General features: G+C 39.4%; 2 protein-coding genes across 2 annotated transcripts; one reads left to right on the forward strand and one right to left on the reverse strand.

Moving 5' to 3' along the window:
* Positions 1-54726: 54726 nt before the first annotated feature.
* Positions 54727-55263, reverse strand: LOC127137720 (uncharacterized). The gene has a single exon (XM_051064151.1). It carries the CDS (start codon positions 55261-55263, stop codon positions 54727-54729), a length of 537 nt encoding a protein of 178 aa, XP_050920108.1.
* Positions 55264-104408: 49145 nt separating this feature from the next.
* Positions 104409-105936, forward strand: LOC127075665 (protein ENHANCED PSEUDOMONAS SUSCEPTIBILITY 1). The gene has a single exon (XM_051017114.1). It carries the CDS (start codon positions 104459-104461, stop codon positions 105782-105784), a length of 1326 nt encoding a protein of 441 aa, XP_050873071.1. The 5' UTR covers positions 104409-104458; the 3' UTR covers positions 105785-105936.
* The last annotated feature ends 182422 nt before the right edge of the window (positions 105937-288358 follow it).

Below are 288358 nucleotides of genomic sequence, written 5' to 3' on the forward strand. Positions count from 1 at the left end.
AAGATTTTGTGGGAGAACGGTGTGGAGGTTTATGATGGATATAGGAAAGAAAGTTTCAATTTGAGGGCGATGTTGTTTGGCACAATTAATGATTTTCCAGCATACGGGAATCTACCTGGGTATAGCATTAAAGGTCAACGTGCGTGTCCTGTTTGTGAAGACGGAACCGATACGATTCGATTGGAACTTTGCCAGAAGAATGTGTTTCTCGGTCATCGTAGATTCTTACATTCTAAACATCACTACCGTGGGTGGAGAAAAGCATTCAATGGAGACACCGAACATCGTAGAGCTCCATCCGCATTGTCAGGTGAACAAGTTTTTGAAAAGGTGAAAGATGTGCGTACTGAGTTTGGCAAGCCTTTTGCACATAAGATTGTGAAAGGTGGGTGGAAGAAAAGGTCGATATTTTTTGAATTGCCATATTGGAAGTCTTTGTACGTGAGACATTTTCTCGATGTTATGCATATTGAAAAAAACGTATTTGAAAGTGTTATCGGTACATTACTCAATATAAAAGGCAAGTCTAAGGATGGCCTTAAAGCAAGGGAGGACATGTTAAAAATGGGAATGAGAACTGAATTAGCACCCGTGAAGAAAGGAAGACGAACATATCTACCACCTGCTGCTTTTACTTTATCTAGAAAGGAGAAAAAAAAATTGTGTAAGTCTCTGAGTGAAGTTAAGGTTCCAGAAGGATACTCATCTGATATCAGAAGACTTGTTTCTATGAAAGACCTTAAGTTGAAGAATTTGAAGACACATGATTGCCATGTTATAATGGAACATTTTCTACCGATAGGTATACGTTCTATTTTGCCAGAAAAAGTAAGAAGTGCCATAACTAAATTGTGTTTTTTCTTTAGGTCAATTTGTAGTAAGGTGATCGATCCCGAGATCTTACCAACACTACAAAAAGAGATTGTAATTACCTTGTGTGAGCTTGAAATGTATTTTCCTCCGTCTTTTTTTGACATAATGGTTCATTTAGTTGTTCATCTTGTGAAAGAGACACAGTTGTGTGGACCAGCTTATATGAGATGGATGTACCCTGCTGAACGGTATATGAAAATATTAAAAGGGTACGTGAAATCCCGAAGTCGACTAGAGGGTTGTATTGTTGAACGATACATTGTTGAAGAAGCTGTTGAGTTTTGTACTGAATATTTGTCTAACGTTCAATCGATTGGACTCCCCAGAGCTCAGATTTTCGACAAAATGGAAGGTAAAAAATTAATTGGGAATAAAATTGTGACAATATCAAGGGATGAACGGGATCAAGTTCATTTGTATGTTCTGCACAATAATAATGAGGTTGAGCCATATGTTGAAATGCACAAGGATGTACTCCGAAGGTTAAATCTGAACAGAAATGAAAATTGGATAGTTATAGAGCACAATCAAAGTTTCATACAATGGTTGAAGGATCATATTTATTTGAAGCGCTCTTTAGATCCTTCTTCGGTAACAGAAATGTTGAGATGTTTGGCATATGGTTCAAGTTTGCATGTGTTTTCTCATAGCGCATATTCAATTAATGGATACACATTTTATACCAAAGAACAAGATGATAAGAGTACTATGCAAAATAGTGGTGTCACCGTGCTAGCTGAAGCAATGCATATATCAAGTATGAAGGACTTAAACCCCAAATATGCAAATTTGTCATATTTTGGAGTTATTGAGCACATTTGGGTGTTTGATTACGAGAAGTTTCAGATTCCCATCTTTGGTTGCAAGTGGGTGAATAGTAGTGGCATACGAATGGATAAGTCTGGATTTTTGCAAGTTGATCTTACTAGGGTGGGGTACAAAGATGAACCTTTTATTCTAGCATCTCAAGCTAAACAAGTGTTCTATGTGAATGACCCGAAGAGTACAAAATGGTCTATAGTGCTTTTCTCTAACAAAGTGACTGATGATAGCGGTGTCGATCAATGTGATATTGATGTTGAGAATGAGTCATGCATTAGACGGAATGAGTTGAATAGAAATGATGAAGTTGAGGATCTTATACCGGATGAGTCATATATAAGAAACGATCATAATGAGGGAATTTGGATCAATTCATCCGTACGCATTGCTAAGAAACAAGTGATTAATATTCCAACAAAGAAAAGAAAGAGATGTTAGTGACTTAGGTAAATTATCCATGGTTTCTTTATTTTATTTTTTTCAATTGTTTTGATTATAAGTTATATGTGATAATGCATGATTTCATTATATTTTTGTTTTCAATTGCTTTGATTATAAGTTATATCTGATAATGCATGATTTCTTTATTTTTTTGTTTTCAATTGCTTTGATTATAAGTTATATTTGATATTTGATGGTTTCCTTGGTTTATTACAGGTTAGACATGGCTGATGACCAACATGAGGAAGTTAGTAAAAAATTATCCGCGGAAGAAGAAATTCGAAGAGGCATCACAGTAATGAGAAGGGTGGTCCAAGGAAGATCTCGAGGCATCATACTAGATGTCTATTGGAACAACCAGGGACAACTTATAGAACCTAATGGGCATACCTTGACTAGTTTTATCGGTGCACTAGTAAGGAATGAAATTCCCATTACACGTGATGATTGGAGAAACAAAGAGCTGAATGAGTCCAAAGAAAAAATTTGGAGTGAGATAAAGGTACAATCATTTGGCCCTTAATTATACGGTATCAATTATGTTTTTTCAATTACCGATACTAACTATCAATCTGTATGTTTTTCTTAGCGATGTTTTAACATCGAAGAAGAAAGAAGAGGTTTTTGTATGAAATTGGCCGGAAAGCTTCTAAGAGGGTTTCGGACATTTTTATCATCCAAGTTCCTTAAGGATGCGGATGGTAATTTTGTGGATGCGGAGCTTCCTAAAAAATATGAAAGTTTGATATCGGCTGAAGAATGGGAAGCTTTCAAATCCAAAAGACAAGACCCGGTTTTTCAAAGAATAAGTGCTACAAATCGGGAAAGAGCATCAAGTCCCGCATATCCGTACCGAAAAGGACGTGTCGGATATGGACGCTTAGAACAATCCATGGTAAGTATTTATAAATTGCGATAACAAATTTGTTCATCATATATTAGTTTTATCTGATCAAATTGTATGACTTAATGTGTAGCTGCAAAAGCGTTGTCTAAGGGGGGGATTAGAAAGCGCTTTAGGCAAAAGCGTTGTCTAAGAGGGGGGGGGGGGGGGGGGGGGGGGGGGCTTAGACAGCGCTTTTTGAAAAGCGCTGTCTAAGGTATGCCTAAAAAAATTAAAATAGGAGGGTCTTAGAAAGCGCTTTTGGCCAAAGCGCTGTCTAAGGGGGTGGGGCTTAGAAGCGCTGTCTAAGGGGGTGGGGCTTAGAAGCGCTGTCTAAGGTATACCTAAAAAATTTAAAATCAGAGGGTCTTATAAAGCGCTTTTGGCCAAAGCGCTGTCTAAGGGGGGGGGGGGCTTAGACAGCGCTTTTAAGATTTAAAAAAGCGCTGTCTAAACCTTTAGCAGCGGAGGTTTAGACAGCGCTTTAAAGCGCTGTCTAAGGCTAAAAAAAGCGCTGTCTAAGGTCTTGTTTGTTGTAGTGGACCTCTTTAGGAAAATATCCGGTGTAGAAACCAACAACTAGGATGTGCTCCTTGCTTCCCATATACATAACCGAACCATCCGGTACTTTATCCGCATCCTGCAAAACACAGTTTTTGGAAGACCGAACAACAACAAAGTCAACGCCAAGGAATTATTCTTCCTCCAATGCGTCTTTGAAAGCGATACTCAGGTAAACGCTGCCTCCTTCCTATTTCATCACATCAGCACCCTATGTGCTAGAGGCCGTCAACCTTTTGTAATAGGCGGATTAATAACCACAATAGCACTTGGCTTAAACCTAGGGGACCGACTCCAAAATTTAGAATCTTTACCTCCCCTATCTATGGATATAAGTTACTGTCGGTCCAGCCGTCTAATCAAAAACAGAGTAGGCGGAGGGTATTACCTTATGGTGAACAACCAGGAAGTCCCAAGCGTTGTTCTACCCAACATTGCCCTAACAGATGTCACCAATCCCAACCGCCACATCTATGATCTGAATGCTCCCGAAGCCATCGAGCCTACACAAGCAAACCCGCCTTCAGACGAGTTCGCCGAAATGGAGCAGGGTGATCAAGTTCCTGCACAACAATCAGTCCCGCTCAACCCTTCCGATAATGCAGCTGGTCCATCCTCACGACGTCGTCGACGAAGAAGGCCAGCAACCAACGACGACACCATGGATGTTATCGATGGTATGCAAGCGCAGAATCTCGAAGTGATGCAGATGATGCGCCAGATGCAACAACAACAGGAAGCGAGGAATGCAATAACCGATCAGCGGTTCGCTTAGTTGCTCAGCAGGTTTGATGATTTGGAAGTACGTCAAAGATCACCAGGTCCAAGAACACGCGGCGGAAGGCAACATTGACTCTAGTTTCTTTTTTTTTTCTTTTTTGTATTTCTTTTGTTTTCTCTGAAACATTGGGGACAATGTTTCATTTAAGTGTGGGGGGGAAAACCTTGTTCTTTAAACTTTCCCTTTTCAAGTACGTTATCTTTCCTTTCAATGTTATTTCCCTTTCTATAAAAAAAAATACTTATTATAATATATATTTATTCTAAATTAAATCCCTAGTGTGAGAAAATTTCTATTATCTATTCGCTCAAATTTTCATGAGCCATAACAAAAATTCAACACACTCAGTAAGTATAAAGGTTGCCTATTTCATCAAACTTGAGAAAAATTAAGACAAAAAAATTATTACCGCCCCAACACTCTAAACAAACCTCAACATGTTAGATCAGAAAGGTACCTGTTATACAAGTCCCTGGACTTTTAACTTTATAGTAACCCCGAGTAGTTTATACAAGAAGTCAGCACCATCTTAATAGCAAACTACGTGGAGGGCCGATGAATATAAGTGAATGATTCCCAAAATAAAAAAAAATATATCAGGAAATGCACTAACTAAGTTAGGTGATCCTTACCAGATCATTTAATCTAAAGGCTACATATCATATGAAAGCATAATACGAAATATCCATTATGAGTTGGTTCAGCAGGTATCTGGTGCTGAACTTGGTAGGGCGGACTACGGTCCGATCCCCCGCAATTTGCAATGGACCAAATAACGAAGTTATCCGACTAATGTACCAGAGCTTCAAGCTAAAAAGTAGATCAGAATCACTAATCGGTCACTCCACTATGTACGCGAAACGATAAAGGGCTTAATGTGATTTCACTAGAATGAAAACGGGTGAAATAAGAGTGAAAGAACTAGGCTAGCTATAATGGCATGACTAGAACTGGTTTGCATAAGGTGAGGTTACCTGAGGTTGTAACGGTAGTTGTTGATGTCAAGATTAAACTCAAGTTACTCCTAAACAAAATCTACTTGCAACCTAGTACGAATTGATGTGTGTTTTGAAATTTCATCTGGCTAAATTTTTAAACGATTTCTATATTGTATTTTGCTTGAGGACAAACAAAGGTCTAAGTATGGGGGAGTTTGATAACATGAAATAATATCACATTTTAGGACTCGATTTAATTAAATTATATTATTATTCACTTCAATTTATTTCATTTTATTCGATACTACTTGGTATTTTGCTTTCTATTTATCTCAGGTAGTTTACTTGAAGCACAAGTGAAAAAGGAAGAAAAGGAGGTGCAAAAAGAAATGAAAAGAAGCAAATTCCACCAAGCCAAGGCCCAGCCCAAAAGCACAGGCGTTGCGCCTGTGACGAGCGCCACACAAGGTGTGACGAGCGTCACGCCCTGCCTACTTGTGTTACGAGCGTAACACATGGTGTGACGGACGTCACACCATTCTCCTATATTTTTGGCTTCAGAAGCGCAACAGAGGCACGTTGAAGCCTATTGTTACGCTTGACTAGTGGAACGTGAGGATTTTTACACGGAAAGCCTTTGGAAACCGTTACAAAAAGTGAGCAATATAAATAGTGGCTTTTGGCAAACCCTGCAGCTCTCTCCGCCGTCTCTCTACTTCATTTAATTTTTCTCTTCCAGCCGTGCAAGCATACCATTACCTTTTTACAGTTTTTGCTTTATTTGCAATTTTTTTATTTTCTTTTCCAGCAATTCCTTTAAGCACTTAATTAATTTTTCACACAATAGTTTCTACACCGGAAACTATTGTGTATCTTTTACCGGATCTAACCTTACGTTAGACCCTAGGGTTTTTTATTCCTTCACTTTTTATTTTCCTGTCCGATTGAAGAATTCAAGAACAAATCCAACCGGTCTGTGGTGGAGTGTTCAAGACTGCTATTAATTACTCAGGTTCTTTAATTATTGTTAGAATTTATATATGCCCTGCTTTATTGTTTAATTATATTATTTGCCTGAGATGGAATTATTTAAGCATTGTTTAGGACTGTTTAACATGTCCGGCTAATTTATTTAGGTATCGGTATGTAAAGTAAGCGGAATGAAGGAATCAAAACTAAGTTGGTTAAATTACGTTTAAAAAAATAAAGTCACTCTTTTTATGGTCTCAATTTACAGGTTTAATAACAAATTTTTTGTACGAGAGTAAAAGACATAAAGAAGTTAAATTCAATAGAACGAGAGTTGAGATTTTAACTGGACATAGTAAATTGAGCATTAATTCTAGATCAGGGCGAAAGCAATTTTTAGAGTTAATTAAATTCTGATCTTTTTCAAAAAGTATTTTTAAAAGTTAAATGTGAGGACGAGAATTAAGCATTTGAATTTAATTATATAATCTAAGTCAACAGAGCGAGAGTTTGAGACGAGGGTGTTTAAACGATTAGTGTTTTCTTAAAAAGAGTTTCTATAGATTCTGTTGTTTTCAAAAAGTGATTTTGGACTTAACCAATAAGTGACAGCTGCGTTAATATAAAGTCATAGTCTATTCAACAGAGCGAGAGTTTGAGAAAAGACTTTTAATCAATAGTATTTACTGAAAAGATTTATTTTAAAAAACCAAGAAACCAACGAAGATTTGATTCCCTAATTACGACGAACTACATACCGATATCCGCTTTATTGATATTTAATCTAGATCCCATTTTAGTTTTAACTTTTCCCCCAAACAACCAAAGTATCATCCGCCTTAGCTTTACGAAGTAACCTTAGATAACGGTATATCGATTCATAAGTCCCTGTGGGATCGATATCTTTTAAAACTACGCGATAGAACTGTGCACTTGCAGTTTGTACCCCAAATTCGACTCATAAAGTCGCGATCAACGGGGAGCATGGCCTCCCTGCCATATACAAGGGAGAAAGGGGTTTCCCCGGTTGTAGTGCGGACAGATGTACGATAACCATGTAAATCAAATGGCAGCATCTCATGCATTTCTTTGTATGTAACAACTGTTGGTGTAAGCCCTGGAGGCCAATACTTTTGGTACTTGTATCGAATTATTTATTAATAATAAAAGGCTTTTTCTTTATTATGTTTGTTTAATAAAGTCCCTAGAATAGTTAGTCTGTTTAATGTATCAAGTATGACTTAATCATGAGATCACATTAAACATAAGGATACTATTCTTAAAGTATCCGTAGTCAAGCTTTATTGTGAAGTGGGATAACATTAAAGCATGAAGACTATTATGTTTATAGACTGATGATCACATCTCATGGATCATGGAGAAAGAGTTATCAAGTCTTAAACATAGGTATGAATATTAAGAGTAATATTTATACTGGATTGACCCACTATGAGAATACTATATAGAATGTTATGCAAAGTGTCATAAGTTATTCTCATGGTTATAATGGTGTATACCACCCTTCGACCTGAAACCACTATGGACCCTAGATGTAGAGTCGAGTTCCTTATTGCTGATCAAACATTGTCCATAATTGGATGACCATAAAGACAGTTGATGGGTACTCCATGAAGCATGCTAACGGACATGAGTGACCTAGATGGAATTTGCCCATCCTGCGTAACAGGATACATGTCTATGGGCCCAATATTGAACTAGACAAGGATGACACGGTCTATGCCTTGTGCTCAATATAGACATAAGGGCAAAAGGATAATTATACACATAATTATTATCACATAAGGATTTGTCAGATCACATGACATTTTCGTGTCTTGGGTAGTAGTGATGTGTTGCTAGATACCGCTCACTGTTTATTATGTTAAATACGTGATTTAATATAATTGCCAATGCTGCGAAAACCTATAGGGTCACACACAAATGACAGATTAATGAGAGATAGAGTAATTAAGGAATACCGTAATGTACGGTGCCCTTAAGTGAATTATAGAACATCGTAAGGTACGATGTACTTAAGTAAAATACGAAATATGGTAAGGTACCACGCGCTTAAGTGATTTTGGCATATTATAAGATATGGGCCATATACACTTCAGTGGGCTTTTTAGCTTGCAGCCCACACAAGTGGTTCTATAAATAGAACCCTTGTGTAGAAGCATTGTCACACTTGCAATTTCGTTTCTCTCTCTCTCTCTCACTCAAAGCCTTCATTTGTAGCAGCTAGCACTGAGATTGAATGAATCCGTTCGTGTGGACTAAGTAGAGGCGTTGTCATCGTTCAACGTTCGTGATCGCCATAAGAGCTAACGATTCTATCACTGATCATTCCCATTATAAGGATCATTAAAGGAGAAATTTTAAATTCCGCTGCGTTTTGGATCGCCATTATCCTTCAGTGGTATCAGAGCCACTTACGAAACCATGCATCTGATAGCTGTTTATTTATTGTATTTTCTGTATTAATACGATTAAAAGACATAATGAATCAAAGAATAAACGAGTAATTAACTTGATATCGATCAAGTTATATATGTGATATAAGTAATCCTGATGCAAAATACGGTATATATGATATACTGTTTCTGTTTCGTTCATTCAAACACTTAATGGTTGTTTTCCTTTGAGCGATCAATGGTCGTTTGCTTCTTGATCCGACAATGGTATGGTGAAGCAATGACGTATTGATCAATTATACTGAATCAACAATCGAGAAGTGTTAGACGGTCTGAAATTGATGCATTAGGGTTAATGACGGCACAAGGGTTGTGTTGTGAAAGAGTTATGCATTAGGGTTAATGACGGCACAAGGGTTGTGTTGTCAAAGACTTATGCGATTAGGGTTATGACTGCGCAAGAGTTGTGCTTTAAAGTATCAAGTGTTTATGCGAAAAACGACGTCGATTTTAAATGAATTGTTCATTAAAATTTTCGGCCAGGGGCGCTGCCCCTTCAACCATGCAGGGGGCGCTGCCCCCTTGACCCCCGTCCGCTGACCGGACAGCAGAACACATGTTCCCGCTGACCAGGCAGTGGACCCCCCGCTAACTCTGCGTAGTGTGATCGGTCGCCGAAATTTAATTTGGTTTTAATAAATTAAAATAATTAATATTAATAATAATAATAATAATGTGTTTATTATTATTGTCTTGTGGTGATCGATTATGCCCTTAGTTTTCCTTTATTTTGTTTTGGGTTTTAAAATACTACCTGCGTGTCGTGCCTCTCTTTTAATATCTTAATGTAACTTCTTTTCTCATCTCACTCCCTCGTATGTAAAATGAGTTTCTTCTATGTAATGTAATGTTATGAAGAAAGAGAAGAATTCAATATCAAAGGAGGACAACCTTGAAGATCTTGCTTGGAGAAGCTTAGATCGTTATTAGGTTAACTTAGGTTCTTTCATTGGCTTAAGAGAACAATTGCGCTAGGGGCCATAACTGTTTCATTATGTATGTATGTTGATGTATGTTGATGCATGTGAGAGACGATTTATATGATAAATAAGCCGGTGAGATCAGAATAATTGCAAATTCCCTCAAATTAAATATTAAGTTTATGCTTTCCAAGTTTTAGCACTCATCAAGACTAGTATCGAATAATGTAGGTTCCGCCTACGCGAGGTGCATGTTCTATATTAGTAAGGTGCGATGGGATAATTGTAATATCCAATTGTTAAAATAATGGGTTAATCTTAACTAAACAAATTATAATAAAATTATATATGTTTAGAAGCAAGAGTTGGAATTGATCCATGTGATGGATTGGAATAAGGAGTTATTCACCCAACTAAAATATTCGAGAGTTGTATTAGATACAGTTGGAAGGAGTTCCTACCTAAATAACCTAGTTTTGTGTAATCCGCCTACGCGGACTTAAAACAAAGTGAAATATGGATCTCGACCCACTAGAAAATCTTCCAACGGGATTTTCCGAATCAAATGGTGAGGGTCATTTGTTTTGAGTAAAATAGTGGGAGCATATTTAATTAAAGGCCAAATAAATATGTTATTGATACTTATATTTTCATTATTTTCATGTAGATTACCATGACAACAAACACCTCTAACAACATTTTGCGATCAATCCTTGACAAGGAAAAATTTTCTGGGACAAATTTTCTTGATTGGCACCGAAATCTGAGGATTGTCCTCAAACATGATAAAAAGCTGTATGTCTTGGAGAAACCTGTTCCTGAAGAGGAACCTCCTAGTTCTGCACCTAAGGCAGAAAGAGATGCTTATAAGAAGCATGTCGATGATGCCAATGAAACGGTTTGTCTCATGCTAGCTACCATGAACTCAGAGTTGCAAAAGCAACATGAGAACATGGCAGCGTTCGATATAATCGAACACCTGAAGATGCTCTATCAAGAGCAAGAAAGGCATGAAAGGTTTGAAGTTTCAAAAGCCCTTTTTCAAGGCAACTTAGCTGAGGGAGCCCTTGTAGGTCCCCATGTGCTCAAGATGATTGGGTATGTGGAAAACCTTAAGAGGTTGGGTTTTCACCTCGGAAAGGAACTTGCGACTGATTTGATCTTGCAATCGTTGCCAGATAGATTCAGTTAATTTGTCCTAAATTGCAGTATGAATGATATGGATAAATCTCTTCTTGAACTGCTAGCCATGTTAAGAACTGCTGAGCAGAATCTGAAGTCAAAAGGGAAGTCCATTCTGATGATCGGAAATGGAAAGAGACAGAACAAGAGGCCCACCAAGCAGGGTGATAAAGGGAAAGGCAAGGAAGTTGCCAAACCCAAACCCATTGTTGCTGCTTTGAAGCCTAGTGGAGGCATAGCAAAAGAAGGCACCTGCTTCCATTGCGGTAAGACCGGACACTGGAAGAGAAACTGCCCAAAGTACCTGGAAGATAAGAAGAATGGAGTAGAGACTTCAACTTCAAGTATTTTTGATATTGAAATTAATTTATCTACTTTTGCATCATGGGTATTAGATACTGGATGCGGTTCTCACATTTGTACCAATGTGCAGGGACTAAAAAGTAGTAGAGATTTGGAAAAAGGTGAAGTCGACCTACGAGTTGGCAATGGAGCAAAGGTTGCTGCTTTAGCCGTAGGAACATATATATTGACTTTACCTAGTGGTTTAATAATTTAGTTAGAGAACTGTTATTATGTACCTGCAATTAGAAGGAATATTATTTTCGTTTCTTGTTTGGACAAGTTTGGTTTTTCATTTATAATAAAGAACAATTGTTGCTCAATTTATTTGAATGATATATTCTATGCTACTGCACAAATGAACAATGGACTATACCTCCTTGATCTTGAATGCCTATTTATAACATTAATACTAAAAGGATGAAACCTAATGAGTTAAATCCAACTTACCTTTGGCATTGTCGATTAGGCCACATAAATGAGAAACGCATTTCCAAACTCCATAAAGATGGACTCTTGGACTCTTTTGATTCTGAATCATATGAGACATGCAGATCTTGTTTAATTGGAAAGATGACAAAGTCTCCATTCACAAGAAAAGGTGAAAGAGCTAATGATCTTTTGGCCCTCATACATACTGATGTATGTGGACCACTGAACATACCAGCCAGAGGAGGTTTTCAGTACTTCATCACATTTACTGATGATTTCAGTAGATATGGTTATTTGTATTTAGTGAAACACAAATCAGAGTCCTTTGAAAAGTTCAAGGAATTCAAGAATGAAGTACAAAACCAACTAGGTAAGAATATTAAAACTCTTCGATCAGATCGAGGTGGTGAGTATTTAAGCCTAGAGTTTGATGACCATCTGAAAGAGTGTGGGATCCTATCCCAACTTACTCCTCCTGGAACACCCCAATGGAATGGTGTATCTGAGAGAAGAAATCGAACCTTGTTAGACATGGTCCGATCCATGATGAGTCACGCCGATCTTCCAAACTCCTTTTGGGGACATGCACTATTGACAGCAGCTTACACACTTAACCGTGTTCCATCCAAAAAGGTTGAGAAGACACCATATGAGATATGGAATGGTAAGAAACCACATATGTCTTACATGAAGATTTGGGGTTGCGAAGTTTATGTGAAACGACAAATTTCAACTAAGCTTGAGCCCAAATTTGACAAATGCTTATTTGTGGGGTATTCTAAAGAAACAAGAGGGTATTACTTCTACAATCCTTCTGAGGGCAAAGTGTTTGTCGCTCAAACTGGAGTTTTCCTAGAAAAGGATTTTATTTCCAAAGGAATCAGTGGGAGGAAAGTAGAGCTTGAAGAAATTCAAGAATCACAAAGCATCGATACACGTATGGAGGAATTAGAGCAGGAAATACAAGTAGTTGTGGAAGAGCAACCTGCTCAAGTAGAACAAGACCAGCGTAGGTCAAGCAGGGTACGTCACATACCTGAGAGATATGGATATCTCATAACTGATCAAGGTGATGTATTACTCATGGATCAAGATGAGCCTGTGACCTACCAATAGGCCATAACTGGTCCCGAGTCTGAGAAGTGGCTAGAAGCCATGAAATCTGAAATGGATTCCATGTACACAAACCACGTTTGGACCTTGGTAGAGCCTCCTGTAGAAGTTAACCCTATAGGATGCAAGTGGGTCTTCAAAAAGAAGACTCACATGGATGGTAAGGTACATACCTATAAGGCAAGACTGGTTGCAAAAGGATATAAACAAATTCATGGGGTTGACTATGCTGAAACCTTTTCACCAGTTGCAATGCTTAAATCTGTTCGGATTTTACTTGCTATCGCTGCATATCATGATTATGAAATATGGCAGATGGATGTTAAAACTGCTTTCCTTAATGGAAATCTTCTTGAGGATGTGTACATGACACAACCTGAAGGATTTGACATACCAGAAGAAGCCCAAAAGATATGTAAGTTACAAAGATCAATCTATGGATTGAAGCAAGCTTCCAGAAGCTGGAATCTTCGTTTTGATGAAACAGTAAAAAAATATGGATTCATCAAGAACGAAGATGAGCCTTGTGTCTACAAGAAGGTTAGTGGGAGCATGATCGTTTTCCTAGTATTATATGTAGATGACATATTACTCATTGGAAACGATGTCCCTACCCTGCAACAAGTAAATTCTTGGTTGGGGAAATGCTTTTCTATGAAGGACCTAGGTGAAGCAGCCTATATATTAGGAATTAGAATCTATAGAGATAGATCACAAAAACTGCTTGGCCTAAGTCAGAGTACATACATAGACAAAGTGCTGAGACGCTTTAATATGCATGATTCCAAGAAAGGATTCATACCTATGCAACATGGTCTGTGTCTATCAAAAACACAATCCCCTTCAACTAAGGAAGAAAGGGATCACATGAATAAGATTCCATATGCATCTGCAATAGGATCTATCATGTATGCCATGTTACGTACTCGACTAGATGTCTCGTATGCTTTAAGTGCAACGAGTAGGTACCAATCTGATCCTGGTGATGCTCACTGGGTAGCTGTCAAGAATATCCTTAAGTATTTAAGAAGGACTAAGGACTCATTCTTGATATATGGAGGTCAGGAAGAACTAGTTGTAATTGGATACACCGATGCTAGCTTCCAGACAGATAAGGATGACTTTAGATCGCAATCTGGTTATGTGTTTTGCTTAAACGGTGGCGCTGTGAGCTGGAAAAGTTCAAAGCAAGATATAGTTGTTGATTCTACAACCGAGGCCGAGTATATTGTTGCCTCAAGTGTAGCGAAGGAAGCTATTTGGATCAAAATGTTCATTAGTGAACTTGGCATAGTTCCTAGCATTGTGGATCCCATTGGTCTCTATCATGATAACAATGGTGTTATCGCACAAGCTAAGGAGCCTAGATCTCACCAACGATCCAAACACATACTTAGGCGCTATCACCTCATTCGAGAGATAATAGATAAAGGAGATGTGAAAATATGCAGAGTACCTACACTTGACAATATTGCTGACCCACTGACAAAGCCTCCTGCGTAGCAGAAGCATGATGCCCATACTAGATCTATGGGCATTAGGGGAATGCCTAGAGGCCAATACTTTTGGTACTTGTATCGAATTATTTATTAATAATAAAAGGCTTTTTCTTTATTATGTTTGTTTAATAAAGTCCCTAGAATAGTTAGTCCGTTTAATGTATCAAATATGACTTAATCATGAGATCACATTAAACATAGGGATACTATTCTTAGAGCATCCGTAGTCCAGCTTTATTGTGAAGTGGGATAACATTAAAGCATGAAGACTATTATGTTTATAGGCTGATGATCACATCTCATGGATCATGGATAAAGAGTTATCAAGTCTTAAACATAGGATTGAATATTAAGAGTAATATTTATACTGGATTGACCCGCTATGAGAATACTATATAGAATGTTATGCAAAGTGGCATAAGTTATTCTCATGGTGATAATGGTGTATACCACCCTTCGACTTGAAACCACTATGGACCCTAAATGTAGAGTCGAGTGCCTTATTGCTGATCAAACGCTGTCCGTAATTGGATGACCATAAAGACAGTTGATGGGTACTCCACGAAGCATGCTAATGGACATGAGTGACCTAGATGGAATTTTCGCATCCTGCGTAACAGGATAAATGTCTATGGGCCCAATATTGAACTAGACAAGGATGACACGGTCTAGGCCTTGTGTTCAATATAGACATAAGGGCAAAAGGGTAATTATACACATAATTATTATCACAGAAGGATTTGTCAGATCACATGACATTTTCGTGTCTTAGGTAGCAATGATGTGTTGCTAGATACCGCTCACTGTTTATTATGTTAAATACGTGATTTAATATAATTGCCAATTCCGTGAAAACCTATAGGGTCACACACAAAGGACAAATTGATGAGAGATAGAGTAATTAAGGAATACCATAATGTACGGTACCCTTAAGTGAATTATAGAACATCGTAAAGTACGATGTACTTAAGTAGAATACGAAATATGGTAAGTTACCACGGGCTTAAGTGATTTTGGCATATTATAAGATATGGGTCATATACACTTGAGTGGGCTTTTTAGCTTGCAGCCCACACAAGTGGTTCTATAAATAGAACCCTTGTGTAGAAGCATTGTCACACTTGCATTTTCGTTTCTCTCTCTCTCTCTCTCTCTCTCTCTCTCTCTCTCTCACTCAAAGCCTTCATTCGTAGCATCTAGCACTGAGATTGAAGGAATTCGTTCGTGTGGACTGAGTAGAGGCGTTGTCGTCGTCCAATGTTCGTGATCGCCACAAGAGGTAAGGATTCTATCACTGATCATGCCCATTCGTAAGGATCATTAAAGGAGAAATTTTAAATTCCGCTGCGTTTTGGATCGCCATTCTCCTTCAACAACCATCTTCTGGATAATCTTCTTAATGTTCTTATTAGCAGCTTTAACAGCCCCGTTCATCTTGGGTCTATAAGGAGAAGAATGATGATGCGCAATCTTGAAGTCGCTACATAGCTCTTTCATCATCTTGTTGTTCAAGTTAGATCCATTATCAGTAATGATCTTATCTGGCACACCATAACAGCGTATGAGTTGATTCTTGATGAACTTCACAACCACCTGCCTGGTCACGTTTGCATATGACGCCGCTTCAACCCATTTGGTGAAGTAATCAATTGCTACGAGAATAAATCTGTGATCGTTGGACGCTTTTGGCTCTATCATGCCAATCATGTCAATTCCCCACATAGAGAAGGGCCATGGTGATGAAAACACATTTAGAAGTGTTGGGGGAATATGAATCTTATCCGCATAAATTTGACACTTGTGGCATTTCTTCACATATTTGCAGCACTCAGACTCCATTGTCAGCCAATAGTAGCCTGCTCTCAACATCTTCTTTGCCATGGCATGTCCATTGGAATGAGTACCAAACGAACCCTCATGGACTTCAGTCATCAACATGTCTGCTTCGTGTCTATCTACGCATCTGAGCAGAACCATGTCAAAATTCCTCTTATAAAGCACATCACCATTGAGGTAGAAACTGCCAGATAATCTCCTCAAAGTCTTCTTATCTTTAACAGATGCCCCAGGCGGGTAAACTTGACTTTGAAGAAAAAAATTGATATCATAATACCATGGCTTATCATCTTTCACTTCTTCTACTGCAAATACAAAAGCTGGTCTATCCAAGCGCATCATTGTGATATTGGGAACTTCATTCCAGAATTTCACCACAATCATCGAAGCAAGTGTAGCAAGCGCATCTTCCATCCGATTCTCATCTCGAGGAATATGATGGAAATCAACCTCGGTAAAGAACGTTGAAATCCTCCTCGCAGAATCTCTATATGGGATGAGACCATGCTGATTCGTCTCCCATTCACCCTAAATCTGACTAACAACAAGGGCCGAATCACCATAAACATTAAGATGTTTGATTCTAAGATCAATACATTCTTCCAAACCCATAATACAGGCCTCATACTCCGCCATATTATTCGTGCATTTGAAAGTTAGCCTTGCTATAAAAGGAAAATGTGTGCCCTGAGGAGTAATAATCACTGCCCCAATACCATTTCCATATTGATTTACAACGCCATCAAACACCATGCTCCATCTAGAACCAGACTCTGGCCCTTCATCGAGCGTAGGCTCATCGCAATCTTTCATTTTCAAATACAGAATCTCCTCATCTGAGAAGTCGTACTGAACAGACTGATAATCCTCAATAGGTTGATGTGCCAAGTGGTCAGCCAAGATACTACCTTTAATAGCTTTCTGAGCTCGACACTCAATATCATACTTAGACAACAACATCTGCCAACGGGAAATCCTCCCAGTTAAAGCAGGCTTCTCAAAGATATACTTGATTGGATCCATTTTGGATATCAACCAAGTCCTATGATTCAACCTATATTGGCGTAAGCGCTTAGCAACCCAAGCCAAAGCACAGCATGTCTTCTCAAGCATTGAGTATCGATACTTACAATCAGTGAACTTCTTACTCAAGTAGTATATGGCATATTCTTTCTTCCCTGATTCATCTTGCTGACCCAATACACAACCCATAGAGTCTTCAAGAACAGTCAAATACATAATCAAGGGTCTCCCTTCCACAGGCGGAGACAGAATCAGCAGCTTGTACAGATACTCTTTAATACTGTCAAAGGCCTTCTGGAAATCCTCAGTCCAATCACGACGCTAATCTTTCCAGAGGAGATTGAATATCGGCGCACATGTGGCAATCATGTGGATATAAATCTGGAATATAATTCAAGCGGCCAAGAAAACCTCGGACTTGCTTCTCAGTTTAGGGCGCAAGCATCTCTTGTATTGCTTTGACCTTGGCAGGATCAACCTCAATACCTCTTTCACTGACAATAAAGCCCAATAACTTGCCGGAAGGGACTCCAAATGTACACTTGTTCGGATTCAGACGAAGCTTATACTTCCTCAAACACTGAAAAAGCTTCAACAAGTGCTTTACATGTTCAACTTCCATTCTCGACTTCGCAATCATATCATTGACATACACCTCGATCTCTTTGTGCATCATATCATGAAACAAGGTAGTCATAGCACGTTGATACGTGGCTCCTACGTTCTTCAAACCGAAGGGCATCACTCGATAACAGAATGTTCCCCAAGGTGTGATGAACGTTGTCTTCTCCATATCCTCGGGTACCATTTTAATCTGATTATAACCGGAAAATCCGTCCATAAACGAGAAGACATTGAATTTAGTTGTATTATCTTCCAACATATCAATGTGTGGTAGTGGAAAATCATCTTGCAGACTAGCTTTATTCAAGTCTCTATAGTCTACACACATTCGGACTTTTCCATCTTTCTTAGGCACGGGCACAATATTGGCCATCCATTGAGGATATGTAGAAGACACCAGAAACCCCGCATTAATTTGCTTCTGAACTTCTTCTTTAATCTTCACTGCCATATCAGGATGAGTTCTTCTGAGCTTCTGCTTCACAGGAACACACTCAAGCTTCAAAGGCAGGAAATGTTGCACGATATCAGTATCCAAACCAGACATGTTTTCATATGACCAGGCAAAGACGTCGACATATTCTCGCAGCAACTCAATCAACCCCTTCTTAACATACTCTTCCAAGAGTGCCCCAATCTTCATTTCATGAACACAATCTTCAGACCCCAAGTTGGCTGTTTCCAGATTTTCAAGATATGGCTGAATGATCTTCTCTTCGTCCTCGAGTAGACGGGTAATCTCGTTCGGGATCTCTTCAACATCATCTTCCTTGGCCTCAAATACAGGGAACTCAAAGTTGGTAGATGGTGTTGGATCATTATGTTCAATGGGTTTGATCGACCTGCATAATGATTTTAGATATAAATAGATTTTAGAATTCAAACAAGGCAAATCATTATGCAGATGAAAAGATTGATTCTATTTTTAGGGTTTTTTGTGATCACCAATTTCATGCAAAAAGTAAAAAGTGAAAATAATTTGGAAAAACAAACATTTAACGTGAATTTAATGAATGAATATCATTGTATTTATGGGCCAACAATGTCATCACTTCTCCTTTTGGCACGGGAGAAGGGTTTTTAAACAAAAAATGAACATTACGTGGACTTATGGACAACTGTTGAAACATCAACAACGACCTAATTATTGCAGACTCCTCTAGGGATGACAAAGTTGTCAGAATCTTCCTCTGCATCCTCTTCCACAATAGCAGCAGCTTCCTGGTCTTCGACCGTGTGGATGAATCCACCACCCTGAAACAGCCCATGCTTGTTGAAAGTGCCTGAAGAGTACCCTATGCCAACCCGGGGTTTATTGCCTTCCAGCTTGATCATTTGTCCTAAACCAGTAGTCGCGCCATGCTCAATGGCCAACTTCGCATCATTGTCGGACGCAAATGAAGAAGTTCCTTTCTTAGAAGGCTCAGCAATAGACAAGGCTTGGAACGATGTCCTAACCTCATCTGCAACATTAATATAAGAAAAGGAAGACAAATGGCTAACCAAGAGAGCCTTATCTCCCCCTACCACCACCAACTTTTTGTTCTTCACTAACTTCAACTTTTGGTGTAGGGTGGATGTCACGGCGCCTGCCTCGTGAATCCATGGTCTGCCCAACAAACAGCTATATGATGGATGGATATCCATGACTTGAAAAGTGATCTGGAATTCACTAGGTCCTATCTTGATTCGGAGCTCAACCTTGCCAATCACAGTCTTGCGCGATCCATCAAAAGCTTTCACGACCACTCCACTCTGCCTCATAGGAGGCCCTTGATATGACAGTTTCACCAGAGTGGATTTTGGCAACACATTCAGCGATGATCTTGTGTCTACCAGCATATTAGACAAGGCATCATCTTTGCAATTCATAGAGATGTGAAGTTCCAAATTGTGGTCCTTTCCCTCCTCGGGAAGATCAGCATCACAAAAGCTCAGGTTGTTACAAGCAGTAATGTTTGCAACAATGCTATCAAATTGTTCTATGGTGAAGTCATGATCTACATACACCACGTCCAACACCTTCTGCAAAGCCTCACGGTGTGGCTCAGAGTTCATTAACAAAGATATCACATATATCTTTGAAGGCATTTGTAGCAGCTGATCTACAACATTGTACTCACTCCTCTTGATGAGCCTCAACATCTCATCACAATCCTCTCTCATCATGCCATTCTGGCCAGTAGGGACAGGAGTTCTAACAGCATCGGCAGGTCTATTAATAACAAGTTCCGGATTCGGAGAAGGAGAAGAATTCCCCAAAGGACGAACGTCACTATCAACAACATTAGCTCTTCTGGTGTCAGCCTGGGGTTTAGGCGGCACCGAAAAAAATGACCACTACGGGTCAAACCACTGACATCAGCAATATTAACAACAGAAGTGGAGGGTAGAGGCACCTCCTTCCCATCTTTTAATGCAACCGCATTATAACGATAGGGAACAGCCTTGTCGGAAGAGTATGGCATAGGGCCATCTGGCTTAATTATGAGAGTATGAGAGGCCTTCTGCTTGCTCCCATCATATCGGACGACAACAGGCTCAGGTATCCTAAAGACATGGGATATCACATTAACTTCATCATCCTCATCATGATTCTGAAGTATCTCTATTACACCCTTATCCAACATTTCTTGGATGTCTTTTCTGACTTAACGACATCCTCTCTCATTGACAGTCCAAACACGACAACTGTCATGGTCATGCTCATAGTGATTGTATCCACATAACAATCTATGCATCTCGACCAGAGATTGTCGGATATGGCTGACATATCGGACCTTGTACTTGCCAGGGTAACCCTGAACCATATTAATAGTAGATTTCCCATGCTCGGGCTATGGGTTCTTCTTGACGTTAGGACCTACGTCCTCGAAAAATAGGATACCACTTCTAACAAGGTCTTGCACCTTGGTCTTGAGAGGGTAACAATTCTCCACATCATGTTCGGGAGCACCGGAATGATAAACATAATGAAGCTCGGGCTTATACCACCACTGAGGGTTGGTAGGTATAGTAGGTGGGTCACGTGGAGTGATCAACTTACTTTCAATTAATGAAGGATATAAATGTGCATGGGTCATTGGAATAGGATCAAAACTGACCCTTTTCCTATCATAACTCGTGCTGGTTTAATTGTTCTTTTGAGGCTGGTAGGCCTGCTGTTGAGGACGGTGTTGTTGTTGCTGATACTGTTGATGTTGTTATTGCTGGTTCTGATGCTGATAATGTTGGTTTTCTCTGAAAGAAGGTGCTATATGAGCCACCTGGTGCTGGTTACTGGCGGGACGCACAGTCTTCCTCTTCACAGAGGGTCTTCTGGATTTGACATGGGAGGTCACAACATGTGCCTCACCATATTTCTTCTTTGCAAACGCCCCATAACGTTTTTGCAGAAGAGCCTTCTTCTCTAGTCAGGCGCCCTTCCCTAACTCCCTCTTCTAAACGCATCCCCATGTTCACCATCTCGGTGAAATTAAAAGGAGAACTAGCAATCATCCGCTCATAGTAAAATGAGCTCAAGGTCTTCAGAAAGATCTTGGTCATCTCCTTCTCTTCTAGCAGAGGCACAATCTGTGCATCCAATTCTCGCCACCTCTGGGCGTACTCCTTAAACGTTTCTTTATCCTTCTAGGACATGGCCTTCAGTTGGTCCCTATCGGGAGCCATATCAACTTTGTATTTGTATTGCTTGACGAAGGCTTCACCAAGGTCGTTGAAGGAGCGGATGTTCGCGCTGTCCAATTCCATGTACCATCTCAATGCGGCACCGGTCAGGCTATCCCGGAAGTAGTGGATCAGGAGTTAATCGTTGTCAGTTTGAGTCGACATCTTGTGTGCGTACATCACAAGATGGCTGAGTGGACAAGTGTTTCCTTTGTACTTTTCAAAGTCAGGCACTTTGAATTTGACAAGAATCTTGACATTAGGTACAAGGCAAAGCTCAGCAGTAGATTTTCCAAAGAGGTCCTCCCCTCTGAGAGTTTTAAGTTCCTTGCACAGCTCAAGGAATTGATCATTCATAGCATCCATTTTCTCGTAGACATCTGGGCCCTCAGATGGCTCAGAGTGATAAATGGTGTCATCTACTCTCGGCAAAGTATGCACGACTGGAGGTGGCACAGCAACGGCCGGGCTAGATGTCGGCAAAGAAGCAAAAGTAGGGGCAAGACCCTCTGGAACAAAGTTGTCGGGCATCCACCAGGGAAACCCGGCTGGCATAGCAGTAGGCGCGAAGTGGGCACTGGAAACAGGCACGGTTGAGGAAGCAATCTCAGAAATGACCGTCCTCTAGGGAGGAGTTTAAGGCGTTGGAGAAGACTGGCTTTGGGCGGCCAAGAATGACTCCATCAGGGCAGTCAATCTTGCCACTTCCTCCTTCAATTCTCTATTCTCTTGCTCTAGGTGATCCATTAGCTTTGATGAGTTAGGTCTGGTGTAGTACAGGTGCGTCATCTTGTCTTCAAAATAAATGAAGAACACAGAGTTAGACCACTCAACAAGAAGCCCAGGAACAAAACCTACTTATGCACATGATGCATGCAATGCTTGGGCATATGATTTATTTTTTTAGTCAGAGGAACTTTTAGAGCTTTATTTGCAAATATTTGAAAATATTAATCATTTAGACATATATGGAGTAATCATATCAATAATATCTGGAGAAACGTTTTACACCAAAGAAGTCCAATCTTGGTAACCAAATACAATACAAGAGAGAAGGAAAATGAACATCCTATGGAACCCTAGAAACAATCGTCCAAAGCTCTCGAGACTGGAAGATAAGCTGCACGAAGCCTCTTCACCTCTCTCTCATAGGCTGCCTCCATATCCGCCTTCTCCTTGGCGAGTCGATGGTACTTCCTCTTCCAAAACCTAGAAGACTGAGGAAGAAGAGAAGTCACCACATCATTAGGCTCGTCGATAACCTGATGCTTAAGAAACTCTATCAATGCATCCTTATCTCTGAGCTGCTGAAGTAGCTCCTCTCGCTCACGGACCCAAGCACGCGAACGATCTTCATCTCTCAACTCCTATACTCCTTGGTTAGGGAGGGTTGAAGGCCAGACCATAACCATAGGTGAAGGTCTCAGATAGTCATAGGGCATGTGGTACTCAGAAGCTCTCCTCCTAACCCACGAGGTGTAGGGTTCCAAAGCAATACAATTCTTCGGACCAAGCTCTTTCCTTCCCTTCTTATGAATCTTTCGCCAAGCGCGGACCATCCTGCCCTTCAACTTTTGGGGATCTTTACCCTCTAGAAAGAACACAGCTTCTAACAGAATGTTATTAGGTTTATCCTTTAAGGGGAACCCAAGCTGACGACGTGCCAAAATAGGGTTGTAGTTAATCCCACCACATGTACCAAGAAGAGGCACATTGGAGAATTCACCACAAGAGTCAATAATCTGGACACCATCATATACACGGTTATACCAAAAGATATCATCATTAGTGAGAGACATAAGCCTCGTGGACCACCGTAGACATCCTTTGTTCTCCTTGAAGGCGAGCGTCTGTGGCAAGTGAAAAATAAACCACTCGTACAGCAGAGGCAAACAGCATACAATGGTACCACCGCCCTTTGCATTCCTCATATGAAAAGAAAAGTTAGTGTCACCCAACAGAGTCGGAACGAAATTAAGAGTAGAGAAAATCCTAATCGCGTTCACATCCACAAAATTGTCGATGTTGGGGAATAGCACTATCCCATAGATGAGAAGTACAAATATGGCCTCAAAGGCATCCTCACTCATGGCCTTCCCATACAAAGTAGCTTGAGCAATGAGGAAATCAGATGGGAGACCTTGAATTCCACCTTTGGTAGTCATATGAGTATCAACAATAAATTCATTTATATGCAACAGATCAGCAATCTCTTGAGAAGAAGGAACTCTCTCCAAGCCACTGAACGGCAACTGATCTAGAATAGGTATACCCACAAGATAGGCATACTCCTCAAGTGTAGGCAAAAGCTGGAAATCCGGAAATGTGAAGCAACGGTACAAGGGATCATAGAACTGCACCAACACACTCATCAGACCTTCATCCACCTGACTAGAAAGAATAGACAGAAGCTCCCCATGACGAGCCTTCAACTCCAAGGGATCTAATACATAGGATGTCAAACTCCTTAACTCTTTCAAGTCGGGTTGTCTGAAACTATACTTCTTCGTATTTCTTCTTTGCTTATCCATATCTGAAAATTTGCAAATAGACCTCTTAAGTTCCTTGAAATTTTTTGTCATTGTTGATGATATGGATGTACATGAATGCATGAATGCATGGATGAAACAATCACACTCAAGGATCAAGCAAATCACACCATACAAAGGTCACAGGATGGATCAAGTCATCCTTAATATCAATTATCCATTTTAGTGGATTATGGTTTACACCTTATCAACACCCAAGTTCCATTGATATTAAGGATATACATGAACGGATCAACCATGAATCAAGGGTTTGTTTCAAGTCACGAGCATGGAGGCTCAGTTAAGAACCACCCAAAGGGAGTGTACTATGGTTAAACCTGACAATCATGTTCTACAAGAGGCTCCCATATTCATCATCCCATCTTTCTGATATTATCGGATAAACGACTACTCGTATTCCAAAAACATTCTCAAGAGAGACTCTTATGAGTGTAGTATCGCATAACAATCGTATCAAATCTTACACTTGAACGACCTTCGCACTACGTCCTAAAATAGGCCAAGATGGGCTAGGTAATCTAAGGTCCTTGGCTTCTAAGGCATATATTGGAAAGAGTAATGCCTAACCACAACTACTTGTGTGACATTATTGATCCCAACAAAACCTCCACCAAGTGAATGGGCTTGCAAGTCAACTTGCTAAGGAATAACTCCACACAAGTCAACAAGACTACGCCATTCTCCTATTATAAGTGCACTCGAGTTCAGGTATAGAAGTCATCTCACAAGAGACCACCAAGCACACAAGCAATTAATATATCAAGCAATTTATACATTACAATCAATACAGTCATCCCAAATTTGCACAAAAATATGTCACAAATAATTATAAACATATAATACAACAAAGGTAAAAAGAAGGCTAAACCAACTAGGAAGTGATCAATTCCCCAGCAGAGTCGCCACTTTTCTGTAGTGGGGTATTCGTTACATTTAGATTAATTTACTAAATCAAAAGTAAATCATACAATTTGAGTCACCACCGCACTTCTATTTATCCAAAGGAAAGGTTAGAAAGCGAACAAAAACCGAGAGTTTTATCAAATCAAAAACTAATAAAAATGTCAGAGATCTGGGTAAGGGGGTTGGTTATGCAATGGGAAGGTTTTAAGCACCCAAAATATCCTTAATACGATAAGGGAGCCCTTTTCACCAATGTTGTAAGGTTGGTTGGTATTTGTGAAAATATTTGTGCAAACATGATTGGGGAGATGAGAAAAGAATATACAATTTATTTACAATTTTGTGTTTGAATGGATAAACCCATTACCTACGTACCATCTTAAAAAATATTAGGATCAAAACCTCGTAGTTCGGGGTAAAAATCTCAAAAAATAAGTTGGTGAATTGATTGGTCCAAAAACCTTAAGGTCTTTTGTTATCAAAGGGAGAAAACTCAACCTAAAACCACAAATCCACCATGTGAGGAGAGCTTCAACATGCTAGTGAGGGGTTAACCCTATAATAAGCATGGAAGTCTTATAGTCCATCGCTAAGGATGTAGGTGAGTATTATATCAACCGCTAGGATAACTCAAACCTAATAGCTAATGTTTATGAAAATTTTTGGCAAAAAGTGGCCATTGAAACCATAAAACAATTTAGTGAGTTGTATTTACAAATGAAAAGTATTCGCAAAGTAAGGTCAAAGTTGACTTAAGGATTCAATTCAAAATAAGTGTTATGAAAAGAGTTTGGAAAATCAAAAGCATAGTGATTAGGTTTCTAACTTTGAAAGCAAGGTTAATGTTTGCACAAAAGTTTGGCTTGGGTTAAAGTGGAGGGAAGAAGAAGAATGGCTAGGTCCTAAACATGCAAAGATGAAGGAAGAGAAATAAAACCACATTGGAGTTCCCTTCTTGAGATCTTATAGATGATCCAAGTTGCTCCCATCCTTTGGAATTAGCAAGCAATAAGCAAATAACTCAAGAAATCAAGCAAACAATCAAGCTCCTAGGAATCTTCCAATGGCTTTGGTATCTCTCACTTTGGATACTCATGACAATGGTTCTTCTACTTGGTTCATGTTTGGGATCCCTAGCACACAAGAACACACAAATCAAAAAAATTCCACAATGCAAATAAAAGAATGGACAAGAGTGAGTTTAAAAGTAGGATCCTTTCAAGTCATCTTCAAGATTAAGCATTCTAAAGGCATGAGGCCTAGTTTCCCTTTGATAATTTTAGCACTCTAAAGGCATGAGGCCTAGTTGCTCTTCAAACTTCATTAGCATAGGTAAGGTCCTAAAATCTAAGTCCTTTCTCCATTTGCATTGGGTTCACACAAACAAAACAAAACAAGCACAATAGTATATACACAATAATGTCCTCAGGTGAGCAAAAGGCAAATTGCATTAACATAAACATGAGCTCAAGTGAGCAAAGGGCAAAAGCAAATGGATTAACGTGCAAGAAATTAAATTGCATTAAAGTAAATTGCAAAAATTAAAGACTTGAAGTAAAAGTTAGTGTTAGTAGTTAATGTTAGTGTGCCATAAGGCAATTTAGCGCTATGTTAAGCAGTCGTAAGTGGACTAATGTAGTAGTCACACCTATCTGAGGCCGGTCAATAAAACTATAGGCAATAAACACAAGTTAGAGACCATGACTAGTAAGCCAAGCTCCTACAAATTGCCATGCCAAAAGAAGAGAAGAATGATCTTGTATTGATTTAGGTTTTTTGCTTGACCAAGAAGCAACCTATCCTTAATGTAAATCAATTCACTTGATCTTTGATCAAGATGAATTTGATTTGAATCAAGGAAGTTTAAGCCTCTCATATGTCAGGGCTAACTGTAGCGGGGTATTCGTTACATTTAGAGATATTGACTAAATCCAAGGTAAATCATACAAGTCGAGTCGCCACCGCACTTCTATTTATCCATAGGAATGGTTAGAAAGCGAATAAAAACCTAAAAGTTTTATCGAATCAAAAACTAGTAAAACTGTCAGAGATCTGGGTAAGGGGGTTGGTTATGCAATGGGAAGGTATTAGGCACCCAAAGCATCCTAGGTACTCCTAGGGAGCCCTTTTCACATTTGTTGCAAAGGTTGTTGTTTTTTTTTTTTGAAAATTTGTTTGTGCAAACATGATTGAAGGGATGAGAAAAGTGTGTATGTTTATCTAATGTACTACTTACTAAAAGAAGGGTCAAAAGAAAATGACTCGCACGGACGTCGCATCCACTGCATACGTATCTCATCTAAATCTGAGAATCAGAGTCTTCGTAGCTCGGCTACCTATGGGTTAAAGAGGGGTGTGCTCGCTAAGACATCGTGTCTTATGCCTACGTATCTCATCTGGGATGAAAATCAGAGCAAAATGTAGTTCGACCACCTATGGGGTAAGGGTTGTGTTTTGGGGTGAACGACCTTACTACGGAATCTACCAGATGCTCGACCTTTGGAGACTTACTCGCCTATAGTAGAAGGAGATAATGTGTTCTTAGGAGAAGAAAAATCAATGAGTTTGGGGTGTTTAGGAATGCTCATGCAAAAAGGCAGTCCTAGATGAAGGAATCGCGCTACCTTAAATGACATGCCACGAGAGGCTATACGAAACCTAAGAAATCGGTAACATGCGGGAAAAGTAAAGGGATCGAGAGATCTACCGTACGGATAAAGATCCGAAGTAACAACAATTAGATAAATAAGAAACCCAAAGACTCTTCCAAGCTAAACACCATCAAAGAAAGCGAGTCAGTACAGGTAATCGGAATAGACCTCCAGGTGGTACCCCACAAATAAAGTGGAACACCAAGCAAGCTATCCCTGCAAGAGTATGTGAGCCCTCACAAAACAAAACTCAACAAACAGGTTAGAGAAACAAGATAGGGTAATCAAGAGTTGCCCCCATATCAAAATGTAACCACATGAATCATGCCATTAAAATTCACAAAAAGCTCACAAAAAGCAACCAAGGGTAAGAGGCCTAAACCTCTTGTCAAACACATGCATCAAAAGGGTATCAAATTCACCCATAATACCTCATACATTCAGAGTATTCAAATTAAAAGCATAAAGTAATGGGAATAAGGCAAACCTGACTGGAGAGATTGAATGAAATTGAATTTCCCGGTTGGGTTTGCAAAGCAATCTGAGGGTTTATATGAGGGGGAATTGGTTCTTTGCCGATGAGTTCCCTTCAGTCTCTAGAGGTTGCTCTGAACTCTGTTAGCTCTTCTCTCACTATCTTTTTCCTGCCAGGGTAATAGGAATAGAATTCTTTTGTTTCACTGAAACTCTGAATTTATAACCTGATTTTTGTGGACCTGTGGGCTCAAATGAGAGAGGCCAAAGTCCAAAAATTTTCTGTTATATTTTATTTATTTATTTATTTATTTAGTTATTTATTTATTTATTCATTTCTTTTTCGTTTTTCGTTTTTTTTTAAACACGTGGGCTTCGCCTAGCGAGCATGACAGTTCAAGAAATTCCTCTGAGCGTAGGTGATTCTTGTGGCTTTTCTTGGGACTCGCTAAGCGACCCATTTTGCTCGCCTAGCGAGCATGACAACTCATGAATAAACTTTTGCTCCTTCAAGATTAACGTTTTGACTGACGAATAGACCCCATTTGAACCTGTTGGAAGTATCTCAAGCCATTCCCTTGTGTTGACTGATCATCTAAATAGAACCCACAAAGTGTCTTGGATGATACTCAAGCTTCAAACAAAAGATGTTAGTGACACATTTTTGTGCTTTTGGTTAGTAAACAAAAGTAAGAGAAACAATGATGTATAATTCAAGCATGCTTGGTGATCTCAAACCAATCACAAGGAGTCCCACCCAAAGGCAAACGGAACAAAGATGCTAAAGATCCTTGAGGCAATGCAAATGCAATGTTATGATGCCATGAGGGATCTTAGGGTCAAAATTGGGGTCTTACACTAACCACTAATCTTTAACTCATTGATCAAAAAGAAAAAGATGAAGAAGAAGAAGAAGAAGAAGAAGAATGTATATAAATGGAATTCAAATAAAATAACCAACACACATTGATTAAACATGAAATGAATCAACATCAATCAATGGTAAATAGAAGTGAGATGAAGCGTAGAGGTCAAGAAACAATAAAAGTATTTTTGGTATTTTTGAATATTAAAATAATACTTGAATTAAAATAAATAAATAAAGGTCAAACTTCAAATCCATTTCAAATCAACTTGGAAAAGTCCAAATGGATCATCTTAAGTTCAACGTGGTCAAACAAGGTTTGACAAAAAATTTCATCATTTTTAGAAACCAGAAACTAATTTTAAACAATTAAAAATGAATAAAAAATAATATAATTGAACTAAAATCTCAAATAAATCTTAAATTAATTAAGAAGTTGATGAGAATATTTTTCATGGATTCATCATCATTCAAAGATGTTAAGAAAATATTTTTGCATTTTTTGAATATTGGAAACTATTTTAAATGAATTAAAAATAACCAGAAAAGAGAAAATTCACAAAAAATATTAAATGAAATCATAAAAAATATTAAAAATCATTTTCAGAAACTATAATTAAAAGGAGAAATAATGCAATTCTTCCCATATTTTTTGGATTTAAAAAGAAAGAGTTAGGAATTTTTGAAATAAATTGAAATAAAGAAAATAAAATGAAATAAATCAGAAATTGCAAAAATCCTGGCGCGTTGGATCTGATTCATTAAATGAGGTGGATAATCAGATGGTGGAGAGATGCGCGCGCACCAAAGGCCTTGGTCAAATGAGAAACATAAAGGATTTAAAAAAGTCATAACATTGAATGGCATAGATTAGACCGGAGCAACAAGATCCAAAGGCTGAAACTCATCCACGTGGGGAGGGTGGTGGAAACCACCGTCTTCTCCTCTGAACATCACAGTTTCTGGTGGAATTTGCAGGTTTTGAAAAGATAACCAAAATGCACGATCCTCATATCATTGGAAAGCTGGGGTGATGTACATCACCCCTGTGCCATTGGTTTCTACTCTAGAGTCTCATAGAAGGAGAAATCTGAGCTAGAAATTCATGGTGTTCAAACTGAACTTGATGAATTTATGAAATTAAATGCACAAATCAATTGTCTCTTATGAGAGGACTTCAGAGGAACCAACAAACACAAGAAATGAGCAAGATCCAGGGAGATTCGAATGGAAAAAGTTTGAATAACAACCTTTGAAGTGTAGCTCTACAAGGCACGATCTCTTCCAATTCTTTGTTGCAATGTGATCTTGAGATGGCAAAGTGGCTAGGCTTAGGAATTGAAGCTCAATAATCAACCAAGGAAGTTGAAAATTGAATTGAAAAATTGAAGAAGAAAACTCAAAATTCCTTTAGGTGAAGGGTGGGATTTCAATTTTGCAGAGTGTTAGGCATCTTAAGGTTGGAATTCAATGAAGCCAAGCATTTGTATTTATAGTGAAAGCTGATGCAAGCAAGGCAAAATTCATGTGTGCATGAGTTTGGATCCTCCATCCATGGGCCTGTACAAGCGCTTGTGAGGCCCTAACTCAATTGCAAATGCAAGCTGAAGTGTAATTGGAGTGTTTTGAACGTGCAAATGTGATTGAAGTGGCTTGTGCATTAAGTTTCAACATGTTATGCATAAATGAATATAAATCTTCATCTCTTCGAAAATGCACTTTGCTAAATTGAAACATGGTCATGTGGGTAATGGTTGGAAATTTCGTGACATGAGGAACAATTGTTATGTTGAACAAAAATCCATTTGGTGTTGGGAAATTAATGAAAACTGATCATAAAGTGCAAGGTGCAAAACATGTGCATGGAAATTTTGCCAAAAAGGACCAACTTCAAGCCCTTATGTTTCAATGATGCAAGCCTCAAATGACAAAACCTTCAACATAAATGTTGTATATAGTTTCAAGGAAATCAATTTGGACTTAAATTTTTCATCATTTGGATTTTTGATGAGAAAGTTATGGGCACTTGAAGTTGGACTTTTTCACATTTCAATGACTTTGGTCCAAAGTGACCTATAATGATTTGTATTATCACATGTGTTTCGTTTACGATCATGAAATTTTGTCCAACATAAAAAATGAACTAGACATCTTAAGCTTTCCAATTCATTTGATCCCACCTCAATCATGAAAAATGAGTGAGTTAGGTCCTTGGGAAGTTTACCCAAAATTAGGGTTTCAGTCAAAATGACCTATAATGTTTTGAAATGGATGATGATGTTCCAAGCTTCAAATAAATTTTTGATGATAATGAAAGTTGTTCATATGGTTCTTAAGAACATTTTTTATCTTGGGGTCATCCTCATTTGACAAACACATTAAACGTTAGGTCTTAGTGGATTTCAAAATAGTTAGATGAATTGATTGATCAACTTCTCAAGTCCAAACTTCAAATCTTAATGAATTGAATGATTGAGGACACTTACATGGACTCATATATGCATGAAATGATGAATGAAAGAACTTACCTTGATTGTATTTGATCATGGGTTGAGGTTGCTTCATGAGCAAGGCACATTTGATGCACAGTTGAATTAGGGTTTCCTTGGGAGACAATCCTCAAGCCCTATGGTTTATCTTGATCAAATTGAAAAATTGAGATACTTGGGAGGCATATATGATGATTGAGAGCTTTGGGAACCATTGTCGTGCTTGTTTTTAACTTCATCTGGCCACATCAATGAGTATAGGGGCCTCCTAGGAGCCTTGGATCTTATGATTACTCAAGCTACAAAAAAAAGATGTTAGTGACATATTTTTGTGCTTTTGGTTAGTAAACAAAACAATAATATACAATTCAAGCATGCTTGGTGGTCTCAGACCAACTCACACAAGTCCTAACCCTAGGGTAAGGGGCCAAGATATTATGATTCTTGAGGAAAATGCAAAAATGCAATGATATGATGCCATGAGGGATCTTAGGGTCAAAATTAGGGTCTTACAATACCTTGTTGAATCGGTGTCTCGTTTAGTGCAGTAGGGTCATAACCGAAATGGTGGGCAATCTGCGTGATTATGCCCCCGATAGGAATGCTCCCTTTAGTCGCTCTGCCCACTCTACCGAGGTAGTCCGCTGCAAATGCTGCAACGCTCATAGCAACTCGGTTTGCCATGGAAAACAGAAAGAAAAGCTCCCTCTGGGTAGCCACACCTGTACTATCACCCCTACCAAAAAGCGTGAAAGCCAATACCTTATGAGCATACCTGAAATAGTGGTTCTGAATGCCAGATGCTTTCGTCCCTTTAGTAACATAATCTGATCGTCCCATGATGGCCAACCAGAAAGTATTAACATCAAATTTATCTTGTACTGCTCCGGGGCCATACAGGGGTAAGCGGTGAATCTCACCCAGCTGCTTAATTGTCAACTCATGGTGAACATTATATCACCTGAAATTCATCGTCCCTCCACAGTACATCGTTGTACCTGTCCATCCTTTCTTCAACTTGAACTCAATGGTGCTCAAAAATTCTAAAGTGATGCACTCATATGTAGGTGTTTCACAATGCATAAATTCAAGCATGCCTAGGACATAAAACATCCTACCTAATTCCTCCGACATACCCAATTGAGCTATAGTGTCAGAGCATAAATACCTCGTCAGTGTTATCTTATGCTTAACATGAGATGAGTAACGTCTTTCCTACTCCGGGTTATCAAAAATTATGTCGTGCGAATTCGGATGATGGATGGTCCATTTCCGAGGCCTTGATGGTTCAACCTCTATTTGCTTCCCCTTAGAAATTCGCTTAGGCGGCATGATTGGTTCCTGCAAAAAAAAATTATGAATAAATATAAAGTATGGAATAAAGAAAAAATATTACCGTGGACTTGTAGCGGACGGAGAGTGGAGCAACTTTCGTGAAGGGGGTCGGTGATTTGGACGAAGTAATCCGGTAAAAGAGTAGGCTTTTGTTTTTGAGGTTATGGAGAAAAATGGAAAGAGAATGGAGGAAGAAGAAAGGTTTGGTGAAAATGGAAGAATGAATAGGTAAAAATCAAATTAAAGGGATTAAAAATTGTTTTAATTGGTCAAAAATCTGGCTGGGAGCCACAAAATCCAAATTTTTGAAATTCAAAATTTCCAGTCGTGCTGTCTGACACGGGTCGTGTCCCGTGACACGGGCGACCGTGTCAGAATTTTGGATAAGCCCACCACTTATAGTAGAGCTGACACGGGCGGTCTTGCCAGCCTACTGGAAAACCATAGCTCCCTTGGTGCCTTGCCTGACACGGGTCGTGTCAGGTGACACGAGCACCCGTGTCAAGGCCTTTTTTTCTTCCAAAAATTTGATTTTTTCTCTGTTCTTCCTTGCACTTTTAGCAAAATGTACTATAAGTTTGGCTCAAACGTTTCCTTTTATCCTTTGTGATTTACTTTGCGAACCTACAAACAAAAATTTGAAATACACCAAACAATTGAAATTATTAGAATTAAACTGTGTGGGTTGCCTCCCACCAAGCTCTACGTTTAACGTCGCATGGCTCGAAGGTCGTCTCTCTTATCCTCTCAGACGAACATTTTCAATCAAACCACTTTCCTGCCCTTTGTAGTAATGTTTCAACCTTTTTCCGTCCACCTTAAATGTATCCCCATTATTAGGATTTTTAAGTTCTACTACTCCCTGGGGAAACACTTTGTGAACCAAAAATGGGCCCGACCACCTAGATTTTAACTTTCTCGGAAAGAGTTTTAGCCTGGAATTGAAAAAGAGCACCAGTTGTCGCTTGACAAACTCCTTTCTCTGTAGCTTCTGATTGTGCCATTTTTTGTCTTCTCTTTATAGAGTTTGGCATTCTCATAGGCTTGATTTCTAACTCTTCTGACTCGTGGAGCTAAAGAATTTAGGATGCACCAGCTTTGGCAATATCATAATTTATGAATTCAGATGCCCAAAACGCTTTGTGCTCCAATTCTAGTGGCAAGTGACAAGCTTTACCGTAAACCAACTGATAGGGAGACATAGCTATGGGCATTTTGAATGTCGTTTTGTATGCCCATAATGCATCTTCTAACTTCACTGCCCAATCTTTTTGAGATGCGCATACAGTATTTTCCAGTATTTGCTTTATCTTCCTGTTGGACATTTCGACCTGGCCACTCGTTTACGGGTGATACGAAGTGGAGATCTTGTGTTTAACATTATATTTCTTCAGCAGATTCTCCATCAGTTTGTTTAAAAAATGAGTACATTCATCACTGATAAGTGCTCTCGGTACTCCAAATCTCAAAAAATTATTATTCTTCAAAAAGGTCACAACCACTTTAGAATCATTGATAGGCAATGCCATCGCTTCCACCCACTTTGATATGTAGTCCACTGCTACCAAGATGTAAGTCTTTCCAATAAGGGTGGGAACGACCCCATGAAGTCTATTCCCCATACATCAAACAATTCAACTTCCAGCATAGCGTTTTGCGGCACTTGATTTCTCTTAGAAATATTCCCCGTTCTTTGACATCTGTCGCACTCCTTGGCTATGTCTTGGGCATTTTGAACAATGTGGGCCAAAATAGAACTAACTGAAGGAGTTTAGTCGTTGTTGTGTCACAACTGAAGTGTCCTCTGTTAGTACCTTAAGATTGGCATTAATTTTGTAAAACAAATAATGTAATCACCTCTGTTGTTTTAATATGTTGGGTTGAAGAAGTTCAACATCTGGACCAACATGTCATGTAAGATGTCACGACATCAGGACTGTGACATCTCACATGTGTATAAAACTGAATCAGTTAATTCTGGTTTGGTCTGTGATCAATTAGGAGATCTGGTGAATATCCTAACTCCTATGTGAAGATCTTGAAGATTAAATCAGAAGATTTGGTGAATATATTTGGTGAATATACAGTTCCCAAATATGGAGATCTTTTAGGAAATAAAAGATTGAAAACCTTGATTGTAGCAGAAGGATTCTGCCAGCTCTGTAACAACAAAGGAAAGATTTGTTGCGATTTCTGAAGGCCCAAATCCAGTTGGGTGGTTAGGTTATAAATAGCAGATTGTAACCTAGGTTTTGTAAGCCTCAAACAATGTAAAAATTAGGGGTGTGTGTGAGGTAAACCTCCCAACCTGTGGGAAGGTTACCAGGTGTTTCTCAGTTCTTGAAAGCATGAGATTATTTGTAACTCAAAGCCTGTAGGCAAGAGTTGTTATGTTCTTGAACGAAGCTGTGAAGCATGTTCAAGTTGTCTAAGCATTACATGGTAATTGTAGTGATAGGAATGGAAACTGGAGGTTTCTATCTAGGAGTGCCTAGGTATAGATTGCATTGGGTAGGGATTAAGTGAGGAGTTGTAAACGGGGGAGTTTAACTCTGAATTAATACTACTAATAGTGGATCTTCTTCCTGGCTTGGTATGCCCCCAGAGTAGGTAATGTTGTACCGAACTGGGTTAACAATTACTGGTGTTTTTACTTTCTTCACACTATATTTTGTCTGTTATAACTCAATCTGTTTCTAATCTGTTTATGAAAAGAATAACAGACTTGACACATAGCCTGCAGTCTGATTGCAACACAGAATGTTATGACATTCATAATTGACTGCTAATACTGATGTATAGACTGATTGGTCTGTTACAGTTCAACCTTTTGTAATGTTGGAACAGGTGATGTTCAAATCAATGTTGAGACATCATGCTGATAACTGGGCTGGATCAATAAACATAAGTGTTATGTTTGATCTCTACTGTGTCTTTGCACTAGATGGATAAAACTGGATGTTCTTCTTTCCATGATGGTATATTAGCAGATGTCTTGACATCTGTGACAGAGTGCATATGAGTACTGGGTTTTAATTGTTATAACTGTCTTGCTGTATTAGTAACAATGTTGGATCAGATGTCATGACTTCGTGTAGAACATCTGAACTCTGACTATACCAGAATTTCAATTGGTATCAAAGCAGGCATCCTGTTTTGTTTCTGGATGAGATCCATGGGTGATACCTTCTGGTATCTTGCAAGGAGTTATGTCAGTACTGATGTTGGAACCTGTGGAAGGTTTTGTGATTTCCCTGAATGGTCCCTTGAAGTAGGTGGATGGACTATTCATGATAGAAATTGTGTGCGCCTGTCTCTGGAGGTTGGCAATTGGCCTTTGTGTGGAACAGTTGTGCTAGTATTGCAACATATTCAAACTTGGTATGTTCTTGGAGGCTGATCTGGTGAAGTGTATGGTCATAGGTTGAGTTGTATTATGATTTCCGCTGCATAATACCTGGCTAAACTCAAACTCTGATGAAGGCTCCCCTCATATGGATGAAAGGCTGCTGTAGTCAAGATTTCATCATTAACTACTGAAGATGTCAAAGATACTTGAGTCTCCTCAAGTCCACTCATCATGACATTCTCACTTCAGGATTGTAAGAATCACCTGATCACTGATTCTTTTACTCTCTTGGGTAGTGTATATGGAAACCTTGAAGACTTTCAAGGAGGGTTTGTTCCAAGGAGGTGGAAATAATGTTCTATGCGATGTTAGAACATGTTATTCAACAAGTATGCAGCTACTGGTTGAAGAGAAGATGGTTTTAGGTGTCAAACAAAGGGATATGTGTGTTTGGAACCTACTCCTGACCTGGAAGAGGAGACATCTGTGGGTGCTAAGTTGACAAGGGTAGGGCCAACTATTTGTGTGCTCAAGAAGGTCACTTTTAGACGTCTGATCTCTAGAAGTGGAGCTGGTTGAGATGTGACACGGTGCAATTTCCTGCTGTCTCTCTTATTCCTATAGATTGATCAGGATTGGATAGTTGTTCCCTGAAGTACTGTGTTGTGTTGGAAGACAAGTTCCCTGGATGTTAGAAGTCAATAATGGGGTAACCTGATTGCTATTTCATTTAAGAGGATTGGGACCATGAATCTTGTCATTCAAACACCACACTCAGAAGTGGCAGTTCTTTCAAGGAGTGAGAATCTGAAGATTCAGAGGTTGGTTGAGGTAGTATGCTCTGGGAATGCATATCTACTATTGACTGGTGTTGTTTTCTTTCACTAGTACTGATGGTCAGCTGGAGTCTGATTGGTGTGATTGGAGTATGTATAGGTATAACTCATAGAGTTAATTGCCACCGATAGGGGTGATGTATGTCATGTTGAGACATTTGTGTACAATGCATGGATATTGGTGTGAAGTTTCCATGATTGTTAACTTAAGGGGGAGTTTTGGTTAACCTCCTCACGTTTGGTCAGCCTAGGGTCTGGTTGGCTGTTGACCTGTGTCACATGGGTTCTGGTTGTTGTGTGACACATTTGCAAGAAAGGATTCATCTCTCTCATTCCTAAGTGTGAATCTAATCTGGAAAGATTCTCAAAACTGTTGAGGTGCTTGCAAGTAGAAGATGTGGACACAAGAAGAGTATTTTCAAAATATTCTTATGGTGGAAGTATCTGAAAGGAAAATTGGGAAAGGCTTTAAGATCAATGTCTACTTGTGCCAAGTACAAGTATTTAATTGATTATCCTTGGAACTCAAGATAACTGATGTTTTTTTAAAAGATGTTGGAACATCTTGTCTTCAAGACCCTGTGCAGAATCACAGGAAGGATAGTACATTGTGTAAGACCCCAAATTTGACCCTAAGATCCCTCATGGCATCATAACATTGCATTTGCATAGCCTCAAGGATCATGAGCATCTTGGTTCCCTTTGCCTTTGGGTGGGACTCCTTGTGATTGGTTTGAGATCACCAAGCATGCTTGAATTATACATCATTGTTTCTCTTAATTTTGTTTACTAAAAAAAAAAAAAATAAATAAATAAATAAAAACGAAAAAATAAATAAATAAAAAATATTTTGGACTTGGGCCTTTCTCATTTTAGCCCACAGGTCCACAAAAACCAGGTTATAAATTCAGAGTTTCAGTGAAACAAAAGGAGATGTCATTCCTATTACCCTGGCAGGAAAAAGAAAGTGAGAGAAGAGCTAACAGAGTTCAGAGCAACCTCCAGAGGCAAACCCTCAGATTGCTCTGCAAACCTCACGGGTGCAACTCAATTTCAATCGATCCTCCCCAATCAGGTATGCCCTATTTCCACTACTTTATACTTTCAACCTGAAATTTTTTGATACCCTTTGAATGTATGTGTTTGACAAGAGGTTTAAGCCTCCTGCCCTTGGTTGCTTTTTGTGAGCTTTTTTGTGAATTTTAATGGCATGATTCATGTGGTTACATTTTGATTTGGGGGCAACTCTTGATTACCCTATCTTGTTTCTCTAACCTGTTTGTTGAGTTTTTTTTTGTGAGGGCTCACATGACTCTTGCAGAGATGGCCTGGTGTTCCACTTTATTTGTGGGATACCACCTGGAGGTTTATTCCGATTACCTGTGCTAAATGGCTTGAGATATTTGTTTGTGACTGCTTATTCCAAAGGATGGGAGCTACTTGGATCATCAATATGATCTCAAGAGGGGAACTCCTAATGTGGTTTTATTTTCTTTTCCCTTATCTCTTGTATGTTTAGGAATTTAACCCTTCTTTTTTTTCCCCATTCTAACCCAAGCCAAAACTTTTTGTGCAAACAATAACTTTTGTTTTCAACATTAGAAACCTAAGCCTTATGCTTTTGATTTTCAAACTTATTTTTCATAACACTTATTTTGAGTTGAACCTTTTAATCCACTTTAACCCTATTTTTGTAAATACTTTTAATTGGTAAATATAACCCATTCAAATACTTTTTGTGGTTTCAATGGCCACTTTCTTAATCAAACCTTTTTTTATAACCATTAGCTATTAGGTTTGAGTTATCCTTGAGGTAGATATAATACTCACCTTTATCCTTAGTAATGGACAATGAGTCTTCCATGCTTATTATAGGGTTAACCCCTCACTAGCATGTTGAAGCTATCCTCACATGGTGGATTTGTGGTTTTAGGTTGAGTTTTCTCCCTTTGATAACAAAAGACCTTAAGGTTTTTGGACCAATCAATTCACCAACTTTTTTTTGAATTTTTTTACCCCGAACTACGAGGTTTTGATCCTAATCTTTTTTTAAGATGGTACTTAGGCAATGGGTTCATCCATTCAAACACAAAATGTAAATATATTTGTATATTCTTTTCTCATCCCTTCAATCATGTTTGCACAAATAAATTGTCACAAAAAAAATAACAACCTTACAACAAATGTGAAAAGGGCTCCCTAGGAGTACCTAGGATGCTTTGGGTGCCTAACACCTTCCCATTGCATAACCAACCCCCTTACCCAAATCTCTGACATTTTTACTAGTTTTTGATTCGATAAAACTTTTAGGTTTTTGTTCGCTTTCTAACCATTCCTTTGGATAAATAGAAGTGCGGTGGCGACTCGACTTGTATGATTTACCTTGGAGTTAGTCAATATCTCCAATGGTAACGAATACCCCGCTACAGAAAAATGGCGACTCTGCTGGGGAGAAATAATTTGCCTAGTGGGTTTTGCCTACTTGTCATATTTGTTGTATTGTATTGTATATTTTTGTGTGACATATTTTTGTGCAATTGGGGATTACTGTATTGTGTGTAATGATTGAATTGCTTGATATTAATTCCTTGTATGCTTGGTGATCTTTGTGAGATGAGTTCTATACCCGGACTCGAGTGCATTTAGGATAGGAGAATGGCATAGTCTTGTCGACTTATGTGGAGTTATTCCTTAGCAAGTTGACTTGCAAGTCCATTCACTTGGTGGAGGTCATGTTGGGATCAATAATGTCACACAAGTAAGTTGTGGTTAGACATTACTTTTTTCAATATAGACCTTAGAAGCCAAGGACCTTAGTTTACCAAACCATCTTGGCCTATTCGTAGGATGTAGTGCAAAAGTCGTTCAAGTGTAAGATTTGATACGATTGTTACGCGATACTACACTCATAAGAGTCTCTCTTGAGAATATTTTTGGAATACGAGTAGTCGTTTCTCCAATAATATCCAAAAGATGGGATGATGACTATGGGACCCTTTTGTAGAACATGTTTGGCAGGTTTAAACCCTAGTACACTCCCTTTTGGGTGGTTCTTAACCTAACTCCATGCTCGTGACTTACAACAAACCCTTGATTCATGGTTGATCCGTTCAGGTATCCTTAATATCAATGGAACTTGGGTGTTGATAAGGTCTAAACCATAATCCACCAAAATGGATGATTGATATTAAGGATAACATGATCCATCCGATGACCTTTGTTTGGTGTGTTTTGCTTGATCCTTGAGTGTGATTGTTGCATTCATGCATTCATGCACCCATTTGCATTCATATGATCAAAATAATAAGAAAATTTTCAAGGAACTTAAGAGGTCTATTTGCAAAATTTTCAAACATGGAAAGACAAAGAAGGAATACAAAGAAGTACAGTTTCAGACAACCAGACTTGAAAGAGTTAAGGAATTTGACATCTTATGTATTAGATCCCTTGGGTTTCAAGGCTCGTTTCGGGAAGCTTCTTCCTCTTCTGTCTACTCAGGTGGATGAAGGATTGGTGAATGTATTGGTGCAGTTTTACGATCCTTTGTACCATTGCTTCACGTTTCCGGATTTCCAGCTTTTGCCTACCCTTGAGGAGTATGCTTATCTTGTGGGTATACCTATTCTAGATCAGTTGTCGTTCAGTGGCTTGGAGAGTATTCCTACTTCTCAAGAGATAGCTGACATGTTGCACATAGATGAATCTCTGGTTGGTGCTCATATGACTACCAAAGGTGGAATTAAAGGTCTCCCTTCCGAGTTTCTCATTGCTCAAGCTACTATGTATGGGAAGGCCATGAGTGAGGACGCCTTTGAAGCCATATTTGTACTTCTCATCTATGGGCTTGTATTATTCCCCAACATCGACAAGTTTGTGGATGTGAACGCTATTAGGATCTTCTCTACCCTTAATCTCGTTCCGACTCTGTTGGGTGATACCTACTTCTCTTTGCATATGAGGAATGAAAAGGGTGGTGGCGCCATTGTGTGTTGTTTTCCTCTGTTGTATAAGTAGTTTATTTCTCACTTACCGCATACGGTCGCCTTCAAGGAGAACAAGGAATGTCTACGGTGGTCCACGAGACTTATGTCTCTCACTAATGATGATATCTCTTGGTATAACCATGTGTATGATGGTGTGTAGATTATTGACTCTTGTGGCGAATTCTCCAATGTACCTCTTCTTGGTACATGTGGTGGGATTAACTACAATCCTGTTTTGGCACGTCGGCAGCTTGGGTTCCCCCTAAAGGATAAACCCAATAACATTCTGTTAGAGGGTGTATTCTTTCAGGATGGTAAAGATCCCCATGGCTTGAAAGCTAGGATGGTCCGCGCTTGGCGCAAGATTCATAGGAAAGGAAGGAAAGAATTGTGTTGCTATGGAACCTTACACTGTTTGGGTTAGGAAGAGGGCGTCTGAGTATCTCACGCCTTACGAGTATCCGAGACCTACACCTATGATTATGGCTGGGCCTTCAACCCTCCCTAATCAAGGAGTAGAGGAGTTGAGAGACGAAGACCGTTCACGTGCTTGGATCTGTGAACGTGAAGAGTTGCTTCAGCAGATTAAGGAGAAGGATGCGTTGATTGAGTTTCTTGAGCATCAGGTTATTGATGACCCTGAGGATGTATGGACTTCTCTACTTCCTCAGTCTTCTAAGTTCTGGAAGAGGAAGTATGATCGAATCGCCAAAGAGAAGGCCGATATGGAGGCAGCCTACGAGAGGGAGGTGAAGAGGCTTCGCGCATCTTATCTTCCTATGTCCCGAGCTTTAGATGATTGTTTCTAGGGATCCATAGGATGATTATTTTCCTTTTCTCTTGTATATGATTGACGATGTTGCACTTCTTTTCCCTGATATTATTTGATGAGATATTTCCATATGTGATAAAATGCTTAATATTTCTAGAATTTGCAAATAAAACTCTAAAGTTCCTTTGAAATAAAAAACAAATCATATGCACAAGCATTGCATGCATCATATGCATAAACAGGTTTTGTTTCCGGTCCCTTGCCCTGTGGTCTAACTCTGTGTCCTTCATTTATTTTGAAGACAAGTTGACTCACCGGTACTACACTAGAGCCAATATTTCAAGACCATGGATTCACGAAGCAGGCGCTGTGACATCCACCCTACACCAGAAATTGAAATTCGTGAAGAACAAGAAGCTGGTGGTGGTAGGGGGAGAAAGGGATTTCCTGGTTAGCCATTTGTCTTCCTTCTCTTATATAGATGTTGAGGTTGAAATTGGAACTCCTTTCCAAGCTTTATCTATAGCTGAGCCTATTGAGAAGAGAACTCCTTCATTTGCTTCCTACAAAGATTCAAAGTTGGCCATTGAGCATGGTGCAACCACTGGTTTAGGAAAAATGATTGAGTTAGAAGATAACGAATCCCGGGATGGCATAGGTTTTTCTTCTGGTACTTTCAACAAGCAAGGTTTATTCAAGAGTGGAGGTTTCATATACACTGGTCTAGATGAGGAGGCTGCTGCCGTCTTAGAAGAAGATACAAAGGATTTTGGCAATTTCATCATCCCTGGAGGGGTCTGCAACAATTGGGTCGCTGTGGATATTCCAACAGTTGTCCATAAGTCAACGTAATGATCACTTTGTTTAAAAACCCTTCTCCCATGCCAAAAGGAGGAGTGATGACATTGTTGGCGCATAAATACAATGATATTTTCATTCAATAAATTCATGTTAAATGTTTGTTTTTCCATTTATTTTCCCTTTTTGCTTTTGCATGAAATTGGTGATCACATAAAACCCTAAAAAACAGAATAAAATCAATCTTTTCATCTGCATAATGATTTGCCTTGTTTGAATTATAAATCTTTTCATATCCAAAAATCATTAAGCAGGTTATTTTCTAAACCCATTGAACATAATGATCCAACACCATCTCCCATTTTTGAATTCCCTGTATTTGAGGCAGAGGAAGATGATGTTGAAGAGATTCCTGATGAGATTACCCGTCTACTTGAGCTTGAAGAGAAGATCATTCAGCCGCATCTTGAGAATCTGGAAACAGTCAACTTGGGGTCTGAAGATTGTGTGCGAGAGGTAAAGATTGGGGCACTTTTGGAAGAATCTATTAAGAAGGGGTTGATTAAGTTGCTACGAGAATATGTTGACATGCCTGGTCTAGATACTGATATTGTGCAACATTTCCAACCTCTAAAGCCTGAGTGCATGCCTGTAAAGCAAAAGCTCAGAAGAACTCATCCTGATATGGCAGTGAAGATCAAAGAAGAAGTTCAGAAGCAAATTGATGCGGGGTTTCTGGTGACTTCTATATATCCTCAATGGGTGGCCAATATTGTGCCCGTGCCTAAGAAAAATGGAAAAGTCTGAATGTGTGTGGACTATAGAGACTTGAATAAAGCTAGTCCGAAAGATGATTTCCCTCTACCACATATTGATATGTTGGTAGATAATACAGCTAAATTCAAAGTCTTCTCATTGATGGACGGATTTTCCGGATATAATCAGATTAAAATGGCACCCGAGGATATGGAGAAGACAACATTCATCGCACTTTGGGGAACATTTTGTTATCGAGTGATGCCCTTCGGTTTGAAGAACGCCGGAGCCACGTATCAACAAGTTATGACTACCGTGTTCCAGGACATGATGCATAAGGAGATTGAGGTGTATGTCGACGATATGATCGCTAAGTCAAGATCGAAGGTTGTACTCCCTGTAGAGGTGGAGATCCCTTCGATGAGAGTCTTGATGGAGGCCAAGTTGACTGATGCTGAATGGGTTCAGAGTCGTTATGACCAGCTGAACTTGATAGAAGAAAAGAGATTGACTGCCATGTGCCATGGTCAGTTATATCAGCAGAGGATGAAGAAAGCTTTTGATAAGAAGGTCAAGCCTCGTGTGTTCCGAGAAGGTGACCTTGTGCTCAAGAAAGTTTTGTCTTTCGCGCCCGATTTCAGGGGCAAGTGGACTCCAAACTATGAAGGTCCATATGTTGTTAAGAGAGCCTTTTTAGGCGGTGCTTTGATACTTACAACTATGGATGGGGAGGATTTCACTCGTCCTGTGAATTCAGATGCAGTCAAGAAATACTTCGCCTAAAAAAATAAAAAAACTGAATAGCTCGCTAAGTTGAAAACCCGAAAGGGCGGCTTAGGCAAAAATGAGCGTCTCGGTGGATTGAAAACCCGAAAGGGCGGTCCAGGCAAAAGTTAGAGACATAAAAAATATATAATAATGATATATGTATCCCGCTAGATTGAGTACCTCATCCTGGGGAAATCTAGGCAAAAATTAGGGATTTGGCAAGTAACTGCATCCTGACAAGACTTTGTTCTACAACTGTCGTCCGTCAGAGATCCTTGCTCATTATCAGCCAAAGCTTCAAATACATCGGATTCAGAATTGGTGGAGAAATGGTCATTATGTTCAATATAGCCCTTTTCCAATATATATCACCAATTTCAAATTTGTAAAGATCTATGGAGTCTTGCCATTCGCAGACTACCATTCTATCAAATAAATTTGAGCCTTTTATCCAATTATTGGCACTCTTATCTATTTTTATTCAACAAATGTTTTGCATGTTTTGATTAAGAAAATATCATTGTTTTAAACGATCAATTTTTTTTATAATTTGTTTTTAAACAAAGTGAACATTCACAATGAGAAAAGGATACTTAGGAGATCCTCAGTGCTCTCCCAAGGGTGGTACGATCCCCAACAGGGTAAGATTTTTGTCCATATTCCTGGCATGACTGTATCTCCTCCCTCTGGAACCCCTTGTGGTTTATCCAACCAAGTGGATTGCTTGTTGAGAGTCACCTCTCTTCCCTTCAGCAGAGTAGCAATCTTTCTTCCTCAGCAGCCTGGATCTCTTTGGGCAAGAGCGGTATTTCGTGGTTGATCCCGATAAATCCTTTATCTCCTCGGATAGATTCCCCTCCAGAGTTGTTAGTGTGGTGGACCTTGTCTGTGATAACTCTCGTCCCCAGCTGGAATGGTTGATGATTCATCCCTTGCAGAGTTCTTTGCTTCTTGGTATCTCTGATCCCCAGCAGATTGGATACTCTCCGGTGAACTTGGCTTTCTCTCTTGAGATGTAGTACCGGGTGGTTAATTTATGGACCTGGTTGTGTTAGATATGTCTGTCTGTCAGCATACATCATACATAAACCACGCATATTCATGCATAATTATAACATTCAGGTATTCATGTTGCATTCTTTGCCATATATCGTTGTTTGTTGTCTCCTGCTATTTGGTGATATACTTCCCCAAGCAGACGTGTGTGTCTGATCTCTCCATATAGAGTCAGCTCTATAAGCAGAAAGCGTCTATCCTTTCTTCCATATTCCCCACGGGTTATATCCTCGTGGTTGTTGATTGTTTTTGTTCCTTCCCAACACATATACTGGGATGGTTTTCCCCATTAAGTTATATCCTCACCGGGACAAGTCTTGATTTGGTGTGCCTATCTAGTTTGATCCTAGATCGGTCTCTTGAGACTCTTTTCCTGTTTCCCCGTGGTAAATGAATAATCGCTCAATAATTAGTAATTATTATCCCGACGGAGTCTGTGGTTCTCTACCCTCATACCGGTAGTTGTAAGTCATATTTATGTGGTCTACTACCCAGTAACCGGTAGTTGTAAACCCCATTTTGTCCCCGTGCAGAGTTAAACCTTGATTGTTGTTCATCCTAACCGATGACGGGTACTCTCTTTTGTGGTTCTCTACCCTCATACCGGTAGATGTAATTCCCTCCTTGTTAGTTATCTTTATACAAAATTCGATATTGACATTCCTTAATATACCACCCAGTAACCGGTGATATATCTCCTTGATAATTGCTCTAATTACGCAATTTATCCCCAGCGGGTCATCTCTCGTCTATCTTGTTGTTGTTGGTAACGATTGTTCCTCCCCTGAATTGGTCATCATTATATACCTAGTTTCGGTATCCCGGTGCCTTTTCTTTTCGGTCGATTTATCCTTTATTAACCCAGTAACCGGTTGTGGATAATCGTCCATGCGAGTATATTATCTATGTTTTGGCGGTAATAGATAGTATATCTTATGCACTCTTTGGTCGAAGCCTTTTGTTCTTCCCCAGTTGAGTAAGATTCGTACCCCCTTTTCGGAGTCGAATGTCCATCCCATAATCGAGTTTGCTTTTTGCCCTCTTTTTGGATGATGAGTGTTTTGGGAATACTCCCCAATTCACGCCTTGATTGGTCATCATTATATGCCCAGTAACCGGTATCCCTGGTGTTCCCTCCTTTCTGCACCCTATTATGACTTTTTGTCCTCTATGGAGTCAGATTTTCCTGAGTTGAGATATACCTTTTTAGGTCTTCCTCAGATGATTTGGTAGATTGATATCTCTCACCCTTATACCGGTCTTAGATATTCATTCTTCTCGAGCATGTTGTATCTCACCCTCATACCGGCGATCAGATTACATGTCTCCTTGAGCTTATTACCCAGTAACCGGTAATACCTCGTCCCGCTGCTTCCCCAGGAGTGTCCTTTTAGGCATCCCCAGCGAAGTCCCTTAGTGGATTGTTTTCATCCGAATTTTTATCCGAAGTATCCGTTGTGGATTGTTTTTGCTGTATTGGCATATTCCCCAATGCATGCACCTTTGAGTCAGCTCGGGTCTTTCCATTGGATATTTTCCCTTTAGAATTTTGTTCCCCAAGCGTTGAGTCGTGCCTGCTCACGCATTTTATTCCCTCTCCTATCCCCATAAGAGTCCCAGACTCTCTGTCCCATTGAGTGTATTTCTCATATGGATTGTCATTTTCTCCGGATGTCTTTTCTTCTTTGTGGACACATATCCCCACAGAGTTCGTACTATTTGCATACATACATCTGCATCATGAGGTCTCTTAGGGACAAAAATTTGTCTCTTTGTTATTATTTAAGCCCATTCTACCTCGTCGAGACGAAGATTTTAACCTTCACTTCTCCGGCTAGAGTGACCTTAAATAGGGGCATCTGTAAGACCCCAATTTTGACCTTAAGATCCCTCATGGCATCATAACATTGCATTTGCATAGCCTCAAGGATCATGAGCATCTTGGTTCCCTTTGTCTTTGGGTGGGACTGCTTGTGATTGGTTTGAGATCACCAAGCATGCTTGAATTATACATCATTGTTTCTCTTACTTTTGTTTACTAAAAAAAAAAAAAAAAAAAAAAAAAAAAAAATAAATAAATAAATAAATAAATAATAAATAAATAAATAAATAAAATATAACAAAAAAAAATATTTTGGACTTGGGCCTTTCTCATTTGAGCCCACAGGTCCACAAAAACCAGGTTATAAATTCAGAGTTTCAGTAAAACAAAAGGAGATGACATTCCTATTACCCTGGCAGGAAAAAGAAAGTGAGAGAAGAGCTAACAGAGTTCAGAGCAACCTCCAGAGGCAAACCCTCAGATTGCTCTGCAAACCTCACGGGTGCAACTCAATTTCAATCGATCCTCCCCAATCAGGTATGCCCTATTTCCACTACTTTATACTTTCAACCTGAAATTTTTTGATACCCTTTGAATGTATGTGTTTGACAAGAGGTTTAGGCCTCCTGCCCTTCGTTGCTTTTTGTGAGCTTTTTTGTGAATTTTAATGGCATGATTCATGTGGTTAAATTTTGATTTGGGGGCAACTCTTGATTACCCTATCTTGTTACTCTAACCTGTTTGTTGAGTTTTTTTTTTGTGAGGGCTCACATGACTCTTGCAGAGATGGCCTGGTGTTCCACTTTATTTGTGGGATACCACCTGGAGGTTTATTCCGATTACCTGTGCTAAATGGCTTGAGATATTTGTTTCTGTCTGCTTATTCCAAAGGATGGGAGCTACTTGGATCATCAATATGATCTCAAGAGGGGAACTCCTAATGTGGTTTTATTTTCTTTTCCCTTATCTCTTGTATGTTTAGGAATTTAACCCTTCTTTTTTTTTTCCCCATTCTAACCCAAGTCAAAACTTTTTGTGCAAACAATAACTTTTGTTTTCAACATTAGAAACCTAAGCCTTATGCTTTTGATTTTCAAACTTATTTTTCATAACACTTATTTTGAATTGAACCTTTTAATCCACTTTAACCCTATTTTTGTAAATACTTTTAATTGGTAAATATAACCCATTCAAATACTTTTTGTGGTTTCAATGGCCACTTTCTTAATCAAACCTTTTTTTATAACCATTAGCTATTAGGTTTGAGTTATCCTTGAGGTAGATATAATACTCACCTTTATCCTTAGTGATGGACAATGAGTCTTCCGTGCTTATTATAGGGTTAACCCCTCACTAGCATGTTGGAGCTATCCTCACATGGTGGATTTGTGGTTTTAGGTTGAGTTTTCTCCCTTTGATAACAAAAGACCTTAAGGTTTTTGGACCAATCAATTCACCAACTTTTTTTTGAAATTTTTTACCCCGAACTACGAGGTTTTGATCCTAATCTTTTTTTAAGATGGTACGTAGGCAATGGGTTCATCCATTCAAACACAAAATGTAAATAAATTTATATATTCTTTTCTCATCCCTTCAATCATGTTTGCACAAATAAATTGTCACAAAATAAAAATAACAACCTTACAACAAATGTTAAAAGGGCTCCCTAGGAGTACCTAGGATGCTTTGGGTGCCTAACACCTTCCCATTGCATAACCAACCCCCTTACCCAGATCTCTGACATTTTTACTAGTTTTTGATTCGATAAAACTTTTAGGTTTTTGTTCGCTTTCTAACCATTCCTTTGGATAAATAGAAGTGCGGTGGCGACTCGACTTGTATGATTTACCTTGGATTTAGTCAATATCTCCAATGGTAACGAATACCCCGCTACACATTGGTTTATGATCTATCACTTTGGTGGCAGCAAAAGCATATGATCTCTGAAAAGGTTTCCTGGCAAGAAACATGTTCAGCCTTGGTGTGTACAAGAAGAAGAAAACATCATAGTCCTGATGGTGGTTACTTGGATCAGTTCACTTCTGATCTAGGTAAGGAAGTGCATTAGCTAATGCACACTATGGAGTCAAGAACAAGTGGCAGCAGTCTTGACATCATGGAAACAACTTTGCTTTAGGAAGTGGAACCCTTGGTATAGCTGAAGGGATAGTTTCTAACTGGTCCTTCTGATGACTCATGCATCAGAGTGTCTGATGTCTTTAGAGAAGAAGCAAGGATTCATCAAGGTGTGAGCTTGGATGATTTAACTGCAAACCTGCAGGATGGAGGATGTTTACTCAAACTTGGTTCCACAATCAAGTCTATGAGAACATTGAACTCTTGTTCTGTGAAGGGAGGAGGTTCTTTCAAGTGGCAGAAGAAGGAGCTGAATTCAACAGCCATATGTTAAAACACAATGTTGTGACATTTGGTTCAACATCAGAATCTTAGTTGGTGAAGTGGCACATCAACTTGAGATAGAAGGGTCTATAGGGTTATAGATTGGATACTTCAAAAAGATCATTCTCGTTGCAGTTCTTTGGAGTTGCTGGATGGAGAGGATGTTACATGATCATGTCTTGGAAAATCTAAGTTTTGTTCAACATGTAGCTTGAAGTTCAAGTCTCACTTGGAAGGTCAGAATATCTTTGGGAGAAGTCTGATAAACGTGGAGAGGTCAAAGAATGGCATTTGACTTTTTCATATGAGGATTCATGACGGAGGTAATCAACCAGTGGCATTTGGTCTATCTCAGAAGTGAGTTCGAAGAATCAAGACAATCAACTTATGGCAGCTGATTATTCTTGAGGAAGGTCTGAGACAAATTACCTTGAGCAGAAAAGGAGTAAGTTGAAGACAAAAGGAGGTGTTTTCTATTCATCTCTTGGAGCTTGTGGAAGGAGTTTGAGCTATCTATGGAAGACTATCTCTTGTAATGGGATGAGAATGTATATGTCCCAATTTGTGTCTGGTTTCTTGTGGATCAAGCTAATGACTCAATGATATCTGAAGATTATCAGATGGTGTTATGTTGTGAAGGATGTCCTAACTCATGTTAGAACATTTTATGAAGTGGTTTTCTGTTCTGGTTAGATGAGAGATTGACACAGAGTATGGATGTGTTCAGCCAATAGGGGTGAACAGAGGGTGTGCTCTTGAAGACATGAAGATGCGTCTTATGTTTTCCATTCATCAAGTGGTTTGGGTTCTCGTTGAATCAGGAAGTTTGTGAAGGTCCAACCTGGGGGTGTTGGATATGTTCATGTGTGATCTCCATGTTTCAAGAGGAGAGTTGGTTGTTCATGACAGGGGGAGTTCTGTCTTTGCACTGCAAGTAATCAACAAGCTTGTGGTCTATGTGTTCTCAGTTAACAAGGTATGAAACCTTGTTAGTTAGTGGGATGTTATGGTGTGTGTCAAGGCTGAGTGAGCAGAAGAATGTCTGACCGGATGTCATGACATTGCCTTGGACAATATTATTATTTCCTTCTGAAACTTACAGTCATAAGGAAATATGGATGGGGTGTGTCTCATTATGTTATGAGCCTGTGTATTACAGTTGTGTGGAACAGGTGCTGGAGTTGCTGTTATGTTTGTTGTATGCACAGTTTTAGGGGGAGAAGAAGTACCCTGGTGCATTATGCATTTGTGTGTCTTACTAGTTGCATCCATAACTAGTAATTCTGTTGATTGTTGCACAGATTGAGGGGGAGGAGAAGTACCCTCGTGCATGTGTGGATTACTAGTAGCCATAGCTAGTAATTGTTTTGCTTCTGCTGCTGATTAGACTACTGTTATGTGGTTTAAACTGCTGATAGTTTGCCTTGTGAACAAAAAGGACAGAGTGTTCACAAGATGTCATATGTGATGTCTTAACATAAGATATCCTATGTACCTGCTGGAATTTATATAAGGAAATATGGATGTGTGGTGCCAGATGTCAAGCTACCATTGGAGGTGAGAAAGTGGCTTTAGAAAATGGTGATGGGGAGGATATATGAAGAACACAGACAAAAGCAGTATCAAATGTTAAGACATAGCTTGTAACGTGTCTGATAGCATTTATGGAATAGTCTTGGAACTGCTGTTTCTGGAAACAGTCAAGAGCTGTAAAAGGTATTCAAAGATTGTCTGGGATATTGGTGGTGATTCTCTGACTGATTCTCAACAAATATTTACGGATCTTGACCAAGCATTTACTCCTACCGTTAATTGCTAAGCATGGTCTGGCCTATTTAAAGGATGAATCAGCACTCCTTTTCTTACAAGAGCGACATTTCATTCTCTCTAAACCATGGGGTTTGTTAAGATCTGGGCATTCTGCTCCTGGATCTGGTTTTGTGAAGGTGTCACTTGTAAATGTTTAGCTAAAAAGGGGGAGAGAAACTTTGTCCTGAGGATGCACCAGAAGCAAGCAATATCTGGTGGCAAGGAGAAGACGGATTCAGACACAAAAGTCACTAACTGGGTATATCAGTTTATATCAGTTGTGTCTTGTGATCTGAGTTAAGAAGACAGTTGTGTCTTGTGATCTGAGTTACATTATCTATGTACTCAGCATTACATATTCTTCAGGAAGCCCTACTGTTGAGGGGAAGGACTGTGATGGAGTTGAGCCTTATACATCTTCTTCCTCATGTACACCAACAGTGGTGGTGGTAATGGGGTTGTCTTTGACAAAGAGGAAGTACAGACCCATATTGGGTTATTTGTTTTAGCTAAAATTTGCCAAAGGGGGAGATTGTTAGTACCTTAAGATTGGCATTAATTTTGTAAAACAAATAATGTAATCACCTCTGTTGTTTTAATATGTTGGGTTGAAGAAGTTCAACATCTGGACCAACATGTCATGTAAGATGTCACGACATCGGGACTGTGACATCTCACATGTGTATAAAACTGAATCAGTTAATTCTGGTTTGGTCTGTGATCAATTAGGAGATCTGGTGAATATCCTAACTCCTATGTGAAGATCTTGAAGATTCAATCAGAAGATTTGGTGAATATATTTGGTGAATATACAGTTCCCAAATATGGAGATCTTTTAGGAAATAAAAGATTGAAGACCTTGATTGTAGCAGAAGGATTCTGCCAGCTCTGTAACAGCAAAGGAAAGATTTGCTGCGATTTCTGAAGGCCCGAATCCAGTTGGGTGGTTAGGTTATAAATAGCAGATTGTAACCTAGGTTTTGTAAGCCTCAAACAATGTAAAAATTAGGGGTGTGTGTGAGGTAAACTTCCCAACCTGTGGGAAGGTTACCAGGTGTTTCTCAGTGCTTGAAAGCATGAGATTATTTGTAACTCAAAGCCTATAGGCAAGAGTTGTTATGTTCTTGAACGAAGCTGTGAAGCATGTTCAAGTTGTCTAAGCATTACATGGTAATTGTCGTGATAGGAATGGAAACTGGAGGTTTCTATCTAGGAGTGCCTAGGTATAGATTGCATTGGGTAGGGATTAAGTGAGGAGTTGTAAACGGGGGAGTTTAACTCTGAATTAATACTACTAATAGTGGATCTTCTTCCTGGCTTGGTATGCCCCCAGAGTAGGTAATGTTGTACCGAACTTGGTTAACAATTACTGGTGTTTTTACTTTCTGCACACTATATTTTGTCTGTTATAACTCAGTTTGTTTCTAATCTATTTATGAAAAGAATAACAGACTTGACACATAGCCTGCAGTCTGATTGCAACACAGAATGTTATGACATTCATAATTGACTGCTAATACTGATGTATAGATTGATTGGTCTGTTACAGTTCAACCTTCTGTAATGTTGGAACAGGTGATGTTCAAATCAATGTTGAGACATCATGCTAATAACTGGGCTGGATCAATAAACATAAGTGTTATGTTTGATCTCTACTGTGTCTTTGCACTAGATGGACAAAACTGGATGTTCTTCTCTCCATGATGGTATATTAGCAGATGTCTTGACATCTGTGACAGAGTGCATATGAGTATTGGGTTTTAATTGTTATAATTGTCTTGCTGTATTAGTAACAATGTTGGATCAGATGTCATGACTTCGTGTAGAACATCTGAACTCTGACTATACCAGAATTTCATCCTCCATAATCCGAGTCATGACAAGCTCTGAGTACATCCCTTTGTTCCTCTTCCGAGACGTATCTTCTGACCATTCCATATACTCCTCTCTTGTATAAGAATGGGTCATCCCATAAGTAGAACCTTCAATCATGAACAAACTTTTTCTTCTTGTTAGAATCAAAATCGTTAGGGATTACACCCCCACCAAATAATTCGCATAGTCTATGAACCACAGGATACCAATGACAACGAGGATGTGTTCATTAGCAAACTCATCCTTTATCAGTCTCTTCTCTTCCGTTTCTTCAATTGGTGACATTCTGGATAAATGATTCGCTACTGTGTTTTCATATCCCTTTTTGTCCCTAATCTCTACATCAAATTCTTGGAGGAGTAAGATCCACCTAAAAAGCCTCGGCTTAGGATCCTGTTTAGTAAACAAATATTTCAAAGTTGCATGGTCAGTATAAACGACAACCTTCAATCCTAACAAGTATTGCCTGAATTTGTCAAATGCATAAACCACAACCAATAACTCTTTCTTCGTAGTTGCATAGTTCATCTGTGCAGGGTTAGCACATGACTAGCATAGTAAATGACATGTAGCAACTTCTCTCTTTGTTGTCCTAGAACTGCCCCTACAGCAATATCACTAGCATCACACATGATCTCAAACGGAAGAGACATATCTAGGGCAATAACAATCAATGATGAAATCAATTTTTTCTTCTATATCTCAAAAGCTATGGTGCATTCTTTGTCGAACATAAAAGCCATATCCTTAACCAGTAGAGTGGTCATCAGTTTTGTGATTTTTTAGAAAGGATAGTTAAACAGTTATTAAATGAGGATCCAAAGACCGAAAAGTCATCCATGAACACTTCCATATTCTTTTCAAGCATGTCGACAAAGATGGAAGTCGTGCAGCGTTGAAAGGTGGATGGAGCATTACACAACCCGAATGGCATTCTTAGGTATGCAAACACGCCATACGGGCATGTGAACATTGTCTTCCCTTGGTCTTCCGGAGCAACTGCAATCTGATTATACCCAAAGTATCCATCTAGAAAATAATAATAATCATGTCAAACTAACCTTTCCAACATTTGGTCAATGAATGGAAACGAGAAGTTGTCCTTCCTAGTCGCTATGTTTAACCTTATATAGTCAATACACATGTGCCAACCGGTAATTGTCCTTGTAGGGATTAACTCATTCTTTTCATTTCTTATTACGATGGTCCCCCCTTTTTTGGGACCACATGCACCAGACTCACCCAAGGGCTGTCAGAAATAAGATATATAAGACTTGCGCTCTAACAATTTCACCACCTTTTTCTAAACTACTTGTTTCATTGATGGGTTGAGTCTTCTCTATGGTTGGACCACCGGTTTGCGGTCTTCTTCCATGAAAATTTTATGCTTGCACACAGTAGGGCTAATACCTTTCAAATCCTCAATTGTACATCCAATAGCATTTTTGTATTTTTTTAGGACTTGGATGAGCTTCTCTTGTTTGATATTCTTAAGGCTCGAATTATGATCGATGGGCATATACCTTCAGAATCGAGAAAGACATATTTGATATTCTCAGGAAGTTGTTTCAACTTCGTTCCTTTCTTGGACATTTTATCCTCCTCACTAGTTTGAGGTAGTTGTAAATCTTCCCACCGATGTGGTCGAGATCCTTTCCACAGAGGTTGTGCGTCCATCAAGGCCAACACTTTGGATTCCCGGTTGTCCACATCTTTATCACTGTCGAAAATGGACAAACTCAACACTCTTTATAAAGGTAACTGTGGTGCATTCAAAGGACTATCATACGTAATCACTTTATACAGAACCTCTATAGTAGGACTGGTACAAATATCATCCTTGTACTTCATGGTGTTTCAAACAACAATCTTTAATTCCTCATCATAAACCTTCAACGTCATAGTCCCTTCTTCTATGTTGATCAAGCATCTTCGCGTCTCTAAAAAGGGTCTCCCAAGAATGAGAGAGATGTCTTCATCTTCAGGCATTTCTAGAATCACGAAATCCACCGGGAATACAAACTTGTCAATTTTCACCAAAACATCTTCAACAATACCATAGGGTTTCTTGACCAAATGATCGGTGAATTGGAGTGTCATCATGGTATCTTGCACAACCCCTATACCAAGCTTCTTGTAAATGGATAACGGCATGAGACTCACACTTTCTCCTAGGTCAATAAGAGCCTTTTTGAATGACCGCTCTCCAATGGTACAAGGAATAGTGACCGCTCCTTGATCTTTCTTCTTCATTGGGATCTTCATACCCTTCAAAATAGCACTACCAGTTTCGGCTAGAATAATCAGGTTAGTGTCGATGTCACGCCTCTTAGAAATGATGTCCTTCATGAACTTGGCATAATTAGGCATTCGTCCAGGTGCTTCCAAAAGCATAATGTTAGTTTATAGCTTCTTGAACAACTCTAGGAACTTCTCAAAGTTTTTCTCATGTTGCCCCTTTTTCTTATTTCTGGTGGGGAAAGGAAGCTTAATGACTGACTTAGGCTTAGTGACTGTTTCTTTCACTACTGGTTTTGGTGCCACCAATTCCTCCCTTGCAGCTTCATTTTCTTTGATCTCAAGATCCACTTCGATCAATTGATCTTCCTCTTCAGCCATCTCCTCAACTACTTCATCAGATTTACCACTTCTTGTTGTCACAACACTCACATTATTATGCTCTCTAGGATTTGTCACAATTGCACTAGGTAGAGCACCTTGTGCTTGAGAACTCGAGGCTAATTGTTGTGCTATTTGACCCATTTGGACTTCAAGAGTTTTTATGGATGCGGTGGTGTTTTTTTATGGTTTCGGGTTTCTTCTTGGAATTGAACATTACGAGTTTCCATTCTTTCAATGGCAATCTCCCAATCAGTTTCCTTAGGGGCTTGTTGTTGATGTTGTTGTTGATATTAAGTTTGGTATCGATCGTGTTGAGGAGCGTTCCCTTTATGGTCCTTCCACGAGAAGTTGGGATTGTAGCGGGGTATTCGTTACCATTAGACATATTGACTAAATCCAAGGTAAAGCATACAAGTCGAGTCGCCACCGCACTTCTATTTATCCAAAGGAATGGTTAGAAAGCGAAAAAAACCTAATAGCTTTATCGAATCAAAAACTAGTAAAAATGTCATAGATCGGGGTAAGGGGTTGGTTATGCAATGGGATGGTTTTAAGCACCCAAAACAACCTAGGTACTCCTAGGGAGCCCTTTTCACACTTGTTGTAATGTTGGTATTTTGTGAAAATTTGTTTGTGCAAACATGATTGAAGAGATGAGAGAAGAATATATAAGTTATTTACAATTTGTGTTTGAATGGATAAACCCATTGCCTACGTACCATCTTAAAAAAGATTAGGATCAAAATCTCGTAGTTCGGGGTAAAAATCTCAAAACAAGTTGGTAAATTGATTTGGTCCAAAAGCCTTAAGGTCTTTTGTTATCCAAGGGAGAAAACTCAACCTAACCATAAATCCACCATGTGAGGATAACTTCAACATGGTAGTGAGGGGTTAACCCTATAATAAGCATGGAAGACTCATTGTCCATCACTAAGGATATAGGTGAGTATTACATCTACCTCAAGGATAACTCAAACCTAATAACTATTGGTTATGAAAAGTTTTTTATAAGAAAGTGGCCATTGAAACCACAAAAGTATTTGAATGGGTTATATTTACCAATGAAAAGTATTTACAAAATATGCTCAAAGTTGACTTAAAGATTCAATTCAAAATAAGTGTTATGAAAAGAAAGTTGGAAAATCAAAAGCATAATGCTTAGGTTTCTAATGTTTGAAAACAAATGTTAAATGTTTGCACAAAAATTTTGGCTTGGGTTAGAGCTGAGGGAAGAAGAAGAATGGCTAAGGTCCTAATCATACAAGAGATGAAGGATAAGAAACAAGACCACAAATGGATTTCCTCTCTTGAGATCATATTGATGATCCAAGTAGCTCCCATCCTTTGGAATATGCAAGCAAAATAAATAAAAGCTCAAGCAATCAAATCAATCAAGCAAGCTCTTAGAAGATCCCAAATGGCTCTTGTATCTTTCTCTTTTGAAGCACATGACAATGGTTCTTCAATTTTGGCTCAAGTAGGATTTCCCTAGCACAAAAGCACACACATCAAAAAGTTTCATGAAGTAAATCAAGAATGGACAAGAGTGAGTTTAGAGACTTGGTCCTTCTAATCCATCTTCAACATTAAGGCCTTTTTACTCCATTTTTGCAAGGGAATGTCCTAGAATCTAAGTTCATTTGTCCATTCTTTGCATTTGGTCCACAACAATCAAAACAAAAGCACAAGCACAATAATATATACACAATTATGTGCTCAAGTGAGCAAAAGGCAAATTGCATTAACATAAACATGTGCTCAAATGAGCAAAGGAAAAAAGAAAATGAATAATATGTACAAGAATAGTAAATTGCATAAATGTAAAGAGTAAGGATTAAATGTTAATGGTTAATAGTTAGGGTTAGAGTTAGTGTGCCATAAGGCAATTTAGCGCTATGTTAAGCAGTCGTAATTGGACTTATGTAGAAGTCACAACTATCTGAGGCCGGACAATAATAATGTAGGCAATAACACAAGTTAGAGATTTTGATTAGTGAATCAAACTCCTACAACTTGCCATGCCAAAAAGAAGATGAGAAATGATCTTGTATTGATTTAGGTTTTTTGCTTGATTAGGAAGCAACTTATCCTTAATGCAAAGCCATTCACACTATCCATGATCAAGATGAATTAGATTTGAATCAAGGAAGGCTAAACCTCCCATATATCAAGGCTAACCACCAATCTTTAACTCATTGATCAAAATAAGAAAAGAAGAAGAAGAAGAAGAAGATGAATATTAAAGTATAATGGAAATGGAAAGAAATAATCAACAAGCATTTATCAAAGATAGAGAAGATCAAGGCCAAACAATAGTAAACAGAAGCAAATTGAAGATTAGAAGTCAAGAAACAAATAAAATATTTTTGGTATTTTTCAATATTAAAATAAAACTTGAATTAAAATAATAAAGAAAGGTCAAACTTCAAACTCACTTCAAATCAACTTTGAAAAGTCCAAGTGAATTATCCTAAGTTCATCAAGGTCAAACAAAGTTTGACAAAAAATTTCAGCATTTTTAGAAGTCAGAAACTATTTTTAATCAATTAAAAATGCATAAAAATAACCTAATTGAATTAAAATTTCAAATAAATCTCAAACCAACTAATAAATTGATGAGATAATTTTTCATAGATCTATCATCATTCAAAGAGGTTGGAAAAATATTTTTGTACTTTTTGAATATCAAAAACTATTTAAAATGAATAAAAAATAAGCAGAAAAGAGAAAATTCTTAAAAAATATCAAATGATAAAATAAAAAATATAAAAATCATTTTTAGAAACTAGAAATTAAAAGAAGAAAAATGCAATTGGTCTCATATTTTTTGGACCAATAATGAAGGAGATATGAAATTTTAAAATGAAATGGAATTAAAAGAAATAAAAGAAAATAAAATCAGAATTTAAAAAGTGTGAAAAAGTGTGGACCGTATGATGCACTTTCATTAATTGATGTGGATCATCACGTGGGCAGGACGCGCACGCTCACCATACACCCTAGTCAACTGAATCACATAATGCCTAAAATAAGTCATAACGTTGAACAACCTGGATTGAATCTGGAAACGCAAATGGATGGCTCAGATTCAATCTGGAGACCAGACAGTGACCAGCGCCACCGTCTTCTCCGGCCAGCTCCGGCGAGGCTCAAAATTTGCAGAGAAAAAAATGTTAACCAAATGCCACAATCTTGGTACCAATCGAAAGCTGGGGTGATGTGCATCACCCCTTTACCAACCAAATCGACTCTAGGTTTCTACATTGAGAGAAATCAGAGATGGAATTTCCATGGTGTTCAACTGAACTTGCTAGATTTTGAAAATTCGAAGCTCAAAACAATTGCCTCTATGCAGAGGACTTCAGATCACACAACAACAACAACAAGAAATAACCAGTATATGAGCATATTCGAAGAAATTAAAATGTGAAGTAAACCTCTGATTTGCAGAGTTTGAGAGCATAGTTTCTTGCTATGGATGCTTGCAGTTTGTTCTTTAGATCAAATGGAAGAATGCTAAGGAACTTTAGATCCAGAAAACAACCAATGAAATTGAATTCTAGATCTGAAAAATTGAGAGAAAATTGGTGAGTTCCTTTGGTAGTGAGGGTGAGGATTCAATTGTGCAGCATTTGGGGCGCCTTTAGGTTCCTGAAAAATGTATTTATAGCCAAAGCAAGTTGATATGCATGAACAACTCATTGCATGAATGGAAAGGGCCTCCATGCATGGGCATGTACAGGCGCATGGATGGCCCAATTCCACTTGGATTTGGTAGCTAAGCATCAGCATATGCAAATTGGACGTGCAGATTATGTAGTAATGGCTCATGCAATGCAAATTAATTGATTTTCCAAAATTGCACCAATGTGTTCAAGTCTTCGAAAATACCATGTCCAAACTTGAAACACCACCTCATGAGTAATGGTTGGAAAGCTTTTTGCATGAGGATCAATTGTTATGTTGATCAAAACTCCATTTGAAACTTGGAAATTGATGAAAAGTGGTCATGAAGTGTAGGGTGCAAAACATGTACATGTGAGAATTTCAAAAATGGCTATAGTTCAAGCCCTTCTGTTTCAATGATGCAAGCTCCAAATGACAAAATCTTCAACATCAAATTCGTAGGTATTCTCAATAAAATCAATTTGGACTTACATTTTGCATCATTTAATTTTTGATGAAGAAGTTATGGGCACTTGAAGTTGGACTTTTTCACATTTCAATGCCTTTGGTCCAAAGTGACCTATAATGTTTTGCATTATAACATGTATTTCGTTTGTGATTTTGAAATTTTTCTAAACATAACATTTGAAGTATACATCTTAAGCTTTCGAATGCATTTGATCCCACCTCAAAATCATTAAAAATGAATGAGTTATGTCCTTGGGAAATTGACCTAAAATTAGGGTTTCAGTCAAAATGACCTATAATGTTTTGAAATGGATGATGACCTTCCAAGCTTCAAATAAATTTTTGATGAACATGAAAGTTGTTCATATGGTTCGTAAGAACATTTTTAATATTGGTGTCATCTCCATTTGACAAACACATCAAAAGTCAGGTCTCAATGTATTTCAAAATAGTCAGATGAATTGACTGATCAACTTCTCAAGTCCATGCCTCATATCTTGATGAATTGATGATTGAGGACACTCAAATAAGTTCAAATATGCATGATATGATGAATTAAAGGACTTCCCTTGATTGTATTTGATCATGGGTTGAGGTTGCTTCTTGAGCAAGGCAAGTTGACTCAAAGATGAATTAGGGTTTCCTTGGGAACCAAGCCTCAAACCCTTGACTTGCTTTGATCAAAATGATGAATTGATATACTTGGGAGGCATATTTGATGTATGAGAGCTTTGGAAACCATTTACATGCTTGCTTTCATCTTCAATTGGCCCTATCAATTCATATAGGATCTCCTATAAGCTTTGGACCTTGTGACTGCTCAAGCTACAAACAAGAGATGTTAGTGACATATTTTTGTGTTTTCGGTTAGTGAATAAAAATGAGAAAAGCAATAATATACAATTCAAGCATGCTTGGTGATCTCCAACTAACTCTCAAGAGATCCCACCCAAAGGAAAGAAACCAAGATGATATGATCCTTGAGGCAAGATGCAAATGCAATGTTATGATGCCATGAGGGATCTTAGGGTCAAAATTAGGGTCTTACAGATGCCCCTATTTAAGGTCATTCTAGCCGGAGAAGTGAAGGTTAAAATCTTCGTCTCGACGAGGTATAATGGGCTTAAATAATAACAAAGAGATGAATTTTGGTACCTAAGAGACCTCATGATGCAAATGTATGTATGCAAAAGGTAATACTCCATGGAGATATGTGTCCACAAAGAGAAAAGAAATCAGGAGAAACTGACAATCCATATGAGTAGTATACTCAATGGGACAAAGACTCTGGGGACTCTTATGGGGATAAGAAAGGGAATAAAATGCATGAGCAGGTCACAACTTAGCACTTGCTGAGAGACACGAGGGGAATTCCATGAAAATAAATTAATGGATAGACTCGAGCTGACTCAAAGATGCATGTATTGGGGAATATGCCAATACAGCAAAAACTATCCACAAAGGATACTTCAGATAAAAATCTGGACTCGGGTGGGGAAAATCCGCTAAGGGACTTCCCTGGGGAAATGTCCAAACAGGACTCCTCTGAGAAAACAACAAAATGAGGTATTACCGGTTATTGGGTAATAAGCTCAAGGAGACATGTGATCGAAACACCGGTATAAGGGTGAAAGAACAACACGCTCGGGAAGAATGAATATCTAAGACCGGTATGAGGGTGAGAGATATCATACATCCAAAAACATCTGAGGAAGACCTAAAAAGGTATATTTCAACTCAGGAAATCTGACTCCACAGGGGACAAAAAGTCATAATAGAGAGCAGAAAGGGAAGGAACACCAGGGATACCGGTTACTGGGAATATAATAGGTGACCAACCAAGGCATGAATTGGGGAATATTTCCAAAACACTCATCATCCAAAAGGAGGGCTAAAAAGAAAACTCGATTACAGGATGGACATTCGACTCCGCAAAAGGGGATACGAATCTTACTCGACTGGGGAAGAACAAAAGACTTCAACTGAAGAGCGCATGAGATATATTATCTATTACTATCAGAACATAGATAATATACTTGCATGGAAGATTATCCACAACCGGTTACTGGGTTAATAAAGGATAGATCGACCGAAAGGAAAGGACATCAGGATACCGAATACTAGGTATAAAAATGATGACCAGTCAAAGGGAGAAACGATCATTCCCAACCAAGGGTAAATGAAAGATGACTCGCTGGGGATACATTGACAAAGGCAATGATCCGGGAGATATATCGCCGGTTACTGGGAGATATACTCGAAAGGGAGGAATATCAATACCGAATATTGGATAAAGATAACCAACAAAAAGGGGATTACATCTACCAAATACTAGGTAGAAAACCACAGAAGAGAGTAACCGTCAACGGTTAGGATGTACAAAAGAAGGTTAACTCTGCAAGGGGATAAGATGGGGTTTCCAACTACCGGTATGAGGGTAGAAAACCGTGAATATAGGACTTACAACTACCGGTTACTGGGTAGAAGGCCTCAGAATCCGTCGGGGAATAGATGGACAATTACTGGTTACTGAGCAATCATTCATCTAAAATGCGGGGAAGTGCATGGGAAATGACAAGAGGAGTCAATCTAGGAACAAACTAGAGAGACACAATGAAACAAAACTCAACCCAATGAGGATATAACTCAGGGGAGTAATTCCATCCCATCACAAATTTTGGGAGGAAACTAAAATAACAATCATCCACGAGGACATAACTCAGTGGGGAATTTGGAAGAAAGGGTAGACACTTTCTGGCTATGGGGATGACTCTATCTGGAGAGATCGGACACAAACATCTGCTCGGGGAAATATATCACAAACTAGCAGGAGACAACAATCAAAAGACATATGGCAAAGAATACAACATGAATATCTGAATGTTAATAATATGCATGTATATGCGTAGTTTATGTATGATGAATGCTGACAAACAGACATATCTAACACAAAGAGGTCCAAGAATCAATGGACAAACATTCGGTACTACATCTCAAGAGAGAAAGCCAGGCCCACTGGAGAACATCCAAACTGATGGCGGCAACAAATACCAAGAAGCAAAGATCTCTGTAGGGCAAGGAGAACCAGTCACTCCCGCTGGGGAAAGGATCAACACACGGATAAAATCCGCCGTAGAATCAACTCTACTGGGGAAATTATCAAAGAGGGAAATGAAACTTTGTGGGGAACAACCACCAATCAGAAGGTTCCAAAGCCAACACCTTTCTTGCACTGCTGAAGAAATCATATCTACCGAGGAGAAGGAAACACTACTCCGCTGGGGAAGGAAAGATAAACATCTGCATCAACCACTTTGCTCGGGAGGAAACCACAAACGGGCTCTAATCAGACAATTCCACCAGGGAAATACTGGTGACGATCGAACCAGGGATTACCTATAGGCAAACTACTAGGGATACCCTGCTGGTGTCCATTCTGGGGAGTAAAAGTGAAATCAACCCTAGCGAGGATGGTCGAGGAGCAAATCTGCTGGAGATCAAAGGTAGCCAAGTCCACAAAGGGGAAAAGCTACAAATCAAACTTGATGATGATTCCACTTATGTTGGGGATTTCTGGCTCATTCTGGTGGAGAAATTCCTAAATCGAAGTGAGGGAAAACCAACTTCTTCAAAAAGATTAGCATATTCAATTTATCAATCTATAAGAGATTTTAGGTCAATCCACACAAGGGATGACAACCATATAATGTATAACACAAATGCTAAATTCCAGGCTCACTGGGGGCTAAAAGATTGAGATCTCACCCAAAACTCCAAGATATTTGGGGATTTGGTGGGTACAACTTACTTCTGCGCTCGCAGAGGAGACAACCTGAAAGATAATGAAGAGGATACAAGTATGTTGGGAATATGAACAAATTTCTTACCCTTTTGGGAATCATACCATCCTTGGGAAAGCACTGAAGACGTCCCAAGTATCCTTTTGTCATTGTGAATGTTCACTTTGATTAAAAACAATTTATAAAAATTTTATTTATTTAAAACAATGTTATTTTTCAATTAAAAATGCAAAATATTTGTTGAATAGAAACAAATAAGAGTGCAAAGAATTAGATAAAGGCTCAAATTTATTTGATGGAATGGTAGTCTGCAAATGGCAAGACTCCATGGATCTTTACAAATTTGAAATTGGTGATATATATTGGAAAAGGGATACATTGAACATAATGACCATTTCTCCATCAACTCTGAATCCGATGTATTTGAAGCTTCAATTGACGAATGACTGAGCGAGAATCTCTGATAGATGACAGTTGTAGAACAAAGTCTTGTCAGGATGCAGTTACTTGCCAAATCCCTAATTTTTGCCTAGATTGCCCCAGGGTGATGTACTCAATCTAGCGGGATACATATATATTTTTTATGTCTCTAACTTTTGCCTGGATCACCCTTTCGGGTTTTCAATCCACCGAGGCGCTCATTTTTGCCTAAGCCGCCCTTTCGGGTTTTCAACTTAGCGAGTTATTCTGTTTTTATTTTAGGCGAAGTATTTCTTGACTGCATCTGAATTCATAGGACGAGTGAAATCCTTCCCATCCGTAGTTGTAAGTATCAAAGCACCGCCGGAAAAGGCTCTCTTAACAACATATGGACCTTCATAGTTTGGAGTCCACTTGCCCATGGAATCGGGCGCGAAAGACAAAACTTTCTTGAGCACGAGGTCACCTTCTCGGAACACAGGAGGCTTGACCTTCTTATCAAAGGCTTTCTTCATCCTTTGCTGATATAACTGACCGTGGCACATGGCAGTCAATCTCTTCTCTTCTATCAAATTTAGTTGGTCATAACGACTCTGAACCCATTCAGCATCAGTTAACTTGGCTTCCATCAAGACTCTCATTGATGGGATTTCCACCTCTACTGGGAGCACAACCTCCATGCCGTAAACAAGAGAGAAAGGGGTTGCCCCAGTTGAAGTGCGGACAGATGTATGATATCCATGCAAAGAAAATTGTAGCATCTCATGCCAATCTTTGTATGTAACAACCATCTTCTGGACAATCTTCTTGATATTCTTATTAGCAGCTTCAACGGCCCCATTCATCTTGGGTCTGTAAGGGGAAGAATTATGATGTGCAATCTTGAACTCACTACACAACTCTTTCATCATCTTATTGTTCAAGTTAGATCCATTATCAGCAATGATCTTGTCTGGCACACCATAACGGCATATGAGTTGATGCTTGATAAACTTCACAACCACCTGCCTGGTCACATTTACATATGACGCCGCTTCAACCCACTTGGTGAAGTAATCAATTTCTACAAGAATTAACCTGTGACCGTTGGACGCTTTCGGCTCTATCATGCCAATCATGTCAATTCCCCACATAGAGAAAGGCCATGGTGATGAAATCACATTCAAAAGTGTCGGGGGAATATGAATCTTATCCGCATAAATCTGACACTTGTGGCATTTCTTCACATATTTGCAGCAGTCAGACTCCATTGTCAGCCCATAGTAGCTTGCTCTCAATATCTTTCTAGCCATGGTATGTCCATTGGAATGAGTACCAAATGAACCCTCATGGACCTCAGTCATTAACAGGTCTGCTTCGTGTCTATCCACGCATCTGAGCAGAACCATGTCAAAATTTCTCTTATAAAGCACATCGCCATTGAGGTAGAAACTGCCTGATAATCTCCTCAAAGTCTTTCTATCTTTCACAGATGACCCAGGTGGGTAAATCTGACTCTGAAGAAAGCACTTGATATCATAATACCATGGCTTGTCATCCTTCATTTCTTCCATTGCGAAGACATGAGCTGGTCTATCCAAGCGCATCAGAGTGATATTGGGGACTTCATTCCAGCGCCTCACTACGATCATCGAAGCAAGTGTAGCAAGTGCATCTGCCATCCGATTCTTATCTCGAGGAATATGATGGAAGTCAACCTCGATAAAGAATGTTGAGATCCTCCTCGCATAATCCCTATATGGGATGAGGCCAGGCTGATTCGTCTCCCATTCACCCTTAATCTGATTAACAATAAGGGTCGAATCACCATAAACATCAAGATGTTTGATCCTAAGATCAATACACTCTTCCAATCCCATGATACAGGCCTCATACTCAGCCACATTATTCGTGCATTTGAAAGTTAGCCTTGTTGTAAAAGGAAAATGTGTGCCCTGAGGAGTAATAATCACTGCCCCAATACCATTTCCATACTGATTTACAGCGCCATCAAACACCATGCTCCATTGGGAACCAGGCTCTGGTCCTTCGTCAAGCGTAGGCTCATCACAATCTTTCATTTTCAAATACAGAATCTCCTCATCTGGGAAGTCATATCGAACTAACTGATAATCCTCAATTGGTTGATGTGCCAAGTGGTCAACCAAGATACTACCTTTAATAGCCTTCTGAGATCGATACTCAATGTCATACTCAGACAACAGCATTTGCCAACAAGAAATCCTCCCAGTTAAAGCAGGCTTCTCAAAGATATACTTGATCGGATCCATTTTGGATATCAACCAAGTTGTATGATGCAACATATATTGGCGTAAGCGCTTAGCAGCCCAAGCCAGAGCACATCATGTTTTCTCAAGCATCGAGTATTGAGACTCACATTCAGTGAACTTCTTACTCAGATAGTGTATAGCATACTCTTTCTTCCCTGTCTCGTCTTGCTAACCAAGGACACAACCCATTGAGTCTTCAAGAACAGTTAGATACATAATCAACGACCTCCCTTCCACATGTGGAGACAAAGTCGGCGGCTCAGACAGATACTCTTTAATACTGTCAAAGGCTTTTTTGTAATCCTCGGTCCAATCATGAGACTGATCTTTCTGGAGGAGCTTGAATATCGGCACACATGTGGCAGTCATGTGGGATATAAATCTGGAAATATAATTCAAGCGGCCAAGAAAACCTCGGACTTGCTTCTCAGTTTTGGGTGCATGCATCTCTTGTATTGCTTTGACCTTGGCAGGATCAACCTCAATACCTCTCTCGCTGACAATAAAGCCCAATAACTTGCCGGAACGGACTCCAAAAGTACACTTGTTAGGATTCAGACGAAGCTTATACTTCTTGAAACATTGAAATAACTTCAACAAGTGCTCTACATGTTCAACTTCCGTTCTTGACTTCGCAATCATATCATCAACATACATCTCGATCTCCTTGTGCATCATATCGTGAAACAAGGTAGTCATAGCTCGTTGATACGTGGCTCCGGCGTTCTTTAAACCGAAGGGCATCACTCGATAATAAAATGTTCCCCAAGGTGTGATGAATGTTGTCTTCTCCATATCCTCGAGTGCCATCTTAATCTGATTATATCCGGAAAATCCGTCCATAAATGAGAAGATAATGAATTTAGCCGTATTATCTACCAACATATCAATATGTGGTAAAGGGAAATCATCTTTCAGGCTAGCTTTATTCAAGTCTCTATAGTCCACACACATTCGAACTTTTCCATCTTTCTTAGGCACTGGCACAATATTAGCCACCCATTAAGGATATGTAGAAGTCACCAGAAACCCCTCATTAATTTGCTTCTGAACTGCTTCTTTAATCTTCATTGCCATATCAGGATGAGTTCTTCTGAGCTTTTGCTTCACGGGCACACACTCAGGCTTCAAAGGCAGAAAATGTTGCACAATATCAGTATCTAGTCCAGGCATGTCTTCATATGAGTAGGCAAAGATGTCGACGTATTCTCGTAGCAACTCAATCAACCCCTTCTTAACAGATTCTTCCAAAAGTGCCCTAATCTTCACTTCTCGCACACAATCTTCAGACCCCAAGTTGACTGTTTCTAGATTTTCAAGATGCGGCTGAATGATCTTCTCTTCGTGCTCAAGTAGATGGGTAATCTCGTCAGGAATCTCTTCAACATCATCTTCTTCGACTTTAAATACAGGGAATTCAAAGTTGGGAGATAGTGTTGGATCATTATGTTCAATGGGTTTGATCAACCTGCATAATGATTTTGGATATAAAAGGATTTTAAAATTCAAACAAGGCAAATCATTATATAGATGAAAAGATTGATGTTATTCTATTTTTAAGGTTTTATGTGATCACCAATTTCATGCAAAAAGCAAAAAGTGAAAATAATTGGAAAAACAAACATTTAACATGAATTTATTGAATGAAATATCATTGTATTTATGGGCAACAATGTCATCACTCCTCCTTTTGGCGGGGAAGAAGGGTTTTTTTGAACAAAATGAGCATTACTTTGACTTATGGACGACTGTTGGAACATCAACAGCAACCCAGTTATTGCAGACCCCTCCAGGGATGACAAAGTTGTCAGAATCCTCCTCTGCATCCTCTTCCACAATAGCAGCAGCTTCCTCATCATGAACAGTGTGGATGAATCCACCACTCTGAAACAGCCCATGCTTGTTGAAAATGCCAGAAGAATACCCTATGCCAGCCCGGGATTTGTTGTCTTCCAGCTTGAACATTTGTCCTAAATCGGTAGTTATACCATGCTCAATGGCCAACTTAGCATCATTGTAGGACGCAAATGAAGAAGTTCCTTTCTTAGTAGGCTCAGCAATAGATAAAGCTTGGAACGGTGTTCCAACTTCATCCTCAGCATCTATGTAAAAAAAGAAAGATAAATGGATAACCAGGAGAGCCTTCTCTCCCCCTACCACCACCAGCTTCTTGTTCTTGACAAATTTCAGTTTCTGGTGTAGGATGGATGTCACGGCGCCTGCCTCGTGATCCATGGTCAGCCTAACAGACAGCTATATGATGGGCGGATATCCATGACCTAAAAAGTGATCTGGTAATCACTCGGTCCGATCTTGACTGGGAGTTCAACCTCTCCAATCACAGTTTTGCGGGACCCATCAAAAGCTTTAACCACTACTCCACTCTGCCTCATGGGAGGCCCCTGGTATGACAATCTAGCAAGAGTGGATTTTGGCAACACATTCAGTGATGATCCAGTGTCTACCAGCACATTAGACATCGCATCATCCTTGCAGCTCATGGATATGTTTAGTGCCAAATTGTGGTCTCTTCGCTCCTCGGGGAGATCAACATCACAAAAACTCAAATTGTTACAAGCGGTAATGTTTGCATCAATATTGTCAAATTGTTCTATTGTGACGTCATGGTCTACACACGCCAGGATGCACGGTCTTCCTCCTTACTGAGGGCTTCTTGGTTTAACATAGGGGGTCACAGCTGAAGGAGAATTGCGGTCCAAAACGCAGCGGAAATAAAAAATTTCTCCTTTAGAGATCCTTACGAATGGTCATGATCAGTGATAGAATATTTACCTCTTGTGACGACTGAAACCTTTGGTGCAGATCTCTTGTGACAATCAAAACCTTTGATGCAGATCCACGGAGCGATCATGAACGTTGAACGATGACAACGTCTCTACTCAGTCCACACGAACGGGTTCCTTCAATCTCAGTGCTAGCTGGTACGAATGAAGGCTTTGAGTGAGAGAGAGAGAGAGTGAAAACGAAAAGAATGCAACCGCAATTTTTGCTTCTGCACAAGGGTTCTATTTATAGAACCACTTGTGTGGGCTTCAAGCTAAAAAGCCCACTTAAGTGTATTTTGGCCCATATCTTATAATATGCCCAAAATCACTTAAGCCCATGGTACCTTACCATATTTCGTATTCTACTCAAGTACACCGTACCTTACGATGTTCTATAATTCACTTAAGAGTATCGTACCTTACGATATTCCTTAGTTACTCTATCTCTCATCAATCCGTCCTTTGTGTGTGACCCTGTAGGTTTTCGTGACGTTGGCAATTATATTAAATCACGCATTTAACATAATAAACAGTGAGCGGTATCTAGCAACACATCACTGCTACCCAAGACACGAAAATGTCAAGTGATCTGACAATTCCTTCTGTGATAATAATTATGTGTATAATTACCCTTTTGCCCTTATGTCTATATTGAACACAAGGCATAGACCGTGTCATCCTTGTCCAGTTCAATATTGGGCCCATAGACATTTATCCTGTTATGCAGGATGGGCAAATTCCATCTAGGTCACTCATGTCCCTCAACATGCTTTGTGGAGTACCCATCAACTGTCTTTATGGTTATCCAGTTACGGACAACGTTGGATCAGCAATAAAGCACTCGACTCTACATCTAGGGTCCATAGTGGTTTCAGGTCGAAGAGTGGAATACACTATTATCACCATGAGAATAACTTATGACACCTTGCATAACTTTCTATATAGTATTCTCATAGCGGGTCAATCCGGTATAAATATTACTCCTAATATTCATACCTATGTTTAAGACTTGATAACTCTTTATCCATGATCCATGAGATGTGATCATCAATCTACAAACATAATAGTCTTAATGCTTTAATGTTATCCCACTTCACACTAAAGCTCGACTACGGATACTTTAGGAATAGTGTCCTTATGTTTAATGTGTTCTCATGATTAAGTCACACTTAATATATTAAACGGACTATCTATTCCAGGGACTTTATTAATCAACCATAATAAAGAGAATGCCTTTTATTATTCGATACAAGTACCAAAATGTATTGGCCTCTAGGGCTTACACCAACAACAGCATGTGCCTCACCATCTTTCTTCTTTCCAAACTCCCCATATCGTTTGGTAGAAGAGCCTTCTTCTCTGGTCAGGCGCCCTTCCCTGACTCCCTCCTCCAGACGCATCCCCATGTTCACCATCTCAGTGAAATCAGAAGGCGCGCTGGCAATCATCCGCTCATAGTAAAATGAGCTGAAGGTCTTCAGGAAGATCTTGGTCATTTCTTTCTCCTCCAGCTAAGGCACAATCTGTGCTGCTAACTCTCGCCACCTCTGGGCATACTCTTTGAAAGTTTCCTTGTCCTTCTAGGACATGGCTCTCAATTGATCCCTATCGGGAGCCATATCTACATTATACTTGTATTGCTTGACGAAGGCCTCGCCAAGATCGTTGAAGGATCGGATGTTCGCATTGTCCAAGCCCATATACCATCTAAGGGCAGCACCGGACAAACTGTCCTAGAAGTAGTGAATAAGAAGCTGATCGTTGTCAGTCTGAGTCGACATTTTCCTGACATACATTACTAGGTGGCTGAGAGGGAAAGTATTTCCCTTGTATCTTCCAAAGTCAGGTACTTTGAACTTTTTAGGGATTTTGACATTTGGAACTAAGCAGAGTTCAACAGCAGACTTGCCGAAGAGATCCTTTCCTCTGAGAGTTTTGAGTTCCTTGCGGAGCTCAAGAAACTGATCATTCATAGCATCCATCTTTTCATAGACATCAGGGCCCTCACACGGCTCAGAGTGGTAGATGGTGTCGTCTACTCTGGGCATAGTATGCACGACAGGAGGTGGAACGGCAAGGACCGGGCTAGATGCCGGCAGAGAAGCAAATATGGGCGCAAGACCCTCAGGAACAAAGTTGTGAGGCATCCCCCAAGGAAACCCGGCTGGCATAGCTGTTACTGCAAAGTGGGCGCTGGTCGCAGGCACGGTTGAAGAGGCAATCTCGGAGATGACTATCCTCTGGGGAGGAGTTGAAGGTGTTGGAGACGACTGGCTCTGGGCGGTAAAGAAAGACTCCATCAAGGCAGACAATCTGGCCACTTCCTCCTTGAGTTCACGGTTCTCTTGCTTCAAATGATCCATTAGTCTTGCAGAGTTGGCTCGGGTGTAGTACCGGTGAGTCAGCTTGTCTTCAAAATAAACGAAGAACATAGAGTTAGACCATAGAACAAGAAGCCTGGAGCAAAACCTGCTTATGCACATGATGCATGCAATGCTTGTGCATATGATTTGTTTTTTTATCAGAGGAACTTTAGAGTCCTATTTGCAAATATTTGAAAATATTAATTATTTAGACATATATGGAAATATCATATCAATAATATCTGGAAAATATTTTTACACCAAAGAAGTACAGTCTTGGTAACCAAATACAATACAAGAGACAAGGAAAAATGGACATCCTATGGAACCCTAGAAGCAATCATCTAAAGCTCTGGAGACTGGAAGATAAGTTGCACGAAGCCTCTTCACCTCCCTCTCATAGGCTGCCTCCATATTCGCCTTCTCTTTGGAGAGACGATCATACTTCCTCTTCCAAAACTTGGAAGACTGAGGAATAAGAGAAGTCAACGCATCGGCAGGCTCATCAATAACCTGGTGCTAAAGGAACTCTATCAAAGCATTCTTCTCTCTAATCTGCTGAAGTAACTCCTCTCGTTCACGGATCAAGGCACGTGAACGGTCTTCGTCTCTAAACTCCTCTACTCCTTGGTCGTGGAGGGTTGAAGACCCAGCCACAACCAAAGGTGTAGGTCTTGGATATTCATAAGGCATGAGATACTCGGAAGCTCTCCTCCTAACCCACGAGGTATAGGGTTCCAAAGCAGTATAGTTGTTCGGACCCAACTCCTTCCTTCCCTTCCTATGGATCTTGTGCCAAGAGTGAACCATCCTGCCTTTCAAGCCTTGGGGATCTTTACCCTCCTAGAAGAACACACCTTCTAACAGAATTTTATTAGGTTAATCCTTTAGGGGAAACCCAAGCTGACGACGTGCCAAAATAGGATTGTAGTTAATCCCACCACAGGTACCAAGAAGAGGCACATTGGAGAATTCACCACAAGAGTCGATAATCTGCACGCCATCATATACACGGTAGTACCAAAAGATATCATCATTAGTGAGAGACATAAGTCTCGTGGACCACCGTAGACATCCTTTGTTCTCCTTGAAGGCGACCGTCTGTGGCAAGTGAGAAATAAACCACTTGTACAACAGAGGCAAACAGCACACAATGGTACCACCACCCTTTCCATTCCTCATATGCAAAGAAAAGTAAGTGTCACCCAATAGAGTCAGAACGGGATTAAGAGTAGAGAAAATCCTAATGGCGTTCACATCCACAAACTTGTTGATGTTGGGGAATAACACTAGCCAACACTACATAGTAGCTTGAGCGATGAGGAACTCAGAAGGAAGACCTTGAATTCCACCTTTGGTAGTCTAAGCCACTGAACAGCAACTGGTCTAGGATAGGTATGCCCACAAGATAGGCATACTCCTCAAGCGCGGACAGAAGCTTAAAATCCGGAAATGTGAAGCAACGGTACAAGGGATCATAGAACAGCACCAACACACTCATCAAACCTTCGTCCACTTGAGTTGCCAAAATAGATAGAAGCTTCCCATAACGAGCCTTGAAACCCAAGGGATCTAGTACATAGGATGTCAAATTCCTTAGCTCTTTCAAGTCGGGTTGTCTGAAACTGTACTTCTTTGTATACCTTCTTTGTCTTTCCATGTCTGAAAATTTGCAAATAGACCTCTTAAGTTCCTTTGAAAATTTTCTCATTGTTGATGATATGAATGCAAATGGGTGCATGAATGCATGGATGCAACAATCACACTCAAGGATCAAGCAAAGCACACCACACAAAGGTCATGGGATGGATCAAGTCATCCTTAATATCAATCATCCATTTTGGTGGATTATGGTTTACACCTTATCAACACCCACGTTCCATTGATATTAAGGCTACACAAGAATGGATCAACCATGAATCAAGGGTTTGTTGCAAGTCACGAGCATGGAGTCTCGGTTAAGAACCACCCAAAGGGAGTGTACTAGGGTTTAAACCTGCCAAACATGTTCTACAAGAGGTTCCCATAGTCATCATCCCATCTTTTGGATATTATCGGATAAACGACTACTCGTATTCCAAAAATATTCTCAAGAGAGACTCTTATGAGTGTAGTATCGCATAACAATCGTATCAAATCTTACACTTGAACGACCTTCGCACTACATCCTAAAAATAGGCCAAGATGGGCTTGGTAAACTAAGGTCCTTGGCTTCTAAGATCGATATTGGAAAGAGTAATGCCTAACCACGACTACTGGTGTGTCATTATTGATCCCAACATGACCTCCACCAAGTGAATGGGCTTGCAAGTCAACTTGCTAAGGAATAACTCCACACAAGTCAACAAGACTATGCCATTCTCCTATCCTAAGTGCACTCGAGTTCGGGTATAGAACTCATCTCACAAAGATCACCAAGCATACAACGAATTAATATTCAAGCAATTCAATCATTACATACAATACAGTAATCCCAAATTGCAAAAAAAAATGTCACAAAACAATATATAATACAATACAACACAAAGTGTGAAAAGTAGGCAAAACCCACTAGGCAAATGTCCCCAACAGAGTCCCCACTTTTCTGTAGTGGGGTATTCGTTACCATTAGAAATATTGACTAAATCCAAGGTAAACCATACAAGTCGAGCCGCCACCGCACTTCTATTTATCCAAAGGAATGGTTAGAAAACGAACAAAAACCTAATAGTTTTATCGAATCAAAAACTAGTAAAAATGTCATAGATCGGGGTAAGGGGTTGGTTATGCAATGGGAAGGTTTTAAGCACCCAAAACATCCTAGGTACTCCTAGGGAGCCCTTTTCACACTTGTTGTAATGTTGGTATTTTGTGAAAAAAAATTTGTGCAAACATGATTGAAGAGATAACTCAAACCTAATAACTATAGGTGAGTATTACATTTACCTCAAGGATAACTCAAACCTAATAACTATTGGTTATGAAAAGTTTTTGATAAGAAAGTGGCCATTGAAACCACAAAAGTATTTGAATGGGTTATATTTACCAATCAAAAGTATTTACAAAATATGGTCAAAGTTGACTTAAAGATTCAATTCAAAATAAGTGTTATGAAAAGAAAGTTTGAAAATCAAAAGCATAATGCTTAGGTTTCTAATGTTTGAAAAAAAATGTTAAATGTTTGCACAAAAGTTTTGGCTTGGGTTAGAGTGGAGGGAAGAAGAAGAATGGCTAAGGTCCTAATCATACAAGAGATGAAGGATAAGAAACAAGACCACAAATGGAGTTCCTCTCTTGAGATCATATTGATGACCCAAGTATCTCCCATCCTTTGGAATATGCAATCAAAATAAGTAAAAGCTCAAGCAATCAAGCAAGCTCTTAGAAGCTCCCCAATGGCTCTTGTATCTTTCTCTTTTGAAGCACATGACAATGGTTCTTCAATTTTGGCTCAAGTAGGATTTCCCTAGCACAAAAGCACACACATCAAAACGTTCCATGAAGTAAATCAAGAATGGACAAGAGTGAGTTTAGAGACTTGGTCCTTCTAATCCATCTTCAACATTAAGGCCTTTTTACTCCATTTTTGCATAGGGAATATCCTAGAATCTAAGTCCATTTGTCCATTTTTTGCATTTGGTACACAACAATCAAAACAAAAGCACAAGCACAATAATATATACACAATTATGTGCTGAAGTGAGCAAAAGGCAAATTGCATTAACATAAACATGTGCTCAAATAAGCAAAGGAAAAAAGCAAATGAATAATATGTACAAGAATAGTAAATTGCATAAATGTAAAGAGCAAAAATTAAATGTTAATGGTTAATAGTTAGTGTTAGAGTTAGTGTGCCATAAGAAAATTTAGCGTTATGTTAAGCAATCGTAGTTGGACTTATGTAGAAGTCACAACTATCTGAGGTCGGTCAATAATAATGTAGGCAACAACATAAGTTAGAGATTTTGATTAGTGAATCAAACTCCTACAACTTGCCATGCCAAAAAGAAGATGAGAAATGATCTTGTATTGATTTAGGTTTTTTGCTTGATTAGGAAGCAACTTATCCTTAATGCAAAGCCATTCACTTGATCCATGATCAAGATGAATTAGATTTGAATCAAGGAAGGTTAAACCTCCCATGTATCAAGGCTAACCACCAATCTTTAACTCATTGATCAAAATAAGAAAAGAAGAAGAAGAAGATGATGAATATTAAACTACATTAATGGAAATGGAAAGAAATAATCAACAAGCATTGACCAAAGATAGAGAAGATCAAGGTCAAACAATAGTAAGCAAAAGCAAATTGAAGATTAGAAGTCAAGAAACAAATAAAATATTTTTGGTATTTTTCAATATTAATATAAAACTTGAATTAAAATAATAAAGAAAGGTCAAACTTCAAACTCACTTCAAATCAACTTTGAAAAGTCCAAGTGAATTATCCTAAGTTCAACAAGGTCAAACAAAATTTGACAAAAAAATTCAGCATTTTTAGAAGTCAGAAACTATTTTTAATGAATTAAAAATGCATAAAAGTAACCTAATTGAATTAAAATCTCAAATAAATCTCAAATCAATTGATAAATTGATGAGAATATTTTTCATAGATCTATCATCATTCAAAGAGGTTGGAAAAATATTTTTGTATTTTTTGAATATCAAAAACTATTTAAAATGAATTAAAAATAAGCAGAAAAGAGAAAATTCTTAAAAAATATCAAATGATAAAATAAAAAATATTAAAAATCACTTTTATAAACTAGGAATTAAAAGAAGAAAAATGCAATTGGTCTCATATTTTTTGGACCAATAATGAAGGAGATATGAATTTTTAAAATGAAATGGAATTAAAAGAAATAAAAGAAAATAAAATCAGAATTTAAAAAGTGTGAAAAAGCGTGGACCGTATGATGCACTTTCATTAATTGACGTGGATCACCACGTGGCCATGAAGCGCACGCTCACCATACACCCTAGTCAACTGAATCACATAGTGCCTTAAAACAAGTCATAACGTTGAAGAACCTGGATTGAATCTGGAAATGCAAATGGATGTCTCATATTCAATCTGGAGACCAGACGGTGACCAGCGCCACCGTCTTCTCCGGCCAGCTCCGGCGAGGCTCAAAATTTGCAGAGAAAAAAATGTTAACCAAATGCCACGATCTTGGTGCCAATCGAAAGCTGGGGTGATGTACATCACCTCTGTACCAACCAAATCCACTATATGTTTCTACATTGAGAGAAATCAGAGATGGAAATTCCATGGTGTTCAACTGAACTTGCTAGATTTTGAAAATTCGAAGCTCAAAACAATTGCCTCTATGCAAAGGACTTCAGGTCACACAACAACAACAAGAAACAACCAGTATATGAGCAGATTCGAAGAAATTAAAATGTGAAGTAAACCTCTGATTTTCAGAGTTTGAGAGCACAGTTTCTTGCTATGGATGCTTGCAGTTTGTTCTTTAGATCAAAGGGAAGAAGGCTAAGGAACTTTAGATCCAGAAAACAACCAATGAAATTGAATTCTAGATCTGAAAAATTGAGAGAAAATTGGTGAGTTCCTTTGGTAGTGAGAGTGAGGATTCAATTGTGCAACATTTGGGATGCCTTTAGGTTCTTGAAATGAGAGGCATGAGCAATGTATTTATAGCCAAAGCAAGCTGATATGCATGAACAACTCATTGCATGAATGGAAAGGGCCTCCATGCATGGGCCTGTACAGGCGCATGGAGGGCCCAATTCAACTTGGATTTGGTAGCTAAGCATCAGCATATGCAAACTGGACGTGCAGATTATGTAGTAATGGCTCATGCAATGCAAATTAATTGATTTTCCAAAATTGCACCAATGTGTTCAAGTCTTCGAAAATACCATGTCCAAACTTGAAACACCACCTCATGAGTAATGGTTGGAAAGATTTTTGCATGAGGATCAATTGTTATGTTGATCAAAACTCCATTTGAAATTTGGAAATTGATGAAAAGTGGTCATGAAGTGTAGGGTGCAAAACATGTACATGTGAGAATTTCAAAAATGGCTATAGTTCAAGCCCTTTTGTTTCAATGATGCAAGCTCCAAATGACAAAATCGTCAACATCAAAGTTGTAGATATCCTCAAGAAAATAAATATGGACTTAAATTTTGCATCATTTGGATTTCTGATGAAGACCTTATGGGCACTTGAAGTTGGACATTTTCACATTTTAATGCCTTTGGTCCAAAGTGACCTATAATGTTTTGCATTATCACATGTATTTATTTTGATATTTTGACATTTTTCTCAACATAACATTTGAAGTAGACATCTTAATATTTCCAATACATTTTATCCCACCTAAATATCATTAAAAATGAATGAGTTATGTCCTTGGGAAGTTGACCCAAAACTAGGGTTTCAGTCAAAATGACCTATAATGTTTTGAAATGGATGATGACCTTACAAGCTTCAAATAAATTTTTGATGAACATGAAATTTGTTCATATGGTTCTTAAGAACATTATTTCTCTTGGGGTCATCTCCATTTGACAAACACATCAAAAGTTAGGTCTCAGTGTATTTCAAAATAGTCAGATGAATTGACTGATTAACTTCTCAAGTCCATGCCTCATATCTTGATGAATTAATGATTGAGGACACTTGAATAAGTTCAAATATGAATTAAGTGATTAATTAAAGGACTTCCATTGATTGTATTTGATCATGGGTTGAGGTTGCTTCTTGAGCAAGGCACAGTTGACTCATAGATGAATTAGGGTTTCCTTGGGAACCAAGCCTCAAACCCTTGACTTGCTTTGATCAAAATGACTAATTGAGATACTTGGGAGGCATGTTTTAGGGATGAGAGCTTTGGGAACCATTTCCATGCTTGCTTTCATCTTCAATTGGCCCTATCAATGCACATAAGATCTCCTAGAAGCTTTGGATCTTGTGACTGCTCAAGTTACAAACAAGAGATGTTAGTGACATATTTTGGTGTTTTTGGTTAGTGAATAAAAATGAGAAAAGCAATAATATACAATTCAAGCATGCTTGGTGATCTCCAACTAACTCTCAAGAGATCCCACCCAAAGGTAAAGAACCAAGATGCTATGATCCTTGAGGCAAGATGCAAATGCAATGTTATGATGCCATGAGGGATCTTAGGGTCAAAATTAGGGTCTAACAGGGATGATCCTTCCAACTCAGATTGTACGTGTTGGAATAGGGATTATTCTGCTTAAAAAATTTGATTTCCTCCACTTGTTGAGGAGTTACAAAACAATACACCGTTTGGTGTGGACCATTACAAATCTCACAACACACAGTAGGAGCCCGTTGGATCGGTGCCACTTGTTGGGTACCTATATTCATCGCCTTCAGCTTCTTCTCAACTTTAGCAGCTATAGTATCTTTGATACGGATTTTATTGGTTTCTAGCTTTAAATCCATAGCCCCTTCTGGTTTACTTTGACATCTATCGTACAACTCCAAGTGCTCATTAGCGGCAATAGCTTCAATGATCTTCTTGATACTGGTGGCTGTTGAGAAATTAGTAGAGCCACCTGTTGCGGTATCAATCAACTGTTTGGTATTTATTTTCAGACCATTCACAAACATCTACATCTGTTCGGTTGGATCCATATTATGAGTTGGGCAGGCGACCAGGACTCTCTTGAATCTCTTGTATGTGTCTCCCAAAGTTTCCCCGTCCTTCTGCTTAAAATTCAGAATTTCATACCTCTTCCGCAGAAAAACCGACGCTAGAAAATACTCATTTAGGAAGGCTTTTTCCATCTCTTCCCAAGATGTGATGCCACCGGCAGGTAGATAATAGAACCATGATTCGGCTTCTTCCGCTAAGGTGAATTGGAACATTCTCAACTTCTTAGCTTCTTCGGTGTGACCATCAATTTTTAGAGTGTTGCTCATGGTCAGAAACCTCTGCAAATGCTTGTTTGCATCTTCATTTCACTTTCCAGTGAAATTCTTCCTTTCAAGTTGATTAATAGTAATAGGATGTAACTGGAAATTAGCCATGTTCACTGGTTGGTTGACAATTGTTAATCTGTCGGTTGGTGCATTTGCACCTCCGTAGTCACCCAACAGTCTTTCTGATGGCGGTGGATTCTCCCCCATTATTTTGATCTCTCCCTCTGAACCTGAAGCTGAACCTGAATGAATGAAAGGTTGTTCTTCGATTGATTCCAGTCTTGACAATCGAACTTGTCTGAGTCTTACCCGCAAAGTTCTTTCAATTTCTGCGTCAAAAAGAAAATCAGCCGAGGCCTTACCTCGCATACAAATATCAGACACAAATTAGTAGATATTAATCGAAATAAATCATTAAAATAACATAAAATAATTTTTAGTTGCAGAGCAACAAAATTTCAATTGAAATAATTTAAACTTTATATTTACCAATCTTCAACAATGGGGCCAAAAACATGATTGGGAAAATAGCAAGTGTACTATTTTTCCAATGTAGTAATAATAGGTATGTTTCCCCAAAGATCGACCCCGAGGACTGCGCAGCAATACAAGTTTAAATTGTGACTCAATTGAACAACACAAGTAATTTGGATTTTGTAAAAAGTCACTGTATAAGGGAATGAGAAAAGTAAGCAGAATAAATCTTTTTTCACGGTTTATAATAATATGCCAAGGATGGTGTATGAATATCTCCTGTAATGACCTTGAATGTATATCTCCTTAAACAGTTCAAAATATGCAATTACCGGATCTTAAAATTGTTTCCTCCTAAGACCTCAGAAGGAAACCTTTGATCATCCATTCTAATCTCTAAGTCCTTAGGCAATTATAATGAAACCAAGTCGTACAAATTAACAAGATATAACCGGTAACCATAGGGTATCCCTAGCCCTAGGTGATATCTACTATAGTTTCACTGTACAAAAACCTTAACAATTGCAATCCCACAAATTGTTAACCACATAACAATCCTTATTTTTCTGATAAGGAAAGCATTGCAAACATTGTACAGTGTAATGGACAAACAAACATCATATATTAAGGAAATTATCAATTCAGAGTCATTACACGATCAATTCAGGGACACCCCCTAGCATTGGGAGGTTTAGCCACTCATATTATTCAAATAAGATACAATATAAAATTTAGACATTACAAGAATAAAGGAATCTTGTTGATCTTCAATCGCATCCGCTCTTGAAGGACCTCCGTTCTTCAAAGCTCTTGATCGCTTCAATCTTAATGGTACCAAATTTTTCTTCGTGTAAAAAGTCTCGTTCTCCATTTTCAAAAATCCCCTAAATAGTTCCTTATCAAATATTTGATGTAGGAAATGTCCAAAATACCCTCCGAGATCAGTCGTGCCAAAATACAACAAAAATTAAAAAATGAGGTGTCCAAGCCAACACTGGCCGTGTCAGGCAACACGACCGAACGTGTTGGCTTGGCTGGTTCTGCTCCAACACACCCCCTTCTAGGGTGGTTGACATGGGTCTTGTCAACTGACACGGGCACCCGTTTCAGCTCCCTGTTTTTGCCCATGGCTCCTCTTCTCCTGACATGGGCCGTGTTGGGTAACACATGTGGCCGTGTTAGGGCTACTGTACTGTCAAATTTCTTCTTCCGACGAGCCAGGAACGTCTGATTCGCTTGGAGAGTCCTTCGGTATTCTACTTAAACCTGAAACCAGTAAAACTACCAGAAAGAGACATAAAATGGAGTATAATGATGCAAACCAAAGATGATCATAAAAACTAAAATAGAAATGCAAACATCTAATTTACTAAACAAAATAACATAATAGGTAAAATAATGTGTTACCGACTTTGTAAACTTGTCTCGAATGAGTGTCAGAAAACAAGTAGAATTGGAGCCCGATCAGCGGTCCAGGAAAAAATTAGAGACATAAACAGAAGATAATCATCCTGGTGGATAGAACACCCGAAATGGCAATCTAGGAAAAAGTTAGGGATTATGGAAAGTAACTGCATCAGGCCAAACTTTATCATTTAAAGCAACGATGCCTATCAAAGATTCTTATTCAATCATCCTCGACCGGAGATTTGAGCATAACGAAATTCAGAGTTGTTAGGGAGAATAGTGATCATTGTATTTCAATGTAGCCTTTTCCATGTACTTACCATTTTTTTCTACTTTGTAATGATTCGTGGAGTCACGCCATTTGCGGGCTACCATTCTATTAATAAAAATTGAGCCTTTTGCCCATTTGTTTGATGTTCTTATCTTGTTTTAGTTTACGAAATTTCATTTATTTTTTATAATAATTTTTGAAATAAAAGATATATAAACAACCAAGTTTTTGAAATTTATAAAATATTTTCCTCGATTTATGAATATAAAAAGTGGAATGTCAACCGTGATTGTTAAGGATGGTAAGATCTTAGAGATCGGAGCTCGATGTTCTCCCAAGACAGAGTTTTCCTTATGGATGTATCCTGGATCATTAGTTTCCCCATCATGCTATATACGGGAATGGTAGAATCTCTAGTGAAGTCTCCAACAGGTATTCATAGCAGAGTTTGTTTGGATGCTTCTTATCCCCGACAAACCTTTCCTCAGAATGGAGTACATGCTTTTAGAAGACTAAGTTCTGGGTATCCAAGCAGTTTTTTTTATTTCTCACTCTAGATGGATTTAAGACTTGTATCCATATTTAGCTCTTGATGGCTTATGATCCTTCCTTGCAGAGTTTTTCTTCAGTTAAATCCCTAGCAAGATCTCTAGTAGCATTTCCATTTTGTTGAGATTAGTCGAGTATCCTGTTATATTGTGTTATCTATCTAACCCTTTGTGCTTGTTTTGTCAACATACTCACGCACATATTATACACATATTCATAGCATCATGATCTTTATTTATGCATCTTGCATTTTTGGGTGCATTCCCCGCTCTCTAGTGGTTTTCCTCCCCACTGAGTGTGTGAGTCATCTCTCCATTAGAGTGTTGGCATTAGGAAGAAATATCTTATCCTTTATAATTACCCATGGAGTTTGATCATCGTTGAAGATTTTGTTTTAGTCTTCCTTTCCAATTCATTATCTGAATGGAATAAATCCCCAGTTAAGCTTATTTCCTCAGCGAGTTGAGTCTTCTTTGACTGTTTCTCTCCAGTTCATTTATGGGCTGAACTATCAATCCTATGAGCTTATTATCTTTCTTAAGTTATCACTCGGCTGATAGTAGATAATAATTTCTCTTACCTTTGGTTGGTTACCTTTGTTAAGCTATCACCTGTCTGGTAGTTGGTAATCATTCCTTTTGAACTTACTATCTTTGTTAAGCTATCACTCGGTTGATAATAGGTAATTATTTCTCTTACCTTTGGTTAGTTACCTTTGTTAAGCTATCACCCGGCTGGTAGTTGGTAATCATTCCTTTTGAACTTATTATCTTTGTTAACCTGCCACTCAACTGATAGTAGGTAATAATTTCTCTTACCTTTGTTAAGATATCACTTGGTTGGTAGTTAGTAATCGTTCCTTTTAGCTTATTACCTTTTTTAAGCTATCACTCGGCTGATAGTAGATAATAATTTCTCTTGCCTTGGGTTGGTTACCTTTGTTAAGCTATCACCTGGCTGGTAGTTGGTAATCATTCCTTTTGAACTTATTATCTTTGTTAAGCTATCACTCAGCTGATGCTAGGTAATAATTTCTATTACCTTTGGTTGGTTAGCTTTGTTAAGATATCACTTGTATGATAGCTGGTAATCATTCCTTTTGAACTTATTATCTTTGTTAAGCTATCACTCGATTGATAGTAGGTAATAATTTCTCTTGTCTTTGGTTGGTTACCTTTGTTAAGCTATCACTTGGGTGGTAATTGGTAATCATTCCTTTTAGCTTATTACGTTTCTTAAGCTATCACTTGGATGATAATTAGGTAATATTTATTTCCCTCATGGGAGTCTTGCTTTGATAAGTCTTCCCCCGTTGGACCTATGGTTCATTTGTTTTCTAACTATGCATTGGTTTCTTTCCAATACAATAGTTACTCCTGAGTCAAGTCCTTCCTCTGTGGAATTTTGGTTTTCCTCCAGTTGGGTTTCCCCCTTCGGAAACTTTTATTTCCCCCGTGGAATTTATGTCCCTTATTTTCTCCAACAGTTCTTTGTCTCGTGGCGCTATATTCTGCCACAGAGATCCTCGTCTGTATTCATATCTATCATATCATAAGAATTTTTTCAATATCCTAGGGCCAAAAATTGGGTTCTCTGTATTTAAGTCTCCTCGGTCCCGTCGAGACGAAGATCTCAATCTTCATATATCCAAATCAAAGAAACTTAAATAGGGGCATCTGTCATACCCTAATTTTTAATCCTAAGATCCCACATACCATTCACATCCTTACATACAAACAAGATCACGTATTAGTCCTCTCCCTCTCATCTTTGGGGTTTGCCTTTTGCATGGATCATCAAGCACCGCTTGGTTGATATTTTTACCTTTGTGCTTTTATGTTCATTTCTTATCTAATCATTAATCAAAATATCAAAAATATGTTTTGTTTTCCTTAAATTTTAGTATGCAAGGTATGGCTTTTTCGTCAAGAGCATCAAGCATGGTTCCACAGTTATGGTTTTGTGGATTCCCTAATTCAAGGTATGGTCAACCATTACTCTCAAGCGAATAATTTATCAAAGCATGATCGCCAAAGTCCTCAAGAAACTTTCAATTTAATTTGGATAAAGATCATCTCAAAGTCTTGTGGCTTACTTCTCAAGAAAAATTAAAGGTTCATGTGTTTATTTCCATGCCTTCCTCAACAAGCTACCTCAAACTTTGAGAAATATAATCAAGATACATTCAAGTATATCTTGTTTTGAGTTCATATGATCATCCATGTGCTTTGAAATACGTGAAAAGTCGAAGTGCACAAGTTTATTCCAAGTGGTTTGACCAAAAAGTCAACATTTGAAGTCAAAGTTCCAAGGATCACAACTACTTCAAATCTCAACATTTTTAGTGCTTCTTTTTTCATATGACTCTCCTCATTATCCTCTACAACCTTACTTTGTATGACAAGAGCCAATTATGCTTGGAAGGCCATCGAAGGTTTGGAGCCATTATAGATCATTTGTGGACTTAGTGAAATTTGACTTATTTTCAAGACACCTTTTCTTAACTTTCAAGGTTTATAACTTCTTAAATTCTTAACATTTGAGGCTGATTCTTTTTGTAAAATAGAACTTGTAGGTGTTTAACTGGCTGCATTATATGGTAAAACACTAGCTGGATTCTAATGTCTTGACTGATGTCATGACATGGTGTGTATGTGTGACTGCATTGTAGGTTAGAATATCTAACTGTACTCTGACGTCTTGACTGATGTCATGACACACTTGAGTAGTTACTGCAGGATTAGCTAATACAGGATTTATTGAATGTCAAACTAGAGACTGTGACATTCATCCCTGTCGGCAGCTACTGAGGAATAGAACAGTTGGTGTTCTGTTAGAGCTCAGTATTCATTTGTAGTCTGGTTATCAAGGAAGAACCAGACCTGGCATAAGGCCTACTGTATGAATGTCAAACTGGATGTTATGACATTCATCATGGACAGTATATACTGAATAATAGACAGAGTGGTGTTCTGCTACACTTCAGTATGTTTCTTAGTTTGTTCTTCAAGAGGATAACAGAACTAACTTAAGGCCAAATGTGTAAATGTCAAATTGGATACTTTGACATTTATTAATATAAGCTGTTACTGTAGTATGGTCCTTTTGGTCATGTACAGGTCAGCAAAATTGTACAGTCTGTTTTCTGGAAAAGCAGACTCAGCATATGATCCTTGATGTCAAGCTGAATGTCGTGACATTCATTCCTGACAGCATATGCTATATTGTAGGTTGTTCAGTTTTCTGTTTCAGCTTTTTCTCAGGCTATTCTTCAGGGATTCAACAGCTTAGAGAAAAACCAGGAAATCAACAACCAAGTTACATTTAATGAACCTAACAAATAGCCTATTTGTTAGTAACCTAGATATTGAATTTATGGGAACTCGCGTGACCTTAAATTCAGGAGAATACAAGTGCAAAAGCCCAGGTACTGCAATATAAAAGGAAGGCGTTCCTTCATTCAGTTTTGGGGATTTTGAGGCGTGAAGATTAAGTGTGTCCATCATACTTCACTGTTGTATTTTTGTGAGTCTTGTATTAGACATATCTTGTAAGCCAAGCCATTATCACGTTGATGATTGTTTTGGTATAGGGTGTTCATTGAGTTGTAAGTGTTGTGTCGCTCAAAGCTTTTAAGCGTGAGTGCTATGTATCTTGATTAAAGCTGTTAAGCACAATCAAGAGTTGTTTGAAGTGTGACTTCAACGTTGTCTTTAATATTGATTAAAGATAGTAATCACTGAGGTGATTGAGGGGGAGTGAGTAGGAACTCTGATCTTAGAGTAAGATTGAAATTGCATTGGGTAGGGATTAAGTGACAAGTTGTTAACGGGTGAGTTTAGCTTTGAATTAATACTACTGATAGTGGATTTCCTCCCTGGCTTGGTAGCCCCCAGATGTAGGTCATGTTGGACTGAACTGGGTAAACAATTACTTGTGTTATTTACTGCACTTACTGTTAAGTTCTGCATAATTCTTGTCTGTACAGAATTGGATGTCATAACAACCCGTGTGACATCTAAAGTCTGATAACTAGAATTTCAATTGGCATCAGAGCAGGCACCCTGCCTGTGAATTTCTGGGTGAGATCTAGGGAAGTTACTTTCTAGTACCATGGACAAGGATATAGGACACTCAAATAGACCACCCATGTTGGATGGCTCTAATTATGATGACTGGAAGCCTCGTACGATAGCCTTCTTAAGGTCTCTGGATAGCAAAGTCTGGAGAGTTGTCAACAAAGGATGGGAACATCCAACGAAGACAGGTGAAGATGGAGTCAGTGTGCAGATTCCTGAAGAAGAGTGGGACAAGGAGCAAGAGACATTAGCTCTAGGAAATTCCAAGGCCTTGAATGCTTTGTTCAATGGAATCAGTAAGAACATCTTCAGGCTGGTGCACCACTGTGAACTAGCTAAGGAAGTTTGGGATACCCTCAAGGTAACTCATGAAGGTACTTCCAAGGTGAAGATCTCCAAACTTCAGATGCTGACCACCAAGTTTGAAAATCTGAGGATGAAAGAAGATGAGACTATTCATGACTTTCACATGAATATTCTTGAAATTGCAAACACCTCTGGTGGACTAGGTGAGAAAATGGCTGAAGAGAAACTTGTAAGAAAGATTCTCAGGTCCTTGCCTAAGAGATTTGCTTTGAAGGTCACAGCCATAGAGGAGGCGCAGGACATCTGCAATATGAAGGTGGATGAGCTCATTGGCTCTCTCCAAACCTTTGAAATGGGCTCGTGTGAGAATGCTGAAAAGAAGAACAAAAGCATAGCTTTTGTATCCAATGCTGAAGAGGAGTCAGAAGCAGGATATACTGAAGGTGATGAAAGTATATCAGAAGCTTTAGCCATGCTTGAGAGACAGTTCAACAAGTTCGTGAAGAAGATTGATCAAAGAGGGAGACCTAATGTCAAGAACATCTCGTCTGACATCAGGAAAAGATCAACTTCTGAAGAGAAGTTCAACCAAGGCAAGGGAATCCAGTGTCATGGTTGTGAAGGGTATGGACACGTCAGAGCTGAATGTCCTACTTATCTCAAGATGCAAAAGAAGGGGCTAACTATCACATGGTCTGAAGGAGATTCTGAAAGTGAATCTGAAGGAGAATCTGCCAAGCATGTCACTGTACTAACCAGTGTTTGTGCCTCTGATGATGACTCAAGTGCAGATGAACTGACCTTTGATGAACTTGCTGCAGCCTATAAGAAGCTGTGTACCACCAGTGCAGAAGTCCGTGCACAAGGAGAAAAGCAGAAGAAACTCATCAAGGAACTGGAAGATGAGAGACAGAAGCATCTGACAGCCATAGAGGGTCTAAATGGTAAGATAGCCTTGCTGACCTCCAAGCTGAATCAGATGACTAAATCCATCAGAATGATGAACAAGGGAACTGACACCTTGGAAGAAATTTTAAAGGTGGGACAGAAGTCTGGAACCAAATCTGGCCTAGGATTTGGGAAAAGATCCTCAGCTGAACACAAATGCCCAAAGGCTAAAGTTCAGAAGTTCAAGCGGAAGTCAAAGCCAATGTCTCAACATCGGGGAACTAGGATGAATAATCATCAGAAGAGGAAATACCAGGAGTGGAGGTGTCACCACTGTGGTAGGCTTGGACATATCAAAGCCTTCTGCTACTGGATTCATGGTTTTCCTAACCAAGCCTCGCATGTCAGGCCTAAGCATAAGACATACAAGCGCTATGTCCCCAACCAGAGGCAACAATGGTATGCTAGGTTAGCACACACAGCTCTAAGGGCTTCTACCAGAGAAGACTGGTACTTTGACAGTGGATGCTCAAGACATATGACTGGTATGGAAAATCTACTGGTGGATATTCAACCTCACACTACCAGCTATGTGACCTTTGGTGATGGTGCCAAAGGAAAAATAAAAGGTCTGGGCAAGCTGGACTGCTCTGGAGTTCCAAAACTGAATAATGTACTGTTAGTAAGAGGACTAACTGCAAATCTCATCAGCATAAGCCAGCTGTGTGATCAAGGATTCTATGTTCAGTTTACTAAGGAGCTGTGCATTGTGACAAATGGTGACAATCAGGAAGTTATGAGAGGAACCAGGTCCAAAGATAACTGTTATCTGTGGGAACCTAAAGTCTCTAACTTTTCCACAATATGCTCCTCAGCCAAGGAAGAACAGGAGGTGAAGCTGTGGCATAGACGACTTGGACATCTCCACTTACGGGGAATGAAGAAGATTATATCCAAGGAAGCAGTCAGAGGAATCCCAAAGCTGCTCATTGATGAAGGAAGAGTCTGTGGAGAATGCCAGGTGGGAAAGCAAACCAAGATGTCACATCCAGAGCTGGGACATCCTACAACTTCCAGAGTTCTGGAACTGTTGCATATGGACTTAATGGGACCTATGCAGGTTGAAAGTCTTGGTGGGAAGAGATATGCCTACGTGGTGGTTGATGACCATTCCAGATACACGTGGATACGCTTCATCAGAGAGAAGTCAGATACCTTTGATGTCTTCAAAGACCTGTGCATCAGACTTCAAAGGGAAAAGGACAGTTGTGTGGTCCGGATTAGGAGTGATCATGGTACGGAATTCAAGAATTCCAAGTTTGATGAGTTTTGCTCGTCTGAAGGAATAAGTCATGAGTTCTCCTCCCCTATAACTCCCCAGCAGAATGGGATAGTTGAAAGAAAAAATAGAACTATTCAAGAATCTGCCAGAGCAATGATTCACGCAAAGAAGCTCCCCATGCACTTTTGGGCTGAAGCAATGAATACCGCGTGCTATGTCCACAACAGAGTCACCTTGAGAAAAGGAACCTCCTCCACTCTATATGAAATATGGAAAGGCAGAAAACCCACAGTGAAGTACTTTCATATCTTTGGAAGTAAATGCTACATTCTCACAGATCGTGAACAGAGAAGGAAGCTGGATCCCAAAAGTGATGAGGGTATATTTCGAGGATACTCTACTAACAGCAGAGCCTACAGAGTGTTCAACTATAGGACCAATGTCCTGATGGAATCCATAAATGTTATTGTGGATGATAAAGAGGAAGGGATCGATGTCATAGAGGATGTTGAAACATTCCTTGACAGTTCAACTGACATTCCAGTCAAGTCTGAAGAAGTACAGGAACCTCCTCCTGAATGTGAAGTAGATGCAACCACCAAAATGCCATCTATCAGAATTCAGAAAGACCACCCTAAGGATCTTATCATAGGGGATCCTAATAGTGGTGTGACTACCAGGTCACGGGGAATAAGCTCAAATTCCTGCTTTGTATCCAAGGTTGAACCAAAGAATGTGAAAGAAGCCCTGACTGACGAGTACTGGATCAATGCCATGCAAGAGGAACTTGAGCAGTTCAAAAGGAATGAAGTATGGGAGCTAGTTCCAAGACCTGAAGGGACCAACATCATTGGTACCAAGTGGATCTACAAAAACAAATCTGATGAGAAAGGAGTAATTACTAGGAATAAAGCAAGACTAGTAGCTCAAGGATACACTCAAGTTGAAGGGGTTAATTTTGATGAGACATTTGCTCCTGTGGCTAGGCTTGAGTCCATCAGATTGTGGTTAGGGGTAGCATGCATTCTGAAGTTTAAACTATTCCAAATGGATGTGAAGAGTGCATTCCTAAATGGCTACTTGAATGAAGAAGTCTATGTGGAACAACCTAAAGGGTTCTGTGATCCTAACCTACCTAAGCATGTATACAAGTTGAGGAAAGCGTTGTATGGGTTGAAACAAGCACCTAGATCATGGTATGAAAGGTTAACCGAATTTCTGACCTCAAATGGATACAGAAAAGGTGGAATAGATAAAACCTTGTTTGTGAAGGATGAAGACGGCAAAATCATGATTGCTCAAATCTATGTGGATGATATAGTCTTTGGTGGCATGTTAGAACAAATGGTATCACATTTTGTTCAACAGATGCAATCTGAGTTTGAAATGAGTCTGGTTAGGGAACTAACCTACTTTCTTGGAATGCAAGTCAACCAAATGGAGGACTCTATGTTCCTCTCCCAAAGCAAGTATGCCAAAAACATCGTTAAGAAGTTTGGTATGGATAATGCTAGGCACAAAAGGACTCATGCTCCTACTCATCTGAAGTTAACCAAAGATGATGGAGGGCCTAGTGTTGATCAATGCTTGTATAGAAGCATGATAGGCAGTCTACTATATCTAACTGCAAGTAGACCTGACATCTCTTATGCAGTTGGAGTGTGTGCGAGATACCAAGCAGAGCCTAAGATGAGCCACTTGAACCAAGTCAAAAGGATTCTCAAGTACATCAACGGGACTTGTGACTATGGAATGCTGTACTCACATGGGTCTGAGCCTGTCCTATCTGGGTACTGTGATGCTGACTGGGCTGGGAGTGCTGATGACAGAAAAAGCACATCAGGAGGATGTTTCTTCTTGGGAGACAATCTCATATCTTGGTTCAGCAAGAAGCAAAATTGTGTATCTCTGTCCACTGCAGAGGCTGAATACATAGATGCTGGAAGCAGCTGTTCCCAACTGGTTTGGATGAAACAGATGCTCACTGAGTATAATGTCACTCAAAATGTCATGACATTGTTCTGTGATAATCTCAGTGCCATCAATATCTCCAAGAATCCCATCCAACACAGCAGGACCAAACATATTGACATTAGACACCAGTTCATCAGAGATCTGGTGGAAGACAAGGTGATTACTTTGGAACATGTAGCCACTGAACTTCAACTGGCTGACATATTTACAAAGGCTCTGGATGCTACTCAGTTTGAAAACTTAAGGGGCAAACTGGGAATATGTCTCTCTGAGACCTTATAGCAATCACTGATGTTTGGAATGTATTTATTGGAACTATGTTCTGATTGGTCAACATATCATAGCTTTACCACTTGCAACAAGTGTGGCAACAAGAGGGTAAGGAGACACCCTAACGTGAGAAGGCCTATGCACCTGCAGGAATTCAAGGACGCGGTTCATGCAGGAGTGGTTCTGGATGTCAGAAACAAAGTCATGGCATCTGATATGGTTGTACCTACAGTAAAGCAAAAGTGGGTGATTACTTGATCAAAGTTGTGAAGCAAGATCAAGTGGGTACTAACTTGGTTGAAACTATGAAGTAAAACCAAGTCTGTAAGTCTGTCATTTTTTCTGGTTATGTTGGTTGCTTTGGCAACATTTGTGACAAAAAGGGGGAGTAACAGGTGATGATACCCCAGACAACAGATTGGGTCTGTGAAAACAGACATTCATGACAGAGTCAAAGATTCCTCTCCCCTGCAGCTGATGTGTGGTGAAGTTCTTATTTAACTTCCATGTATGTGAGTGTGCTGCCACTCTGAGTGTATTAGCTAGGTTTATTTCCTGCTAGATGTGTGATTCCGCTGCTATGAACTCTGTTATGGGGATCAAAGTATTTTAGCCAAAAATTTGCCAAAGGGGGAGTTTGTAGGTGTTTAATTGGCTGCATTATATGGTAAAACACTAGCTGGATTCTAATGTCTTGACTGATGTCATGACATGGTGTGTATGTGTGACTGCATTGTAGGTTAGAATATCTAACTGTACTCTGATGTCTTGACTGATGTCATGACACACTTGAGTAGTTACTGCAGGATTAGCTAATACAGGATTTATTGAATGTCAAACTGGAGACTGTGACATTCATCCCTGTCAGCAGCTACTGAGGAATAGAACAGATGGTGTTCTGTTAGAGCTCAGTATTCATTTGCAGTCTGTTTATCAAGGAAGAACCAGACCTGGCATAAGGCCTACTGTATGAATGTCAAACTGGATGTTATGTCATTCATCATGGACAGTATATACTGAAAAATAGACAGAGTGGTGTTCTGCTACACTTCAGTATGTTTCTTAGTTTGTTCTTCAAGAGGATAACAGAACTAACTTAAGGTCAAATGTGTAAATGTCAAATTCGATACTTTGACATTTATTAATATAAGTTGTTACTGTAGTATGGTCCTTTTGGTCATGTACAGGTCAGCAAAATTGTACAGTCTGTTTTCTGGAAAAGCAGACTCAGCATATGATCCTTGATGTCAAGCTGAATGTCGTGACATTCATTCCTGACAGCATATGCTATATTGTAGGTTGTTCAGTTTTCTGTTTCAGCTTTTTCTCAGGCTATTCTTCAGGGATTCAACAGCTTAGAGAAAACCAGGAAATCAACAACCAAGTTACATTTAATGAACCTAACAAATAGCCTATTTGTTAGTAACCTAGATATTGAATTTATGGGAACTCGCGTGACCTTAAGTTCAGGAGAATACAAGTGCAAAAGCCCAGGTACTGCAATATAAAAGGAAGGCGTTCCTTCATTCAGTTTTGGGGATTTTGAGGCGTGAAGATTAAGTGTGTCCATCATACTTCACTGCTGTATTTTTGTGAGTCTTGTATTAGACATATCTTGTAAGCCAAGCCATTATCACGTTGATGATTGTTTTGGTATAGGGTGTTCATTGAGTTGTAAGTGTTGTGTCGCTCAAAGCTTTTAAGCGTGAGTGTTGTGTATCTTGATTAAAGTTGTTAAGCACAATCAAGAGTTGTTTGAAGTGTGACTTCAACATTGTCTTTAATATTGATTAAAGATAGTAATCACTGAGGTGATTGAGGGGGAGTGAGTAGGAACTCTGATCTTAGAGTAAGATTGAAATTGCATTGGGTAGGGATTAAGTGACAAGTTGTAAACGGGTGAGTTTAGCTTTGAATTAATACTACTGATAGTGGATTTCCTCCCTGGCTTGGTAGCCCCCAGATGTAGGTCATGTTGGACAGAACTGGGTAAACAATTACTTGTGTTATTTACTGCACTTACTGTTAAGTTCTACATAATTCTTGTCTGTGCAGAATTGGATGTCATAACAACCCGTGTGACATCTAAAGTCTGATAACTAGAATTTCAGAACTTATGATGCACTCTACAAGCCTTCTTCAAGGATAAAAGTCAAAATATGCTTGCAAGGCAATGGAATTCATTGAGACATTACATGCCATTTTCAACCATTTGATACTTAGAATTTTCTAAGTTACATGACCAATTTTTCGTGCCAACTTCAACTTGCCATAAATTTGCGCTCAAGCATCCAAATTCAACCTTTCTTGGAACATTGTAATCTTTGTTATGATTTCAACACATTACAAAAATAATGGAATCAAAAAGCCTCAGGAATAAGATGCCCCATTGAGTCGAACATGGTGACTTGAAACTGGGGAAATCACCATGTTCCGAATTTAAACTTCACTAATTCTCAATTCTAAAAGAAATTAACACGTTTTTTGGACCGAAACATATTTAACCAAGTCTCCAGAAGTTAATTGACCTTTGAAATGCATGATTTGACTGAGTTTTGATGGATTGCAAGTCACATTTTCCACACACTCTAATCAAATTCGTTTTGCACGAATTAAGCTTGACTCCACGTGTATTTGGATCCAAATACATTTCCTATAAATAGAGGAATCTACTTCATTCATTTCCAAGCTTTTGAGAGCCAAAGAATCCTTGCTTCACTCTAAATTGTTTTTAGAAAATTCAACTATCGTGTTTTGAATTCCAACTTGTTTCAATCCAATTTCTTGATTCCATTAGCATCTTCGATCTTCTCTAAAGCTTTTGTAATGATTCCCAAGCTGTAAGACCTCCTTAATCACTCTAGCCAGATCGAACTTCATCAACTTCTGATCATCATTTGGACAAGGTAGTTTCAAGCATCATTTGAACCCAAACAAGTTACCACAATATACTCATCCATCCTCGGATCTTTTCCCCTAACTTATCTAGTGTTAATTGATCATGTTCTTCATTTAATTTTATTTTTCGTGGCTTGCTTGCTTCTGAAACTTCTCTGAAGTTTCCCATGCTCAGTTTAGATAACTGAATTTGGATCATGAGGTTGAATTCATGATGAGGAGGCGATCACATTGGTAATGGTCTGGTGTTCCGAATTTACCAAAAGATGAAACTCCGGTGAGAAACCATCAGGGAAGATGATCGGTGTTTATCTCAGGTCAGCTGAGTTTGGAGACACATTGGACATTTGAAATTTTATGATTGGTCCAATTTGAACTAGATCCTGTGTTTTATTTTGGCTAATTTCCACCGTGTGTCCAATTTGAAATTTTATGATTGTTGGATCTGCCACGTCAATTAATGAAGTCAGATCCAACGCTCCGTGTTTTTCTGATTTTATTTCTTTTCCATTTTTAATTGCTTTTTCTTTTAAAATTCATAGAAAAATTATTTTGCATCCAAAAAATACCAAAATAATTTCTAAAATTCTCTTTTATTTTTCTTCATCTAATTTTTATTTTTCAACATTTTATTTTCTTGATTTTCTTTTTTTCTTGAAATTTATTTTTGCCCCTTTTTTTTAATTAGTTTTAAAAAAAATTATGCATTTTAAAATTCTGAAAATTTTAATATATGCTTCTTACTTTATTTCCAACCTTCCAAATTTGTCTTGGCCATTTATTTGGTGTTTTGAAGGAATTTATGTATTTTCTCTTTATTTCCCTTTTAAAACTCATTTTAATGATGTTTTTGATGCATTTTATTTTATTTTATGACACTTTATATTTATTTAACCTTTGTTGACTTTTGGTGGCCTTGGATCATGGTTGTTTTGATCATAGGTCTCATTAAACTCAACGGACCTTAGGTATTGATGGGGTGAAAACCCTAATCCACCAAAATGGATGATTGATTTTGATGATGACTTGACTAAATCTTTGATCCAATTTGGGTGTGACCTCTCTTGTCCCCTTCTTCTTCATCTCTTCATTTTCTTCTTGATCAATTGGATGGTTTATGTCCATCTTGTTCATGATGTGTGGATTGGTGCTTGATGAACTTTCATCATTTCAAATCTACCTCTTAATTGGTCATGGATCATTTAGGGTAGTTTGGATTGATGCATAAGTTTGTCCTAAGTACTATGAAGTATGGATTAATGTAAAGGATAATTCTCTTAGCCTTTGTGCTTGATTAATCCTCTTTTATTTTTTGTATGGCATATCTTTAGGAGAATAATTTATATATCATTTCTCTCACATGTATTAACACAAACATTATTTTTGACCAGCCTCAGATAATTGTGACTTCTACATAAGTCTAATTACGATTGCTTAACATAGTGCTAAATTTATCATGAAAGTAGGTCATTTTCATAAGTGAGGTTATAAGTCTCATACTCCTAAGAGTATTGTGTGAAAATGTTGCTTCCTTTTTATTTGTGAGAGATAATGGCATACTTGTTTAATCTATCCAATTTGGAGCCCTTCTCATAGATGATGTAAATATCCATATTTTCATGCTTGTGGGTGAATAGTTGAGTGTTCTCCAAAAAATAAAAAAATTGACTTTCCCTTTTTAATTACTAACATCATTTATTAATATTATTTTGTATCAACTCTTATTTTAAATGTTATTTATCATATGCCCTTTATTCTATTATCATATACTTTGTGCTTTTTTATTTTAGCACCCAAAATCATATTTGTTTATGTTTATATTATTTTTTCTTTTTCTATTTGGATTTCTATTTCTTTTAAAGACATTAATAAATGAAAAAACCCTAAAGATTTTGGTTCCCTAGATTCATGGACTTGTGGTTACTATCCTCAGCATTTGTTGTGGAGTTATGGACTTAGAATTAGGACCTTGACCTTTGCATGGTTACTTTGGTTTCATCTGATAGATGGATTATTCTTTGCTTATTTGGCTTGCTTGAGACTTAATCCAAAGGAGGGAATTCTTATTTGAGTTGTGTCGTTAAGCTTTCTATCTCTTGATTAGATCTTTCCTCCGTAGTTTTTACTTTATGCATTAGGATAATCTTTTCTTCTACTCTCCCTTTTTAATTTTCAAAATCCCCTCTCTCTTTTCAAAACCTTTTTTCAAACTTGAACTACTTTCTTAATAAACCTTGACTTGTGTCAAGTAATTTTCAAAATATTTTCTAAAAATAAATGCTAACATATCTTAAGCATATTCAGACTAATTTCAAAAAAACTAAAAAAATGCATAACTCATTAATCATTTTTGTGCCCCTTTTTTGCATTTTTCTCTTTTTAAAACTTTTCTCTAAGTTTAGGCATGAGTCATTTCCTTAGTTGAGATGTAATTCTCCTACCCCAGAAGGTATAGAATGCAGAATGTGACTCATCCATGTGCTTCAAGAATTTACCCATATCCATCGACTATAGTCATCAACTATGACCAATCCATACTTCTTACCACTGATAGAGGCAGTTTACACTGGCCCAAACAAATTAATGTGTAGAATCTCTAATGGCCTTGAGGTAGAAACAACAACTTTTTGTTTGAAATAACTTTTAGAAAACTTGCCTTTTTGACATGCTTCACAAAGAGCATCTGAAGTAAACTTCAGGTTGGGTAAGTCTCTAACTAATCCAAGCTTATTTAGCTGAGAAATCCTTCTCGTGCTAACATGGCCCAAATGTCTATGCCCTACCCATTTCTCCTCATTAACCGACATTAAGCATTTTACATTTTAATCGTTAAGATAAGAAAGTTTGATTTTATAAATGTTGTTCTTCCTCTTTCTGTTAAAAAGAATTGTGGTATCTTTCTGACTGACAACCTTATTGGACTTTTATTTAAAAATGATATCATAATCATTGTCACTAAGATGGCTGATAGACAATCAGTTATGCATCAAACCATCGAATAAAAGGATGTTAGTAATAGAAGGGAGATTACCATTCCCAATAGTTCATGAGCCAATGATCTTCCCCCGAAACCAACGAAGCCTTCTAGCTTAAGTTCCAAATCTTGGAACATATTCCTTCTGTCATCATATATCATGAGCATCCACTATCCAGATACCATGACTGAGTGTCTTAACTGAGCTACTAAGGATGTCTACAACATAAATGATCTTATCCTTCGGTGCCCACTTTTTGGATACTTTTTTGTTAGTTCTCCCAGAGTTTTTTACAACCTTGGGTTTTTGTGTAGCAGGATAATCAATGGGAATATGTTCATAGTACTTGGGTTTCAAAGTTGAGTTCTTCTTTTAGGTATGTGTTGGCTTCTATGTCTGTACAGAACAGTCAAGCTCAGTGCCATTAGGCACAAAATACTCATAGAGAGGTTTTAGTTTTACCTTCTGAATTTTGTCAGGTTTTCTAGTTTATGTCCAACCTAGACATTTCTTACCATTTCTTCTAACTCCATAGAGCATGGAAGCCATTTTGCTTCCATATATGCTTTTAGCCATAAAGTACTTGAATGATCTTTCATATTTGATGATGCAATCACCGCAAGAAGCTTCTGAGACAATTTCGTCCTCTAATTTTGAAATTTTAATTTTCAAAGTAGAGTTGTTACTTTTTAAAGAGAATATTTTTTCGTTTAGGGAAGAAATATCTTTCTCAAGCTCACTACGAGTTTTGGAAGCAACTACTTAGACTTGTTTAAGGTCTTTGTACCTAATCTAAATACTTTGGTATTTTTCGAGTATTTTAGAGAGACGTGACTCTAAATTAGAACGACATAGTTGAGAAAATAAATCTTTAGAATCGGAGTCTGATTCTAATTTTGACAACATCTTGTCTTCTAATTCTTCAAAACTTTCAGGATCAACTGTAGTTTCCATTAATGCAACATTGGCTTGTTCCTCATCAAAATCTTCTTCTTTTGATTCTTCCTCAGCTTGATAAGCCCTTGTCTTCTCAAGCTTGGACTTTAAGGAAACAGATTTTCATCGCTTCTGAGGTTCATCTTCCTTGAGTTCTATCTCATGGCATCTCAAAGAACTAACAAGTTCTTCAAGACTAATATTGTTTAAGTTCTTTGCCAACATCAAGGCAGTTACCATAGGTCTCCATTTTTGGGGGGATACTTCTAATGATTTTATTGACATGGACATCCGTAGAATACCCTTTGTCCGGAACCTTGAGTCTTGCGACAAGCATGTGAAATATTGAGAACATAGTCTCAATGGTTTCATCGTCTTCCATTCTGAATGCCTCATATTTCTGTATTAAGGCCAAAGCCTATATATCCTTAACTTGAGCATTACCTTCATGAGTCATTCTCAAATAATAAAAGATACACTTAGTAGAATCTTTGTTTGTTATCTTCTTATACTCATTATAAGAGATAGCATTAAGCAATATCGTTTTAGCCTTATGATGATTCTTGTAATCTTTCTTTTGTTGATCTGTCATAACACTTCTTTCTACTTTGTTTCCTTCAACATTTAATGGGTGAATGTAGCCATCGACTACAAGATCCCAAAGATCAACATCATATCCCATAAAGAAACTTATGATTCTATCTTTCCAACAATCAAACTTTTCCCCATCGAAGACTAGTGATTTAGTGTTGTAGTGATCTTTCTCTTTGTTGTTAACATCAGCCATTGATTCATACAATAACTAGATCGGTACTAAATACAGTGAAGTGTTGATAAAACTTTATCACAATCAGAACCAGCGCTCTTATGCCAATTGAAGGTGTGAAAAACACAATAAATGGAGGTTTGAATTGGGTTTTAAAAACCAAAGCTTTTTACCAACTCAAAAATTCCAAACAATCAAAAGAACAAAGAGAGAAAGACATAAGGATTTTTATCCTGGTTATCTTGAAATCAAAGTTACTCCAATCCATCCGCCAAGGTGATTTCGCCTTATACACAAGGACTTTATCCACTATAATCCAACAGATTACAGAAATCACAAAGAACAACTTTCTTTGTCTTCTCAAGCATCCGACTATAACTTAGTCTCCTTAAGGAAATCAAAAAGAACAACTTTATTTGTCTTCTCAAGGATCCGACTATAACTTAGTCTCCCTAAGGAAATCACAAAGAACAACTTTCTTTGTCTTATAGAGGATCCGACGATAACGTAGTCTCCTTAAGGAAATACAAACAAACAAGTTTGAATACAGCATTTTATGTTACAAGTTGCTTCTACATAAGTAGATTTTACACAAATGAAATACAATCACTTAAATAAAATTATGCACAAATTTAAGAGCATTTCACGTAGAAACGGTCTTGTAAAATGTAGTAGCAGCATTATCATTTTCTTCAAGTATCCAAGTCCTACTTATATAGTATAGGAAAGATACCGTTGGCAAGAAAATCAAGATATCAAAAGAGCAGCTCTCCATTAACGGATTAATGAGAGGTGTATGAATTGTATTATCCTTCGCCCACGTTCTCAGGAGTGGAAGGAATATTTCTAATTTGTAATATGTATTATTTGATCATGTATCCACTTTGATCTTACCTTCAAATTCATTGCCTTATCATGAAAATTTGATGAAGCATGAAGAGAAGAAACACAAATCTGAAATCAGAATCTTTAGAATCTTTAGTTAGAACCTTGACCATGTCAGCGTCTGGCTTGAGATCTTCAGAGTCTTCAGCTAAGTAATAAAAATTCATAATATTCAATCAGAACCTTGACAGCATCGGAGTTTGGCTTGAGATCTTCAGAGTCTTCAGCTAAGTAACAAAACTTCAGAAGCTTTCCATTCTTCAGAAGCTTGATAATCAGATTCACATCCAGAAGCAAAAGCGGAGATGTCACTGCAGTAATAACATATCATCTTTCCAGATTTTTTCAGGAGTGAATCAACGCAAAAGCATAAAGAATATTCCAGCTGCAACATAGAGTCTTTCAGAACTTCTTAAGAGTGAATTAACACAAAAGGAGAAAGAACATTGCAGTAGCAATATAGTGTCTTTCATAACTTCTCAAGAGTGATTAAACGTAGAAGTAGAAATAACATTGCATCAATAACATGGCATCTTTCAAAACTTCTCATGAGTGAATTAGCGAAATCTGAAACAAATGTTCAGAAATTGATGACCTAGCACCTCATAAACTTAGAATCAGAAATGATTGTTAAAGCTACACAATAACAAACCATTAGAGTACCAAAATTGTTCTTACATAAATACTTCATTGTTATCATCAAAACTCAAAGGTATAGATGCATAATCAAATCTTGTTCTAACAGTCTCGTGTTTCCATGAGAGGATTACTTAATTTACTTCTACAGTTGTCCTTCTAGAAACTTCCTTTCTTTGGTTTATCATTCTGAAGATCAGGGTGGTCAGCTTTGAAATGACCAGGCTTCATGCAATTGAAGCATTTTTTTCTAATCATCTACTTTGTCTTTGGAACTAGATCCTCGAAAGCCACTACTTATACCAGAGAATCTCTTGTTCCCTTGTGTAAATAATTAAAACCTCATGATGATAAAGGCCATCTCCTCATTATCAGAGTCACTATCAGAAGCCTCTTATTCATAACCTTCTTCTGATTTCTAGACTTTTAAGGGTCTGACAACTTTACCACTTGATTGTTTAGCAACTGACTTCAACGCCAGTGTTTTAGATTTCATTACAGGATCATCACCATTGAGTTCCATGTCATGGATCCGAAGGTTGCTAATCAGGCTTTCAAGGCTCTGCGTACTCATGTATTTAACCTCCTGAGTATATGTAATCTTGGGTTTGTATCTAGCAGGAAGACTTCTCAAAATCTTCTTTACATGGTCAGATGTAGCGTAACGTTTTCTCAGAACCTGAAGGCCTGAAACAAGAACTTGAAACCTATAAAATATGATTTCAATATCTTCATCATCCTTCATTATGAATAACTCATAATGTTGTACAAGAAGGTTGGCCTTAGCTTCTTTGACTTTCTGGTTCCTTTCATAAGTGGAACACAACGACTCAAAGATAGTCTTAGAAATTTACTTATCAATGATCTTGATATATTTATAATGAGGTAAAGATTCTATCAGAATGCCTTTAACTCTATGATGTTTTCTCTAAATTTTCTTTTGACCAGGTTTGAGAGTTTTACTATCTTTTACCATTCGAACACCATTAATATCAATGTTAATGCCTTCCTCAAGGATATCCCACAAATCATCATCAAGACCAATGATATAAGTATACATTTTACTTCTCCACCATTCAAGTTGAGTGAAGTCACCACTGAATGAAGGTGGTCTAGCCGAGTAATGTCTTTTCTCAATAGTATTATCAGCATAGGGTATACCATTACCAGTCATAATACTAACAGGAGAGCCAGACATCTTTAATATATTTTTCTCTTCAGGAGAGTCAGAATATTGTAAGGTGTTTAGCACATATGGTGCTCTAATTCTAACTAAATATGAGAAAAAAACACAAGAAAAGGGTTTAAATTACGTATATTAATTCATTTTCGTTTCTGATGAACAACTTCAGAATGTGAACAAGTTCATAGTGTAATATCCGAAAGTTTATAATAGCAAAGTAAATAGAGTTCAGAAACAAGTAATGAATCAACCCACAGATTTATCATGGTCCCTTTCCTAATTTGAGAGTAATCTAGCCCCCTTGTCCAACAAGAGGTTTTTTCACTATAATCAATTTGATAACAATTTTGCTCGATCAAACTAGAAAGAGACTTCAACTTCTTAATCAAACAAGAAAGAGACTTCCGATCAAGAAATTCTACAAGAGACTTTTTCTCAAGCACACAGGCAACATGCTTCACTACTCAAGCACACAGACAAAAGACTTCACTGCTCAAGTAGACAAGCAAGATACTTTAGAGGTTGAAACACCACTATCAGAGTCATTCGATTATGATCCATCAGAACTAAGACTATAAGCTTGTCAACAAATGCTTTTAGCAGGGTTAATTATGAGTTGACTTTTAAGCTTATGATCCTTCACACTTGAAAATATGTTAGTATACCCAATTGTTCTTTAAGTACTTTATTATTATCAAAACCCAAGGGATGTGAACAATTTTGTTCCAACACCTATCACCAATACAAATCATGTGAATAACATACACTCACCTATCTCCAGCAGTCCTCTTTATAGTACTTCCTATGAACCCGTATCTTTACCCATTGGACATTCAACTTACTTCACTCATATAGCCACTAGTCACAATGCCCCCTCAGTTGAAAATGAAACTTCTGACCCATATTTAAGACATTTTACTCGAGCATATCACTCACCTAGTTACTTAGCAGATTATAAATGCCATAACACTACCAATATTCTCTCTCCATCTAAGTCTCATTCTCAATATGTTGTTTATCCTCTATCTTCTGTCATTACATATGATCATTGTTCTCCAGCTTATAAGTATGTATGTTTTTCCATTTCCTCTACTTCTGAACCAAAGAATTTCAACCAAGCCATTAAACATGACTGTTGGAAACATGCTATGGATGTTAAGTTAAATGTTATTGCAGAAAACCATACTTATACTGTTGTTGATCTACCATTTGATAAATCCCCTATTAGATTTAAATGGGTATACCAAGTTGAATACAAGGAATATGGATTCATTGAAAGGCACAAAGCTAAGTTGGTGGAAAAGGGATATACCTAGATGAAAGGCATTGATTAATTTGATACTTTTTATATTGTACCCAAGCTCACTACAATTAGAGTTTTATTATCTCTTGCAGCTATTAAGGGATGACATTTGGGACAGTTGGATGTTAACAATGCATTCCTTCATGGTGACTTACATGAAGAGGTATACATGACCATCCCCCCGGTTTATCTGGATTTGATGCTTCCAAAGTTTGCAAATTACAGAAGTCCGACTATCGCTTAAAACAAGCTAGTAGTAAATGGTACTCAAAGCTATCTTTCTTCCTGGTTTCTCTTGGTTATCATCATTCACCGGCTGATCATTCCTTAAATGTTAAAATTGACAAGTATGGTTTCACTGCCCTCTTAGTGTATGTAGATGACATTGTCTTGGCAGGAAACTCCTCTCAAGATATTTTGAATGTCAAACACCTTTTGGATCAATAGTTTACAATAAAAGACTATGGTAAGTTAAGTTTCTTTTTAGGCTTTGAGATTTCCAGGTCTACAACATGCATTTTCCTCAATCAAAGAAAGTACACTCTTGATCCATTAGACGATGCTAGTTTTCTTGTTGTTAAACCTTCTTCAATTCCTTTTGACCCTACTACCAAGCTCTCCATTCATGATGGCCAACCATTGGAAGATCCACCTTCATATAAAAGGTTAATTGACCGTTTGATTTACTTGACCAATTCCATGTCAGACATTTCCTTTGTAGTACAACACCTGAGTCCATTTGTGTCTCAACCTCGTATACCTCATTAACAGGCTGCCACACGCGTCCTCAGGTATTTGAAATTTGTCCCTACTAAAGGCATATTATTCTCTGCATCTATTGCATTAAAATTGTTTTGCTTTGATTATTCGGATTGAGCCTGATGTCCTGATACAAGAAAATATGTCATCGATATTGTGTAATGTTAGGCTCTTCTCTCTTGCGTTGGAAATCTAAAAAGCAAAACACTCTTTCCAGGTCCTCGACTGAGGTTGAATATTGAGCATTGGCTTTCATCACATGTGAGCCTCAATGGTTACAATATATATTTCGTGACCTTATTGAAATCTCGCATCCTACCTTTATATTTTATGATAGCAAATCAACTTACTATTTGGGACATTGCCCTACGTTTCATGAACGCATCAAACATATTGAACTGGATTGTCATGTTGTGCGTGAAAAGCTTCATTCTAAGCTCATTCACTTGCTACCTGTCTCTACTCATGCACAATTAGCTGATATGTTTACAAAGCTTTTGCATTCTCCTGCTTTGAATTCTACTTTGGTCAAATTGGGTCTCTGTAGCATACACAATAGAGTGACATATGTGCATCTGTATTAACCACTAATAAAGTGACACTTGTATAGTTTGTTATGTATTCTAGTCCACAAATTTATATCTTATATATTATATATATAGCTCATGTATAGTACTGTAAAAGCTGAGATGGAAATTATAGTTATTTTCATAAGAGAATTGCAACTAATTATGCATTGAGTTGATTCATTCTGCTTCATGTGCAATCTTGTTAAATATTCCATCATTAATAAAGTCTCACATTGTTTAGCAAAGTGGAGGTTAAAAAATTTATAAGTAAAATGACCTATATTCTATCATTTAAAATTTTAGATAAATATATGATGTCTTTTTCACTTATTTGAATAAATCTTTGATTTTTAAATAAGTGTTTAACCTAATATATATGTTTTCTTTTCTCGTAGGAACCCATCGCCTTATAGATATAAGGTGCATATTTAATAAAACAAAAAGTAAATACACAGGTTACACTCCAAGACTTAAAGTCGCTAGCTATGTCCCTATTTTGACCGTTGTTTAATAAATCAAAAACATATTAAAGGTATATTCCAAGTAAAATTAATATATTAACCTCCTTGGTTAGCTTTTTGCCGTGCATTATTGTGTAGGGATAAAATTGCATGCCGTGCATTATTGTGTATTCCACAGAAAACATATATCATTCATTGAAACTCTTGCCGACAGTGCTTTACTATTATTATTATCATTGTACAACCGAACATTATTTTAACCCACGTGATGCTTATCTTGTCGCATGGGGAAATTGGCCCACTAAAACGTGGCGATTATATGCGGTTCTATAATTATTTATAAATAGACTGAAGTGAGTCCACTACTACACACCCTCCCAAGAACAACAACATCATAGTTATATCTAATTCTTCACCTTAGATATGAGTTCAGTCCAAGTTCTTTCCACCACAATAATTCGTTCACAAAATCACAATCTCAATGGCTCAAATGATAGTATGATCTATCTATCCCCATGGGATCTACAATTCCTCCCATTTGAATATAATCAAATAAGTTTTGTTTATCGTCAATCAATCAAATCAGATATATTAAACCAAATCCAACACCTTAAACAATCCTTTTCCTCTGCCATTGATTTTTTCCACATCTTCGCGGGTCGTCTCAAAATGACACAACACGGAGATAACACTATCTCTTGTTCTATCAAGTGCAATAACAAAGGTGCACTCTTTGTTCATGCTGCAGCAAAATATATTACTGTGGATGATATTCTTAAACCCACTCATCTTCCTTATGTTCATCACTCACTTTTTTTAATGAACGGAGTCAAAAACTACCAAGGAACATCACACCCATTACTTGCAGTTCAAGTAACAGAGTTAGATGATGGAATATTTATTGGCATTACATCAAGTCATGTGGTTGGTGATGCTAATTTGTTTTCCAATTTTAACAATTTGTGGGCAAAAATCTCAAGGGGGTCTCTTGAAGTGTCCAAAACTCCAATATTTGAACGTTGGTTTCCTAAACATATTGAATGTCCCATTCGATTTCCTCTCACAATAGAGGTGCAAAATAATCTTAAAGAAAAAAAAAAAAATTCACCGGAGAGAATATTTCATTTCACAAAAGAGAATATTGCAAAACTAAAATTCAAAGCCAACTTAGAGGTTGGTAAAAAAAATATATCTTTGCAAGCAGTTTTAACTCACATTTGGCGTTCTTTTACACGTTCTAAGAAACTTGACTACCAAACAGATGTGAGTTTTTCGATTGATATATGTGTTAGACAAAGATTGAATCCTCTTTTGCAAGAGAATTATTTTGGTAATGCTGTAATAGAATGTTTGGTTACAATGAAAGCTGGTGAATTGTTGGATAATGGTGGACTTGGTAAAGGCGCACTGAAGATGAATAAGATGATTGCTTTGCACACTAATGAGAAGATAAGAAGTCACTATGAAAAGTGGTTAATAAAACCGAGTTTTTATGTTACACCTAAAGATGTGTCCCATAATAATGGTTTGGTAATTGCTTATTCACCTAAATTTGATGTATACGGTAATGATTTTGGTTGGGGGAAACCTGTGGCAGTTCGAACGGGTGGTGCAGATAAACGAGAAGGAAAAGTTAATGTGTTTGCAGGCGTAGAAAAAGGTAGTATGGAACTTGAAGTGTGTCTTTCTTATGAAATTTTAGAAGCAATGGGGAATGATCCAGAGTTTATGGATGTTGTGTCCACCTAATGTGGATTTTTAGTTCTAATAATGATTTAAAGTCAATTTGACCTAAATTCATTAATCTTGAGCATTTCATTTAAATAAGTGATTTTCACATTTTCTTAAATGTTTTATTTGTGAGTTTTTCCTGATATTGTCGCTTTATTTTTGTAGCTTTATATGGAGTTGTCTTTTTTCATTTCTCCATAATGTTAATTTAATTCAGACTAATAAATCGTACTTGATTTAAATTAATTGTAACTTAATAATGGACTTTGGCATCTACAACATTTTTATTATTGAAAAGTAAATAAAACTATATATGTATAAAAAATGAGGCACTGGAAGACCTAGGGTACAAATATAAGAAATTGAGAAACAACACAAGAAGTATAGAAACACATAGCATTAAGGAAAAATAAAAACAACAATCAACCTGATACAACACCCATTCTAAGCCAACCATAGAAAACGACAACCAAAATCTAAACAAAGACAAAATCTGAAGAAAGGAATAAAACCATGAATATCAAAAAAGATCACTGACTAGATCTCTCCATCCAAAGACCTTAAAAATGGAACCAATCTCCACTTGACGACAAGAACAATCTAAGAGGAGACGGAAGACACCCAATCTATTATTGCCTCAGATACCAGAGTGGGTTCGAGTCAGGTCGATAAAACACATGAGTTTCCGACGGACCTACTAGAATACATTTTCCATGCCAAAAGATTGCACATGTCTTTCACATCCTTCATTGTCACCAATTTACCAGAAAACATTATATCATTATGAGATTTCTAAATCATTCAGACGACAACATCCCAAATTATCTACCACACCCCTAAGCCTAGACGTATTACCAATATTATAAAACATCTGAAAAAGCGTCAAAGAATCCTTGGGTATGACTATAGACCAACCTAACCATATAAAAATCCTATACCATCCAAGAATCATTACCTCACAAGTGATAAAAAAAATGAGAGGGAAAATCTAGAAACCTCGAACAGAAAGGGCAAGAGACACCCATAAGATCGATGTTAATCTCCCTCTTAAGTGAATTCGCTCTGGTAGTGTCGCAGTGAAGAATCGGAGACCAAGCTATTGATTAAACTTGACTCATGAATCAAAATATCACCACCGAACTTTAATTTATCCAGGGAAGGGGAAAAGTTTAAAAAATAACCCAATATGTATATGCAAAGCTAGAAGATTAAACTTAAATTAAGCAAAAGGGGGGATATTCTAAGGTACGGGGATGTGTTATAAAAAGGGAAGGTATTAGCACCCTAATCATCCATAGTATTCTACAGGAACCTTTTAAATATGTGTTTGGTTTAAAATTGTTTGCTATTTGATTCAGGAGATGAGAAAAAGAACATCTTTTTATTGTTTGATGATTTGGAAAGACATTGAGTCTTATGCCTATGTACCCGTGAAGGATCAAAACCTCGTAGTTCGGGTTCAAAAGTAAGAAGGGATATGTTAGGGTTGATTTTATGGGAAAGAGACAAATTGTCATCTTAAGGAGAAAAATCACTTTTAAACCACCACAAACATGTGGAAGATAGATCTTTGCATCAAATTGAAAGAAGGGCTCTCACGTGGATATAGAATAAACAAGTATGCCACATACCTCTTCCAAATGGAAAAGAATCAATATCAATCTCAACAATATTATGGGGTAGAAGATTTAAATCTCAACTAGGGATGACTCATGTCTAAATCTATTATGAAAAGGTTTTAAACATCGAAAAGCCAAAGTGGCAAAAGGGTTTGAATTAAGTGTGTTTTCTGGGTCTTTTGAAAAGATCTTTGAATATGCTTAAGTGTTTTGAAGCATTTGATTAATAAATAAAAGGGAAAACAATTACCTAAGTCAAAGTTTATTATGAAAGTGGTTATAAGAAGTATAGATAGATAGATAGATAGATAGAGAGAGAGAGAGAGAGATAGAATCCTAAGGTTTACATTGAGGGGAACCTACGATTGTATCTAGAAGTTTTGGATTAAGGGGAATCAAAGTTGTATAGGATGCAGATGAACACACACATGCAAAATGACAAGAATGTGATGATACCTTTCCCTTGGATATAAACAGTGACAAGGTTGAACATGCATTAACATTATAGCATAAAATATGGCCAAATACAATGGAAATCACAAGGTGAGTGAGGTATGGATGACAATATTGATCATGGTTTGTAGGCATTGAGATAAACATAAATAAGACATGACGAAGTTTCACATAACATCACAAGACACAACACATTGATGGTGAGTACAAAATCATATTTGACATGGTAAAGGCATTCATTGGTACATGGTAAACACATCATGAATCAATTTAGGCCATGCAAGCATCACATTATAAGTCTTCACAAAATAAACATTAAATTTGAATCAAAGTTCATGATAAGACCAAGCTTAAGTAGAAACCATAATCATGCATCAAGATGCTTCAAAAGATTCATCTAAACAAAACCCTAAGCTTCATCTAAATAATCAATCACTAATATTTTAAAACAAGGCCATTTAATCATGGTATAATGCCCAAAATGTGATCATGTTTAAGCAAACAAAATTCTACCAACATCAAACAAGACCTAAACAAATATACATTGGTCACACAAACATCTATGATCACTTAGAACCCGAAAAATAAAATAAAATCCATTAAAAGGTCTAAAAACAACATAAAATGCACTAGTTTTCTACCTAATAAAAATGGTCAAAATAAATATTATTTTTTGGAATTTTTTGGTGTCATCATAAAATAGACATTCTCATGAACACATGGCAATACATCTGTTCATTATAACATAAGGAATTGTATATATTATAAAAATGCGTTTAGTTTGACTTTTCCATGCCAGGTCATCATCTTCTTCAACCTCTAGATTCTCTCTCTTATTTACTTTTTTTTTCTTTCATCATTTTTTCAGATTTTCTAACAAACATATCTCTCTCATTTTTCAAACATTTTTCATGAAATAAAGATCAAAATTTCTTAGAAAAATGTATGGAACATAATGGTACGATAGGTTTTAGCTAATACTCAAAGATGAAGATGCACGAAGGCCAAAACCAGAACTGAAACTTTAGGTTTCATACAACTTAAATTCACACAAATAGCAAGTTAAATGGCATGTGAGTTAATGATCAACCTTAACACAATAAATGTTGCATGTTTACTTCAGAAATTACATGGAAATAATGTATGTATATTGAGTTTCGAAATGCAAGAATATACCTATTAAAGTAAGGTCCAATACATCTTGAACTCTACTTTCAGCTGTTGTTTGATGTCCCTCACAATGTCTATGAGTTCCCAGGAGATGGTTGGACTCTTTAGTTTGCAGAATGCTTGAGCCAAATGGGAGAAATGGAGGTTAAGGTCAAAAGCTTACAAATATGAAGTTTTACTTGGTAAGATTGGTGTATGGATAGATGAGGCTTTGTGTAGCGGGGTATTCGTTACCATTAGAGATATTGACTAAATCCAAGGTAAATCATACAAGTCGAGTCGCCACCTCACTTCTATTTATCCAAGGGAATGGTTAGAAAGCGAACAAAAACCTAAAAGTTTTAACAAAAACTAGTAAAAGAGAAACAGAGATCTGGGTAAGGGGGTTGGTTATGTAATGGGAAGGTGTTAGGCACCCAAAACATCCTAGGTACTCCTAGGGAGCCCTTTTCACATTTGTTGTAAAGGTTGTTGTTTTTGTGAAAAATTTGTTTGTGCAAACATGATTGAAGAGATGAGAAAAGAATATACAAGTTTATTTACATTTTGTGTTTGGATGGATAAACCCATTTCCTATGTACCATCTTAAAAAAGGATTAGGATCAAAACCTCGTAGTTCGGGGTAAAAATCTAAAAATGAGTTGGTGAATTGATTGATCCAAAAGCCTTAAGGTCTTTTGTTATCAAAGGGAGAAAACTCAACCTAAAACCACAAATCCACCATGTGAGGATAGCTTCAACATGCTAGTGAGGGGTTAACCCTATAATAAGCATGGAAGAGTCATTGTCCATCACTAAGGATATAGGTGAGTATTACATCTACCACAAAGATAACTCGAACCTAATAGCTAAAGGTTATGAAAAAGTTTTGATTAGAAAGTGGCCATTGAAACCACAAAAATACATTTGAATGGGTTATATTTACCAATTAGAAGTATATACAAATGGTCAAAGTTGACTTAAAGATTCAATTCAAAATAAGTATTATGAAAAACAAGTTTGAAAGTCAAAAGCATAAGGCTTAGGTTTCTAATGTTTGAAAACAAGTGTTAAGTGTTTGCACAAAAGTTTTGGCTTGTATTAGAGTGGAGAGAAGAAGAAGAAGGGCTAAAGTCCTAAGCATGCAAGAGGTGAGGGATAAAGAAACAAAACCACAATGGAGTTCCTCTCTTGAGATCATATTGATGATCCAAGTAGCTCCCATCCTTTGGAATAAGCAATCACACAAAGCATAAATTCAAGCAATCATCAACCAAAGTGGATTCTTGGAAGGACTCCTCAATGCATCTTGGATCTCTCTCTCTTATAAGCTCATGGTAATGGTTCCCCAAATAAGTTCAAGTTAGAACTCCTAGCACATGAAAACACACATCAAAAGGTTCTATAATACAATCAAAGAATGGACAAGAGTGAGTTTAGAATATGGTCATTTCAATGTTCATCTTCAAGCTTAAGCATTCTAAAGGCTCAACGCCTAGTTGCTCTTTGACTCCAAGTTTGCATAGGGAAAGTCCTAAAGTCTAAGTCCATTTTGTCCATTTTTGCATTTGGTCCATAACAATCAAAACAAAACACAAGCACAATAGTATATACACAATTATGTGCTCAAGTGAGCAAAAGGCAAACGGCATTAACATAAACATGTGCTCAAGTGAGCAAAGGAAAAAGTAAATGGATAATATGTGCAAGAATAGTAAATTGCATAAAAGTAAAGAGCAAAAAGTAAATGTTAATTGTTAATGGTTAGTGTTAGTAGTTAGTGTGCCATAAGGCAAATTTAGCGCTATGTTAAGCAATCGTAATTGGACTTATGTAGAAGTCACAACTATCTGAGGCCGGTCAATAATAATGTAGGCAACAACACAAGTTAGAAGTCTTGATTAGTGAATCAAGTTCCAACAACTTGCCATGCCAAAAAGGAAAAGAGAATTGATCTTGTATTGGTTTAAGTCTTTTGCATGATTTAGAAAACAACATATCCTTAATGCAAAGCCATTCACTTGATCAATTGATCAAGATGAATTAGATTTGAATCAAGGAAGATTAAGTCTCCCTAATCAATGCTAACTTATCAACCTTCAACTCATTGATCAAAGAGAAAGAAGAAGAAGAAGAAGAAGAAGAAGAAGAAGAAGGAGATGAAGAATGGATAAGGAAAATGGAAAGATAAAAAATGCATAAGATGAAATAAGATGTACCAATCCATATGTATTGACCCAATGACATTGAAAGTCAAAGTCAAACAATAGAAAATCAGAAATGAGATGAAGATTGGAGATCAAACAATAAGAAAATATTTTTAGCATTTTTTAATATTAAAATAAACTTGAATTAAAAATAAAAGAAAGGTCAAACTTCAAAATCACTTCAAATCAACCTTGAGAGGTCCAAGTGATTTATCCCAAGTTCAACAAGGTCAAACTAAGTTTGACAAAAAATTTCAGCATTTTTAAAAGTCAGAAACTATTTTTAATCAATTAAAAATGAATAAAAATAACCTAATTGAACTAAAATCTCAAATAAATCTCAAATCAATTATAAAATTGATGAGAATATTTTTCATAGATCCATCATTATTCAAATAGGTTAGGAAAATAGTTTTGTATTTTTTGAATATCAAAAACTATTTAAAATGAATTAAAAACAACCAGAAAAGAGAAAATTCACAAAAAATATCAAATGATGAAATAAAAAAAATTAAAAATCAGAATTAGAAACTAGAAATTATTTGGAGAAGAATGCAATTGGTCCCATATTTTTTGGATTTAAAATGAAGAAGATATGAATTTTTGAAAATAATGGAAATAAAAGAAATAAAAATCAGAAAATAGAAAATAAGAAAAAACAAGGAGCGTTGGATTGGATCTCATTAATTGACGTGGCCAATCCTGAGGTTCAGAAGCGCGCGCTCATGGTAAGTCCAAGTCAATGAGAAACATCCAACATTAAAATAAGTCATAACAATGGAAGGCCACGATTAGATCTGGAAAATGAATCCAACGATCCAGATTCAAACTGGCAATGGGACGGCCACCAGAGCCACCTTCTTCTCCGGTGAGCTTGTGTTTTCCGGCCAAAATTGCAGGCAACCAAAACTTAACCAAAATACACGATCTATACACCGTTAGAAAGCTGGGATGATGTACATCATCCCTGTATCACTCAATTCCACTCTAGATCTCTATATTGAGAGAAATCAGAGATGGAAATTCTGTGATGTTCATGAGAACTTGATGGATTTTAAAAATTAAATGCACAGTAATGATGCCTCCATTGAGAGGACTTCAACCAACACAAAATCCAAGCAAATAGGTCAATAGATGATGAGTTTTGAAGAAAAAAACCAGTCGAAGAACAACCTTGGATTCTGGAGATTTGAGCTTGATTCCTTGCTTCCTTTATCAAAACAGACGATCAATGAGCTGAAGGATGAAGGTTTAGAAGCTTTAGATCCAAAGATTCAACCAGATGTAGTTGAATTTTAGATCTGAAAAATTTGAAGAAAAGTGAAATAGCTTCTTTGGTGAGAGGTTGGGTTTTGATTTCTGCAGCAATTCAGGTTGATTCCAGGATGGATTTTGAATGGAATAGAGCTTCTGTTTATAGAGGGAATGGCAAGGAGAGGGTGATTCAATCCGTGTGCATGAAGTTGGACATTCCTTGTATGGGCTTGCACGATCATGCACAAGGCCCAAAACCAAAGCCAAATGCAATTTGAAATCATACCGAAGTGAAATGGACGTGTAATCTGAATGGTAATTGCTTGTGCATGGAATTTTGAGGTGTTATGCATAATTGAACCAAAAGCTTCTCCTCTTCGAAAATACCATTTGCCAAATCCAAACATGATCATGTGAGTAATGGCTGGAAAGGTTTTGATGTAAGGAACAATTGTTATGTTGGGCAAAAATCCATTTGAAGTGTGGAAATTGGTGAAATTTGAGTTTAAAGTGTAAGGTGCAAAACATGTAAAGGCAAAGTTTCTAAATTTGGCCAATGTTCAAGCCCTTCTGCTTTGCTGATGCAAGCCTCAAATGAAAAAACCTCCAACATCAAAGTTGTAGATATTTTCAATACAATCAAAATGGACTTAAAGTTTGCATCATTTGGATTTTTTGTGAAAGATATATGGGCACTTGAAGTTGGACTTTTTTGCCTTTCAATGTATTTGGCCCAAAATGACCTATAATGTCTTGCATTATCACATGTATTTCCTTTGAGATTTTGAAATTTTGTTCAACATAACATTTGAGGTAGACATCTTAAGATTTCCAATGAATTTGATCCCATCTCAAAATCATAAAAAAAATGAATGAGTTATGTCCTTGGGAAGTTGACCCAAAATTAGGGTTTCAGTCAAAATGACCTATAATGTATTGGAATGGGAGATGACCTTCCAAGCTTCAAATCAATTTTTTATGAAAATTAAAGTTGTTCATATTGTCCTTAAGAACATTTTTTCTTTTGGAATAATCTCCATTTGACCAACACATAACAAGTTAGGTTTCAGTGCATTTCAAAATAGTCAGATGAATTGACTGATCAACTTTTCAAATCCACAACTCATATCTTGATGAATTGATGATTGAGGACACTCAAATAAGTTCAAATATGCATGAAATGATGAATTAAATAACTTCCCTTGATTGCATTTGACCATGGGCTGAGGTTGCTTCATGTGCAAGGCATTGTGGTGCACAGATGAATTAGGGTTCCTTTGGGGAAAACCTCAAACCCTTTGACTTGCTTCGATCAAAATGATGAATTGAGATACTAGAGAGGCATATTTGATGGAGGAGAGCTTTGGGAACCATTACCATGCTTGCTTTCATCTCCTCTTGACCTTATCATTGCACAAAAGATCTCCTGGATGCTTTGGACCTTGTGATTGCTCAAGCTACAAACAAAAGATGTTAGTGACATATTTTTGTGCTTTTGGTTAATAAACAAAATGAGAAAAGCAATAATATATAATTCAAGCATGCTTGGTGATCTCAAACCATTCAAAAGGGATCCCACCCAAAGGCAAAGGGAACCAAGAGGCTTATGATCCTTGAGGCAATGCAAATGCAATGTTATGATGCCATGAGGGATCTTAGGGACAAAATTGGGGTCTTACACTTTATCCTCTATTTATAGTGATCCTTGAGGATTTAAGAAGCTTCATATATCACAAAATAATCGTGGCTTGTACTGGTTTGCCTTGTTGGTTGGTTCTTGCACAAATCACCAAGTGGGAAGCATGGCAAAATCATGGAGTACATGGAGTGTTTTGTTAAGTTTTTTCTGGAGCATAGGAGTTGACTTGAGGTTTAGAGTTGGTATGCATCAAAACAAAATTCATTTGGGAGCTCAATGGTACTTCTTGTTGGATTAAAGCTACTTTACATGAATGAAAGTGTGATCTTTATGCAAAAATGAAATAATTCATTGTGTAATGGTTTAGATTATTGGATAATGGCTCAAAGCTTGGGAGATCTTATGATTAGAGTGATATTTATAAGCAAGATAGCCTGCAAAGTAAGTTAATGTAACTTTGGCTCAATGTTGCATGATGAACTTGCCATGAAAATGACCCAAAATTCAGATTTGGAGAGCCAACTTCATCTCTTCAAAACTCCTAGATCAAATATGATAAGTTCATGCTCCTGGACTTTTTGGAAAGCTAAGACCATCCTATATAACTTTCATGTTAGGGGTTTTCCTTGAACCAATGTGGATCCTGAAAAAAAATGATGATCAAGTAAGTCACTTTTTGAAGGAAAATTTGGTTGAAATTTTTTCTAAGTGTTTCAACTTTAATGGTACCAACTTCATGGCTTTATAACTTGAAATCCTTGCATTTTTTGGGAATAAATCATAACGGACAAACTTATAGTATGGAAATAGAGCTTCCATTTGAGATTTGGAGAAAAGAAAATGGTGGCTTGGATTGGAAGTTATGAATTTGGAAAGTTGACTCCTTAAACATGTATTTTTTTCATAACTTAGAAAAATTTACAAAACCAAATCTTGCCCTTTTTTCAAGTAACCTCCAATTTACTATTTTCTCTTGATAAAATGCATCCATCAACCATATTCTCGTGATCCTTGAGTTGAGAAGTCGATGGTTGACCATAAATGTCAAAAGTCAAACTTTAAGTTTGCCTTAGTTTACTTTGTATCATATCAATCCAATTCTTACAATCTTTAATGAATGGGATTTCTTGGGCACATTAGATAATATTGTAGCACCTCAAATTTGCACCTATCATTGTACATACATTCTCATATTAGGTCATAGCATATCATGGTCCACTGCATAGCATTGCATTGTTCCATTTGCCTCAAGTGCAAGCCAATCAAGAAATTAGGTCAAACTGGTCAGGAGATCAGTCAGTCAAGCAAGCAAGCACAATTCTCAAGGAGCCAAGGCCCTAGGGTTGGTCCAACATGTTCACATGACTTGGGGATCCATTTGAAGTGTTTAGGTCGAAGATTGGATGTTCAGAAGTCATCAGTCAATGCACAGTTTGCCAGAAACCCTAAAAAGTCAAACTTGGTCAACTGTGTCTGATTTTATGGTTTTGATGGTTGGATTTGGTTTGAGAGAGTTTATTCATGTCCAAATAGGCCTCATATATCATGTCAAACACCATCATGGAAGAATTTGAAGCCAGATCAGAAATTTCCAAAAGTAGAAACTTGACCTGTAACTGAAATTTACCAAAAATGGAAAGTCTTGATCCTCAAACTTACATCATGATACAAGCTTCAAATTAATTTTTGCCCAACATGAAAGTTGAAGATCTTGTTCTCCCATTTCCAAAAAGTCCAAGAACACTCAATTCCCATGTATGGTTGGCAAGTTATGATCAAATCATTTTCAGAAATTCTTGAACTTCAAAAGGCCATATCTCTCAAACCATTTGGCCAAATTTGGTGGGGTTTTTTCCAACAAGTCACATTTGACCTCATCTTTCCAAATATGTCATCCTCATGCACCAAAACATCACCATGCAAAATGGCCTTTTTGAACTTGCCTTAATTAATTTCAAGTGAGTTGAATTTTGACTTTTCAAAATAATCTTTTTTAAACCATTTGGCCAATTGAAATAGTTCAGAAATGTGGTTTGTGTCATGTTTGAAAGCCCATTTTTGTGCAGTACATATAGCCATCACCTACTTGCTTGAAAATTGGAGAAAAGTACACTTTTTTACCAACTCTATCCCACATTTTCATGGACCTTGATTCAGTACCACAAAACAGCAGATATATATCATTTTTTCTGCCAATTGAAAACCCTAGCAGCTGCCTCCAAACTCAGAAACTTCACTCATTCTCTCAAACTTCATTTTTTGCATTTTTCAAAATCTGCCAAAATTCTCAAAAGTACTGAGCCTTGCCTTGCTCGATTCACCATCCAAGCATCATCGTGGACACATTTCAACTGCCATTTCACAACTGGAAGGAGTTTTACTCGACTGTTATTCCAACAAATCATCCATGGCAGAACTCGATTCAAGCATCTCCAAGGGTTGCTGAGCCAAGATTCTTCCTCCATCCACCTTGTATAAGCATAAAGAGCAACTGTTTCAAGCATTAAGGACCAAACAACCACAATCCAGTTCAGTTCTTCAAATTTGGTAGGTATCTCGAATCCTTTATTTCACCAAACTTTGCCATGCTTAGTGTAGGTCTTAGTATGCTGATTGTTATGAGCTTTGCATCATGTAAAATGGTTAAGTATTTAGCAAGAAATCTGGAAATGAAAGTTGATGTTCATATGAAGTTTTGTTCGATTCTCTCTCAATAGCTTGTTTCCATGAAAATGAGGTGTGGATTTGTCATGTATGAGGTTTGATGGTTCTATTGATATGCTCTTTGCTCATTTCTGGGAGTTTTTATTCTTGAAGCAAGTTGGATGTTGTTTTTGATTTCTGCTCGATTCATGATATATGTGATGTTTTGATGAAAATTGATGTTGGATTTGTGCTTGCCATGCCTTGATGAACATTTGTGTGTATTCAATTTGAAATTCTGGAAAATTTTTCTGAAATTCGATTTGGAGGTGATGAAGATGCATTACTGTTCTTGAAACCCTAATTTCCATGAATGCCATGCCCAGAAAATTGCATTATTCACGTGCTGCATGCTCCTGTAGAGTCATGCACCAATCAGATCATTTCCCTGGCTGGCCCAAAACGCAGCCGTTTGAGTTAGTGAGCCACAAAATTACATCCGTGCCACTCTCCTTTAATTAATCCAATTTATTTCATTTTTTATTTCAATAATTATCTCACTTTGTTCATCAATCTTTGAAAAATCATATTTCACTCATTTCAAATCCAAATTTCATGGGATTTTTTGCATCATGTTCATCACAATCTCTAGTTTTTTATCATGATTTTTCCAGATTTTTTTGATGAGTGGATTTTAATTGGTATTAGGGTTTGTGACATGTGCTCATATTTTGTACACTTTGCCAAAACATTTGTGAAATGGTGATACTTTATCCAATAGCTCCCAAATTGTTTGTGCTTAAACTAGACACACTCATGGTGATTTTGGTGTAGAGTTTGTGAATTTATCATTGCTGGTTTGTGAGATATGATTTTTTGAATTGGGGAGTGACAATTTGTGTCACACCATTGATGTCCAACTTCATGATTTTCATTACCATGCTTCTTGAACTCAAATTGGTTTGAACTTTTGCATGAATGTACTCTTGGATGTCTAGTTTACATGTGAATTTTCTTGGAATTATTTGTGGCATTTCCTAAATTGTTTGAGATTTTCTCCCCTGTTTAGTCATATGTTGACTTTTTGTGACACATGTTCCCATTTCATTTGTGAAATTCTCATACTTTATTGGATGAACATGAAATTTGACATGTAATTAGTAAACATCTTAAGGTTCATCATGGTTTTAGTCCCATTTATTTCTCATTTGCCATCACTGATTTATGATTTATTCAAGTTGATGCATGTTTGGTTGACTTCTTTGAGCATGTTTAAACTTGCCTTGACTTTCTGATTTTCATTGACTGCCTTCCACTTGTCCAAATGGGATGAAATTTGACATGCTTACCTTGCTATGGGTTGTGATTGATCATGATTTGTTTGATGATTTTTGGAAATGTTTGAGTTGACTTTTGATGCAAGTCTTTCTGTTGACTTCTATGAGCTCTCACTTGCCATGCTTTGACTTCTTTTGCTTATGAAATGATGATGATGCATGATATAAACATGAAACCAATTGGGTTTGTTTCTTAAATGTTTGAATTTGATTTTGATCGGACATTGCTTGCTGTTTTGGCTTTCTCATTCATTTTTGACCCTAGGCTTGTCCTAGTGGTCCTGTGGCTTATGTTTGAGTTCATGTTTTCAGGTTAAGCTACAAATGCTTCAAAGAGATCACTACAATTTGATTGAGTTCATTTGATTATCATGAGCTAACCTCTTTGTTTTGTAGGTGGCTTGGCTCACATACCTTAAGCCTTATGCCTTGCACATCCATTTGCTTCTGATTAACTGTTGATGTCTGTTTCTTTTTGCTTTGTTTTGAAGTTGCATACTAACATCTGCTTGACCATTTCAGGTGCTTTTAGTTGTTCAGTTCCTTGTGAACTTTTGCTTTGCTTTGCTTGTATAAGCAATTTGCATTGAGGTATATTTCTAATCTTCATGTAGTCTGGAAGACCTGGCCTGTTACTTGGCCAGGCAACTGTCTGAAGTCCTCCTTAAGAGGCAATGTTTGTGGATGTTTAATTTTGTCCTTGCATAGAGTCAAAGACCTCCTAAGTGAAGAGGCAATTGGCAGAACCCAAGGGATATGCAATCTATCCCCTGCTATTCTGTGTGTCATCTGCTCTGCTCACACCACTGTGTTGATGCATTGCAGATACAAACCCAAGATCTTGTGCAATTGTACAGTTGAGTCAGTATCAAATGTGTAGAAGGGTTCCCACTTTCTGAACCCACACATTCTTGTCTTAAGCTCTCCCAGGCCAGGGATAAGAGCTGTGAAGTCTTATCTTCACTCACCTTTCATCTGCTTCACCTTAGCCCCTCAATGGCAAGGTCAAGAGCACATTCACCCAGTTCCAGAGGTTTGTTTGTTGAGGTTGATATGACCCCTCGACTAAAACCTAGCCTTGTTTGAGCCCTTTGCTTGTGTATAGTGTGTGCTACCTGTGCTTGTATGCTTGTTTGACTTGCTTCTTGTGCAAGTTAGGTTTAGTTTAGACTTGCTTCCTGTGCAAGTTAGGTTTTGCTTGGCTTGCTCCCTGTGCGAGTTAAATGTGTGTGTGGCTTGCTTCCTGTGCAAGTCATGATTAGGATAGGCTGGCTCCCTGTGCCAGTTAGCTAGAAACCTTAACTTAGGGATGATTTTGCATGATAACATCTAGGCTCGAGTCGTAGTCTCCCTAGTTGTGTCTCCCTCTATTATCTGGTTAGGCTAGTCCTTTATCCCTCTGTAGGGGAACTACGTCGCCCTGATCCTCATACCAGATGAGGTACGTAGGCAGGAGATGAGCTGATCTCTCCGGGCGCCTGTGTCTTTGTTTTGTCTTGTTGTGTGCTTGGAAGCTGATGTAAGTCCATCGAGTGGCAGTTAGGTTCCAGTGTGCGTGTGTTTGGTTCGGATGCTGATGTAAGTCCAGTGATTGGCATTTGGGCTCTACGTTTGCCTTCTTGAGTGCGTTTTGGTTCGGATGCTGATGTAAGTCCAGTGATTGGCATTCAGGCTCCACGTTTGCCTTTGCCTGTGTTTGTTTGTGTGCGTGTCAGCCGAGCTACGAATGCTCTGATTCTTCTTCGTCCAAGAAGATACGTATGCATAGGATGCGATATCCTAGCGAGCATGTGTCGTTTCCCCAGTCCGAACTACTTCGACTCTGATGTCTATGCCTGATAGACTAAGTATGCCCATGATACGATATCCTGCCGAGTCAGTTTCAGTCAGTTTCTTTTGTCTCTTTTCAGCCAGTGTGTGTGAGTTTGAGCAGTGTTTAGCAACCAATTTTCCTTCCTTTTGTGCGTGGATCCCGTAGAGTACTACAGATGCGTAGGGGTGCTAATACCTTCCCTTCGCATAACCGACTCCCGAACCCATCCTCTTTGGTCGCGAGACCATGTTCTTTCCAGGTTTACTCTGAGTGTTTCCTTTCCCTCTTTTGGGATAAATAACGCACGGTGGCGGCTCTGTTGTTTCTTCTTTTCCCGCCGGTTTTTCGCGTAATGCGACAAATATGAATGGATCACTTATGATGTATTTGATGTATTTGAACCATACTTCAAGCTTTGGGATCATGCCTTGGCTAAAAAGTCAACCAATTGACTTTGGGTTAAAACTCTAGTTGAGGGTATCAGATGAACTTTGGCCTTGATGAGTTTGAGATGTAATGATCTTGAAATTGATTATTGTTAACGGATGTCACTTGATTGTAGCACCTCAAATTTGCACCTCCAATTTTGTACATTCATTTTCAATTTAGGTCATTAATATTAGCATTGTCCACTGCATAGCATTGCATTGTCCATTGCCTAGTGCAAGTCATCAGTCAAGACTGGTCAGGAGATCTAGTTGTGCAAGCAAGCAAGTTCATTTCCTATTGAAGCAAAGCCCTAGGGTTGGTTCATTGAGTTCACATGACCTAGGGATCATTTTGAAGTGGTTTGGCCAAAGGTTGGATGTTCAAAGATCATCAGTCAAGATGCAATTCATCTGAAACCCTAGAAAGTCAACCAAAGTCAACTGTGCATGAAATCAAGGATTTAAAGGTGGGAGATGGTTAGAAAGGCCTCATTCATGTCCATACAAGTCTCATTTGACATTTCAAACATCAACATTGAAGGATTTGAGGCCAGATGAAAAGTTTCCAAAAATAGTAAGTGACCTGTAATTTCAAACTGCAAAAAATGGAAAGGTCTTCTCCTCAAGTTTACATGTCCAAGGAAGCTTCAAATGAAATTTTGTCCAACATGAAAGTTGAAGATCTTGCTCTCACCTTTCCAAAAAGTTCAAGAACATGAATTTCCCATGTGTGGTTGAGAAATTATCGATCAATCATTGTCAAGATAATTTGAAGTTCAAAAGGGGATAACTTTCACACCACAAGGCCAAATGAGATGGTTCTTTTTGTAACATTCTTGTTTTAACATGAGCTATCCAATTCATGCATCATGAACCATGCATCTCCATTACAAAATTTTGGCATTTTCATTTGAATTCCATTTGAATTTTGGAGGGAAAAGTCTAATTTGAAAAATAAGCATTGTCCATGCATTCCAACATTGGCATTTGGCTCCAAATTGATTTTTGAGGTGAATTAAGCACTGTAGAATTGGTTATCACACATTAAGGTGCATTTGCAAATTAGCCATTACACCTTCATTTCATTAATCTCTTTGGCATGGCTTAATCTTGATTAGCAAACATGATTAACAGACCATATATATTGCAAATCATAACAGAAAATTGGATTAACTTGGCATAATTTCCAGATCTGAACTTTTTCTTCATTGTGCTCTCAAACTCTTTCTTGAAGATTCATCAAAATTCTTCACAAACCTTGCTATTTCCACGATTGAATCATCATCTACAACCATAACTGAGTTGGATTGAAGCAAGATTGCAAGGATTTTGAGCTGATTCTTGAACTGTTGAAGCTAGCATCATCAATGGCAATTGTAGATTTGAGCAAGATCAAGCAAGACTGAGCATCCAACATTCATCCAAATCATCATACTAGCATTGAAAATCATCTGTTTTTGCTTCTCAAGGCTTGAAAGTCACGAATTCAGTTCTGCAATCTCTTGAAGGTAAGATTTCGAATCTCACAATTCATGCAATTAGGATATGCATGTTGTAGATCTTGAATCCATGAGTATTCTGAGCTTTGTGGCATTAATTTTCATCAAGATTTGAGTGAGATATGTTGAATATAAGATTGATGTGTGAATTTTCTTTTACTCGATCCAGACATGATAGTGAGAATTAGGATAAATTGAGTTGAGATTGTTGATGTACATGCAAAGACGAGTGCAATGATGTATCGTTTGTGAATTTCTATGAACAATTGTTCTTGAGTGTATGAATGATGAAGCACACGTATGAACCCTAGGTTTTCTTTCCCAGAATGCATGTTTGATCCTTATTCGCGCGCTGTGCATGTGGATTGGTGTTTTTAGCCATGCATTGGTCGTTTGGAATCCAGCGTGGCTGATTCATTGGTTGAGAACGATTGCCTGTGCCATGTGGATTAAGTGAAACGACGCGTTTCACTTATAAACGTGCTCGTTTGAATGTTAGCTCGGTTCGAGCCCTGGCTGAAACATTTTCACATTAGCCTTATGCATTTATTTCATCCATGTTCATGCTAGTTCTTCACATGTTTTTTTTATTTTTCCAATCACTTCAAAAATTCATATCTCCATGATTATTAATCCAATTGAGCTGGGATTTTTTGCATGATGATCCACATGATGTCTATTATTTTATGGTGATTTTTCCAGAAATTGTGCACGCATGGATTTTAAGTTTGCTTAGGGAATGTGTATACGTGTATTTTCTGGACATACTTTGCCATTTTGTTTGTGAAATGATGGATTTTAATCCAATGACTTTGAAATTTTGTGTGTTTAAACTAGACACATTCATGGACATTTTGGTATAGAGTTTGTATTTTTAGCATGTCTAGATGTTGAGATATGATGTGATTAATGGAGGTGTGACAATGTGTGTCACACCATTGCTTGCTTAACTTGTGGATTTTCATTACCATGCCAAATGAATGCCAAATGATGTGAATTTTTGCATGATTCTACTTCTGGATGTTAGGATTGCTTGTGAAGTTTTATGGAATTTTTGAATGCATTTGTGATTTGTTTGATATTTTCTTTGCTGATTGGTCATGTTTGGACTTTTTGATAGTCATAAACTTAGATGATTTGTGAAATTCTTGATGTTTATCCTATGAGCTTGAAATTTTGCACATTGATTCTAGACTCTTTGAAGTTTATTGTGGCTTTGGTTTGATACAATTATCATGAGTGGATTCTGTATTATGCTTGTGTGAAGTTGATGTATGAAATTGTGCTTCCTTTGAGCTTGTTTTGCCTTGCCTTGCCTTAGGGAATTTATTTGACATGCTTCCACTTATCCAAATGACTTGATTTCTGGTATGATGACCATGTGATGATTGCTGTTTAGCCATGATTTTTCTTGAGATTTATTGAATCATTTTTGAGTTGATATGAATTGGTTCATTCTGTTTGCTTCTATGAGCTTTGAATTTGCATGCCTTGCCATGATTGCTTTGTGAAATGATTTTGGTGAATCTTATGGATATGAGACCACTTGGATGATGTTCTTAATTGATTGAAATTGATTCTTGCCAATTTTCATGTTCTTTTTTGAATTATTTCTCCCTCTTTGACCCTAGGCCTTGTCCTAGTGGTTAGTGCTTATGTTTGAGTTGTGTTTTCAGGACAAGAAGCATATGGCCTTGAGGAGTGTGATTCATTTGCTCATTTGGATTGATATTTGATTGATGTTGATTAACATTAAGTTGTTTTGTAGGTGGATTAGCTCCTTTGAGTTGAGCTTGTGCTTTCCTTGATGCATTGCTTGTTGTCTGTTTGTACAGTTAACTGTTGACTTTTAGTCTGTCTGTTTGACTTTTTGAGTTGTATACTGATTGTGTTGGATTGTTTTCAGGTACCTTAGTTGCTATAGTTCATTGTGAATTTGCTTTTGCTTTTCTTGATAGCTTGAGCATGGAGGTATAATGTCTCTAACTCCATGTAGTCTGGAAGACCTGGCCTGTTTTGTGGTCAGGCACCTGTCTGAAGTCCTCCTTAAGAGGCAATGCTTGTGATTGTTTATTTTTGTCCCCAAGCAGGGAAAGACCTTTGATAAGGCAATTGGCAGATACAAGAGATGTGCAATCCATCTCCTGCTATTCAGTTGAGTCATCCCTTTGCTCACACAACTGGTGTTGATGCATTGCGGATATTAACCCAAGATCTATGTTGAGTCAGTCATAAGTGTAGAAGGGTTCCAACTTTCTGAACCCACACTTTCATCTGTCTAAAGCTCTCCTAGGCCAGGGATAAGAGCTGTGAAGTCTTATCTTCACTTCCTATTTCATCTGCTTCACCCTAACTCTCAATGTTAGGGTTAAGAGCTAACATCACCCGATTCCAGTTGGCTTGTGTTTCACAGCCTAACCCTTGTGTGAGCCCACTTTGTGTGTATATAGTGTGTGCTATTTGTGATTGTTTGCTTTGTCTGTGCTGTTTAGGATAGCTTGCTCCCTGTGCAAGTTAGATAGCAACCTTAACTTAGGGATGATATGCATGATAACATCTAGGCTCGAGTCGTAGTCTCCCTAGTTGTGTCTCCCTTTGTATCTGGTTAGGCTAGTCCTTTGTCCCTGCGTAGGGGAACTACGTCGCCCTGATCCTCATACCAGATGAGGTACGTAGGCAGGAGATGAGCTGATCTCTCCGGGCGCCCTCTTGTTTTGTTTGTGTGAGTTGTTTCTTCTTTTCTGGTTGGAGTCCGATGTAAGTCCAGCGATTGGCATTCGGTTTCCATGTTTGCCTGTTTTTGTGTGGAGTTGACGTAAGTCCAGCGATTGGCGGTCGATTTCCTGTGTGGTTTTGTTTGGCGTGCGTTAGCCGAGCTACGAGTGCTCTGATTCTTCTTTAGTCCGAGAAGATACGTATGCATAGGATGCGGCATCCTAGCGAGCACGTTTCCCCTGTCCCGAACTACGTCGACTCTGATGTCTGTTCCTGACAGACTATGTAGGCCCAGGATGCGATATCCTGCCGAGTTAGTTTCTTTTGTTTTCCTGTGTCTCTTTTCAGCCAGTGTTTGTGTTTGTGAGCAGTTTTTAGCAACCTTTATCCTTCCTTTTGGGCGTGGATCCCGTCGAGTACGACAGATGCGTAGGGGTGCTAATACCTTCCCTTCGCATAACCGACTCCCGATCCCATCTCTCTGGTCGCGAGACCATGTCTTTTCCAGGTTTACTTCAAGCGTTTCCTTTCCCTCTTTTGGGATAAATAACGCACGGTGGCGGCTCTGTTGTTTTCGTTTCCCGCCGGTTTTTCGCGTAATGCGACAGCTGGCGACTCTGCTGGGGAAAAGAGAAGTTGACCTCTTGCTAGTCCATCTTCCCTAAGCGAGTCTCTCCTAGCGCTCTCTAGGTTAGGGCTTTGGTTGCTGTTTGCTGTTTTATTTATTGCATTCATTTATTCATTGTTTGCATTTATGTGTGCATTAATGTTTGCATTCATTCATATTCATCTGTGCTGGCTGTGCTGTGTTCTCTCTGTTGGGGTGGGAGTTACTCGAGGTAAAAGGCCCAATACCCAGGCTATGAGTGAAATCTAGGAAACCTAGGATTAGAGTGATTCATGGGAAGCGGGTGGTATGCGCCACTTAGCGGAACATTGATATCACGAGCAGTTCAGACCCTGGTGGGATATTATCGTTACATACTTCGGGTGTGTATATGATGATATTCTGCGAAAGGTTATTTATGTTGCGTTTCTTTCGACCTTACCCTGGCCTAGATGACACCCGTGAGTGGGGAGGGAATGATTATTATTACAGGTACAGTTGGTGACTTGTTGGTGACTTGTGGTCCTGTTGGTGACTTGGTTCCTCAGATTGGGTTCAGATGACAAGTTATCAGATGACTTTGGGTTTCAGATGAATTGTGGTCCCGAGTTCGAGCCGAAGCTTCGATCCTGTGTTACGAGATGCACAGCCTGCCAGTCTTGTCTGCACCATTTGCATCATAGCATGGTTAATTTCAAAAGAAACGCAAAAAAAAAAAAAATTGAAAAAAAAAAGAAAAAAAGAAAAAACTAATATCTGCATGCATATCATTTCTCAGGTACATTCCAGAGTCTGTTCACTGATAGAGATGGCAACAGTCCCAGAGCCGAAGCGGAAGACTTGTTCCTATAGCTTTCACCGTGAACCTTTGACGTCTCTGATAGAGTTGAGTAACCTCGTGACCAGTGGTAATCAGAAGGGTTTTGTTGATCAGTATGGGGATATTCTGACACTGTTGAAGATGGTAGTTGATCCAGTGCCGTTGCAGACTCTTCTTCAGTTTTACGACCCAGAGCTTCGTTGCTTCACCTTTCAGGATTATCAGTTGGCGCCTACTCTCGAGGAGTACTCCATTCTGTTGAGTGTTCCGATCCAACATCAGATGCCTTTCTTGGATGTGCCTAAGGTGGTTGATTTCAGAGTTGTTGCTAGAGCTCTTCAGTTGGGTATCAAGGAAGTCAGTGATAGTTGGAAGTCCAGTGGGGATGTTGTAGGGTTGCCTTTGAAGTTTCTGCTGAGGGTTGCCAGAGAAGAAGCAGAGAAGGGGAATTGGGAAGTTTTTCATGCCCAGCTAGCCATCATGATCTATGGGATTGTTTTGTTCCCGAGTATGCCCAACTTTGTGGATTATGCTGCAGTCATTATCTTCATTGGAGGAAATCCAGTTCCTACTCTGTTAGCTGACACTTATTATGCTATTCACAGTAGGCATGGTAAGGGTGGAGCTATCAGATGTTGCCTGCCACTATTTCTCAGATGGTTCTTGTCTCTCCTGCCAGTTAGTGGACCTTTTGTGGATGCTCAGAGCACTCATAGGTGGACTCTGAGGGTTATGTCTCTTACTTCATATGATATCAGATGGCAGTCATATCGGATGGATGTGCGTGATGTTATTATGAGTTGTGGAGAATTCCGGAATGTGCCACTTGTAGGGACTAAGGGTTGCATCAATTACAACCCGGTTCTTTCTCTTCGCCAGTTGGGGTTCGTGATGAATGGAAGACCACTTGAAGCTGAGATAGTTGAGAGTGTGTACTTTGAGAAGCGGAGTGACCCTGCTAGATTGGAGCAGATTGGAAGAGCTTGGAAGTCTATTGGTGTCCAGGATGGAGCTGTCTTAGGGAAGAAGTTTGCCATTGCTATGCCTGATTACACTGATTGGGTCAAGAAGAGAGTGGAAACTTTGCTGCTGCCCTATGATAGGATGATCCTTGCTGAGAGTGTACCTGCTGAGCAGTACAAGCAAGCCCTGATGGAGAATCGCAGGTTGAAGGAGAAAGAGCAAGACGCCCAGATGGAGTTGTATCAAGCCAAAGCTGATAGGTTGAATCTGACTCATCAACTCAGAGACATCCAGAGTGTAGATGTTGGTAGAGTAAGAAGCAAGAAGAGATCTTATGAAGAGATGGAGAACTTGCTGAATGCAGAGCACCGAGAGTGTTTGAGATTGCAGAGAGCGGAAGCCAGTTATCTGAAGAAGATCAGAGACTTGGAGAAGCAACTCAGAGACAAAGATGTCCAATTGAAGAAGGAAGTCGACCAGAGACTTGCATCAGAGAACCAACTTGGAGGAGAAGTTATAGAGCTTAGAAGACAGTTGAAGGAGAAGATTACTCCCTTACCAGAATGTTCAGAGTGTGACCTGTTGATAGACCAGTGTCACTACTTGAAGACGCTCATTCCTGGAAGTCATTTGTCTTAGCTTGTATTCCTGATGTGTGTGTTGAGAATCACCCCCAGGCTTGTTGGGTGGGATTCATTGTTGTACTTTGATTCTCTGGATCTTTGAATCATTGTTGTATGATCTTGTTGCTCGTTTATAGATGAGGTTGTTGGTTTCACTTTGTGCTCATCACTCTTGTGTATGATATGCTGTGCTTCCTGTGTTGTTCTTGCTGCAGGTTGCCATCTTTCGAAGATGAATCAGGCTCTTTGAATGCCTGAGAAATGAACATATCATGTGCATCATATGCATTAGCATCATACTCATATCATATTGCATAACAGGTGTTCTTTCTCGCGACTTCTCACTCTGATTCCTGTGTCAGGCAGGATAGCTGATAAGAGACTGCACCGGTATTCAACCAGACTCAATCAACAAAGAAGTATGGATCAAGTTCAGACGGAGTTGGCTGAGATGAGGGCAAACATGGCCCAGTTTATGACAATGATGCAAGGGGTTGCGCAAGGTCAGGAAGAGCTTCGAGCCCTGGTTCAGAGACAAGAGACCGGTATTCCGCAGTCCAACCGCGCGTCGCCGGTGGGTGTGCCCGTTCATGAGAACGTTAATGTTGCTGCTCCCGCCGATGATTATGTTGTGGGGGATGAGTTAAGGGGTATAAGGATCAATGGACAGCCTCTTGCTGCAGAGACTGTCAATGCCAGAGCTACCCGGGCTCCGGTTCGTCATCCAGCTCCTATTGTTGATAGACAAGAGGACATGTTCACGCTGCTGAGTGAAGATGATGAAGTGGCTGGAAGGGTTGAGGATAGAGATCGGAAGGTTGACGCCCTTGCTGAGAAGATAAGAGCCATGGAATGTCAGAATTCCCTAGGTTTTGACGTTACAAATATGGGTCTAGTGGAAGGGTTGAGGATCCCATACAAATTCAAGGCACCCTCTTTCGACAAGTATAATGGTACTTCCTGTCCTCGCACCCATGTGCAGGCTTATTATCGGAAAATCTTTGCTTACACCGATGATGAAAAGATGTGGATGTATTTTTTCCAAGATAGCTTATCTGGAGCTTCCTTGGATTGGTACATGGAGCTTAAGAGAGATTCTATCCGCTGTTGGAGGGATCTGGGTGAGGCCTTCTTGAGGCAATATAAACACAACATGGACATGGCGCCTAGCCGGACTCAGTTGCAGAGTCTTTGTCAAAAATCCGGAGAAAGCTTCAAGGAGTACGCCCAGAGGTGGCGAGAACTGGTTGCAAGAGTACAACCCCCTATGCTGGAGAGGGAATTGACTGACATGTTCATTGGCACGCTTCAAGGTGTTTTCATGGACCGGATGGGAAGCTGCCCATTCGGTAGTTTTTCGGATGTGGTTATCTGTGGAGAGAGGACAGAGAGCTTGATTAAAGCCGGTAAGATTCAAGATGTTGGGTCCTCGTCGTCCAAGAAACCTTTTGCTGGGGCACCTCGTCGGAGAGAGGGTGAAGCAAGTGTTGTGCAACATGGTCGGAGGAGTGTGAACAGAAATCAATATCGTCAGGTTGCTGCAGTAACGATTCCTGCACCTCAACGGCGTCAACAACCGCAACAACAAAGAGTTCAACAACAGATACCACAACAACAACAACAATGTCCATATCAGCCAAGGCAGAGGATGCCTGATCGGCGTTTTGACCCATTACCAATGACCTATGCTGAGTTACTGCCTGAGTTGCTCAGATTAGGGTTCGTTGAGTTGAGAACTATGGCGCCGTTGACAAAAATACCACCTGGGTATGATGCCAACGTGCGTTGTGACTTTCACTCCGGTGCTCCGGGGCACCACATTGAGAACTCCAGGGCTTTTCATCATAAAGTCCAGGACCTGATTGATGCCAAAACTATCAATTTTGCTCCTGTGCCGAATGTTGTTAACAACCCTATGCCGCCGCATGGTGCTCACCGAGTGAACAACATTGAAGGGGAAGAAGCTGAGGATCTGGTTGTTAGTGTTGATGATGTTCAGACTTCTCTGTTTGTGGTCAAAGGCCGTTTGCTGAATGAGGGTGTCTACCCGGGTTGTGATGAGGGTTGTATGGGTTATGCAGAATCTGAGAATGGCTGTGAACGGTTAAGGGTCGGTATCCAGGGTTTGATGGATGAAGGTTGTCTGCAATTCAGTAGGGCTGTCAGAGATCGTGGTTCAGTGTCAACAGTCACTATCTTTTTCAAACCGTCTGAAGGACGTGGTCAGAGGGTTAGTGCGCCTGCAACAAGTGGTACTCCTGTTACCATTTCTGCACCAGTAAATGCCAGTAATCCAACTACCATCGTTGCGCCAGTCAGAAGGGCTATTGACAGTCAGGCTGTTCCGTGGAGATATGACAACGCCTACCGCAATAACAGAAGGGCTGAGAATCAGACAAGACCAGTTAGTCAAGTGCCTGTGACTATCAGTGTGCCTAGCAAAACTCCTGTGGTTGTGAGTCCCGTTGTGGACAATGTCGGTGGACCAGGAGGCTTTACTCGAAGTGGACGTTTTTTTCCTCCTCAACCGTTGAGGGATGCCAATGCTGAGGCTTCTGCTAAGTCGAAGGGCAAACAGGCTGTGGTTGACGAAGAACCTGCTCAGAAGGAGGTGCCTGAAGGTTCATTCGAAAAGGATGTGGAGGAGTTCATGAAGATTATTAAGAAAAGTGACTACAAGATTGTAGATCAGCTTAACCAGACTCCGTCCAAGATTTCCATTCTCTCTTTGCTGCTGTGCTCTGAGGCACATCGTAACGCCCTGCCGAAGATGCTGAATATGGCATATGTACCTCAAGAGATTTCTGTCAACCAACTGGAAGGTGTGATTGCCAACGTGAGCACCAGGCATGGTTTAGGGTTCACTGACCTAGACTTGACGCCTGAGGGACGTAATCATAATAAGGCCTTGCATATCACCATGGAGTGCAAGGGGGCTGTATTGTCTCACGTGTTGGTAGACACCGGCTCGTCGCTGAATGTGCTGCCCAAGCAGATTTTGAAGAAGATATCTGTTGAAGGGGTTGTGCTTACTCCGAGTGACCTGATAGTTCGTGCATTCGACGGATCCAAACGTTCTGTTTTTGGTGAAGTCACCTTGCCTGTGAAGATAGGTCCGGAGGTGTTTGATATCATCTTCTATGTTATGGACATCCAGCCCGCCTACAGTTGTTTGTTGGGGCGTTCGTGGATTCATGCAGCAGGGGCAGTTTCGTCAACTCTCCACCAGAAGCTCAAGTATGTCTGGAACGGTCAGATTGTGACCGTGTGTGGTGAAGAAGATATTCTGGTAAGTCACCTGTCCTCGTTCAAATATGTAGAGGTGGATGGCGAGATCCACGAAACCTTATGCCAGGCGTTTGAGACTGTTGCTCTCGAGAGGGTGGCGTTTGCTGATCAGAGAAAGCCGGGTGCGTCGATTGCTTCGTACAAGCAGGCCAAGGAGGTTGTTGACTCTGGCAAAGCTGAAGGCTGGGGTAAGATGGTGGATTTTCCTGTCAAAGAGGATAAATTTGGTATTGGCTATCAACCTTTGCAAGCGGAGCAGGGTGTACAAGCAGGTCCGAGTACCTTTACCAGCGCTGGGCTGATGAATCACGGTGACGTCTTTGCGGTCGGTAGCGAAGATGGTGACAGTGATTGTGATCTCGACAACTGGGTTCGCCCTCGTGCACCAGGGGAAGTGATCAGCAACTGGACGACAGAAGATGTGGTCCAAGTTACTCTTCAAATAGAGTAATTTTCTTTTGTTTTTTCATTCTGCACAAAACCCTACGTTCTGCCCAAGGCGTAGTGGTTCATTGTAGGGCCTCATCATATGTTTTTCAATGATTATCATTAATAAAGGACGTTTTGCAAACAATTTTTGTGATCCTTGTCTTTCTATTTTTGTTTTCATTTTTCAAAAATAAAAATGGCAATGTTTTTGTTTTTGTGACTTTATTGAACTCTTTTTCTAAAACAAAGCATTAAACATGCAGAAGTGATCCCACGACATCCACTATGAACAGTTCTGTTATGGCTCAGTATGATTTCAATAATCCCATCTACCAAGTTGAAGAGGAGAGTGAGGAAGACTGTGAACTCCCGAAAGAATTGGTCCGGTTGTTGAAGCAAGAGGAAAGGGTCATCCAACCTCATCAGGAGGAGTTGGAGATTGTTAATCTTGGTACTGAGGATGCCAGAAAAGATATTAAGATCGGGGCTGCTTTGAAGACAGAGGTCAAGAGCAGGTTGATAGAGATGCTGAGAGAGTATGTTGAGATATTCGCCTGGTCTTATCAAGATATGCCTGGGCTGGATACTGATATTGTGGTGCATAGACTACCTCTCAGAGAAGATTTTCCTTCGGTCAAGTAGAAGCTTCGTAGAACGAGTCCTGATATGGCTGTGAAGATCAAGGAAGAAGTTCAGAAGCAGTTCGATGCGGGTTTCTTGTCAGTAACCACTTATCCCCCGTGGGTGGCCAACATCGTTCCCGTGCCGAAGAAGGATGGCAAAGTCAGAATGTGTGTCGATTACCGGGATCTGAATAGAGCGAGTCCGAAAGATGATTTCCCATTACCTCACATTGATGTATTGGTGGATAATACGGCTCAATCCTCGGTATTCTCTATCATGGATGGTTTCTCAGGCTATAATCAGATTAAGATGGCACCAGAAGACATGGAAAAGACGACATTCATTACACCTTGGGGCACGTTCTGCTATAAGGTGATGCCATTTGGGCTGAAGAATGCCGGTGCTACCTATCAACGGGCTATGACGACTCTCTTTCATGACATGATGCACAAAGAGATTGAAGTGTACGTGGATGATATGATTGCGAAGTCGCAGACAGAAGAGGAGCACCTGGTTAATTTGCTGAAGTTGTTCGACCGGTTGAGAAAGTTGAAACTGAGGCTGAATCCAAACAAGTGTACGTTTGGTGTGAGATCTGGGAAGCTGTTAGGCTTCATTGTCAGTGAGAAAGGGATTGAGGTTGATCCAGCAAAAGTCAAAGCTATTCAAGAAATGCCTGAACCGAAAACAGAAAAGCAGGTTCGTGGGTTTTTAGGGAGATTGAACTACATTGCACGGTTTGTATCTCACCTCACTGCCACGTGTGAACCGATTTTCAAATTGCTAAGAAAGAATCAAGCAATCAGGTGGAATGATGACTGTCAGAAAGCTTTTGACAAGATAAAAGAGTATTTACAGAAACCTCCAATCCTGATCCCTCCAGTTCCAGGGAGACCATTGATAATGTACCTGTCAGTGACTGAGAACTCGATGGGGTGTGTATTGGGACAGCATGACGAGTCTGGTCGAAAAGAGCATGCCATATACTACCTTAGCAAAAATTTTACCGACTGTGAAATCAAATATTCACAGCTTGAGAAAACTTGCTGTGCTTTGGCCTGGGCTGCTCGCCGACTGAGGCAGTATATGTTGAACCATACTACCTTGTTGATTTCTAAGATGGATCCAATAAAGTACATCTTTCAGAAGCCGGCTCTCACTGGACGTGTTTCCCGTTGGCAGATGATCTTAACAGAGTATGATATCCAGTACACGTCGCAGAAGGCCATCAAAGGTAGTGTTTTGTCAGACTATCTCGCCGAGCAACCGATTGATGATTATCAGCCTATGATGTTTGAATTCCCTGATGAAGACATCATGTATCTTAAGATGAAAGATTGCGAAGAGCCTCTTGTTGAGGAAGGACCGGATCCTGATGACAAGTGGACATTGATGTTTGATGGGGCTGTGAATGTGAATGGTAACAGTGTTGGTGCAGTGCTGATCAATCCAAAAGGGGCTCATATACCTTTTTCTGCCAGATTGACTTTTGATGTCACCAACAATGAAGCTGAGTATAAGGCTTGTATCATGGGGATAGAAGAAGCCATTGATTTGAGGATCAAAACGCTTGACATATATGGAGATTCAGCTCTAGTGATCAATCAGGTCAACGGAGATTGGAATACTAACCAGCCGCATTTGATTCCATATAGAGATTACACCAGAAGAATACTGACGTTCTTCAAGAAGGTGAAGTTGTATCATGCCCCCCGGGATGAGAATCAGATGGCTGATGCCTTGGCTACTTTGTCTTCCATGATCAAAGTTCATTGGAGGAATCATGTGCCACATGTTGCGGTGAATCGACTCGAGAGGCCTGCGTATGTGTTTGCAGCCGAGTCTGTTGTGCTTGATAAGAAGCCGTGGTACTATGACATCAAGAACTTCCTCAAGAGTCAAGAGTATCCTGAAGGTGCGTCGAAGAATGACAAGAAAACCCTGAGAAGGCTAGCTGGAAGCTTTTACTTGAATCAGGATGATGTTCTGTATAAGAGAAACTTTGACATGGTTCTGCTCAGATGCGTGGATAGACACGAAGCAGATATGTTGATGCAGGAAGTGCATGAGGGTTCGTTTGGTACCCATGCTGGTGGTCATGCAATGTCCAAGAAATTGTTGAGACCGGTTATTACTGGATGACTATGGAATCCGATTGTTTCAAGTACGCTCGGAAGTGCCATAAATGTCAAATCTATTCTGATAAGGTGCATGTACCACCAAGCCCTCTGAATGTCATGAATTCGCCTTGGCCGTTCGCCATGTGGGGCATTGATATAATCGGGAAGATCGAGCCTACTGCTTCTAATGGACATCGCTTCATCCTGGTCGCGATTGATTACTTCACCAAGTGGGTGGAAGTAGCTTCCTACGCTAACGTTACCAAACAAGTGGTTGCCCGGTTCATTAAGAAAGAAATCATCTGTTGTTATGGGGTTCCTGAGAGAATCATCACTGATAATGGTTCGAATCTCAATAACAAGATGATGAAAGAACTTTGCAAAGATTTCAAGATTGAACATCACAATTCTTCTCCTTACAGACCAAAGATGAATGGAGCTGTAGAGGCGGCAAATAAGAATATCAAGAAGATTGTGAAGAAGATGGTCGTGACGTACAAGGATTGGCATGAGATGCTGCCTTTCGCTTTGCATGGGTACCGTACCTCAGTACGTACGTCGACCGGGGCAACCCCGTACTCCCTTGTGTATGGTATGGAAGCAGTCCTACCAGGTTAAGTGGAGATCCCTTCTCTGAGGGTTTTGTTGGATGTCAAGCTGGATGAAGCCGAGTGGATTTGAACAAGGTTTAATGAGTTGAGCCTTATTGAAGAGAGACGGCTAGCAGCTGTGTGCCATGGGCAGTTGTATCAGAGAAGGATGAAGAGAGCCTTTGATCAGAAAGTGCGTCCTCGGAGCTATCAGATTGGTGATCTAGTTCTGAAGAGGATCCTTCCTCCCGGTACAGATAACAGGGGCAAGTGGACTCCTAATTATGAAGGTCCATATGTTGTGAAGAAGGTTTTCTCCGGTGGAGCCTTGATGCTTACAACTATGGATGGTGAAGATTTCCCGTCCCCTGTTAACTCAGATGTAGTCAAAAAATACTTCGCGTAAATTGACCCGCTGGACAAAAAGAATAAAAGAGTCCAGGCAAAAAAGGGCATCCCGGCGAACCAAAAAACAGAAAGAAAAGGTTCGGGCAAAAATTAGGGATAAAATGAAAAGAATTTGTACACCCGGTAAGTCGAAAACCTGCAAGGGCGGCTTAGGCAAAAATGGGTATCCCGGTGGATTGAAAACCCGAAAGGGCGATCCAGGCAAAAGAGGGATTAAAGCGAAGACTACAGTCTGAGTTATCTGTACTTCATCACGCTTCGTCGTCTGCCATCTCGAAAGATGCGATCGGTCCAGTCATTCTTCTCAGAAAGCAAGGGAGTTGGGAGGAAAAATGATGATCTGTGAGTTATAACAGAATTGGGAAATAGTGGATGCCGTGTTCACATTGCCATTAGGATAGTTTTCCTTTTGTGCGCAATTACCTCTTTCTAGGAATTGCTTCCCGATGTATTCGCCTTTTCAGGCACATTTTCAATCAATAAAAGTCGTTATTCAGATAAATAGCTCTTTTGTTTTTATTTTTACTGTTTTGTTTGCAAAAACATCCGAATTTTTGATAAACATTGCATATAAAAGCATGAAGGCTAAACAATAACGTGCTGAAAGATAAAACATTTGAAAATCATTTTGAATGTTGAGGACACTTGAGCGTATCTTATCCATGTATCCCCTGGGGGCATGTTGTTGTGCTGTTTTGCAGGTTGTCATCTGTGAGGACGATTCCCCAGCATTTATTTCCCAAGCGAGTACGAGAGCTTCCAGAGCTATTCTCCCATACAGAGACGCCTTTGGATAGTGCCTTCTATACCCAGCAGGCCTATGTTTGCCTACTCCCCCAGCTGAGTCCCCACTGAGTGGGAAGGAGGATGTTGTGTCCCCCAGCGGAGGTATCAGTGGAGTGTTATTCCCCCAGCAGTCGGGTTTGAAGAGTTGCTATCCCCAGCATGGTCGTGAGCGCTTATCCCCAGCAGGGTGGTGGATGCCTTTCTCCAGCGAGGTCTGGTATATTACTTTCCCCACCAGAGTTATGCTTTTCCTCAGCAGAGTGGTGTGTTATCCCCATAGAGTTGTTTTCCCTAGCAGATCTCCCAATTAGAGGGTGGTGTTGATGTTTTCCTCAGCGGGTCCCCGAGTGGATCATGTCCGGTGAAGGTTATCTCCAGCAGTTTATCCTACCTGTGGATTGGTTGGGTCGTCCCCGGCGGAGTAGCATTTGTTTCCCAAAGCAGAGTTTATCCTACCTATGGATTGACGGCTCTCCCCAGTGAAGTCGCCTGGTTTATTCCCCAGCGGAGTTGTATTGATTGGATCCCCAAGCGGAGTCCCCGAGTGGATTGGGTCCTATGAAGGATGTCCCCAGCGGAGTCTATCCTTTCCCCAGCAACAGTGCTATTTCTCCAGGTGCTCTCCCCGCAGAGTATTCCTCAAGCAGAGTCTCCCTACAGAGTTGGAGTATCTGATCTTTTGGCTCCCCAACCAGTTTTCGTCATTTTGCATCTTGCATGTAGAAATCATTGCATCCTCAAATCGCGTAGCATTTCCATTCATAATGGAGCATTACGCCATAGAAAAATTCAAACATATGCATTCATGTGTTGGAAACCAATTAGACCATATCCCCGACAGAGGCGGTTCATTGTTCAACATCTGTACAGCATGTTTGCTACAGTTGCTCCTGACAGCATTCAGGATTGATACCCCCGGTTTATTTCCTCACCCGTGTGGGAAGGAGAGCCTGATTCTCCCCAGTGAGATCCCCTGCAAGTGTTTAGCCTTGCCTCGACATGTGTAGATGTCATCTTGTGATACTGGTCAGTGTCACGTCAGCACCCGCGTGTGTTATTTCTTTGGTGTCGGTAAACACCATCTTTCGGTGTCGGTAAACATCGAGTCCTACCCCCAGTCATTCGTTAATGTCTGGTCTTCTTTTGATGTCGGTAAACATCATCTTTCGATGTTCGTAATACCCTCCCCAGGAGTCACCTCTCCGTTGGTCTCGATAAACGTTGAGTTTTTCCTATGCGTCCGTTGACATATAGTTGCTTGTTCCCCACAGATCATTTGGTAATGCCTGATGACTCCCCACAGGTTCACCTCCCCGTTGGTCTTGATAAACGATGAGTTTTTCCCAATCGTCCGTTGATGATTGGTTGTGTTCACTTTTCCCCAAAGAGTCACCTCTCCGTTGGTTTCGATAAACGTTGGGTTTTCCCAATCGTCCGTTGGCGTTTAGTTGAGTTATATTTCCTCTCCCCAGAAGAGTCACCTCTCCGTTGGTTTCGATAAACGTTGAGTTTTGTCTAGTCGTCCGCGAACGTCTAGTTGAATTATCCCTAATAAGAGTCACCTCTCCGTTGGTGTCGATAAATGTTGAGTTTTTCCTATTCGTCCGTTGACGTATGGTTGTACCTTTCCCCTCAGAGTTACCTCTCCGTTGGTTTTGATAAACGTCGAGTTTTTCTCATTCGTCCGTTGACGTTTGATTGTATATCCTATTTCCCAGTCATTCATTAATGTCTGGTCGATCCCCAGTCAGAGTTCCCCAGAAGAGTCGTCGGTAAACGTCCTGTCTGGTCACCTTTCTCCGTTGGTGTCGATAAACGTCGAGCTTCTCCTTCTCCGTTGGTGTCGATAAACGTCGAGCTTCTCCTTCACCGTTGGTGTCGATAAACGTCGAGCTTCTCCCGTTCGTCTGTTGACGTCTGGTTGAGTCTTCCCATTCATCCGTTGATGTCTGGTCACCTCTCCGTTGGTTTTGGTAAACGTCGAGTTTTTCCTGGTCGTCCCCAGTAGAGTTACCTCTCCGTTGGTTTTGGTAAACATCGAGTTTTTCCTAGTTGTCCGTTGACATCTAGATGTATTTTTCCCCAGTCATCCGTTGATGTCTGTTACCTCTCTGTTGGTTTCGATAAACGCTGAGTTTTTCCTAGTTGTCCGTTGGCATCTAGATGTATCTTCCGCAGTCATCCGTTGATGTCTGGTTACCTCTCCGTTGGTTTCGGTAAACGTCGAGTTTTTCCTGGTCGTCCGTTGGCGTCTAGTTGTGATTTCTGCTCCCATTCATCGTCTTTCGATGTCTGTATGTGACTGTACCTTTGAGGAAAGAAAAACAAAAAAAATCTCCAGTAATAAATATCAGACCCCAGTAGACGTTTCCGTTGGTGGATCCCCGCATTGTGCAAATTTCTACGGTTCTTGGTATTCAATCCCTGTTTACCCTGACAGTCTGACAGTCGTTGCTCTCATCCGTTCGGGTTCCCAGTTGATTGAATAGGGGCAGCTGTAGCACCTCAAATTTGCACCTCCCATTTTGTACATTCATTTTCATTTTAGGTCATTAATATTAGCATTGTCCACTGCATAGCATTGCATTGTCCATTGCCTAGTGCAAGTCATCAGTCAAGATTGGTCAAGAGATCTAGTTGTGCAAGCAAGCAAGTGCATTTCCTATTGAAGCAAAGCCCTAGGGTTGGTTCATTGAGTTCACATGACCTAGGGATCATTTTGAAGTGGTTTGGCCAAAGGTTGGATGTTCAAAGATCATCAGTCAAGATGCAATTCATCTGAAACCCTAGAAAGTCAACCAAAGTCAACTGTGCATGAAATCATGGATTTGAAGGTGGGAGATGGTTAGAAAGGCCTCATTCATGTCCATACAAGTCTCATTTGACATTTCAAACATCAACATTGAAGGATTTGAGGCCAGATGAAAAGTTTCCAAAAATAGTAAGTGACCTGTAATTTCAAACTGCAAAAAATGGAAAGGTCTTCTCCTCAAGTTTACATGTCCAAGGAAGCTTCAAATGAAATTTTGTCCAACATAAAAGTTGAAGATCTTGCTCTCACCTTTCCAAAAAGTCCAAGAACATGAATTTCCCATGTGTGGTTGAGAAATTATGGATCAATCATTGTCAAGATAATTTGAAGTTCAAAAGGGGATAACTTTCACACCACAAGGCCAAATGAGATGGTTCTTTTTGTAACATTCTTGTTTTAACATGATCTAACCAATTCATGCATCATGAACCATGTATCTCCATTACAAAATTTTGGCATTTTCATTTGAATTCCATTTGAATTTTGGAGGGAAAAGTCTAATTTGAAAAAGAAGCATTGTCCATGCATTCCAACATTGGCATTTGGCTCCAAATTGATTTTTGAAGTGAATTAAGCACAGAATCGTGCACTGTAGCATTGGTTATCACACATTAAGGTGCATTTGCAAATTAGCCATTACACCTTCATTTCATTAATCTTTTTGGCATGGCTTAATCTTGATTAGCAAACATGATTAACAGACCATATATATTGCAAATCATAACAGAAAATTGGATTAACTTGGCATAATTTCCAGATCTGAACTTTTTCTTCATTGTGCTCTCAAACTCTTTCTTGAAGATTCATCAAAATTCTTCACAAACCTTGCTATTTCCACGATTGAATCATCATCTACAACCATAACTGAGTTGGATTGAAGCAAGATTGCAAGGATTTTGAGCTGATTCTTGAACTGTTGTAGCTAGCATCATCAATGGCAACTGTAGATTTGAGCAAGATCAAGCAAGACTGAGCATCCAACATTCATCCAAATCATCATACTAGCATTGAAGATCATCTGTTTTTGCTTCTCATGGCTTGAAAGTCACGAATTCAGTTCTGCAATCTCTTGAAGGTAAGATTTCGAATCTCACAATTCATGCAATTAGGATATGCATGTTGTAGATCTTGAATCCATGAGTATTCTGAGCTTTGTGGCATTAATTTTCATCAAGATTTGAGTGAGATATGTTGAATATAAGATTGATGTGTGAATTTTCTTTTACTCGATCCAGACATGATAGTGAGAATTAGGATAAATTGAGTTGAGATTGTTGATGTACATGCAAAGACGAGTGCAATGATGTATCGTTTGTGAATTTCTGTGAACAATTGTTCTTGAGTGTATGAATGATGAAGAACACGTATGAACCCTAGGTTTTCTTTCCCGTAATGCATGTTTGATCCTTATTCGCGCGCTGTGCATGTGGATTGGTGTTTTTAGCCATGCATTGGTCGTTTGGAATCCAGCGTGGCTGATTCATTGGTTGAGAACGATTGCCTGTGCCATGTGGATTAAGTGAAACGGCGCGTTTCACTTATAAACGCGCTCGTTTGAATGTTAGCTCGGTTCGAGCCCTGGCTGAAACATTTTCACATCAGCCTTATGCATTTATTTCATCCATGTTCATGCTAGTTCTTCACATGTTTTTTTTTATTTTTCCAATCACTTCAAAAATTCATTTCTCCATGATTATTAATCCAATTGAGCTGGGATTTTTTGCATGATGATCCTCATGATGTCTATTATTTTATGGTGATATTTCCAGAAATTGTGCACGCATGGATTTTAATTTTGCTTAGGGAATGTGTATACGTGTATTTTCTTGACATACTTTGCCATTTTGTTTGTGAAATGATGGATTTTAATCCAATGACTTTGACATTTTGTGTGTTTAAACTAGACACATTCATGGAAATTTTGGTATAGAGTTTGTATTTTTAGCATGTCTAGATGTTGAGATATGATGTGATTAATGGAGGTGTGACAATGTGTGTCACACCATTGCTTGCTTAACTTGTGGATTTTCATTACCATGCCAAATGAATGCCAAATGATGTGAATTTTTGTATGATTCTACTTCTGGATGTTAGGATTACTTTTGAATTTTTATGGAATTTTTGAATGGATTTGTGATTTGTTTGAGATTTTCTTTGCTGATTGGTCATGTTTGGACTTTTTGATAGTCCTAAACTTAGATGATTTGTGAAATTCTTGATGTTTATCCTATGAGCTTGAAATTTTGCACATTGATTCTAGACTCTTTGAAGTTTATTTTGGCTTTGGTTTGATACATTTATCATGAGTGGATTCTGTTTTATGCTTGTGTGAAGTTGATGTATGAAATTGTGCTTCCTTTGAGCTTGTTTTGCCTTGCCTTGCCTTAGGGAATTTATTTGACATGCTTCCACTTATCCAAATGACTTGATTTTTGGTATGATGACCATGTGATGAATGCTGTTTAGCCATGATATTTCTTGAGATTTATTGAATCATTTTTGAGTTGATATGAATTGGTTCATTCTGTTTGCTTCTATGAGCTTTGAATTTGCATGCCTTGCCATGATTCCTTTGTGAAATGATTTTGGTGATTGTTATGGATATGAGACCACTTGGATGATGTTCTTATTTGATTGAACTTGATTCTTGCCAATTTTCATGTACTGTTTTGAATTATTTCTCCCTCTTTGACCCTAGGCCTTGTCCTAGTGGTTAGTGCTTATGTTTGAGTTGTGTTTTCAGGACAAGAAGCATATGGCCTTGAGGAGTGTGATTCATTTGCTCATTTGGATTGATATTTGATTGATGTTGATTAACATTAAGTTGTTTTGTAGGTGGATTAGCTCCTTTGAGTTGAGCTTGTGCTTTGCTTGATGCATTGCTTGTTGTCTGTTTGTACAGTTAACTGTTGACTTTTAGTCTGTCTGTTTGACTTTTTGAGTTGTATACTGATTGTGTTGGATTGTTTTCAGGTACCTTAGTTGCTATAGTTCATTGTGAATTTGCTTTTGCTTTGCTTGATAGCTTGAGCATTGAGGTATAATGTCTCTAACTCCATGTAGTTTGGAAGACCTGGCCTGTTATGTGGTCAGGCACCTGTCTGAAGTCCTCCTTAAGAGGCAATGCTTGTGATTGTTTATTTTTGTCCCCAAGCAGGGAAAGACCTTTGATAAGGCAATTGGCAGATACAAGAGATGTGCAATCCATCTCCTGCTATTCAGTTGAGTCATCCCTTTGCTCACACAACTGGTGTTGATGCATTGCGGATATTAACCCAAGATCTATGTTGAGTCAGTCATAAGTGTAGAAGGGTTCCAACTTTCTGAACCCACACTTTCATCTGTCTAAAGCTCTCCCAGGCCAGGGATAAGAGCTGTGAAGTCTTATCTTCACTTCCTATTTCATCTGCTTCACCCTAACTCTCAATGTTAGGGTTAAGAGCTAACATCACCCGATTCCAGTTGGCTTGTGTTTCATAGCCTAACCCTTGTGTGAGCCCACTTTGTGTGTATATAGTGTGTGCTATTTGTGATTGTTTGCTTTGTCTGTGCTGTTTAGGATAGCTTGCTCCCTGTGCAAGTTAGATAGCAACCTTAACTTAGGGATGATATGCATGATAACATCTAGGCTCGAGTCGTAGTCTCCCTAGTTGTGTCTCCCTTTGTATCTGGTTAGGCTAGTCCTTTGTCCCTGCGTAGGGGAACTACGTCGCCCTGATCCTCATACCAGATGAGGTACGTAGGCAGGAGATGAGCTGATCTCTCCGGGCGCCCTCTTGTTTTGTTTGTGTGAGTTGTTTCTTCTTTTCTGGTTGGAGTCCGATGTAAGTCCAGCGATTGGCATTCGGTTTCCATGTTTGCCTGTTTTTGTGTGGAGTTGACGTAAGTCCAGCGATTGGCGGTCGATTTCCTGTGTGGTTTTGTTTGGCGTGCGTTAGCCGAGCTACGAGTGCTATGATTCTTCTTTATTCCGAGAAGATACGTATGCATAGGATGTGGCATCCTAGCGAGCACGTTTCCCCTGTCCCGAACTACGTCGACTCTGATGGCTGTGTCTGACAGACTACGTAGGCCCAGGATGCGATATCCTGCCGAGTTAGTTTCTTTTGTTTTCCTGTGTCTCTTTTCAGCCAGTGTTTGTGTTTGTGAGCAGTTTTTAGCAACCTTTATCTTTCCTTTTGTGCGTGGATCCCGTCGAGTACGACGGATGCGTAGGGGTGCTAATACCTTCCCTTCGCATAACTGACTCCCGATCCCATCTCTCTGGTCGCGAGACCATGTCTTTTCCAGGTTTACTTCGAGCGTTTCCTTTCCCTCTTTTGGGATAAATAACACACGGTGGCGGCTCTGTTGTTTTCGTTTCCCGCCGGTTTTTCGCGTAATGCGACATTGATCACTTGGGAAGGGTGAGAATTTTAAATGTTGAAACTCATGCCAAGTCTTGATTGATCAATATTTGGCCCTAAGAGGCCACCAAATGCTTATGATATGATATGCATGTAGGACTCGGGAATTCTGTGAGGAAAAATGTCATAGGGGAGTAATATAAGTTGAGAAAACACATAAGGATGAAGGAACACCACTGTGGGGGACAGACAAAGGAAATTACACTGAGGAAAAAAATTATAACTTCAGTTGAGGAAGAAGATTTTCAAATTCCAATGGATCAAGGCTTCATGGGGAATAAATCATTCCAAAGGATTGTGACTTCAACTGAGGAAATGGTGATGGCTCCAAGAGGATGAGATTATTAATCCTACCGGGGAATGAGACTACCGACTACCAATCATGGGGCAGCTTAAATAATAGAGTAGCTTAAGGAGGAAGGTATATTACCTACTCCAAACATATGGTAGCCAATATATTGTTAGAAATATATTGGATCGCAATAGGTTTTTCAAAGGTAGAGATGACCGCCTATTCAAATGACGAATCCATAATAAACTTCAATGGGGAAATGGTTCTGGAACAGGGGTCTCAAAGGTAGAGATGAATGTCTGTTCAAATAACGAGTTCTGCCTTTCGCAACAGGTTTCTCAAAGGTAGAGATGACCACCTGTTCAAATAACGAGTTTTGGATTTCGCAATAGGTTTCTCAAAGGTAGAGATGACCACCTGTTCAAATAACAAGTCCAAATAAGCTTACATGATCAAAACATGATTCAACTTTTTCTTTACTTAAGTATTCCACTTAGAAAAGGCAAAATAAACATATCCACGATTCGGGTCATAAGCCAACGAATAAGCCTTGGTTTCTTCTTTATCTAAGTCTTTCTCTCGGAAAGGATCAACGAACAAGTTCCTAAAAAGGTGACCACTTATTGGGGAAAGAGAAGTAACTTCACCAGGGATCTCCGAAGGATGCGGGTTAGTTAATCTTATAAGAAACTGGAATTCTCAAATAAATAGAAAATCACAATAAGGATCCTCAATAGACTTCCACTGTGATTTACTGAAAAAGGTACCATTGGTTGTGATTAACACCTCACTGGTGATATAAGTTCTTGTAACGGAACACCTCACCGGGGATATAAAGTCATGTGATAAAAGAAAGGTGCTTGTTGTAGTCTTCAACAAACTTCTCTGACAACATTTTCTTGGGTGATGGCCATTTGTTGGAAATAACGTTTGATATGTTAATAACTTCATTGGGAATAAACAAACTTCTCAAAAAGAGACTTCCATCTTGTAGTGGTAAATTCATGACCATCAAGCTATGGATAAAGTTAACGTCAGTAAAACCAGAGTCGCCAGCACGCTTTTATTGTTTCCTAGGGAAAAGGGAAAAGTACGAACAAAATCCAAAAGATAAGAAGTTTTCAAATCAAAACTAATAAAATGCCAGAGATTACAGGTAAGGGGGTTGGTTACACAGAAGGAAGGTGTTAGCACCCAAAGTGTCCTAGGTACTCCTAGGGAGCCCTTTTTTGTGTGTACATGTGTTTTGGTATAAAAGATGTTTTAAATGAATAGAGTGTGGGGATGATAAAAGAATTAATTAATTATATTTTTGTGTTTAACAAGACCTTCGGACTTGTGCCTACGTACCAACATAAAAGGAGGGATCAAAACCTCGTAGTTCGTGGTAACAATTTCAAAGTGAGTGCATTGTTTTTAAGAAAATTTTAAGTTTAACATAGGCACAAAAGGCCTAAAAGAGTTTTAATGAGTGTTAGTTCTTTTTGTATTTTGAAAATTTTAAGTCAAGTATAGTTAAGTTTATTTACAAATTTGGTTAAGAAAAAGAATTTGAAAATGTAATGGCATAAGGCCAAAGTTTCTAATTTGCAACAAGGTCTATGTTTAAAAGAACACAAGCAAAGTATATTTTAAAAGGAGGGAGAGATTTGAAATTAAAGAAGTGGGAGGAGATGAAGATACTAATCCTAAGCAAAAAATTAAAATTTGAGAGTTGAAAAGATCTGACGAATAGGATGCAATCCAATGGACAAGAATGTCATATAGAAACCAAAATTTCCCTTGGACTTTAGAACCAAGCAATATCAATACACAAATAGCAAGATGAAGAGCAAGGAATCAAATAAAGATAGACACATCCAAGCTTAGCAACTTCGTGATCTTCTTCATAATCTCCCATGTACCAGATAACGTACTCCTTGAATGGCTCAAAGATAGGCACTAGACACAAGTTCAAAGTAACAACTTCAATAAGACCATGTAGCAGATGAACTCAAATGGGATCTCAAAACTTACATCAGATGAAAGTTCACTTCACAAGCACTTGGTTTCTGAAAAGTTGGCATTGGCCAAGTCCTTTTGCATAGGGAATGTTGCCTAATTCTAAGTCCAATGTCTCATATCAAATCCAAGAGTCCACACTAATCGTTTTTAGAGTTTCTGTTGTTATTATGTGCACTAAGGTCAAAAGACCACAAAACCAAACAAGATACACAAACAAGTATATACAATCACAATATAACCACAAAATAAAGCTCAAGTGAGCAAAGTGAAAATGACATTAAAGTAAACAAGTTAAATGGTATAAATAATGGCAAATGAATAAAGACTTGAATTTAAAGTGAATAAAAGTAAAGAATTTGAAATTAAATGTTAGTTGAATGTTAGTTGATTAGAAGTTAGTATTGCTTTTGCTTTTGTTGTTTAAGTCATTCTTTGGAGAACACTCAACCTACTATTCACAAGCATGGATCCTTGACCCAAGACATCTTCCAAAGGAAGGAAAAAAGACCAAGTTTCCACATAATACCATGAAAGGGAGGAGACTTTCAATCTCACTTACTAGAATGCTATGCTTTTGGGTCAAACTTTAGTGTTGTGTTAAGCAATCGTAATTGGACTTATGTAGAAATCATAACTATTTGAGGCCGAGCAATAGAAATTTTAGTGTTAATGCATGTTAGAGATATGGTATTATGAACCATACTCCTAAAACATACCACACTCAAAAGAAAATGTCAAAAGGGGTGGACCTAATCTCATCCATACTTATGTTGATTTTGTAATCAACTAGCCTTAGGATATTGAGATATCATAGGTCAATGAAATGAATGGGAGTAGAATAGGATTGAGATGAAGAGGGAGGGGAAATGAAATCAACACAAATTGGTCAAAGGAGGACTTTTATCAAATTAAAATCATTCATTCATTTTGGGAGATAAAATATACATTTCATCAATCCCCTAAATCCAATTATTTTAACTCAACAAAGTCAAATCAACCTTGACCAAGGCCCAACAACAATAGTCAAACTCAACAAGTCAACACAAATAGCTCAACATAATTTATTTGCAATTAAACAATTAAAATATACATTAAATTAAATTATGGTTGGTCAAAGTCCTAAAACCTCATCAAAACACTAAATAAATGGCCATGAGATTTATTATAGGTCAAACATGGTCAAAGGATCTTGGAGAGAAAATTTCATCATTTTTGGAAACTTAAAAGTATTTTTAAACAATTAAAAATATGCACAAAAATAATTAAATAATGAAAAATACTAATATTGATCCAAAAAATAATTAAATAATGAAAAATACTAATATTGATCCAAAAAATAATTTTAATTCATAAAATGAAATAGGAATTTATTTGAAATTTTTTGGTGACAGTCCCATATTTTCTGGATCAATATTAAAATTAATATGAATTAATGAAAATAAAGCAATTAAACTAAAAATCAGAAAATGTAAAAATACGTGGACCACTTGATCTCCCTCATTAATTGAGGTGGCAGATCAAGTGGCTCCCATCGCGCGTTCCATGGTGGACTAGAGTCAATGCGGTGCACAAGTGGTAATTGAAACCAACGCTCAGGATTAGAACAAAATAGATGGATCCTATGGTTTGAGACATGTCAACACACCACCGGAGCTAGAGCTCCGATGGACCTCACCCGACTGGTACACCCTCAACCATCACCAAAATGAAAAAGGAGGGCATGACTTTAAATTAAAAATGCTCAGGAGCTCGAATTTGGCCTCGATTTTACCTAACTCCAAGTATATTAAAAGATACAGGGAGTTGAATTTGGAGGATCATGATCTGAGTAGCTTCAATTTGACCTCTAAGCAACTCAATCTTGTTGCCTACATTGGTAGGCCTTCAGACAACCAAAAATCAACAAGAATTATGGATAATTGAGTGAGAATCGAAGAGATGAAAAATTCAAAAATTCACCCTTATTGCAGGTTCAGATGGACACGATCTTGCTTTGTATTGTGTCTGGCCTTGCTCTGGATGCTTGATTGAATGGAAATGGATCAAGAAAGAAGCAGGACTCTTGGAGACCTGAATCTCAAAACAGTGGAGATTCAAACTCGATTTTCAATGAAAGTCCTCAAGGTTATCGTTTGAATGAGAGGGTTTAGGGATGGTGATTCAAAGCTAGCACGCAAGGGTCCCCAATTAAGTGTGAAAGAGCTTATATTTATAGCCAAGACATTGTTATTTAAACACTTGTTTCAAACTTTCAAAGATAGAAAAATGGCTTTGCATGGATGCATTGGCGTGTGATAGGCCCATGTAATTATGCATTCAGGTCCAAAATCATGTGCAAGCAATGCTGAAGTCATGTTAACAAGCCATGCATTTGTGTGTGGAAAGTGGAAGTTCAAATATGCCAAATGGTCATCCAACTTTAAGCCATGCGAAAGTCACTCATACTTTGTTCAAATGGGATGAACTTGGACTTTTTGGAAAGGTTAGTGATCAGTCTCTAATTCTACTTGTTTCCTGACACTCATTCGACACCTTTGTACGAAGTCAGTAACACATTATCCACTTATATTATTGTTTTGTTTAGTAATTTCGATGTTTTGCATTGTTGTTTCCAGTTGCTGATTACATGTTATATGCATCATTGTACTCCATTTTATGTCCTTTTGTGGTAGTTCTATTGGTTTCAGGTGTAAGCAAGAGTACCGGAGGGATAGACAAGCAAATCGGATGTTTCGGGTCTGTCGGAAGAAGAAATTTGACAGTACAGTAGCCCTGACACGGCCACCCGTGGCTTGGACAAGACGAGCTATCGTGTTTCCTGAGACGGCCAATGTTGGCTTGGACACTTGATTTTCCAGTTTTTTGTTGTTTTTGGCACGGCTTATCCCAGAGGGCATTCTGAACTTTTGCTAGATGAAATTGTCATCAGGAACTATTTAGGGGAGATTTGAATATGGAGAAAGGTACTTTTCACGATAAAAAATTAGAGACGATAAAGCAACGAAGAACGAAGATCTTTCAATAGCGGACGCGATTGAAGATCAACGGAATTCCGAACTTTTTGTAATGTCTCAATTTTATCTTTTATTTTATTTGAATAATATGAGAGGTTAAACCCCCCAATTCCAGGGGGTGTCCCTAAATTGATCATGTAATGACTCTGATGTTATAATTTCCTTAATATATGTATTTGTTTTCAATTTCACCGTGTAATGTGTGAACGCCTTCTTTATCAGAAAAATCAAGATTGATGTATGGTTAATGATTAGCAGGATTGCAATTGTTAAGGTTTTTATACAGTGAAACCATAGCAGAGATCATCTAGGACTAGGGATACCCTATGGTTACCGGATTATTCTTGTTAAAGTAAAATGACTTGGTTTCATCATAATCACCTTAGGACTTAGAGGTTAGATTGAATACCAAAGGTGTTCCTCCGAGGTCTTAGGGGGAAACAATCTTAAGATCCGGTAATTGAAACAATTCTCACTATTAAGGAGATATACACCCAAGGGTCATTACAAGAGATTTTCACACACCATCCTTGGCATATTACTATAATCTATAAACATATTTATTTTGTTTTATCTTCCCTTGCAGTGAATTTTACAAAACCCAAACTATTCCTTTTGTTCAATTGAGTGACCGTTTACACTTATATTGCTGCACAATCCTCGAGATCGATCTTTGGGAAACATCCCTCTTATTACTACATCGGCAAAATAGTACACTTGCTATTTTCTCGATCAAGTTTTTGGCGCCGTTGTCAGGGATTGCCAAATATAAGTTTAAAATTATCTCAATTGAATTTTTTTTGCTCCGCAACTAAAATTTATTTTCTGTTATTTTGAATATTTTATTTCAATTATATCAACTGATCTGTGTCTGATATTTGTATGCGAGGCAAGGCCTCAACTGATTTTCCTTTTGATGCAGAAATCGAGAGATCCTTGCGGGCAAGACTCAGACAAGCTCGATTATCCAGATTGGAATTAGACAAAGAACAACTTTCCATCCATTCAGGTTCTGATAGAGAGATCAAAACTATGGTTGATGTTCCACCGCCACTGGAAAGACTGCTAGGAGACTACGGAGGTGCAAATGCACAAATCGGCAGATTAACTATTGTCAACCAACCTATGAATGTGGCTAATTTCCTACTGCACCCAAGTACCATTAATCAACTTGAAAGGAAGCATTTTACTGGAAAAGCGAATGAAGATGCAAACAAGCATTTACAGAGGTTTCTGACCATGAGCAACACTCTAAAAATAGATGTTCACACTGAAGAAGCCAAGAACTTGAGAATATTCCCGTTTACCTTAGCGGAAGAAGCTGAAGAATGGTTTTATTCCCTACCTGCATCACATCATGGGAAAAAATGGAAAAAGCCTTCCTGAATGAGTATTTTCCAGCATCGGTATTTCTGCGGAAGCGGTATGAAATTCTGAATTTTAAGCAGAAGGACGGGGAAACTTTGGAAGAGCTTACAAGAGATTCAAGAGAGTCCTAGTAGCCTGCCCAACTCATAATATGGATGCTACTGAACAGATGCAGATGTTTGTGAATGGTCTCAAAATAAAGACCAAATAGCTGATTGATACTGCACCTAGTGGTTCCACAAATTTTTCAACAGCCACCGGTATCGAGAAGATCATTGAAGCAATTTCTGCTAATGAACACATGGATTTGTACGATAGTTGTCAAAGCAAACCAAAAGGGGTTATAGATTTAAAGATGGGAACTAATAAAATTTGTATTGAAGATACTATAGCTTCCGAAGTTGATAAGAAGCTAAAGGCGATGAATATAGGTACCCAACAGGTGGCGCAGGTCCAACCGGTTCCTACTGTCTACTGTGAAATTCGTAGTGGTCCGCACCAAACTGTTTATTGTTTTGCAACTCCTTAACAAGTGGAGGAAATCAAATTTTTGAAGCAGAATAATCCTTATTCCAACAAGTACAATCCAGGTTGGAAGAGTCATCCCAACTTCTCATGGAAAGACCAAAGAGGAACTGCTCCTTAACATGGTCAGTATGAAACTCAATATCAACAACAATAGCAGCAACAGAGAAACCCGGAACAATCAGAGAAACACCACAACATCCATAAAGAATCTTGAAGTCCAAATGGGTCAAATTGCTCAGCAACTAGCTTCGAGTTCTCAAGCACAAGGTGCTCTACCTAGTGCAACTGCGACAAATCCTAGAAAGCATAATAATGTGGACGCGGTGACAACAAGAAGTGGTAAATCGGATGAAGTTGTCGAGGAAGTGGATGAAGAGGAAGACCAATTGATCAAAGTGGACATTGAGATCAAAGAAAACGAAGTTGTTAGGGAAGAAGTGGTAGCACCGAAATTCTCGTGGAAGACGACCACAAACCGGTAGTCCAACCGTAAAGAAGACTCATTCCTACAATGAAGTAAGTAATTTGGAAAGAGGTGGTGAAATTGTTAGACGCAGGTCTTATATATCCTATTTCTGGCAACCCGTGGGTGAGCCCAGTTCATGTTGTCCCTAAGAAAGGGGGGACCACCGTAATAAAGAATAAAAAAATGAGTTAATTCCTACTCAGACAATAACCAAATGGCGAGTTTACATTGACTATAGAAGGTTGAACACAACAACTAGGTTGAACACAACTGGAGAGGTTAGCCAGGCATGATTACTCCTGTTTTCTAGATGGGTACTCTGGTACAACCACCTTCCAACGATGCATGACTTCCATTTTCGCCGGCATGCTGTCGCATCCGCGAAAAACAACCGGCGGGCTAAAACAAAACAAACAGAGCCGCCACCGTGCGTTATTTATCCCAAAGAGGGAAAGGAAACGCTCGAAGTAAACCTGGAAAAGACATGGTATCGCAACCAAAGAGAGATGGGATCAGGAGTCGGTTATGCGAAGGGAAGGTATTAGCACCCCTACGCATCCGTCGTACTCGACGGGATCCACGCTCAGAAAGATAGAAGAAAGGTTGCTCAAACAAAAGTTGCTCACAAACATCACACACACACTGAAACAACACAGGTGGGAAAAGGGGAAAGGGCTCGCTAGGATATCGCATCCTATGCCTACGTATCTCATCCGGAATGAGAATCAGAGCTACCGTAGTTCGGCTAACACACGCCGAAACAAAACACACGCACAGACGCTGAGACGTCAAGACAAACACACAAACAGGCAAACATGGAAACCGAATGCCAATCGTTGGACTTACATCAGACTCCGAACCAAACACCAATAGGATACGGAATGCCAATCGCTGGTCTTACATCCATATCCTAACACACAAGAAGGTTAACAAGTTACTAAGGAGTCTGGCACTCGAGCCTAGCAACTGTCAAGCAAACACACACAAAAAAGAAAAAGGGGTGCCCGGAGAGATCTCGTACGACCTCCTGCCTACGTACCTCATCTGGTATGAGGATCAGGGCAACGTAGTTCCCCTGAATAGGGGAGAAACTTTCTCCTAACCAGAGACTGGGAAATGACTAACTAGAAGGGAGACTGACTCGAGCCTAATAGTTATCATGTATTCCACAATGGTCCTAGGTTGAGTCTTCTATCTACTTGCACAGGCAGCAAGCTATCCTAAACAGGCAAAGCAAGGCATGCAAGCATAATCAAAACAAAGCAAACATACACAATTTGCACACACTATATACAGACAAAGTGGGCTCACACAAGGGTTAGGCTGCAAAAGCAAGCCAACTGTATCAGGTGATGTTAGCTCTTAACCCTAACATTGAGAGTTAGGGTGAAGCAGATGAAATAGGAAGTGAGGGGTGTGCCTCACAACTCTTATCCCTGGCCTGGGAGAGCTTTAGACAAAGGAAGTGTGGGTTCAGAAAGTGGGAACCCTTCTACACTTATGACTGACTCAACAAGGATCTTGGGTTAATATCCACAATGCATCAACACCAGTTGTGTGAGCAAAGGGATGACTCGACTGAATAGCAGGAGATGGATTGCACATCTCTTGTATCTGCCAATTGCCTTATCAAAGGACTTTTCCTGCTTGGCACAAAGATAAACATACACAAGCATTGCCTCTTAAGGAGGACTTCAGACAGGTGCCTGACCAAGTAACAGGCCAGGTCTTCCAGACTACATGAAGTCAAAGAATTCTACCTCAATTGGTTAAGCAACCAAGCAACAGCAAAAGCAAGTTCACAATGAACTATAGCAACTAATGTACCTGAAAACAATCTAACTCAGTCAGTACACAGCTCAAACAATCAAACAGACAGTTACAAGTCAACAGTTAACTGTACACAAGCAATGCATCAAGCAATGCACAAGCTCAACTCAAATTACTTAGAAGCCACCTACAAAACAAACTCAAAATTAGTTCAACATTGACCAATTAGTCAACTCAAGAAATGTGAATCAATTCCTCAATGCCATATGCTTCTTAACCTGCAAACCAAGCTCAAACATGAGAAGCAAACCCCTAGGACAAGGCCTAGGGTCAAAGAGGGAAAAATAATTTAAAACAGAACATGAAAATTGGCACAAATCAAGTTCAATCAAATTAGAACAATGTCCAAGTGGTCTCACATTCATATCACACACCAATTTCATTTCACAAAGCATCTAAGGCAAAACATGCAATTTGAAAGCTCATTGGACCAAACAGAATGAATCAATCCAAACTAATTCAAAAATGATTCAATAAATCCCAAGAAAACTCATGGCTAAACAGCATTCATCACATGATCATCACACCAAAATTCAAGTCCATTGGGCAAGTGGAAGCATGTCAATTAAATTCATCAAGTCAAGGCATGGCAAAACAAGCTCAATTAGGGCACAAAATCATGCATCAACTTCACATAAGCCTAAAACAGAATCTACACATGATAAATGACTCAAACCAAAGCCAAGATAAACTTCAAGGTGTCTAGAATCACTCCACAAAATTTCAAGTTAATGTGATACATATCAAGAATTTCACAAATCATCTAAATTCATGACTATCAAAAAGTCCTCAAATGACCAATCAGAGTAGAAAATCTCAAACAAATTGGAAATGCATTCAAAAATTTTACAAAAATTCATGAGTGATCCTAACATCCAGAAGTAGCATGATGAAAAAATTCAAATCAATTGAAGTTCATATGGCATGGTAAATAAAATCAGTAATTTGTACAAGAAATGGTGTGACACACATTGTCACACCTATATTGATCAGATCATATCTCACAAACCAAAAATGCAAAAATTGCAAACTCAATGCCAAAATGTCAATTAGGACCTCTAGTTTACACATGCAAAGTTTCAGCTTCATTGGATTAAGCATCATCATTTCACAACCAAAATAGCAAGCAAGGTACAAGCAAACACATGTGTAAATATTCCCTAAGCCAAAACAAATTCCACACGTGCACAAATCCTGGAAAAATATCCATAAACTAGAGGACATCATGATGATCATGGCACAAAAAATCTCATGTGAATTGGACAATTATTTTTAGAGTTATGATTTTTTAATGTGGATAAAAAAATAAAAATGATGAATGAAGTGGACATGAACATGTAAAGCATAATTGAAAAAATGCAAAAGGCAATATGAACAATTAACCGAGCCAAGGATCGAACAGGTGAGCATTTTGAATTGTCCATGGCGCGCTACCAAACGCGGTCATTTAGACCGAGCCCTAGGCGCATGCATGCATGCTGGACCACGTGATTCCGCAGGTAATGCATATGAATCCGCCGGAAAAGCCACAACAACAGCGATGAAGGTCATGTATAAATCCGCAGGTAATTTCCAGCGGTCAAGAACACATGAAGATCTTCATGATCTTCATCAATGATTTTCCAGAATTTTTTGAAAGTTTCCAGAAACACGAATTACGCATTGCATTTCATAGATCTAACATCCAGCATGAATAATCAACAACTAACACATCCAAAAACATCATATTATGCAAGAATCGAATGGATCAAGAATCATCATGAAATATTCAAATCAACGAATCTCACTCATTATAGCATGGAATCAAGTGATTTTTGGCTCAGTGTTCTCACAGAAGAAAGCTCTACACGAATCACATAACTAAATCAAGGAAGGAGAGGATCGATTTTCATACCTCTTGAAGAACAGTTTGCAATTCCACGTGTTCCTGGCCTTGTAGTGATCCAATCTTCTTTCAGCAAGCTTATGTAGTGTATTTGAGGAGTTCTTGATGCTTAATTGGTCACGAATCAACAATTTGAAAATTTCACCATGGATGAACTCTTGCTTGGAACAGCTTGAAATGGCACGAATTCAAGTAGATCTTGCTCAGATGTTGCTCAGTGATGATGTTAGATGAAGAATCAAGTAATGAAAATGCAAATGGCTTCAAGAATTGAGAGAAAAAAAATGAGAGAAAAGTGAGAGCAAAAATTCTAGATCTGAATTTGTGAAGTGTTGTTAGGGTTTTTCTGTTATGATTAGGGTTATATACCCTCTGTTAATCATGTTCACTAATCACCATTAAGCAATGCCCTTGGATTAAGTGAGATTAAGGTGTTATGACCAAATTGCAATCCACCCTCATGTGCATGAAAACCAATGTAACAGTACCATTTTCTGTCTTGGATCACTTGGAAATGATGTTTAGAGCCAAATTCATGTGATTGGAAGTGAATACCATGCTTAATTTTCAAATTGTCTTTTCCCTCCAATTTTCAAATGAAATTCAATTGGAAGTGCCAAATTTTTTTTGAGCAAAATGCATGAATTATGATGTGTATTTTGGATAGTACATGACAAGAGAAGAATTTTGCAAAAAATCCCACTTCATTTGGCCATTTGGTTCAAAAGTTATGCACTTTTGAAATTCAAATTTTCTTGACCAAGATTGATCCATAACTTGCCAACCACACATGAGAAATTCATGTTCTTGGACTTTTTGGAACGGTGAGAGCAAGATCTACAACTTTCATGTTGGACAAAATTTCATTTGAAGCATTTTTGGACATGTAATTTTAAGGAGAAAACCTTTCCATTTTTGGCAATTTTGAATTACAAGTCACTTTCTATTTTTGGAAAGTTTTCATCTGACTTTATTTTCTTCATTGTTGATGTTTGAAATGTCAAATGAAACTTGCTTGGACATGAATGAAGTGTCTCTAACCCTCTCCCACCTCCAAATCCATCAGTTGACTTCTGGTTGACTTTTGTTGACTGATAGATGAATTGGCTATGCACAGATGAATTTGAGCCTCAATCTCCTGATGAAATGGCTCAAACATGAAACCATAGCTTCCATAAGCTCATTAAAATCATATAATGATCCCCCATCTTAATGAAAGACCTCATCTCCCCGACAAGCCCTGATTGGCACAATACAGATGATTAGGGTTGACCAGAGGTCAAAACCCTAATCCCAAGGAATATGATCAAGCATAATGAATCTCTTGGTGATGATAAGATCATGATGATGATGATGTACCATTGCAACCAAGATGATGATCCACCTCCTTGAGGAACCAAGAAACCCTAATTTGAAGCACAAACCCTCAGATGGTTAGTGATCCATTCAATGAGACCCTCAGCTTGAATCTTTTAACCTCTTTATCTTCTGATCAAGACTCAGGAGGATAACTTGCTTATGTTGCCACATGATATGAAAATATGCAATGACTAATGACCTAAAAATGATATGCAATACGTTAAGCTAGTCCCAAGAGAGGAGGGCAAATTTTGAGGTGTTACACATGCTCGAAAAGCATATGGAAGTCTTCACGGATGACTTCTCTGTCTTTGGATCGTCATTTGATAATGTTTAACTAATATCTCTCTTGTTTTAGACAGGTGCTAGAAAATGAATTTAATTCTGAACTGGGAGAAATGTCAGTTCATGGTGCGTGAGGGGATAGTGTTAGGTCACAAAATTTCCAACAAGGGTATTGAAGTTGGCCAAGAAATAGTGGAAGTGATATCTAAACTCCCACCCCTGTTAATGAGAAGGGTATCAAGAGTTTCTTAGGACACGCCGGCTTTTAACGCAGGTTCATAAGAGATTTTTCAAAAATTGAAAATCGTTGACCATTCTATTGGTTAAAGATAAGGCGTTTCTGTTCAACAAAGAAAGCACCATGGGGTTTGAGACATTGAAGAGAAAACTGATTTCAACCCATTATTATTACCCCTGATTGGTCTCTTCCGTTTGAGATCATGTGTGATACTAGTGATATTGCTGTAGGGGCAGTCTTAGGACAGCGAAGAGAGAATTTATTACATGTCATTTATTATGCTAGTCATGTGTTGAACCCGACACAGATGAACTACGCAACCACTGAAAAAGAGTTGTTGGTTGTGGTTTACGCTTTTGATAAGTTCAGGCAATATTCATTAGTGTAAGACCCTAATTTTGACCCTAAGATCCCTCATGGCATCATATCATTGCTCAGTGCATTGCCTCAAGGATCCTAGCATGTTTGGCTCTTTAACCCTAGGGTTGGGACTTGTGTGGTTGGTTTGAGATCACCAAGCATGCTTGTATTATATATTATTGCTTCTCTTATTTGATTATTAACCAAAAGCACAAAAATATGTCACTAACTCTTTTTGTTTTGAAGCTCAAGTGATCATGTGTTCCAATGCTCCTAGAAGGCTCCTAAGCTCAAAGAAGTGGCTAGATGAAGATGAGAACAAGCATGGAAATGGTCCACAAAGATCTTAATCATCATATATGTCTCCCAAGTATCTCAATTTTCCAATTTGATCAAGATAACCCAAAGGGTTTGAAGATTGTTTCCCAAGGAAACCCTAATTCAACTATGCTTCAACTGTGCCTTGCTCATGAAGCAACCTCAACCTATGATCAAATTTAATCAAGGGAAGTTATTTAATTCATCACTTTATGAATATATGAGCCTATTTGATGGCCCTAAATCATTTATTCATCAAGATTGGAAGTTTGGGCCTTGAAAAGTTGACTAGTCAAGTCATCTGACTAAACTGAGGTCCACCGAGATACAACTTGTCATGTGTTTTTCAAATGAATATGACCCTGAGAGAAACAATGTTCTTAAGAACCATATGAGCAACTTTAATGTTCATCAAAAATCTATTTGAAACTTGGAAGGTCATCATTCATTTCAAAACATTATAGGGCATTTTGACTGAAACCCTGATTTTGAGTCAACTTCCCAACGACCTAACTTCCTTATTTTTTATGATTTTGAGGTGATACCAAATGCATTGGAAATCTTAAGATGTCTAATTCAAATGTTATGTCGGACAAAATTTCATAATCCTAAAATAAATACATGTGATAATACAAAACATTATAGGTCACCTTGGACCTAAGTCATTGAATTTGAAAAAGTGCCCAACTTCAAATGCCCATAACGTTTTCATGCAAAATCCAAATGATGCAAAATTTGAGTCTAAATTGATCATCTTGAAAAATTTATACAAGTTTTATGTTGGAGGTTGTTTCATTTGAAGCTTGCATCATTGAAACAAAAGGGCTTGAAGAGGCTTACTTTTGGTGAAAATTTTCAAAGGGTGACTTAGACATGTTTTGTGCCCAAACTTTCACAACCAGTTTTCACTAATTTCCAAATGCCAAATGAATTTTTTCCCAGCATGACTTTTTTTCCTTATTTCAAGGGCTTTCCAACCATTACTCACATTACTATTTTGGACTTTCCATGTGTGAGTTTTGAAGAGTTCATTCTTTATGTCCATTTTGGCATTTCATGTTATAACTTGACGTGCAAGCTTGTGTAATTCATTGTGCATGTCCAAATCCATTCTATTAGGTATCACCAAGGAGTTTCACTCATTTTTAGGCTTGTTACACGCTTGCACAGGCCCATGCAAGCAAGATTCAATTCCCATGCACACGAGGGAACCATGCTCTATAACCCTCTTCAACTATAAATAGAGAACCAATCTCATTCATTTCTCAACCAAGTGGAGACCTGAAGTGCTGCAGAATTGAAATCCTAACCATTACCAAAGGAATTTTCAGATTTCTCTCTCTTTTTCAAGCTTGAAATTCAACATCATTAGTTCATTTTTAAAGCTCAATTCCTTAACCTATCATCTCCATCACACTTCCAGAGCAAAAGCAGATCAAGATCTTGAAGAATTCGTGACCTTAGAAGCTCCATTTCAGAGGTAGCGTCTCAAACTTTTTGGATCTAGATCTTGCAATTCAATGTGATTTTCTTTGGTTTATGTGGTTTTCTGAAGTCCTCACACTTGAGGCAGGCCAGTGGTGGTCTCAATTATTCATTTCGTGCATTTCCAATTGACATACCATGATCTTCCATCTCACATTTCTCTCTAAATAGGAAGAGTGAGGATGATACATGGATACAGTGGTGATGTACATCACCTGAGCTTCATTTTGATGTCCTTACTTTTTATTTTAATTACATATTTTTCCTCTGCGCGTGGTGGCCGGAATCTGGTATCTCACCGGAGAAGATGGTGGTTTCCACCACCACCCCCACGTGTTTGCTTCCCAACCCTTGGATCGTGTCTCAATGTTATAATCCTGACCATCCAATGTGATTACCTGATTTAATGCATTATGTTGCGTGCTTGACTTAAGTCTACCATGCATCCGCGCCCCTGAGCCTTTGATCCATGCCACGTCAATTAATGAATGTGATCTGGTGGCTGCGCTTTTTTCTATTATTCCTATTTTCTTTTAATTTCAATTAATTCCATTTATTTTAAAAAGTTCATAAAATTTATATTTGAAGTCACAAAAATATGAGACCAATGCCAAAAACTTTCTTGAAAAATCTAGTTTCATATTTTGATTTTAAATTATTTTTGTGACTTCATTTAATATTTTTTGTGAATTATTTGATTTTTAATAGTTTTAATTCATTTTTAATTACTTTCTGATATTTGAAAAATCCAAAAATATTTTCATAACACCTATGGATCATGATAAGTCAATGAAAAATAGTCTCATCAATTTCTTATTTGATTTGAGATTTATTTGAGATTTTAATTCATATTGTGTTATTTTTCATTGTTTTTAATTGTTTTTAAATAGTTTATGATTTCTAAAATTGTTGAGAAAATTTGTCAAAGTTTATTTGACCATGTTAGACCTATGAGAATTTAATTGGACTTGTTGAAGTTGATTTGAATTAAATTTGAGGTTTGACCATATTTTGTTTATTTTATTTTGCATTTATTTTTAATTAAAAAAATATCAAAAAATTATGATTGACTTGTTGACTTGTAATCTCCATTTCTTTTCTGTTTAGCATTGATTGACGATGATTTGGTTCACATTTGACCAATTGAGTTTGAAATTTGAATTCTCTTTCCCTCCCTTTCATCTTCATCCCATTCTCTTCATCATTTGGCCAATGAGTTAATGTCTTATGGTTGGTGTAAGACCCCAATTTTGTCCCTAAGATCCCTCATGACATCATAACATTGCATTTGCAAAGCCTCAAGGATCATAAGCATCTTGGTTCCCTTTCCCTTTGGGTGAGATCTCTTGTGAGTGGTTTGAGATCACCAAGCATGCTTGAATTGTATATTATTGCTTTTGTCATCTTTATTCACTAACCAGAAGCACAAAAATATGTCACTAACATCTTTTGTTTGTAGCTTGAGCAATCACAAGGTCAAGAGCTTCAAGGAGGTCCTTTGTGCAAAGATATGGCCAAGAGAAGATGAAAGCAAGCATGGTAATGGTTCCCAAAGCTCTCATCCATCAAATATTCCTCCCAAGTATCTCAATTCATCATTTTGATCAAAGCAAGTCAAAGGGTTTGAGGTTTGTCTCCCAAGGAAACCCTAATTCATCTGTATATCAAGTATGCCTTGCTAATGAAGCAACCTCAGCCCATGATCAAATACAATCAAGGGAAGTTCTTTAATTCATCATTTCATGCATATTTGAACTTATTTTAGTGTCCTCAATCATCAATTCGTCAAGGTGTGAGTTATGGACTTGGAAAGTTGATCAGTCAATTCATCTGACTATTTTGAAGTGCACTGAGACATGACTTTTTATGGGTTGGTCAAATGGAGATGATCCCAAAATAAACAATGTTCTTAAGGAAAATATGAACAACTTTCATGTTCATCAAAAATTGATTTGAAGCTCGGAAGGTCATCTCCCATTCCAAGACATTATAGGTCATTTTGACTGAAACCCTAATTTTGGGTCAAATCCCCAAGAACATAACTCATTCATTTTTTATGCTTTTGAGGTGGGATAAAATGAATTTGAAAGCTTAAGATGTCTACTTAAAATGTTATGTTGAACAAAATTTCAAAATCTCAAAATAAATACATTTGATAATGCAAAACATTATAGGTCATTTTGGACCAAATGCATTGAAAGGCAAAAAAGTCCAACTTCAAGTGCCCATAACGCCTTCATCAAAAATCCAAATGATGCAAAATTGAAGTCCATTTTGATTGTCTTGAAAATACCTACAACGTTTATGTTGGAATTTTTTCCATTTAAGGCTGGCATCATCAAAACAGAAGGGCTTGAAGTTGGACAAATTTAGCAAAGTTCTCACAGGCATGTTTTACACTATGAACTTAATGGCCTGTTTTCATAAATTTCCACACTTCAAATGAGTTTTTTCTCAACATAACATTTGTTCCTTATGTCAAGACCTTTCTAACCATTACCCACATACTTATGTTTGGATTTTCTAATTGGCATTTTCGAAGAGATGAAGTTTTAGGCACAATTATGGAATTCATGATGGAACTTCATACACAAGCAAAATCAAAGCAAATCACACGTCGATTTCATTCCAGACTGAGCTCAGCTTGCATTTTCACTTGATCTTGGGCCTCACATGCGCCTGTACAGGCCCATGCATGGAGGACCCAACTTCATGCACACGAGTTTGATCATCCTTGCCTTGCCTTTCCAGCTATAAATACATGCCATGCTTCATTCATTTATCATCCATGAATCAATCTGAAATGCTGCAGAAATCATTCCAAACCATACTCTAAAGGAATTTTGCTTTTTCACTTGAAATTTTCAGATCCAATTCTCAACTTCCTTGGTTGATTATTGGACTCTAATTCCTTAGCCTTGCATCATTTCCATCTCCAGAACAAACTGCAAGAAAGTGTGTTGAAGGATCGTGCTCCACAGGTTTGTATTTAGAAGGTTGATGTTCAAACTTATTTGCTTCGAAACTCCTCATTTATAGCTTGTTTCTTGTGTCATTTTGCCTGGCTGAAGTCCTCTCAATGGAGGCAACTTGTTGATGCTTTTAATTTTGCAAATCCATGAAGTTTTAGTTGAACACCACATTTTTCAACTTCTGATTTATCTTACCATGGAGATCTAGAATGAAAATGGATGGTACAGGGGTGATGTACATCACCCTAGCTTTCCAGTGATATGAGGATCGCTCGTTTTCATCAAGTTTTTAGAAACTGCAACTTTGGCCGGAATCCCTGGACTCGCCGGAGAAGACGGTGGTGTACACCACCGTCCGTTTGCCAGGTTAAATATGTTGGTGTAAGCCCTAGAGGCCAATACTTTTGGTACTTGTATCGAATTATTTATTAATAATAAAAGGCTTTTTCTTTATTACGTTTGTTTAGTAAAGTCCCTGGAATAGATAGTCCGTTTAATGTATTAAGTGTGACTTAATCATGAGAACACATTAAACATAAGGAAACTATTCTTAAAGTATCCGTAGTCGAGCTTTAGTGTGAAGTGGGATAACATTAAAGCATTAAGACTATTATGTTTGTAGACTGATGATCACATCTCATGGATCATGGATAAAGAGTTATCAAGTCTTAAACATAGGTATGAATATTAGGAGTAATATTTATACCGGATTGACCCGCTATGAGAATACTATATAGAAAGTTATGAAAAGTGTCATAAGTTATTCTCATGGTGATAATGGTGTATACCACTCTTCGACCTGAAACCACTATGGACCCTAGATGTAGAGTCGAGTGCTTTATTGCTGATCCAACATTGTCCGTAACTGGATAACCATAAAGACTGTTGATGGGTACTCCACGAAGCATGCTGAGGGACATGAGTGACCTATATGGAATTTGCCCATCCTGCATAAAAGGATAAATGTCTATGGGCCCAATATTGAACTGGACAAGGATGACACGGTCTATGCCTTGTGTTCAATATAGACATAAGGGCAAAAGGGTAATTATACACATAAGTATTATCACAGAAGGAATTGTCAGATCACTTGACATTTTCGTGTCTTGGGTAGCAGTGATGTGTTGCTAGATACCGCTCACTGTTTATTATGTTAAATACATGATTTAATATAATTGCCAACGCCGCGAAAACCTACAGGGTCACACACAAAGGACGGATTGATGAGAGATAGAGTAGCTAAGGAATACCGTAAGGTACGGTGCCCTTAAGTGAATTATAGAAGATCGTAAGGTACGGTGTACTTGAGTAGAATACGAAATATGGTAAGGTACCATGGGCTTAAGTGATTTTGGGCATATTATAAGATATGGGCCAAAATACACTTAAGTGGGCTTTTAGCTTGAAGCCCACACAAATGGTTCTATAAATAGAACCCTTGTGCAGAAGCATTCATAGCGGTTGCATTATTTTCGTTTTCTCACTCTCTCTCTCTCTCTCACTCAAAGCCTTCATTCGTACCAACTAGCACTGAGACTGAAGGAATCCGTTCGTGTGGACTGAGTAGAGACGTTGTCATCGTTCAACGTTCGTGATCGCTCTGCGGATCTGCATCAAAGGTTTTGATCGTCACAAGAGATTTGCACCAAAGGTTTCAATCGTCACAAGAGGTAAATATTCTATCACTGATCATGACCATTCGTAAGGATCTCTAAAGGAGAAAATTTTAATTTCCGCTGCGTTTTGGACCGCAATTCTCCTTCAAAATATGGGCCCTTGGATCTGATTTCCAGATCTAATCTGAAATTCTAGTGTAGTCAGAGTTCAGATGTTCTACTCCAAGTCATGACATCTGATCCAACATTGTTACTAATACAGCAAGACAGTTATACAAATTAAAACCCAGTACTAATATGCACACATTCATAGATGTCACGACATCTGCTACTATATCACCATAGAATGGAAGAACACCCAGTTATGTCCATCTGGTACAAAGACACAGCAAAGATTAAACATAGCACTTACTTCTGTTGAGCCTGCACAATTATCAGCATGATGTCTCAATATTGATTTGAACCTCACCTGTTACAGTATTACAGTTTGCTGGCCTTGTACTTGTATTTAAGGTTAAACAGGCTAACCTAATTTCCACATATTAGGGTGCTAACAAATAGGCTATTTGTTAGGTTCATTAATTGTAGCTCAGTAGTTAGTTTCCTGGATTTTAGCTCAGCTGTTGGATTCCTGAAGAATAGCCTGAGAAAATTGCTGAAACAGAAAAACTAACCATCCTACAATTTTGCATATGCTGTCTGGAATGAATTTCACAACATTCAGTTTGACATCCAAATCATAGACCATATGCTAGGTCTGTTATTCTCCTGAAAACAGACGGTACTGAATGTTTTACTATAAAAGTCCAACCAGTCTATTATTCAGTATATGCTGTCAATGTTAAATGTCAAAACATTCTATTTGACATTCAGACAGTAGGCTATGTACCAGGTCTGTTATTCTCTTGATAAACAGACTGAAATACATACTGAGTTATAACAGACAGGATTATAACGTGCAGAAGGTAAAAACATAAGTAAGTGTTAACCCAGTTCGGTACAACATCACCTACTCTGGGGGCATACCAAGCCAGGAAGAAGATCCACTATCAGCAGTATTAATTCAGAGTTAAACTCCCCCGTTTACAACTCTTCACTTAATCCCTACCCAATGCAATCTATCACTACAATTCCAATGTAATGCTAAACAACTTGAACTTGCTTCACAGCTTCGTTCAAGACCTTAACAACTCTTACCTACAGGATTTTAGTTAAAAATAATCTCATGCTTTGAGCACTGAGAAACACATGGTAACCTTCCCACAGGTTGGGAGGTATACCTCACACACACCCCTAATTTTTACATTGTTTGAGGCTATTAAAACCTAGGTTACAATATGCTATTTATAACCTAAACACCCAACTGGATTTGGGCCTTCAGAAATGGCAGCAAACTTCTCCTTTGTTGTTACAAAGCCAGCAGAAAACTTCTGCTACAATCAAGGTCTTCAATCTTTTAGTTCCTAAAATATCTCCATATTTAGAAACTGTATATTCACCAAATTTTCTGATTGAGTCTTCAAGACCTGCACAAATAACGCCACATAGGATTCTAACTAGTCCCAGAATATTGAATCAGTTAACACATAACAGAATTAACTAATTCAGTTTTATACACAGGCGCGATGTCACAGACACGATGTTATGGCATCCTACATGACATGTTGGTCCAATTGTTGAACTTTTTCAACCCAACATATTAAAACAACAGAGGTGATTACATTATTTGTTTTACAAAATTAATGCCAATCCTAAGGTACTAACAATCTCCCCCTTTGGCAAATTTTAGCTAAAATAAATAAACATTACACTAGACACCACATCCCAATGTGGGTCTGCACTTCCTCCTTGTCATTGTCAGCACTATCACGAACACCAACTTTGGTGTACATGAAGAAGAAGCTGTACAAGAATCAGCTGCATCACAACCCTTCCCCTCAACCCTAGAGCTTCCTGATGAATATGTAATGCTGAGTACATAGATAATGTAACTCAGATCACAAGACACAACTGTCCTCTTAACTCAGATCACAAGACACAAGTGATATACCCAGTTAGTGACTTTTGTGCCTAAAGCCAACATCTGCTCGCTACCACATTTTGCTTGCTTCTGGTACATTCTCAGGACAATGTTTCTCTCCCCCTTTTTAGCTAAACATTTATAAATGAACCCTTCACAAAACCAGATCCAGACGCAGTATGCCCAAATCTTAACAAACCCCATGGTTTAGAGGGAATGGAATGTCGCTCTTGTGAGAAGAGGAGTGCTGATACATCCTTTAAATAGGCCAGACCGTGCTTAGGAATTAACGGTAGGAGTAAATGCATGGTCAAGATCCATAAATATTTGCTGGGAATCAGTCAGAGAATCACCAACAATATCTCAGACTATCTTTGAATACCTATTATAGCTCTTGACTGTTTCTTTTCAGAAACAACAGTCCCAATGCATGTAGACTATTCCATATATGATGTCAGACACGTTGCAAGTGATGTCTTAACATTCAACGCGACTTTTGCCTGCATTCTTCATGTATTCTCCCTATCATCATTTCCTAAAACCACTTTCGTACCTCCAGTGGTAGCCTGACATCTGGCACCACTACAGCCAAAATCACAAACACTAGTAGATGGTTACTCCCCCTGTATCACACAACTGTAACACTCAGGCTTATTCTAATATATCATAATGAGACACACCACATCCATATTTCCTCATGACTGTAAGATTCAGAAGGAAATAATAGTATTGTCCAAGGCAATGTCATGACATCCGGTCAGACATTCTTCTGCTCACTCAGCCTTGACACACACCACATCATCCCAATAACTAACAAGGTGCCATACCTTGTTATCTAAGAACACATAGACCACAAGCTCGATGATTACTTGCAGCGCAAAGACAGAACTCCCCCTGTCATGAACAACCAACTCTCCTCTTGAAACTTGGAGATCACACATGAACATATCCAACACCCCAAAGTTGGAACTTCACATACTTCCTGATTCAAAGAGAACCCAGACCACTTGATGAATAGAAAACATAAGACGCATCTTCATGTCTTCAAGAGCACTCCCTCTGTTCAACCTTCTTGGCTGAACACATTCACACTCTGTGTCAATCTCTCTTCTAACCATAATAGAAAGCCACTTCACAAAATGTTCTAACATAAGTTAGGACATCCTTCACAACATAACAAAGAACCCCATCTGATAATCTTCAGATATCACTGAGTCACCAGCTTGATCCAAAAGAACCCAGACACAAATTGGGCCAAATACATTCTCATCTCATTACAAGAGATAATCTTCCATAGATAGCTCAGAACTCCTACCACAAGCTCCAAGAGATGAATAGAAAACACCTCCTTTTGTCTTCAACTTACTACTTTTCTGCTTAAAAGTAATTTGTCTTAGACTTTCCTCAAGAATAATCAGCTGCCATAAGTTGATCATCTTGATTCTTTGAACTCACTTCTGAGATAGACCAAATGCCACTGGTTGATTACCTCCTTCATGAATCCTCATATGAAAAGGTCAAATGCCACTTTTTGACCTCTCCACGTTCATCAGACTTCTCCAATGATATTCTGACGTACCAAGTGAGACTTGAACTTCAAGTTACATGTTAAACAAAACTTAGAGTCTCTAAGACATGAACATGTAACATCCTCTCCATCCAGCAACTCCAAAGACTGCAATGAGAACGATCTTTTTGAAGTACCCAATCTACAACTCTGTAGACCCTTCTATCTTAAGTTGATGTGCCACTTTACCAACTAAGATTCTGATGTTGAACCAAATGTCACAACATTGTGTTTTAACATCTAGCTGTTGAATTCATCTCCTTCTTCTGCCACTTGAAAGAACTTCCTTCCTACACAGAACAAGAGTTCAGCGCTCTCATAGACTTGATTGTGGAACCAAGTTTGAGTAAACAACCTCCATCCTGCAGGTTTGCAGTTAAGTCATCCAAGCTCACACCTTGATGAATCCCTGCTTCTTCTCCAAAGACATCAGACACTCTGATGCATGAGTCTTCAGAAGGACCAATTAGAGACTAACCCTTCAGCTATACCAAGGATTCCACTTCCTAAAGCAAGGATGTTTCCATGATGTCAAGAATGCTGCCACTTGTTCTTAACACCACAGTGTGCATTAGCCAATGCACTTCCTTACTTAGATCAGAAATAAACTGATCCAAGTAACCACCATCAAGACTATGATGTCTTCTTCTTCTTGTACACACCAAGGCTGAACATGTTTCTTGCCAGGAAACCTTTTAAGAGATCATATGCTTTTGCTGCCACCAAAGATATAGATCATAAACCAATGTACTATCCTTCCTGTGATTCTGCACAGGGTCTTGAAGAAGAGATGTTCCGACATCTTTAAGAACATCAATTATCTTGAGCTCCAAGGATAGTCAATTAAATACTTGTACTTGGAACAAATAGACATTGATTTTAAATCCTTTCCCAATTATCCTTTCAGATACTTCCACCATAAGAATACTTTGAAAATACTCTTCTTGTGTCAACATCTTCTGCTTGCAAGCACCTCAACCGTTTTGAGAATCTTTCCAGATTAGATTCACCCTTAGGAATGAGAGAGATGAATCCTTCCGTGCAAATGTGTCACACAACAGCCAGAACCCATGTGTCACAGGTCAACACCTAACCAGAACCTAGGCTGACCAAACGTGAGGAGGTTAACCAACACTCCCCCTCAAATTAACACTCATGGAAACTCCACACCAATATCCAGGCATTGTACACAGATGTCTCAACATGACATACACCATCCCTACTAGTGGCAACTAACTCTATGAGTTATACCTATACATACTCCAATCACACCAATCAGACTCTAGCTGACCATAAGTACTAGAAAAGAAACAACACCAGTCAATAGTAGATATGCATTGCCAGAGCATACTACCTCAACCAACCTCTGAATCTTCATATTCTCACTCCTTGAATGAACTGTGGTGTTTGAATAACAAGATTCATGGTCCCAATCCTCTTAAATGAAATAGCAATCAGGTTACCCCATTATTAACTTCTAACATCCAGGAGACTTGTCTTCCAACACAACATAGTACTTCAGGGAACAATTATCCAACCCTGATCAATCTACAGAAATAAGACAAACAGCAGGAAATTGCACACTGTCACATCTCAACCAGCTCCACTTCTAGTGATCAGATGTCTAAAAGTGACCTTCTTGAGCACACACACAGTTGACCCTACCCTTGTCAACTTAGCACACACAGATGTCTCCTCTTCTAGGTCAGGAGTAGGTTCCAAACACAAGTATCCCTTTGTTTGACACCTAAAAACATCTGCTCTTTAACCAGTAGTTGCATACTTGTTGAACAACATGTTCTAACATCACATAGAACATTAGTTCCACCTCCTTGGAACAAACCCTCCTTGAAAGTCTTCAAGGTCTTCATATACACTACCCAAGAGAGTAAAAGAATCAGTGATCAGGTGATTCTTACCATGATGAGTGGACTTGAGGAGACTCAAGCATCTTTGACCTCTTCAGTAGATTATGATGAAATCTTGAATACAACAGCCTTTCATCGACATGAGGGGAAACTACATCAGAGTTTGAGTTTTGCCAGGTATTATGCAGCGGAAATAATAATACAACTCAACCTATGAACACACACTTCACCAGATCAGCCTCCAAGAACATACCAAGTTTGAATATGATTCAATACTAGCATAGCTGTCCCACACAAAGGCCAATTTCCAACCTCCAGAGACAGGTACACACAGTTCCTGTCATGAATAGTCCATCCACCTACTTCACGGGACCATTCAGGGAAATCACAGAACCTTCCACAGGTTCCAACATCAGTACTAACATAACTCCTTGCAAGATACCGGAAAGTATCACCCATGGATCTCATCCAGAAACAGAACAGGATGCCTGCTCTGATACCAATTGAAATTCTGGTGTAGTCAGAGTTCAGATGTTCTACTCCAAGTCATGACATCTGATCCAACATTGTTACTAATACATCAAGACAATTATACAAATTAAAACCCAGTACTAATATGCACACATTCATAGATGTCACGACATCTGCTACTATATCACCATAGAATGGAAGAACCCCCAGTTTTGTCCATCTGGTACAAAGACACAACAGAGATTAAACATAACACTTACTTCTGTTAAGCCTGCACAGTTATCAGCATGATGTCTCAATATTGATTTGAACCTCACCTGTTACAGTATTACAGTTTGCTGGCCTTGTACTTGTATTTAAGGTTAAACAGGCTAACCTAATTTCCACATATTAGGGTGCTAACAAATAGGCTATTTGTTAGGTTCATTAATTGTAGCTCAGTAGTTAGTTTCCTGGATTTTAGCTCAGCTGTTGGATTCCTGAAGAATAGCCTGAGAAAATTGCTGAAACAGAAAAACTAACCATCCTACAATTATGCATATGCTGTCTGGAATGAATGTTACAAGATTCAGTTTGACGTCCAGATCATAGACCATATGCTAGGTCTGTTATTCTCCTGAAAACAGACTGTACTGAATACTGTACTGTAAAAGTCCAACCAGTCTATTATTCAGTATATGCTGTCAATGTTGAATGTCAAAACATTCTGTTTGACATTCAGACAGTTGGCTATGTACCAGGTCTGTTATTCTCTTAATAAACAGACTGAAATACATACTGAGTTATAACAGACAGGATTATAACGTGCAGAAGGTAAAAACACTTGTAATTGTTAACCCAATTCGGTACAACATCACCTACTCTGGGGGCATACCAAGCCAGGAAGAAGATCCACTATCAGCAGTATTAATTCAGAGTTAAACTCCCCCGTTTATAACTCTTCACTTAATCCCTACCCAATGCAATCTATACCTAGGAACTCCTAGATAGAAACCACCAGTTTCCATTTCTATCACTACAATTTCAATGTAATGCTAAACAACTTGAACTTGCTTCACAGCTTCGTTCAAGACCATAACAACTCTTACCTACAGGCTTTGAGTTACAAATAATCTCATGCTTTGAGCACTGAGAAACACATGGTAACCTTCCCACAGGTTGCACACACCCCTAATTTTTACATTGTTTGAGGCTATTAAAACCTAGGTTACAATATGTTATTTATAACCTAAACACCCAACTGGATTTGGGCCTTCAGAAATCGCAACAAACTTCTCCTTTGCTGTTACAAAGCCAGCAGAAAACTTCTGCTACAATCAAGGTCTTCAATCTTTTAGTTCCTAAAATATCTCCATACTTAGAAACTGTATATTCACCAAATATTCTGATTGAGTCTTCAAGACCTCCACAAATAACGCCACATTGGATTCTAACTAATCCCAGAATATTGAATCAGTTAACACATAACAGAATTAACTAATTCAGTTTTATACACAGGCGCGATGTCACAGACACGATGTTATGACATCCGACATGACATGTTGGTCCAGTTGTTGAACTTTTTCAACCCAACATATTAAAACAACAAAGGTGATTACATTATTTGTTTTACAAAATTAATGCCAATCCTAAGGTACTAACATAATCTCCACCTTCCATCTTTATGACTTATTTTAATTCAGTGTGTGGTTGCATTGACTTGGACTCATGGTGAGCGCGTGCCTCTGGACCATTAGATGTGCTAGGTCAATTAATGAAATCCCATCCAACGCCTCTCCTTTTTTCTGATTTTCTTAATTTCCATTTTATTTTCTTTAATTCCATTTTATTTCAAAAATTCATAACTCTCTCATTTTTTATCCAAAAAATATGGGACCAATTGCATTATTTCTCTTTTTAATTCTAGCTTCTAAAAATGATTTTTAATATTTTTTATATCATAATTTGATATTTTTTGTGAATTTTCTCTTTTCTGGTTATTTTTAATTCATTTTAAATAGTTTTGATATTCAAAAAATACAAAAATATTTTCTCAACCTATTTGAATGATGATGGATCTATGAAAAATATTCAAATCAATTTATTAACTGATTTGAGATTTATTTGAGATTTTAGTTCAATTAGGTTGTTTTTATTCATTTTTAATTGATTAAAAATAGTTTCTGACCTTTAAAAATGCTGAATTTTTTTGTCAAACTTTGTTTGACCTTATTGAACTTGGGATAAATCACTTGGACCTTTCAAGGTTGATTTGAAGTGATTTTGAAGTTTGACCTTTCTTTAATATTTTAATTCAAGTTTATTTTAAATATTAAAAATGCCAAATATATTTTGTTCATTTCTTGACCTCCAATCTTCATCTCACTTCTGTTTTTGAGTGTTTGACCATGATCCTCAATGTCATTGGTTAACACTTGTTGATTGGTACATGCTATTTCATTTAATGCACTTATTTCTTTTCATTATCCATCTTATTCATCTCCGTCTTCTTCTTCTTTCTTCTTTTTGATCAATGAATTGAAGGTTGATAAGTTAGCATTGATTAGGGAGACTTAATCTTCCTTGATTCAAACCTAATTCATCTTGATCAATTGATCAAGTGAATGGCTTTGCATTAAGGATAGGTTGTTTCCTAAACCATGCAAAGGACTTAAACCAATACAAGATCAATTCTCTTTTTTTTCTTTTGGCATGGCCAGTTGTTGGAGCTTGGTTCACTAATCAAGACTTCTAACTTGTGTTGTTGCCTACATTATTATTGACCGGCCTCAGATAGTTGTGACTTCTACATAAGTCCAATTACGATTGCTTAACATAGCGCTAAATTTGCCTTATGGCACACTAACTACTAACACTAACCATTAACATTTACTTTTTGCACTTTACATTTATGCAATTTACTATTCTTGTACATATTATTCATTTGCTTTTTCCTTTGCTCATTTGAGCACATGTTTATGTTAATGCAATTTGCCTTTTGCTCACTTGAGCACATAATTGTGTATATATTATTGTGCTTGTGCTTTTGTTTTGTTTGTTGTGGACCAAAATGCAAAGAAATGGACAAATGGACTTAGTTTCTAGGACTTTCCCTATGCAAATTGGAGTAAAAGGATCTTAATGTGAAGATGGATTGAAAGGACCAACTTCTAAACTCACTCTTGTCCATTCTTGATTTGTTTCATAAAACTTTTTGATGTGTGTGCTCTTGTGCTAGGGAATCCTATGAGAGCTCAAATTGAAGAACCATTGCCATGTTCATCCAAAGTGAAAGATACAAGATGCATTGAGGATCTCTTAAGAGACTTGTTTGATTGTTGCTTGAGCTTACTATTATTTTGCTTGCATATTCCAAAGGATGGGAGCTACATGGATCATCAATATGATCTCAAGAGAGGAACTCCATTTGTGGTTTTGTTCTCTTATTCCTTACCCCTTGTATGTTTAGGACTTTAGCCATTCTTCTTCTTCTCTCCACTCTAACCCAAGCCATAACTTTTGTGCAAACATTAACACTTCTTTTCAAACATTAGAAACCTAAGCCTTATGCTTTTGATTTTCAAACTTTCTTTTAATAATACTTATTTTGAATTAAACTCCTAAGTCAACTTTGACCATTTTGTACATACTTTTCATTGGTAAATAAAACCCATTCAAATTTCTTTTTGTGGTTTCAATGGCCACCTTCTTAATCAAATTTTTTATAACCTTTAGTTATTAGGTTTGAGCTATCCTTGAGGTAGATGTAATGCTCACCTATATCCTTAGTGATGGGCAATAAGTCTTCCATGCTTATTATAGGGTTAACCCCCCCACTATCATGTTGAAGCTATCCTCACATGGTGGATTTGTGGTTTTAGGTTAAGTTTTCTCCCTTGGATAACAGAAGACCTTAAGGCTTTTGGATCGATCAATCCACTAACCCATTTTGAGATTTTTACCCCGAACTACGAGGTTTTGATCCTAATCTTTTTTAAGATGGTACGTAGGCAATGGGTTTATCCATCCAAACACAAAAATGTAAATAAAATTGTATATTCTTTTCTCATCTCATCAATCATGTTTGCACAAACAAATTTTCACAAAATACCAACCTTACAACCAATGTGAAAAGGGCTCCCTAGGAGTACCTAGGATGTTTTGGGTGCCTAACACCTTCCCATTGCATAACCAACCCCCTTACCCAAATCACTGACATTTTTACTAGTTTTTGATTCGATAAAACTTTTAGGTTTTTATTCACTTTCTAACCATTCCTTTGGATAAATAGAAGTGCGGTGGCGACTCGACTTGTATGATTTACCTTGGATTTAGTCAATATCTCTAATGGTAACGAATACCCCGCTACAGAAAAGTGGCGACTCTGCTGGGGACGATTTTGCCTAGTGGGTTTTGTCTACTTTCCATATTTGTTGTATTGTGTTGTATATTGTTTTGTGACATATTTTTGTGCAATTTGGGATTACTGTATTGCATGTAATGATTGAATTGCTTGAATATTAATTCCTTGTGTGCTTGGTGTTCTTTGTGAGATGAGTTCTATACCCAAACTTGAGTGCACTAAGGATAGGAGAATGGCATAGTCTTGTTGACTTGTGTGGAGTTATTCCTTAACAAGTTGACTTGCAAGTCCATTCACTTGGTGGAGGTCATGTTGGGATCAATAATGTCACACAAGTAGTTGTGGTTAGACATTACTCTTTCCAATATGAACCTTAGAAGTCAAGGACCTTAGTTTACCAAGCCCATCTTGGCCTATTCTTAGGATGTAGTGCGAAAGTCGTTCAAGTGTAAAATTTGATACGATTGTTACGCGTTACTACACTCATAAGAGTCTCTCTTGAGAATATTTTTGGAATACGAGTAGTCGTTTCTCTGATAATATCCGAAAGATGGGATTGTGACTATGGGAACCTCTTATAGAACATGTTTGGCAGGTTAAACCCTAGTACACTCCCTTTGGGTGGTTCTTAACCAAGACTCCATGCTCGTGACTTGCAACAAACCCTTGATTCGTGGTTGATCCGTTCATGTATCCTTAATATCAATGGAACTTGGGTGTTGATAAGGTGTAGACCATAATCCACCAAAATGGATGATTGATATTAAGGATGCCATGATCCATCCCATGACCTTTGTTTGGTGTGCTTTGTTTGATCCTTGAGTGTGGTTGTTGCATTCATGCATTCATGCACCCATTTGCATCCATATCATCAATAATGAAGAAAATTTTCAAGGAACTTAAGAGGTCTATTTGCAAATTTTCAGACATGGAAAGACAAAGAAGGAATACAAAGAAGTACAGTTTCAGACAACCAGACTTGAAAGAGCTAAGGAATTTGACATCCTATGTATTAGATCCCTTGGGTTTCAAGGCTCGTTTTGGGAAGCTTCTTCCTCTCCTGACTACTCAGGTGGATGAAGGGTTGATGAGTGTATTGGTGCACTTTTATGATCCTTTGTACTGTTGCTTCACTTTTCCGGATTTCCAGCATTTGCCTACGCTTGAGGAGTATGCCTATCTTGTGGGTATACCTATTCTAGACCAGTTGCCGTTCAGTGGCTTAGAGAGTATTCCTACTTCTCGAGAGATAGCTGACATGTTGCATATAGATGAATATATGGTTGGTGCTCATATGACTACCAAAGGTGGAATTCAAGGTCTTCCTTCTGAGTTCCTCATTGCTCAAGCTACTACGTATGGGAAAGCCATGAGTGAGGATGCCTTTGAGGCCATATTTGTACTTCTCATCTATGGGTTAGTGTTGTTCCCTAACATCGACAAGTTTGTGGATGTGAATGCTATTAGGATTTTCTCGGCTCTTAATCCCGTTCCAACTCTGTTGGGTGATACTTAATTTTCTTTGCATATGAGGAATGCAAAGGGTGGTGGTGCCATTGTGTGCTGTTTGCCTCTGTTGTATAAGTGGTTTATTTCTCACTTACCACAGACGGCCGCCTTCAAGGAGAACAAGGGATGTCTACGGTGGTCCATAAGACTTATGTCTCTCACTAATGATGATATCTCTTGGTACAACCGTGTGTATGATGGTGTGTAGATTATCGACTCTTGTGGTGAATTCTCCAATGTACCTCTTCTTGGTACATGTGGTGGGATTAACTACAACCCTATTTTGGCACGTCGTCAGCTTGGGTTCCCCCTAAAGGATAAACCCAATAAAATTCTGTTAGAAGGTGTGTTCTTTCAGGAGGGTAAAGATCCCCAAGGCTTGAAGGGCAGGATGGTCCGCGCTTGGCGCAAGATTCATAGGAAAGGAAGGAATGAGTTAGGTCCTAAGAACTGTATCTCTTTGGAGCCTTACACTGCTTGGGTTAGGAAGAGAGCTTCTGAGTACCTCATGCCATATGAGTATCCAAGTCCTACGCCTTTGGTTGTGGCTGGGCCTTCAACCCTCCCTGACCAAAGAGTAGAGGAGTTGAGAGACGAAGACCGTTCACGTGCCTGGATCCGCGAACGAGAAGAGTTGCTTTAGCAGATTAAGGAGAAGGATGCTTTGATTGAGTTCCTCGAGCATCAGGTTATTGATGATCCTAATGATGCATGGACTTCTCTACTTCCTCAGTCTTCCAAGTTTTGGAAGAGGAAGTACGATCGACTTGCCAAGGAGAAGACAGATATGGAGGCAGCCTATGAGGAGGAGGTGAAGAGGCTTCGTGCATCTTATCTTCCTGTGTCCATAGCTTTAGATGATTGTTTCTAAGGATCCATAGGATGATTATTTTCCTTTTCTCTTATATTTGGTTACCAATGCTGTACTTCTTTGGTGTAAAAAAGGATACTTTCCAGATATTATTGATGAGTTGTTTCCATATGTGATAAGAGTGTAATATTTCCCAAAATTTGCAAATAGAACTCTGAAGTTCCTCTGAAAAACAAAAACGAATCATATGCACAAACATTGCATGCATCATATGCATAAGCAGGTTTTGCTCCAGGCTTCTTGTCCTATGGTCTAACTCTGTGTTCTTCATTTATTACAAAGATAAGATGACTCACCTGTGCTACACCAGAGCCAATTCTTCGAGACTGATGGATCATTTGGAACAAGAGAACCGCGAGCTGAAAGAGGAAGTAGCCAGACTGATTGCCCTGATGGAGTCATTCTTGGCTGCCCAGAGCCAGTCTTCTCGAACACCCTCAACTCCTCCCCAGAGGACGGTCATTTCTGAGATCGTAACTTCTACTGTGCCTGCTGCAACAACCCACTTTGCGCCATCTATGCCAGCCGGGTTCCCTTGGGGAATGCCCGCCAACTTCATGCCAGAGGGTTTTGCTCCAACTCTTGCTTCTTTGCCGGCATCTAGCCCGGTCATGTCCGTGCCACCTCCTGTTGTGCACACTTTACCAAGGGTTGAAGATACCATCTATCATTCTGAGCCATCTGAGGGCCCAGATGTTTATGAGAAGATGGACGACATGAAAGACCAATTCCTTGAGCTTCGCAAGGAACTGAAGACTTTGAGGGGGAAAGATCTCTTTGGTAAGAGTGCTGCTGAGTTGTGCCTTGTGCCCAACGTGAAGATCCCTATTAAATTCAAAGTGCCTGACTTTGAGAAGTATAAGGGAAACACATGCCCTCTCAGTCATCTTGTGATGTATGCTCGCAAGATGTCGACGCAAACTGATAATGATCAACTGCTCATCCACTATTTCCTGGACAGTCTGTCCGGTGTCGCTCTCCGGTGGTACATGGGTTTGGAGAGTTCGAACATCCGCTCTTTCAATGATCTTGGCGAGGCCTTCGTCAAGCAATATAAATATAATATGGATATGGCTCCGGATAGAGACCAGTTGAGAGCGATGTCCCAGAAAGAGAAAGAGACCTTCAAAGAATACGCCCAGAGGTGGCGCGAATTGGCAGCTCAAATAGTGCCACCCCTTGAGGAGAAAGAGATGACTAAGATCTTCTTGAAGACCTTGAGCTCGTTCTACTATGAGAAGATGATAGCTAGTGCTCCCTCAGACTTCACCGAGATGGTGAATATGGGGATGAGATTGGAAGAAGGGGTTCGTGAAGGACGCTTAACTCGAGATGAAGGCTCTTCAGCAAAGAGATATGGAATCTTTACAAAGAAGAAAGAGGGAGAGGCACATGCTGTTGTAGCACCTCAAATTTGCACCTATCATTATACATACCATCTCATATTAGGTCATAGCATATCATGATACATTGCATAGCATTTGCATTGTCCCCAGTTGCCTCAAGAGCAAGCAAGCAAGAAATTAGGTCAAACTGATCAGGAGATCAGTCAACCAATCAAGCAAGGGTGTTTCTCAAGGAGCAAAAGCCCTAGGGTTTGTCCAACAAGTTCACATGACTTGGAGATCCATTTGAAGTGTTCAAGTCAAGGGTTGAGGGCTCAAAGGTCATCAGTTCATGCATAGCCAGGCAAAAAAACCTAGACAGTCAACAGTCAGTCAAAGCAGTGGATGGTGGCCATTCTTGTGGAATTTGGGCACCATGGTTAATAATCAAGAGTCCATACAACTTGGGACATCATTTGAAGTCAAGGTCTCAAGGAATTAGGGTTTGGAATTCATTAGAAGTGCTTCAGTCATCCAAAACCCTAAATAAGTCAAAGTTGGTCAACTGTGGTTGATTCTTTGGTTTTGATGGATGGAAATGGTTTGAGGGAGCTTATTCATGTCCTAATAGGCCTCATGTGTCATGGCAATCAACATCATTGAAGAATTTGAAGCCAATCAGAAAATTTCCCAAAATAGAAAGTGGACCTGTAATTTCAACTGCCAAAAATAGAAACTTCTTGATCCTCAACTTGCATCATGATACAAGCTTCAAATGAATTTTTGCCCAACATGAAAGTTGAAGATCTTGTTCTCCCATTTTCAAAAAGTCCAAGAACTCTCAAATCCCATGTGTGGTTGTCAAGATATGATCAATTCATTTTCATCAATTTGTGAACTTCAAAGAGGCATATCTCTCAAACCATAAGGCCAAAATTGGTGGGGTTTTTTCCTACAAACCACATTTTTCATCCTCTTTCCAAAAATATAAATTTCACCCTCCAAAACCTTACCATTCAAAATGGCATTTTTGGACCTATTTCATTAAAAAACCAAGTTTGACCAAACTTTGACTTTTTGATTCTTTGACTTTTTCTTAATTTGGCCAATTGGGAAATGTTTTAAATCATATTTGAAACTTGCTCCAAGCCCTAAATCATGTTCATACCACCATTTTACTACCATTTTGACATAAGATACAAACTTGGCATTTTTTGCAAATTGGAATCAAAAGAGTAAAACAAGTACAGCATTCAAAGGCAGACCACAAACAGCAAACATGTAAGTCCTTCTGCAGCCTTTCCAAGCCCAATTCGACCCAAGGCTTTGCACCCCCATGTTCACTTTTTCAAACTTAGCAAAAATGCAAGTGATGTCATTAAACATAATCCAGCTTAGCATTCCTTAAACCAGAACTAAACAGACAATATAAGGTTGTTTTTCTGCCATTTGCCAACCCTAGTAGCAGCTGCAACACACAGAAATTCCTGACTTCATTCCTTCTTGCATATTTGCATTTTCGAAATTTCTGCACAAACCATTCAAAGACCACAAGGAGCTTTTGTTTCCTTCATCACTTAGACCATCTTGTGAAGCTTTTTGAACCATCATTTCTCAACTGGAACGCCTCTTTTAGCACTGCATCTCCAAGCTATCAACAATGGTGAATTCGAGATTGGGAAGTTCCAAGCAAGTTTGAGCTAAAGATCTTCAAGAGCCTTTCATTTCAGACCAAGAACTTCATCTGTATCAAGCTGAATCCATCAAAACATCACTGCATTTCACATTTCTTCAAAACCAAGTAAAGATTCAAATCTCTTCTTTCTCCAAATTATGCTATGCCTCTTATAGTCCTTTGCATGCTGAACACATTGCAATTTGAATCGTGCTAAATGGTGAACTATGTTGTGATAAATCTCGACTTTCATTTTTGTGTACAAATGCATTTTCCCTCGATTTGGTTTGGCCATGATGAATTGGAGAAAATGGATGTTATATTATGTTTGTATTTGTGTTGCTGAAGCTTTTGGTATGATTATTATCGTTTTCTGGAGAAATTGTTCATGGTCGATTTTGATGAAGGTAGTGACACCCTGTTTGTTCATGGCTATAAATCTGCCCAGAATTCCCATGTTTATGTGTGTTTTGCTGTTGATTAATGTTGCTTAATGATGATGTTTCATGGCCACGATTATTGGTTGATGCTGTTGTTCATGTGTTGATGATTTAAATGATGAACATGGATGATGAATATGAAGATGCTGCTAAAACCCTGCTGCTGGTTCTAAAACCTTAAGCTGCCCAGAAAATTTCTCATTTTGTTTGTTTTGGTTTGTTGTTTGTGGTTACATGAACCATTTCCCACTGCCATGCTATTTGGATGTCGCATGTTGATGATGAATTATGAAGTTGAACATTGCCCTGCTGTTTTGCTATCTTAAGCTGTCCAGAAAATTCACATGCTTGGTGTTTGTTGTGTTTGGTCGTGGATGCTTGATTATTACATGATTGTTATGTTGCATGCTGTTGTTTATTTGATGATGTTTTGATCGATTGCTTGAAGATGAATGCTGAACTTGGCTGCTAAAACCCTAGGGTTTCTAAAACCAGAACATTTGAAGTTCATTGGCCAGCTTCACTGTTCCATTGGCTAGTAGCCAATAAGAACATTTCCCCTGCGCGCTCAAAACGCAGTGTTTTGAGTAAGTGAGCGCAATATTACAAATATGCCACTGTGTTGACCAATGTTTGACTATTTGCCATGTTAGTTGTTCATGTTCATCCCAATTATTCATCCAACTTCCACAATTAATTTCCCTCTCAATTTTCATCCAAAAATCATGCAATTTTTTCCATAAGGTTCTTGAATGTGTCTAGTATTTGATTTTGATTTTTAATTAATTTTTCATTGGCTGGATTTTAAATGATAATTGTTTTCCCAACATGTATGCCAAATTGATACATTGTGCCATTCCTTTTGTGAAATGCTCATGTTGTATCCAATGCCTTTGAAATTTTTTGTGGTAAAACTAGACACATTGACCTTTATTTCCATATAGGGTTTATGCATTTCCCATTTGTGGTTTGTGAGTTACAAATTTTTGAAGTAAGGTGTTGCATTTGGTGCTACATGAATGATATGCATTTTCCCAATTTTTGTTCACATGCTTCCTTACATCCAAATGACCCCAAATTTTGCATGAATCATCTATCACATGTCTAGTTTGTGTATGAATTTTCTGGGATTTAAAGATGCTGTTTTCCATTTGATTGTGAATTTTCTTCCCTGCCTAGTCAAATGTTGACTTTTTGTGCTACACATTGCCATTTCATTTGGGAAATTCTCATACCATATTGTATGATCATGAAATTTCATATGTGATAACTAGACATCTCGAGCTTTGCATTGGTGTTAATTTCATTCATTTCTCATCTGTTTTCAAATTGATATGATTTTTTGAAGTTGACCCATGTTTGTTGACTTTCATTGTGCTTACTTGAAATTATGTTGACTTCTTGATTTTAATTGACTGCCTTCCTCTCATCCAAATGCCATGAAATTTTACATGTCTACCATGTTAGATGTTAGGATTGAGTGTGATTTATTTGATGATTTTTGAGATTGTTTGAGTTGACTTTTGAATGAGGTCTTGCTGTTGACCTTTTGTATGCTTCCTTTGCCATGCTTTGCTTTCTTTTGTGTATGAAATGACAATGATGCATGATATGAGTTGGAATCCAATTGTGCTTGCTTCCCAAATGATTGATTTTGATTTTGATTGGATGTGGGTTGCTGTTTTGGATTTCTTATTTGTTTTTGACCCTAGGCTTGCCCTAGTGGTCTTTTGGACTTATGTTGAGTTCATCTGTTTCAGGTTAAGCATCAGTGCTTCAAAGAAACCATACAAATTTGGTTTGAGCTTGATTATATAATGTGCTAACCTTTGTTTTGTAGGTGACTCATGTAACTTGAGTCTGGTGCTTTGCGCATTGGCCCCTCTGTGGTTGACTGTTGTTTATCCATTTGCCTTTGCTTTTAACTGTTGAATTGCATACTGATTGTTTTGACTTTTTCAGGTGCTTTAGTTGCTTTTTGCCTGCTTTGCTATTTAGCAATTGCTTTTGAGGTATAATTACTCTCTCTTCATATAGTCTGGAGACCCGGCCTGTTATTTGGCCGGGCAAACTGTCTGAAGTCCTCCTTAAGAGGCAATGTTTGTGTATGTTTAAATCTTGTCCTTGTACAGAGTCAAAGACCTCCTAAGTGAAGAGGCAATTGGCAGAACCAAGGGATATGCAATCTATCCCCTGCTATTCAGTGTGTCTTCTGTCTTGCTCACACCATTGTGTTGATGCATTGCAGATAAAAACCCAAGATCTTGTACAATTGTACAGTTGAGTCAGTATCAAATGTGTAGAAGGGTTCCCACTTTCTGAACCCACACATTCTTGTCAAATGCTCTCCCAGGCCAGGGATAGAAGCAATGAGGCACACCCCTCATCTCCTTTCATCTGCTTCACCTTAGCCTCTCAATGGCAAGGTTAAGAGCAACACTCACCCCACTCCAGAGGTTTGTTTGTTGAGGTTGATATGACCCCTCGACTAAAACCTAACCCTTGTGTGAGCCCCTTGTGTGCATATAGTGTGTGCTACCTGTGCTTTTGTTTGTTTATCTTTGTTTGCTTTCGCCCTCGTTGCGATCCTTTCTCTCGCCCTCGTTGCGATCGAGACTTTTCCTTTCTCTCGCCCTCGTTGCGATCGAGACTTTTCCTTTCTCTCGCCCTCGTTGCGATCGAGATCCTTTGTCCCTGCTGGCCGAACTACGGCAACTCTGATTCTCATGTTCAGATGAGATACGTAGGCACGAGATACGATGTCTTGTCGAGTTTGACTAACAACTAACACTAACTCTTTTCTCTCACCCCTGTGTGACTGAGATCTCTCCTTTCTCTCGCCCTCGTTGCGATCGAGACCTCCCCTTTCTCTTGCCCTAGTTGCAATCGAGACCCTTGCTTCCTGTGCAAGCCGTGTCTAGGATAGGTTGGCCCTCGTGCCATTTAGCTAGAAACCTTAACTTAGGGTTGACTTTTGCATGACAACATCTAGGCTCGAGTCGTAGTCTCCCTAGTGTTGTGTCTCCCTCTGTTATCTGGTTAGGCTAGATCCTTGTCCCTGCGTAGGGGAACTACATCGCCCTGATCTTCATACCAGATGAAGTATGTAGGCAGGAGATTGAGCTGATCTCTCCGGGCGCCCTTTTTCTTTTTTCACCCTTTGTGTCTTAACCACCCTTGTGTGTGTTCTGGTTGGAGTCCGACATAAGTCCAGCGATTGGCAGTTGGTTTCCTGTGTGTGTTTAGGTTCGGATGCTGATGTAAGTCCAATGATTGGCATTCAGGCTCCACGTTTGCCTGTGTTTGTTTGTTTGTGTGCGTGTCAGCCGAGCTACGAATGCTCTGATTCTTCTCTCGTCCGAGAAGATACGTATGCATAGGATGCGATATCCTAGCAAGCATGTGTCGTTTCCCCAGTCCGAACTACTTCGACTCTGATGTCTATGCCTGATAGACTAAGTAGGCCCAGGATGCGACATCCTGCCGAGTCAGTTTCAGTCAGTTTTCTTTTGTCTCTTTTCAGCCAGTGTGTGTAAGTTTGAGCAGTGTTTTAGCAACCATTTCTCTTCCTTTTGTGCGTGGATCCCGTAGAGTACTACGGATGCGTAGGGGGCCTAATACCTTCCCTTCGCATAACCGACTCCCGAACCCATCCTCTTTGGTCGCGAGACCATGTTCTTTCCTAGGTTTACTTCGAGCGTTTCCTTTCCCTCTTTTGGGATAAATAACGCACGGTGGCGGCTCTGTTGTTTCTTTCTTTTCCCGCCGGTTTTTCGCGTGATGCGACAGCTGGCGACTCTGCTGGGGAAATAGAGAAGTTGACCTATGCTGGTCCATCTTCCCTGAGCGAGTCTCTCCTAGCGCTCTCTAGGATTAGGGTTTTGGTTGCTTTGTGCTGTTATTTATTGCATTCATTGTATATATGTGCATTTATTGTTTGCATTTTTTGTTTGCATTAATGTTTGCATTTATTCATTATTCATTCTGCCTGGCTGGTTGTCTGTTTTTCTTGGTGGGGTGGGAGTCAGTTGAGATGAGTTCTATACCCGAACTCGAGTGCTCTCTAGGATAGGAGGATGGCATAGTCTTGTTGACTGGTGTGGAGTATTCCTTAGCCAGTTGACTTGCGAGACCATTCACTTGGTGGAGGTCATGTTGAACTAATAATGTCACACAAGTTATTTGTGGTTAGGCATTATTCTTTCAATCATGTGCCGCAGAAGCCAAGGACCTTAGTTTACCAAACCCATCTTGGCCTATTTTTTAGGACCGTAGTGCGGAGGTCGTTCAGATGTCAGTTCTGATACGATTGTTACGCGATACTACACTCATAAGAGTTTCTCTTGAGAATCTTCTTGGAATACGAGTATTCGTTCCTCCGATAATATTCGAGAGATGGAACGATGATTTTGGGAACCTCTGATAGAACATGTCTGGCAGGTCTAAACCCTAGTACACTCCCTTTGGGTGGTTCTTAACCGGGACTCCATGCTCGTGACTCTCAACAAACCCATTGTTTCGTGGTTGAGTCGTTCAAAAATTGTTAATATCAATGGATCCCGGATCAGGTGTAAAACCTAAATCCACCAAAGCGGCTGGTTGATATTAAGAATGTTAGAGCAGGTTCATGTACCGTTAATATCAATGGAACTTGGGTGTCGATAAGGTGAAAACCTAAATCCACCAAAATGGATGATTGATATTAGGGATACAATGAGCTTTCCCACGACCTTTGTTTGGCGTGCTTTGCTTGATCCTTGAGTGTGTTTGTTGCATTCATGCATTCATGCATTCATCTGCATCCATATCATCAGAAAAAAAGAAAATTTTCAAGGAACTCAAAGGAGTTTATCTGCAAAAAAAATTTCAAAACATGAAAAAACCGGGAAAATTTTTTCACCTGATATATCTGATGAGATATTCTCATATATGATTCAAAATGCTAAATATTTCAAAGTTTGCAAATAAAACCCTCGAGTTCCTTTGAAATAAAAACAAGCATATGCATAAACACTTCATGCATCATTTGCATCAGCAGGTGTTCTGTTCCGGTCTCCCGTCCTGTGGTCTGACCCTGCGATCTTCATTTATTTTGAAGACGCACTTTGCCGGTATTATACCAGAGCCATCTCTGCCAGATTGATGGATCATCCTGAGCAAGAGAATTGTGAATTCAGAGAGATTTTTGCCAGACAAAGTACTGTTGATGGATTCATTCCTGGTTAACCAATCCCGGGCTGGCATTGGCTCCTGTTCTGGGGCATGCAAGGAGCAAGGTTTGTTTGCAAGTGGAGGATTCATCCATCATGATCAGCCTAAAGAAGAAGAGGATGCTGCTATCTTGGAAGAGGACGCAGAGGACTTGAACAATTTCATCATTCCTGGTGGTGTCTGCCACAATTGGGTCACTGTGGGCTTTCCTACAGTTGTTCATAAGTCAGAGTAACAATCACTTTGTTTAAAAACCCTTCTCCCATGCCAAAAGGAGAAGTGATGACATTGTTGGCAACATTTTGTGCAATGATATTTTCCTTCAAATAATTCATGTTAAAACATTTGTTTTTCCAATTGTTTTCCCTTTTCACTTTTGCATGAAATTGGTGATCACAAAAAACCTTAAAAAACAAGAATAAAAGCAATCTTTTCATCTGCATAACGATTGTCTTGTTTGTTTTTCAAAAAGCTTTTCATCTCTAAATCATTATGCAGGTTATTTCTCAAACCCATTGAACATAATGATCGGACGTCATCTCCCAATTTTGAATTCCCTGTATTCGAAGCGGACGAAGATGATGTTGAAGGGATTCCTGACGAGATTTCCCGACTTCTTGAGCAAGAAAAGAGGATCACACTCAGCTGCATCTCGAGAATCAGCAGAACAGCCAACTGGGGCATTTATCAAAAAAAAAAAGAAGAGAGAAAAAGAAAAAAAGGAAAGAGGAGGGTGCAAAATCAAAAAAAAAAAAAAAAAAAAAAAAAGAAATCAAAAAAGCAAAATCAAAAGAAAAAAAAAAAAAAAAACAAAAGAAAGATAGCACCCTCAAAGTCCCAAGTTGGCTGATGCTGAATTCGATCGAAAAGAAAAGATCAACTGCCATGTGTCATGGTCAAGTTATATCAGCAGAGAGTGAAGAAAGCACGCGATAAGAAGGTCAAGCCTCATGTGTTCCGAGGGACCTTGTGCTCAAGAAAGTTTTGTCTTTCGTGCCCGATTCCAGGGGCAAGTGAACTCCAAGCTATGAAAGTCCATGTGTTGACAAGAGAGCCTTTTCAGGCAGTGCCTTGACACTTACATCAATGGATGAAGAAGTTCACTCGTCCTGTGAATTCCCGATGCAGTCAAGAAATACTTCGCCTAAAACAAAAAAAAAAAAAAAAAAAAAAAAAAAAAAAAAGAAGCAAAAGCTCGATAAGTCGAGCACCCCAAAGGGCGACTTAGGCAAAAAGGAGCGTCTCGGTGGATTGAAAACCCGAAAGGGCGATCCAGGCAAAAGTTAGAGACATTGAAAAAAAAGAATTTGCATCCCGCTAGATTGAACACCTCACACTGGGGCAATCTAGGCAAAAATTAGGGATTTGGCAAGTAACTGCATCTTGACAAGACTGTGCTGTACATCTGTCATCCGTCAGGAATTCTCGATTCGTCGTCGACTGAAGCTTTGAATACATCGAAAATTCGGAATGGTAGAGGAAAGGTCATTATGTTCAATGTAGCCCTCTCCAATATACATCACCGATTTCAAACTTGTACAGATCTATGGAGTCTCGCCCTTTGCAGACTACCATTCCATCACATCAATTTGAGCTTTTATCCAATTATTTGCACTCTTATTTGTTTCAACTTAACAAACGTTTTGCATGCTTTAATTGATAAAGTATCATTGTTTTCAAAATAAACAAATTTTTCAAAAAATAATTGTTCTTAAACAAAGTGAACGTTCACAATGATGGAAGGATACTTAGGAGACCCACAGTGCTCTCCCGGGGGTGGTATGATTACCAACAGGTAAGACAATTGTTCGTATCTCGAGCATGACTGTATCTTTGTCCTGCAGAACCTCGTATGGTCTCTCCTCAGTGAAGTTGCCCGATGCAGTGTCGTTTGAAGTTATTCATCTTCACGTTCCCGGCAGTACAGATTCTTCCTCCAAATCCCTGTTAGCTCTATGGTGGGGCATCCCCAGTAGAGTGCTGTTTGAGCCCTACCGTGGGGCATTCCCAGCAAGTTTGCTGTTGCGGACATTATTGTGGGGCAGCTCCCCTAGCAGAGTGTTTACTGAAGACTTCAACTTTCGCCTCTCCAGCAGAGCAGTCTTCATCTCCCCCCAACGTGGGTGTTTTTCTTTGAAGATTCAGTATTTGGTAGATCAACATCCCAGTACTGTGTCATGCCCTCAGATGGATCCCTCAGTGGAGTTGTTTGCATAAGGAGCTTTATCAATGCCTATCTACTCTCATCAGAGATCTGGTCGCTTCTTGGTATCTCTGATTTTTTCAGCATAAGTTTTGTGGCATTCGCCTGTATGTTGAACTCTTCTCTCCGGTGGCGACTGACGATCCCTCCGGAAGCCTCTTGTGGCTCTTCCTCCCCTGCAGGATGAGGACTCTGGTTTTCCCTCCGGACGATTGATTCCTGGATCTGCGTGTTGAACATGTCTGTTTGTCAGCATTCATCATACGTTCATCATGCATAATACATACATGCATAATCATAACATTCAGGTACTCATGTTGCAGCTGTTGCCGGGTGTCTGTTGATTGTTACCTCCTGCTATTTGTTGATACAAATCTCTCCAGTAGATTTTCCCCTAGCAGATATGGGTGTGTCCGATCTCTCCATGTAGAGTCTACCCCTTAAGCAGAAAGTGTCTACCATTTCCTTCTGCACTCCCCACTGAGATACATCCTCGTGGATGACGGTTGCTTCCGTTCCCTCCCTACACGGGATGGGTTTTTCCCTATTGAGTTCTTTCCTCATTAGGATGAGTCTTGTTTCAGTCTGCCTTTTTGGATCAATCCTGAATTGGCTTCCTATTGGCTGTCTCTTGTGCTTCCCTGGGGCATAAATGAATAGTCGCTCACTAACCGGCACTCATTCATCTTATCCTCAGCGGAATTTGTTGGCTTCTACCTACGAACCGGTAGCTGTAAGTCCTTTCTTTACGGTCTTCTACCCACTAGCTGGTAGTTGTAAATCCTTTTTTCTCACTCTGTCTCTCAGCAGATCATTTGGCCTCTACCTACAAACCGGTAGTTGTAAGTCCTATCTTTGTGGTTTTCTACCCACAAGCTGGTAGTTGTAAAATCCCACTTTCATCCCTCAGCGGAATTTGTTGGCCTCTACCTACAAACCGGTAGTTGTAAGTCCTATCTTTGTGGTTTTCTACCCACAAGCTGGTAGTTGTAAAATCCCACTTTCATCCCTCAGCGGAATTTGTTGGCCTCTACCTACAAACTGGTAGCTGTAAGTCCTATTTTTGTGGTTTTCTACCCACTAGCTGGTAGTTGTAAAATCCCACTTTCATCCCCTTGTTGGAATTAACCCTTTGTGCTCATCCCGATGATGACTGGGTACTTTTCCGTGGTTTTCTGCCTACAAACCGGTAGATGTAATCCCCTCTTTGTGGTATTAATGGTCTTGTCCCCTTTGGATACTTGCCTTGATCAAGCAGTATTGTCCCCACTGGGCCTTCCCCTTCCGTTGGATACTTGCTCCGAGTAAGCAACTTTATCCTCTCTTGATTGGCCATCTTTTGCATACCTAGTCTGGTACCCGGATGCCTTTCTTTTCGGTCGTTTATCCATCTAACAACCTACAAACCGGTTATGGATAATCTTCCATGCGAGGTTATTATCTACGTTCTGACGGCTATAGATAATATATCTCATGCGCTCTTTGGTCAATCCTTCGATTGTTATCACCAGCAGAGTAAGATTCGTATTCCTTGTGGAAGCGAATGTTCATCCTTTAACAAGTTTGCCTTTGCTCTCTTCAGGATGTTTTCGGTTGCTTATCCATCTAACAACCTACAACCCGGTTATGGATAAACTTCCATGCGAGGTTATTATCTACGTTCTGACAGCTATAGATAATATGTCTCATGCGCTCTTGGGTCGAAGTCGTCCTCCCCAGCCGAGTAAGATTCGTATTTCTGGTGAAATCGAATGTCCATCCTTTAACAAGACTGCTTTTCTAGCCCTCTTCAGGATGTTGAGTGTTTTGGAACACAAACCAATTCACGCTTTGGTCGGTCACCCGTTTCATACCTACAACCCGGTATCCATGGTGTTCCTTCCTGTTTGCTCGCTGTCGTGACCTTGATCCCCGAGTGGAGCGGGTTTCATGAAATATTTCTCCAGCAGAGTTCATCCCACCAGTGGATTGGACAGGTTTCAGTAGCAGGTCGATACCTGCATCCCCAGCTGAGTTGATTCTACTCGTGAACTGTGTGGGTCGTCCCCGGCGGAGTAGCGGTTATTCCCCAAAGCATAGCCTATTCTATCTGAGGTTTGTATGAGCCTTATCCCTAGAGAATTGCCTGTTTTAGCTTCCCCAGCGGAGTTTTTTATTTCCCCAAGCGGAATTTGTGTGGATTGATTGGGCTATCCCCAGCAGTTTACCTTTGTTTTCCCCTAACAGAGTTGCTTTGTTACTCCCCAGCGAGTTGCCTTGTCTTCCCCTAGCGGATTCGTATTGTTGGTTCCCCAGCAGCGGTTGTATTGTTCCCCCAGCGGATTTGTATTGAAGATTCCTCAGCACAGTCGTCCTGTGTATCTTCCCCGCAGAGTTCTCATCATACTGCATTGCATATAGTAATCATTGCATCCTCAAAACTGCGTAGCATTTCCATCCCATATGGAGCATTACGCCATAGAAAATTCAAACATATGCATTCATGTGTTCGAAACCCCCATCAGGCAGTATCCCCGGCAGAGGCGGATCATCTTTATTCAACATCAGCCCAGCAAGCCTGCTACAGTTGCTTCGACAGCATTCAGAATTGATTATCCCCACAGAGGTTTATTTCCTCACCCGATGGTGACAGAAAGCTTGTTTCTCCCCAGTGAGACCCCCAGCAAGTGTTCAGCCTTGCCTCGACATATCAGATACTATCCTTGTGATACCAGTAAGCGTCATGTCAACACCCGCGTGTGTCTTCTTTGTTTTGGTGTCGGTAAACGCCATTGCTTCGGTGTCGGTAAACATCGAGTCTCACCCAGTCATCGGTAAATGTCTGGTCATTTTTTTGGTGTCGGTAAACGCCATTGTTTCGGTGTCGGTAAACATCGAGTCTCACCCAGTCATCGGTAAATGTCTGGTCATTTTTTGGTGTCGGTAAACGCCATTGTTTCGGTGTCGGTAAACATCGAGTCTCACCCAGTCATCGGTAAATGTCTGGTCATTGTTTGGTGTCGGTAAACGCCATTGCTTCGGTGTCGGTAAACATCGAGTTCCACCCAGTCATCGGTAAATGTCTGGTCATTTCTTTTGATGTCGGTAAACATCATCTTGCGATGTCGGTAAACATCGTGTCTCACCCCAGTCATCGGTAAATGTCTGATAAATCCCCAGCTAGAAATCCCCAGTAGAGTCATCGGTAAATGTCCTACCCGGTTTTCAGTTGCAAATATTTGTTTGTCTCTCACCAATAAAATTCTCATCCCAGTCATCGGTAAATGTCTGGTCATTTCTTTTGATGTCGGTAAACATCATCTTTCGATGTCGGTAAACATCGTGTCTCACCCCAGTCATCGGTAAATGTCTGGTCATTTCTTTTGATGTCGGTAAACATCATCTTGCGATGTCGGTAAACATCGTGTCTCATCCCAGTCATCGGTAAATGTCTGGTCATTCTTTTTGATGTCGGTAAACATCATCTTTCGATGTCGGTAAACATCGTGTCTCACCCCAGTCATCGGTAAATGTCTGGTCATTCTTTTTGATGTCGGTAAACATCATCTTTCGATGTCGGTAAACATCGAGTCCCATCCCAGTCATCGGTAAATGTCTGGTCATTTCTTTGTTCTCTTGTTAATAAAATCAGAAATCCCCAGAAGTCGTCGGTAAACGTCTTGTCTGGTATCACCACAAAGATTTTGTTCCTCCCCAAGCGGAGACGCCATCGGTAAATGGCCCAGTTTTCTTCGATATCGGTAAATATCGAATTCCCAGTTGCAGCAGCCATCGGTAAATGGCCTTGTTAAAGTCTGACATCGGTAAATGTCAAGTTTCTTTGAAGCCACCATCGGTAAATGGTTTTGCTTCCTTTTCAACATCAAATTGTTTTCCCAGCAGCCATCGGTAAATGGTCTGGCTGAAGTTGATATCGGTAAATATCAAGTTTTTAACCATCGGTAAATGGTTCTGTTTTTCTCAAGATGTTTTCCCAGCAGCCATCGGTAAATGGTCTGGCTGAAGTTGATATTGGTAAATATCAAGTTTTAACCATCGGTAAATGGTTCTGTTTTTCTCAATTTGTTTTCCCAGCAGCCATCGGTAAATGGTCTGACTGAAGTTGATATCGGTAAATATCAAGTTTTAACCATCGGTAAATGGTTCTGTTTTTCTCAAGTTGTTTTCCCAGCCGCCATCGGTAAATGGTCTGGCTGAAGTTGATATCGGTAAATATCAAGGTCCCAATTTTAACCATCGGTAAATGGTTCTGTTTTTCAGAAGTTTGTTTTCCCCAGCCGCCATCGGTAAATGGTCGTGCTGAAGTTGATATCGGTAAATATCAAGGTTCCAGTTCTCCAACCATCGGTAAATGGTGTTGCTTTTCTGAAGTTGTCTTGCAATTGTCATCGGTAAATGACGTGGTTCTCTTTGTATTATATCTAGTCGGTGCAAATTTCTGCGGTTCTTTGGTATTCAATCCCTGTTTACCCTGAAAGTCTGACAGCCGTTGCTATCATCCGTTCGGGTTCCCAGCTGATTGAATAGGGGCAGCTGTAGCACCTCAAATTTGCACCTATCATTATACATACCATCTCATATTAGGTCATAGCATATCATGATACATTGCATAGCATTTGCATTGTCCCCAGTTGCCTCAAGAGCAAGCAAGCAAGAAATTAGGTCAAACTGATCAGGAGATCAGTCAACCAATCAAGCAAGGGTGTTTCTCAAGGAGCAAAAGCCCTAGGGTTTGTCCAACAAGTTCACATGACTTGGAGATCCATTTGAAGTGTTCAAGTCAAGGGTTGAGGGCTCAAAGGTCATCAGTTCATGCATAGCCAGGCAAAAAAACCTAGACAGTCAACAGTCAGTCAAAGCAGTGGATGGTGGCCATTCTTGTGGAATTTGGGCACCATGGTTAATAATCAAGAGTCCATACAACTTGGGACATCATTTGAAGTCAAGGTCTCAAGGAATTAGGGTTTGGAATTCATTAGAAGTGCTTCAGTCATCCAAAACCCTAGATAAGTCAAAGTTGGTCAACTGTGGTTGATTCTTTGGTTTTGATGGATGGAAATGGTTTGAGGGAGCTTATTCATGTCCTAATAGGCCTCATGTGTCATGGCAATCAACATCATTGAAGAATTTGAAGCCAATCAGAAAATTTCCCAAAATAGAAAGTGGACCTGTAATTTCAACTGCCAAAAATAGAAACTTCTTGATCCTCAACTTGCATCATGATACAAGCTTCAAATGAATTTTTGCCCAACATGAAAGTTGAAGATCTTGTTCTCCCATTTTCAAAAAGTCCAAGAACTCTCAAATCCCATGTGTGGTTGTCAAGATATGATCAATTCATTTTCATCAATTTGTGAACTTCAAAGAGGCATATCTCTCAAACCATAAGGCCAAAATTGGTGGGGTTTTTTCCTACAAACCACATTTTTCATCCTCTTTCCAAAAATATAAATTTCACCCTCCAAAACCTTACCATTCAAAATGGAATTTTTGGACCTATTTCATTAAAAAACCAAGTTTGACCAAACTTTGACTTTTTGATTCTTTGACTTTTTCTTAATTTGGCCAATTGGGAAATGTTTTAAATCATATTTGAAACTTGCTCCAAGCCCTAAATCATGTTCATACCACCATTTTACTACCATTTTGACATAAGATACAAACTTGGCATTTTTTGCAAATTGGAATCAAAAGAGTAAAACAAGTACAGCATTCAAAGGCAGACCACAAACAGCAAACATGTAAGTCCTTCTGCAGCCTTTCCAAGCCCAATTCGACCCAAGGCTTTGCACCCCCATGTTCACTTTTTCAAACTTAGCAAAAATGCAAGTGATGTCATTAAACATAATCCAGCTTAGCATTCCTTAAACCAGAACTAAACAGACAATATAAGGTTGTTTTTCTGCCATTTGCCAACCCTAGTAGCAGCTGCAACACACAGAAATTCCTGACTTCATTCCTTCTTGCATATTTGCATTTTCGAAATTTCTGCACAAACCATTCAAAGACCACAAGGAGCTTTTGTTTCCTTCATCACTTAGACCATCTTGTGAAGCTTTTTGAACCATCATTTCTCAACTGGAACGCCTCTTTTAGCACTGCATCTCCAAGCTATCAACAATGGTGAATTCGAGATTGGGAAGTTCCAAGCAAGTTTGAGCTAAAGATCTTCAAGAGCCTTTCATTTCAGACCAAGAACTTCATCTGTATCAAGCTGAATCCATCAAAACATCACTGCATTTCACATTTCTTCAAAACCAAGTAAAGATTCAAATCTCTTCTTTCTCCAAATTATGCTATGCCTCTTATAGTCCTTTGCATGCTGAACACATTGCAATTTGAATCGTGCTAAATGGTGAACTATGTTGTGATAAATCTCGACTTTCATTTTTGTGTACAAATGCATTTTCCCTCGATTTGGTTTGGCCATGATGAATTGGAGAAAATGGATGTTATATTATGTTTGTATTTGTGTTGCTGAAGCTTTTGGTATGATTATTATCGTTTTCTGGAGAAATTGTTCATGGTCGATTTTGATGAAGGTAGTGACACCCTGTTTGTTCATGGCTATAAATCTGCCCAGAATTCCCATGTTTATGTGTGTTTTGCTGTTGATTAATGTTGCTTAATGATGATGTTTCATGGCCACGATTATTGGTTGATGCTGTTGTTCATGTGTTGATGATTTAAATGATGAACATGGATGATGAATATGAAGATGCTGCTAAAACCCTGCTGCTGGTTCTAAAACCTTAAGCTGCCCAGAAAATTTCTCATTTTGTTTGTTTTGGTTTGTTGTTTGTGGTTACATGAACCATTTCCCACTGCCATGCTATTTGGATGTCGCATGTTGATGATGAATTATGAAGTTGAACATTGCCCTGCTGTTTTGCTATCTTAAGCTGTCCAGAAAATTCACATGCTTGGTGTTTGTTGTGTTTGGTCGTGGATGCTTGATTATTACATGATTGTTATGTTGCATGCTGTTGTTTATTTGATGATGTTTTGATCGATTGCTTGAAGATGAATGCTGAACTTGGCTGCTAAAACCCTAGGGTTTCTAAAACCAGAACATTTGAAGTTCATTGGCCAGCTTCACTGTTCCATTGGCTAGTAGCCAATAAGAACATTTCCCCTGCGCGCTCAAAACGCAGTGTTTTGAGTAAGTGAGCGCAATATTACAAATATGCCACTGTGTTGACCAATGTTTGACTATTTGCCATGTTAGTTGTTCATGTTCATCCCAATTATTCATCCAACTTCCACAATTAATTTCCCTCTCAATTTTCATCCAAAAATCATGCAATTTTTTCCATAAGGTTCTTGAATGTGTCTAGTATTTGATTTTGATTTTTAATTAATTTTTCATTGGCTGGATTTTAAATGATAATTGTTTTCCCAACATGTATGCCAAATTGATACATTGTGCCATTCCTTTTGTGAAATTCTCATGTTGTATCCAATGCCTTTGAAATTTTTTGTGGTAAAACTAGACACATTGACCTTTGTTTCCATATAGGGTTTATGCATTTCCCATTTGTGGTTTGTGAGTTACAAATTTTTGAAGTAAGGTGTTGCATTTGGTGCTACATGAATGATATGCATTTTCCCAATTTTTGTTCACATGCTTCCTTACATCCAAATGACCCCAAATTTTGCATGAATCATCTATCACATGTCTAGTTTGTGTATGAATTTTCTGGGATTTAAAGATGCTGTTTTCCATTTGATTGTGAATTTTCTTCCCTGCCTAGTCAAATGTTGACTTTTTGTGCTACACATTGCCATTTCATTTGGGAAATTCTCATACCATATTGTATGATCATGAAATTTCATATGTGATAACTAGACATCTCGAGCTTTGCATTGGTGTTAATTTCATTCATTTCTCATCTGTTTTCAAATTGATATGATTTTTTGAAGTTGACCCATGTTTGTTGACTTTCATTGTGCTTACTTGAAATTATGTTGACTTCTTGATTTTAATTGACTGCCTTCCTCTCATCCAAATGCCATGAAATTTTACATGTCTACCATGTTAGATGTTAGGATTGAGTGTGATTTATTTGATGATTTTTGAGATTGTTTGAGTTGACTTTTGAATGAGGTCTTGCTGTTGACCTTTTGTATGCTTCCTTTGCCATGCTTTGCTTTCTTTTGTGTATGAAATGACAATGATGCATGATATGAGTTGGAATCCAATTGTGCTTGCTTCCCAAATGATTGATTTTGATTTTGATTGGATGTGGGTTGCTGTTTTGGATTTCTTATTTGTTTTTGACCCTAGGCTTGCCCTAGTGGTCTTTTGGACTTATGTTGAGTTCATCTGTTTCAGGTTAAGCATTAGTGCTTCAAAGAAACCATACAAATTTGGTTTGAGCTTGATTATATAATGTGCTAACCTTTGTTTTGTAGGTGACTCATGTAACTTGAGTCTGGTGCTTTGCGCATTGGCCCCTCTGTGGTTGACTGTTGTTTATCCATTTGCCTTTGCTTTTAACTGTTGAATTGCATACTGATTGTTTTGACTTTTTCAGGTGCTTTAGTTGCTTTTTGCCTGCTTTGCTATTTAGCAATTGCTTTTGAGGTATAATTACTCTCTCTTCATGTAGTCTGGAGACCCGGCCTGTTATTTGGCCGGGCAAACTGTCTGAAGTCCTCCTTAAGAGGCAATGTTTGTGTATGTTTAAATCTTGTCCTTGTACAGAGTCAAAGACCTCCTAAGTGAAGAGGCAATTGGCAGAACCAAGGGATATGCAATCTATCCCCTGCTATTCAGTGTGTCTTCTGTCTTGCTCACACCATTGTGTTGATGCATTGCAGATAAAAACCCAAGATCTTGTACAATTGTACAGTTGAGTCAGTATCAAATGTGTAGAAGGGTTCCCACTTTCTGAACCCACACATTCTTGTCAAATGCTCTCCCAGGCCAGGGATAGAAGCAATGAGGCACACCCCTCATCTCCTTTCATCTGCTTCACCTTAGCCTCTCAATGGCAAGGTTAAGAGCAACACTCACCCCACTCCAGAGGTTTGTTTGTTGAGGTTGATATGACCCCTCGACTAAAACCTAACCCTTGTGTGAGCCCCTTGTGTGCATATAGTGTGTGCTACCTGTGCTTTTGTTTGTTTATCTTTGTTTGCTTTCGCCCTCGTTGCGATCCTTTCTCTCGCCCTCGTTGCGATCGAGACTTTTCCTTTCTCTCGCCCTCGTTGCGATCGAGACTTTTCCTTTCTCTCGCCCTCGTTGCGATCGAGATCCTTTGTCCCTGCTGGCCGAACTACGGCAACTCTGATTCTCATGTTCAGATGAGATACGTAGGCACGAGATGCGATGTCTTGTCGAGTTTGACTAACAACTAACACTAACTCTTTTCTCTCACCCCTGTGTGACTGAGATCTCTCCTTTCTCTCGCCCTCGTTGCGATCGAGACCTCCCCTTTCTCTTGCCCTAGTTGCAATCGAGACCCTTGCTTCCTGTGCAAGCCGTGTCTAGGATAGGTTGGCCCTCGTGCCATTTAGCTAGAAACCTTAACTTAGGGTTGACTTTTGCATGACAACATCTAGGCTCGAGTCGTAGTCTCCCTAGTGTTGTGTCTCCCTCTGTTATCTAGTTAGGCTAGATCCTTGTCCCTGCGTAGGGGAACTACATCGCCCTGATCTTCATACCAGATGAAGTATGTAGGCAGGAGATTGAGCTGATCTCTCCGGGCGCCCTTTTTCTTTTTTCACCCTTTGTGTCTTAACCACCCTTGTGTGTGTTCTGGTTGGAGTCCGACATAAGTCCAGCGATTGGCAGTTGGTTTCCTGTGTGTGTTTAGGTTCGGATGCTGATGTAAGTCCAATGATTGGCATTCAGGCTCCACGTTTGCCTGTGTTTGTTTGTTTGTGTGCGTGTCAGCCGAGCTACGAATGCTCTGATTCTTCTCTCGTCCGAGAAGATACGTATGCATAGGATGCGATATCCTAGCAAGCATGTGTCGTTTCCCCAGTCCGAACTACTTCGACTCTGATGTCTATGCCTGATAGACTAAGTAGGCCCAGGATGCGACATCCTGCCGAGTCAGTTTCAGTCAGTTTTCTTTTGTCTCTTTTCAGCCAGTGTGTGTAAGTTTGAGCAGTGTTTTAGCAACCATTTCTCTTCCTTTTGTGCGTGGATCCCGTAGAGTACTACGGATGCGTAGGGGGCCTAATACCTTCCCTTCGCATAACCGACTCCCGAACCCATCCTCTTTGGTCGCGAGACCATGTTCTTTCCTAGGTTTACTTCGAGCGTTTCCTTTCCCTCTTTTGGGATAAATAACGCACGGTGGCGGCTCTGTTGTTTCTTTCTTTTCCCGCCGGTTTTTTCGCGTGATGCGACAGCTGTGTCTTCCCATGTCAAGAGAAGACCCTCTATGAAGAGGAAGATTGCTCGCCCAGTCAATAATCAACATCAGGTGGCTCATATAGCACCTGCTTTCAGGGAAGCTCAACATTATCAACAACCGCAAACTCAGCAATATCAGCAACAACAACAGCGTCCACAACAGCAGGCCTACCAGCCTCGAAATAACAACAACAATGCCAGCACCAGCTATGAGAGGAAGAAGGGCACCTTTGATCCAATTCCGATGACTTATGCTGAACTCTGTCCATCTCTGATTGATAGAAAGTTCATCACTCCGCGAGACCCTCTCGCTGTTCCTGCTAACCCCCAGTGGTGGTACAAGCCTGAGCTTCATTGTGTGTATCATTCCGGTGCTCCCGGACACGATGTGGAGAATTGTTATCCCTAGAAGACCAAGGTGCAAGACCTTGTGAGAAGCGGGATTTTGTTTTTCGAGGACGTAGGTACGAATGTAAAGAAGAACTCATTGCCCGAGCATTGGAAGTCCGTTAATATGGTCCAGGGCTGTCCTGGGAAGTACAGAGTTAAATATGTCAGCCATATCCGAAAATCGCTGGTTGAGTTGCATCGATTGCTGTGTGACTATAGTCATTATGAGCATGACCATGATAGATGCAGAGTTTGTTCTGTCAATCAAAGAGGATGTCGCTAGGTGCGCAGAGATGTTCAAGAGATGTTGGTCGAAGGAGTCATCGAGATCCTTCAGAATAGAAATGTTAACGAAGATGAGCTCGAAGTCAACGTAATTTCTCCGGTATTCCGGATACCTGAGCCTGTTATCATCAAGTATGATGGTAGCAAGCAGAAGGTTTCTCCAGCTCTGACTATCAAGCCAGCCGGACCTGTACCGTACTCCTCCGAGAAGGCGGTTCCTTATCGCTACAATGCTGTAGCAATGGAAAGTGGGAAAGAGGTGCCCTTGCCCTCTTCGTCTGTTGTAAACATTGCTGACGTCAGTTGTTTGACCCGCAGCGGTCGTGTGTTTTCAGCTCTGGTGGAACCTCAAGGGGATGCTCGGGGAAGTGTTGACGCTGATTTTGTTGAACGCCCGATTGGGAATGCTGTGAGCACTCTGAATCCGGCACTTATTGCTATGCCCGCCTCCATGTTGAAAACTCCTGCTTCTGTTGGCCCGAGTGGCAATACGAAAGAATATTGTGATGAGATGTTGAGGCTCATCAAAAGGAGCGAGTACAATGTTGTAGACCAGCTTCTACAAACGCCATCCAAAATATTTGTGTTATCACTACTTTTGAATTCAGAACCACACCGAGAAGCTCGGCAAAAGGTGTTAGATGTGGCGTACGTAGATCACGATGTCACGCTAGAACAGTTTGATAGCATTGTTGCAAATATCACTGCTTGTAACAATTTTTGAGTTTTTGTGACTCTGATCTCCCCGAGGAGGGAAGAGACCACAACTTGGCATTACATATATCTATGAGTTGCAAAGATGACGCCATGTCCAAAGTGTTGGTGGATACTGGGTCATCGTTGAATGTATTGCCGAAGACCACTCTCGCAAAGTTGTCATATCAAGGGCCTCCCATGAGGCATAGTGGGGTAGTTGTGAAGGCTTTCGATGGGTCTCGCAAAATTGTGATTGGTGAGGTTGATCTCCCAGTCAAAATCGGACCAAGTGATTTCCAGATTACCTTCCAGGTTATGGACATTCACCCATCGTATAGATGTCTCCTAGGCAAACCATGGATTCACGAGGCAGGTTCCGTGACATCCACCCTACACCAGAAACTGAAGTTTATGAAGAACAAGAAGCTGGTAGTGGTAGGGGGAGAAAAGGCTCTCCTGGTTAGCCATTTATTTTCCTTCTCATACATAGATGCTGAGGATGAAGTTGGAACTCCGTTCCAAGCTTTATCTATTGCTGAGCCTGTTGAGAAGAAAACTCCTTCATTTGCTTCCTACGAAGATGCAAAGTTGGCCATTGAGCATGGCGCAACTGCTGGATTGGGGCAAATGATTGAGTTAGAAGACAACAAGTCCCGGGCTGGCATAGGCTATTCTTCTGAGGTCTTCAACAAGAAAGGTTTGTTCAAGAGTGGAGGTTTCATCCACACTGGTCAGGATGAAGAGGCTGATGCCATTTTGGAAGAGGACGAAGAGGACTCTGGCAACTTCATCATCCCTGGAGGGATCTGCAATAATTGGGTCGCTGTGGATATTCCTACAGTTATCCATAAGTCAAAGTAATGTTCATTATGTTTGAAAACCTTTCTCCCATGCCAAAGGGAGAAGTGATGACATTGTTGGCGCATAAATGCAATGATACTTTCATTCAATAAATTCATGTTAAATGTTTGTTTTTCCAATTATTTTCCCTTTTCGCTTTTTGCATGAAATTGGTGATCACATAAAACCCTAAAAAGATAAAATAAAATCAATCTTTTCATCTGCATAATGATTTGCCTTGCTTGAATTCTAAAAGCTTTTTATATCCAAAATCATTATGCAGGTTGATCAAACCCATTGAACATAATGATCCAACACCATCTCCCAATTTTGAATTCCATGTATTCGAGGCGGAAGAAGATGATGTTGAAGAGATTCTTGATGAGATTACCCGTCTACTTGAGCATGAAGAGAAGATCATTCCGCCGCATCTTGAGAATCTGGAAACAGTCAATTTAGGGTCTGAAGATCGTGTGCGAGAAGTGAAGATTGGGGCACTCCTGGAAGAGTCCGTTAAGAAGGGGTTGATTGAGTTGCTACGAGAATATGTTGACATCTTTTCCTGGTCATATGAAGGCATGCCTGGTCTAGATACTGATGTCGTGCAACATTTCCTACCTTTGAAGCCTGAGTGCGTGCCTGTGAAGCAGAAGCTTAGAAGAACTCATCCCGATATGGCAGTAAAAATCAAGGAGGAAGTTCAGAAGCAAATTGACACGGGGTTTCTGGTGACTTCTACATATCCTCAATGGATGGCCAATATTGTGCCCGTGCCTAAGAAAGATGGAAAAGTCTGAATGTGTGTGGACTATAGAGACTTGAATAAAGCTAATCCGAAAGATGATTTTCCACTACCACATATTGATATGTTGGTAGATAATACAGCTAAATTCAAAGTCTTCTCGTTAATGGGTGGTTTTTCCGGATATAATCATATTAAAATGGCACCCGAGGATATGGAGAAGACAATATTCATCACACTTTGGGGAACATTCTGTTATCGAGGGATGCCCTTCGGTTTGAAGAACGCCGGAGCCACGTATCAACGAGCTATGACTACCTTGTTTCATGATATGATGCATAAGGAGATCGAGGTATATGTTGATGATATGATTGCTAAGTCAAGAACGGAAGTTGAACATGTAGAACAACACCTGTTGAAACTTTTTCAGCGTTTGAGGAAGTACAAACTTCGTCTGAATCCCAACAAGTGTACATTTGGAGTCCGTTCCGGCAAGTTATTGGGCTTTATTGTTAGTGAAAGAGGTATTGAGGTTGATCCTGTAAAGGTCAAAGCAATACAAGAGATGCCTGCGCCCAAAACTGAGAAGCAAGTCCAAGGTTTTCTTGGCCGCTTGAATTACATTTCCAGATTCATATCACACATAACTGCCATATGTGCACCGATATTCAAGCTCCTCCGGAAAGATCAGTCCCATGATTGGACCGAGGATTTCCAGAAAGCTTTTGACAGTATTAAAGAGTATTTATCTGAACCTCTGATTCTGTCCCCGCCTGTGGAAGAAAGACTGTTGATTATGTATCTGATAGTCCTTGAAGACTCAATGGGTTGTGTCCTTGGTCAGCAGGACGAATCAGGAAAGAAAGAGTATGCCATCTATTACTTGAGGAAGAAGTTTACTGATTGTGAGTCCCGATACTCAATGCTTGAGAAAACATGTTGTGTTTTGGCTTGGGCTGCTAAGAGCTTACGTCAGTATATGTTAAATCATACGACTTGGTTGATATCCAGAATGGATCCAATCAAGTATATCTTCGAGAAGCCTGCTTTAACTAGGAGGATTGCCCGTTGGCAGATGTTGTTATCTGAGTATTGTCGCAACCCGAAAAAAATACGGAGGTGCGAAAAAAACAACCGGCGAAGAAGAAATGACAGAAGAGTCGCCACCGTGCGTTATTTATCCCGAAGGAGGGAAAGGAAACGCTCGAAGTAAACCTGGAGAAAGGAAAGGAAAAGACAAGGTCTCGCAACCAAATCTTGGGTTCGGGAGTCGATTATGCGAAGGGAAGGTATTAGCACCCCTACGCATCCGTAGTACTCTACGGGATCCACTCTTGTTGTCTCTTGTCTAAAGGGTGTATGTTTATCTAATGTACTATTTACTAAAAGGGTCAAGAAAATGATGACTCGCACGGATATCGCATCCACTGCATACGTATCTCATCTGAATATGAGAATCAGAGTCTTCGTAGCTCGGCTACCTATGGGTTAAGGATAAGTGTGCTCGCTAAGACATCGCGTCTTATGCCTACGTATCTCATCAGGAATGAGAATCAGAGCAAAACGTAGTTCAACTAACTACGGGAACAAAGGGTCTCGATTGCAACTAGGGCAAGAGAAAAGGAAAGTCTCGATCGCAACGAGGGCGAGAGAAAGGATCGCAACAAGGGCGAAAGAAAACAAGGATTAGTTGTTAGTTGTTAGTCAAACTCGGCAAGACATCGCGTCTTGTGCCTACGTATCTCATCTGAACATGAGAATCAGAGTTGCCGTAGTTCGGCTACACGCACACAAACAAACACAGGCAAAGGCAAACGTGGAGCCTGACTGCCAATCACTGGACTTACATCAGCATCCGAACCAAACACACACAAAAGGGCAAACGTGGAGCCCGACTGCCAATCACTGGACTTACATCAGCATCCGAACCCAACAAACACAAAGGGGGCAAACGTGGAGCCCGACTGCCAATCACTGGACTTACATCAGCATCCGAACCCAACAAAACCACACTGGAACCCGAATGCCACTTGATGGACTTACATCAGCTTCCAAGCACACAACAACCAAACAAGTTAATAGGGAGTCGGGAACTCGAGCCTATAACTGTCAAGCACACACAAAAAGAAAAAAGAAAGGTGCCCGGAGTGGTCTCACACGACCACCTGCCTACATACCTCGTCTGGAACAAGGATCAGGGCGATGTAGTTCCCCTACATAGGGGTTGCCATCTGAACATGGATTTACAAAGGAGGACACCAGTTGTGTTAAAGGAGAGTGGGCGATGTGTTCACGTCCTAGCAGTAGGTGTCGCAGCTCGCTGAATCGAGTCTTAGGCAGTTACCTCTTTGCAATAGAACGGACTACATGCCACAAGATCGGAGACGCTCGGAAAGGTCTAAAAGTGGGGAAGCTCTGCCCTAAAGTTGTCATGCAATATGTACTTAAGTGTTAGGATTTACAAATGGGAATATCTACCTAATGTTAGCATGCAAAGGAATATGGGAATCCTACCTATGTTATCATACAAAAGGATATGGGAATCCTACCTATGTTATCATACAAAGGGTTCTATCTAATGGGTGCTACCTAATCGGAACAAGAATCGACGAGTGGAGCAAGGAGAGGTGTTGGGGATATAGGGTAGATGGCGATGCATGAAGCAATCGACTTACAAGGTTGATGGCGATGCATAAAGCAATCGACTTACAAGGTTGATGGCGATGCATAAAGCAATCGACTTACAAAAGGGTGGATGAATACGTGCTGGTTCTGTTAGGTTTTGAAAAATGATTACTCGACGTTGGATCGAGGTTTTGGTCTTGTTTTGAAATGATGATCGGGTGTTCATTTTATTTCTTGTATTAGCAGATGAATAAAGAATGAAAGAATAAATATTATACATTTCATGGGAGAGGGATACATTTGTTATGAATGGGGGTTGTCATGGTAATCAAACAATATAAATATATGCCTCATACACCATACAAGTAGGCCACAGTTAATCAAACAAGTAAGATATAAACAAGTATATAATCGAATCAAATAATCAAAGAATGAAATAATAAAGCATTAAACAATGTATGAGTGTAAGTGCAAAGGAACCGGCTCATTGTAAGAAAGCCCAAGAGTAAGCTATGTGAGGTCGATGGCGATGCTTAAAAAGCAATCGACTTACAAGGGTGTAAAAAATGGGCTCGATATTAAATCGAGAAAGTATGATTTTTATAGTTTTAAAAAATGGTTTTGAATTAAATACAACAACTTTACATCATTAACAAAATGAAACATATGGGTGTAATAAAGGCATAAACATGAAAAGAAATGAAAATGCTAAAAGAAAAATAATATAGCTAAAAGAAATAAAATACCAAAAATAGCCACACATGAGTATTGAACCCTCCCCACCTAATATTATGCAACTACCATCTCTCCACTAGGACACTCAACACTATCTGCTATTGATGTACTACCATAAATATATGAACTGGACTAACAAATTTATAACAAAATAAAAAAACAAAATAAACATTTTTATGGTTTTTTATTATCTCTGTTAAAAAACAAATTAAGCTAAATAAAAAAAAAGTAAATAATAATAATAAAAGAAAATAAAAGCATATACATTTTCTGATTTTTTTATTAAAAAGAACAAAATAAATTAAATAGTAAAAAAGAAATAATTAAAAATCAAGAAAAACAAAAAAGAAAAAGAAATGGAAACAGCAGAAGCATCGTCTTCCTCACTCCCTCTCACCTTGCGAACTCAACCTTAGCTAGCAATGACGAACTCGCACTTCTCGTCCCTCTTATGACATCAACCGAAACCCTCTCACGCTCTCCAACTCAGTGAATCGAACTTTCTCAACTCTCACAAGTATTTCAGACAATAAGCATATGAGAAAGATAGGGAGAAAGAAAGAAAAGTCCTTACAAAATGTCGCAGTGGTGGCGGTGAAGAACGTACAGATGCTGGCCTCCAGGTAATCAATCTTGGGATTTTTAGGGTCTCTTCTCAGATTTCGCCTCCCAGTTCTTTGTTGTTCTCTAGGGTTTTCTTTGGTCTCTTTTCTGCCTCTAGGTTTTCTTACTGATTTGCCTCTCCTCTTTATATTCTGTGAATTAGGGTTACAAATGGGGTCCTTGCTATTCAAAAGGAGTGTTTCTGCAAAGCATTTTGGATGCTCAAAAATTGAATTGCCCTATCCATGTTAGATTCAAGAAAAGGTATTCTTCACAAACTTTCCTCTCTGCTTTGACCTCATACCAATTTGGGATGTTTTTGGACTTTGCCCTCTGACTGTTGGTTAATGATTTTGCACTTTGGATTTGCAAATTGACTGATTAATGTGTCCCTTTTTACCGCAGTGAAAAAATGGTGAGCTTGGTTTGACTTGGGATAATGGATATTTTGAAGAGTGATTGTTAACGGTTTTAATGCATAGACTGGCTGAAAATTGATTGTGTTGGCCATGCTGTTATTCATCTTGCAGGTTTGATGGCTGCATCTGAGAGATCATTTGATTTTCATGAGACTGTACTGAAGTAACTTGAGATTGTGACTGTTGCAGGGATAAGTGGAACAAATCCTCTTAACTCAAGGTCCTCCCACAAAGCCAGACGGTTATCTGTTTCCCCTTCTTCATACCTACATAGGCCCAACTGAAAGAAACTTGTTCAAGAAGGAAATACAATGATTCCAAAATTTTGATCTAACAGTTGATTGATTCTCATCCACATCATTGCCTGCAGCAAGATCGGGATAACATGCCAACCACTCAACAAAAACCAAAGTGCCTGGTAGAAAAAAACTACAAGAAGGATCCTGCAGCTGCACGCATCTGTCTATAATAATACTCATCAGTTCGAAAGCTGCAGTGAATGCATTTTGAAGTAGAACAGCCCGCTGTACAATTTCTGCATAAGTTTGACCTTCAAATTCCTTCTTCGCATTATGAACTGTAAAGAAGATAATGGAAATAATTCTGACAATGGCAAGACCATTCTCAAGAGCATCCTGGCCAAAATTAAGTTCTTCATCTTGACCTGAAGACAGAAGCTCGCGCAGGCCATTGCTAATAAGAGAGAGAACTTCAGCGAAGGTCTCAAGAATTGTACGAGTGAACAGGATTCCAATTAGACGTACAAAGCGAGTACAGAACGATTTGTAAGTCTCCTGTAAGTTGGATGCTCCTTCCTTTCCAGGATATGCTTCCACACCATTACCCCTAGTCACAAGTTTTGCTTCTATCTTCCTTCTTCCTTTGCCATCTAACTGTCCAGAAGATTCCTTGACTGCAACAGCTTTAGCATCACCAGAAAGCTGAGAGTAACTTGGTCGATTCTTCTCAAATGCAACTATTAAATTTTCTCTAGCAGTTGTAAATGGACTATCCACAGCCAGACTCCGAAAATAACGATAAATGAAGCCAACAAAACAAGCTGATGGTGGGGATTTCCACTTGAAGGCCAGATAGATGCAGCCAGTTGCTTCTGAAAGGAATGTCTTCAACTGCTGTGGTTAAAGCCGGATCAAATGCCTTGAGAAATACTATTGGAGACAAGAACTTCCCTAAAGAAGTGATTTACCACACAATCAAACAAACGAAGCCTTTGACAGTCCCTGCCAGCTTTCTTTGATCTGTACCGAAATCAGTTTCAAAAAGCAATGAAGATCCCTAAATAGTACTATTGAGGAATCACAAAAAAAACAGTGGGATTTGAGATCTAGATGCAGTGGTTGAAATTGTCATGGTTAATATTGTTCCTGCTGCTAACTTTGTTGAAGCTGCCACTCCTAAAAGCCTTGGTAGCATGAGGGAGCAATTCGGGGTCAACAGAAGTGAGGCCTTTGATTTTCGAAATCATAAATTCAGTATAATCCTCACCGAGCTGCATAAGTGATAGAATCTCTTCCAAGTACAACTCAACCTCTCTTGGATCAGGTCCCTCGGAAACTCCTCAATAGTGTTGTGTTACACTGTCCAAGACCTCCCACATCAGGAAACATGGTCTTAGTTATAGTTTCAAAGAATCCTTCAGACCTGGCCTCCTCAGATAGTTTATCTTCACATAGATTAGGATCATCAAGGAACTTATCAATTGGATTTCTTGTCAAAAGGTCCTCTGGTGGCTGCACATGGTGACTGGAAAATATTTCAGAATTAGGAATACTAATCAAGGAGCTTTCAGGAGGAATTCTCACATGTGAACCACTCCATGGAAGGGTTGGCACATCTGCTGCTTGAGCAATCAACGATGAACCAATTTTATCACCCAAAGCCGTCATAGATACTGCAGGAGGTCGAAGAAATATAATTCCTTTTGCTTTTAATGCATCTGGTAGCTCGGGATTCTCTGATGCATGACCCCAACCAGGCCATACTGCGTCAACATGAGTTATCTCAGCAATCTCTAGAATAAGCTGCACATTGGCGTAGTTATTGCTATTAGTCCCACCAGGTACTTCCACAAACTGATCAGCTATTCTGATATGCTCTGCATTGATTCCCTGAGGTCTCTAAGCACCATGGTCGGTTCAGAAATTAAACCGACATTGACGTGAGATTGCGTAATTGTTTATCGTTGATCAACATTCCATTTAACTTATCAATTTGTATTCTGCAGGTTCAGCATTCTCAAGTTGGGCCAAGCTAAAACCTTTAAACTGGCCAGAACCAAAGGTAGCCATTTTGCAAAACAGGATGTGTCCAACAGTAGAAAAAGTGTCATGCAAAGCCCTGGAATCAAATGTCTTGTCCAAATTCTTCATAAAAATACTTGCGTTTCTTAGCTTGTGGTAGGATATCAAAAATGTCATTATCCGTCGACAAACTGCTAGCAACATTTACATCCTTTACATGAAAAGGCTTTCCACCAGTGCTACCAGGAACGTTGGGAGTGTTGGCATTTGTAGATCTGTCATAAAACACGGGGTGGAGCTGAAAGAAAGCGATGAATGTCGTTGAACTTGACACGACCCTCAGCCTCTCAAATGTATGGACTCAAAGACCACAATGGAAGCAGTTCACCCGTTCTGAAACGTTCATTCCAAAATGTGAATGTGTTATACAATTATCAGCTGCACAATCCCAAGACCCTGTGTAATTGCTTTCTGCTGATTCTGCATGAAGTTCTGCAGTCATAATGTACTCATTTACTGCGAGCCACGTTTGACGTATGTAGTGAGTACTAACAAAGCTTTCCCTTATGACGGTTATCTGGTGACCAAAGTGGGTTCCAAGTCTTTGGTAAATACAAATAAAGCACTTGCATGAAACTATCGAAAATAGCAATTTGCGGCTCGCGTCATAGCAGTGGATGCTCCTGGCAGGGAATTTTGGTTAAGTGTACATCTCATGGTTCGGGATGTACCTTTGCGGATCTCCTGTTGTTTTGCAGCAGGTGTGGGATAGTATCAGATGCAACAGAGCTGGAAGCATTGGTTTGATGGCTCATAAATTGGTGTTGACTTGTGGTGAATGGTTTTGGAACTGAACCACCTTTGTTCTGTCTGAAATCATTTTCAACAAAGCTGAAAGCTTGTAGTAAGATCCTTCAGATTTGAAAACCTTAACATCAATACTTTCAATGTGTTTGTTGATTTTGCAGGCTGCTGATGCTTGGCGGCAGGACCATGGCTTTGTAGGAATTTGTTGACAAGATATTGTAGCAGCAGTCAAGAATTCATTCGGATATGCTTGGTTTTGATGTGCAGTCACCAGTTCAGCAAGGTAAAGATTGGTCTCTCACATAGCTAGTTGTTGATTGGCTGCATCAGCTCCCACAATACGAACTTGTGTATGGTTCAGCATAGCACTCGCTGCAATTCATCAGCTAGCTTTGAAACCAGAGGAAAACACTTGTATGAAATTCTTGGCGGAAGAGACAGAACATCTAGATGTCCTGACCGAAATGCTGGTGATGGTGCAGGAACATGTGCATGAATACACTTGCTCTTTGGTGAAGAGAAAGGAGGCTGTGGTTTGAGAAATGAAGGGCCTTGATTGCTGTAAGTAGGCGCTTGGATTGTGGAGGTCGGTCCTAGAGTTGGATTGCGGTTTTTTTCTTTTCAGAATAGTGATGCTTATGATGTGATATTGGAGAATCCAAAGAACCATGTTTCTGTTTCTTTGTAGGAGATCTGGAAGTGCAATACTTGAATGACCACTGAATCTGAAATGTGGTAGATTGGTGTCTGAATATTCATGAACCTGTCGAATACTTCCATCATTGAACTTATCATTGAACTTCACTGTCATTTGCATATTGGAATGTTGGATACAACAGTAAAAAGCCTCACACAAAGAGTATAGAGAATGTGAAAAAAACTCATGACATGTTACTTGTTTTTTTTATTGTTTTGTTTTTTTTTTCTTATATGTCCGTGGAGCATCATAACTTCATTGCCATCACCATGATTTCCACATCCAAATTCCTAAAAGGAGCAACGCAAAACACCCTCCTAGCATTTTCAACAAAAACACATTTCGCATATAAATCAACAAGAGCATAGCCAACAAAACAATCCAAATCAAATCCATCTTTCACAGTAAAATAGTGCAACTGAATTCCCATCTCAGCATCATAAAACCGAGCACAAGAACAAATCAAACCATTTAGAGTTATATAATCAGGAACCACCATCTCCAACAGCATCCTTCTAAAATAAGAAAAACACAGCTGCTTACGATCCAATTTATTTTCATTATATCATAATATTCCATGACACAACATTTCTCACAGGCAATCCATCAAACAGCTTCTCTGCATCTTCAAAATATGATTTTGCAAGGAAAGAACATGACAAAATCCAAACTTATTAAATGGGCATGTAATTGTTTTCCTTCAGGAAGAAAAACCCCTTTTTTGGCTGAGATTTTGAGGGCGTTGGAACAAAACAAACGAACAGCGTCATGGTCTTCGAAATGAGTTTGATCAGGAATTGACATAGAAGCTCTGAGTCTGCTTGCGGAGCTACATGGATGATGAGGTTGGTAGGAAGAGAAAGAGAAGCATTGTGTGAAGAATGAGATAGGGAATGAAGGGAAATGTAAATGACCGATTGATGGGAAAAGATTCAGGGCCAAAATCGGGGTATGACAGTTGCCCCTATTTAAGCGTCTTCAACTAGAGAATATGAAGCAGGACGTTCTTCATATGATCGTAGTGGGAGATGGTTAAATACTAAGAAGACCCGGATTTTGATCATGAATCCCTATGAAACAATGCCTGTCAGCATCGTCAAAGAAGCAATCTCAAAAGAAGAATCCATCTGGTACGGTGAAAATCGGTCTGAGTACCGAAACAGGAAGTTGACCTGAGCACCAAAATAAATGGTAACACAGGAATACCCATGGCCTGAACGCCGCACTAAGCATTGGAATATGAGAGTATCAATGTTGGTCTGATCACCGGAAATCTGGTCTGAACACCACTTTGATCTGAATATCGAAAAAACTGGCCTGAATGCCACTTCGGTCTGGATACCGAGAACTGGTTTGAACACCACAAGTTCTTCGTCCTGACTGTTGGGAACTTCTTCGGTCTGGATACCGGGAACTGGCCTGAATGCCACTTCGGTCTGGATACCGGGAACTGGTCTGAACACCACAAGTTCTTCGTCCTGATTGTTGAGAACTTCTTCGATCTGGAAATCGGAAACTGGCCTGAATGCCACTTCGGTCTGGATACCGGGAACTGGCCTGAATGCCACAAGTTCTTCGTCCTGATTATTGAGAACTTCTTCGATCTGGAAATCGGAAACTGGCCTGAATGCCACTTCGGTCTGGATACCGGGAACTGGCCTGAATGCCACAAGTTCTTCGTCCTGATTGCTGAGAACTTCTTCGATCTGGAAATCGGAAACTGGCCTGAATGCCACTTCGGTCTGGATACCGGGAACTGGCCTGAATGCCACAAGTTCTTCGTCCTGATTGCTAAGAACTTCTTCGATCTAGAAATCGGAAACTGGCCTGAATGCCACTTCGGTCTGGATACCGGGAACTGGCCTGAATGCCACAAGTTCTTCGTCCTGATTGTTGAGAACTTCTTCGATCTGGAAATCGGAAACTGGCCTAAATGCCACTTCGGTCTGGATACCGGGAAAACTTCATGTCTATCAGCATCGGCGAAGATAACAAAACAGTGAGCCGACACGCATGCCAAAGATGCAAGTTGGGGATAACAATCGAAAGATTGACCAAAGAGTGCATGAGATATATTATCTATAGCCGTCAAAACGTAGATAATACACTCGCATGGAAGATTATCCATAACCGGGTTGCAGGTTGTTAAATGGATAAACGACCGAAAAGAAAGGCAACGGGGTACCAGACTAGGTATGCAAAAGATGACCAATCAAAAGAGGATAAAGTTGCTAACTCGGAGCAAATACCCAAAAGAAAGGGGAAGACCCACTGGGGATAATACTGCTTGATCAAGGCAAGTATCCAGAGGGGAAAAGAGTATCAATACCGCAAGCTGGATACTGATAACTGCAAAGAGGGGATTACATCTACCGGTTTGTAGGCAGGAAACCACGGAAAAGTAATCAGTCATTGATAGGATGAGCACAAAGGGTTAACTCTGCCAAGGGGATGAAAGTGGGATTTTACAACTACCAGCTTGTAGATAGAAAACCACGACGATAGGACTTACAACTACCGGTTTGTAGGTAGAAGCCACCAATTCTGCTGAGGATAAGATGAATGAGTGCCGGTTAGTGAGCGACTATTCATTTATGCCCCAGGGAAGCACAAGAGACAGCGAACAAGAAGCCAATTTAGGATCGATCCAAGAAGGCAAACTGACTCAAGACTCATCCTAATGAGGAAAGAACTCAATAGGGGAAACCCATCCCACTATGGAGGGAACGGAAGCAACCGTCATCCACGAGGATGTATCTCGGTGGGGAGCGCAGAAGGAATGGTGGACATTTTCTGCCTAAGGGGTCGACTCTATATGGAGAGATCAGACACGCCCACATATTCTAGGGGAATCGAACCAAGCTTGCAAAATGATGCCAACTTCGGGGAGTAACACTGCTGGGGATACCCACTTAACTAAGGAGTCACTTGTTGGGAAAACACCAACTTCTCAACCATGCTGATGAACCCAATTCTGAAGCCGATCCAATGGCGCGATGCTAAACTCTCTCCAACAACCCAATCTCGGCTGGTCACCACGGTCTAGGGCTAATGGACATGTTTGCAATGTTGATGCATGAGTTTTTTTTTGTTTTACACAATGCCCCATGATCATGGAAATGCTATGCACTAATGATGCAATATGCTATGCTTATCTAAATGATGAATGCATAAACAAACGTCTCCTCTAGAGACAACACCGGGGAACTCCAGGAACTGTGATGAGGATCTTATAATCACGTCAACTTCCACCCTGCTGGGGAAAGACAAACCTTACTGAGGATGCATTCCATCGAACCTGAACTGCTTGGAGATTGCCCTGCTAGGGGAGGCAACCCATTCTTATCTCTACTGGGGATGATATTCTCCGAACCCGATCTGCTTGGGGATCTCACTGAGGGAAAACCATCAACACAAATCCTACTGGGAAGGTAGTAACCTTCAGGCTCGCTGAGGAGACACTGATCTCAAATCTGTTAGGGAGGTAACCCTCTCACACCCACTGGGGAAATACAGCTCATTGGACACGGAACACCTGTCGAGTCGCCGAACAGCGGCATCCATCGTCCACCCACAGTGTCGGCTTTCCTCTTTTGAGAACATCCAGACCCGCCTAGACTCTTCTGATTCATCCCACGAAGATCGAATTCCTGGGATTCATACAAACTTTCCGGTCCTTAGACTTTGAAGAGTCTTCTTGATTAACTTTCCAGGACTGTCGTCGTAATCTTTCACTGTCTTTTCACCGTTCAACTATCTCTTGCCCCTGATCAGGCTCTGCAGCAGAGATCGTTAGATAAAAGCGTGCCCCAGGTATGCCCTAGGTGTTCCGATATTTCAACGCCTAAGTCACTCAAACTTCCGAATAAGATTTCCAGATTTCAACCTCATAAGCATGCATCGGAAGGGACCTCTATGTTTCAAAATGCAAATATTCTTATCAAAATAAACGGATGTTTTCGTAATCAAAACGGTAATGAAAACAAAAACAAAATTATTTGACTGAACACGCACTTTATTGATTGGAATAAAAGATGGCTCACAACCGAGCAACACACAGGAAGCAAACCCTGGAAAGAGGTGATTGCACATAAAAGGAAAAAAATCTATCCTAATGGCAATGTGAAACCATGATCTTATCGGGTTCCAACTCAGTTACACCTCATATGTCCTCAAGACTTTCCGCACTTTCTGTCTTCTGAACAAGATGTTTCCGATCGGTCTCTGTCGGAGATTATCCAAGTCATCATGAGCACAAACGATCATGCTAGACGCAGTTTCATTCCCTCTTTTGCCTGGACCGCCCTTTCGGGTTTCAGTCCACCGGGATACCCTTTTTTGCCCAAGTCGCCCTTGTGGGGTTTTCGACTTGCCGGGTGTACAGTTCTTTTCTTTTATTATCCCTAACTTTTGCCCGAACCTTTTCTCTCTTTTTTGGTTCGCCGGGATGCCCTTTTTTGCCTGGACTCTTTTATTCTTTTTGTCCAGCGGGTCTCTTTTTCACGAAGTATCTTTTAACTGCGTCCGCATTCACAGGGGATGGAAAATCCTCATCATCCGTGGTCGTCAGCAACAAGGCTCTGTCAGAGAAAACCCTTCTTGACCACGAACGGACATTCATAATTGTTTATCCATTTGCCCCACGATCGTCTTGAGGAGGAAGGATCCTTTTCAACCCCACATCTCTTCCATGCTACCCACGAGGTCGCACTTCTCGGTCAACAACACGCTTCATTTACTGGGTACAACTGCCCCATGACAAGTAACTGTCAGCCTCTTTTCTCAACCAGGCTCAATGTGTTATACCGAGTCCTCATCCACTCGCCCTTTTCTAACTTCTCATCCATCCGGACTCTTCACAATGAAATCTAGCCTCCAGCAGGCAATATCACTTCCATCCCATACCGCATGAGGAAGGTGTTGCCCCAGTAGATGCACGTACCAAAGCACGACACTCAGGATACCAACTTCGTACTCAGCCACTATCATTGGTGCGTTCACATGTTATCGGGGAAGCACTAACTCACTCTCTTTAAACTCTCCCCATCAGACATCAAAACCCGTTCGGATTCGGGGTCAGGCCCCTCCTCCGGGATCGGTCACTCTCAATCTTTCGATTCGAGTACCTCGAGATGTCCTCATCAGGGACTTCAGACTTCCTTGGTTGACAATCATCAGTGGGCAGTTGGGCGAGATAACCATACAATACCCTCCTCTTGGTTGCTTTCTGGGAGGTATACTGGATATCGTATTCAGTCGACATCACTTGCCCTCTCACAACCCGTCCGTTCGATGCTAGCTCCTCAAGCACATACTTGATCAGATCCATCTTGGACATCCACAAAGTGTTATGAACCAGCATACACTGTCTCAATCGGCGAGTAGCCTATGCCAAAGTACATCAAGTTTTCTCGAGCAGTGAGTGTATTGTTTCACAGTCGATAAACTTTTTGCTTAGGTAAATTGCGTGCTCTTTTCGACAAGACTAGTCATACTGACTCAATACGCACCTCATAGACCCCTTAAGGGCTGTCAAGTACCAGATTAGCAGTCGTTTCTTCCCCGGAAGGTATCAGAATCAGAGGTTCCTACTACTTTTTTTTTTTTTTTTTTTTTTTTTTTTTTTTTTCAGGATCAACCTTGATTCCTCTTTCGTTCGCAACATGCCTCGGCAGCTTGCTGGACAGCACTCCATAAGTGTGCTAATTCGAACTCAACAGTATGAGTTATCTCTACCTGTCAAACAACTTGATCCACCGGATGCCCCTCTTCTGCTTGGGACTTTGCCATCATGTCATCAACATGGCATTTGCTTTCATGATGAATCATATCATGAAACAAAGTCACCCTAGACTTCTGATACTTGGCACCGTCCTTCTCGATACTGAACGACATCACCTTATAACCAGAAGGTGCCCCTTGTGCGATGGGCATGGTTTACGTCATATCATCTGGCAACAGTTCAATCTGGTCTTGGCCAAGAAGCCATCCATGAAGATAAACTGAGCATTATAATCAATCCAATACCTCGTTGTGACGTACCGGGAATTCATCTTTCAGATTAGCTCAGCTCACGTCTCGACAGTCCACACACATTCTCATCTTTCAGCACCAGTTTCCGCTTCCCTGGAGGACAGTCTTCTCCATGGTAACTCGTGCCTCCACAACATTGGTATCTTACCTTGGTGTATCTAGATACAACCAGGCACACATATACCATCCTGTTCTTGACTTGCCTCCGAAGCGGCCTCAATATTCGCTTTCTGACCTCGGCGGTACTTGGGATGACAATCTCGACTCGCTCCTCGTGTGGTTGAATCACCTTCTCCGGGCTAATTCCAGCAGATCACAATCTTCTTCGCCTTCTCCTTCGGCATGATAGATCGAATTGTCGAAGTCATACAAAGGTGTAACCAAATTGTTATCGATGAGATCAGGAGGGTAATCACTTTTGAGGTTGGAACGAGACAAGTTCGAAAGAAAAACGAAAAACATTGCCATTTTTATTTTTATTTTAAAACTGTAAAAAATGAAAAACAGGGAACACCGCTTTTAATCACAGAAACATCCATTTATTACTGATGCAAAATGTTGCAAAATGAAACACATGAGATGGCCCTTACAATGGACCAGTACGTTTCGGGCAAAACGTATGGCTTTCATGCAAACAAAATGAAAACAGAAATACTACACTTCCGGATGAGCGACAGTAATGCTTTTGGAGGCCTTCCAGTTGCCTGGTACGCACGACTTTATCCATAGCTCGAGCTCGCGGTCGCGGTCGATCTCTTCACTCACTGAACAAGCATGATCAGAATCCAGCATTCCTGCACTGACAAAGATGTACGGTGGACGACGTCCTCCGTTTGGTCTAGACGACTCTTGATCTGGATAACCAATCCCGAACATGTCTGCCTTTACCACTATGTCGATGATCCTGCCCCAACCTCGGGCCTCTTGGTTCTTCACCACCTCTAGAGCTTGTTTATAAGAAGAAATGGACAGCTTCTTCTCTTTCTCGACAACAAGAGCGCTCTCCACCTGGACGGTTTCGATTGCTTGACTGGGTATTTCAAGTTTTCCAATGTCCATTTCTACTTCTTTCATCTTCTGGGTCGTGTCTCCCATCAATACACACCCCTCTGTGGCAACGGCCGCACAACAATTATCAACCACAGGGAAGACTCCATCCTGCACCAGAGGTTCTGGGACCACAGACATGGGAACCTTTAACTGATCTTCCTCAGTAATCTCCATTCCTTTCTTGACCTTTTTCACCATCTTCATCTTTACAGGACCCTGCTTGGGTACAGGGTTGACATCCCCCTCCATGATCTGTGCCAAACTGATGATCTTGGAGTCCACCAAGTCTTGGACAACATGCTTGAAAGCCCTACAACCCTCAACATTGTGCCCGGGTGCCTCAGAATGGAACTCGCACCTGGCATTCTCATCATAGTTTGGAAGCCTCTGCTGCTGTTCTACAGGAATCAAAATCCTCGGCCGAACTTATCCCAGATCTCTCAATCTTCTGAACAAAAGGGTATAAGTCACAGGTGGTTCCTCAAACTGACGATCCTCCTTCTTCTTCCTCACCTGGCTCTTAGCTCTCGGTGCCTTCTGTTGAAGTGGTGGTTGTTGCGGGGGTACAGGTGAGTTACCGACAAGAGTGGTTACAGCAACAGCATAAGGATGATAACGATCCTTACTGCGTTCTTTCTTTGCTGGCACACCACTTGACTCAACCTCCTTTTTGAGCGGACCACTGTCAGAGAGTTTCTTTGCTACCGAGCCAGAGGGATTTGTCACATCGGATGATGGAGCCTTTCCCTGAACTTTCTCCTTGATCATCCAGCTCTCAATCCTTTCCAATCTCTCAGACATGGCTTTCTGCCCCAAGGCAAGCCCTTGCACAATACTGAACAATCCCCTCATCATCTCTTTCAGTTCAAGGATGTCGGCGTTGGGAAGATCCATCAGCTTGGATTTGTTGAGTCTGACTGTATGTCTGAATGGAAGAGCTATGCGCACCGGTTGACACCTACAAAACAGCAAATGGGTTAGTATGACTCACGCATGCAATGTCTATCCGTACCAGGAATATTCCTTTGATTTTGGTTTCACAGAGACAGATAATTTTTCATCAATAACATTCTGACATCTGGATATCTCTCAACCAGAATCTTAATCAAAAAGTGGACCCTGAGTACGGATAGACACGAGTTAAATGCAGATGAATGCGATGCAAATGCATGAATGCAAGTCACTGCGCCACCAAGCCATCTGAAGACCCATTCTCTGAACTAGTCACAGTCATCGGGACTAAGTCACCATAAATCCGACTTGGGGAGTTCCGAAATAAACAGAACTGGAGATTACATCACTATCATCACAGGAACATCCACTGAACGGATGACAGTCAGATCCTCTGAACAGGTACTTTCAAATTCAACCCGGGGATCCGAAATAAACGGAACCCATTGATAAACCACGGACAGAACTCCGGCGTCCCAGAAATAAATGTCCATAAATTTGGCTGAACCAAAGTCACCATCACAGCACCACTGGCAGAAACCGTGTCTGTAGAGATCAAACCCTCCCCTCACTGGTAGGTTCTAAGAACAGAAGTTTGTCAGCTTCAGCCCTTCAGTCGAGAATAATACGTTTACCACTGAAGGTTTGGCATTATTACGGGATAAAAGACCTCTGCTGACTCCCCTCAACAGGATATCCTAAAGCAAGTTCCCAGTCTCGGGGTCCTCGGATTGAGCAGCGAGAATGCGCCCACCAGAGCTAACATAAACGCGTCTCGGAGGAGAGGCCTCGACTGAGTTCTCGGGAAATGGTCACCAGAGTCGACGATTTCTAAAGGAATATCTGTCGTTATGGAACACCCATAGGACAAAATATATCCAACAGAAACCTCGTCTGGGTGTGGTTCTTCACGAACGACTTAACGTAGCAACATGCCACGCAAGCCTCATGAACATCCACTCTAAAATCTGTGTGTACACTCAAGCCTGGGTAATGGGCTTACCTCTCATAGAACACCCCACCCCAATAAACAGATAAACGGCAGCAGATACAGCAAACATATGTACATGAATGCAATAAGGTAAAACAGGTAAATGCTGAAAATAAATAACTGTACAAAAGAATAAACACCCAACAAACAAGAACCCTACAAAAGCTAGGAGGGACTCGCTTAGAGACTGTACGTCCCCAGCAGAGTCGCCAGCTGTCGCAACCCGAAAAAAATACGGAGGTGCGAAAAAAACAACCGGCGAAGAAGAAATGACAGAAGAGTCGCCACCGTGCGTTATTTATCCCAAAGGAGGGAAAGGAAACGCTCGAAGTAAACCTGGAGAAAGGAAAGGAAAAGACAAGGTCTCGCAACCAAATCTTGGGTTCGGGAGTCGATTATGCGAAGGGAAGGTATTAGCACCCCTACGCATCCGTAGTACTCTACGGGATCCACTCTTGTTGTTTCTTGTCTAAAGGGTGTATGTTTATCTAATGTACTATTTACTAAAAGGGTCAAGAAAATGATGACTCGCACGGATATCGCATCCACTGCATACGTATCTCATCTGAATATGAGAATCAGAGTCTTCGTAGCTCGGCTACCTATGGGTTAAGGATAAGTGTGCTCGCTAAGACATCGCGTCTTATGCCTACGTATCTCATCAGGAATGAGAATCAGAGCAAAACGTAGTTCAACTAACTACGGGAACAAAGGGTCTCGATTGCAACTAGGGCAAGAGAAAAGGAAAGTCTCGATCGCAACGAGGGCGAGAGAAAGGATCGCAACAAGGGCGAAAGAAAACAAGGATTAGTTGTTAGTTGTTAGTCAAACTCGGCAAGACATCGCGTCTTGTGCCTACGTATCTCATCTGAACATGAGAATCAGAGTTGCCGTAGTTCGGCTAAACGCACACAAACAAACACAGGCAAAGGCAAACGTGGAGCTTGACTGCCAATCACTGGACTTACATCAGCATCCGAACCAAACAACAAAAGGGCAAACGTGGAGCCCGACTGCCAATCACTGGACTTACATCAGCATCCGAACCCAACAAACACAAAGGGGGCAAACGTGGAGCCCGACTGTCAATCACTGGACTTACATCAGCATCCGAACCCAACAAAACCACACTGGAACCCGAATGCCACTTGATGGACTTACATCAGCTTCCAAGCACACAACAACCAAACAAGTTAATAGGGAGTCGGGAACTCGAGCCTATAACTGTCAAGCACACACAAAAAGAAAAAAGAAAGGTGCCCGGAGTGGTCTCGCACGACCACCTGCCTACATACCTCGTCTGGAACAAGGATCAGGGCGATGTAGTTCCCCTACATAGGGGTTGCCATCTGAACATGGATTTACAAAGGAGGACACCAGTTGTGTCAAAGGAGAGTGGGCGATGTGTTCACGTCCTAGCAGTAGGTGTCGCAGCTCGCTGAATCGAGTCTTAGGCAGTTACCTCTTTGCAATAGAACGGACTACATGCCACAAGATCGGAGACGCTCGGAAAGGTCTAAAAGTGGGGAAGCTCTGCCCTAAAGTTGTCATGCAATATGTACTTAAGTGTTAGGATTTACAAATGGGAATATCTACCTAATGTTAGCATGCAAAGGAATATGGGAATCCTACCTATGTTATCATACAAAAGGATATGGGAATCCTACCTATGTTATCATACAAAGGGTTCTATCTAATGGGTGCTACCTAATCGGAACAAGAATCGACGAGTGGAGCAAGGAGAGGTGTTGGGGATATAGGGTAGATGGCGATGCATGAAGCAATCGACTTACAAGGTTGATGGCGATGCATAAAGCAATCGACTTACAAGGTTGATGGCGATGCATAAAGCAATCGACTTACAAAAGGGTGGATGAATACGTGCTGGTTCTGTTAGGTTTTGAAAAATGATTACTCGACGTTGGATCGAGGTTTTGGTCTTGTTTTGAAATGATGATCGGGTGTTCATTTTATTTCTTGTATTAGCAGATGAATAAAGAATGAAAGAATAAATATTATACATTTCATGGGAGAGGGATACATTTGTTATGAATGGGGGTTGTCATGGTAATCAAACAATATAAATATATGCCTCATACACCATACAAGTAGGCCACAGTTAATCAAACAAGTAAGATATAAACAAGTATATAATCGAATCAAATAATCAAAGAATGAAATAATAAAGCATTAAACAATGTATGAGTGTAAGTGCAAAGGAACCGGCTCATTGTAAGAAAGCCCAAGAGTAAGCTATGTGAGGTCGATGGCGATGCTTAAAAAGCAATCGACTTACAAGGGTGTAAAAAATGGGCTCGATATTAAATCGAGAAAGTATGATTTTTATAGTTTTAAAAAATGGTTTTGAATTAAATACAACAACTTTACATCATTAACAAAATGAAACATATGGGTGTAATAAAGGCATAAACATGAAAAGAAATGAAAATGCTAAAAGAAAAATAATATAGCTAAAAGAAATAAAATACCAAAAATAGCCACACATGAGTATTGAACCCTCCCCACCTAATATTATGCAACTACCATCTCTCCACTAGGACACTCAACACTATCTGCTATTGATGTACTACCATAAATATATGAACTGGACTAACAAATTTATAACAAAATAAAAAAACAAAATAAACATTTTTATGGTTTTTTATTATCTCTGTTAAAAAACAAATTAAGCTAAATAAAAAAAAAGTAAATAATAATAATAAAAGAAAATAAAAGCATATACATTTTCTGATTTTTTTATTAAAAAGAACAAAATAAATTAAATAGTAAAAAAGAAATAATTAAAAATCAAGAAAAACAAAAAAAGAAAAAGAAATGGAAACAGCAGAAGCATCGTCTTCCTCACTCCCTCTCACCTTGCGAACTCAACCTTAGCTAGCAATGGCGAACTCGCACTTCTCGTCCCTCTTATGACATCAACCGAAACCCTCTCACGCTCTCCAACTCAGTGAATCGAACTTTCTCAACTCTCACAAGTATTTCAGACAATAAGCATATGAGAAAGATAGGGAGAAAGAAAGAAAAGTCCTTACAAAATGTCGCAGTGGTGGCGGTGAAGAACGTACAGATGCTGGCCTCCAGGTAATCAATCTTGGGATTTTTAGGGTCTCTTCTCAGATTTCGCCTCCCAGTTCTTTGTTGTTCTCTAGGGTTTTCTTTGGTCTCTTTTCTGCCTCTAGGTTTTCTTACTGATTTGCCTCTCCTCTTTATATTCTGTGAATTAGGGTTACAAATGGGGTCCTTGCTATTCAAAAGGAGTGTTTCTGCAAAGCATTTTGGATGCTCAAAAATTGAATTGCCCTATCCATGTTAGATTCAAGAAAAGGTATTCTTCACAAACTTTCCTCTCTGCTTTGACCTCATACCAATTTGGGATGTTTTTGGACTTTGCCCTCTGACTGTTGGTTAATGATTTTGCACTTTGGATTTGCAAATTGACTGATTAATGTGTCCCTTTTTACCGCAGTGAAAAAATGGTGAGCTTGGTTTGACTTGGGATAATGGATATTTTGAAGAGTGGTTGTTAACGGTTTTAATGCATAGACTGGCTGAAAATTGATTGTGTTGGCCATGCTGTTATTCATCTTGCAGGTTTGATGGCTGCATCTGAGAGATCATTTGATTTTCATGAGACTGTACTGAAGTAACTTGAGATTGTGACTGTTGCAGGGATAAGTGGAACAAATCCTCTTAACTCAAGGTCCTCCCACAAAGCCAGACGGTTATCTGTTTCCCCTTCTTCATACCTACATAGGCCCAACTGAAAGAAACTTGTTCAAGAAGGAAATACAATGATTCCAAAATTTTGATCTAACAGTTGATTGATTCTCATCCACATCATTGCCTGCAGCAAGATCGGGATAACATGCCAACCACTCAACAAAAACCAAAATGCCTGGTAGAAGAAAACTACAAGAAGGATCCTGCAGCTGCACGCATCTGTCTATAATAATACTCATCAGTTCGAAAGCTGCAGTGAATGCATTTTGAAGTAGAACAGCCCGCTGTACAATTTCTGCATAAGTTTGACCTTCAAATTCCTTCTTCGCATTATGAACTGTAAAGACGATAATGGAAATAATTCTGACAATGGCAAGACCATTCTCAAGAGCATCCTGGCCAAATGTAAGTTCTTCATCTTGACCTGAAGACAGAAGCTCGCGCAGGCCATTGCTAATAAGAGAGAGAACTTCAACGAAGGTCTCAAGAATTGTACGAGTGAACAGGATTCCAATTAGACGTACAAAGCGAGTACAGAACGATTTGTAAGTCTCCTGTAAGTTGGATGCTCCTTCCTTTCCAAGATATGCTTCCACACCATTACCCCTAGTCACAAGTTTTGCTTCTATCTTCCCTCTTCCTTTGCCATCTAACTGTCCAGAAGATTCCTTGACTGCAACAGCTTTAGCATCACCAGAAAGCTGAGAGTAACTTGGTCGATTCTTCTCAAATGCAACTATTAAATTTTCTCTAGCAGTTGTAAATGGACTATCCATAGCCAGACTCCGAAAATAACGATAAATGAAGCCAACAAAACAAGCTGATGGTGGGGATTTCCACTTGAAGGCCAGATAGATGCAGCCAGTTGCTTCTGAAAGGAATGTCTTCAACTGCTGTGGTTAAAGCCGGATCAAATGCCTTGAGAAATACTATTGGAGAGAAGAACTTCCCTAAAGAAGTGATTTACCACACAATCAAACAAACGAAGCCTTTGACAGTCCCTGCCAGCTTTCTTTGATCTGTACCGAAATCAGTTTCAAAAAGCAATGAAGATCCCTAAATAGTACTATTGAGGAATCACAAAAAAAACAGTGGGATTTGAGATCTAGATGCAGTGGTTGAAATTGTCATGGTTAATATTGTTCCTGCTGCTAACTTTGTTGAAGCTGCCACTCCTAAAAGCCTTGGTAGCATGAGGGAGCAATTCGGGGTCAACAGAAGTGAGGCCTTTGATTTTCGAAATCATAAATTCAGTATAATCCTCACCGAGCTGCATAAGTGATAGAATCTCTTCCAAGTACAACTCAACCTCTCTTGGATCAGGTCCCTCGGAAACTCCTCAATAGTGTTGTGTTACACTGTCCAAGACCTCCCACATCAGGAAACATGGTCTTAGTTATAGTTTCAAAGAATCCTTCAGACCTGGCCTCCTCAGATAGTTTATCTTCACATAGATTAGGATCATCAAGGAACTTATCAATTGGATTTCCTGTCAAAAGGTCCTCTGGTGGCTGCACATGGTGACTGGAAAATATTTCAGAATTAGGAATACTAATCAAGGAGCTTTCAGGAGGAATTCTCACATGTGAACCACTCCATGGAAGGGTTGGCACATCTGCTGCTTGAGCAATCAACGATGAACCAATTTTATCACCCAAAGCCGCCATAGATACTGCAGGAGGTCCAAGAAATATAATTCCTTTTGCTTTTAATGCATCTGGTAGCTCGGGATTCTCTGATGCATGACCCCAACCAGGCCATACTACGTCAACATGAGTTATCTCAGCAATCTCTAGAATAAGCTGCACATTGGCGTAGTTATTGCTATTAGTCCCACCAGGTACTTCCACAAACTGATAAGCTATTCTGATATGCTCTGCATTGATTCCCTGAGGTCTCTAAGCACCATGGTCGGTTCAGAAATTAAACCGGCATTGACGTGAGATTGCGTAATTGTTTATCGTTGATCAACATTCCATTTAACTTATCAATTTGTATTCTGCAGGTTCAGCATTCTCAAGTTGGGCCAAGCTAAAACCTTTAAACTGGCCAGAACCAACGGTAGCCATTTTGCAAAACAGGATGTGTCCAACAGTAGAAAAAGTGTCATGCAAAGCCCTGGAATCAAATGTCTTGTCCAAATTCTTCATAAAAATACTTGCGTTTCTTAGCTTGTGGTAGGATATCAAAAATGTCATTATCCGTCGACAAACTGCTAGCAACATTTACATCCTTTACATGAAAAGGCTTTCCACCAGTGCTACCAGGAACGTTGGGAGTGTTGGCATTTGTAGATCTGTCATAAAACACGGGGTGGAGCTGAAAGAAAGCGATGGATGTCGTTGAACTTGACACGACCCTCAGCCTCTCAAATGTATGGACTCAAAGACCACAATGGAAGCAGTTCACCCGTTCTGAAACGTTCATTCCAAAATGTGAATGTGTTATACAATTATCAGCTGCACAATCCCAAGACCCTGTGTAATTGCTTTCTGCTGATTCTGCATGAAGTTCTGCAGTCATAATGTACTCATTTACTGCGAGCCACGTTTGACGTATGTAGTGAGTACTAACAAAGCTTTCCCTTATGACGGTTATCTGGTGACCAAAGTGGGTTCCAAGTCTTTGGTAAATACAAATAAAGCACTTGCATGAAACTATCGAAAATAGCAATTTGCGGCTCGCGTCATAGCAGTGGATGCTCCTGGCAGGGAATTTTGGTTAAGTGTACATCTCATGGTTCGGGATGTACCTTTGCGGATCTCCTGTTGTTTTGCAGCAGGTGTGGGATAGTATCAGATGCAACAGAGCTGGAAGCATTGGTTTGATGGCTCATAAATTGGTGTTGACTTGTGGTGAATGGTTTTGGAACTGAACCACCTTTGTTCTGTCTGAAATCATTTTCAACAAAGCTGAAAGCTTGTAGTAAGATCCTTCAGATTTGAAAACCTTAACATCAATACTTTCAATGTGTTTGTTGATTTTGCAGGCTGCTGATGCTTGGCGGCAGGACCATGGCTTTGTAGGAATTTGTTGACAAGATATTGTAGCAGCAGTCAAGAATTCATTCGGATATGCTTGGTTTTGATGTGCAGTCACCAGTTCAGCAAGGTAAAGATTGGTCTCTCACATAGCTAGTTGTTGATTGGCTGCATCAGCTCCCACAATACGAACTTGTGTATGGTTCAGCATAGCACTCGCTGCAATTCATCAGCTAGCTTTGAAACCAGAGGAAAACACTTGTATGAAATTCTTGGCGGAAGAGACAGAACATATAGATGTCCTGACCGAAATGCTGGTGATGGTGCAGGAACATGTGCATGAATACACTTGCTCTTTGGTGAAGAGAAAGGAGGCTGTGGTTTGAGAAATGAAGGGCCTTGATTGCTGTAAGTAGGCGCTTGGATTGTGGAGGTCGGTCCTAGAGTTGGATTGCGGTTTTTTTCTTTTCAGAATAGTGATGCTTATGATGTGATATTGGAGAATCCAAAGAACCATGTTTCTGTTTCTTTGTAGGAGATCTGGAAGTGCAATACTTGAATGACCACTGAATCTGAAATGTGGTAGATTGGTGTCTGAATATTCATGAACCTGTCGAATACTTCCATCATTGAACTTATCATTGAACTTCACTGTCATTTGCATATTGGAATGTTGGATACAACAGTAAAAAGCCTCACACAAAGAGTATAGAGAATGTGAAAAAAACTCATGACATGTTACTTGTTTTTTTTTATTGTTTTGTTTTTTTTTCTTATATGTCCGTGGAGCATCATAACTTCATTGCCATCACCATGATTTCCACATCCAAATTCCTAAAAGGAGCAACGCAAAACACCCTCCTAGCATTTTCAACAAAAACACATTTCGCATATAAATCAACAAGAGCATAGCCAACAAAACAATCCAAATCAAATCCAACTTTCACTGTAAAATAGTGCAACTGAATTCCCATCTCAGCATCATAAAACCGAGCACAAGAACAAATCAAACCATTTAGAGTTATATAATCAGGAACCACCATCTCCAACAGCATCCTTCTAAAATAAGAAAAACACAGCTGCTTACGATCCAATTTATTTTCATTATATCATAATATTCCATGACACAACATTTCTCACAGGCAATCCATCAAACAGCTTCTCTGCATCTTCAAAATCTGATTTTGCAAGGAAAGAACATGACAAAATCCAAACTTATTAAATGGGCATGTAATTGTTTTCCTTCAGGAAGAAAAACCCCTTTTTTGGCTGAGATTTTGAGGGCGTTGGAACAAAACAAACGAACAGCGTCATGGTCTTCGAAATGAGTTTGATCAGGAATTGACATAGAAGCTCTGAGTCTGCTTGCGGAGCTACATGGATGATGAGGTTGGTAGGAAGAGAAAGAGAAGCATTGTGTGAAGAATGAGATAGGGAATGAAGGGAAATGTAAATGACCGATTGATGGGAAAAGATTCAGGGCCAAAATCGGGGTATGACAAGTATGATATTGAGTATCGAGCTCAGAAGGCTATTAAAGTTAGTATCTTGGCTGACCACTTGGCTCATCAGCCAATTGAGGATTATCAGTCAGTTCAGTATGACTTCCCAGATGAGGAGATTCTGTATTTGAAAATGAAAGATTGTGATGAGCCTACGCTCGATGAAGGGCTAAAGCCTGGTTCCAGATGGAGTATGGTATTTGATGGCGCTGCAAATCAATATGGAAATGGTATTGGGGTAGTGTAACACCTCAAAATTTGCTCTCCTCTTCTTGAGACTAGCTTGGGGCATTGCATTTCATGTTTTAGGGCATTAGGTATTGCATTTTTGCATCCCATCTGAAAATAAGAAGGTCATCCTCCAAAGTCTTTTCAAAAGATGGGGAAGTTAGGTGATTCAAGCCTGAGGGTCTCTATGACTTGATCATCAACCATCTGAGGGTATGGGTTCCAATTAAGGTTTCTTGATTCTTCAAAGGTCTTGAGCATCATCTTATCTGCAAGGACATATCACCATCATCATGGTTCTATCATCATCAAGGGTTTCAGAGTTCATCCTCAAGTTCCTTTGGATTAGGGTTGTGACCTCTAGTTAACCCTAATCAATGCAGTTCTTCCAACTAGGGTTTCTCAAAGAGATGAGGTATTTTCTTGGGATTAGGATCTCATGATTGTTATAAGGAGCTTACATGAGCTAGGGTTTCATTTTGAAGCAATTTCACCAAGTGGTAGAGGCTCAAATTGATCAAGACATTTCAAGGTCATCTGGGACCCAAAAGTCAACTGTGCAGTCAACTGAGGGCTATGAGGTGGGGAAATGAGTTGAGACACCTCCATCATGTTCAAATGGGGTGTATTCATCAATCTAAGCATCCATCTTGAAGATTCAAAGGTCATGGCAAAAGTTACTAAAAATGGAAAATGACCTATAATTCAAAGTTTCCAAATTTGGCAAGTTTATGGTCCACTTTCAACTTGACTTTTCAATATCAAAGAAGTTTAAAATGGATTTGGGGTGAACATGAAAGTTGTCGATCTTTGTCTCCCCTTTCTAAAAAGTCCTAATTCATGTCCATGTGATAGATGGTTGAGGAGTTATGGCCATCCATACTCTTCTCCAGTTTTATGATCCGGGTTTGAGATGTTTTGTCTTCCCAGACTATTTGTTGGTTCCTTTGATGGAGGATTATGCCGGTATTATGGGCATTCGGGTCAGAAACCGGATTCCTTTCTATGTTACTAAGGAAGAACCTGATATTGTTGAGATTTCTCGTGCTCTTTATTTGAACCCGGAAGTGACTAAGAAAGGTTTGAAGGAGAAAGGGAAGTTGCCCGATTTTCATCTGAGTTTCTTGGAAGCCAAAGCCAAGGAACATGTTATCTTGGGTAATTGGGAGACTGTTTGTGCTTTGCTTGCCATAAGCATTTATGGAATTATTCTGTTCCCTAATCAGAAGAATTTTGTGGATATTAATTCCATCTGGGTGTTTGCTCAGGAGAATCCCATTCCTACCTTGATTGGGGATGTTTATTATTCGGTCCATAATTGGAACGAGAAGCGGCGTGGAGGATTGGTTAGATGTTGTGCTCAAGTGTTATATAAGTGGTTCATGGGACATTTGCCTTCCAAGGGTGCCTTTGTCTTTCTTGACCATACTGTAAGTTGGGCAACCAAGTTGATGGGTTTGCGAGCTAAGGATATAGCTTGGACTCATATTGATGTGGCTGGACGAGATTTTATTTATAGCTGCGGGAGTTTTCCCAATGTGCCCCTTATAGGAGTTCAAGGGTGTATTAATTATAACCCGACGCTTCTTAAGAGACAAATGGGATTTGCTATGGAGGTTCCTCCCCTCGAGCGTGAGATTCAGGAGTCTTTCTACTTCCCGGTTGAGGGTAATCAGTCATTGTTGGTGCAAGTGTCTGATGCATGGCGCAACATTCAAAGGAAAGGCAAGATTCCTTTTGGTAGAGCTAATAACAGGTCTTTTCCTCCATTTGATGATTGGCTCAAAAAGAGGATTGAGCTCACCCGTCTGCAATTTCCTGTGGGTGATCTTTGATATCCGTTGATTGAGGAGCCACACTCTTCTGTCAGTATGGAAGAATTTCTTGAGATGAGGAGGGCAAGAGATCAACTGCAAGCAGAGAAGACTGAGTTAGAAATGAGTGTTGCTGGAATTCAACTGGCTAATCAGGAAATCAAGGGGAAAGCAGAAGACCAGGCTAAGAGACATGCTCAGGAGGTGAAACGTTTTGAGAAAGACACCGCCTATTATTGCAAGATCAGTCAAGCTTTATAGTCATCTATGAAGGAGCACGACCTTACCAAAGAGCAGTTGGCTAGAGCTTTGAAAGTCATTGAAGATGAAAAGAAGAGACAAGTCCTTGTGAAGACTCAGAGGGAAGCTAGAGCCAAAGCCCTTACCACAGAGTGGGAAGCGAAGCTGAGGGTTAAGGAAGAAGTGAAAGCGAAGATTATGGCCGAGAGAGATTACTATCTTGCTGAGAGGGACCATTATTTCCGTCAGATGAAGATTCATCAGAAAGAGGTGGGAAGGCTTTAGCAGGAGAACACTGAGCTCAGGTTCACTATGAAGTTTACCGGGATGGTTGATGATGCAGAGCCTTCTGTGGGGCCTTCTTCAGATTAGCTTTTATTGCAGTTGTTATCATGTGTTGGATTACTGTCAGGCATGTTGACGGAATTCGCTTGCTCATATTTCTTTCCGATTCTGGAGGATTGTAAAGTTGATTTGCATCTGGTATGATATATGACTGTCGTATGTGTTGCGCACTTTTGCTATACAGTGGTTATTATCATTCAGTGATTGGTCTCAAAGCTTTATTTGCTTTTCAGTGTTACACTTACTTAGCACACACATGGTCGGGTGATATCTTGCTAAAGCACAACTTTTTGTTCTGTACGGAAAAGCCGGATGATTTATGTCAGAATGTTGCTGTCGAATTACTATCCGTCTCCATGAAGCCAGGATCGAAGGACAGAATGTTCCTCATACGGATAAACATTGCATTCATGCATGAATCATAATAACTTGTCCTTTATTTTGCAGGTGTCGGTTTCTAACGTGTTTGGTTGTTACAGGAATCATTGCTCGCGCACGCAAAATCATCCCTCTGCACGTAACTCGTCCGCACAGATACTTTACCAGACGCAACAAGCCCAGACTGGTGGATCCATCCAACGCTGACATTCTCGAGCTGAAAGAGAAAATGAGTGAGTTGATCAACGCCATGCAAGGGTTCACCCTGGAGCAGAAAGCAATCACTGAGAAGGTGGAGAAGCTTGAGCTGGCTTCGATCGCCAACAATGGTAATAGTCAAGAGGGAAACTCCAACCATGGTCCTGGTGGTTCTAGGGGTGGTGGCGATCCCAGAAGGAAGGCAACTAATGGTGGTGTATTCATCAACAATGGTGGTGGTTTTGGTTTTGCTGCAGGCAGTGGTCCAGGTCATGTTGGCAACATTCTGAAAGAAACTCAGTTTTATCCTTTCTTTAGGGCTGTGGAGGATAAAGAAGAGGATCGGTTCTCTATGCTGAATGAGCAGTTTGGCAGTATGGTGTTCAACCGCCGAACAAAGAGATTCAGGTATTAGCAGAAAAGATTAGGGCTCTGGAAAGCCATACCACTCCTGGAACTATTAACATGACAAATATGGGGCTGGTTGAGGGGATTGTGATCCCACAGATGTTCAAGGTGCCCACATTTGATAAGTACAATGGAAGTTCTTGCCCGGAAACTCATCTTCAGGCCTTTGTTCGAAAGATATATGCTTACACCATGGATCAGAAGCTCTGGATGTACTTTTTCCAGGATAGCTTATCTGGCGGGTCTCTCGAGTGGTACACCAAGCTGAGATTGTCAGATGTAAAGAGCTGGAAGGATTTGGGGGATGCTTTCTTCAAACAATACCAATTTAATGCTGGCATGGCACCAAGCCGTACCCAGTTGCAGGGTATGTCTCAAAAGCCGAACGAGGGGTTTAAAGAGTATGCACAAAGGTGGAGAGAGTTGGCTGCCAGGGTTCAACCCCCATTAGTGGATCGGGAGATGTCGGACTTATTCATGGATACTCTTCAGGGGACTTTTTCTGAGAGGATGGTGGGATGTCCAGTTACTGGTTTTGCAGATATAGTAGTGGCTGGTGAGAGGATTGGAAGCTGGTTGAAAATGGGAAAAATACAAGGAAATGCTCCGTCATCTGGATTGAAGAAGCCCTTCAGAAATGGTCAGCGCAAGAAAGAGGGTGACTCGAGTGTTGTGTATGCCCAAAGAGGACACGGTAGGAATCATTACTACCAGCATACTGCTACAGTAATGATTCCTGTTGATAATCAATCCGCACAACAGCAATAACAACAACAGCCACCTTAGCAGAGAACACAAAGGGCTTGGTACCAAGTTAGGGGAAGGATGGCTGATCGCCAGTTTGATAGGCCACCCATGACATATGCCCTTCTGTTGAAGAAGTTGAAGGATCTCGGGTTGGTACAGTTGAGGACGTTAGCTCCATTAAGACCAGATCAGAGGCCTGCAAGTTATGATGAGAACGTCAAATGTGAATTCCATTCTGGTGCTCCCGGGCACAATATTGAGGGTTGTAAAGCCTTTAAGCATGTTGTCCAAGACTTGGTGGATTCCAAGGCCATCAATTTTGCACCATCGCCGAATGTTAATGCTAATCCCATGCCGACGCATGGTCAGATGATGGTGAATGTAGTTTCTGAGGATAAAAGTAAAATCTGGGTGACGGATGTGGATCAGTTGAGGACCCCAATGTCTGTGGTCAAGAGTCATTTGTTAAAGAATGGAGTTTTTCCTGATTGTGGTAATTATTGTGCTGCTTGTACTGTAACTGCAAATGGGTGTGTAATGTTGAGGGAGACGGTTCAGAAAATGATGGACGAGGGAAGTCTCCGATTCAAGAAAGTTGCTTTGGAGAAGGAGGATATTTCAATGATAACCATCTATTTCGATCCTGCCCACTTGTCAGTGCCGGCAGATGTGGTTCCAATTACCATCACGGTACCTGGACCTATTCCGTATGAAAGTGATGGTGTTGTGCCATGGGACTATGGTGGTGATGTGTATTGTAATGGGGAAAAGAAGGAAGATCAGGCTGCAGTTGATACCACAGTTTCCAAGGTGGACAATGCTGGGCTTAGTGGTTTCACTCGCAGCGGGAGGTTGTTTGCTCCTAACATGTTGAGAGGTGGTGATGTAGAAAAAGAGCAGAGAGGTAAGGCCGAGGCTTTAGCCAGGGCAAAAGGGAAGTAGGTGGTGAATGAGGATACTCCTAGAGCGGCACAGGCGCCTGTTGAGCCGGAAAGTGAGTTTGACGCCGAAGCCAAGGAGTTTTTGAGAATTATTAAGAAGTCTGAGTATAAACTTGTTGATCATTTGCAGCAGACTCCGTCCAAAATTTTGATCTTATCTTTGCTGTTGAGTTTAGAAGGTCATAAAGATGCTTTGTTGAAGATCTTGAAAAAGGCCTACGTCCCGCAAGAGATTACAGTCAATCAATTAGAGACAGTGGTATCAAGTGTTAATGCCAGCCATGGTTGGGTTTCACTGATTTCGATCTTACTATGGACGGGCGCAATCACAATAAGGTACTACACATTTCGTTGGAGTGTAAAGGAGCTGTGCTTTCACATGTTTTGGTTAATACAGGATCGTCACTCAATGTGTTGCCTAAGAAGGCCTTGGCTAAATTGGACTGCGAGGGATTGATTTTGAGGCCTACTGATCTGGTGGTTAGAGCGTTTGATGGCTCTAAAAGGGCTGTGTTCGGGGAAGTTGAGCTCCCCGTAAAGATTGGTCCTGAGGTGTTCAAATTTGTGTTTTATGTCATGGACATTCAGCCGGCGTACAACTGTTTGTTGGGTTGTCCATGGATACACGTTGTTGGGGCGGTAACATCGACTCTACATCAGAAGTTAAAGTATGTCTTGGATGGGCAAGTCGTGACAGTTTGCGGCGAGGAAGATATTTTTGTCAGCCAGTTATCTTCATTTAAGTACGTGGAAATGGACGGTGAAATATTCGAAACACCAAGCCAGGTGTTTGAAGCCGTCAAGGTGGAGAATGCCGTTTTCGCTGAAAGAGAGAAGAAGCCGTCCATTGCTTCTTATAACCAGGTTGTGGAGGTGGTTAAAAGTGGAGAGGCCCCAGGTTGGGGAAGAGTGTTAGATGTTGTGGTGAAAGAGGATAAGTTCGGGATCGGTTATCAGTCAGTCCAAGGCTCGTCTGGACAGGATAAAGGTCGTCACCAACCGTTCACATTCACCAGTGCTGGAATGCTAGATCCAGGCCGCATCTGTGCTGTGGGTGAAGAGACTGACAATGACTGCGAGCTCGACTCGTGGATAAAACCGTGCGTACCAGGAATGGAGATCCAGAACTAGAAAGCCGAAAAGATCATCACTGTCACTCTGCGTGAAGAGTAATATTTCTGTTTGTCAATTCTGTTTGCATGAAAGCCATACGTTTTGCCCGAAACGTAATGGTCCATTGTAAGGTCCACCTCATGTGTTTCATTTTGGATTATTTGCATCATTAATAAACGGATGTTTTTCGCATTAGAAGCGGTGTTCTCTGTTTTTCATTTATTTTTGCAGTTTAAAAAATAATACAACAAAAAATGGCAATGTTTGTTTTCATTTTCCTCCCTTTTATTTGCCTCGTTCCGACCCTAAAGCAGTGCAAGAATCAACATTCATGCAGATGCGATTATTCTCCGGATCTCATTGATGACAATCCGGTTACACCCCTATATGACTTCGACAACCCGATCTATCATGCCGAAGAAGAAGGCGAAGAAGATTGTGAACTGTCGGAAGAGTTAGCCAGGTTGTTGAAACAAGAAGAGAAGGTGATTCAACCACACGAGGAGCAAGTTGAGATTGTTAATCTGGGCACCGAGGAGGTCAGAAAGGAAGGAAAAATTGGGGCCGCTTTGGAGACGAATGTCAAGAGCAGAATAGTAGCACTGTTGAAAGAGTATGTTGATATCTTCGCCTGGTCTTATCAAGATATGCCAGGGTTGGATACCAATATTGTTGTACACAAGTTGCCATTAAGAGAAGATTGTCCTCCAGTAAAGCAGAAGTTGCGCAGAACTCGACCTGAGATGGCCATGAAAATCAAAGAGGAGGTACAAAAGCAATTGGATGCTGGTTTCCTAGCTGTCACTAATTATCCGCCTTGGGTCGCGAACATTATGCCGGTACCAAAGAAGGATGGAAAGGTGAGGATGTGTGTGGACTACCGGGATTTGAATAGAGCTAGCCCAAAAGATGATTTCCCATTACCACACATCGATGTGTTGGTAGATAATACAACTCAATTCTCGGTGTTTTCCTTCATGGATGGCTTTTCTGGCTATAATCAAATTAAAATGTCGCCAGATGATATGGAGAAAACAACGTTCATTACACCATGGGCCACTTTTTTTTATAAGGTGATGCCATTCGGTCTCAAGAACGCCGGTGCCACGTATCAAAGAGCTATGGTGACCTTGTTTCATGATATGATTCATCATGAGATCGAATGCTATGTTGATGACATGATAGCAAAGTCACAAACAGAAGAAGGGCATTTGGTAGACTTGGCCAAGTTGTTTGACCGGTTGAGACAATTCAAATTGAGGTTGAATCTGAATAAGTGCACTTTTGGAGTGCGGTCCGGCAAGTTGTGAGGGTTTATTGTAAGTGAAAGAGGAATCGAGGTTGATCCTGCTAAAGTAAAAGCGATACAAGAAATGCCTGAACAGAGAACAGAAAAAGAGGTTCGTGGTTTCTTAGGTAGATTGAACTACATTTCGCGGTTCATATCTCATCTAACAGCCACGTGCGAACCCATATTCAAGTTGTTGAGAAAAGATCAAACGTTCAGGTGGAATGACGACTGCCAAGCGGCATTTGAAAAAATAAAAGAATATTTGCAGGAGCCTCCAATTCTGATGCCTCCTGTGGAGGGGCGACCGTTAATCCTGTACTTAACGGTCCTTGAGGGGTCTATGGGGTGTGTACTGGGGCAGCATGACGAGTCTGGTCAAAAAGAGCATGCAATTTATTACCTTAGCAAAAAGTTTACCGACTGTGAAACAAGATATTCACTGCTCGGGAAAACTTACTGCGCTTTGGCCTGGGCTGCTCGCCGACTGAGATAGTATATGCTGGTTCATACCACTTTGTTGATTTCCAAGATGGACCCGATTAAGTATATATTTGAGAAGCTAGCATTGACCGGACGGGTTGCGAGATGGAAAATGATTTTGACTAAATACGATATACAATACACTTCTCAAAAGGCAATAAAGGGGAGTGTATTGTCTAATTACCTTGCCCAGCAACCCATTGAGGATTATCAACCGATGAAATTTGAGTTCCTTGATGAGGACATCATGTTTCTCAAATCGAAATATTGTGAGGAACCTATCCCGGAGGAGGGGCCTGACCCTGAGTCCGAATGGACTCTGATGTTTGATGGGGCCGTTAACGTGAATGGTAGCGGAGTTGGTGCTGTTTTGGTTACGCCGAAGGGATCCCACATTTCTTTTGCTGCCCGACTAACCTTTGAATGCACCAACAATGTGGCTGAATATGAAGATTGTATCTTGGGTGTCGAAGAGGCGATCGATTTGCGAATCAAGAACCTTGTTATTTATGGAGATTCAACTTTGGTTGTGAACCAGGTTAACGGGAAATGGCTTACGCATCAATCCCACTTAATTCCATATTGGGATTATACGAGGAGATTGTTGACGTTCTTCACCAAGGTGGAATTACACCATGTGCCGAGGGAAGAAAATCCTTTAGCAGATGCCTTGGCTACTCTGGCCGCTTTGATTAAAGTGCAATGGTGGAATCGACTTCCTAGTGTTGAGGTGGGACGACTGGATAGACCGGCTTATGTGTTTGTTGTCGAAACAGTGCTTGATGATGAAAAGCCGTGGTATTATGACATCAAAAGTTATCTGGAGACCCAAGAGTATCCCGAGGGAGCGTCTAAGAAGGACCGAAAGACTCTAAGGAGGTTGGCCATGGCGTTCTATCTGAATAAAGATGGGGTTTTGTATAAGAGGAATTTTGATTGGGTTTCGCTCAGGTGTGTCGATGATAAGGAAGCAAGCCAATTGATGAAAGAGGTGCACGAGGGATCATTTGGTACCCACGCCAGCGGGAATGCGATGGTGAAAAAGTTGCTAAGGGCTGGATATTACTGGATAACAATGGAGGCTCAGTGTTTCCACTTCGTGCGGAAATGTCATAAATGCTAGATTTATGCTGACAAGGTGCACGTGCCTCCAAATCCGTTGAGTTTGATGTCGTCTTCGTGGCCGTTTGCTATGTGGGGCATTGATATGATCGGAAAGATCGAGCCTACGGCTTCGAATAGGCACCAGTTCATATTAGTGGCTATTGACTACTTCACCAAGTGGGTGGAGGCGGCATCTTATGCAAACGTGACGAAACAGGTCGTGGCCAGGTTCCTGAAAAGAGACATCATTTGCAGATATGGGGTTCCCGAAAGAATTATCACTGATAATGGTTCTAATCTCAACAACAAGATGATGGTAGAACTGTGCTGGGAGTTCAAGATCGAGCATCACAATTCTTCTCCTTATCGTCCAAAGATGAATGGGGCGGTCGAGGCGGCTAATAAGAATATTAAGAAAATTGTGCAAAAAATGGTCGTAACCTATAAGGATTGGCACGAGATGTTGCCGTTTGCATTGCACGGGTATCGAACCTCAGTGCATACATCTACTGGGGCAACGCCTTTCTCGCTTGTGTATGGGATGGAAGCTGTGCTACCAGTTGAGGTCCAGATTCCGTCATTGAGAGTCCTGATGGATGTGAAATTGGAAGAGGCTGAATGGGTAAGGGCTCGGTATGAAGAGTTGAGCCTGATTGAGGAAAAGAGGCTGGCGGCCATTTGTCATAGGCAGTTGTTCCAGCAGCGGGTGAAGCATGCTTTTGACCGAAGGGTGCGACCTCGTGTGTACTGTGTAGGAGATATGGTGTTGAAAAGGATCCTTCCTCCTCAGAGTGATCGTCGGGGCATGTGGACACCCAATTATGAAGGTCCATTCATGGTCAAGAAGGTTTTCTCTGGCGGAGCCTTGTTGTTGACGACCATGGATGGAGAGGATTTTCCATCCCCTGTGAATGCGGACGCAGTTAAAAAATACTTCGTATAAGAGACCCGCTAGACGGAAAGAATAAAATGGTCCAGGAAAAAATGGGCATCCCGGCGAACCAAAAAAAATGAAAATGAAAAGGTTCGGGCAAAAATTAGGGATAAAAAGAAAAAACTGTACACCCGGCAAGTCAAAAACCCCACAAGGACGGCTTGGGCAAAAAAGGGTATCCCGGTGGACTGAAAACCCGAAAGGACGGTCCAGGCAAAAGAGGGAGTGAAACGAACAACTGCGTCTAGCATGGTTGTTTGTACTTTGGATATGACACATGGATAATCTGAAAGCGGGGATCGGTCGGAAGCGTCTTGTTTCGGAAGGCAGAAAGCGCGGAGAGTCTTGAGGACATATGGGTTGTAACCGAGTTGAAACTCGATGAGATCACGGGTTCACATTGCCATTAGGATAGATTTTCCTTTTGTGCGCAATTACCTCTTTTCAGGGATTGCTTCCTGTGTACTGCTCAGTTACGAGCCATATTTCCAATCAATAAAATGCATATTCAGCCAAATAATTTTGTTTTTGTTTTCATTACCACTTTGATTGCAAAAACATCCATTTATTTTGATAAGAATCTTTGCATTTTGAGATGTAAGGGTCTCTTCCAATGCATGTTTAGAGGATTGAAACTTGAAATCTTATTTGGAAGGTAGAGTGACCGGGGGTGTTGAAATTTTGGCACGCCAGGGGCACGTTTTATCTAACGAACTCTTTTGCAGGTGTTGTTGGTTATTTTCACTCACTTGCAGGTTGTGGGGCGAAGCGTTTCTTTTTGACAAAAGATTCCTTTGAGGTCCAATCAGGGACGAGGAATTGAAGAATGGTGTAGAGACGGCGAAAGAATTACGACGACCCTAGGGGATTAATCAAGAAGACTCTTCAAAGTCTGAAGACTGGAGAGTTGGCACGAATCTAAGGAGGTTGATTTTCTTGAAATAGGGAGAAGTCGAGAGTACAAGGTATTGAATCGGAAAAGACCGGATGAGTCTGGGAGCTCTCAAAAGTGGAAAATTGACACTGTGGTTAGATGGTGAATACCGGTGGTCGATGAGTCGACGGGCGTTCCGTGTCAAATATTCTGTATCTCCCCAGCGGGTTCGAGGTCGGTGTTTCCTCAGCAGCCAGGTCTGAAGGTTGTTGTTTCCCCGGCAGGGGTGTGCGTTGGTAGTTTTTTCCCCAGTGAAGTTGCCAAGCAGATCGAGTTCAGTAGAGGTCATCCCCAGTGAGGGTTACTCTTTCCTCGGCATCTGTGGTATCCCAAGCAGGGTCGGAGATTGGAGCGATATCGAGTTCCTCAATAGAGTTGCTCGTGCCGTCCCCTGAAGGGGATACTTTTTATGCATTCATCATTTAGAGAAGCATAGCATATTGCATAACTAATTGCGTAGCATTTCCATGGTTATGGAGCGTTACGCTGTAAAACTCATGCGTCGACATTGCAAGAATAAGCTAGTCTCCAACCGTGGTTACCGTTTCAGAGTTGGTTTAGCTGGTTGGTGAAGATGTTACTCCGAGGAGCTTGGCATCGTGATTTTGAATCAACAGTATTCCCCAGTAGTGCGATATTGGAGGAAGAGATTCCGTCGTGCGGAGATGGAAATGAAGATTAGAGAACGTTACGCGATCAACGCGGAGACTGGGATCCACCAGGAGAAAAGGAAGTGCTAGGCATTTTCTGGAGAACGGGGTTCAACTGGAGATGGAGATTGGAATTGAAGATTGTATCCGGGACGAGGTCCTCAGGATTGTCTTCTGACCATGTGTCACCTTAGAATTTGTTGAGGCCAACAGAAGTCGGTATGGGTGTCTTCAAGGCAAGAAATGCACATGTTACCTTCCTTTTGTGAAGGTATACCCTCTGGTATGTCGCCATCAGAGTGGTGGTTGGTGTTATTTCTGGCATTGCCAACGGAATTATCACAAGAGAATGGAGAACGGGGGTTCAAATGTAGAAAAGGAGACACAGGGTGTCTTCTGGAGAATGGGGTTCACAATGACGATCGAGAGTTATCGTCAGGCGACTAGGGTTCAAATGGAGAGCGAGGTTCATTGTTTGGCAGCAAGAGTGACATGAAGTTGTCGGGGTTCAAATGCGATGATCAGGGATCATCCGCGCGAAAGAAAAATATTTATGTAGGGGTCCAAGAAAAAAATCAAAGAAGTTTTTGGGGTTTAAGAAAAGCAGAAAAAATAAGAAAAAGAAAATTTCCAGTGGAGCGCAAATTGTTCGTTTGTTCTTGGTATTCAACCACTCTTCACCCTGATCATCTGAAAGTCGAGGTTGTTCATATCGACAGGTTCATAGTGGATTGAATAGGGGCAGCTGTAACACCTCAAAATTTGCTCTCTTCTTATTGAGACTAGCTTGGGGCATTGCATTTCATGTTTTAGGGCATTAGGAATTTCATTTTTGCATCCCATTTGAAAATAAGAAGGTCATCCTCCAAAGTCTTTTCAAAAGATGGGGAAGTTAGGTGATTCAAGCCTAAGGGTCTCTATGAATTGATCATCAACCATCTGAGGGTATGGGTTCCAATTAGGGTTTCTTGATTATTCAAAGGTCTTGAGCATCATCTTATCTGCAAGGACATATCACCATCATCATGGTTCTATCATCATCAAGGGTTTCAGAGTTCATCCTCAAGTTCCTTTGGATTAGGGTTGTGACCTCTGGTTAACCCTAATCAATGCAGTTCTTCCAACTAGGGTTTCTCAAAGATATGAGGTATTTTCTTGGGATGAGGATCTCATGATTGTTATAAGGAGCTTCCATGAGCTAGGGTTTCATTTTGAAGCAATTTCACCAAGTGGTAGAGGCTCAAATTGATCAAGACATTTCAAGGTCATCTGAGGACCAAAAGTCAACTGTGCAGTCAACTAAGGGCTATGAGGTGGGGAAATGAGTTGAGACACCTCCATCATGTTCAAATGGGGTCTATAGCAACCATCTTGAAGATTCAAAGGTCATGGCAAGAGTTACTAAAAATGGAAAATGACCTATAATTCAAAGTTTCCAAATTTGGCAAGTTTTTGGTCCACTTTCAACTTGACTTTTCAATATCAAAGAAGTATCAAATGGATTTGGGGTGAAAATGAAAGTTGTATATCTTTGTCTCCCCTTTCTAAAAAGTCCTAATTCATGTCTATGTGAGAGATGGTTGAGGAGTTATGTTCATTTGATCACAAAGTGTGCATGGAAATTCAAAATGGCATAACTTTTGATATAATGCTCCAAATTGGTTCATTCTTTTTGCAAAGTGCTTCTCATGTTCAAGGCATCTCAAAATGACATCATTTGACTCAATTGTGCAAAAGGAATCATGGCCAAAAGTCACATTATTTCACATTTGTTCTAAGGGTGATATCATGTTACAAGTCAAAATTCACAAAGAACCAAGGCAAGGCTTCACTTCAGCATTCTTCATGGACCATATTTGAGTAAAATTGAGCCATTGCCATGCATGAGAGAGGCGTGTATATTCATTGTTTCACACATGTTCAAAATGAAGCAACTCTTCACCATTCATTCTTGGCTTAAGATGCAACCTAAACAACCTTCAAATCCTGGCCCTTGGTTGTTCTTGAGTGGATTAAGATCCTAGCATGGGGATGAGAACGTGCATTATGGCCATGGGAGCTTAATTTGAATTTTTGCAATTGGCATAATAACTCACTAATCATGATTAGTACATGGCTAAAAGGATTATCAGTGTCATTAGCAAGGAGTATAAATAGAGAAACCCTAATTGTAACTGCCATAACAACCATTTTTAGATCTAGAATTCAAGAAACTTTCTCAAAATCTCTCTCATTGAATTTGCATTTTATTCACACAATTCTCAAAGATCATTGCATATTCTTCATCCTCATGCTTCACTGATCAAGAATCATCCATCGTTTGGTGCAATTCTTCAAGAAATCAAGCAGTTCGAGTGCATTATCATGATGAACGGATTGGAAATTGAGGCATATTCAAGAGGTTTCAGCCATTGCTTTTTGCATAAAGCTTCAAAGGAAGTGCATAGGAGTTAATCTGGAGCAGCTGAGCACGTGAGATCGTGATTCTAGAAAGCTTCAATTTCAGGTGACTCCAATTCCACTCTCTCCTTTTGCTGATTTTAGGTTATAGGATTGAAGATCGTGATGTGTAGATCATGAATATATGTTTAGAATTGAGAATGAGTGAGAATTAAGGATGTAGTTGTGACTGAAAGTTTGGATCTTGAAACTTTCTCTCTTCGATTTGCAAAACCTAGGGAGAATTAGGATAAACCAATAGGATATTTCGAATCAGCATTGAGAACTGAGTGGAATGACATGGGTCTGGAGAATTAGGATAAACTTTCTCTCTTTGTTATTTTAGGGTTTAGCTGATGTGTACGCCATGTGGAGCGATGCGTGGAGGATTGATTGGACGAGTTTCCTTTGACCAAGGCCACGCGTGCATGGACTGCTGACTGGGTAGCTGAGTCAATTAATGAAACAATGCATTTCATCAGTTTAAACATGGACCGTTGATATAAAAGCGCGCCAGATCCAATGGCTTGTGTTTTTTCTGATTTATTCAAATATTGCATTTCCCTCCATTTTCCATTTTATATTCCAATTATTTTGTTCAGTTTGTTTAATTCATAAAAAATACAAAAAATGTCCAATTGAGTCCCAATTTTTTTTCATAGTTTTGTATTTGTGTCTACTTTTTTATGGTGCCAAATTCAAGAATTTTTGATGTCTGGATTTTTATGTGTGAATTTTTGAATCAATGTTGTGCCAAATTGACTTAGTGCATTCAATGCATTGTGAAATCCCCAATTTTGAGCTTTTTGATCCAATTTTTTGCATACATGACATTCATACATGGCATGAATTATTGGCCACTGGTTTTCATTTTTTCTCACCTGTTATCATCATTTTTGACACATAGAGAAAAATGTGACAATTTGTGTCACATTTTTGACATTGAATTGGTGCATTTTTGTTCACATAGCATTTGCATCATTATTGACTTGATCTTTTGCATATTGAACATTCATGGCATAAAGAACTTATAAAAAAAATCCCAAAGTCATTGCATGCATTTCTGATTTGATATGAATTTTCTAATTTGGAAGTTAATTTTGTGCATATTTTTGGTCATTACATGACATAAGCAAGTTGAGGTACTTGATTATTGATTTGATGCTGGTCCTTTTTAGGACATTGAATGGAGTGTTTGAATGCGTGATGTGCAAAAGGATGGGTCCTGGATTGGTCATTTGGTTAGGTTTTGAGTCTTGTCTTTGTACTAGAGTTTTGACCCAGTTTTAGGGTTTGTTCTTGGTCCATTTTTTTGACTTGGTTTGGGGTCTTCTTTGTGGTGTGAGCCTTTGCTTCTTTTACATTGGTTTGATCCCTGATTTATGATTCAATTCATCTCATGCCATTGGTTGTTTATGCTTTGTTGTGTTTGATTGGATATACATAAACTAACTTTGTCGCTTGTTTCAGGTGGATACTCATCATTGATGATTGGGTTTGTTCTCACCTTGTGAGATACAAATGCATTGAGTTCTGACCTATTTTTGTTTTGTAGGGTTTTAATTGATGTGGTGAGCTCATGAGTTTGTTTGAGTGCTAGGGCACTTATGCATTGGATTGTGTAACTGTTAGAGGGTTTCACTGCTTGTCTTCTGGTTTTATGACTAAAGTACTAACTATTTAGTCTTTGTACAGGTTCCTTAGTTGCTTACTTGCTTTAGCTCTTGCTTGAGCATTGGATTATGGTTGATACACCACTCAGGTAGTTAGCTTCTTACTTCATGTAGTCCGAAGTCCTGTCATCTTTTTGGCAGGCATTTTGCTGGCAAGTCCTCCTTCAGAGGCTCTGTTTGTGTTTGTTTAATATTGTGCCCAAAGACCTCCAAGGAGAGGCATGTGTTATTTGATAAGACCTCCAAGAGAAGTGGCAATTGACGGATAAAAGGGATTAGTAGTCGATCCCCCGTTATTCAGTGTGTCGTTCTTTATGCTCGCACTACGTGCTGTTGCTTCTGAACATGTTCCCCAGATCTTTTGTCCAGAGTCTGTCAAGTAGAAAAGGATCCCACTTTCTGGATCCCCACACTTTCTATGTCATGAGCTCACCCTGGCCAGGGTTAAGAGCATGAGGTCTCAGCCTCATTACCATCTTGATCTGCTCACCCTGACGTTCAATGTCAGTGGTTAAGAGCCCATTGGATTACCCTTACAGTTTGGCTTGTTTGTCGAGGTTGATATGACCCCACTTGACTAAAGCCCACCCATTGTTTGAGACTCTTGTATGGATATAGTGTGTGATGCTTGTTCACTTATGTTGGTGTGTTTATTTGCTTTCCTCTTCTCATCTCCATTTCTGTAGGAGTCGTACGATTGACTTCTGAGGGAGTTGAACGTATGTAGAGTTTAGACTTGAGTTGAATCGCTTGCAGAGCGAGTTAAGTTCTTGTTAGAGACCTCAGCTTAGGGATATTTGATTGCATGACAACTATTAGGCTCGAGTTTCAGTCTCCCTATTAGTTTGTTGTTTCCCCGGTCTCTGGTTAGGAGAGTGTTTTACCCCTGGTAAGGGGAACTACGTCGCCCTGATTCTCATACCAGATGAGATACGTAGGCAGGAGGTTGAGAGCAATCTCTCCGGGCACCCTTTTTTTTGTTTTCGCGTGTGTTCACCCTTTATTTGGTTTCTTTGGTGTGAGTACCCGTTTGTTCGGTGTGTGTGTGTTGCGTGTTCATGACTTGGGGGATTTCTTTTGATATTCACTTGGGGTTCATCTTCAGGGTTCATTTGGGACGATTGTTATTAATATTGGGGTTCATCTTTGGGGTTCATTTGTGATGATTGTTATTCACTTGGGGTTCATCTTCGGGGTTCATTTGGGACGATTGTTATTCATATTGGGGTTCATCTTTGGGGTTCATTTGTGATGATTATTATTCACTTGGGGTTCATCTCGGGGTTCATTTGTGACGATTGTCATTCATCTCGGGGTTCATTTGTGACGATTGTCATTCATCTTTGGGGTTCATTCATGATGATTATTATTCACTTGGGGTTCATATTGGGGTTCATCTTTGAGGTTCATTTGTTGTGACTGGTTACATATATCGAGAATTTATTCTGGATATTTGGTTACTTTGTTGGGGTTTATTCTGATAACCTTTTCTTTGGTGTTCGTTGGTTAGCGTTAGCTATTGTTGGGAGTCGGGTGTAAGTCCATGTATTGGCATTCTGTTTCCTTTTTGTTATTGTTAGGAGTCGGGTGTAAGTCCATGTATTGGCATTCTGTTTCCTTTTGAGTGTTTCTTTTGACGTCTCAGCGTCCCCTTATTTTGGTGTCTTGTTTCAGCGTGCGTTAGCTGAGCTACGAGTGCTCTGATTCTCCTTTGGATAGAGAAGATACGTGGGTATAGGATGCAATGTCCTAGCGAGCATGTCCCTTTTCCCGAACTACGTTGACTCTGATGTTTGTTTCTGACAAACTACGTAGGCCCAGGATGTGACATCCTGCCGAGTCCACTTCCTTCGTTTTCTTTCTCTTCCCCACCAGTTTATCACTCCAGTTTGTGCAGTTTCTTTGAGCAGTTTATTAGCAACCTTTCCTTTCCTTTGAGCTATCTTTTGAGCGTGGATCCCGTCGAGTACGGCGGACGTAAGGGGTGCTAACACCTTCCCCTTGTATAACCGACTCCCGTACCTTATAATCTCTGGTCGTAAGACCGTTCCTTTCCCTTTCTTAGGTTAGTCATGCGCTCCCTTTCCGTCATAGGATGAATAGCGTCGGTGGCGGCTCTGTATTTTCCCCGCCGATTGTTTTTCGCGTTGCGACAGGCAGTGATTATTACTCCTCAGGGCACACATTTTCCTTTTACAGCAAGGCTAACTTTCAAATGCACGAATGATATGGCTGAGTATGAAGCTTGTATTATGGGATTGGAGGAGTGCATTGGTCTTAGGGTCAAACACCTCGATGTTTATGGTGATTCGGCCCTCGTTGTTAATCAGATTAAGGGTGAATGGGAAACGAATCAGCCTGGCCTCATTCCATATAGGGATTATGCGAGGAGGATTTCAATATTCTTTACTGAGGTTGACTTCCATCATATTCCTCGAGATGAGAATCGGATGGCAGATGCTCTTGCTACACTTGCTTCAATGATTGTGGTAAGACTTTGGGATGAAGTTCCCAATATCACTGTGATGCGTTTGAACAGACCAACTCATGTATTTGCAGTAGAAGAAGTAAAAGATGATAAGCCATGGTACTATGACATCAAGTGTTTCCTTCAGAGCCAGATTTACCCGTCTGGGGCATCTGTGAAAGATAAGAAGACTCTGAGGAGATTATCAGAAAGTTTCTACCTCAATGGTGATATGCTTTATAAGAGAAATTTTGACATGGTGTTGCTCAGATGCGTGGATAGACACGAAGCAGATCTGTTGATTACTGAGGTCTATGAGGGTTCATTTGGTACTCATTCTAATGGACATGACATGGCTAGAAAGATGTTGAGAGCAGGCTACTATTAGCTAACAATGGAGTCTGACTGCTGCAAATACGTGAAGAGATGCCATAAGTGTCAGATTTATGCGGATAAGATTCATATTCCTCCGACACTTTTGAATGTGATTTCATCACCATGGCCTTTCTCTATGTGGGGAATCGACATGATTGGCATGATAAAGCCGAAAGCGTCCAATGGACACAGGTTTATTCTCGTAACAATTGATTACTTCACCAAGTGGGTTGAAGCGGCATCATATGAATATGTGACCAGGCAGGTGGTTGTAAAGTTTATCAAAAATCAACTCATATGCCGATATGGTGTGCCAGATAAGATCATTACTGATAATGGATCAAACTTGAATAATAAAATGATGAAAGAGCTGTGGAGTGAGTTCAAGATCACACATCATAATTCCTCTCCTTACAGACCCAAGATGAATAGGGCTGTTGAAGCTGCTAATAAGAATATCAAGAAAATTATCCAGAAGATGGTTGTCACGTATAAATATTGGCATGAGATGCTGCCATTTGCTTTACATGGATATCGTACATCTGTCCACACTTCAACAGGGGCAACCCCTTTCTCTCTCGTTTATGGCATAGAGGTTGTGCTCCGAGTAGAGGTGGAGATCCCATCAATGAGAGTCTTGATGGAAGCCAAGTTGACTGATGCTGAATGGGTTCAGAGTCGTTATGACCAGTTGGATTTGATTGAAGAAAAGAGATTGACTGCCATGTGCCACGGATAGTTATATCAGCAAAGGATGAAGAAAGCCTTTGATAAGAAGGTCAAGCCTCGTGTGTTCCGAGAAGGCGACCTTGTGCTCAAGAAACTCTTGTCTTTCGTGCCCGATTCCAGGGGCAAGTTGACTCCAAACTACGAAGGTCCATATGTTGTTAAGAGAGCATTTTCAGGCGGTGCATTGATACTCACAACTATGGATGGGGAGGATTTCACTCGTCTTGTGAATTCAGATGCAGTCAAGAAATACTTCGCCTAAAAATAAAAACAGAATGGCTCGCTAAGTTGAAAACCCGAAAGGGCGACTTAGGAAAAAATGAGCGTCTCGGTGGATTGAAAACCTGAAAGGGCGATCCAGGAAAAAGTTAGAGACATAAAAAAATGAATATATGTATCCCGCTAGATCGAGTACCTCACCCTGGGGCAATCTAGGCAAAAAATAGGGATTTGGCAAGTAACTGCATCCTGACAAGACTTTGTTCTACAACCGTCGTCCGTCAGAGATTCTTGCTCATTCATCATCAACAAAAGTTTCAAATACATCGGATTCAGAATTGGTGGAGAAATGGTAATTATGTTCAATGTAGCCCTTTTCCAATATATATCACCAATTTCAAACTTGTAAAGATCTATGGAGTCTTGCCATCTGCAGACTACCATTCCATCAAATAAATTTGAGCCTTTATCCAATTATTTGCATTCTTATTTGTTTCTATTTCAACAAATGTTTTACATGTTTTAATTGAAAAAAATATATCATTGTTTTAATCAGATTGTTCATAATTTGTTTTTAAACAAGGTGAATATTCACAATGACAAAGGGATATTGTGGATGTCTTCAGTGCTCTACCAAGGATGGTAAGATTCTCGACAGGGTAAGACATTTGTTCATGTTCCTGGCATGCTTGTGTCCTCTTCCTCCGAAACCTTTTATTGGTTCTTTCTCTAAAGCAGAGTGTTGGGTAAGATTATTCATCCCTCTTTCCTTCAGCAGAGCAACATTCCTTCCTCCTCAGCAGATGTGATCTCATTATTTAGGACAGTATTTGATGACCCTTGAAAACTTCTGATTTTGGCGGTTATTCCCCACAACATTCCATCCTCCTCCTGGATAACTTCCCCAGTGGAGCTACTTCTATATCGGAGTTCATCTGTGTAACGACTTTGCCCCAGTTGGAATGATGGATGCTCATTCCCCTGTAGAGATCTCTGTGGTCCTGGCTTTCTCTCTCGAGATGTAGTACCGAATGTTTGTGTACTTATTCCTTGGACCATGTTTGTGTTCGAAATGTCTGTTTGTCAGCATTCATCATACATAAACCACACATGAGTGCATATAATTTTCAAACATTCAGATATTCATGATTGCATTCTTTGCCATATATCTTTGTTTGTTATCCCCTGCTAGTTGGTAATACATTTCCCCAAGCAGAGGTCGGCGTCTGATCTCCCCATATAGAGTCAGCCCCTTAAGCAGAAAATGTCTATCTTTCCTTCCATATTCCCCACCGAGTTATATCCTCGTGGATAATGGTTGTTTCTGTTGCCTCTCAACACATATATTGGGATGGAATTCCCCATTGAGCTATATCCTCATAGGGACAAACTTTGTTTCATCGTGCCTATCTAGTTTGATCCTATATTGGCCTCTTACGACTGTTCCCTGCACTCCCCTGTGGTACAGATGAATAACTGCTCAGTAACTAGTAATTATCCATCTTCGCCCCGGCGGATCTGTGGTTTTCTACCTTTATACCGGTAGTTTTCTACCTTTATACCGGTAGTTGTAAACCCTACTTGTCCGTGGTTTTCTACCCAGTATTCGGTATATGTAATCACCTACTTGACGGTTATCATGATCCAATATTCGGTATTGATAAGTCCTTCACACCCGGTGATATATCTCTTGGATAATTGCTCTGATAAAGCAATTTATCCCCAGCAAGTCATCTTTCATTTACCCTTTTTGTTGGTAACGATTGTTTCTTCCCCCTGGATTGGTCATCACTGTATACCTAGTATTCGGTATCTCGGTGTTCTCTCCCTTCGGTCGATTTATCCTTTATTAACCCAGTAGCCGGTTGTGGATAATCTTCCATGCGAGTATATTATCTATGTTCTGACGGTAATAGATAATATATCTCATGCACTCGTTGGACGAAGCCTTTTGTTCTTCCCCAGTCGAGTAAGATTCGTATCCCTTTTTTGGAATCGAATGTCCATCTTATAATCGAGTTTTGCTCTTAGCCCTCTTTTGGATGATGAGTGTCTTGGGAATATTCCCCACATCACACTTTGGTTGGTCACCTATTATATGCCCAGTAACCGGTATCCCTGATGTTCCTTCCACCCTGCTCCCTGTTATGACTTTTTATCTCCTTGCGGAGTCAGGTTTTCCTGAGTTAAGATATACCTTTTTAGGTCTTCCTCAGATGATTTCGGATGTTTGATATCTATCACCCTTATACCGGTATTAGATATTCATTCTTCCCGAGCATGTTGTCCTCTCACCCTTATACCGGTGTTCAGATCATATGTTTCGTTTAGCTTATTACTCAATAACCGGTAATACCTCATCCTGTTACTTCCCCAGAGGAGTTTTGTTTGGGTTTTCCCCAGCGAAGTCCCTTAGTGGATTCTCCCAGCCAGAGTTTGGATTTTTGTCCGGAGTATCCAAAATGGATAATTTTGCTGTATTTGCATATTCCCCAATACGTGTGCCTTTGAGTCAGCTCGAGTCGTTCCATGGATTTACTCCTTTTGGAATTTTGCTCCCCTAGTTTCAAGCCGTGCCCTGCTCACGCAATGTATCCCCTCTTCTATCCCCATGAGAGTCCCAGAGTCTCTGTCCCATGGAGTAAATTACTCATATGGATTATCAGCTCCTCCTGATTTCTTTTCTTTCTTTGTGGACACATATCTCCACAGAGTATTACCTTTTGCATACATACATTTGCATCATGAGGCCTCTTAGGGACCAAAATTTGTCTCTCTGTTATTATTAACCCCATTCTACCCCGTCGAGACGAAGATTTTAACCTTCACTTCTCCGGCTAGAATGACCTTAAATAGGGGCATCTGTAAGACCCCAATTTTGTCCCTAAGATCCCTCATGACATCATAACATTGCATTTGCAAAGCCTCAAGGATCATAAGCATCTTGGTTCCCTTTGCCTTTGGGTGGGATCTCTTGTGAGTGGTTTGAGATCACCAAGCATGCTTGAATTATATATTATTGATTTTCTCATCTTTATTCACTAACCAAAAGCACAAAAATATGTCACTAACATCTTTTGTTTGTAGCTTGAGCAATCACAAGGTCAAGAGCTTCAAGGAGGTCCTTTGTGCAAAGATATGGCCAAGAGAAGATGAAAGCAAGCATGGTAATGGTTCCCAAAGCTCTCATCCATCAAATATGCCTCCCAAGTATTCCAATTCATCATTTTGATCTAAGCAAGTTAAAGGGTTTGAGGTTTGTCTCCCAAGGAAACCCTAATTCATCTGTATATCAAGTATGCCTTGCTAATGAAGCAACCTTAGCCCATGATCAAATAGAATCAAGGGAATTTCTTTAATTCATCATTTCATGCATATTTGAAATTATTTGAGTGTCCTCAATCATCAATTCATCAAGGTGTGAGTTATGGACTTGGAAAGTTAATCAGTCAATTCATCTGACTATTTTGAAGTGCACTGAGACCTAACGTTTTATGGGTTGGTCAAATGGAGATGATCCCAAAAGCAAAAATGTTCTTAAGGACAATATGAAAAACTTTCATGTTCATCAAAAATTTATTTGAAGCTTGGAAGGTCATTTCCTATTCCAAGACATTATAGGTCATTTTGACTGAAACCCTAATTTTGGGTCAACTCCCCAAGAACATAACTCATTCATTTTTTATGATTTTGAGTTGGGATCAAATGAATTTTAAATATTAAGATGTCTACTTCAAATGTTATGTTGAACAAAATTTCAAAATCTCAAAAGAAATACATGTGATAATGTAAAACATTATAGGTCATTTTGGACCAAATGCATTGAAAGGCAAAAAAGTCCAACTTCAAGTGCCCATAACTCCTTCATCAAAAATCCAAATGATGCAAAATTTAAGTTCATTTTGATTTCCTTGAAAATACATACAACTTTTATGTTGGAAGTGTTTCCATTTAAGGCTTGCATCATCAAAACAGAAGGGCTTGAAGTTGGACCAATTTAGCAAAATTCTCACAGGCATGTTTTACACTATGAACTTCATGGTCTGTTTTCATAAATTTCCACACTTCAAATGAGTTTTTTCTCAACATAACATTTGTTCCTTATGTCAAGACCTTTCTAACCATTACCCACATGCTTATGTTTGGATTTTCTAATTAGCATTTTCGAAGAGATGAAGTTTTAGGCACAGTTATGGAATTCATGATGGAACTTCATACACAAGCAAATTCAAAGCAAATCACACGTCCATTTCATTCCAGACTGAGCTCAGCTTGCATTTGCACTTGATCTTGGGCCTCACATGCGCCTGTACAGGCCTATGCATGGAGGACCCAACTTCATGCACACGAGTTTGATCATCCTTGCCTTGCCTTTCCAACTATAAATACATGCCATGCTTCATTCATTTATCATCCATGAATCAATCTGAAATGCTGCAGAAATCATTCCAAACCATACTCTAAAGGAATTTTGCTTTTTCACTTGAAATTTTCAGATCCAATTCTCAACTTCCTTGGTTGATTATTGGACTCTAATTCCTTAGCCTTGCATCATTTCCATCTCCAGAACAAACTGCAAGCAAGTGTGTTGAAGGATCGTGCTCCATAGATCTATATTTAGAAGGTTGATGTTCAAACTTATTTGCTTCGAAACTCCTTATTTATAGCTTGTTTCTTGTGTCATTTTGCTTGGCTGAAGTCCTCTCAATGGAGGCAACTTGTTGATGCTTTTAATTTTGCAAATCCATGAAGTTTCAGTTGAACACTACATTTTTCAACTTCTGATTTCTCTTACCATGGAGATCTAGAATGAAAATGGATGGTACAGGGGTGATGTACATCACCCCAGCTTTCCAATGATATGAGGATCACTCGTTTTCATCAAGTTTTTAGAACCTGTAACTTTGGCTGGAATCCCTGGACTCGCCGGAGAAGACGGTGGTGTACACCACCGTCCGTTTGCCTGTTTGAATATGGGCCATTGGATCTGATTTCTAGATCTAATCTCCACCTTCCATCTTTATGACTTATTTTAATTCTGTGTGTGGTTGCATTGACTTGGACTCATGGTGAGCGCGTGCCTCTGGAGCATTAGATGTTCCAGGTCAATTACTGAAATCCCATCCAACGCCTCTCCTTTTTTCTGATTTTCTTAATTTCCATTTTATTTTCTTTAATTCCATTTTATTTCAAAAATTCATAACTCTCTCATTTTTTATCCAAAAAATATGGGACCAATTGTATTATTTCTCTTTTTAATTCTAGTTTCTAAAAATGATTTTTAATATTTTTTATTTCATCAAATGATATTTTTTATGAATTTTCTCTTTTCTGGTTATTTTTAATTCATTTTAAATAGTTTTGATATTCAAAAAATACAAAAATATTTTCTCAACCTATTTGAATGATGATGGATCTATGAAAAATATTCTCATCAATTTATTAATTGATTTGAGATTTATTTGAGATTTTAGTTCAACTAGGTTGTTTTTATTCATTTTTAATTGATTAAAAATAGTTTCTGACTTTTAAAAATGCTGAAATTTTTTGTCAAACTTTGTTTGACCTTATTGAACTTGGGATAAATCACTTGGACCTTTCAAGGTTGATTTGTAGTGATTTTGAAGTTTGACCTTTCTGTAATATTTTAATTCAAGTTTATTTTAAATATTAAAAATGCCAAAAGTATTTTGTTCATTTCTTGACCTCCAATCTTCATCTCACTTCTGTTTTTGAGTGTTTGACCATGATCCTCAATGTCATTGGTCAACACTTGTTGATTGGTACATGCTATTTCATTTAATGCACTTATTTCTTTTCATTATCCATCTTATTCATCTCCTTCTTCTTCTTCTTTCTTCTTTTTGATCAATGAGTTGAAGGTTGATAAGTTAGCATTGATTAGGGAGACTTAATCTTCCTTGATTCAAACCTAATTCATCTTGATCAATTGATCAAGTGAATGGCTTTGCATTAAGGATAGGTTGTTTCCTAAACCATGCAAAGGACTTAAACCAATACAAGATCAATTCTCTTTTTTTTCTTTTGGCATGGCAAGTTGTTGGAACTTGGTTCACTAATCAAGACTTCTAACTTATGTTGTTGCCTACATTATTAATGACCGGCCTCAGATAGTTATGACTTCTACATAAGTCCAATTACGATTTCTTAACATAGCGCTAAATTTGCCTTATGGCACACTAACTACTAACACTAACCATTAACCATTAACATTTACTTTTTGCACTTTACATTTATGCAATTTACTATTCTTGTACATATTATTCATATGCTTTTTACTTTTCTCATTTGAGCACATGTTTATGTTAATGCAATTTGCCTTTTGCTCACTTGAGCACATAATTGTGTATATATTATTGTGCTTGTGCTTTTGTTTTGTTTGTTGTGGACCAAAATGCAAAGAAATGGACAAATGGACTTAGTTTCTAGGACTTTCCCTATGCAAATTGGAGTAAAAGGATCTTAATGTGAAGATGGATTGAAAGGACCAACTTCTAAACTCACTCTTGTCCATTCTTGATTTGTTTCATAAAACTTTTTGATGTGTGTGCTCTTGTGCTAGGGAATCCTATGAGAGCTCAAATTGTAGAACCATTGCCATGTTCATCCAAAGTGAAAGATACAAGATGCATTGAGGATCTCTTAAGAGACTTGTTTGATTGTTGCTTGAGCTTACTATTATTATGCTTGCATATTCCAAAGGATGGGAGCTACTTGGATCATCAATATGATCTCAAGAGAGGAACTTCATTTGTGCTTTTGTTCTCTTATTTCTCACCCCTTGTATGTTTAGGAATTTAGCCATTTCTCTTCTTCTCTCCACTCTAACCCAAGCTAAAACTTTTGTGCAAACATTAACACTTCTTTTCAAACATTAGAAACCTAAGCCTTATGCTTTTGATTTTCAAACTTTCTTTTCATAATACTTATTTTGAATTAAACTCCTAAGTCAACTTTGACCATTTTGTACATACTTTTCATTGGTAAATACAACCCACTCAAATGTCTTTTTGTGGTTTTAATGGCCACCTTCTTAATCAAAAATTTTATAACCTTTAGTTATTAGGTTTGAGTTATCCTTGAGGTAGATGTAATGCTCACCTATATCCTTAGTGATGGGCAATAAGTCTTCCATGCTTATTATAGGGTTAACCCCTCACTAGCATGTTGAAGCTATCCTCACATGGTGGATTTGTGGTTTTAGGTCGAGTTTTCTCCCTTGGATAACAAAAGACCTTAAGGCTTTTGGATCGATCAATCCACTAACCCATTTTGAGATTTTTACCCCGAATTACGAGGTTTTGATCATAATCTTTTTTAAGATGGTACGTAGGCAATGGGTTTATCCATCCAAACACAAAAATGTAAATAAACTTGTATATTCTTGTCTCATCTCATCAATCATGTTTGCACAAACAAATTTTCACAAAATACCAACCTTACAACCAATGTGAAAAGGGCTCCCTAGGAGAACCTAGGATATTTTGGGTTCCTAACACCTTCCCATTGCATAACCAACCCCCTTACCCAGATCTCTGACATTTTTACTAGTTTTTGATTCGATAAAACTTTTAGGTTTTTGTTCGCTTTCTAACCATTCCTTTGGATAAATAGAAGTGCGGTGGCGACTCGACTTGTATGATTTACCTTGGATTTAGTCAGTATCTCTAATGGTAACGAATACCCCGCTACAGTTGGTCTTGACAAATGAGAGGTTTAACCTTCTTTGATCCAAACCAAACTCAATTTGATCCAAGATCAAGTGAGTTGTTTTGTATCCAAGATAAGTTGCTTCTTGGTCAAGCAAAAAACCTAAAGTCCATACAAGGCCTTTCCCTTTTTGTTTTGGCACGGCAAGTTTGTGGAGCTTGGCTTACTAGTCATGATATCTAACTTGTGCTTATTTGCCTATAGTTTTATTGACCGGCCTCAGATAGGTGTGACTACTACATTAGTCCACTTACGATTGCTTAACATAGCGCTACATTGTCTTATGACAAACTAACATAACTTTACTAATTACTAACTTTAATTTGAGCATTTAATTTCTTGCCCTTTACTTTTAATGCCATTTACTTCTTGCTCATTTATTCATATTGCTTTTCATTTTTCTCATTTGAGCACATATTTTATGTTTATGCCATTTTCCTTTTGCTCATTTGAGCTCATTATTGTATATAAATATATTGTTGTCTTGTGATTGTCTTGTCTTTGTTTTGTGTGAACCAAATGCAAAAGGAGAAAGGACTTAGAATTAGGACATACCCATGCTTAAAGTAGTTCAAGAGCAACTAGGCCTCATGCCTTTAGAATGCTAGACTTGTTGAAGAGCAACTAGGCCTCATGCCTTTAGAATGCTAAATTTCAATGTTGACTTTAAAGGACTTCTCATCTAAACTTATTCTTTGTCCATTCCCCTTATTGTGTTTTGAACTTTTTGATGTTTGTTCTTGTGTGATAGGGATTCTATCTTGAGATGGTAAAGAGGACCATTGTCATGAGCAGCCAAGTCAAGAGAGACAAGCCAAATGGAGATCCTAGGAGCTTGAATTCAATTGTGTGATTGCTTGCTTGTGTGTTAAGTCCAAAGGAAAGGAGACTCTTGAGTCATCTCTATGACTTCAAGAAAAGGAACTCCAAGGGTTTACCTTTCCCCTCTTATCTTTGTATGCTTTAGGACTAGCCCTTCTCTTCTTCTCCTCACTCTAACCAAGCCAAAATCTTTTTCTTGCAAACTTTGACTTTGTTTCAAACTAGAGTACTAAGGAGGTTTTGGGTGCGTAAAACCTTCCCATTTCATAACCAACCCCCTTACCTAGATCTCTGACATTTTTATTAGTTTTTGATTTGAAAAACTTCTTACTTTGGCTTTTGTTTGCTTTTTAGCCTTTCCTTTGGACAAAGAAAAGTGCGGTGGCGACTCGAATTGTATGTTGACTTTTGGTTTAGTCAATAAGCCTAAAGGTAACGAAAACCCCGCTAGAGTTAGGATCGAAGGTTGTAGTGTATACAGACCATGCCGCTTTGAAATATTTGTTTTCTAAATAAGACTCTAAGTCGAGACTTCTCAGGTGGATCTTACTCCTCTAAGAATTTGATGTGGAGATTCGAGACAAAAGAGGGTCTGAAAACACAGTGGCAGATCATCTGTCCCGCATGTCACCTATTGAAGAAACAAAAGAAAAGAGATCGATAAAGGATGAGTTTGCTGATGAACACATCCTCGTTGTTATCGGTATCCCGTGGTTCACAAACTATGCAAATTATTTGGTTAGGGGTGTCATCCCAAACAATTTTGATTCTAATAAAAAGAAAAAGTTTGTTCATGATTGCAGGTTTTACTTGTGGGGTGACCCATTATTATACAAAAGAGGAGTGAATGGGCTAGTCAGAAGATGTGTCCCGGAGAAGGAGCAAAGGGATGTACTTAGAGCTTTTCATGATTCAGACTATGGAGGACACTTCAATGGTGACCGAACATCGGCCAAAGTTCTTCAATCAGGTCTATATTGGCCCACATTGTTCAAATATGCCCAGGACATCGTCAAAGAATGCGACATATGTCAACAAACAGGGAATATTTCTAAGAGAAATCAAATGTTGTAAAATGCTATGCTGGAGGTTGAATTGTTTGACGTCTGGGGAATAGACCTCATGGGGCCATATCCACCATCCTGTGGGAAAAATTACATCTTGGTAGCAGTTGACTATGTATCAAAATGGGTGGAAGTTATGGCATTGCCCACCAATGACTCTAAAGTGGTTGTGACATTTCTGAAGAACAATATCTTTTCGAGATTCGGGATGCGAAGAACACTTATTAGCAATAAAGGCACTCACTTTTTGAACAAACTGATTGAGAATCTGCTAAAGAAGTATAATGTTAAATACAAGATTGCCACTCCGTATCACCCTCAAACGAGTGGCCATGTTGAAGTGTCCAACAGGAAGATAAAGCAAATATTAGAAAAAAATGTTTGTGCATCTAGGAAAGACCGGGAATTAAAATTAGAAGATGCATTATGGGCGTACATAACGACTTTCAAAACGCCCATAGGTACATCTCTGTATCAGTTGGTTTATCGTAAAGCTTGTCACTTGCCACTAGAGTTGGAGCACAAAGCATTTTAAGAATCCAAATTCTTGAATTATGATCTGGCTAAAGTCGGTGAGTCTTGAATCCTTCAGCTCCACGAGTTAGAGGAGTTTCAGAATCAAGCGTATGAGAACGCCAAGCTCTAAAAAGAAAAAATGAAGAAATGGCACGATGAGAAGCTGCAGAGAAAGAAGTTTGTCGAGGGATAACTCGTGCTCTTGTTCAACTCCAAATTAAAGCTCTTGTTCCCCATGAAGCTATCGAAATGAAAAATCCAAATAATGGGGATACCTTCAAGGTAAACGGACAACTCCCATGAGTTGTTTCAGAGTTAGTTTAGCTGGTTGGTGAAGATGTTACTCCGAGGAGCTTGGCATCGTGATTTTGAATCAACAGTATTCCCCAGTAGTGCGATATTGGAGGAAGAGATTCCGTCGTGCGGAGATGGAAATGAAGATTAGAGAACGTTACGCGATCAGCGCGGAGATTGGGGTCCACCAGGAGAAAAGGAAGTGCTAGGCATTTTCTGGAGAACGGGGTTCAACTGGAGATGGAGATTGGAATTGAAGATTGTATTCGGGACGAGGTCCTCAGGATTGTCTTCTGACCATGTGTCACCTTAGAATTTGGCGAGGCCAATAGAAGTCGGTATGGGTGTCTTCAAGGCAAGAAATGCACATGTTACCTTCCTTTTGTGAAGGTATACCCTCTGGTATGTCGCCATCAGAGTGGTGGTTGGTGTTATATCTGGCATTGCCAACGGAATTATCACAAGAGAATGGAGAACGGGGTTCAAATGTAGAAAAGGAGACACAGGGTGTCTTCTGGAGAATGGGGTTCACAATGACGATCGAGAGTTATCGTCAGGCGACTAGGGTTCAAATGGAGAGCGGGGTTCATTGTTTGGCAGCAAGAGTGACATGAAGTTGTCGGGGTTCAAATGCGATGATCAGGGATCATCTGCGCGAAAGAAAAATATTTATGTAGGGGTCCAAGAAAAAAATCAAAGAAGTTTTTGGGGTTTAAGAAAAGCAGAAAAAATAACAAAAAGAAAATTTCCAATGGAGCGCAAATTGTTCGTTTGTTCTTGGTATTCAACCACTCTTCACCCTGATCATCTGAAAGTCGAGGTTGTTCATATCGACAGGTTCATAGTGGATTGAATAGGGGCAGCTGTAACACCTCAAAATTTGCTCTCCTCTTATTGAGACTAGCTTGGGGCATTGCATTTCATGTTTTAGGGCATTAGGAATTTCATTTTTGCATCCCATCTGAAAATAAGAAGGTCATCCTCCAAAGTCTTTTCAAAAGATGGGGAAGTTAGATGATTCAAGCCTGAGGGTCTCTATGAATTGATCATCAACCATCTGAGGGTATGGGTTCCAATTAGGGTTTCTTGATTCTTCAAAGGTCTTGAGCATCATCTTATCTGCAAGGACATATCACCATCATCATGGTTCTATCATCAGCAAGGGTTTCAGAGTTCATCCTCAAGTTCCTTTGGATTAGGGTTGTGACCTCTGGTTAACCCTAATCAATGCAGTTCTTCCAACTAGGGTTTCTCAAAGATATGAGGTATTTTCTTGGGATGAGGATCTCATGATTGTTATAAGGAGCTTCCATGAGCTAGGGTTTTATTTTGAAGCAATTTCACCAAGTGGTAGAGGCTCAAATTGATCAGGACATTTCAAGGTCATCTGAGGACCAAAAGTCAACTGTGCAGTCAACTAAGGGCTATGAGGTGGGGAAATGAGTTGAGACACCTCCATCATGTTCAAATGGGGTCTATAGCAACCATCTTGAAGATTCAAAGGTCATGGCAAGAGTTACTAAAAATGGAAAATGACCTATAATTCAAAGTTTCCAAATTTGGCAAGTTTTTGGTCCACTTTCAACTTGACTTTTCAATATCAAAGAAGTTTCAAATGGATTTGGGGTGAACATGAAAGTTGTATATCTTTGTCTCCCCTTTCTAAAAAGTCCTAATTCATGTCCATGTGAGAGATGGTTGAGGAGTTATGTTCATTTGATCACAAAGTGTGCATGGAAATTCAAAATGGCATAACTTTTGATATAATGCTCCAAATTGGTTCATTCTTTTTGCAAAGTGCTTCTCATGTTCAAGGAATCTCAAAATGACATCATTTGACTCAATTGTGCAAGAGGTATCATGGCCAAAAGTCACATTATTTCACATTTGTTCTAAGGGTGATATCATGTTACAAGTCAAAATTCACAAAGAACCAAGGCAAGGCTTCACTTCAGCATTCTTCATGGACCATATTTGAGTAAAATTGAGCCATTGCCATGCATGAGAGAGGCATGTATATTCATTGTTTCACACATGTTCAAAATGAAGCAAATCTTCACCATTCATTCTTGGCTTAAGATGCAACCTAAACAACCTTCAAATCCTGGCCATTGGTTGTTCTTGAGTGGATTAAGATCCTAGCATGGGGATGAGCACGTGCATTATGGCCATGGGAGCTTAATTTGAATTTTTGCAATTGGCATAATAACTAACTAATCATGATTAGTACATGGCTAAAAGGATTATCAGTGTCATTAGCAAGGAGTATAAAGAGAGAAACCCTAATTGTAACTGCCATAACAACCATTTTCAGATCTAGAATTCAAGAAACTCTCTCAAAATCTCTCTCATTGAATTTGCATTTTATTCACACAATTCTCAAAGATCATTGCATATTCTTGATCCTCATGCTTCACTGATCAAGAATCATCCATCGTTTGGTGCAATTCTTCAAGAAATCAAGCAGTTCGAGTGCATTATCATGATGAACGGATTTGGAAATTGAGGCATATTCAAGAGGTTTCAGCCATTGCTTTTTGCATAAAGCTTCAAAGGAAGTGCATAGGAGTTGACCTGGAGCAACTGAGCACGTGAGATCGTGATTCTAGAAAGCTTCAATTTCAGGTGACTCCAATTCCACTCTCTCCTTTTGCTGATTTTAGGTTATAGGATTGAAGATCGTGATGTGTAGATCATGAATATATGTTTAGAATTGAGAATGAGTGAGAATTAAGGATGTAGTTGTGACTGAAAGTTTGGATCTTGAAACATTCTCTCTTCGATTTGAAAAACCTAGGGAGAATTAGGATAAACCAATAGGATATTTCGAATCAGCATTGAGAACTGAGTGGAATGACATAGGTCTGGGGAAATTCTGGAAAATTTCATGGTGGCGCCGCCGTGGGAGCCACTGGGGGCTCGTCGGAGAAGACGACCGGAGCGGAGCTCCGGCGTCTTTGTTATTTTAGCGTTTAGCTGATGTGTACGCCATGTGGAGCGATGCGTGGAGGATTGATTGGACGAGTTTCCTTTGACCAAGGCAACGCGTGCATGGACTGCTGACTGGGTAGCTGAGTCAATTAATGAAACAATGCATTTCATCAGTTTAAACATGGACCGTTAATATAAAAGCGCGCCAGATCCAATGGCTTGTGTTTTTTCTGATTTATTCAAATATTGCATTTCCCTCCATTTTCCATTTTATATTCCAATTATTTTGTTCATTTTGTTTAATTCATAAAAAATACAAAAAATGTCCAATTGAGTCCCAATTTTTTTTCATAGTTTTATATTTGTGTCTACTTTTTTATGGTGCCAAATTCAAGAATTTTTGATGTCTGGATTTTTATGTGTGAATTTTTTAATCAATGTTGTGCCAAATTGACTTAGTGCATTCAATGCATTGTGAAATCCCCAATTTTGAGCTTTTTGATCCAATTTTTTGCATACATGACACTCATACATGGCATGAATTATTGGCCACTGGTTTGCATTTTTTCTCACCTGTTATCATCATTTTTGACACATAGAGAAAAATGTGACAATTTGTGTAACATTTTTGACATTGAATTGGTGCATTTTTGTTCACATAGCATTTGCATCATTATTGACTTGATCTTTTGCATATTGAACATTCATGGCATAAAGAACTTATAAAAAAAATCCCAAAGTCATTGCATTCATTTCTGATTTGATATGAATTTTCTAAATTGGAAGTTAATTTTGTGCATATTTTTGGTCATTACATGACATAAGCAAGTTGAGGTACTTGATTATTGATTTGATGCTGGTCCTTTTTAGGACATTGAATGGAGTGTTTGAATGCGTGATGTGCAAAAGGATGGGTCCTGGATTGGTCATTTGGTTAGGTTTTGAGTCTTGTCTTTGTACTAGAGTTTTGACCGAGTTTTAGGGTTTGTTCTTGGTCCATTTTTTTGACTTGGTTTGGGGTCTTCTTTGTGGTGTGAGCCTTTGCTTCTTTTACATTGGTTTGATCCCTGATTTATGATTCAATTCATCTCATGCCATTGGTTGTTTATGCTTTGTTGTGTTTGATTGGATATACATAAACTAACTTTGTCGCTTGTTTCAAGTGGATACTCATCATTGATGATTGGGTTTGTTCTCACCTTGTGAGATACAAATGCATTGAGTTCTGACCTATTTTTGTTTTGTAGGGTTTTAATTGATGTGGTGAGCTCATGAGTTTGTTTGAGTGCTAGGGCACTTATGCATTGGATTGTGTAACTGTTAGAGGGTTTCACTGCTTGTCTTCTGGTTTTATGACTAAAGTACTAATTGTTTAGTCTTTGTACAGGTACCTTAGTTGCTTACTTGCTTTAGCTCTTGCTTGAGAATTGGATTGTGGTTGATACACCACTCAGGTGGTTAGCTTCTTACTTCATGTAGTCTGAAGTCCTGTCACCTTTTTGGCAGGCATTTTGCTGGCAAGTCCTCCTTCAGAGGCTCTGTTTGTGTTTGTTTAATATTGTGCCCAAAGACCTCCAAGGAGAGGCATGTGTTATTTGATAAGACCTCCAAGAGAAGAGGCAATTGACGGATAAAAGGGATTAGTAGTCGATCCCCCGTTATTCAGTGTGTCGTTCTTTATGCTCGCACTACGTGTTGTTGCTTCTGAACATGTTCCCCAGATCTTTTGTCCAGAGTCTGTCAAGTAGAAAAGGATCCCACTTTCTGGATCCCCACACTTTTTATGTCATGAGCTCACCCTGGCCAGGGTTAAGAGCATGAGGTCTCAGCCTCATTACCATCTTGATCTGCTCACCCTGACGTTCAATGTCAGTGGTTAAGAGCCCATTGGATTACCCTTACAGTTTGGCTTGTTTGTCGAGGTTGATATGACCCCACTTGACTAAAGCCCACCCATTGTTTGAGACTCTTGTATGGATATAGTGTGTGATGCTTGTTCACTTATATTGGTGTGTTTATTTGCTTTCCTCTTCTCATCTCCATTTCTGTAGGAGTCGTACGATTGACTTCTGAGGGAGTTGAACGTATGTAGAGTTTAGACTTGAGTTGACTCGCTTGCAGAGCGAGTTAAGTTCTTGTTAGAGACCTCAGCTTAGGGATATTTGATTGCATGACAACTATTAGGCTCGAGTTTCAGTCTCCCTATTAGTTTGTTGTTTCCCCGGTCTCTGGTTAGGAGAGTGTTTTACCCCTGGTAAGGGGAACTACGTCGCCCTGATTCTCATACCAGATGAGATACGTAGGCAGGAGGTTGAGAGCAATCTCTCCGGGCACCCTTTTTTTTGTTTTCGCATGTGTTCACCCTTTATTTGGTTTCTTTGGTGTGAGTACCCGTTTGTTCGGCGTGTGTGTGTTGCGTGTTCATGACTTGGGGGATTTCTTTTGATATTCACTTGGGGTTCATCTTCAGGGTTCATTTGGGACGATTGTTATTAATATTGGGGTTCATCTTTGGGGTTCATTTGTGATGATTGTTATTCACTTGGGGTTCATCTTCGGGGTTCATTTGGGACGATTGTTATTCATATTGGGGTTCATCTTTGGGGTTCATTTGTGATGATTGTTATTCACTTGGGGTTCATCTCGGGGTTCATTTGTGACGATTGTCATTCATCTCGGGGTTCATTTGTGACGATTGTCATTCATCTTTGGGGTTCATTCATGATGATTATTATTCACTTGGGGTTCATATTGGGGTTCATCTTTGAGGTTCATTTGTTGTGACTGGTTACATATATCGAGAATTTATTCTGGATATTTGGTTACTTTGTTGGGGTTTATTCTGATAACCTTTTCTTTGGTGTTCGTTGGTTAGCGTTAGCTATTGTTGGGAGTCGGGTGTAAGTCCATGTATTGGCATTCTGTTTCCTTTTTGTTATTGTTAGGAGTCGGGTGTAAGTCCATGTATTGGCATTCTGTTTCCTTTTGAGTGTTTCTTTTGACGTCTCAGCGTCCCCTTATTTTAGTGTCTTCTTTCAGCGTGCGTTAGCTGAGCTACGAGTGCTCTGATTCTCCTTTGGATAGAGAAGATACGTGGGTATAGGATGCGATGTCCTAGCGAGCATGTCCCTTTTCCCGAACTACGTTGACTCTGATGTTTGTTTTCTACAAACTACGTAGGCCCAGGATGCGACATCCTGCCGAGTCCACTTCCTTCGTTTTCTTTCTCTTCCCCACCAGTTTATCACTCCAGTTTGTGCAGTTTCTTTGAGCAGTTTATTAGCAACCTTTCCTTTCCTTTGAGCTATCTTTTGAGCGTGGATCCCGTCGAGTACGACGAACGTGAGGGGGGCTAACACCTTCCCCTTGTATAACCGACTCCCGTACCTTGTAATCTCTGGTCATAAGACCGTTCCTTTCCCTTTCTTAGGTTAGTCCTGCGCTCCCTTTCCGTCAAAGGATGAATAGCATCGGTGGCGGCTCTATATTTTCCCCGCCGATTGTTTTTCGCGTTGCAACAGGCAATGATTATTACTCCTCAGGGCACACATTTTCCTTTTACTGCAAGGCTAACTTTCAAATGCACGAATAATATGGCTGAGTATGAAGCTTGTATTATGGGATTGGAGGAGTGCATTGATCTTAGGATCAAACACCTTGATGTTTATGGTGATTCGGCCCTCGTTGTTAATCAGATTAAGGGTGAATGGGAAACGAATCAGCCTGGCCTCATTCCATATAGGGATTATGCGAGGAGGATTTCAATATTCTTTACTGAGGTTGACTTCCATCATATTCCTCGAGATGAGAATCGGATGGCAAATGCTCTTGCTACACTTGCTTCAATGATTGTGGTAAGACTTTGGGATGAAGTTCCCAATATCACTGTGATGCGTTTGAACAGACCAACTCATGTATTTGCAGTAGAAGAAGTAAAAGATGATAAGCCATGGTACTATGACATCAAGTGTTTCCTTCAGAGCCAGATTTACCCGTCTGGGGCATCTGTGAAAGATAAGAAGACTCTGAGGAGATTATCAGAAAGTTTCTACCTCAATGGTGATATGCTTTATAAGAGAAATTTTGACATGGTGTTGCTCAGATGCGTGGATAGACACGAAGCAAATCTGTTGATTACTGAGGTCTATGAGGGTTCATTTGGTACTCATTCTAATGGACATGCCATGGCTAGAAAGATGTTGAGAGCAGGCTACTATTGGCTAACAATGGAGTCTGACTGCTGCAAATACGTGAAGAGATGCCATAAGTGTCAGATTTATGCGGATAAGATTCATATTCCTCCGACACTTTTGAATGTGATTTCATCACCATGGCCTTTCTCTATGTGGGGAATCGACATGATTGGCATGATAAAGCCGAAAGCGTCCAATGGACACAGGTTTATTCTCGTAACAATTGATTACTTCACCAAGTGGGTTGAAGCGGCATCATATGCAAATGTGACCAGGCAGGTGGTTGTAAAGTTTATCAAAAATCAACTCATATGCCGATATGGTGTGCCAGATAAGATCATTACTGATAATGGATCTAACTTGAATAATAAAATGATGAAAGAGTTGTGTAGTGAGTTCAAGATCACACATCATAATTCCTCTCCTTACAGACCCAAGATGATTAGGGTTGTTGAAGCTGCTAATAAGAATATCAAGAAAATTATCCAGAAGATGGTTGTCACGTATAAATATTGGCATGAGATGCTGCCATTTGCTTTACATGGATATCGTACATCTGTCCACACTTCAACAGGGGCAACCCCTTTCTCTCTCGTTTATGGCATAGAGGTTGTGCTCCTAGTAGAGGTGGAGATCCCATCAATGAGAGTCTTGATGGAAGCCAAGTTGACTGATGCTGAATGGGTTCAGAGTCGTTATGACCAGTTGGATTTGATTGAAGAAAAGAGATTGACTGCCATGTGCCACGGATAGTTATATCAGCAAAGGATGAAGAAAGCCTTTGATAAGAAGGTCAAGCCTCGTGTGTTCCGAGAAGGCGACCTTGTGCTCAAGAAACTCTTGTCTTTCGCGCCCGATTCCAGGGGCAAGTGGACTCCAAACTACGAAGGTCCATATGTTGTTAAGAGAGCCTTTTCAGGCGGTACATTGATACTCACAACTATGGATGGGGAGGATTTCACTCGTCTTGTGAATTCAGATGCAGTCAAGAAATACTTCGCCTAAAAATAAAAAACAGAATGGCTCGCTAAGTTGAAAACCCGAAAGGGCGACTTAGGAAAAAATGAGCGTCTCGGTGGATTGAAAACCTGAAAGGGCGATCCAGGCAAAAGTTAGAGACATAAAAAAATGAATATATGTATCCCGCTAGATCGAGTACCTCACCCTCGGGCAATCTAGGCAAAAAAATAGGGATTTGGCAAGTAACTGCATCCTGACAAGACTTTGTTCTACAACCGTCGTCCGTTAGAGATTCTTGCTCATTCATCATCAACAAAAGATTCAAATACATCGGATTCAGAATTGGTGGAGAAATGGTAATTATGTTCAATGTAGCCCTTTTCCAATATATATCACCAATTTCAAACTTGTAAAGATCTATGGAGTCTTGCCATCTACAGACTACCATTCCATCAAATAAATTTGAGCCTTTATCCAATTATTTGCATTCTTATTTGTTTCTATTTCAACAAATGTTTTACATGTTTTAATTGAAAAAAATATATCATTGTTTTAATCAGATTGTTCATAATTTGTTTTTAAACAAGGTGAATAGTCACAATGACAAAGGGATATTGTGGATGTCTTCAGTGCTCTACCAAGGATGGTAAGATTCTCGACAGGGTAAGACATTTGTTCATGTTCCTGGCATGCTTGTGTCCTCTTCCTCCGAAACCTTTTATTGGTTTTTTCTCTCAAGCAGAGTGTTGGGTAAGATTATTCATCCCTCTTTCCTTCAGCAGAGCAACATTCCTTCCTCCTCAGCAGATGTGATCTCATTATTTGGGACAATATTTGATGACCCTTGAAAACTTCTGATTTTGGCGGTTATTCCCCACAGCATTCCATCCTCCTCTTGGATAACTTCCCCAGTGGAGCTACTTCTATATCGGAGTTCATCTGTGTAACGACTTTGCCCCAGTTGGAATGATGGATGCTCATTCCCCTGTAGAGATCTTTGTGGTCCTGGCTTTCTCTCTCGAGATGTAGTACCGGATGTTTGTGTACTTATTCCTTGGACCATGTTTGTGTTCGAAATGTCTGTTTGTCAGCATTCATCATACATAAACCACGCATGAGTGCATATAATTTTCAAACATTCAGATATTCATGATTGCATTCTTTGCCATATATCTTTGTCTGTTATCCCCTGCTAGTTGGTAATACATTTCTCCAAGAAGAGGTCGGCGTCTGATCTCCCCATATAGAGTCAGCCCCTTAAGCAGAAAGTGTCTATCTTTCCTTCCATATTCCCCACCGAGTTATATCCTCGTGGATAATGGTTGTTTCTGTTGCCTCTCAACACATATATTGGGATGGAATTCCCCATTGAGCTATATCCTCATAGGGACAAACTTTGTTTTATCGTGCCTATCTAGTTTGATCCTATATTGGCCTCTTACGACTGTTCCCTGCACTCCCCTATGGTACAGATGAATAACTGCTCAGTAACTAGTAATTATCCATCTTCGCCCCGGCGGAATCTGTGGTTTTCTACCTTTATACCGGTAGTTTTCTACCTTTATACCGGTAGTTGTAAACCCTACTTGTCCATGGTTTTCTACCCAGTATCCGGTATATGTAATCACCTCCTTGACGGTTATCATGATCCAATATTCGGTATTGATAAGTCCTTCACACCCGGTGATATATCTCTTGGATAATTGCTTTGATAAAGCAATTTATCCCCAGCAAGTCATCTTTCATTTACCCTTTTTGTTGGTAACGATTGTTTCTTCCCCCTGGATTGGTCATCACTGTATACCTAGTATTCGGTATCTCGGTGTTCTCTCCCTTCGGTCGATTTATCCTTTATTAACCCAGTAGCCGGTTGTGGATAATCTTCCATGCGAGTATATTATCTATGTTCTGACGGTAATAGATAATATATCTCATGCACTCGTTGGATGAAGCCTTTTGTTCTTCCCCAGTCGAGTAAGATTCGTATCCCTTTTTTGGAATCGAATGTCCATCTTATAATCGAGTTTTGCTCTTAGCCCTCTTTTGGATGATGAGTGTCTTGGGAATATTCCCCACATCACACTTTGGTTGGTCACCTATTATATGCCCAGTAACCGGTATCCTTGATGTTCCTTCCACCCTGCTCCCTGTTATGACTTTTTATCTCCTTGCGGAGTCAGGTTTTCCTGAGTTAAGATATACCTTTTTAGGTCTTCCTCAGATGATTTCGGATGTTTGATATCTCTCACCCTTATACCGGTATTAGATATTCATTCTTCCCGAGCATGTTGTCCTCTCACCCTTATACCGGTGTTCAGATCATATGTTTCATTTAGCTTATTACTCAATAACCGGTAATACCTCATCCTGTTACTTCCCCAGAGGAGTTTTGTTTGGGTTTTCCCCAGTGAAGTCCCTTAGTGGATTCTCCCAGCCAGAGTTTGGATTTTTGTCCGGAGTATCCAAAGTGGATAATTTTGCTGTATTTGCATATTCCCCAATACGTGCGCCTTTGAGTCAGCTCAAGTCGTTCCATGGATTTACTCCTTTTGGAATTTTGCTCCCCAAGTTTCAAGCCGTGCCCTGCTCACGCAATGTATCCCCTCTTCTATCCCCATGAGAGTCCCAGAGTCTCTGTCCCATGGAGTAAATTACTCATATGGATTATCAGCTCCTCCTGATTTCTTTTCTTTCTTTGTGGACACATATCTCCACAGAGTATTACCTTTTGCATACATACATTTGCATCATGAGGCCTCTTAGGGACCAAAATTTGTCTCTCTGTTATTATTAAGCCCATTCTACCCCGTCGAGACGAAGATTTTAACCTTCACTTCTCCGGCTAGAATGACCTTAAATAGGGGCATCTGTAAGACCCCAATTTTGTCCCTAAGATCCCTCATGACATCATAACATTGCATTTGCAAAGCCTCAAGGATCATAAGCATCTTGGTTCCCTTTGCCTTTGGGTGGGATCTCTTGTGAGTGGTTTGAGATCACCAAGCATGCTTGAATTGTATATTATTGCTTTTCTCATCTTTATTCACTAACCAAAAGCACAAAAATATGTCACTAACATCTTTTGTTTGTAGCTTGAGCAATCACAAGGTCAAGAGCTTCAAGGAGGTCCTTTGTGCAAAGATATGGCCAAGAGAAGATGAAAGCAAGCATGGTAATGGTTCCTAAAGCTCTCATCCATCAAGTATGCCTCCCAAGTATTCCAATTCATCATTTTGATCTAAGCAAGTCAAAGGGTTTGAGGTTTGTCTCCCAAGGAAACCCTAATTCATCTGTATATCAAGTATGCCTTGCTAATGAAGCAACCTTAGCCCATGATCAAATACAATTAAGGGAATTTCTTTAATTCATCATTTCATGCATATTTGAAATTATTTGAGTGTCCTCAATCATCAATTCATCAAGGTGTGAGTTATGGACTTGGAAAGTTGATCAGTCAATTCATCTGACTATTTTGAAGTGCACTGAGACCTAACGTTTTATGGGTTGGTCAAATGGAGATGATCCCAAAAGCAAAAATGTTCTTAAGGACAATATGAACAACTTTCATGTTCATCAAAAATTTATTTGAAGCTTGGAAGGTCATCTCCTATTCCAAGACATTATAGGTCATTTTGACTGAAACACAAATTTTGGGTCAACTCCCCAAGAACATAACTCATTCATTTTTTATGATTTTGAGTTGGGATCAAATGCATTTTAAATCTTAAGATGTCTACTTCAAATGTTATGTTGAACAAAATTTCAAAATCTCAAAAGAAATACATGTGATAATGTAAAACATTATAGGTCATTTTGGACCAAATGCATTGAAAGGCAAAAAAGTCCAACTTCAAGTGCCCATAACTCCTTCATCAAAAATCCAAATGATGCAAAATTTAAGTTCATTTTGATTTCCTTAAAAATACATACAACTTTGATGTTGGAAGTGTTTCCATTTAAGGCTTGCATCATCAAAACAGAAGGGCTTGAAGTTGGACCAATTTAGCAAAATTCTCACAGGCATGTTTTACACTATGAACTTCATGGTCTGTTTTCATAAATTTCCACACTTCAAATGAGTTTTTTCTCAACATAACATTTGTTTCTTATGTCAAGACCTTTCTAACCATTACCCACATGCTTATGTTTGGATTTTCTAATTAGCATTTTCTAAGAGATGAAGTTTTAGGCACAGTTATGGAATTCATGATGGAACTTCATGCCCAAGCAAATTCAAAGCAAATCACACGTCCATTTCATTCCAGACTGAGCTCAGCTTGCATTTGCACTTGATCTTGGGCCTCACATGCGCCTGTACAGGCCTATGCATGGAGGACCCAACTTCATGCACACGAGTTTGATCATCCTTGCCTTGCCTTTCCAACTATAAATACATGCCATGCTTCATTCATTTATCATCCATGAATCAATCTGAAATGCTGCAGAAATCATTCCAAACCATACTCTAAAGGAATTTTGCTTTTTCACTTGAAATTTTCAGATCCAATTCTCAACTTCCTTGGTTGATTATTGGACACTAATTCCTTAGCCTTGCATCATTTCCATCTCCAGAACAAACTGCAAGCAAGTGTGTTGAAGGATCGTGCTCCACAGATCTATATTTAGAAGGTTGATGTTCAAACTTATTTGCTTCGAAACTCCTTATTTATAGCTTGTTTCTTGTGTCATTTTGCTTGGCTGAAGTCCTCTCAATGGAGGCAACTTGTTGATGCTTTTAATTTTGCAAATCCATGAAGTTTCAGTTGAACACTATATTTTTCAACTTCTGATTTCTCTTACCATGGAGATCTAGAATGAAAATGGATGGTACAGGGGTGATGTACATCACCCCAGCTTTCCAATGATATGAGGATCACTCGTTTTCATCAAGTTTTTAGAACCTGTAACTTTGGCTGGAATCCCTGGACTCGCCGGAGAAGACGGTGGTGTACACCACCGTCCGTTTGCCATGTTGAATATGGGCCATTGGATCTGATTTCCAGATCTAATCTCCACCTTCCATCTTTATGACTTATTTTAATTCTGTGTGTGGTTGCATTGACTTGGACTCATGGTGAGCGCGTGCCTCTGGACCATTAGATGTTCCGGGTCAATTACTAAAATCCCATCCAACGCCTCTCCTTTTTTCTGATTTTCTTAATTTCCATTTTATTTTCTTTAATTCCATTTTATTTCAAAAATTCATAACTCTCTCATTGTTTATCCAAAAAATATGGGACCAATTGTATCATTTCTCTTTTTAATTCTAGTTTCTAAAAATGATTTTTAATATTTTTTATTTCATCAAATGATATTTTTTATGAATTTTCTCTTTTCTGGTTATTTTTAATTCATTTTAAATAGTTTTGATATTCAAAAAATACAAAAATATTTTCTCAACCTATTTGAATGATGATGGATCTATGAAAAATATTCTCATCAATTTATTAATTGATTTGAGATTTATTTGAGATTTTAGTTCAACTAGGTTGTTTTTATTCATTTTTAATTGATTAAAAATAGTTTCTGACCTTTAAAAATGCTGAAATTTTTTGTCAAACTTTGTTTGACCTTATTGAACTTGGGATAAATCACTTGGACCTTTCAAGGTTGATTTGAAGTGATTTTGAAGTTTGACCTTTCTGTAATATTTTAATTCAAGTTTATTTTAAATATTAAAAATGCCAAAAGTATTTTGTTCATTTCTTGACCTCCAATCTTCATCTCACTTCTGTTTTTAAGTGTTTGACCATGATCCTCAATGTCATTGGTCAACACTTGTTGATTGGTACATGCTATTTCGTTTAATGCACTTATTTCTTTTCATTATCCATCTTATTCATCTCCTTCTTCTTCTTCTTTCTTCTTTTTGATCAATGAGTTGAAGGTTGATAAGTTAACATTGATTAGGGAGACTTAATCTTCCTTGATTCAAACCTAATTCATCTTGATCAATTGATCAAGTGAATGACTTTGCATTAAGGATAGGTTGTTTCCTAAACCATGCAAAGGACTTAAACCAATACAAGATCAATTCTCTTTTTTTTCTTTTGGCATGGCAAGTTGTTGGAACTTGGTTCACTAATCAAGACTTCTAACTTATGTTGTTGCCTACATTATTAATGACCGGCCTCAGATAGTTATGACTTCTACATAAGTCCAATTACGATTGCTTAACATAGCGCTAAATTTCCCTTATGGTACACTAACTACTAACACTAACCATTAACCATTAACATTTACTTTTTGCACTTTACATTTATGCAATTTACTATTCTTGTACATATTATTCATTTGCTTTTTACTTTTCTCATTTGAGCACATGTTTATGTTAATGCAATTTGCCTTTTGCTCACTTGAGCACATAATTGTGTATATATTATTGTGCTTGTGCTTTTGTTTTGTTTGTTGTGGACCAAAATGCAAAGAAATGGACAAATGGACTTAGTTTCTAGGACTTTCCCTATGCAAATTGGAGTAAAAGGATCTTAATGTGAAGATGGATTGAAAGGACCAACTTCTAAACTCACTCTTGTCCATTCTTGATTTGTTTCATAAAACTTTTTGATGTGTGTGCTCTTGTGCTAGGGAATCCTATGAGAGCTCAAATTGTAGAACCATTGCCATGTTCATCCAAAGTGAAAGATACAAGATGCATTGAGGATCTCTTAAGAGACTTGTTTGATTGTTGCTTGAGCTTACTATTATTTTGCTTGCATATTCCAAAGGATGGGAGCTACTTGGATCATCAATATGATCTCAAGAGAGGAACTTCATTTGTGCTTTTGATCTCTTATTTCTCACCCCTTGTATGTTTAGGAATTTAGCCATTTCTCTTCTTCTCTCCACTCTAACCCAAGCTAAAACTTTTGTGCAAACATTAACACTTCTTTTCAAACATTAGAAACCTAAGCCTTATGCTTTTGATTTTCAAACTTTCTTTTCATAATACTTATTTTGAATTAAACTCCTAAGTCAACTTTGACCATTTTGTACATACTTTTCATTGGTAAATACAACCCATTCAAATGTCTTTTTGTGGTTTTAATGGCCACCTTCTTAATCAAAATTTTTATAACCTTTAGTTATTAGGTTTGAGTTATCCTTGAGGTAGATGTAATGCTCACCTATATCCTTAGTGATGGGCAATAAGTCTTCCATGCTTATTATAGGGTTAACCCCTCACTAGCATGTTGAAGCTATCCTCACATGGTGGATTTGTGGTTTTAGGTCGAGTTTTCTCCCTTGGATAACAAAAGACCTTAAGGCTTTTGGATCGATCAATCCACTAACCCATTTTGAGATTTTTACCCCGAACTACGAGGTTTTGATCATAATCTTTTTTAAGATGGTACGTAGGCAATGGGTTTATCCATCCAAACACAAAAATGTAAATAAACTTGTATATTCTTGTCTCATCTCATCAATCATGTTTGCACAAACAAATTTTCATAAAATACCAACCTTACAACCAATGTGAAAAGGGCTCCCTAGGAGTACCTAGGATATTTTGGGTTCCTAACACCTTCCCATTGCATAACCAACCCCCTTACCCAGATCTCTGACATTTTTACTAGTTTTTGATTCGATAAAACTTTTAGGTTTTTGTTCGCTTTCTAACCATTCCTTTGGATAAATAGAAGTGCGGTGGCGACTCGACTTGTATGATTTACCTTGGATTTAGTCAATATCTCTAATGGTAACGAATACCCCGCTACAGTTGGTCTTGACAAATGAGAGGTTTAACCTTCTTTGATCCAAACCAAACTCAATTTGATCCAAGATCAAGTGAGTTGTTTTGTATCCAAGATAAGTTGCTTCTTGGTCAAGCAAAAAACCTAAAGTCCATACAAGGCCTTTCCCTTTTTGTTTTGGCACGACAAGTTTGTGGAGCTTGGCTTACTAGTCATGATATCTAACTTGTGCTTATTTGCCTATAGTTTTATTGACCGGCCTCAGATAGGTGTGACTACTACATTAGTCCACTTACGATTGCTTAACATAGCGCTACATTGTCTTATGACAAACTAACATAACTTTACTAATTACTAACTTTAATTTGAGCATTTAATTTCTTGCCCTTTACTTTTAATGCCATTTATTTCTTGCTCATTTATTCATATTACTTTTCATTTTTCTCATTTGAGCAGATATTTTATGTTTATGCCATTTTCCTTTTGCTCATTTGACCTCATTATTGAATATAAATATATTGTTGTCTTGTGATTGTCTTGTCTTTGTTTTGTGTGAACCAAATGCAAAAGGAGAAAGGACTTAGAATTAGGACATACCCATGCTTAAAGTAGTTCAAGAGCAACTAGGCCTCATGCCTTTAGAATGCTAGACTTGTTGAAGAGCAACTAGGCCTCATGCCTTTAGAATGCTAAATTTCAATGTTGACTTTAAAGGACTTCTCATCTAAACTTATTCTTTGTCCATTCCCCTTATTGTGTTTTGAACTTTTTGATGTTTGTTCTTGTGTGATAGGGATTCTATCTTGAGATGGTAAAGAGGACCATTGTCATGAGCAGCCAAGTCAAGAGAGACAAGCCAAATGGAGATCCTAGGAGCTTGAATTCAATTGTGTGATTGCTTGCTTGTGTGTTAAGTACAAAGGAAAGGAGACTCTTGATTCATCTCTATGACTTCAAGAAAAGGAACTCCAAGGGTTTAACTTTCCCCTCTTATCTTTGTATGCTTTAGGACTAGCCCTTCTCTTCTTCTCCTCACTCTAACCAAGCCAAAATCTTTTTCTTGCAAACTTTGACTTTGTTTCAAACTAGAGTACTAAGGAGGTTTTGGGTGCGTAAAACCTTCCCATTTCATAACCAACCCCCTTACCTAGATCTCTGACATTTTTATTAGTTTTTTATTTGAAAAACTTCTTACTTTGGCTTTTGTTTGCTTTTTAGCCTTTCCTTTGGACAAAGAAAAGTGCGGTGGCGACTCGAATTGTATGTTGACTTTTGGTTTAGTCAATAAGCCTAAAGGTAACGAAAACCCCGCTAGAGTTAGGATCGAAGGTTGTAGTGTATACGGACCATGCCGCTTTGAAATATTTGTTTTCTAAATAAGACTCTAAGTCGAGACTTCTTAGGTGGATCTTACTCCTCCAAGAATTTGATGTGGAGATTCGAGACAAAAAAGGGTCTGAAAACACTGTGGCAGATCATCTGCCCACATGTCACCTATTGAAGAAACAAAAGAAAAGAGATCGATAAAGGATGAGTTCGCTGATGAACACATCCTCGTTGTTATCGGTATCCCGTGGTTCACAAACTATGCAAATTATTTGATTAGGGCTGTCATCCCAAACAATTTTGATTCTAATAAAAAGAAAAAGTTTGTTCATGGTTGCAGGTTTTACTTGTGGGGTGACCCATTATTATACAAAAGAGGAGTGGATGGGCTGGTCAGAAGATGTGTCCTGGAGAAGGAGCAAAAGGATGTACTTAGAGCTTTTCATGATTCGGACTATGGATGACACTTCAATGGTGACCGAACATCGGCCAAAGTTCTTCAATCAGGTCTATATTGGCCCACATTTTTCAAAGATGCCAAGGACATCGTCAAAGAATGCGACATATGTCAACAAACAGGGAATATTTCTAAGAGAAATCAAATGTTGTAAAATGCTATGCTGGAGGTTGAATTGTTTGACGTCTGGGGAATATACCTCATGGGGACATATCCACCATCCTGTGGGAAAAATTACATCTTGGTAGCAGTTGACTATGTATCAAAATGGGTGGAAGTTATGGCATTGCCCACCAATGACTCTAAAGTGGTTGTGACATTTCTGAAGAACAATATCTTTTCGAGATTCGGGATGCGAAGAACACTTATTAGCAATAAAGGCACTCACTTTTTGAACAAACTGATGGAGAATCTGCTAAAGAAGTATAATGTTAAATACAAGATTGCCACTCCGTATCACCCTCAAACGAGTGGCCATGTTGAAGTGTCCAACAGGCAGATAAAGCAAATATTGGAAAAAAATGTTTGCGCATCTAGGAAAGACCGGGAATTAAAATTAGAAGATGCACTATGGGCGTACATAACGACTTTCAAAACGCCCATAGGTACATCTCTGTATCAGTTGGTTTATCGTAAAGCTTGTCACTTGCCACTAGAGTTGGAGCACAAAGCATTTTAAGAATCCAAATTCTTGAATTATGAACTGGCTAAAGTCGGTGAGTCTTGAATCCTTCAGCTCCACGAGTTAGAGGAGTTTCAGAATCAAGCGTATGAGAACGCCAAGCTCTACAAAGAAAAAATGAAGAAATGGCACGATGAGAAGCTGCAGAGAAAGAAGTTTGTCGAGGGATAACTCGTGCTCTTGTTGAACTCCAAATTAAAGCTCTTGTTCCCCATGAAGCTATCAAAATGAAAAATCCAAATAATGGGGATACCTTCAAGGTAAACGGACAAAGGTTGAAACGCTACTATAAGGGAAAGGAAAGTGGACTGATCGATAATGTTCATCTCCAAGGATGAGGGAGACGACCGTCGAGCCATGCGATGTTAAACGCAACGCTTCTTAGGAGGCAACCCACGCGGTTTTATTCTAACTATTTCCATGTTTGGTGTGTTTATAGGTTTATTCGTAGGTTCACAGGTACATCGCATAGTGCAGAAGAGAAGGGTTGAGTTAAACTCATAAAAGATTGTTGGATACCAGAGAACAGGGTAGTGACCAAAAAACAGTGGATAAATCAGAAATTTTTGGAAAAACATGGCCCTGACACGGGTGCCCATGTCACTTGACACGGCCCATGTCAGGCAAGCAACTGGGAGGCCAAAATTTTACAGTAGGCTGACACGGCCACCCTTGTCAGCTGACACGGCCCATGTCAGCTCTACTGAAAGAAGAAACAAAAAAAGTGGCCTAATCTCATCCATACTAATGTCAATTTTAATACATGTTGGAGACATAGTATTATGAACTATGCTCATGGAACATACCACACACAAAAAATATGCAAAAGTTATGGCCTAATCTCATCCATACTCATGTCAGTTTTTCAATCAACTTGCATTAGGACTTTGAGATGTCATAGGTCAAATGGAAATGAATGAATGAAGAAGGGGAATTAGATGAATAGGGAAGGGGATGAATGAGATCACAAATTGGTCAAAGGAGGACTTTTATTAAACTAATATCATTCATTCATTTTGGGAGATGGAATGTACATTCCATCAATCCCCTAAATCCAATGATGTTAACTTGACAAAGTCAAATCAACCTTGACCAAGGCCCAACAACAAACAATCAAACTCAATTAAGTTAATACAAATGATCAACACAATTTAAATGGCATTTATTCAATTAAAAATAATAAAATAGTGCATTTAATTCAAATATGTTTGGTCCAAATCCTAAAATCTCATCAAAACACCAAAGAAATAGCCATGAGATTTATCATAGGTCAAACAAGGTCAAAGGACCTTGGAGAAAAAAACTTCATAATTTTTGGACATTTAAAAATATTTTTAAACAATTAAAAACAAATTCAAAATCAATTAATTCATGAAAAATATTGATAATGATCCAAAAAATAATTTTAATTCAGAATATGAAAGAGAAAAATATTTGAATTTTTTTGGTGAAAGTCCCATATTTTTTGGATCAATATTAAATTTAATATGAATTATTGAAGAAAATGCAATTAAAATAAAATTTCAGAAATTCTAAATTACGTGGACCATCAGATCTCCCTCATTAATTGAGGTGGCAAATCTGGTGATCCAAAACGCACGTTCCACATGGATGCTAGTCTACAGCGCTGTACACATGGTATTCAAAACAAACACTCAAGATTAAAACGTGTGATATGGATTCTGTGGTTCAGATGCAAGACACCTCATCGCCGGAGTCAGAGCTCCGATCATCTTCTCCGGTGGCACTCACCAGACTGGTCAAGATAAACCATCACCAAAAAAATAAAAAAGGACATGATATTAAAGAGAAAATGGCACTGAGCTCGAATCTAACCTCCAATTGCTCCAATTCCAAATATATGAAGAGATATGTGGAATTGAAATCTGAGGTACATGAACTGAGTTGCTTCGATTTGACCTCATAGCAACTCAATCTTCTTGCCTACATTGGTAGGACTTTAGACAACCAAAGAATCTATGGAATTGAGCAAGAATTTAAGAGAATCGAAGAGTTTATAATTTCTGCAAATTACCTTCAATGGAGGTCTGAACTTGATGGATCTTGAGCTTGCTTGCACTTGGACTCACTTCAATTGCTTGCAGGAAGAGAATGGAAAGGTTTAGAAGCAACAGATTCCAGGAGAATTGAATTCCAAAATAGTGGAGATTCAAGCTCAAATTCAAATGAATTTATCAGGTTTATCCTATGAGAGTGAAGGGTTTTCAATGGGGGATTAAAGCTGGCGCAATGTGGTTGTTAATTTTGAGCAAATGGAGCTTAATTTATAGGGGAATCAAGTGATATTTGCGCACTCACTTCCACTTTCAAAATTGGCAAATGATGATGGAATGGTGCATGGGCGCGCATAGGCCCATGAATGATAGCTGAAGGTCCAAATTTGAAGATCAGATGCTTTGAAGTTAACTTAGATTGCAAGGCACATGTGCATTGTTACTTGAAGTTGGATCCATGCCAAATGATATCAGCCTCTTTAAGCCATACGCAGCCTATGCATTTCAAGTCCAAAATGAATGAATTTGAGCTCTTTGAAAAGGTGAGATCAAGAGGAACAAGTTTTATGTTGAACACTTTTTCATTTGGAGATTGGGACTTGGAGAATTTTGAGGTGGAAGTTTGGAAAAATTTGACATATCAAAAACTTTCTAAGTGTCAAGCCATATGTCAAAATATTCCACCTTGCTTAAATTTTTATGGGTGCTTCAAATGAGAAACGTGTCTTCATCAAAGTTGTAGCTCTCTCAAAGACTTTCAAAATGGTCACCGATTTCATGTCATTTGGATTGGAAATGATAGAGTTATGCATTTTTTAAGTTTGGAAAAATCATTTGATCAATGGTATAGGTCAAAAGTGACCTATAATGTAGCCTCATATCACATGCTCAAAAAAGTTGATTTAGCTCACACTCCAAACATAAAAGTTGAACTAGACCCATTGAATTTGATTTTTCAATTTGGAAATATTTCATATCATAAACATTGAGCAAGTTATGGTCTTGGGAAGTTGACTTTCAAATTAGGGTTTAGACAAAATGACCTATAATGTTTCAACATAGAAAATGATTTTCCAAGAAAAACTAGCTCTAGGTCTCAACATGAAAGTTGTTTGAAATGTCATGTATAGTATGTTTTCTCTTGGAATAATTTTCATATGGTGAAAATTGTAGGAGATAGGGTCTAGGGTGACCCAATTTTGATCAGATGAATTCATCTGGCTAACCACCATGAGCCAACTTGCTAACTTCCAATTATCTTGACTTTCTTGGCTCATGGTAGATCATAGATGCATAAGATGATGAAATTTTAAGTGTCCCTTGATAAATTTGATCAATAGGTGAGATAGCTTGTTGGAGAAGTTACTCAAGATACCCAATCTAACTAGGGTTTCCAAGGCAAATCACCCTCAAACTCTTGAAGCAAACTTGATCAATATAACATGTAGAGATCAACGGGACTCATATATGATACTTATAACCATTATTGAATAAATTATTGGTTATGCTCTTTGTTCATGAGGGTCTCAAACCCTAAAATAGATCTTGATGACTCAATAAGATCATGCCCTTCCTACAAAAGAATTAGGTAAAAGCAAAGACATATTTTTGGTATTTTGGTTAGTAAAAAGATAATATACAAGTATGATATAATCACAAAATGCTTGGTGATCTCTCCCAAAACAAACCTAATGAAAGAAAGGGTAGGAGGATACCAAGATATGATCCCAATGCTTATGCTTATGATGGAAATGCATGAGGGATCTTAGGGTCAAAATTGGGATCTTACACCTGCTTTTGTGGAGAAAAAACAATGTCTAAGATGGTCTCAGAGACATATGTATCTCAGTAATGATGATATAGTTTGGTATGATCCTTTATTAAGTAGTTTGGAGATTATTGATTGTTATGGTGAATTCTCTAATGTTCCTCTCATTCGTACACAAGGAGGAATCGACTACAACCCTTGTTTGGCTCGTTGTCAACTTGGGTTCCCCTTGAGAGAGAAACCTAATAACACTTTGTTAGAAGGGCTTTTATATCAAGAGGGTAAAGATCCCCATCATTTGAAGCAGAAGAGTGTGCATGCTTGGCATAATGCTCGGTCCGTGCAATTGTGTAGCTTTGGAAGCTTACACTCTTTGGGTAAAGAAGAAATCTTTGGAATTGAAGATGCCTTATGCTTGTGAGAGACCTATGTTTATGGTTGTGGTTGAGCCATTAACTCTCCCTAACCAAGATATAGAGGAGTTGGAAGACGCCCTCGCCAAGATGAATCAAGAGAAGGATATGTGGGAAGAGCGTTTCCATGCTTTGAGCAAAAAGCATGAGGAGTTGCAGCTTTAGTCTAAGGACAAATATGCACTTATTAAGTTACTTGAAGACAGAGTAACAAAAAGACAGAGAGAACCAAAGGTTTCATCTTCCTCTAGTATGCCTCAACCTCCGGTTGCTTGGAAGAGGATTGTTGACCAGCTTGTCCTCGAGAAGACTCAGATGAAGACTTCATTTAAGACCGCGATCCGACGCATTCGAAGGAAGTACGCGCATGCAGCCAGATCTTATGATGTTGTTGTTAGGGATCCTTAGGATGACTAGTCTCCTTTTCTCTTGTATTTTGTATTTTTCGTTTCTGAAATTGTACTCAGCGTAATCCTTCCAATTATATAAATAAAAGAGATTTTTATGGTCATATCAAATTGTTGTAATTATATATATATATATATATATATATATATATATATATATATATATATATATATATATATATATATATATATATATATATGCAAATAATATAGTAAGTTCCTTGTAAATAAAAACAATCAAGCATTGCATTTCATGCATCATTTGCATAAGCAGCTTTGTCTTTTGCCAGATGTCTTATTGGTATTTCTTCTGTGCTTCAGCCAAGCTGACTCATCGATACAATACCCGTGCCTATCACTCAAGAATCATGGAACATCTAGAGTAAGAGAACAAACACTTGAAGGACAAGATCATCCGTATGACTGCCATGATGGAGTTAGTGCTAGCCGCTCAGATCCAGTCTTCTCCAACGCCTGCAACTCCTCCTCCTCCTTAGAGGACTGTCATTTCCGAGGTTTCTACCTCCACTATTCCTGCAACTACTGCTCATTTTGCACCAAACATGCCTGCCGGATCCCCGTGGGGAATGCCGCCTAATTTTGTGCCTGAAGGATTTGCACCTACCTTTACTTCTATGCCGGCTTCTAGCACGGTCATGTCTGTGCCACCACCTGTTGTGCATACTCTGCCCCGTGTGGAAGACACCATCTATCATTCTGAGCCGTCTGAGGACCCTGATGTGTATGAGAAGATGGACGAGATGGAGGACCAATTCCTTGAGCTGCGTAAGGAGTTGAAAACTTTGAGGGGTAAGGATCTGTTTGGAAAGAGTGATGCGGAACTTTGTTTGGTTCCAAATGTTAAAACCCTGGTGAAGTTCAAAGTGCCTGACTTTGAAAAGTACAAATGGAATATCTTTCCACCCAGTCATCTTGTGATGTACGCCAGAAAGATGTCTATGCAAACCGACAATGATCAATTGTTGATCCACTATTTTCAAGACAGTCTGACCGGTGCCGCTTTGAGGTGGTACGTGGGATTGGATAGCGCAAGCATCCACATGTTCAATGATTTTTGGGTGAAGCATTCGTAAAGCAGTACAAACATAATGTTGATATGGCTCCAGATAGGGACTAGTGAAGGTCGTTGTCTCATAAGGATAAGGAGACGTTTAAGGAGTATGCGCAAATATGGAGAGAGCTTGTCGCTCAGATTACCCCTCCTTTGGAAGAGAAGGAGATGACTAAAAAATTTCTCAAGACCCTGAGTTCATTTTACTATGAGCGGATGATTGCCAGTGCCCCCAGTGATTTTACCAAAATGGTAAACATGAGGATGAGGCTCGAAGAAGGTGTCTTAGAGGGACGATTATCTAAGGAGGAAGCATCATCCAGTAAGAGATATGGTAATAGTTTTGGTAAGAAGAAAGAACTAGAGACCAATGCAGTGTCTGCCGACAGAGGAGGTCTCATGTAAGAAGAAGTTAACCACCCTGTCAACACCATCATCAAGTATCGTTTGTGATCCCCGTATTTTCCACCAATCAGTCAACACCGATTCAACAATAACAACGTCAATAGTAACAACCACAATAACGAGCAAACACCTACAACAACAACAATACCAACAATCATCATCAACAACAATCAAATTTTGATAGGAAAGATCTCTTTTGACCTAATTTCTATGACGTATGTAGAATTATACCCATCTTTGGTTCTCAAGAACCTCTTGCAACCAACAAATCCTCCTCAAATTCCTGAACCACTTCCATGGTGGTACAAATCGGAACTCCGCTGTACCTTTCATCAAGGAGCTCCCAGTCATGATATCGAGATCTGCTACCCGTTAAAATATGAAGTCCAGACGCTGGTCAAGAATGGAATGGTGTCCTTTGAGGACCGTGCACCGAACGTTAAAGCAAACCCACTACCTGCCCATGGGAATTCATATGTTAATATGGTGGACGGTTGTCCTGGTAAATTCAAGGTATTTGATGTACGATTCATTAGAAGGTCCTTGGTGAGGATGCACAAGGATATTTGCTTGGTTAGGGATTGTAAGCATAATCATGATGGTTGTGCTATTTGTAGTGTCAATCCCAGAGATTGTATGGTTGTGAAGAGAGACATCTAGAGGTTGATGGATAAAGACTTGATTGAAATTGTCCAGTCCCGTCATATAGATGACGATGTCAATGTTATAGTCCCGGTTTTCATAACTCCTAAGAGAGTGGTGATTCAGTATGACAGCAGTAGCAGTAATAATGTCAGCAATAGATCGGTATCGCCATTGGTTATACGGTTAGCGGGCCCCATCCCGTATGCATCCGATAATCATGTCCCATATCAGTATAATGCTACCATGTTGGAGAATGGTCAAGAGGTTCGTTTTCCTACAACCAGTTCTGTTGTGAGCGTAGCTGATGTTACTAAGGTGACCCGTAGTGGTCGTGTTTTTTGGCATGCGTTCCCAAAGAATGTGGAAGATTTGTCTGTTAGAAAGAAGGTTGTTGTACCAGTGGTAGATTCTGTTAGTGCTCCAAGGTGTCAGTCTGGTGAATCCAGTGACTTGAAGCCTAATAATGACGATGAGGTGCTCAGATTGATAAAGAAAAGAGAGTTCAATATGGTGGAACAGTTGCTCCAAACTCCCTCCAAGATCTCAGTACTGTCTCTGTTAATGAATTGAGAAGCACACAGAGAAGCACTGTAAAAAGTTCTAGAGCAAGCTTGTGTGGAACATGATGTTACGGTGGATCATTCTGATCATATTGTAGCTAACATCACTTCCTACAATAATCTCAGTTTCTGTGATGAAGAACTCCCCGAGGAGGACATAAATCATAATTTGGCTCTACACATCTAAATGAATTGCAAAGGTGACACCCTATAGAATGTGTTAGTAGACGCCGGGTCTTCATTGAATGTACTTCCAAAATCAACTCTGTCTAGATTGTCATACCAAGCAGCGCCTATGAGATATAGCGGCGTGATCGTCAAAGCATTTGACGGTTCTCGCAAGACTGTGATCGATGAAATGGACCTTAATATGAAGATAGGTCCGAGTGACTTCCAAATTACTTTTCAAGTAATGGATATCCACCCGGCCTATAGCTGCTTATTGGGAAGACAATGGATTCATGAGACAGGAGCCGTTACTTTAACGTTGTACCAGAAGCTGAAATTTATCAAAACTGGAAAGCTTGTTATTGTTGGTGGGGAGAAGGCATTGTTGGTAAGCCACTTGTCATTTTTATCTTACGTAAAAGCTGAGGATGAGGTTGGAACTCTGTTCTAAGCCTTATCTATTGCTGAAGAAAAGAGAGTTGGGGGCACCCATGTCCTCATTCAAAGATGCAAAGAAGATTGTTGAAGACGGTCAGTCTGATCAGTGGGGACAAATGGTAGAGGTCTCCGACAACAAGAGCACAGTCGGTTTGGGTTTCCAACAAGGTTCATCAGTGGTTAGATATGAAGATGTGCAACCTAGTTTCTGTAGCGGAGGGTTCATTCATGGTAATGAACCACACTTAGTTGTGGTGCTAGAGGGTGATGAAGATGAAGACTGCACCAATTTTGTGACGCATGGAAAAGCTTACAACAATTGGGATACTGTTAATATACCTGTTATTATGCATCGATCTAAGTAATTGCTCTTATTTTTTTTCGAAAATCCTTCTCCTATGCCTAATGGAGAAGTGAACATTGTTTGGGCATTTTCAAATTTGATCATCAATAAAATATAATTCTATTTCATCCACATCTATGATGTTTTATTTTTACTTTTTGCTTTATTCTGAAAATGGTAATCACAAAAAACATAAATAATATAATTGTCCATCTGCATAATATTTGGTCACAATTCACTTCTTTAACATCAAAATATCAAATCATTATGCAGGTTGGTTTCTAACCCCATTGAATACAATGATCCCACTCCTTCTCCAAATTTTTAATTCCCTGTGTTTGAGGCTGAGGAGGAAGGTGGTGAAGAGGAAAGTGATGAATTGTCTCGTCTTCTTGAGCACGAGAAAAAAGCCATTCAGTCATTCGAAGAGCAGATTGAGTTAGTCAACTTGGGCTCCGAGGATGATGTGAAGGAAATCAAGATTGGGTCTCAATTGTGTCCAGAAGCTAAGAAGGGGTTTATTGATATTCTCTGAGAGTATTTAGATGTGTTTGCTTGGTCTTATCAAGACATGCCTGGGTTGGATTTTGAGATTGTGGAGCATAGATTTCCGTTGAAGCCAGAATGCCCGCCGGTCAAGCAGAAGTTGAGGAGAACTCATCCTGATATGGAAGTAAAGATCAAAGAAGAAGTGAAAAAGAAGATTGATGCCAGTTTTCTTGTTACCACTGAATATCCGCAATGGGTGGCCAATATTGTGCTTGTTCCGGAGAAGGATGGAAAAGTCTGCATGTGTGTTGATTATAGAGATTTGAATAAAGCCAATCCGAAAGATGATTTCCCTCTTCCACACATTGATATCTTGGTAGACAATACAGCTAAGTTCAAAGTCTTTTCGTTTTTGGACGGATTTTCCGGATATAATCAGATTAAGACGGCACCCAAAGATATGCTGAAGACCACATTCATTAGACCTTGGGGAAAATTCTGTTATAGAGTGATGCCTTTCGGTTTAAAGAATGTTGGTGCAACTTACCAGAGAGCAATGACCACTCTTTTTCATGATATGATGTATAAAGAGATAGAAGTCTATGTTGATGATATGATTGCTAAATCCAGTGACGAAGAAGGACATGTTAAGCATTTGTTGAAGCTATTCCATCATTTGAGGAAGTTTAAACTTCGCTTGAATCCCCATAAGTGTACTTTTGGTGTTCATTCTGGTAAGTTGTTGGGCTTTATTCTCAGCGAGAAGGGTATTGAAGTTGATCCTGCCACGGTCAAAGCAATACAAGATATGCCTGCGCCTAAAACTGAGAAGAAATCAGAGGTTTTCTCGGCCGGTTGAATTATATCTCAAGATTCAATTCGCATATGACTGGCACGTGTGCGCCTATATTCAAGCTTCTTTGGAAACATCAGACTTGTGATTGGACCGAAGTTTGTCAGAAAGCTTTTGATAGTATCAAGGAATATCTACTTAAGCCTCTGATTTTATCTCCACCTATTAAAGGAAGGTCATTAATCATGTCTTTGATTGTGCTCGAAGAGAGTATAGGTTGTGTTCTAGGTCAGCAAAATGAGATTGGAAAGAAAGAATATGCAATCTACTACCTCAGTAAGAAATTCACCGATTGTAAGACTCGGTATTCTATGCTTGAGAATACTTGTTGCGCATTCGCTTGGGTTGCTAAGCGTCTGCGTTAATATATGTTGAATCATACCACTTGGTTGATATCCAAAATGGATTCAATCAAGTATATTTTTGAGAAGTCTGCTTTACTGGGAGGATTGTCCATTGGCAGATGATGTTATCAGAGTATGATATTGAATACTGATCTCAAAAAGCATTTAAAGGTAGTGTCTTGGCTGACCATTTGGCTCACCAACCGATTGAAGATTATCAGTCAGTGCAGTATGATTTTCCCGATGAAATGATCTTGTACTTGAAAATGAAATATTGTGATGAACCATTACTTGAGCCTGGTTGGGGCGTGGTATTTGATGGAGCTGTTAATCAGTATGGTAATGGCATTGGGGCAGTAATCATTACTCCTCAAGGAACTCATTTTCCATTTACATCTAGATTGACTTTCAAGTGTACAAATAATATGGCAGAATATGAAGCTTGCATTATGGGGCTTCCATTTACATCTAGATTCAACTTTAGTTATGAATCAGATCAAAGGTGAATGGGAGATGAATCAACCCGGTTTGATACCGTATAGAGATTATGCGAGGAGGATTTCAACTTTCTTTACAAAGGTTGAGTTTCATCATATCCCTCGAGATGAAAACCGGATGGCAGATGCTCTTGCAACGTTGGTTTAATGATTGTAGTAAAATATTGGAATGAAGTTCCCAGCTTGACTGTGATGCGTCTTGATAGGCCAACTCACGTGTTTGTTGTTGAAGAAGTAAAAGATGAGAAGCCGTGGTATTTTGACATCAAGTGTTTCCTCCAAAGTCAGATTTACCCGTCTGGGGCATCTTTAAAAGATAAGAAGACTTTGAGTAGATTACCCGACAACTCCTACCTGAATGGTGATGTGCTTTATAAGAGAAACTTCGATATGGTTCTGTTCAGATGTGTGGATAGACACGAAGCAGACTTATTGATGACTGAAGTCCATGAAGGTTCCTTTGGTACTCATTCCAATGGACATGCAATGACAAAGAAGATGTTGCGAGCATATTACTATTGGCTGACAATGGAATCTGACTGTTGCAAGTTTATGAAGAAATGCCACAAGTGTTTAATTTATGAAGATAAGATTCATGTTCCTTTGAAACTGTTGAACGTCATTTCCTCCCCGTGGCCCTTCTCCATGTGGGGAAATGACATGATTGGCATGATTGAGCCAAAAGCGTCGAATGAACATCGTTTCATTTTGGTGGCAATTGACTACTTCACAAAATGGGTTGAAGCGGCATCGTATGCAAATGTAACCAAGAAAGTTGTTGTGAGGTTTATCAAAAATCAGATTATATGTCGTTATGGTATGCCAAGTAAGAACATTACTGATAATGGTTCAAACTTGAATAATAATATGGTGGAAGCTCTTTCCAAAGACTTCAAGATTGCACAACATAATTCTTCTCCCTAAAGACCTAAGATGAATGGGGTTGTTGAAGTTGCAAATAAGAACATTAAGATGATTATTTAGAAAATGGTTGTGACGTATAAGGATTGGCATGAGATGCTCCCATTTGCTTTGCACGGGTATCATACATTCATCTGCACTTCTACAAGGGCAACCCCTTTCTCACTTGTGGATGGTATGAAAGTTGTGCTCCCCGTGGAGGTTGAGATCCCATCATTGTGTGTGCTCATGGAAGCCAAGTTGACTGAGGATGAATGGTGTCAGACCAGGTATGATCAACTGAATTTGATTGAAGAGAAGAGATTAACTGCCATGTGTCATGGTCAATTATATCAGCAGAGAATGAAGAAAGCTTTTGATAAGAAGGTTAGACCTCGTATGTTCAGAAAAGGTGATTTTGTGCTCAAGAAGATTCTATCTTTCAAACCAAATTCTAGGGGCAAATTGACTTCTAATTATGAAGGCCCATATGTTGTTAAGAGAGCCTTTTCAGGCGGTGCTTTGATTCTTGAGACTATGGATGGTGAAGAGTTCACTCGTTCTATGAAGGCAGATGCAATCAAGAAAAAATACGCCTAAAAAGAAAAAAACAACTCGCTAAGTTGCAAACCCGAAAGGGAGGCTTAGGCAAAAATGGGCGTCTCGATGGATTGAAACCTGAAAGGGCGATCCAGGCAAAAATTAGAGACATAAAACAGAAAGATTTATCCTGATAAATTGAGTACCCCACCTTGGGGAAATTTATGCAAAAGTTAGGGATTATGGCAAGTAACTGCATCTTGCTGATCTTCAGTTTTGAAGACATTCTTGAGCAAGTCGGTCAGTTTTGGTTCATCATCTCTAGCCGTTGCCAAGAGCATAGTGGATATCAAGAGATGGTAGAAGGATTAGTGATCATTGCATTCAATGTAGCCCTTTTCCATGTAAATTACCAGTTTTCAAATTTTGTAAAGATCTATGGAGTCTTGTCATTTACAGACTACCATTCTATTAAATAAAGTTGAGCTTTTATCCAATTGTTTCTACTCTTATTTAATTCAGCCAAATAGTTTTAAATTTTATTATGATCGTTTTTTAAATTAAAATTTTAATTAAAATCATGTTTTCTTAAACATATAAAAGCATTAATTTTAAGCAATCGATTTCATTTAAAAGGAATATCAACAGTGGTCTGAATGCAGTAAGCCCTAAGTGTGGAGCATCATTGGTTCTCCCCAAGTAGTAGGTGTGATTCTTCTTTCATCCCCGACAGCATGTTTAGCACCCGATGTCTGTTGATTTCCCTAACTTTTTATTAGCTGTCATCTCCAGCTGGTTTGTGGTTGTTCCCCAGCCGAGTGCAGGCATTTCGTTGTAGCAGTTCGCATCAGTTTTGGCAGAATTGGGGTTTCCCTGCAAGTCACCATCAAATTCTCTCCCAGTCAAAGTTTTCTCCTGATTTCTGAGCAGCAGCTATTTGTGTTTATCCCCTGCAAGGTTGTCTCCCATTTGATATGGTGTTGACCTAAAAATCCTTGCCGAGTTAGTAGCATTTTCCTCAACAGATCTCCTATTTCCTTTCCCAGCTAGGGTCGAGCCTTCAGGATGTTGATCTGTCTTTTCTCCAGCAGTTGTTTCCCCCATTTGTGGATTGGCCGATAATTGTATCGATGATTCAAGTTTACGGCATTTTTGTATCCTTTGTGATTGTTGTCAGCATAATCATCATAAACATAAACATATACACACACACACACACACATATATATATATATATATATATATATATATATATATATATATATATATATATATATATATATATATATATACACTCTTAATTGCATCATAACAATTTGAGATTCTTGTAATTTTTATTCCCTGCCATGGTGGTACTTTATCCCCGTTCGGGTTCGGTGTGTATGTCCTCCTTCAATTGTAGAGTGTCAGCCCATAAGCAGAAAGACTTTAACCTTTCTCCCTTCCCCACTGAGTTATTTCCTCGTTGATTATTATTTTAGCTTCCTCCCTAGTTGATTATATGGATGGGACCACTCGCCTTGAGTTATATCCTTATTGGGTTGAGTCTTGATTTACCATTTCTTTCTAGATCTTACCTAGATAGATTTTTTTGAGGTCCCCTAAGAGTCTATTACCCAGTAACTGGTAGTATTCTTCTTAGTTTGCAGCTTGTTACTTCTCGCCCAATAGCCAGTAAAAGTGACCTCTTTTCGCCCCAACGGATTCTTTTTTCACATTTCCCTAGGAAGTATGTCCTTGATATATTCTTCCTAACCGGTGACGAATATTTTCTTCCCCTACTTTAAGTCTATCCTTGATATGTTCATCCTAACCGATGACAAATATTCTCATCTTTGGTATTCTACCCAGTAAAAAGGTTGTTGTAATCCCTATTTGTTCCTCAGAGAGTTAATCCTTGATATGTTCATCCTAATCGATGACGGATTTCCTTCTCTTTGCGGTCTTCTGCCCAGTTACCGGTAGTTGTAAATCCTGCTTTTACTCCCCTTGCAAAGTTTATCCTTGATATGTTCATCCTAATCGATGACGGATATTCTCTTTGATGGTATTTTATCTAGTAACTGATAGATGTAATCCCGAGTCTTCCCCTTTGAGTCTATCCTTGATATGTTCATCTTAACCTATGACGAATATTCTCTTTGATGGTATTCTATCCAACATTCGATAGATGTAATTCCTATTCTTGTTTGTTCGGGTGGTTTATCCTTGATATGTTCATCTTAACCGATGACGGGTATCCTCCTTAACATCCTTAGGCAAGTATATCCTTGATATGTTCATCTTAACCGGTGATGGATTTTCTTTCCTTTGAGTCTATCCTTGATATGTTCACTTTAACCAATGATGGATATTCTCTCCATTTTGGTCTTCTGCTCAGTAACTGGTAGCTGTAAATCTTATTTTTAGCTTTTCCCCAGCAAGACTATTCTTACCCAGTAACCGGTAATGAATACACCTCCTGGTAGCCCTCAGTGAGCCATCCTTGATATGTTTGCCCGAACCGGTAACGAATATTCTCCCTGATAGATTTTTGTTATCCCCATACCCAGGAACAGGTAGTGGATAATATATTTCTGCTCCTCCTGTGTTGAACATTGTTTCTTCCCGAGTTGAGTTAAGTGCGCATTCCCTTAGGGGAATCACTTTTTCATCAAGCTTCGAATATTTCAGCTTTGTTCTGACTTATTAGTTTCCCCTGCAGATGTCCTTTTCTCCTTGGTTAAGTCTTTCGATTTTCAGGGAATCCCTCATGTCCATCCAGCACCTTTTTAAGTCGTATCCTGGCCTACGCACAACTTTTTGTCCCCCCAGAGTCTCTGTCTCCCTAGTGAGTTTTCCTTACGGAATGCATTACGCTCCTACGGACTCTTAGTCTCTCTGAAT

The sequence above is a fragment of the Lathyrus oleraceus genome, chromosome 4 (assembly GCF_024323335.1).
Source record: "Lathyrus oleraceus cultivar Zhongwan6 chromosome 4, CAAS_Psat_ZW6_1.0, whole genome shotgun sequence".
In the NCBI taxonomy this organism is placed as follows: Eukaryota; Viridiplantae; Streptophyta; class Magnoliopsida; order Fabales; family Fabaceae; genus Lathyrus; species Lathyrus oleraceus.

Coding starts and splice junctions, on each gene's coding strand:
- LOC127137720 (XM_051064151.1), bottom strand. CDS start 55,263: ATGCTTTTGGAAGCACCTGGACGAATGCCTAATTATGCCAAGTTCATG.
- LOC127075665 (XM_051017114.1), top strand. CDS start 104,459: ATGAGTTCAGTCCAAGTTCTTTCCACCACAATAATTCGTTCACAAAAT.